The following is a 227,314-nucleotide window of genomic DNA, read 5'->3' as shown; positions in this document are numbered from 1 at the left end:
TAAGAAGGAGGAGAAAACACATAAAGGAACACTTCATCCTTTAGTTCATCACAAACAATATATTACAACCCATCTGGAAATACTTGCTTTTCACTGGACAGGATGGGGATGTCTGACAAATGAGATGTAGTGGAGAAGAAGTATAACGCCGCACAAAAGGGACCTCAAATTGCACTTAAGTACAGCAGAGTTGAGTAGATGTTTACAGGTATCATGAGCTTAACTTCCTGTAAACGTGTGAGCCCCCTGGAGGTCCAGCTGTGATTAGGCCAGTAATGTGCATCCTCATAAACACAACGTGAAAAGCATTCCTTCTCTTTTAGTGCTTCCCTCTCTCTCTTTCTATCTTACCTAATGAGGGGAGTGAGGAAAGAAGGTGGGGGGGGGGGTGGCCTGGTCAACCTCTCTTCACCTCTCTCTGCACCACCCCCCCCCCCCTCCCTTAAATCCTGCTACGTTCAGCTCTAATAACTATGCTTTCTAATTAGAGTGATCAGAGTTAACGTGTATGACGATTTCCTTCATATATTTGGAGCCTCAGCGTGCTCTCGCTGCTCTGCATCCCACAGCCTGTCCTCCCCCATGTCTCCATGTGATGTAATGTTATTGTAAAGTAAGATTTGGGAGTAATTATTTACTAGCCCGCGGAGGATCCATGCTCCTCATATCTCAAGCAATTTGGGCTTCCATCTAATAACCACAGGAAGTTAAGAAACACTAAAAAAGAAAGAACCTTCATTCATCACTCGAACTGTACTTTGCCGTCCCACTCGGCTAAAATGTAATAAACAATATTGCGATGCAAGGTTGTTGAGCTGCAGCTCGGGGCAGGGGAAGATGTAAATGGGAGTCATTTTGAAGCTGTCGAGCATTCGAGATTAAGACAAAGTTGTAGATGCATGAAATTAGAAAAGCTCTGACCGGACGAGAGGCTTTATGAAACCGACTGCAGAGGGCAGGTGGATTTGGATGAACCCCGTCTGTCTTAACAATGGCATTGAATTTTGCTATTGAGCTTCCATTCTATGCACTGTTAGCTTTCATTAAGTCATTTGCGGGCGTGTTGCACTGACAGCCTGCAGCGTTTAAGATAGCGAATGGTGAAAAGAACGAACATTGCTTCTTTCTCCGCCTTTGATGAGCATATTTGTCTCCTTCCACCCTTTACAGGCTGCGTCTTTGCCCATGTCAATTATAATAGTTGGGGTTGGACCAGCGGAATTTGACGGTAAGCATGGTGAATATCACGTGTGTGTGTGTGTGTGTGTGTGAGTGTGTGTGTTTATTTGCATGCTGTAATCTTTCGCCTTCATTCTACTTCCTATCTTGCCTCCCACATGGTTCAGCGCTTCCTTGTGCAGCTCTTCTTTTCTTCTCTCCTTCATTCTCCTACCCCTTAATTTCCTCCCCCTCCTCTTCCTCCTCCTCCTCCTCCTCCTTTGACTCTGAGGTTAAGTGGATGTGGAAATTCTCTTTTAACAGACCAGAGGTGGTGCTGTTCTTTTTTTTTTTTGTTAAAGGTTCCTCACCTTTTGTCCTGTGTCGTCGTGTTTACAATTCATCCCTGTGTAAAAAACAAGCGCACTCACGATGAGCAATTAGCCTGAAAAGTCAACAGGAATTCAACGATTGTCACGCCTTTGAATTCAGTGTGTGCACGGTTGCATGATGTCCCTGTGGTGCACATCGTTGGCTCTGCTTGCACATATTCTAGCAAGTTTCCCCATATGTGCACCGTTGTGTGCAACCCACAGCCCGATGGCTTCACGCTCAGAGACGCACATTCTGTGTACTCATGCCACGTTTGGCATTAACAACACTCCAAGGAAATGTAACCCAGTGGCACGCTAATGGCTCAAGCGGATAGAAACACACAAACTGCATGCCATGTTTGCTCAGCGTAGCTTTGACATGGCTGTTGGAGTTTCCTGACAGGGCGTGACTGATGCGCTTCCCTCCTCAGAAATGATCGAGCTGGACGGGGACGAGGAGAGGATTTCCTCCCAAGGACGATATGCCGAGAGGGACATTGTTCAGGTACAGAGAATTCCCAGAGCCGACATGGCTGACTGGCTGTGAGACTGTTCGCTCAGCAGAATGTCTTCAGAGAAATGTGCGATTTATGATTAATGGGGGAAAGGTCATGTTGCTTGACCCTCTGCTGTGCTCTTGTTCTCAGTCTGCCATTTTATTTTATCTTCCTCCTGCTGTCTCGCTCCTCTAAACTGTATCCACTGTGTGCTGTTCATTTTCACTTTCTCTTACTGGATATTTAATCTATGTTCTCTTGTCTCCTCTCCTTCCTTTCTCCTTGTTTCCTCTTGTCTCCTCTCCTTGTTTCCTCTTGTCTCCTCTCCTTGTTTCCTCCTCTCTCCTCTCCTTGTTTCCTCCCCTCTCTCCTTGTTTCCTCCTCTCCCTCCTTGTTTCCTCCCCTCTCTCCTTGTTTCCTCCCCTCCCTCCTTGTTTCCTCCCCTCCCTCCTTGTTTCCTCCTCTCCCTCCTTGTTTCCTCCTCTCTCCTCTCCTTGTTCCTATTGTCTCCTCTCCTTGTTTCCTCTTGTCTTCCTCGCCTTGGTTCCTCTTGTCTCCTCTCCATGTTTTCCTCTTGTCTCCTCTCCTGTCTCCTCCTGGTTCTCCTCTCCTTGTTTTCTCTTGTCTCCTCTCCTTATTTCATCTTGTTCTCCTCTCTTGTTTCCCCCCCCCCTCTTGTCTGATCTCCTTGTTTCCCTCTTTGTCTCCATCTCCTTGTTTCCTATTTTCTCCTCTCCGTGTTTTCCTCTTGTCTCCTATCCTTATTTCCTCTGTCTCCTCTCGCTTGTTTCATCTGTCCTCCTCTCCTTATTTCCTCTTGTCTCCTCTCACTTATTTCCTCTTGTCCTCTCGTGTTTCCTATTGTCTCCTCTCTTGTTCCTCTTTTCTCATCTCCTTGTCTCCTCTTGTCCTCTACTTGTTTCCTCTTGCTCATCGCCTTGTTTCCTCTTGTCCTCCTCGCCTTGTTTCCTCTTGTCTCCTCTCCATGATGTTCCTCTTGTCTCCTCTCCTTGTTCCTCTTGTCTCCTCTCCTTGTTTCCTCTTGTCTCCTCTCCTTGTTTCCTCTTGTCTCCTCTCCTTATTTCCTCTTGTCTCCTCTCCTTGTTTCCTATTGTCTCCTCTCCTTGTTTCCTCTTGTCTCATCTCCTTGTTTCCTCTTGTCTCCTCTCCTTGTTTCCTCTTGTCTCATCTCCTTGTTTCCTCTTGTCTCCTCTCCTTGTTTCCTCTTGTCTCCTCTCCTTGTTTCCTCTTGTCTCCTCTCCTTGTTTCCTCTTGTCCTCTGTCTCTCTCCTTGTTTCCTCTTGTCTCCTCTCCTTGTTTCCTCTTGTCTCCTCTCCTTGTTTCCTCTTGTCTCCTCTCCTTGTTTCCTCTTGTCTCCTCTCCTTATTTCATCTTGTCTCCTCTCCTTGTTTCCTCTTGTCTGATCTTCTTGTTTCCTCTTGTCTCCTCTCCTTGTTTCCTATTGTCTCCTCTCCTTGTTTCCTCTTGTCTCCTCTCCTTATTTCCTCTTGTCTCCTCTCCTTGTTTCCTATTGTCTCCTCTCCTTGTTTCCTCTTGTCTCCTCTCCTTATTTCATCTTGTCTCCTCTCCTTGTTTCCGCTTGTCTCCTCTCCTTGTTTCCTCTCCTTATCTCCTCCCCTTGTTTCCTCTCCTTTCTTCTCCTCACATTGTCCCCTTTACTCTTCTCTCCACAGTTCGTTCCTTTCAGAGACTACATTGACCGACGGGGGAAACCACATCCTCAGCATGGCTCGCCTGGCTAAGGAAGTGCTCGCCGAAATCCCGGACCAGTTCCTGTCCTACATGAGGACCCGAGGCATCAAACCCGGCCCCTTTGCCACCTCCGTACACCCCCTGTCCTCCACCGGCTGTCCACCCCCTCCTCTGCAGACGGGTAAGCCGAATCTAAAGACAGAGGCCTCGCTCCAACGCCGGCCCTCCTACTCTACTCTCCTCTCTCTGCTTCTTCTTCTTCCTACTCTTCACTGGAAGCTTTTGAGCACACAGCGAACCTCGCTCGCTCGCTCATGTTGCACTTTCGGGAACGTTTGGCCATGAGCCGAGGGCACGATGCGGATAACCCCAAACGGGAGGCTTCTACTTTTTAGAAGAAGAGACTTTTCCTGTAGTGGACAAAGGTGGGGGTTTTGAAGGGTCGTGGTGGGGGTCTGATACCACCTACCTCCACCAGGACGCGTGAACGAGACAGAAACGGACCGTTTGAAGCTGTTGGACTGAAAGGGTCCAAAATGGCGAGGCCCTTTTTTGTTCACAGTTCATCTTTTTCTCATTTCTATTTCCACTTCTTCTATCTTTCACGAAATCATGTCTCTCGATGTATAAATGTTTACAAATTTGGAGTGGAGGATTTTCTCCGGGAGAAGATTTATACCGATTAATGTGAAACATGTCAGATTCAGAAACTGAAGGTTGGGACTTTGTACAGAAACGTTTTAGGCCCTGCTGCCACATTCCTCCATACAGAGTGTGTATGTTTCCTTTTTTAAATAAATGGAGCATGTGCTAGTTTATGAGAAGCATGCACTGTTGTCCTGCACTCAGGGCTTTGTCCCTCCCACACAAACCCCCCATCACCACTGCCATGTTTCATTAAGAACGATCCAATCATCCACCTGTAATCTAACGCTCCTACCGTCTGCTCCGTCCACCTGCCTTGACTCAAAAGGAAGCTGTGCTCCCTGGGAGTCTGGTCAAATCAAATGCAGCAGGGACTTGAACCAGCCTTATTCTTTTGTCAGATAACATTCACAGGCACCATGTCCACCGTGGGTTCTGGAAATGTGGATCTCCAAGCCCAGAAGTCAAAAACACACATTTGGTCACCGCACCCGACTGTGTGTTACAGTCTCTTTATTTGGCGTGGAACAACATCGTACTTCAGAAGCGTTTTTGTTTTGTTTTGTTTCTCTCTACCTCTCACTTTGTTTCGTATTGCCAAGAAAAAGGTTGTTTAAATAACGAAGTGTCAGTTCACAGCTTTACCTTTCACACATAGTGTTCATGAAATATTCGCCAAACTGTAGGTGGAGAATAATAGCACTTCTGTAGCTTCCAGATCAGGTGACTCACACTTTTGTGTTCGCGACACACTGTGAATACGTGCACAGTTAATCAACAAACCAAAATGCGAAGATGCTTTTTATTTCAGCAGCTACACATATAGATCAAAGTAGTGACTGTGAGCAGCTTCTAGCTCCATGTTGTCCAACAATATTATAATATAATCACCTCACTCACCTCCTTCACGAAACAATGATTTCCGTATCAAACTCTCAGCTCCTGAAGCAGCGCCTGTTCTCATCTTAGATTCACACTTACAATGGATTCCTGCGGCTTCCCTGTTTCCACCTTGACTCGCCCCATTCTCTCGGAGTCGTTCTGTACATGCTGACTTTCAGAAGCAGTTCCATCAAACAGGAACAAAACATTTATTTTAATTTAGATCTTTTGCTCTTTTCACTTGTTTAAAGTGGGCGGGGCTCAGTTGGGAAAACGTCAAGTCACATGCTTTCATCTACCAATCACAGTTCAGCAAAATGTGATGAGAGTTTTGTGTTTTTGTCAGTTTATCAGGTTAATAACAACCCAGTTTCATGTCGAACAAAATACATATAAACATTTTAATTAAGCAGTATTTTATACCAAATAACGTCTAAACACAGCTTCCGTTTGTCTAAACATGGTTAGCTGTTTACGTCTGTCAAGTCCAACGACACCTCGGCTTCAAAAACGTTATATGGACGTGTTTTAACCACCATTGGAATCCATTTTTAAGTGTCTTCTGCAAAAGAGCACGCTACAAACCTGCCAGAGCCTCCAGGCAGTGAGGATTTGATATTCAAAATCTAGTTTTTCAGACGGAGTATTCCTTTAGAAATAAGGAAACGGTAATACTTAAACCTAAAACAGGTAATTGCACTAAACATTTAGCCAAGTTTCAACCTTTCTTTGCCCGTCAATGTGTCCATGCACACTCTACAGTGTGACTTAAGCAAAGCACAAAGCATCTCAGAAAAGCTACAGCCACCGCACGTAACCAGAGGCCCCTTTGAACTCTTGTACACGTGTGAAGAACAGCGTTTATACATGTGGCTCACTGTCGATCCTATCGGTACTTTTTAGGGCCCTATTCAGTCAAGGAATCAATGTGAGAAGGTTTACAACATTTTTCTAAACGTACGCCTCAAAGTCATCTCATACTTCGTGGCTGATGATGCTTCATTAAAATGTCTACTTATAAAAACATTTTCTTAGACATTTATACACTGTACAACATTTTTGCCTTTTTTTGTGTATCGGTCAATATACTGTGTATGTAATGCTGCTTCTTTACTGTTCATATAAGTATTACATTTTATACCGAGGCCTGTAATCATATTTAAATCATGACTAACAGGCCTTATTCATGTTAATACATAAGTTAATCATATTTAAATCATGAATGACAGGCCTGTATTTTTTATAAGCAAATGGTTGGATAATAATGTGTGTTTCATGAGTGTTTAAAAGTAGACCTGGTGATCACTCCGTAGCAACATTCTTCTGCCAAATTTCGACATATTAAGTCTCATTGTTGGCTTATTCCAGAAAAGATCGGGTCGCTCAGCGGGGACACAGGTGGGCTGGTAGATTTTGTACTCTTCTGTATGGTAGTTAAATGGCGGGGACCCTGTACGACAGCGGGGATGTCTACTTGCACAATGTAGCACTGGAACAGGCAGGAACAGTCTTTTTATATGTGTATATGTATATATATTCTGTATATACTGTATGTATGTTTTCGGGAGAGTTGACTTGCAGCGAACTGCCGGGGCTCTCCTCCTGAAACACAAGGCAGGGCCTTTTATTTATTCATCACGACACAATGTCAACTTCATCTCACACCCACACTCTCGTATACACTGTACAGCCAGTACATGTATGTGTATATGAAACATGCATGACACTTACATAACAAGGGTTGAGTGAAATTAAGGGTTTCTCGCTTGTTTTTTCTCAGAGAAACAGTGGTTTCAGAGACGTGAGATTTAGCCTCTTTGTTGTTTTTCTGCACTGTTAACACCTTTAAAAAGTCCAGGATGTTAAGCTGCTATGGGAATTTCTAAATGGCATATACCGTTTTCTTGAAGGCAACTCCAAATGGATTATTTCAAAACTAAAAAGCACTTAGCGAGCAAAACTCTCCGCAAAGGCGCTGGAATCTGTAATTGGCAACACTTTGATAATAGAAAAAAGTTTAGAACATTTAAATCTGCATCTGGACGCAGATGTTCATCAAACACATCATGACAGACGATCGTGACATAGAGCCAGATCCTTTGTACAAAGTGCAGCAGGAGAAAACAGTGGAGAAATTTAAAAATGACCTCAACCTCTTAAAAGATCATTTAAAAAATGTATCCTGAACTACTGGGTCAAGATCCGCCAGAAACCATCTCTGAAATGTGACTAAAAACACGACATCGTTACCTGAGATGAGGCTTTTAGTTACAGTCTCTTCCCCAAGTTTTCCATTCTCACACATCCTAATTTCTACCTGATCACCTCACTAGCAGCTAGCTGATTAAGCTAACGCTAGCTCCATGAGGTGTTTTAAGAAGGCTAACCTTTTATTGTTTCTAGATGACTTGTTTTACAACAAGAATCTTGTAAAGGGGTCTAAAACATGCACTTGATGGCTGACATCCCAGACATATTGCTATCATGTCCCAGTAGCAGACATGGAAACAAAGAAACAGCAGCGGTCCTGTGTTGCAGTGTAGAGCAACTTAAAGGTTCTCTATACGGCATTCAGAGCATTAATAGTGCAGCAAACAACTATTTGCTGTGTAAAGATGTAGTGTAGTAATGTTTACCTGAGCATTAACCCCTGTGAGTCCATGTGTGTGTGTCACTGGCCGGTTAATGGCGGCTCATCTGTTACCGCTGATAACCAGGAAGAGGCTCTCGAAACACTTTTCAGTGTTCAAACTGTGGAATTACAACTTCTGTGTCCTCCCAAAAACACTTTGTCCCATTGATTTACATTGGGAAATCAACTTACCAGTACGAACACTTAAATAAATAATAACCTTACTTACAGCATTACTGCAGCTTCAACACGTGGAGAAAGTCCAAAGCTTGAAAGGCCTGGTGTCCCTACAGTAGTTATGGTTGCTGACAAAGAGAAGTTTAACTAAATGTTCTAAACAATAATAAAAAGAGGTTGAGAAACTGTCCAGATGACTACAAAGCTACATGACGTATAAATGTGACCGCGTGTCTCCAGGAAATGAAACCCAGTGGAGTGGGAAGTCTTCACGTACACCGATGGGTTTGTCACGTGCGGCTGCCGCGTGTGACATCACTGTTCCTCTGAGGCTGCGTCAGTGAAGGCGTGACAATCAAAAGCATTAATTGTGTGGAAGACTACGACGCGAAATTAAATGTAAAACAACAACAACGAAACAACAACAACCCTCTGCCACCGGTAGACCAACCAGCTTTAATGAAGTAGGGTTACACCGCCCACCACTCATTGTTGCATCCGTGTCACTCTGCCAAGGCGGTACCGTGTCAGCATGCCCGGCCCACGTAATCTTCACACACACGACATGAAAGTTGTTTACTGTACCTTTATAATATTAACAAAGTGGTTTAATTGAATGCTCGTGATGAATATCCTGTTTTATGCTGATGTTTATTATTTTAATAGCATGCATTACGTCCGCATGGGTAGATTCTTATTTCTAACAGATGCATCCGTGGGTTCAAAAATAATTGTAATATGACATCTTTACGTGTTATTTCTGAGTATTTTAGACAAGTTCTTTGCCTTAAAAATCTCACTGATCAATCTTGGAAATGTGCAATGCCTTCAGACGTTTCTTTTGAAGCCTGAGTCTTTTGTTTTCTTTGGTACGCTCATGCACGGCCACTCATCAGACATCATCTCACAGCATTGTTCTCTCAGACCCAGTGGTTGAAGTGATGTGAGGAAGAGGGAGGGGAAAGACTGGGCGGTGTCGCTCTTAGCAAAGGGACAGGATCATTCAGCTGAGAATATTGTTTCTCACACAGCCATGTTTCAATTTACTACAGATCTGTATTTTATTAATAACCGAAACAATTCATCCGTCACTTTCCATCCGCCTTCAAAAGAGTGATTCATAGCTTCTGCATGATGCTTGTGATTACACTTAGCAACAATGATTTGTCCATTGATACATAATATGTACTTAGAATCAGTTATTGAGGTCAGTGATATTGTGAGACAGCACAGGTTTTACTGTTCTAATAGGAAATATGGAAGCCACTAAAGATTGATTTGAAATGACTATTTCTGTAAGAACTGCAGTCTTTAAATAAATATTCATATCAAAACCTTTGTTGTTGTTTTTGGTTGGATCCTCAGGATATCACGACACTACAAGAAATGTCAAAAAGGGTTTTATTTTGGGCCAATAAGGATGTGTGGGTTGCCTTAATCGTGGGTACAAGCGGCCAAAATGTGTTTTCTCAGACGGGTGGCGTCTCCCTTAGAGATAGGGTGAGAAGCTCAGCCATCAGGAGAGACTCGGAGTAGAGCCGCTGCTGCTTTGCGCTGAAAGGAGCCAGTTGAGATGGTTCATCTAGTAAGGAGCCACCTGGGCGCCTCCCTAGGGAGGTGTTCCAGGTACGTCCAGCTGGGAGGAGACCCCGGGGAAGACCCAGGACTCGGTGGAGAGATTATATCTCCTCACTGGGAACGCCTCAGGATCCCCCAGTCGGAGCTGGAGGATGTGGCCCGGAGAAGGGAAGATTGGGGTTCCTTACTGGAGCTGCTGCCCCCGCGACCCGATAAGAGGTAGACGGTCGATGGATGGATCATAAAAATCCTAAAAGCTTTTCATGAACATACAGCTTTCATACAGTGTTACAGTGTTACTTTATGGTGGCCTGTTGTAAAACACAAAACACAACATGTTCTCTTGTCCTGCTCGTTGACAGACACCTGTCCTGCTTAAAGATGCCAATAAAATGTGTTCAAACAGCGCCAGCACACTGGAATAGATGTACTTCACACCATTGCACCTTTAAAGTGTGCATCTCAAGATCTAAAACGTTATAACGAGGTGACAGGCTGTGCTTCTCCAAACACTCCTCCAAGTGCGCCTGAGAAATGTAGCAGTTCTGAGGACAGAATGAGTGTTGTCTTTTGCAGCCTCAGTACATCAGGCTGGTTGTTGTTTTATGTGTTCCAAAGTGCATACTAACATACTTTTTATACTAAGTATGTTGTGCGTTCTAATGCATAGTTTATGGATTTTGTGTATGCGAGAAATGCCTGGATGTTGATGATGCATCATCATCCGGTGATAAATACATTATGATCTGGACTCCAAGGACATAAATAATAATGACGCCACAAACTCTGTTTGTTCATGTTAGCAAGGATTTCTTAAACGCAGCATTAAGCGAGTAAGAAATTATGCTCGGAGATAAACTTGCAAATGGCAGTTTGCACAACGTAATGTTTGTCTTTGGTGAGTGTAGATCACCGCACAGACTCAAACTGCGCTTTTGTAAAAGAATATTTTGTTGAAGAAATGCTTTCAGCTTGATGATTTATTCCATTTAGAAACTCTCCTCATTAACTCGTCGTCCATCTTTAATCACAGCACAAGCACTCGGCCATTGGCTGCGCTCATAAATGTAAAGTCAGATCAGGTCAAAGTTCAACACATTTGAACTCCCAGACCAGTGGTTTTTCCCGCCGTAATCCTGCGACTACGACTTCCAAGTATAACCTCCCTGACGGAGGTAATAATGGAGGAGGTGCGCCGTGCGTAAAAGCTGTTGTCTGCAATTATTTGAATATTGCTTTCAGGTCCTCTGAAGAACAAACCTTCACAAACTGCATCCTTTGAAGGCTCCTGAAACTTTCTATTTTCATTCGTCTCAATCTTTTGTGTGAATCCTCTGGAGCACTCGATGCATTTAGTGTGATTTGAATAACAGGAAGGCACACAGAACAACTCTGCCTGGTGAAGCATCATTTGATTACCTCCGGCTGCTGGAGAGAGCAACAACATGCGAGGAAGTAAACAGGTTTCAGTTTCAAAGTATTTCTCTTGGTGAAAACTTTGTATCTGCACAATCTCAGTGTTTAGGAACTAATAGAAACGGGACCTGTTTTTAAACTCACTTGGATTTTCCAAGTGCTGTCACACACTGAGAGGTGTCATCTGGAGTTCCCAGTTGAAGGATTCCTCTTTCACTCTTCACTTTATATGATTCTTTATACACATTTATGGAATCTCCGCTTTATTATTCATGAGCCGTGTGAAGCAGCGACAGTAAAGAAGTATGTACAGCGATGACAAAGCTTCATGGCACATCTGCTTCAGTGGTGCAGGAAATCAGACCTCCAAAAAAGATATGATTTGTTCACAAAAGCATCACATGTGAATCTTTTGTTTTGTGTGTCATATTTGATTTATTCCGTTGTTTGCTGAACTGACAGCCAGTAGAACATGCAGAGGCAACGTCGTGTAAGTGAAGTAGCCGACTGTCTTTATAAATAAACAGTCCAATGCGTCTCGATTATATTTGAGGCATTTCTGCTTTATTATCTGGCACAGCTTTCAGAATAGCAACAAAACAATCGGTTGATGGTGTTGGGAAGTGATCTGACATGCTAACAGTGTGGGCCGCTTTGTAACAAGTGTGCAAGTGTGACAGCTAATTACAGCCAGTAGACTTCTTTTTTTTCCTTGTTCCAGTCCTGTCCAAGATTTTAATGAGCACTCGTTGCTATCTGCTCTGTGTGTTTATCTGCATATGACTTTTAACTGCACGCTGAGTTATTATATTGTTATGGTCGCCTCCCACTTGAAGCTATAATCAGAAACTTTAATTGGCGCTCCAAAAACATGGTAGGTTCATGTTTTGTCACAAAAAAAGTGGACATCTGTTATATGTGCTGCTAGGGATGCTACAATTGCATTGTGACTTAGTGAAGTAATACTAATTATCTTTGTGTTTGTTTAAATAATAATATTAAATATATACTCTTGTATGCGGGGGAAAAAACAAAACAATGACGGCATTAAAACAGCTGCAAAACAAGAATAAGAAATGTAAATGTACACATTTAAATATCTAAAAGGTCATCTCACAGTAAAAGAAAGAAAACATGTTGGTTTTGTAGAAAAGCTGTTAATGTGTTAAAAAGAGCTGAGTCTCACAGCAAAACCTTGATCATTTAGTTTTAACCTGGACTCAGGAAAGATTCAAAGTCTGAGAGTCATTTTAGGAAACTAAGGGGTCAGATGTTGGGTTATATACTCCGGCACCAGGCCACGCACGGCCTCGTATGTGATTAAAAGTAGTTTTTTCCAGTGCAATGAAGCCAAAATTGGATTTGGTGATGTGTGAAAAACACCTTTCTTCTGGTCAGTAGTCTGGCTGCTGAATTTTGTACAATTTGAAGCTGTTCAGTAGCTCGACTGTCAGCCAGGCATCACAATAATCGAGGCGTGAGGGATTAAAAGCACATCATCCTCTCTGTGCCACTAAAAAACTGAATTTAACTAATTTTCTTCACATTTTTGGTAGTTGATAAAACAAGATAATGTGTTCAAGGTCAAAAGTTAACGCCCATCCAGTCTCTTGTATCGCCTTAGCAGATATGCAGTGAAGCCGCCCTGGTACAGGAATACTTCACCCACATAATAACCATTTTCATATCAACAACTCACCGTGTTACCTTGAAACATTGAGAACAACCTATTCTTGCATGCCTTAACGGTAAAACAATGAATATAAATGCTGAAAATATATTCTTGATGAATTCTAGTAAATGGGGGACAAGGTGAACAACAGCAAAACATCCATTTGCAAACTCTAACACAGCTCGTGCAGTATGATACAAGTCTCATTTATCAAGTCAACTTCCCAAACATATGCATTTTCACTAAAACTTTACTTTTCAAAACACTTTTGCATAAAAAGTACTCAAGCATGAGACTTTTTGATATACTGTTTCTGTTAAACACAGCCCCCATTTACTTCCATTATCAAGGATGTTCTCCGTGTTTGGATACTTCGTTAACCGTGGACACGAGTGAGACAAACATAGTTTTATTCACAATTTCAAAGTAGCACCGGGTGAGTCATTTATATTAAAACAAAATATTTATGGGGGGTAAAGTATTCGTTTTTGTTCGGTAGGTTTGAGTGACAGATATAACGCTGCATCGTCTGCGTAGCTACAGTAAGGAAAGAGTATTGAGGTCGTGGATGATATGAAGTTGTAGCATGTAGAGAGTGAACGGAAGAGGTCCCAGGATCGTTCCTTGTGGGACTCCGTGTTTGGTCGAGATATAATCATGTTAAACGTAGCAGTGTAAGCTAAGCTAATCATCTCCTCCCTCTAGTATTATCATTAACAGACTAATAAGAGACTTCTCATCTACATCCATAGCAAGAAAGAGAATACTAAGAAAACTAGTCCTTTAATAAGAACGGCGTGATCGATGGTATCCAACGCAACAATAATAACACAATCGTGAAAAGTAAAACCAAAACTCAATTCAATAAAACCACCTGTACGTCTAAAAATGTCTTTTTAATGAAGAAACTGATTTGGCCAATCTAATTACATTTTACAATGACTAAATTAACAAAAAGAAATATCCTTCAGAGATTTCTCATAAAACACATCAATGAATCATTTTTACATAGCGCCATCAGACCCCAAAAAAATAATACTGTTCAATATGCACCTTTCTTCGCTACAGGGACCGGTGCATTAAGCGCTGGAGACTCTAAAGCAATAAAGCAGACTTGAACAAGCTCAGCATGAATCTAATATCACTTGAGCCGATATGAGGAGCTACTCGAGTCTCCGAGCTGCCGTTGCTGCCAGTTTTATTTCCCTCGCCCCCCTTCATAAGCTCATCAGCTGCAAGATGCCTGCAGGCAGAAATAGGCGGAGGTGAGTAATGGAATAGTGTGTAAAATTTTGATGACATGCACCTCAAAAAGCCCGCAGCCAGCACACAAACATACATCAACCCTGCAGAAGGCAGCGTCTGTCCGCTCCACTCACAAAGTACAGGGATGGAAACATTCTGGCAAGTACAAGGCCCAGTCTTAGGATGAATATGAAACATCTCCCCTGCTATTCTTAGAAGTGGAGGAGGGGGATGTTGCTAAATATAGCCGGATCGTTTTATGCCTGACATTCTATTTTTACCCAGGCGGAGGCCTTCCTGGGCTGTTCTGGGCTGTTTTTAGACTATTACATAATAAATAAATCTTAAGGCACGAGGCAATAATGCAGAGTCAGACCCAGAATGACCTTCATCATCCAATCATGTGTTGTGATACAACAAAAAAAAGGATGCATAAGGTGTTGATGCAGGATTGTATTGTAGAGATGTCTGTGAACTAGTTTATCTGCACAGACTGATGTGTGCTGCACTCCTTACCGGGTTAAACAGCCCAAAGGACAATTTGTCAGCTCGCTGTTAGCTCAAATGTTTGACAGGAAGGGAAAGGTAATGAGTTCGTCTTCAGGGAGACATGTCTTCTTCGGTATGGAGAAGTAACAATATTAAAGAGGAGAAATGCAGATTTCTATTATTAAAACATGTGCCTTGAGACGTGCTCGTTCTGTGAGAAACAAGTCTTTCCGGTCTGTGGTGTCGCACAGATGTACGGCTCCATCAAGACTCGATCGGCAAAAATAGAGAATGCAAATGTGACAGCGCCATGTAGGATTCTCTCCAGACGAGGCTCTGTTTCAGAGCTTATGTAATCTTTATACACATCAGTGTAAATGCCTAAATGCATATTTTTAACAAAGTCAATGTGATATACTGTCAACGAAGCAGCATGAGGAACAATGGAAGCTTTTGTTTTATTCATTGGACAAAGGTTTGCTGATGTTTGCAAATATTAAGCCGTCTTTTCAATTCTTTAGTTGAGTAATACTAAATCATTTTTATATCCACAATGAATCAAACGACTGCGTGAATTGAAAGGAGCCACCGGTCGAGTTCTGCACGGGCCTGAAGCCGTGAACAAAAGCCGGCCCGGCCGAATGACTTTAATTCCAAGAAAATAATGAGCACATTTTTGGCAAACACAAGATTTAAAGTTGAGCTTCTGCTCGATTCTTTGTGGAGAAACTCAGTTTTACAGATCCGTCTACGACTTTGAACATCTTTAGTCGAGTACAGCCCTGACAGCGTCTCCAAACAATGAACGATCTGCCCAACCCTTTTATGAGAAACTAGCTCATAAAAAAGTGAGCTACTGAGCACACCTTTCTTAAGAGTTGACGGAGACCAAAACAAAGCGAAAAGCAGATTATAATTATGTAATCATGGCTTTAAATAGATGAAAGTGTTGCACTCTGTCTGCCAGATGTAGGTATGGCCAAAGAAGTCATCAAAGGTGGCTTTAAAAACAATGATTTTGACATTAACATTGAATAAAATGACTTACCAAGAGAATCAACACCCCTCTGCACAGCCTTTAGCCTCTTTTAGCCTCTCTGAGCTCAATGTTTGTTTCTGCAGCTCAGACTGTACAGCTACACTGCTACACCCCGATATAAAACCTCAGACATTCACAGCAAACAACCTCATCAGTTACCTTCACAGCAGGAAAACAGCAGAGACAAAAGGCCTGAAAGTAAACGAGTATCTAGTGAAGAATAAAGAGTTCAAACCAAACACAGATAAAACGGGTTTGTTTTGATAAATTTCTTCATATAAATGTCAGGAATACTACAATGTGTAAACTACGGTGATCGCCATCTAAAAGATCAACATCCCTCAGAATCAAAGAGCATCTTTCCAGACCTCAACAGCATCAGCTAATATTTAGTATTCAATACAAGCGGCAGCTGATCGCATTTGTGGATTAAATAGATCAGAAAGTTCAGCAGCACGTCACGATGCATTTTAAATCCGACTTACTCTTTCACCAGAGAGAGAAACTGTCACTTACTTGCTCTCACCCTGCTCTCATTATGTCTTGTTCACACCCGCTGTTGAAAGGTATTGTCAGGATGAAGGAAAGTTGGCGCATCAAACTATTAAATTACCGCTCTGAGTCATAAAAGGAACAAATTGAGAGACATAGGTTAATATCTAACAAGATGTTTTTATCACAAAAGGATGTCACAGGTGCCTCCGTCACCTGACCGCCAGCTGGACAGACGGAGGAGTGAGACGTCCTCATGTGACTTGTGAACGTGGCTGCTCACAAACTATAAAAATACACAAAAAAACAGATCAAAAAGACGGATTTTGTTGTGGCAAATGCGTGAAGCAAACATGCTATGTGCGAAATGAGATGAATAAGTGAGCAATAAATGATTAATGCTCAATTTACTGGTGGGCCTCTGAAATATTGAGAGAGAGCTCAGCCATGAAATGCAATGTAAATGGATCTATTTATAGTGCAGCAGAGGAAGTCGTGTGGAACAAGCTTAGCTAGTTAGGGGGGGGGGGGTTGTCTTGTTCATATAGCTTTTAGAGGCAAATGGGGAAAAAGAAAACACAAACTCCACACCCACATTTGCATGTAAAGCCACTTTTCATGGCAACATTAAACTTTTAGACGGAGCAGGAATAGCAATAAATAATTTCCACGTTGAGAAAGATGGAAAGCCCCAGCTCAACTCCCACGTTCCCCTGCAGCCTCCCACTCCTATTAACCCCCAGTATGTCTCATGGGATTGTTTGGGAGTGAAAAGGAGGCGAAGTGACATCTTAAAACCCTCTTTTTCATTAATTCTGAGAGCAGGGGAGGGCTTGGCGGGGTGTCACAGCAGCTGATGGGCGCTGCAGGCTGTGTGCTGCACATTCTGATATCAGCCGGCGGATATCTGGATGAATAACTCAACACGAAACCCCCGAATGCTCTGCTAACAGTCGTACATGTGTTGTAGACACAGTGCCTTTTATTGCATTATCAAGTACGAGAAGTTTGCGTCATGAGTAACACATGTACTTCATTATTGTTCTCTTTACTCCACTGCATTTATTTCTCTTTACACACTACTGTACTATAATAACACGTTTAAATGAGCCATACACAACGAGTAGTTTTACTTTGATACGTTAAGTACATTTAGCCGATGATACTTTTACTGTAACATTTTGAATTGAGGACTTTTTAGATTGATTGTTTCAACTTTTACTTCAGTAAAAGATCCGAGTTCTTCTTCTTCTTCTTCTCCTTCTCTTCTTCTTCTTCTTCTTCTTCTCTTCTTCTTCTTCTTCTTCTTCTTCTTCTTCTTCTTCTCTCTTCTTCTTCTTCTTCTTCTTCTTCTTCTTCTTCTTCTTCTTCTTCTTCTTCAAGAACAAGCTGCAACTAACGAGTGTATTCCTTCAGCTCTCGTGGTCTGATGTGTGAGCAGCTCCCCGCCCACTCGTACTCACCAACTCTAATAATGACACGAAGAAAGATCTCTGGGTGATCAATGATTTAGGATTCAGAGTAATGATGTCACCTCACTGGAGCCATAAATGTGGATTATTAGTTTTACTGTGCGGCGTCCTGTTGTAGAGGTTTAGTAGTGCACTGCCATCTACTGGCTGCTGTGCACACGTGCAAGTGTGTGAGCGTCTGAGGGGGATTTACAGGTATGTTCAACATTTATGTGATTTATAATTTAGTTATAACTTGGGAGGCGAATGTTTTATTGTGACATGATGGTCACAAATAATGTCCCAGCTGCAGCTGTTTATCATCTTTAAATGGCATGTGAATTTGTAAGAATAGTAATTAAAGTTAGTGCATCAGTATTTATAATCTAATATTTAGTTACTCATACCATTCCTGTCCATTGTTAACCTCCAAATGTGATTTTTAATTAGATTGTAGCTGATAAACAAAGTGTTATTCTACTTCTGAAGCTAAATAAAGTCAGCTGGAAAATGAATCGTCAAAAAGCAAACATGAATATGATGCATTACAGTAGATTAATGTGTATAAAGGAGTTAAATTAGCACAACCTTAAACATCTACAGCCGTAACATACAACATACACATTAATACAGAAACATATATAATAGTAAAACATACTTGTCATGCATGCTTTTACTTCTTCCAGCGCTGGTGACTCGTTCCCTAAAGTCAGGAAGGACTGGAGGGAAACTTCCACTATCTGCAGCTGAGCACATAAAACAAAGCTTAATCAGCAAGTTTGTCACTCAAAATAACTTTTATTTTCCAGACAGGAGAGCTCGTGTGATTATCAGTAGAGTGACGCTCCGGTCTGCGAACAGAGCACCTGTCAGCTGACGGCGTTAAGAGACGGGAGACGCTGAGGCCGACAACAGTCCGGACGTGCAGACGAGATGAGAGGCTTCTGGCTGATGTTGGTGCTCGCGGCTGCGGCCGGAGCTGAGAAGCTCTTCAACGGGTGAGGAGAGATGTTTACTGTGCTTTTGTATTCTTTTAATATTCATAGCGCTGTGTTGTTATTATGTTATATACACCGTGACATTTAAAGTCAATACTCTGCAGACTGTTTCTGTAATACTTTTATTTCTTACTCATCTTTTGCACATTTCACCAAAACATTTCTTTTAAATATATATATTTCATATTTATGATTCTTGACTTGTTTGTTTGCATGTAATTACTGTTTACTTTGACATTTATGCACCAAAATACCTGAAAACCTACTTTTGCAATAAACTTTGCAGTTTCTGATTCTTATTCATGAATACTAATATGTTATTGATTTAATAAAGGGACAAATAAATAAATAAACAAAACGTGCAGCTGCTTCATATAAATGAACACAGAACAACCTTCAGCTTTGTTTCTGGGATTATTTGGTACATTTAGTCACAAAGTAAAAATAAAATCATACTAGAATAAAGTAAATGTTGACAGTCTTAGTTATTAAATAAAAGTATTATTAGACTTCATTAGGTGAGTTTATTCCTCCCTTGGATGCCTTTTAATCTGCATACCAAATAACGATCCAAATTGAAAAATAAAATTTCTATTCAACGAGCTGAAAATAACTTTTTGTTTAGAGAAAAGATAAAATGGTAATTACAGTCGTATTAAATAGAAACCGAGTGGGAGTCAAGCGTCCGGGTTCCAGCACATTAATTGCTTTTTATATTGTTAAGCAGTGAATTAAATCTTCCTACTACGACTGCTGAAGTCACTGTGCAGGAGATAGCTTTGAATAAGAGCGTCAACTAAAAACCTCAAATGTAAATAATTATGTTCAGAGACTGAAATGAATTTCTCCTTCCAGAGATCAGGTCATCAGGGTCAACGTGGAGTCTGAGGAGCAGATACAACTCCTGCAGGCTCTGGAGACTCGAGAGGAGTGGGAGGTACACACACACACACACACACACACACACACACACACACACACACACACACACACACACACACACACACACACACACACTCAGCTGCTTGTACCAGAACGATTCTCATGAACCTCCCATAAATTCTAATCTCTGTGACTGAAGGGTTGAAGGTTGTTTTTCTTTTTACCATTGCGTTCACGTGTAGCCAATGTGGACACACTAACAAATACAGAGGCAACAAGTGATGTCGTTGATCGAACACAAAGACAGATAAGTAACTAGAGGAGAAATACAAGTAAATAAACAGGATCTGTTTCATACATTTGGATTTAGCCCAGTCACCTGCTTACATTAATCTTTGAGCTGTGGCAGCAGGATGGAATATATTATGTGGGTTGAAGGTTGACAGAGTCAGAAAGTCAGGAGCTCTCAGAGGCCCGGCTGATGTTTGTGCTGCACCTTTCACCACAGAAGACATCCAGAGATCGACCTTTCCTCTTATTTTATTCTATTTATTAAATATTCGCTGCTCCTCGAGGACGTCCTGATACATTTCACAGATTCTAATTAGAATATTTAGTTGTTGTTATAGTTGGTTTGAACTCTGATTGGATCAATCTTTTATATTCATGCTGGGACATTTCCTAGTGATTTGATGCACTTATTAAATAAAGTAATATCTAATATCTAAAAGTTTGTTTTGGAGATCCATGATTAAGATAATGCAATAGGATGATGTATCTTTATTTGCCACTTGCACAGGTACAGAGTAAAAGCACTTTTCTAACAATAAAAGAAGAATAACTTTAAATGAATAAATAAAATACAAATAAAGAAATACAAATAAAATAAGAAATATAGTAAAAGTGATATAAAAAAATATAAGTACAAATTACTTTGTTAAAAAATATGTAAATAAATAAAAATGTAATTAAAAAAACTAACGGTTAAGAGAGAAAATAAACAGTACCTTACTTTTTCAAAAAAGTAAAAGTATAATTGTGACCCTGAGACGTCACATTAGCAGCCTGAGTTAACGTTAACTCTGGACACCTTTAGAGACCATGTGTGATTATGTCCCGACAGCCCACGAGCAAGAGAAACAATATAATAGACTCTGTGACATTATTAAAGTGCACTCTGTGATCTCTCATCATTACGTGTCTGATCCCAGCTGGACTTCTGGCTCCACCCGGTCTCCACTGAGCTCCCTGTCGACATCCGAGTGCCCCGCTCCAGCGTGAGCTCTGTGACGGAGCATCTCAGTGCCCACCACATCCCCTACTCCGTCGTTATAAACAACCTTCAGGTAGGTCATCTGATAACTGCTCCTCGTCAGAGTTAATGTAGTTTTAATTTGATTTGCAGAGTGAAAAAATGCCAAATCTGAATTTGAGGTCTCTTGCGTGTCACATTCAGGAGCTTCTCGACGAGGAGAAATCTGCGATGACGGAGAACCAGATGAAGGAGCGCAGCAGCAGGAGCTTCAACTTTGGAGCTTATCATCGTCTGGAGACGGTGAGGCCTTTTATACAAACACAAGTAACTCACGACTGCAGATAAAGACCCTCCACAAGCAGCCTTATTATAACTCATCTGAGCTTCATGTCTAACTTATGTCGATTAAATATAAAGAGACATTAGTGGAAGAAATATCATAAATATAATTGACTTAAGTCAAAGTGCATTAGTGTCAAACTATACTTTAAGAACTAAAGGTTAAAATACTTATTATACAGAATAATATACAACACTGGATTATTATATATATATATATATATATATATATATATATAAGTTTCTTGTTGCTCGTTAAGGTGGAAGCAAATTTTAATTACTTTATTTATGTAAAGACAACTGTAGAGCTCTCATTGTTTTCTGTCTTTTAACACACACACACACACACACACACACACACACACACACACACACACACACACACACACACACAGTTAGTTGAATAACAGCCAAGTATGTGGCACAATACTGTCTGAAAATAAAAGACAAGAACAATTAAATAAATATATTATATACATAATTATATTATATTATATCCAATTAAAAACATTTAATAAATAAAAAGACAAGATTTAAACACATGTTTGTGGAAACAACTAATGTTATTACACGTTTGTTGAACTGTAGAGAGGGATGTCAGATCGTGAAGTTAGCGAGATACAGCGTACTGAAGAAACAGACCAGAACACATTTATGCAAATCATTTGATTTGGTGTTTTTAATTTATTTTGTGTTATCTGCAGTATATTTTAAAGGGCCTTTCTATAACTAGTCATTTGTTTATTAATAAACCCTGCGCACAGACTCTAAAGCACACCTTCATGATCTTGTGTCTCCTTTGTCTGCATTACAATGAGCTGACCTGTCTCCGCTACAGATCTACAGCTGGATGGACACGCTGGTGTCTCAGCACCCTAAACTGGTCACCAAGCAGGAAATCGGGAGATCGTATGAGAACAGGCCCATGTACGTGCTCAAGGTAGGACAGGCCTCACACACCTGTCTGTGCAGGTGCGAGTGCCGCACCTATAATCCATGTTTGTGTGACGGCATGAGTTTTCATTACGTTGACATTGTGTTGTAGTTCAGCACGGGAGGAAACAAGCGTCCTGCCATCTGGATCGACACAGGTATCCATTCCAGAGAGTGGGTGTCTCAGGCTACCGGAGTGTGGACCGCCAACAAGGTGCAACAAGTTGACCACATAAATATATCTTATAATGTCTCATTATGATACAGACCGCTGGAAATTATTGTATATTATTTATTTATAAGGACATTGCACATTAATAAGCATTACTGTAAATGTGCTCATTTGAATCCGCAGTCCTTTGGCGAGACTGTTTTAAAACATTAGTACATTAATACATCAATATAATATCCACTATACATGTAGCCAAGCAACATGAAGCAACAACACAGCCATGCAATACTGAATATAGACTTGTTGACGCATGCAGAGCAGATTAATAGATAATGAAAATGATCTTTAGTTGCAGCCCTGATACTAAATATATTTAAGAATGATATGTAATCAATACATCATATTAAAACATATATATATATATATATATATATATACATATTGTTGCAGACGTTGTTACCTCTGCATAAGGTGTATGCATAATCTTTTAGAAAATGTCTTTTCTACTAAATACAAGCCTTGTTGTTCCTGCTTAGATTGCCACTGATTATGGTACCGACGCCTCCCTGACCTCCCTTCTGAACACCATGGACATTTACATGCTGCTCCTGGCCAACCCCGACGGCTACGCTTACACCCACTCAAATGTAAGTCGCGATCATCAACAGGGGACATGCTGGACTTTAAAAACCTGCCGCATCTTTGCTCCTATTTCCTGTTCATTGTGTTGTGTTTTGAATAATGTCAGCTGGATATTTGAGAGGGAAATATGGTTGATATAAACCAGTTCAGATGCTAAAAACAGAACTGTGTGATGTACAGAACCGTATGTGGCGTAAGACCCGCTCCATGAACGCCGGCTCCAAGTGCCGTGGAGTCGATCCCAACAGGAACTGGGACGCAGGCTTTGGTGGTAAGCATAAGAAAATAAACGAATGAATGAACTTTGTGTTTGTGTTGTGTTGAGGAGGCGATATGAGGGGTGCACCTCTCGGTTCAACACAGCAAAAGAAATGAACCTGAAGTAATTGTGGCATTAAGTGCATTAGTTGTATCAGATACGCTGGCAGCTCAGTGGATGCATGTAAGATCTTGCATTTCAGTTTAGTTTGTTTCTCCCTCCAGGCCCCGGAGCCAGCAGGAACCCCTGCTCTGATTCCTACCACGGCCCGTCGGCTCACTCTGAGATTGAGGTGAAGAACGTGGTGAACCTCATCCAGAGCCACGGCAACTTCAAGTCCTTCATCTCCGTCCACGCCTACTCCCAGCTGCTCATGTACCCCTACGGCTACTCCTGCAAGAACATGCCCGATCAGCCTGAGCTGGTAAGGAAACAAAAAACATGAAGAGTAAATTGTGAGGAGGCAAATCTGATCTGCTGTGACCACTGTCTCATGAAACCAAGTAGCTCACACACAGGAGAGTTCAAACACAGTTATTCTAACCTGATATGGAAACATCTGTCTCTGTTATCCTTCAATAATGATTTTAAAAAGTAATATCCTGCCTTTTGACTGCAGAACACTTTAGCAGCCTTAGCTGTACAACTTGGGGTTACAATTTCCTATCTAATCAAAGTTTTACTGCTGAAAATTCAAATGTTTTGCCGCAGGATTGATGCATTGACCAATTATAAATTCATCACTACTTAGACGTGACATGATCTCTCTTAACTCAGCCAAGAATCCTCTTTTTCAGCATCACTGCTTCAAGTGTTTGTGCATATTAATGCTGAGAAACCTAATGGACCAACAGTCCTCATATGTAACTAAGCCCTCTGAGGAGAATGAGAGGTTGTAGGCTATATTAATACAATTGGCTTGACTTGTAACTCTGCAAGAGGAAGTGTGAAGCTTTGAAAGTTCCTGAGGATGTCTACATCACGAGTGGAAACCTTAAAAAGCGCTCCTCCATACTACTCTGTTTCTTCTGCCCCAGTATTATCTGTGCACGGTACCTAACTACGGTATTGTGTCCTGTAGGATTCTGTTGGCAGAGCAGCAGTACAGAAACTCACGTCCCTCTATGGCACCAGATACAAGGTTGGAAGCATCTGCAACATCATCTGTGAGTAACTCTTCTTTTCTAATTCAAACTCACCTCAAGATAGAAGTATAAAGATGCATACAATTTAAATACTCAACTATAGTACAAGTACTTAGTTACATGTCACCACTGGTTAGTAGAGCGTCTGCCAACCTGTCCTCACGTCGTCCTCTCCTCTCAGATCAAGCCAGCGGCGGCAGCATCGACTGGTCTTACGACGTCGGCATCAAGTACTCCTTTGCCTTTGAGCTGAGGGACACCGGTCGCTATGGTTTCATCCTGCCAGCCAATCAGATCATCCCCACCGCCTCCGAGACCTGGCTGGCTCTGAAACACCTCATGGAGCACGTCCGGGATCATCCTTATTGATCACTATAACCCGTGGAAGAGGGATGAACTTCAAAATCAGTTGACACAGAACAAGTTTCTCATCTTTCTTTGATGTATGACATCTGGCTTTAACATTAAACATCATGAATATTTTGTTTGTCTGCGTTTCCGCCACTCCTTTTTAGCATTCTGTGTATAATTGTTTTACACATAAGGTCAAACTGTGTGGTTCCTTTACGTGAGACTTTATTGGAAATACTGTATTTTATACTTAATTTGAGTAGTAATTACTGGACACTTTTCTTCTTTTTCTAAATTATTACTCCATTAAATTATGTTTAAATAGTATTGTCAGTGATAGAAAAAGTATTCAGATATTTTACTTAAATAAAAGTAGCAATAGCTCATTTTAAAAACAACTTAGTTTTGTTATAGCATCAAAATATACTAAAATTACCAAAAGTAAAAGTATTCATTATGCCTCAATTCAGAATAATATATACTATATTACTGGATTATAATTGCTGGTAAATGTGGAGCTTAATCCAAAATAATACATTATTAGTTGATTTATATTATGTATTATTTATCTGAATAAGTAACTAAAGTTTTCAAATAACTGAAGAGTAAAATGTTTAAAGTAGCAAATAAAATAAAACACTCAAATAAAGTACAAGTAACTCCAAATGTTCCTTTACTACAGTACTACTAATACTTTGTACTACATTTCAGTACTACATTTCAGATATTGTGTTTTTAACTGCACAACATTTATTTTAAAGCTTTAGTGACTTAATATTATGGATTAAACTACACAACAGTACATTAATGCATGAATGATCATAATACAATACTATGATATATATTAATCTGAAATGAGCCATTCTGCATAATGAGTATTTGAACTTTAGGTACTTTAAGTATATTTTGACGCTGTGACGCTTTTACTCAAGTAACATCTTGAGTACAACATATCTATATTTTAATTTTACCATTAAAATAGGAACACTATCACATTAATGTGGTTGTTTTATGTTTAGATCTGTTAAATGTTTGAATGTGCAATTGTCAAAAAAAGTAAAAATAAAGTTGTGTTGTGTTTCCCGCCTCTCACGCGCTGCCCACTTTGACTAGAATGACTTCCCTTTTATACTTAAACTAGCAGCTTGATTCATCAGAAGTGATATTAAAATGGGCTATCTGAAACAAATTGATATTGAAAACTTCAAGTCATGGCGAGGGAAGAAGGTTATCGGTCCTTTCATGCGATTTAATTGTATAATTGGCACAAACGGCTCCGGTAAGTGAACTTTTTACACTCAACGGTTGCTAGCTCTCGTGCGAGCTAACGTTAGCTTTCGATGCTACTAGCATCGTAGCTTAGTTGAATTAGTAGTAAGCAAGTATTATGCTAATATTAAGTTTTGTTACATCTCTTTAATAGCATGGACTATATACAAATCACTGAATACAATGTGGGAGTTAATTAAAACCATAATGTTGGATAGAGCATCATGTTTTGTGTAAAATGTAGGGAATCTATTCGTAATTTAATTATGTTAAATTAAAGAGGCCACTCCTTAAATTGAGGTTAGTTTAGTAAACTTAGCTATAGCTTAAAGTGTGAGAATACTCAACATTTAAAAATAACTTTAGGCAAGTCCAATGTTATGGACGCTATGAGCTTCGCCATGGGTGAGCGGGCTGCCTGTCTCCGGGTGAAGCACCTCAGGGATCTGATACACGGAGCCCACATCGGGAAGCCGGTGCCCGGAACCGCCCGCGTCTCCTTGTGGTTCTGCCAGGATGAGGACCAGGAGACCGTCTTCTGCCGGAGCATTTTAGGTCAGTTTAATGAGTTGAGCGCATATTCTTTATAGTTAACTGTTAGGAAAGCAACAAGTGTGTCCATGGAGGGAAGGCCTAAGGGGAAAAAAGCAGGGTTGCAACTAACGATTATTTTCATTATCGAGTAATCCGCTGATTATTTTCTAGATTGAATAATCGTTTTCAAAATTTGTTCTCAATGTCAAAGGTGATGTCTTTAAATATCTTGTTTTGTCAGTCCAAAACCCAAAGATATTCCGTTTAATATGATATAAAACAGTGAAAATTAAAATCATTAGCATTTCCTGCCATTGTTGCATGAAGACTTAGTCGATTGGTCGATTAGTCGAACGATTAATCGTTGCAGCTCTACATAAAGTCATAATAATAATTAAATGACACAGATGCTTGCTTCTAGTATGTCTGCAGTAATGTATTTAAGTTTGCAAGTCTTAAAGTCCTGGACAGAATATAAAAAATGTTGGTATTTAAATTAAAGGGATGTACAATTCAATTCAATTGTGTTTTTTTTAATGGTAAATTGGCCTTAAAATTATCTTTAAATGGTTGCAAAATAAAAAAAAACATATTTACCCAGATGTCCCTAGTGCAATCAAGTAGAAACAAGTACAGTAGTTTTTTTTCACAAAGTTTTAACTGCCATTTATCGTATGTCTTAGGTGACTCCTCTGAGTATCGCATCAATGGTGTACATGTCTCTCTGGCCAAATACTTGGAGGAGCTAGAGAAGATCGGCATTGTGACCAAAGCTCGAAACTGTCTGGTGTTCCAGGTAAACACTGTCATAAACATGGGTGTATATACACATGAAAACATGCTGTACGTGGTGTAGAGGCATTACAATGGCTGGTTGTAGTAATGCCTTACAAACAAGTCTGTTACTCATTATGTTCCTCACCAGGGGGCAGTGGAGTCCATAGCTCTGAAGGACCCAAAGGAGAGAACCAAGATGTTCGAGTGCATCAGTCAGTCGAAAGAGTATGCTGCAGAGTATGATAAGAAGAAAGAGGCTCTGCTGAATGCCAAAGAGGACACACAGTTTCACTTCAACAAGAAGAAATCAGCTACTGTCGAGAGGAAACAGGTGTCCCAGGAAAGAATAGAGGTAAAGTAACACAAAAAGAGCAATATAATCTTTCTGTACACCAAGCTACAAGAGTGGCTAGTTCACTCCAATCCCCAAAGTCACCACACTCGTGCAGTTATTTTTCCTGCCAGCTATTCACAGACAAATGAAGTGTCTGGCTGAGAGCAGGTGGCTGAATATACATTTTCCTAAGTGGAAGACACAATGCTACTACAGTACTGTTTAGGGATGTCCCGATCACATTTTTTTTTTATCCCCCGATCTGAGTAATTTAATACCGAGTATCTGCCAATACAGAGTCTCAACATCTATTGTATTAGATAATACAGATGCAAAGTGCACACTTCAAGTACATTAAACATACATTTCAGATGCTGTTGGACCATCAGACAAGCATTTTGGTTGATGCGTAAGAACACTTAAACTGCTCTCCGATTTGATTTTGCGCTCAATGAGCCAAGCCACAATTTTTTCTGATGTAGCTGTGCCTGTATTGTGATCAAATGCAGGGGACGTTTGGACTGCACCCGAGGCACAGGTGATCAAACTGTGATGCAATGTGACTGTGAAGTAGCACATTATAATGGATATGAATTCCCCTGTCGTGAATTGATTGCTGTATTTCTCAGGCTGTAGTATTTTAAAATATAGCTATATTGGTCATAGTACTATCTAATTCATTTTTAAACACTTTTTGAATTTGGGGAAAGTATGTTCTTGCCATACGCATGTAACCTCATGTCATGCCAGAGATTGGCTAAGGCCACAAAATCATAGTTTACTACTCGTGTAACACATTCATTTTCAAATGTATTGACATAGATGTTAATGCACCTTTTGTGGAGCTGAGAGAAACATTCTTGCATTTTATTTTGCTTATTTGTGGCCTTTCCTGCCTATCGAATAAGTTATCCCCCACCTCCCACTTTTCCAGGCACAGAGGTACCAGGCTCTGGTGGACGAGCTTGACCAAAGCCGCCTGCAGCTGAGCCTGGCTGAGCTGTACCGTAATGAGAAGGGCATCAGCGCCTTCAGCGACAACCTAATAGAGAAACAGCAGGCTGCAGCTGCTCAGAACAATAAACTGGTGAACGCAGAGCAGAAGGTCAAAACCTACAAGAAGGAACATGGACGCCTCACCAGAGAGCTGCAGCACATAGACAAGGAGATCCGGTGTGTGTGTGTGTGTGGATTTGAACAGTGGACAAAAAACAGTATATTATAAAGTATAGTGAAAGGATTTATTTAATTTGTCCATCAACAGCTGTTGTGTCCATGTTGGAATGATTAACAGCAAAGCCTCTGATAATAGCATTTGTTAAGCTCTAATGGAACTGGCATATGATGTAAATATATAGGCGGTCTGTGCCAATAACTAGAATGAACATAGGTCTCCTCTCACTCTGTTTCTCAGCGCCCAGGAGCATAATCTGTCCCAGTGTCGATCACAGTACATCAAAGCCAAGGTAAACACCTCCCATCACACGAAGAAGGCTGAGGAGGTCCGTGATGCCCTGAGGAAGAGTCAGAAGCTGAAGGCTATTAAAGAGCAGGAGCTGGCAGAGGGACGGCAAGAGATCTCTGAGCTGGAGCGGACCTGGAGGAACTACGAGAAGCAGGTGCAGGAGAAGGGAGCCGCCCTGGGGAGAGACATCGATCTGGATGAGGATCAGGTGAGTTCAGTCAAACCAGAAGTCAGTTAACATGATGTAAAATATAGCTGCTGGGAGGTTGGAGGCCAGGGTTATAAAGTTTTTGTTTTGTGCAGCACATATACCAAACATAATAATATATGTATTTATATATTTACCATATATGTGTATTATAAAGTAACATTTACAAAATGACAAAACACCTAAGAATAACCAAAGACCCTTAACACTAGCTACCCTAACTATTGGCCTTAATGGTCCCAAAACATTTATTCCATCAGTTGGTTAAAAAGGTAAGATACAATAAACTTTATTTCAGATTTTCCAGTCCTAATATATATTATAGATTTGGTGGTTTATTCTGATAAATGTATCTTGAATATACGCTTTAATATCCTCTACATTGATCTAATTTAGTCTAATCTAACCACCCATACTTATTTTGTAAGTGAATACATATTTAGAAACATTGTACATGTCACTGGGTGCCCCACACCCATGTAGACAACATTATAAATCCTTGTTTATTCAGAATTTTGTGTTAATAACTATTTGCAGCCACATTACCTAACATAAACAAAATGGGCAAAAAATACCTGCCCTTGTGATCACACCCTCATCGTGTTTTTTGATGTGTTTCTGCCACAGCTCGAGCGATACAAAGAGCTGAAGGAGCTCTCCCGGAAGCAGGGGGCCGTCATCAGCCAGCAGGCCGAGAAACTGCACTGGCAGGTGAGAGCTGACCAAGAGAAGATGGCTTTTGACGAGCGCAGAAAGAAGGAAACGGAGGTACTTTCAGTTGCAGATTTGTGTTGCCACTACACATCTTTACAAGTTAATGACCATGGATTGGACAGCTGCTAAAAGACATGTGTATCCAATTTGTTTCACACTTCAATAACTGATTTCTTTGGCCACTTTGAGGGAGTGGAAACAAGTTATGAATACAACATTTACATATCATCACTTTTGAAGTTGATTATTTACATATTCAAGAGTAACGGATCAACATTATCGTTAACACATTATCTGTTGTAGGTTGCCATCAGGAGCAGCCAGACTCAGCTTGAAGATTTCACATGCAGAGCAGAAAAGCTTGAAGAATACACCAAATCCTGCAAGTATGTCATGTGCAATAAATACCCTGTCTGTCCCTGACTGTCAGGCAGGTGTTGATGGATATCCATGATTATTCACCAGTGACACATTATACTTTGAAATGATGATGTAAAACCACAGAAGGAAAGTGATCATACGTTATCGAGTTCCCGTATGTTTCAGGTCATCCCTTGAAGAATACCGTCAGCAGGAAGAAAGTCTGAGTGCAGAGCTGCAGCGAGGCCGCCAGCGCAGCGAGGAGGTGAACCAGGAGCTGGGCCAGGTGCTGGAGGAGCTGGGGAACGCCCGTCTGGACAGCCAGGAGAGCAGAAGACAGTTGCAGCGCAAAGAACTGCTAGAGAAGCTCCGCAGACTCCATCCTGAAACTGTGGTAAGAGACAGAGGGGCATACTGAGTAGGGATGATTGTGACCCCAGGCAGTGAGAAGCAGAAGACTGAAGGTGCGTTTAAGGAATTAATTCATTTGAAAAAAAAAGAACACTAAAAGCATCAAGTCTTATCTAACGAATCTCACTTGGCAACCATCAAATTTACGGATCTGAGAACAACAAACAGAACTAAAATAACTTTTCTCTGGTATGTGCATCTATGACAGGCGAACTCAAGACTAGGAAACAGTAACAGAGGGGGTGTGTGTGTCTGTGTGTCTGTGTGTGTGTCTGTGTGTGTGTGTGTGTGTGTGTGTGTGTGTGTGTGTGAACGATTAGACAAGGAAGGTTATTTATCTTAGTAGAATCAGCACCTTGGAGAGCGCCGTGGTGCACAGGCCTTACAGTAACATCTGTCAACTCCTTGATATCAAACAATCCCCATGCTCTAGTTTACTGGAATATGAATGAATCCCCACAAATTAAAATAAATTGTTGTCAAGCTTCATTAAGATTTACTGTAACTATTAACCAATTTAGTACATTGTCATTCGTCGTACATACATACATACAACTTACTAATTTCAAGTCCCTTGTCTGTCTTAATGCAGTCTGAGTGCTACTTTTTTGTGATGCTCACAAAGTCTGGCTGCATCTTTAGAGATACGTTTGTTTTGTGTTTTTAGAAAGCGAAACCTTGTGAACCAGATCATTATTTGTAAATAAATCTTCAATAAAATAAAATTCAATAAATTATTCTGAAACCAAAGTGAAAAAGAAATTATTTTCTGTCCCAGTTTGGTCGTCTGTCTGACTTGTGCAGCCCCATCCATAAGAAATACCAGCTGGGTGTCATCAAGGTGTTTGGCTACTACATGAACGCCATTGTCGTGGCCACAGAGGTAGTGGCCCGTGACTGTATTGCGTTCATCAAGCGGGAGCGAGCTGAACGCGAGACCTTCCTCCCCATTGACTATTTGGAAGTAAGTACTGTTTTTCGGATGGATGAAAATGCAAAATGGAAAATAAGGGTGAAGTTGTCCGTGTATTTCAGTGATAACCGTCACTAACCGTGTGTACCAGGTGAGACCTCTGAACGAGCGGCTGAGGGAGGTGCCCGGTGCCAAGATGGTGGTCGATGTTATACAGTTTAATAATGCCACAAGTGCTGCCCAGCTGAGGAAAGTGGTGCAGTTTGTCTGTGGCAACGCGTTGGTATGCGAGACCATCAGAGAAGCAAGAAGTGTGGCCTTTGACGGGCCGGAGCGCATTAAGGTAAGCTTGGCCCTAAGACACAAACCTTGGAGTCACGATCAGCTTACTAGAAAAAGGCAACATTAGGAATATGACCACATGCAGCTTTGAACTTGCTTACTGAATGACATGTTGGCCGTTACAGCCAGCAGAATACGTAATCAGACGTGTTTTCTGTAGACGGTAGCTCTGGATGGGACGCTGTTTTCAAAATCAGGCACGGTCTCTGGAGGCTCCAGTGACCTGCGGATCAAAGCTCGTCTCTGGGACGAGAAGGACATGTTGCAGCTGAAGGAACGCAAGAACCAGCTGATGGCAGAGATGCGCGTGAGAGAACACACAAAATCATGACGTGTAAACTTAAAGCCTTAAAAGTCTCGACCAAAGTAAAGTCTTCACGTAACTCAAACATTATTTAAGTTTTTAACTTACATTATGCCTTGTCATATACATACTGTATATATCTTGTATAACATTTCTTTGACAGAGTGTAGAATTTATACACAATTAACTTTCAGTCTGTGTTTTGGTCCTGTGACAGGATTTGATGAAGCTGAAGCGGAAGGACTCAGATCTGAAACAGATCATTGCTCAGGCTCAGGGCGCTGAAACCCGCCTAAAATACTCCAAAACTGAGCTGGATATTATTCGGAAGAAAAACATCCATAAATGCCAAGCGGTAGGGTCACAGGAACTTAGATGGTTCTCAAATGTAATGTGTTCTTTGACATGGCTCTACTGTATGTGTACGTGTAAACCAGAGTCCCAAAGTGTAATAGACGTACAAGGATCTATTGTATCACGGTGACACAAGAGCAGAGATAGATGAACAGTTTATTGTCTTGACATCTTCTGCTGATTGTTTTTAGGAGATTTCTCGTATGGAGAGTGAATTAGCAAACCTGGACTATCAGATCCAGATGCAGCAGGAGAGTGTGGAGGCAAAAGATACAGAGATGAGGAAGATCAGACACAGGATCGACCAGGTACTGCTGTCTGAGCACCGTCTTCAACCTGTGTGACTGCAATAATGCTGAGGTTACCAGTGAATTCAATTCAATTGTTTTGGTTAATAGCCGTAATTGAACTGAATACAACCAGGTTGGTGTGTTTATCAGTCTCAGGGCCATATTGCATGTCATAAGGTGGCATTGTTACATTTCCAGGAGTTTTCAGAACCACTGGCACACGACAGAGTGGCAAACTGGATCAAGTGTCTATATATATATATATATATATATATATATATATATATACACACACACAATTGACTTGACTTAACAGTGTTCATGCTCTGTGTCTTCAGATGGAGGACTTGGTGTTTTGTGACTTCTGTACTGAGATCGGTGTGGACAGCATTAGACAGTACGAGCAGGAGAACCTGAAACATCAGGCAGAGCTTGACAAGAAGCGGTACGACAAAACCCCCACAGCAGTATCTCCAGGAGCACGCTGTAACCAGCCAAACCCGGGATGAATAAATGATAAACATTAACTTGGAGTGAGAAGTAGAGTAGTTTCCCATATGTTATGATTGTATGTGAGAAAATCTGTATGATTTCAGATCACTAGAAAAAGACACGAGATATTTTAAATGACTTTATTTAATATTGGAACTCTTCCCAATGAGATCCACTTTTTGATTTTATAAAGTTTTCCTTTGATATTGATTTAGCTTCTTAAATGATCCTTATTATGATACTAAGTGTAATTCAATTATACCTTAAGCTATAATAAAATAATGTAATAAACTAACATTTTTGCCAATGTTTAGCAATGGGTAAAAGCGTTAAGGTAACTTAAACAGGTTCAGCGTAACCTTGTGTGTCCTGTGTAATTACTATGTGTATACATGATACTTTCTCAGTTGTCTTACAAAATAAACACCTAAATATGTCTCCTTCTAGGCTGGAGTTTGAGAGTCAGTGCACTCGCTTGAATGCACAGCTGGAGTACGAACAGGAACAACTGGAGCAGCAGAAGAAGAAGCTCAACAAAATGGAGGAATCCGATCAACAAGAAGGAGAGAACCATAGCCGAGCAGAGGAAGGTAGTCATCCAACGCATTCATTCTGTGATATCGCCGTGAAACTGCCTCCTGTAAGATGGGTAAAAGGTGGCCAGAATAACATCTTTAGTTACTAACGTACAAGCATATTGATTTCCTCCATATGAGGTTTGAAACCAATTGTCGTTAAGGCTATTTATTTTTTAGGACACACCAAGGTTGATGTGAAATTAAACTTCTCTGTCTGATGTTTCTATTCCCCCTCAGGATGAGGAGAAGCTGCTGGTGGCTTTGGAGGAGGGTCAGAGCAAACAGCTGGAGCTGAAGAACCAGCTGCTGTCTAAGAAGAGCCAAGTGGCCACTGGCAAATCTGAGCTGGACCAGAAAACCCAGATCCTCCAAGGGATCAACAAGTAACACTAGTAGTAATACTACTTACTGTGCTGTTGTGCTATTATTACTTTCACCACTGCTAGTACTACCTGCTGCTGTTTCTCCTGTACAAACGGCTTGGAAAAGTCTACAGCTCAGCATTTATTTGATCTACATCGCAATAGGGCCTATTTGAATTTTCACTGGAGCCGCAATATTTGTTAAAGGCAAAAGGTGTGTCAACTTTAAGTTCACAAGAATACATAATTCTTTAGGGTCTTTGCAATGTGATTCATTTATGGATATTGGTGAGAGTTGATTGATTTTGATGGGCCAAATCTTGGATGCCAATGGCAACATTTTTCTGTCTCTCTGTCTCCTTAGAGAGTTGGTGAAGCTTCAGCGGGAAGTGATGTGTGCAGAGACGGCCTTGGAACAGAAACGCTTGGCCAGACACAACATGCTGCTGGACTGCAAGATCCAGAGTCTGCCCATCATACTGCTGTCAGGGAGCCTGAATGAAATCAGTGACATGCAGGTAAGACTGAGAGATTTGACTGTTCTTCGTCTCCTCTGCAATTTGTCAAAGAACTGGATATTAAATTGAGCTCAAATTATTAATATTTTGAAAAAAAGAATGTAATAAAAGAAGCTGTAGAAACCCTCACAGTGGAGTAATGAAGACTGTGAAACCCTGCCCATCTTTGAGAAACTAAAGAAGTAATGAAACGACGCTGCACTACGCACTGATTCTTCTCTTCTATGCAGCTGGACACAGAATCTGAAAGCACTTCAACCATGAGCACCATGCACATCTACGAGAGAGAGGCACAACTCGTCATCGACTACTCTAGCCTGGACGCAGAGCTCAGGGTGAGACATGAAGCCTAATTGTCTCTGAGTGCTGTTTATCCTTATGACCAGAAATGTATCTACAACATGCATTGACATTCGTGCACAGAGTCTGCAGGCAGAGGAGGAGGTGGAGGCCTACATGGAGAAGCTGAACGAGTCGGTCTCCTCCATAGAGGGAGTGCTGCTTCGCACCACAGGCCCCCAACATGAAAGCTCTGAAGAAGATGAGGGAGGTGAAGGACAAGTTACAGGAAGTGACAGACGGTATCTATAAAGTTTTTTATTTCAAAATGAGCATCTTGATAGGTGGAATATATCTAATACAAAAATATTTATCCAATCAAAATCCGTGATTTTATTTATTAGTTTGTATATTTAACATCTCAGTTGTAATATGATAACTTAGCACCTGGACGGCCGAATTAACTTTGTTTCCTGTCCCTCGCTCAGAGTTTGATGCCAGCACCAAAGCAGCCAGACAATGCAGTCAGGAGTATGAGCAAGTCAAAGCCAAGCGCTTACGCCTCTTCACCCAGTGCTTTGAACATGTGTCTGTCGTTATCGATCAGATCTACAAAAGAATATGCAGGAACAACAGCGCCCAGGTGAAGCAACCAATCCTCAATCCCAGAAACAGCACTCTCAATGTTTCTGTTTTTATTGTGTATATCTGCATTTAAGTTGTTTTTCCTGCCTCCACCACAGACATGTTTACAACAACCAGAAAGTAGAATAGAAGGCAACCACACAACACACAGCACACAACGCTTTGTCTCCTTTGTGGTGCAGGGAACACACTCTGCACACACTTTTAATAAATCAATGCAGAGGTGATAACAGTGTGTGTGGGAGTTGCCTTTTTTCTTCTTCTTAACGTAGCTTTACGTGATAGTCTTAAACATAACAAACCAGCAGGGTGAGTGTGCACTTCAGGGCTGAGTTACTGCACTTTGAACTGTTTAAAGCCATGTGAATAATAAAACATTGACTATTGAATAACGTTTAACATTTTCTCCAAAGCTGCACCAAGTTGCAGGATCTTCTCTCATTCAAACAAAGCTCAACGTTGTTCCAAATGTTTTACGGTTGTTCCTCCTCCACGGCTTGTTTTGGACTCGAATGTCTAACAAATTGCAAAGTTATGTCTTCTTCAATCATGCTGAAGAACTTCAACATTGACGACATATTGTGTGTGTGTGAGGGTTTGTCTGTGCCGCTATGTGTGTGACGTAAAACCATCATGCGTGTGTGTATTTTATCTACACTAAAGGTTCCGAACCCACCGTGTAAACTTTACATAACTCTCCGTAGCACTGAGCGTTGCAGAAGCTGTTCAAACAAGAACAAGATGCTTTAAATGACAAGATCCTGCTTCATGTGCGACAGGCCATCCTCAGTGCAGAGACTCCAGATGAGCCGTACCTCGGCGGCATCAACTACAACTGCGTGGCGCCGGGGAAACGCTTCATGTCCATGGACAATCTGTCTGGTGGAGAGAAGGCCATCGCTGCCCTCGCCCTGGTGTTTGCCATCCACAGGTAACCCTGGAACACTCGTTTACTGGATTACAGAACATCAGATTATATTAGGAGAAACTGGAGTGCGATAAACAAATCACTCAAGATACTAAAAATTGCACATAAAAGCAACATAACAAATAAAAATAATAAGACTTTAACGACAGATTGACATACCGTCACCCTATTACCCAAAATCTGTTTTTGCTAGATATTAATTTAGCTGGACAGCTGGATAATTGCCCCCCCACAGCTATGAAAACAAAAACAAAAAAGGAATTTGCACCGTTATTTCAGAAACTACACTTTCTTCTCGGGGAGAAAGAAACGTGGCCTGGGGGAACTTAACTTGTAACGATTATGAGTTTTTTTTTTAAGATTAATGGATTAATAAAATAAAGGCTGTAATTTGGAGAGTCTGCTGATCCTCCTCTTTCACATCATTAACTTTACGGGAAGAACTCTAAAGAGACACTTGACTTCTCCATGAATCCATATATATATATGTATTATGGTCTGAAACTTGTTCTCCTTGAATTAAATACTTTCCCACCTTCTGAAGTCCTCCCCCCACATGATCTAACACTTGTTGCATTTGACCCACGTCATTGGTTCACTGTGTCTGTGCTGTTTGGCACGCCGGTGTCATGTCTCTCAGCTTCCGCCCTGCTCCATTCTTCATCTTGGACGAGGTGGATGCAGCCTTGGACAACACTAACATTGGCAAGGTAAGATTACAGAATACTTTGAAATGCTTGCAGAGAATGTTGTGTTTGAAACAGCACATAAGTTAATTTGTTTTAATAAGATTTGTGTGTTTAACTGTTGCACGATTATCTTATTTGTATGGATTATATTCATGCATACCTGTGTGTGGGTGTTTTGTTTGTATCCAGGTGACCAGTTTCATCAGAGAGGAGTCCAGGGAGAACATGCAGATCATTGTCATCTCCCTGAAGGAAGAGTTTTTCTCCAAGTCCGACGCTTTGCTGGGAGTATACTCAGACGTAACAAACTTTTATAGCATCTTACAAGTTGGAGAAGAACTTTTTATTTTCTATATGTCAATGCAGTCACTAAGTTATTGTCTTCTTCACAGTTTGATGAATGCATGTTCAGCCGCATTCTGACCCTGGACCTGCAACCCTATCCTCTGGTTGAAGAGGAAAATGGGAAACAGGCGCACGAGTAGAAGAAGTCTTGATGAAGATGTTTGTGCATTTTCTGTTCTTTGACCATATTAATGACTGTTTTCATCTTCGGACTATGTGTACAGGAAAAGTCTTCAATTTTAGGCTGTTTTACTAAATAGATTTTAGTATGAAAAAATATGTTTGTAAGTTTATGAGCTTGTTCTGTGTTTATATCAAACTACATGTGAAAAAACGTAAACAATCGGTCGATAACGAGAACCACAAAGACTTCAATACAGCGGTTCTGCTCCTACACATTACCACATGTTTCATGTTATTGTGATAGATGTTGGCATATTACGCATTTGTTTTCATACTTGTTCATTTTACTGAAAGTGTTTTGTATTCCAGTTGTGTTTCAAAGAGAAACTTTTGTCCGCTTCATTAAATCTAAAGAGTTAAATATGAATTGAATATCTCTTTGTATTATGAAATTGCCACACAGGTGCACAATTACATTATAACAACATTTGTTCATTATAAATGACACAATCATTTATATTTCGTAACTTTGCTTTCCTTAGGTGTTGCAGACCTTTTATTACCTTTAATTGTTACACATTTCCCCAAAATGAGTGAAATGTGACATTCACTCACCAGCAGAAGGGGGCGGTAATATTATGGTCTGGATACAAGAGGCAGACCCCGTGATCAATATTTACGGAAGTGATGTCTCGCCCTGAACTGTCGGTTGTCTCGTGTATTGTACACATTGGTTAATTCTTTAAGAGACGTCGGTGTCCCTCACCACGAAGAGAAGTCTGCGGAGCTAATCTGTTAGCTAATCTGTTAGCAGGACCAACTGACGTTAGCTAACACAGCTAGCTAGCTGAGCCAACAACAACAACAACAACCTTGCCTTCTAAGTCGCCCTTCGGGACATGGCTATCTCGGTGTGTGTGTGTGTGTGTTTTGAGGTCGTGTGAAATCGTTACAGACGGTTTATTTATCAGGTGTTTTGGGTTATTGGTCTCGCTGCCGTTTCTGGAAACATTGACGAAAGCTAACCGCTAGCTTGCTAGCCAAACGTTTGCACCATGGGAGCCGAGCAGAGTGCAGACGCGGAGCACAAGCACTCCGATTACAGCTCCTCGGGTAAGATGCCTTCTGTAACATTAAGAACATTTATTATTTAGATATGTTAGCTTGTTATGATTGATGGAAAGTAAGTACGGGGAGTATTTCCTTGAGTATTCCCATGTTATGCCTTCCACTCCACTACATCTGATGTATTTGTTACTACAGTACATTTACTCACAGATGCTTTCTTATACATTAACTCTGCCCCATTTTAATGATGCTTATACTTTATTATCAAGTTTGAAATGTTTCCTGCATCACAGCAGCTCCACTTCAAACATCAACAAAGATTTTAATGTCAAGAAACAAGGATACATTTATTTAACATTACAATCCATGGTGACAATATGTTTCAAGCACCTTCAGCGAGTATTTGATCTGGGATTAAGCGTTATATTTCATGTGATACTGTGATGATACCCTCTTTCACCACTGTCCATAATGACAGAAAGTAATAATGCAAAGACTGATTAATAAATGGATAAATAGTTTTCCTGAATCTTAAAACATTCTCAGATTTACCAGCTAGTGATCTTATTGCAACACGGTGAGGTGATGTGAAGTAACTACTGCCTGATGATATTAACAGGAACATTGTCTTTGCAGTGGTGCCCTCCCCAGCAAAGCAGAAAGCAAAGATGGATGATATCGTCATTGTGGCTCAGGGGACCCAGTCAATGCGAAATATCCACAACGACCCAGATGTTATCAAGCTTCAGGAGATACCCACATTTCAGCCACTTTTAAAAGGTACATTATTCAAGTCTTCCAGCTGATGACATGAATTATAGTGTCATCTTTCAGACTGACTGGTCATTAGGTACACCTTCTAACTCTGATGCGGTCTAATACAAGTGCTCACTTACAGCAGACATCCTATATTCTCTGACATATATTCTATATATTATGTGAATTTATGAAGCCCCAGGAATTTACATTTATAAAAGCATAAAACAACCAAAACTGATTAGGGGCACTAGACGGAATAGGATACCATTTTAGACAAACGGAGCGAAGAGCACACATCTAAATAACTTTTACAGGTGATGCATTAAAAAACAAACGAAGAATATATATATATATATATATATATATATATATATATATATATATATATATATATATATATATATATATTTCACAAGGTTTCGATCTTTGTGATCTCTGCAGTTTTAATGTCTGACAAAGATTATTTTGTCATTGAAATGGTGCTTTATTAAATGATATTTATTGGTAGCTATCAGTAAAGTGCAGATCTTTTATCCACCTTTTCAGTTTTCACATGAAGATATTGAGTTTCATGTCATTTTCAACAAGTTCCCACCAGTCCACTTTCAAAGTAAATCGTCGCTGCAACCCATTAGCACCGTATTCTAAGGAGGATAATGAGCCACGTTTCGTGTGTAGGCGCTCTCCTGAAATACCAGAAGGGGGTAATTTGGTCTGATCCTCTGCATAGCTAATTACAATAATTAGCAAGTGTTACGCAGTTGTCAAGTCTTTGTGCTTTGTTTCCCGCTCTACACAGGAGTGCTGAGTGGGCAGACTTCACCCAGCAGTGTGTGTCTGGAAAGGCTGGATGCTGGTCAAGTTCTGCAGCTCTGCATCCGCTACCAGGACCATCTGCACCAGTGTGCCGAGGCCGTGGCCTTCGACCAGAACGCCCTGGTCAAGAGGATCAAAGAGGTAAAGAGATGTTTACCATGCAGGGTTTCTCACTGTGTATAATATAATAATGTTATTGTTCTCATTGTCCAGCATCAATTTTGATGATCAATTCTTGAATTGAAATTATTTGTCAAGTAAAAATGCTAAATATATCTTTTTATAATAATTATAAATGAATATTCTTCAGTTGTGGGTCGTTGCTGGCTGTAGCTCAGTCTGTAGGAAGTTTGCTTGAGAAGTGGAGGATCGCCCGTCCACTGCTCCCCGCTGGCTGTATCCTCGCTGCACACGGCTCCTGATAGGAGGATGGGTTAGATGCAGAGTCTAAATGTCCCTGTGCTGCGCTGCGTGTCCTTTTAAAGAGGAATATGCATTAACTGTTGAAAGGACATTTATTTCAAAATCCTTTATTCCTATTTCCATTCCAGTCACCCTGGGCTCCACTGTTTTATAACATTTTATTATTATCATTATAATTGATTATTGAGTAATTAATGAAAATGACAAGTATGAAAGACCTCATACAGATTTATTTTGTAATGTTTTATGAAAAGGTTATGTTCTCCACATTTATTGTTATTGTAATATGTTAATCCTTTTCATGCATTAGGAGATGCTGATGTAGAAATGTACGAGTTATTTTAGGATGATTTATTATCAAAAGTCAAAGATTATCTCTCTCCCTCCGCTTGTTTCTGTCCAGATGGATTTGTCAGTGGAAACCTTGTTCAGCATAATGCAGGAGCGCCAGAAACGCTACGCCAAGTACGCCGAGCAGATCCAAAAGGTCAATGAGATGTCCATGATCCTGAGACGCATCCAGATGGGCATCGACCAGACAGTGCCGCTGATGGAGCGCCTCAACAACATGCTGCCGGAGAGCGAGCGCCTGGAGCCCTTCAGCATGAGGCCTGATGGGGATTCTGCTACCAAGTAGCCTCCTTAACGCCAACACAGCTGCTTCTTACCTGGGTCTCCTTCCAGTCCTGTGGCCAGGAGGAAGTGCAGGTCTGTGCAGCTGTAGGGATCACCCATTAAAGTCTTTTTTGTTTTCATAGTCGAGGTAGAGCGAAGGTGTAAATGTGTGAGTCAGCGCTCCTGCTCAGTTCTTTTATTCTTCTGCTTAATACAGAAAGTTTTGCTAAACACGCTCTTAAAGTGGCAATAGACAACTTCCCCCCCCCCCCCCCCCCCCTGGCGATTTATTGTTGGCGAAGACAACCGGATCGCTTTCCGTTTCTCTCAGAGCCTACTACTAGCAACAAATTTAGTGAATTATCCAAACCCATCAGGGAAAAAGCAAGAAATATATTCAAATATAATATATTGTAATTAATAATCTCAGTTCACGACTCTTCTGCCAACAGTACGGGCTCTCTCCCGCTCCTCTTGGCAGGCTCTTGCACCACACTACCACTAAGCTTTATGCAAATGAATGTTCAATTATATTGCCAGTATGCAAATTAGTGTATGACGTCATCTGGTGACGTTTAGCGACTTTTGGAGCTAGTGCTAGCTACTGTCATTGGCAGCACTGCGCACAGAAAACATTTAGCTTTCCACGGCTTATAGGGAACCGATCTAAATGCCAGTTGTGTCATCATTCTACATTGTGCAATCAACATTTACTTCATAATGAGAAGTTAAAGGAAAAAACTTGCTTAGTGCCACTTTCTTCATACTTAGCATCTTTACTCCACACGCGTTCATACCTGAGTTTAACTACAACCTTCTGCTCCTGGCAACTGAGCAGCTCTACTGGAGCAGATGCCTACTTATGAAGTGCTGCGATCAAATGTGCCCTAACTGCAGAAGGCCTGGAGATTATTACTTATCCCCTACCTGCAGGGAATACAACTGGCAATCTTCCAGGCACACGCTCTCCTTACTTATCTTAAGGCAGGGCAGGAACTAACACTTTTGATTGAGTCAGAATGAACTCCATATGCTCCAAAACTTATCCTGCAGACATGTTGCAGGTTATAAAGACTCAGACGAGTGTGAGCGACATAAGTTTCTCTAAAATGTTCCGGATGTTTTGGAGATTTGCGCAAAACCTCCCAAGACACCAGAGCCACGCCCCTCCGCAAGAGCAGTGGATTGACTTTGGATCTCGCACTTGTGATCCTGGTTCATCTCGCTCCCACACCACATGCCTCACTCGCTGTTTGGAAATCCCTTCCATGAACTGCTTGCTTGCAGATTGACTGCTTTTAATTTTCTGAACAATATCGTTGCATCATTCTTGGAATATCGTGTCGAAGAGACTCACGGCGAGAAGACGGATTATTTCCATTGGACTACACAAGGAGCATGGGTGGTACTGTACTTTGGTCTTCCTTGGACTCAGGATGCGTTCAATATTTTTATGAACTGAGAAAACTTGACTTTTATTTATTTGGATACGTTTGCAATTTGCATGATAAACTGAGGAAAGGACCGAACAGAGACGCCGATGCTTCAGTCTTTTAGCAGAGTCGTGCAGAAGATGGATGCCGAGGTGGAGAGAACATTCTCTCTCGTCAGAGGTCACTGCAGCATTAACTTTGTCTGATTGTTGGCTTATCACACGTGCCAAAGATTCACAAGTCCTCGAAACTGTTTAATAATAATTGGCACTTTAGAAACAGTCGGTCATATCTTTGGTCTCTGAGGAAAGTGATCAAGTAAACATTTGTTTCTGTATCATAAATGATGCTCGTTAGGATTAAAGGGTCAGTTCTTGCGGTATCTAGTTTTGGTAATATTTGTCCAGGTCTTTGTTGTTGTAAGATTTTCTGCCACAATTCAATGGAGGTGACTGGAATCTTATTACACGGCGTATCGTTAATCTACATCCTTGGAGAAAATGTTTTGCTTTTACTAATCCACAAAAAAACCTTTCTAATATAGACCATAAGAAGAAGGTGTACTTTATTGAGCCCTCTGAGGGAAACTCAGTTTCTCAGACTGTTTCTTAGCTAGAAAAGTAACCAGGACATTGTCTCTGAAAAGAACTTCACTGAATTGTTAATATAATCTTTCAGCGCTGAGAGCACCAAAAACCTTTTTCTTTTTTCCACTTTCGTTGTTTGGTGGAAGCAGAAATCTCAAAACCGTGTCAAATAAAATCTAAACTATTTAGCTCCTCCTCCTTAAATCTAAGTGAGAGGAAGGTATGTTTCCTGATCCGGGCGAGCACTTTAACTACTTAATCACTGGTCAGTTTGCAGTGTGACAATAAAAAAACAAGAACAACTGTGTTATTATTGCAGCAGTGTTTTAAGTATGGGCTTGTTTAAATCCACTAGGTGGTGCCAGAAAAACGTCAACACGGTCTTTGGCTTCTTGACACATTTTTAAAGTCCCAAAACAGCTGAGTGTGTGTGATTGTGTGTGTGTGAGATGTATGTGCTGAAGGCCAAGAGGCTGCTGCTGCTCACACAGTCACTGACTTTAACCACCGACCAGTCCGACCAGTCCGACCAGTCCGACCAGTCCGACCAGTCCTGGTTGGAAATGAAGACTCGGCTTTAGAGCTGCAGCAATTTGCAAAGAATGAAAATGAATCGACGACTACTTTTGATAATTCATTAAATAATCTTTTCGGTTATTTCTAATGCTAAATTATTAATTAAATATGTTCTGTTGTATGTCAAACACACCAACTTCATAACAATGTCATGAACTATCACCAATAGTAATCTGAAGGTTAATTGATGACTAATGATTATTAGTTGCAGCCCAACATCCTTCTGTAACATTCTAACTTCTGTGCACCTGGAAAACGTTTTGTGCTCTTATTGTGACAACCGTGAGCCGTCCTGTGATGAGCTGTGGTCATATGCATATCTAACAGGGTGTTTAATGTGGCCATTTTTAAATGTATAACTTATTTCTTCTATTTTAATGTCTGAAAACTTAACGTAGTGAATGTTGCACGTCTTTTTTTAACTTTTGAAGTAATCTTGCAGCACCAAAGAGCCAGTCCTCTCAGTCTTTCCACTGTGTGATTGTTGTGTTTGTGACCAGCAACGTCACAGAAGCCTGGAAGCCGGATGCATGTGTCCTTTGGGGATTACGCCGTGTATCTATCAAACCCAAAGACCAAATCAGAATTAGGCTTTAAGGGATTTTGCCCAGAAAGCTTAGCGCTAACAGCGAGTGGCTCCTTTTGCTGGATGCAGCAGTGGATGGTGTTTTTCTCCCATGAGCCAGTGGAGTCTGATTAGAATTGTTGTGTACGTTGTTGAATTTTACATCGGTGTATTAACACGCTGAACTCAATTACACCTACAAAAGGATCCTCCTCCGGCTGGCTCGCTTTGAGCTACAGCATTAGTGCAATTCGTTGACATAAGGGGACATAAGACAGAAACAAGTTTTCTCCTCTCCTTTGATATGTTATCGCCTTTCATGTGTAAATTAAAACGGGTGAAAATGTCTTAAATGGCCTTGGGGGGTATTGTTTGAACGTTTGAACAGAAATGGAAATTGTCATTGCTTTCTGTGGCGAAGAGGTGTAAAAGTTCCTCTGAGTCTTTGTAATGAAGAATAGCTCCTGACGCTTAGAGCTGGATATTAACGCCACAAGATGATACAATACGATCTGCCACCAGGAAATTCATTCTCTGAAATGAAAGAGAAATCCAATTTCCCCTGTATACTTCTCATTTGAATATAAATCAAAGGCTGCTTTGCTCTTTTTTTATTTCCCCCTTCCTGTTTTGGCCACTCAAGATTGGAAACATGAAAGTTAGTCGTGGCTTCTTAGCCCGTCATCCTTTTAGGGTGAAACTCAAACTTATGCTGCTTGTTTTTCTGCGATAAGAGTCAAATGTTCTTAGATGAAAAACATTTAATATAATTATGTTTTAGTCACATATTTCAAATTGTACTTTTTCGGTTGCTCGGATCTTCAGCTGAAACGTTCCCTCGTTCCAGCTTCTCACTTGTGAGGATGATGTGATTAGAGCTGAAACCATCAGTCAGTTAATCAATTCGTCGCTAAACAGAAGATTTAGACTCTTTTGTTTTATGTATTTATTTACATATTTATTACTCTTATATTTGAATAGTGTTTTATTGTTCTCTTGTGTGCTACTGAATTATTGCTCGTACCTGCAGCGGGTCCTCATTTAGTTCCCTTTCATGTACGATATGTTTTGTGACATTATGATTTAGTTTTATAATTGTTTTATCGATTCTGCAATATTGAAGGGGTAAATAATAATGTTTCCAGCTTCTAAAATGAGTATTTGCAGCTTTTCTGAAAATATATGTATTTATTATTTATATATAACAAGACTGAAGCTCTGACAAACTATAAAAGGCATTTATAAAAATAAAATAAAAAATCTGATATTTTACTAAACAGTTGAATGATCAAGGGAAGAATAAGCAGATTGCTTAATAACTTAAATAATAATTAGTTAGTAGAGTTTGAACATCCTCAATAAAAGTCATTTAAGAGGGTTTAAGAAAAAACATTCCCCACACACTTTGGATCAATAATCTTATTGTAGATGGTGAAAAAAACAATTAAAACTAAATATATTGAATACAGAACATCACTATTTTCCTGCACAAAAGTAGATTTAAAAACTAAAATGTCAAACTATTCCCTTTCCTTGACTTCCTGTGCCAAATCCAATCCCTTAACCTTCTGAGCATCTGTCCCGGGACTGTTGTGAATACTTTATCCGTGAGTTTCTTGAGGAAAGGCGTGAGGCGTCCCTTAGATGATTGCCTGTATCGACTGTATTGACTTTCATCCTGTAAAATTACCCAGCACTGCTTTTTTATTTGACACCCAGTCACCTCCAGTGATAGATCCCCAGTGGAGCCTCCCCTTTGAGCTGCAGCCAAACATTATCCCTCTTACTGTAGACATGAATTCTACCTCAGACCTGATCTATCAGGGGACATCTAATAAAGCACTTTGTTGCTTCATTGCACACTCGTGCTCTCAAGGACACGGAGACGCTACAGCAGTGACGTGTCCTTCCACTGAAATACCACGAGTAGTTTTTAGGAGGGCCACAGTATATCTGCAGGCGACCCGTTAGAACATCCGTAATGAATTCAGTCAGATGCTCTTTGGTCTCTGCATCACGTATGTGCAGTGTAATGAGGAATATTTAATATCTGGAGGCGTTCACCAGGAGGACCAGCTGTGGTCGCGTTCAGCTGTTTGCATCAGTTCAGTTCTAGCTTGAGGACACTTCAACACCTTGTTGTTGGGGGAGTGAAACGTCCCTCATTATTTTGTTCATGGTTTGTTTTTTAAATCCACTCTTGTGCAGAAAAACTAGTAATATCCTCTTGCAAAAGTGTTTACTCATAGTGCTATTAAAAGGACATTTGAAACCGTTAAATGTCTGTAATGATGAGTCATAATCATCAATGCTCTTAATGACGACAGACATTTGAAGCTTCATTTAAAAACCTCAATCAAAGCTTTGAAAGTAAAGAAATTTGCTTCATCCCTGCAAGTAGCAACTCTCACCTCTGAAGGGACCAGAATGCTCCGTCAGAACTGCTTGTCAGTCGGTTGAAGAGCTTCAGAAACCCCCCCCCCCCCCTCCACACTTTTCCGACATCATATCTGGGAGACTGTTTCCAATTCTGTAACTTTCAGCCACCCACTTCACGCTCTGATTGAGCAGCGATGTGGAGGTGAGAGCGGAGCCTGGGTTTGATCTTCTCTCTCTTAGCTATCTTTGTTTCCATCCTTGACACAACTATCTCCATCATTTACATTCAAGTGAACAACCGAGTGCAACACTTTGAATCTCTTCCAGGAGAGACTGTCTGAAAGCTTGACATGACTTTGCGTCGTCCCACTCTCTCTGACGACCTCTCCTTCGAGTGCGGCCTTCGGATGTAAACACTTGATTTCCAATGTACAAACCACTTCTTTCCTAATATCTAAGTCCTCAGGAGAACCAGTCAGCAGCCAGTTATCACGCCTTGACCTCAACCAGTCTGATTAAACTAGCTTAACCCTTCTTTTTAGAAGAAGATAAAGCAATAATGAACCTATATTCTGATTAAACTAACTCTAGAATCCTTTACTTCAACAGATTTGAATACCAAACAAACATGACTACGTGAGTTCTGTATACTAACCTGCCGTGCCAGATGCTTTGTGACAGAACCATCTGAGAAGATGTCATTGGAAACTGTTTGGAAAAGAGCAGGCTCTTTCAAAAAATACTTGGCAGATGTTTGGATGAACCTTCACTGTCAATCGGAGAAGAGCGAAAACATCTTTTCCATCGAGCAAAGCCTTCAGGGCTGTTCTTTGCTCTCCCTTCAAAGAAAAAAGTACTCAGTTCTGATATGAATGCAGCTTCTATGCTAACCTCTTTAGGAGCCGCCATTGTTGTTTTGAAGGAACAGTCACCTCTACTTGTCATCCCAAACACATCAGACAAGAATCAGACAGTCGAAGCTCCCAGTTGATATTCTGATGTGTGAAAGGGGGTTGAAGTGGACCTTTAAACGTACGTTCTCTGTACTTTAGGGAAACAGGATAAGACACAAAGTTGCAGTTGAGATCTAGATATGCTCTTTATATATTCTTTATTGCTCAATGAAAGTAATCAACCAGCGGCTCTAAGAAAACCTTCAACAGCTGCGTGTAACGCTAGCTTTCAGACGGCCATGTTTACCACACAGGTGTTTCTGTAATGACGGGTGCAGATGTTCTCTATCCTCGTGAATCAGTGCGGCAGATTGAAAATCTAAAACATGAGACGCCGTAACAACGAAGCGTTTTGCCAGAACATTTTTGTAGGACTGTTAAAATAATGACACAAACTGCTTAAATATATGAAAGCCGGTTGCTGAGAAAAGTAACTAGTACTTCTTTTGTTGGCATTTTTACTCGTTGCTAGCCTAAATGTGGGTCTTTTAACAATTGATTTAACACATGAAACTCTCGGGCGACTGAACACCTCCAGTCAGTCTGGTTAAGTGTCAAAAGCTATAATTGATGTGGCTCAAACTGCTCCAGCAAAGCGTCCAGAAGCACATAATCATTGTAGATGTGGTTATTGGCAAATGACTAATGTGTAACACATCCTCCCCCACAGTTAACTTTCCAAGTCATTTGCGTAAATAACAAATGTTCTGGAAAATAAAGGTTTAACAACAGTAATAAAAGGAATAAATAAAGCCAGGACGAGGACGTTTTATCCCAGAGATAACATCGAAATTGTTTTACGAACTTGCCTTTTGATGGAACGAGGGACGGCGAGAGAGTCAGACGGTGATTCAGTGCCACGGGGGCTGCAGCCATGAAATCTGAGTGACGGCATCATGTGTCATTTGAGAGACAGCCTGTAGCCAAACAAACAGCAGCTCATCTCAGCCTCAGCTTGGATCGCCTGCTCTGAATAGAGGAGAGGTGACATTGTCTCATAGTGTGCGTGTGCAGAGGGGAGGGGAGTGTGCTGCCATAAATTGTCTAATGTTTCTTTACGTCTCAGCAGTCACGATGTCAAACCAAAGGTACTTGAACTTTGGATGCACTGGCTTTTTAGTACGATAGCAAGTGTGAGAATCTGCAGCCGAGCTGTGTGTTTGGTTAGAGATGTGATCCAGACAATTTCCAAGAAGCCGCACTTAACCTCAACGGGCACTCGGCCGACAAGTGAGGGGACCAAAGTGGTTGCTTAAAATCATCGTAGTGGCGTAGCACTGCTGTTTCTCCACTTGTGAACTGTAATCCTTAAAAGAAGTTCATCTCTTCCATTTACAGACTCTTATCTGGGTACAGTGGCAGCATGCTAAGACAAGTTGGCCAAACTTTCTCACCCTAAATGCTTATTTTCATGCGTAGTGATCAACTTTTTCCATTAGAATAGCAGGTAATTATTATTTTGTCATCTATGAATGCCCTCGGTTGAAGTGATGGAAAGAGACCTTTTTCACAGAAGACATTTTGGCTTTCATAAAGCGCAGCTGTAATTAATATAACAAAGAATTAGATTACATTCAGAGAGTTCCAGGCTCCTGGTTTTGTTCATGGCTTACTGGGACAGCTGTTTTTTCCTGCTGTGACGAGTCAAAAAGGTCTTTAGGTTGTGTGAAGGATGAAAAGAGATTGTTTTAGAGAGAAGTTCCCACCTGCTCTCTCACCTCCACACACCTGGCTAATCGCTGCTCAAAGTCAGCATGATGGTTGGATTGTATGTTTCGCAATGTTCCAAAAATTGTCTGACGCATCTCCTTCAAACTCCACTGTTGGAAAGGTGAGATGATGTGAGAGTATAAGACAATGGTTTGTCTGGGCCACAGTGGAGCCTTTACACTGTGGTTAAAAAGACACTTGGTCGTGAGTGCTATATTTCTTTGTGAAGACATTATATTTCATCCATAATTCATAGAAGTAGAGGAAACCCGGTGAGACGGGAGCCACGTCCATCACGGCTCTGTTATATTTTTTTACCCGCTCAGATGAGTGAGTCAAACAAGCCGCTGGGAGTTCTGCTCTCTGTCAGTGCACAAGCTTAGCGTTCCTTATTGTGGGACACTTTCATTCGGGTCCCCGAGCTCGGATGTTTTGCTTTTCAGCTTACAACTGTTGGTTACAAATGTGGCGTTTTGTTTACAGCATCTCTGCTTCTAATGCTTTAAGTGAAACACAATATTCATCATCATCAGTGCTATACACAAGTAGAAAAGGATCATAATGTGAGTAAAGTAGTGTTACTTCCGTTGTATGAGATGCTAATACAATGGGCCTAAATGTTTCACAATGGATTTACTCAGAAATGGTAAAATATCTTTGGTACAATGGTGATGCATCTCAAACGGTGAGCACCACATGGTTCATTGTGGCTTCATTTAAAAGGGAACACGTGTACTGCTTCACTTCAAACAATAACAAGTAGGAGGAATTCATTATTGGCTGTTATTCATATGCAAATCCAAACTTATCCTATCTACAAGAACACCCTTCTCTTCAGTCTCCACTTTCCCGTGTGTGTGTGTGTGTGTGTGTGTGTGTGTGTGTGTGTGTGTGTGTGTGTGTGTGTGTGTGTGTGTGTGTGTGTGTGTGTGTGTGTGTGTGTGTGTGTGTGTGTGTGTGCTTGAGAAACAAAGCATCATCACATCCTATATCAATTATGTCGAGTGGTCTCTTCACATTGATTACCAGATAAGAGGTTGAGCCAAATGCTTTGTTCCTGAAACATACTGTAGGCAGATGAGTTGGTGTGTGTCGGGGAAAAGGCTGTGGAGGACCCTCGAGGTTTGATGAGAACAGAACTCAGTGAATGCGTTGGCCTGAAGTGAAACGTCCTCTGCGTTTGGCTGTTTCCCAAACTTGGACAAACACCCAAATCATTTAAAATATCATTATCACCTTGTCCCCAAAACCACATTATCTGCAGCGTCTGGTTGTCTGTTGCAGCTGTTTTTGCCAAAAGATTTCTGCTGCCTCCATTTGAAAGTGGATTAGAAAGAGTTTGTCCGTCCAAGACCCCTTCAGGGCCCATAACAGGATTTTGTGTGTGTGTGTGTGTGTGTACTTGAAAGATATGTCTGCTGGTATTCTATATGTATCTTCTTGTCAACAAATCCCACAAAAAGACTAAAAACAACAATGAATTGATCTTATCACCAAGTATCGTGTGCGTGCATCCAGCCCGTTATAACTGATTCCTCGCTGCCACAAAGCCACAAAGCTCCATTGTTGTCCAAAATCGACTAAAAAAACACTGTTGCGCCGGGTGACATGTTCCTTCATATCCATAAACATGGTAATTTATTTTGAATCAATCCCACATACACCATCCTGCTTCCGAAAATACTCACTAGAGCAACACATTTGTATTAATCCACATCTAAAAATAGTCCCCAAAAAACGCATGATTTACTCGTGCTGGAGTGATACCTGCGAAATGATTTCTATGTTACTTAAAGGTTTCTGTCTTCAGCAGGAACAGCTGAGCTTGACACAGACAGTCGTACCTTTTTGAATAAAGTTAATTATTATTATCTTTTAAAAAGAAGCGTTGGTGTTGATAGTCATGGAGTCCGGTGTGTAATCAGCAAGTCATTTGCATTTTCTCTCCACTCTTCTTGTCTCTTACCAGAACTACTTTCTTTGAGTGGTGAAGACGTGTGTGGAAATCACTTTAAACCAAACACCTCTAAAGAAATTAATATAATTTGATATGTCAAATGAAGAACCTTACGTAATGCTTGACATTTGAAATTCTCTTTCCTCCCTTTCACACAGTCACTCGTTTCTGTTCATATCCAAATGGTGTGAAAAACTTGAGCCAGGAAAGCCATTACAGTTACCATCATGTCAACACCATCAAATCCACTGCCATCGCACAGGAACAGTAATATTGGGGAAAGTGTGGGCAGATTAGAAAGTCTGTGTTGTATTATAATATAACACCACAGTAGAAGGTTCACAGCAACGGCTCCTGGAAAGAAGGAAACGTGTGTGAAGAGTCTGAAAAGAAAGTAAACGTTGGGTATCAGACTTGTAGTAAAAGGAATAAAACATACTAAACTACAAATGGAACAATTCATCATTTTAAATAATGCATAAAAGCAAACCGTAATGTGCACGGTGAGCGTCATTTCATCGGCAGCCAGTTTGAGTTTGTCTTCCTCGAATACGTGACTCCCTCGACAAAGACAAAAGTGTATTATGGTGAGAAAACATGATATGTTTGATTAAGGTTATTACACTGGAGTCAAGTATGACTGCAGTGTGAGATGCACCGAGCTGGAGGCTCCACAAGCATTTCCAACTACCTTAAAGCTATAATGCCTACTTTTAATTTACTGTTTCTGTCAGGGTCACAGATGGATGGATATCACATGACCCGTTAGAAAGAGGTCTGTTTGTTAGCTATGAAGGTTATAACAGTAGCTCACACGAGAGCCTCAATCACCACATTTGGAGATGCATGGTTTTCACTGGGCAGGAAGAGGATGACAAACTGTAATCTGTGAAGTAACTGAAGCTGTCAGATTACATGTAGTGGAGTAGAAGTATAAAGTTGCATAAAGTAAAGAACCTCAGTCACTTTCCACCACTGCCCATCGAGCCTCCATTAAGTGAGTGCAACATGCAAACTGCACCAAGAAATCAACTAGATTAATTCACCGCGGGGCCAAAGTGCGAACCACTTGGCTGCTGTTCCAGTGTTCTGATAATGTGAGACTTCATCTGCTCGCTGCCTCCCTCTGAGAAGAAGTGAAGTGCCTCCAGTGCGTTCATACACGATAGTTCAACTTAGGGTTTCTCCACACCAGAGTTGTATTTCAATTGGGATTTGTGTCCTGTTTTAGGACAGGAGCTCCAAATGGATTATATTGAACCAATGATATCATGCTTATTTTTATTAGATTAAATATATAGCAAACAAATATGGATTCGGGGTTGAGGTACAACATCCCTGGTGAAATCTCTTCCTTGTTTCCCGTCACGTCTCTTTTGTTGACGCTCTGAAAATCTTCACCGATGTCTAAACCTTGTGAAAATGATCTTTTAAAGTTTCACTGAGCTCAAGGTGACGTCTTTATTTTGACATTCAATTTGCATGATATAAAACTTTTATCGGTAAACTATAAAACTCAAAGTGTTGAAGTGTTTTAGCATTAAAAACCAATAAATCCATCTGGAATCTTCTGCAGACCCTTCTGCATACCAAGTGCACCTTGAGGTCGCTTCCTGCAGAATAAGGAGACTGTTGACCACGACTATTAACATCAATTAAATATGTTTTAAATTCATCACTAAATAATTTCACTCGTTTCAGAAAACCTGACCCCGAGACACGGCACAGAGGGAGCTCCTGGCCCGGTGCTCCAGGTGAAGAGGGGCGGCTCGCGTCTCGTCCACCGTGCTGCCTTTCATCCCGTTCCACCAGGTTAAAATGTGAGTTGCAGTTCACTGAATATTTAGTCACGCTGGGAGCTCTCGCAACCCTTGAAATGATCGGTTATGAAATATTCAGAGCTCATCTCTGTGGGGACGGAGCAGGAACACAGCGGGAGCTCCGACAGCTGATTGGGCGACAGAGTTTCCCTTCAGCTTGCGTTATTACTCTGCGCTCACCTTTTACACTGACAAGGCTGACATTAATAGCTACCCTTCACGCCTCTCAAGCATGTGATTATGGTGCAGGCAGTTAGAAAATTCAGCAATTGGCAGTATAGAGACGGGAGCGTTGCAACCGGGCGAACAGTTATCCATTACCAGTGATAAAAATACCACTGAAACAATTAGGAGCTTGGAATCATAGTACATCTGACATTTTAATCAAAATTAAAACTATATTCATGATGTTGAAATAACAGGGTATGCTGATCTGGGGTTATACATTCGCTTTTCAAAGCAACTACTGGGGATTAAATATTAATAAAGTGCATAGAATAACAACTATAACGTCTCCTGTGCAGCAGAAGCCTCTTCGTGACTGATCTATCATTAAACATTCACACATTAAGCAGTTTAATTGACCACATTTAGAGAAAAAGAGTTATACGTGTTAATACAAAGTAAGTTCTTTGAAATGTTCTTAACCCACTTTAGCTTCTGAAGCGAGAGTACTTCTCTTCACCATCAATATGTGGAAATCTGTAACCGCCTCGACACACGATCACAACAGATCAAACATTTGAGAGTGAAGAATATCAAATAATCACAGTGGAAGCAAAGAGTTCCTCAACTCTGTGTGGTTGTATGAAGTACTTATCCATCGTCAGTGTGTTACTACAGTAGATGGCATGTTTGTGTTTGTATTCATCAAAGTCACAATAAGACAAACAAACTAAGACCAGCAGCGTCTGTGTTATGTGAGGTGCTGTTAAACGACTGTTTTTGTCAATGGAGTCTGGTGACACTTTCAGTTCCCCGTCGGAAAGTCTGTGATCTATTCTAAATGCAGCGTACACAATAATAATCCCGTCCTCCTATCCGTTTCTCCAAAGCGGGGGGAAATCCATCCAAACTATCCCTTTAAAACAGTATTTGTAAGCGGAGCGTATGTTTCTCCATCCTTCAGGGACTCGCAGTGAGTTTGTTAGCCGGCAGATAAGTTAGGATACCTGCTGCGACATCGTTCATCCAGGATCCTCCTCTGCGCCGCCTGCTTCACCTCCGTGGCATTGTGTCCTCGTTTGATTTTGCGCCAGTCTTTCTGCTCACACCCCTGTCTAAACATTCTCAGCGTGAGATATTAAATCTCATTTTTGGCTTCGTTTGCTGCCACTCACACTTCCCCTGAGTGACGTTATCCATCGTAGTCAGAATATAACTGCTGTTTTGCTTCAGTTGTAGGTGTTTTCATAATCTGCGCTGCATTATTTCCCTGTCAATCACCTGTCGCCAACATAAAGAACCACAAGTCTCCTCCAGGAAATTATGCCTCAAAAACACGTCGCTTTAAAAACTCCGTTGTCACGTCCTCCTCGTCGTTTTATTTAAACTCTTTGTTCGCTGGAGCAGCTACAACAATGACAAAGTTAATAACACCCGACGATGACAGGTCCGCTGTTTCTCTGAATTCTTATTCTGCACCCAAAAATCAAAACCAACTCTATTGTCACAACAATAAATAATCGAGACGGATGAATAATTACGGCGAGGGGAATCAATTCCAATTCAAAGTTTGTGACAAGCTAATGGATTGAGCTCCGGTTCAGCCGTGGTGCTGATGTAAATTGCTGCCGGCCGCCGGAGATGAAGGGAAAAATCTCAAGCGCTGCTATGATCCACTATGTTCCCTCTGTGATTGGAAATCTCATGATGTATGGAGGAGATGAGGGGAAGTATTGACTTTCTTATTTTTATTTTTTTACCTCGCACAATCATCGCTCTCATTGCATACCTCAAGGTCTCGTATTAATCATTCATCGCCTCAGGAAGTAATGTTCAGAGGTGAAAGTACTCCATTACTTAACCAATACCACAAAGTACTTTATTTTCAAGGAAAAGTCCAACATTTGGATGTTTATCTACTAAATGAACTTGAAATATTAAAAGTGGAACTCATTCTGCAAACAGGAAATGTTCCCTGGTTACTGATACGTTTCTTTATGTTACAGAGCAGGTTGTTAATGCTGATGCAACAATGTGTAAGCAGCACATTTACTGTTGTAGCTGCTCAAGGTTGAGCCAGTGTGAACTTTTGTATAAGTTAGAGAGTGGTTCCCAAACAAATATAAACTTATTGGAGAGTTTTACGTCAGCGTTATCAGCGGGATGAGACGAGACTGTCTCTCCTTCCTCAGCCTCCTCCCCGTCTCCAGTGTTTTGCGATGGTCTAAAGCGCCGTCGGTCGACGTCCGAAATGCTCTCGGATTAACTTGAACTTTTAAAACTCTTAATTAAGACTTGTTCTGACACATTCGGCGCCGATTTCCCCGGCAGGAAATCCATATTCATATTTCAGAGAGAAGAAGGTCATGCAGCACAACGCCAAGAGACCAGTCACCCGTGGATGTCTTTGAGCAGGACTCTGCGTTGCCTCATCAATTCTTAATTGATTTATTCATGAATTAGCTTAGCGTGTCTCCAAAGCACACACGAATATCTAAAGTACACAGCAGCTTCCTGATGTATAATTGCATTCCCTCGGTGTATCAATAGTCAGCTCGCTGTCACTCATCATCATGGCTGCTAATGGTTGCAGGTTATTTGCCGCTCAGAGAAGTTGACAGGGAACTTTCCCCCTAATGAAGTCGTTCCCAGGAGAAAGTTGTTGAAATTACAAGTTCCCAAGACAAAATACAGTAGAAACTGTGTTTAATCAGGCGAGAGGAGAACATGGAGGCATCGATGGGTGTGCAGAAGCCTGCTCTCTGTCTGACTGGACTGAACGTTGACAGTCGCTTTAGGCTCCTGATATAATCGCTGCCTTAACTCTCGCTGCATTATTCCCCTTGAAGCGACGTCAGTTCTCGGTACAAGCTTCTTTATGTCACTTTCTTTACTTATGAAGTATATATATATATATATAATATAATGATAACATCCACCTTTGAGTATCCATGCACAGCAGTGTGAAGCAACAGATCACTTTATATCTATTTATTAAACCTTCTAATGTCGCTTCTGTTGTGTATCGTGTTCATTAAATGTGCTGCGTCTGGACGGGTTGTGTATTTTAACGTCCCCTTTATAATAGATTTTGCACATGCAAACCAAACACACATTTCTGCCTTTTGCACACAGAAAATAGACAATAAAGTATTTTCTGTGTGCATGAAAAGTTAACAACTAATAATATTAATCTTAATACAAGCTTATAGAAATAGTCACACACTAAAACGTGAAGCATGCAGCACAAAGATAATAAAACTCTCGTAAACACAGCCGTACAAACCCAACGCAGAACATCTGGCAACAGTTACCATAATAATAATAATACTAATAATAAAACTAGATGGCAAATATATGTTGTGCAGAGTCATTAGCACTTTAACATTTTTATTTCACTTTAAAAACACACCAGAGCATTAATGCTCGTATGATGTCCATCTATTAAAGATGTAATAAAAGCAAACGCATAATAAAATTGCTCTGTCGCCTTAAAGTTTATGACTAAATCCTGATCGCAGCGTGTTAAAGGGCCATAAAGTGGTTTTGCACGTTAACTACAAATTGCATTCACTTTACATCTTTCAAAAACAAACCTTTGTTCGTTGATTGTTATTTATCACTTTCAGGTTGACGCAGGTTTCGGCTCATCTCACAACAGTATGATGATCAACTGGCTGTGACCTACATTTGCTTTGGATACATAATCCATCTGGGGAAACGTTTATCAGCTTTGTTTTCACAGCATTTATCTCCCAGGTTTGATTATCTCACGCTACAGCCCATGAATGAAATGTGTTTGCTGCAAATGACTCGAATATGAGCTTGGCAGTGGGTCCCTGAATGCATCACGAGGACCGTTTTCAAACCGGTCTGAGCTGAGCAGCAAGAAAACAATAGAAACAAGTAATAAACACCAACATCACGATGTTCAACCCTCCAAAGACCATCTGTTGCTTTAATGTGAAGAGGAAACAATATTTATCTTTAATATATCTGACAGCTGGTAGAATAAAAATGTTTTTAATTGTACAATAATGGTTTTATTACAACGTCTACAGAAGGCCTGCTTCCTCCCTTTCCTCCTGAAATGTTTTATTTTCAGAGTATGGGTCTGCAGGGAACCTTTTCTCCGTTGCATAAATACATCTCATGACTAATTAAAGATCATGTGCTTCAAATTCCAGATGAAACTCTGGATGTCCACCGTGGAAATCTGTGCACCAAATCTCAATCAAAGTTTAATTGTATTTTCTTGAGGCTAATAAACAGACGTATAGAAGCCGTAAATAAAAACAAGGACAGTAACAGGAGTCCTGATTGCATCAAACGCTGTAGCTCCCCATTAAGAGCGGGACCGCTTCTCTTCTTTCATTTCCTCTTCATATCATAGCGCTTGAGTTAGGCTAATGCTTACTGGAGTATGGTAACAGCGGGGACTCTGTGTTGGCGCTTGGTGTTACACGGTGTGATCTGAATGATTTAGGAGCACTTGCATTTTAAAACAGCCTCAGCACATTTTCAGATAGGCAAACACGACAACACCGAGAGCTCTTCACGCCTTCAACTCGAGCACATCTCTGTTTTTCATGCCGAATTAGAACGAATACCACATGAGGACATGGCGGCATGGATAATATATGTAATCTACATTTTAAGGGGCTTGAAGGCTAATTATAATTGCAAATTGGCAACTTGACTCCTGGCCCTCTTTCGGCTCAGACCCAGTTTGAACATTGAAGGCAACATCCCCTCAAAATTCACTCCTCAAATCCTCTCAGCGACGGCACTTTGCTGTTCGGATTTCTTTCTTATGCGGTGCAGCACAATTTCACATTTTCTCACATGCATTTTTAAATAAATGTCTTCCACTATAAATGCATTAGAAAACCTGGAGATGGAGATAAGTGACAAAGTGGAAAGGTTTCATGTAGGCTTAGTATGCAGTGGTGGAAGTACGCCGAGGTTTCACTGAAGCTTAAGGCTCTCAATCAAAACAATTAAACGTTTGAGGGCGTCGCAAAGTAGTGTGGGATCATGGGAGTTTGTCTTCTCTGGCTCCCACACGGGTGAAAATGTAAAGTTTACACCAAGATCTTAAAAATGTGGCTTAAAGAGTAAATGACAGCGCAACGCAGGGGATACGACGCCATTACAGACGACCAAATAAAACTTTAATTCAAATGTAAGCGAGAGGTTTTAACACCCAAAAAACAAAATAGAAAGGACATTTTAACATTTAACATATAACATATAACATATGAGGGAAACTGAACATAAACTTAAGCAATTGTCAGTTTCCTCTCTCCTCACATCAGGGGGGTTGATCACGCGACGCAGGTGTTGTGATCAACCCTGTATCAGTGTTTATGTTGTCAGTCAGTGTTGATAATGAAACTGTGAATGTGGGATCACAAGAGATTTACGAGCTCTGCTTAAGCACAGATCTCAGAAAGCTTCACAAATGATTGAGGTTTATAAATTCAGACGCTCAACGCGTCGGCTGCAGATAGATATATATATATATATATATGCATATATGTTATATATGTTGATAATGTAATAGAAATTTAAATGTCTACTGTTTTAATTATATAAGTTTCCTATGTTAAACAAGCCAACTGCCATTTGATGCTAACATAGGAGTGCCGGTCAAATCAAACCAGGGCCAACTGCCATTTCATGTTAATACAAGACAGACGCATCCTGATCAAACTGATAAACTAACAAAAGACAGGACACACCCAAATCCTGATCAAACTGTTTAACACACTGAGACAGAATATTAAGTGTATCATCCAATACTCTGTTTACATAACTATTACCTTACAAGCATCGAAGGGCAGTCTGGCCCGGCCCCCTGTGTTTCTTTCCTCACCTCGTCTCCAAACCAAGTTGTATAAAATGCCTATGTGTCTTCTTCCAACCTGTGCCCTTCCATAGACTACGCTGTATTCTGTGAAACTGGTGCCATTTGTGGCCACAAATAAATGCACAAAGACAACTCTGTCTCTATCACCATGTATTTGATTTTATATACATCTCTCCAGAGTAAAGCAGGAAAACTTCCACAACAATATACTGTTGGCTTTGTTTAGTAAAACTTCAAACGATGAGCGTGAACTGAACTGCAATCAAATCACTATTTTATGCTGAGTCACAGAACTAGAGCTGCAGAGATGGATGTATTAAAACCACTATTTTGATTTGAGTCATTTTTTAAGGCAAGAAAAGGTCAAAATTCTGATTCAGCTTTTGAAATGTGAATCTCATATCAATATATAACAATGAGTGAGTGAGCAGCAGAGTTGAGATGCAGCTGGAGGTGAGCTGGTGAGGAGGGAGTGTGTGAGTACAGAGAGAAGCAGACAGGTCCTCGATTATCCAAGGAAATCATTTGACTGAAAATAAGATTCAGCTGTATGAAAACACAATATATGTGAAGAACTAAGCCTCAGCAGAGTGTTTGCTGTGATCAACAGTTGTCTGTCAACAGATGTTCCTGTTCAGGAGTTTTAGTGAGGACAGAGGTCTTTGCAATAAGGTCCTGAAAATGCAGTTTATGTGTTGACGTATTAAAATCTATCTGGCAAAATATGGAAGTGCTCAGAGTTGTGCAGCGGTGGTGTGATGCATTGCCTCTTTAAGGCAGGCAATCCAAAGAGAGAGTGGGTGGGGGGAGGGTGTCGAGGGGGGTTAGAGAGAGGAAAGAAGTGAGAGCCAATAAGACACTCTGTTTGTGACACCTTGTGGTGGAGAGTGAGGGGGTGGCAGAGATGGAGAGAGAGGGGGGCACCAGTGGATAGAGAGAGAGAGAGGGATCAAAGCAGAGGAAGAGACAGAGGAGGAGGAACAAGGATGAGAGATAGCAGCGCTGCAGCGAGAGCGAGCGCCCTGCCTGCCTTTGCGACGAGTGTTTACTCCACTTTTCCTGAGAGCCGGTTATGTTCCCTCTGCGTGAGTCATGGAAGTGATTTAGGTGAGTGGAGCGTCGCGGAGTGGCAGCAGAAAGCCCCAGATCTGTGTGTGTGTCTGCGCCGTGGGCAGGTAAGCTCGCTCTGCATCTCTCTCTGGGTGTCACTCTCACTGTTTTATCTGCTTTTTCTTTCTTTCCTGTCTCCTGCGACGAGCAGCAAACAACTTCTGCAGAGTTTGGGTCTTGTTTAATTTTCCTCTCCTTTCCTCAGTACACCCCTTTTAATGCACTTCAGACTTTGTGCTCATGCAGGCTGTGCAGTGGGACTGTGTAAAGTGTGAAAGGCGAGCTGCGGCTTCTCTCTGACAGTCTGAGCAGCGTTTAGTGTCTCAGTATTGACAGCCGGGCCGAGAGGGGCTGAGGGTTGGAAGAGGATGAGAGGGAAATGAGTCAAATCTCTGCTTGAGGGACCAGAAGGGTAACAGCTGATGATGATCCAGATCTGTACGAGGAAAGAGAAAGAAGATAATGCTGCACAAATAATTCTTGGCTGGTTGTCAGATTTTACACTGCCTTTTTATTTTGGCTTCGCAACACAGCTGAGGTAAAACATCTGTAAAAAGCACTGTAGCGGCGCTCTCTGGGCATCCCTTCACGTCCACGCTGGCTGAGTCTGTGGGCTTTTGTTTGGAGGCAGGTGAATCTAAGATTTGTGTCTCAGCCCTCCTGAGTGACAGCTGAGCTCTATCACAGCTTTCATCATGACTCAAGCTGGTAAACCTGCAGCTCAGCTTGTGACACAAATCCCCGTCCCCTTCAGCAATGTGGGAATAACCTGCCTTCATCTCACGGCTGGATCACAGTGATTTACTGCTGCTGCCCGTCAGCCTGGGTGTGTTTGTGTGGGGTTTGACCTATAATGGCACCTAATGGCATCATATGTTATTTCCAAGAGGACACTGTCAAACGAGACGCCGTCGCCAGTCACATCCAGTTGTAATATGGGACTTGTTATTAATGCTAGTTCTCCTCATGACCCCCATCAAAACTACTACTGGCAGTGGTGCTAGACAAGAATTAATGGACCCTTTAAAATTAGAAATTACTTTTATTGTGGGCTGGATTTACCGTCAGCGAGCACCTCCATCACTCTTCGCCCCGTAAAGGACGAGTCCAGAGGATATTTTTGTCTTTGTTGGCCGGCCCTCAACATAGTCCTCAATGTGCAAAAGATATCAGCCTTCATCCCCTTTCTCCACATCCCTGTTAGAAACCCTTGTCATTCATGTATCTGCTTCTCTCTACCTCTGCTTGGATTGGTATGGATCTGATGCGGCGAAATGAATCAATAAAGGAAAATGGCTTTTACCTGGATTGACCTCATTCGTGCTCTTTGTGGAAAGAGAAAAGTGTCCCTGACATGTTTTCTGATCCAGTTTACTGATGTTGTTCTCGCTCCGTGTGAGCTGGACTCCAAAAACCTTTTAATCACCTTCCTTTAAATTCAAGACATCATATTAAAGTTTCAGTGCCGCAGACGCTGGAGGATCAATAAACAAGCAGAAACAATGTGAGAGGGAAGCAATACAGCTAGTAAACACACTCAACAACTTGAGCCGCAGCAGGTGGAATTACAAATCAGTGTCATTTTGTTAATGTCAAGACTATCGAGTGAGCACAACACTAAAGATTTCAGACCATGCAGGGACAAAAACTCATTTTGAGCTTGCAGTCCTGTAATCACCGTTTCCCCCAGAGACCGTGAAACTTTGACGACTGTGAATACAAGAAGCCGTGTTACTCGCTTTAAATTTAGTGGCACAAATTCTCTCGTGGGTGCAAAATCTGCATTGCGAACAAGAGTCTCAAGATTTGTTTTGTGTTTCTAGATCTTTCCCTGTGTATCTGCAATCACCTCCTCGTCCTAGAGCAGATGTTCAGTCCTTCAGAGGATGCACAGATCTGATTCGCTGGATCGATATTGGCACCGACACTGACCTTATTAAATGGGATCGGGTATAATTGGCTGTGACGTGACCAATCAACATTTAATAAAGTTTCTTTCCCAAAGTAATTATACAATTGAGTGTTTCTGCGATCAGTGACAGATATTGAGTCACAGCGGGCCCCTGACTCGTCTTATAGCACCTCAGATACCTCGAGTGTGTACACAGGATTCTGAGGTTTCATAATCAGAGAAGAGAAACACGAGCATCTTTATATCCAACAGCTGAAACTTAACGTTTTATCAACATTGTAAGGAAACGTTTCATATTGATCATACCCTCTAAGTGTATCCTACTAGCGCATCACAACATCTTTTAGTAATATTTATTGGGTATTTTATTACCGTTATTAGTGAGTCGTCAGTGGGACCTCTCGGCCACCAGGTCGCCCCACGAATAACGTGTGTATGGTTATGTTTAAGCTCAAAAGCATCTTCACTCGGACCACATGTCGCTGTGTAACCCCACCCCAACCCCACTGGAGGTCAACGACTGTTTCTGTTTACCTCTGTGTGACATCTGACGTGTGGTTGCCACCAGCGCTGCTGCTAACGAGGCTTGTGAGCCAATAGCATACTGACGTTGGCATCACATGGTATCTCTGCGTCTGAGTAGATGCCAGTTTTAACGGGATGCGCTCGGCTTCCCTCCAGTACCGACCCCGAGTGCTCAGTTACTAAAGGAGGAAGGACACCAGGCTGACAACGCGCCATCCAGGAGCTACATGTGATCGATTGCACCTTTTTTAAGTTGCTCTTTGAATATTAAAAAACGTGATGCTTTGTGCTCAGCAAGTGATCTGCTCAGAGGATTCATCACGGTTCTGTTGCTGCTGTTTACGTTCCTGAAATGGAATTTAGTTTGACCACAAGAGCATTCTGTTGAGCAACCCTGAACCATGACAATAAATAAACCTTGAACCTTGAAACACGAGGCCGGGCGTAATAATAACAATCTTTTCCAAACCTAACCGACCGTATCCAAAGTGCAACTGGACTCTGGATCTCGACCTCGGTCTTTGCTGTCCCAGCGTCCACCTCGACCGGCTGCCTGCGGCTTCCGCTCTGCACAAACAAATCTCAGGCAGCAATTAAGCTTCTTTAGCAAAAACAAATGAGTTGTATACATTGTTATTTTCAAGGCATCGAGTACTGGCCCATTGTTGTTGTGTGTTAGTAAACCTCCAGACAAATCAAGTTCTTGGAGTTTTAAGATTGAGGACTGAGTCGCTTCAGTATCAACACATTTACCTTCCATCTGGCAAAAGCAAAGGGATGTTTCTCATCCCGAACAAAACACAAACGACAAGTATAAACGAGCATTCAAAGGTCAATTTCGATTGGGAAAAAAACTGCAAAACAACCTCATAACTCAAAAGAAACATCCATCAACCTTGGAACAATGGATGTTTTCTTATTCTGCGGCCTTCAGATGTCTGCCTCTCTTTCAGCTTCCTCCATGATGAGAGAAAGTGTGAAGAAATTTGGAAGGTGGGTGGACTGCCTACTTTTAAACAAGCAGGCAAAGTCTACACGGCCATCTGCTCGCACCAGAATATTTTGTTTTTTAATTAAGGCTGCAGCCTTGCAAGATCCAGACTCTCTCACTCTCGCAATTTAGCATCTTGCACTGAGAGCGAACAGCACACACAGCATAACATGTTAGTTGCATCTAAAAGTGTGGCTTCTGCGCCGTTAACAGATGCTGCACAAGTTCCTCGGTGTCGACGCTTCCTGAGCGACTTGTTATTCCCTCTTTTATTTTTAGAATGTCTCGAGCTTTGAGACAAAACGGAGACTTTAACGAGGGGTCTTATTGAATTACTGTTATTCTTGTGACACGTTTAAGCTAATTATGTAAACGGCTGTGCTGTGCAGATGTTTCACTCATTTCTAGATGATATAATTAAAAGTGTGTCCTAAAAAATGCATAGGTTTTATTGAAGATATGCTCATAAGGGTAAAAAGGTTTAGGGTGTAAAGACTCAAAGACGGAAACGTATAAATATATGTATCGGCCTGGTGTTTAGGTGGGCGGTTCTAAAATGTATTTACGTAATAGTTATAATGAGCACTGCACTTGAACACTTTGTACCACTGGAGTGCAGATATGTGTTTGTTTTCCGATGATGGAAAGCAGGCGACACTTTTTGGGAGATAATGAGGCTGTGCTGTCTTCTGTCGAACCACAGATGTAGAGTTTTGGGGAAACGGCTCAACGCTTTTCTGTTTGTGAAAGTCTGATGCCTTCCTCTGACTGAACATGCAGTCCTCCATCTCAAGTGGCCAGACAGTTCATTAGAGGATGTGTGGGAGAAAATGCATTACAGTCTTTTCAGTTACAAAACAAAATGCGTCACCATATATTGTTCTTCTTTCTAACTCCTGTTTTTCCTTTCAGGCCGACTCATTTTGTGATTAAGGATCAATGCCAGTCCTCCGAGCTAATAGAAGGAACCCTGACAACGACCCGACCGCATCAGCAAGCAGGTAAGACTTTGAGTGTCAGAGTGTGTCGACATGGGAATCAAGAATCGGTTCCAACTGCTCCGATCTATTGGATTTGTATCCGAGGTTATCAATTGCTTTTATCGTCGCCGCCGTGTTTTTCTGACGGTTGCAAAAAGTCACGTGTCAGCTGGAAACGGTTCAAAGCGCGGCTTCATCAACAGTGCTGCTTGTAATGTCTGTATTCAGATAAGAAACGTCAAAATATATTGAAACACGTCGCTGCAAAACGGGCTAGAATCCCAGGTGCAGTCTGCGCACGAATGAATTATTACAAATTACGATTAATATCAATAAAAAGAAACTTAATTATAGCACCTTACATACAACACATGCAGCTTACCACCATGACGACAGAATAACCGTTATATCCTATGTTATAATAGCATTAGCGCCACACAGACAGCTTTAGCAGATGGTCTAATATTAAACCTGAGTAGTTTGTTTTTACACAGACGATCGATCAGGAATCAATACGCACAACCGATCATGCTTTTATATCTCATCCCACATTGTTAGTTGGGATCACACATTTGCAGCGGCGCCTCTGTGTCATCAGTTCATCCAAATGTATCCGTTTTCACTTTCAGTTGTTTGCATGACCTGTGAACTCTGCAGCAGAGACTCATGTATTCATCCCACTGATGGATCGAAGCCCCTTTCTTTAGCTTTTCATGTGATTTCAGATCAAACTGCAGTAAAAGGAGCTTTTTAAATTAAAACACTTTGCTCATTTATCACTTTTTAAAAGGGAGGTTCCAGCAACGTCTCACAGTTTCCTGGAAAATTAGACAAATCACTTTTGTTGAGCTCATAAAATGAATTATTCAGAACTGGCTTTTTCCTGAATTACAACATCTTTAACAATTAAAAGGTTTGCCATGGTTCGGTACTCTGCTCTGCTGCGGAGAGACCCCAAAGTACGTCTGCATTAAAGATTCATCCAAACAGCTGCTCCTGGAGTAAAAAATGTGTTGGCAGGCATCCGAGGTGCTCACGTGCCCTTTAGCAAGACTCGAGTCAGGATCTTGACCTCTGACCTCCACAGAAGCCGGTATTCTTCCTCTGTTCCACAGAGCTCCATCGTTCAGATCCATGAGCCACACTGTTGCACTGGCTCACATGTTCCTTTATCACACACACACACACACACACACACACACACACACACACACACACACACACCCCGACCTACTGCCATAATATCTTACTAGACAACCATATGTGTATTAATCCGCCGCTAAAAATAGTCCCCTACTCCTGTTTGAGCAACGTTTGTTAAAATAACCCTTTTTAAGTATAAAACTATATATTCGTGAGCCGTCTTTAGAGATTTAGGTCTTCAGTACAACCTCTGTTTGTCTGCACGCACAGCGTCGACACTAAGCTGGTTGAAAATTGGTGAAATATCTTTTTAAATGAGCAAAATAAGTGAAAAAAGACAATATATTCGTCCAATCACCAAACCTGGACGTGTTGATGAACTGACATTCTGTATTCTTTTCATGGCATTTATTTAACCTAATTATATGATTATATATAAATAATGTTATTAATTGTTTTCGGAGCAAAAGGTTTAACATTTACCAAAACTAGTGAAGAAATATGCTGATTTAAGAGTTGTTATTTCTGTACGATGACTTACAACAAACTAAAGTCGTTTGTTGATCAATATCAAAGATTTGATAATTACTTTGCCAGCTGTGTAAATGTGTTGTTTCCAGCTCATTGTGGTTTTCTTTGATGCTCTGACATTTTACAGCTGCTGAACAAAGAGCGGCTGCGACTGCGCAACTTAATGATTTCTCAACTGTTTGGTGTGTAAAATAGTGAAGAATGAAGTTCCCACAGAGAAGAGAGGCCTTTAAATGTGTGTGTGCGGTCTGTCTGACAACCTCAACATGTTGCATTTAAATGTTGAATAAATAGAGAAGCAGCAAATCTTCTCATTTGCCTCAGTTCAGAATCAGTCATCAAAATACTTCTTGATTCATTTTCTTAGCGGTCTTCCTGCATCAAACTCTAACGCGTCTTCCTGTTCGTCGCACGTTTGTTTAAAGAAGCCCTGATTTCAAACCCAGCCCAGACTTTGAGAGTAGTTTTATGTTGAAGTGCGTCTCAAGGAAAACATCTCCAACAATACGTCTGTTGTCTCTGCTAGATTAGCTTTTTTATTTTCCGCATGCGTTTCAAAGGCGTTTGATCTGCCTCCCCCCCCAACTTTTGACAATTTAGAAGAGGAAAGCCTACAGTCGTCCCACAAGGCTTAATTATCCCTCAGACTGATAACAACCTGGTAAGCGCGGCGGCCTGGAAGAGAACAAGAACTAAGAGGAGATAGAGATGCTAGGATTAATGGAGATTGTCTGATAATACCTGGCCTTTGATCAAAAGACTGTGTTGGCAGGTGGAGCACATAATCCTCACTTTCTCCTGTCCGTGCCAAAGAAACCGCTGGTGCTGCGTAGCTCAATGGGCAGAGCAAGACATCTCTGACCGGCCGGATCCCAATGGGAACACTCATTATCCTGTAAATACGCATCTGAAGACATGAATCGCATTAAAGCTTTCATCAAACCGTAAAGGTCAGGGCACCGACCGCGGGTCTGCAGCGGGGTTCATCTCTGCAGCAGCGTGTCACAGCTTTTTGTTGCATTTTAATAACCCAGTCCATTCTTACATGTTGCTCACTTTTAGTCATATTCTCTGTGGAGGTTTGAGTCCATAGAGACGCAGTTTCTTCTTTCATCGTCTTTTCTCTTCTGCAATAAGCCTCGTCAAAGTTCGCAGAATTGTTATCAGGATTTTTGCCCCAAGGACATTTTAACAATTTGTGTCAAAGGGAAAGAGAAGAGCGATGGTTTGGACAAGCGCTCGAAAGACAAAGCTGTGATGGAGATAAATCATTTGTAGGAGTGTTAGGATTTGGATGATGTCATTATTAAGCTTGTTTTTTTGGTGATTGTAGTAGACAGAATTAATGTTGGTCTTATTTCAGCAAACATTTGATGGTTTCTGATGAGATGTTAATGTCACTGAGAGGTGAATAGACAGCAGACACATGATGGGCAGTGTTTTTATTTCGAGGACACCTAAACCTTGTTAAAGCGTGAAAATAAAATCCCTCTGCTGCAGCGTCTCACTCTGAGAAAAACTGTTGAATGCGGCCGATCATAAGAATTGCTTTCAAAGCGCTCTATAAATCCTGGCACCCCACTGTGCAATCAGACGTAGTCTTTATGTTATGTTCTCTATCGGAAAAAGATCACAAACTGCTCCCTGTCATCTTTTATCGAGCCCTTTTATTTTATTTTTTTGTTTGGCGCTGGCACAGATGTAGCCAAGAATAGTAAAGCCGATCAAATCTGATCGAAACGGTGGTTTGAGACCTTCTTTTTACCGGTAAAAGCTATATATTTGTGAGTGTGAAAGTGCTTCCACCTTCCTGTAGCACAACATTTATCCTAAAACACATCTGACAGAGTGGTTTAAACTCTCTCTGATGTTTTGTGCAGAATTATGAATCAGGGAAAACGTCATTTCTACAAAACAGCAACTTTATCCTTTAACAGCGACGTCAGAAAGCTAAGCTGCTTAACAGACAGAAAACTCTGTTTGCATTTGACAGCAATAATCTGCCTTCAAAAATAAATCTACTTATCATTTTGGGGTATTATGAGGGGGAAAAAGAAAATCTGCAGTTATTAAAGTATCATAATTGATATTTTTGATCTTTAAATACACTGAAGGTTAAACTTTTAAAAGAGGATTTCAAACAACGACGTATAATATGTGATCTGAGAAGAGGTGAGAGTCCGTGGCTAATGATTCAAATCTCCGCTCTCACCTCTGTTGGCAAAAGTAATTATGATAAAGTCCTGTGGGGCTAAAGAGGACGAGACGGAGATAATCAGATGTTCAGCCGCTTCAAACTGTTCGTCAAATTAGCGATGTTTAAAGGCCGAGTGCAATAACACGAAGACATAGTTGTTGCTTTGAACTGCTCGTACAAGTTGCAATATAACAATATTAAAAACACTTAAGTCAAAGTACTCATGCAGGCAGATTATGCCCCTATTGGTGTTCTATTCTAATATTGGATTATAATCACGTTTTCTGTGTCAAATCTTAATTTGTAATATAATTAATGGCTATAAAGTATGGAAGTACTAAATAACATAAATTGAATAAAGTACCTTTTCATTATCATTAATACGACTACAACAACTACCAATAATTACACTAATAATAATGATAATCATCCTCGTCTTCGTAATCTTAAAGTAATTCAAGAAGACGCACAAAGCTGCCAGATAAGAATCCCCTCAAAAACATTCATCTAAATTAAGACTAAGCAGGAATATTACACGACATAATGAACTAAATCAGCCTCTTAACAGTCCAGTAATCACTAAGTGTGTCATCAATTTGGAGCCAGAAGGACAATCAGATGGGAGCTTATCAATCCTCCATTTATATCAGCGACCTGGTGAACTGTGAAGAGCACACGAGTTAGATTCCCAACACACGCTCCGTGCTGGACGGCGATTCAGATCAGGGATTATTTCCCTAATTAGCAGGATAGGCTTCTCTTCTCTGACACGAGCTGAAGCCTGTCAGTGATCGGATCAGATAAGCGTTTGACATTCAGAGCTCGTTTTTACCTTGTTTTGCAAATCCCAGAGAGGATTTCATCACAGACTCATGCCCGCCCGCGTGAGCGCTCAATTTCAGATTTTATTATTTCTTTCCCGTTTCCACCCTGCAGTTATACTGCAGTGTTGGTCCTACTGTGGTAATGGCACAGTGTCATCATCCTTTTTGTTTTCCACTGAAATGCTGAGCAGCATCACATGGGGGTGATTTCCATGCTTGCTCTTCATTTGTGAAGTCGCTGTACTGCAGTGCATGCTGGAGGTGAGAAACCTTCAACTGTGCACAAAGTGACAGTTTGAATCTCTTCACTGCAGAAATCAACATTTACAACAAGTGAGATGAAGACAAAAGAGAAAACCTTTAGGCATCGTAATGAAGTGAGTAACGGGCATGACTCCACTCTCAACATGCAGGACATAGTGTAACTGTACACATAGCATTACAGAAGGTTTAGGCAATAAAATCATATTGTTTATTATTTGGATGAATTTAAAGTAATTCCTAAATGTAATCCTGAAAGGTTCAAACGATGGCTGACACTTATCTTTGTGATGTGGAGTGACATTTATAAAATAGATGTTTTGTTGTTTCTGCCTTATTTTTCACAAAATGAAGATCAAGATAAATGTGTGATATAATATATATATATTATATATTATATATATATATATATATATATATATATATATATATAATATATATATATATATATATATATATATATATATATATATAATATATATAATATATATATGTATTATATATATATATTATATATATATATATATATTATATGTAAATATATTTTTGATTGATTAAGAAACACGTGGTTAAGAATAGGCAACGATCTCGTCACGCTGCCTTTTATTTGAAAAGGAAACGGAAATCTCTTTTGCGCCTGTCTTTTTTTTATCTACGGCTAATAACGGGCACTTGAACATACACTTGTTTAGTGACACTTGTTCAGTGACACTTGACAGTTAAATGGATTTACTGAACAATTACCTTTTCGCCTGCACAATGTTGAAGTTGTCCATGACGTGTTGCAGCGAAGCATCACAATCTCTGCAGATCATCATCATAGAAACTGCTTCAGGGCCACTTAGAATTGTTTGACCTCACAAGTGTAGAAGGAGGGTCAGAATGCACCTTCAGTTGTGCCGTCTTTGAAACAGTTTTATTTGGCCTTCAGGTTCTACGAAGAACACCGTTTTCCTTCTGAGGATTCACTCTCTGAGTTTGTTCACAGCTGTAGCTGTCAGTAAACTGCACGCCGCTTCACTCATGTTTAGCGTCCCAGTTACTTTGTTTCTTTACCAAAGAGATGAGGGAGGGAAAAGGTCAAAGGTGAAGCTTTCTGTGGATTGAGTGCTCGCTCACTAAGTGGGACAATCTGCATTATTTCAGATCCACTTTGTGATGCAGACAGCAGCGTTATTCCATTGTGCATGTGGACATATGCTGAGACCTCCGACCGCTCATTGCATAACTGAACTCAACAAAACTGTACAAAAAGAATAAAACCCTTCAGTTCCAAACAGACATATTACAGCAGCAGACTGCATAATGTAAAAAAGATTATACATTACATTAGGAAGGGCTGTAGGTTTGGTAATTGCTCGTCTTTTATGTTTTTGTGATTCAACATCTGTTTGAGTTATCTTGTGTAAGATGATGTGCAGTATGAGCTGCGGCTAAGTTTAATGTGTCCCAGCAGGCAGCTACATGCAGTGCGCAGCTCTTCAAGTCTTAATAGGCCGAGGCGTCTTCTCTGAGGTGGCGGGCTTACCAGACGTCCCCACCTTCCATAGTTACCTGACAGAAACCTTTTGATCATAGTGGAGGGCGGCAACATGCGACAAAAAGCATCTGAGCGTTATTTTCTACCTGCACAGTCTCCGCACTTCACCTCCTTCTTGGAGAAACTCCAATGTGGAAGAAATGAAACGGAGACAGAGTTTTGAAGAGATAACGATGGGAAATGTTCTTTAAATGTATTCTTCTATGTGTTGGTGCGGAGCCAACTGTCTCGTTTACAAGTGATAATCTAAATAATATATTAACACCAGAACCAGATGATAAATTGGGAAATATGACACTTCATTTAGTAGATATCGAATAAAACAACTGAGCCACTTAAGCACATATTTACATTCGAGAGAAATGTTTGTCGGCATGACATATTACATAGGTAAATATTATATTATATATATTATAATAATCAATTAATTCCACCATTTTTGTATAGTTTTGTATATAGTGATATAGGTGGACTATGCTAAGGTTATGTTTCTGTTGTAAAGAGCTAGATTCTATTATGTACGACGGCCAGAAAGAGTTTTTAAATCACGGTATGCCGCTAAGATTCTGGGAAGTCTGGCGTTTTTGTTTTTGCGTGTGTTATTCAAAGCCTATAATATTGAAGCATCAAGTCAGTAGTACATCTTCACCAAAGGTTTGGAATGAATTGAACTGGGATACTTGCTGACTAAGGGGCCTAAGGATGACAACAACACACTAAATTGTGTTTGTGAAATGCGTTCGAAATGTAATTCAACCGCACATTACTGCATAATATATTGCTATAATATCCCATTACACTTCATCTGGTCTTTGTTCCTTCAGTACTGACTCGTAATGCAACAGCTCGCAGGAATAAAAACACAAATTCTGACTGATGGACTGATTCTGACTGATTGGACTGATTCTGACCGATGGACTGATTCTGACTGATTCTGACTGATGGACTGATTCTGACCGATGGACTGATTCTGACTGATTCTGACTGATGGACTGATTCTGACTGATGGACTGATTCTGACTGATGGACTGATTCTGACTGATGGACTGATTCTGACCGATGGACTGATTCTGACTGATTCTGACTGATGGACTGATTCTGACTGATGGACTGATTCTGACTGATGGACTGATTCTGACCGATGGACTGATTCTGACTGATTCTGACTGATGGACTGATTCTGACTGATGGACTGATTCTGACTAATGGGCTGATAATGACTGATGAACTGATTCTGACCGATGGACTGATTCTGACCGATGGACTGATTCTGACCGATGGACTGATTCTGACTGATGGATTCTGACTGATGGACTGATTCTGACCGATGAACTGATTCTGACTGATGAACTGATGGACTGATTCTGACCGATGGACTGATTCTGACTGATGGACTGATTCTGACCGATGAACTGATTCTGACTGATGAACTGATTCTGACTGATGGACTGATTCTGACCGATGAACTGATTCTGACTGATGGACTGATGCTGACTGATGGACTGATTCTGACTGATGGACTGATTCTGACTGATGGACTGATTCTGACTGATGGACTGATTCTGACTAATGGACTGATTCTGACTGATGGACTGATTCTGACTGATGGACTGATTCTGACCGATGGACTGATTCTGACTGATTCTGACTGATGGACTGATTCTGACTGATGGACTGATTCTGACTAATGGGCTGATAATGACTGATGAACTGATTCTGACCGATGGACTGATTCTGACCGATGGACTGATTCTGACTGATGGATTCTGACTGATGGACTGATTCTGACCGATGAACTGATTCTGACTGATGAACTGATGGACTGATTCTGACCGATGGACTGATTCTGACTGATGGACTGATTCTGACCGATGAACTGATTCTGACTGATGAACTGATTCTGACTGATGGACTGATTCTGACCGATGAACTGATTCTGACTGATGGACTGATGCTGACTGATGGACTGATTCTGACTGATGGACTGATTCTGACTGATGGACTGATTCTGACTGATGGACTGATTCTGACTGATGGACTGATTCTGACTGGTCCCTTTTTCAAGACCCTCTTTTTTATTATGAATTCATGCACATTGGTTTTAAATTGGTTTTCCACTATGAATTTAAAGGAAAGACTCTAATCAGAAGTGGCACACGGCTGGCTGTTGCACTCCCAGACCGGGGGTGGTACCATTGAAAGTGGAATTGACCTTTTCAATCTTAGGGCTTCATCAGATGAAGATCTAAAGACCGAAACATTGTGTCACAAATACATTTTATTGCAAGTGAATCTTTGCCGTTTCTACTACTAAAAACTTGCACAATAACTGACTTTCTCTGTGCAGTCTACAGCAGCTTTTGTCAAAGTTTGTGCTCCTGAAAAGAGACAAATTAAAACTAGTGCATCACTACAGTCTGTAAACAGAAAAGGTGTCTACTCCAATCATACATTATGAGATTTGATTTGAACTTCTACATGCACGCAAAGGTCCGATAAATACGGTGGCTGAAGAAGAAAATGGATATGAGAAGCATATTGACTTCAGGAACAAAATTAGAATTGATCTGGGGAGAAGAGCGAAGGTTGTTTACACTTCCTGCAGTGAATTGTTATGCTGGTAGTCGGGGTAAACCTCTGGCAGAGGCAGCCTCTCATTATTCTTCCAGGCAGGCATGCGGCCCTCAGATTGGAAATGAGAGTGACTTCAGATGGCTTAAAAATCTTAATTGATGAAGCTGAGGTTAGTGTGGAGGTCCTTCTCCGCTTCATAAAAACAGCTGCTCTCAGCCAAGAGACAACAAACTAAAATGTTTTTCTTCCAGCACATCTATATTTCCACTTTCAAGGCTGAAACTGTAAGACTGAGCGCTAATCCTCCTAACAACCCAAAAAAAACCAAATCCCATCCAGAGAAATGCCTTTTTAAAGTAGATGAAATTCTTAAATGGAATAACTCGCATTGTTTTCTGGAGCCGGGAGGCTTACAGCCTAATCATGTATTAACTCGCTGATAATGGAATAAGTTGTTCAAATTAAAATGTTCCTCTTAATGGATCAGTGTTAATACAGAACATTTCAATTAATTAAATACCACCTCAATACTGATACACAATTAATTGCTGATATTTTTACATGATCCAGCTTTTACATGTGTTGCATCATGCCAACTTCTTTTTGTCTTTGAGGATCAAAGTGGAAACAATAGAAGTTTTATATTTTATCTTTCTTTTTTTGGTTAAGTCATATTCTTGTCCCCCCCCCCCCCCCCCCCCATCAAATAAATATAATATAACCAAATTACATTTAGTCAATTTCTATGAAAACTGATCGAACGCCTTTTATGTGACATTTTCACACTTAAAATGTGGAATATGTTAAATATGATCAACTTCTCAAACCAGTTACAAAAGTGGCTAAAAAAGGCAACTATCAGGAATAATATCCTTCATAACAAGACAGTCAGGGACACCGTGGTGCTTTGAGCTAAATGCTCATTTGTGTTCACAAAAACAACGCTAAAATGCTGACATGTCGGGCAGCTGTGTCTCAGGAGGTTGAGTGGTCGTCCACTGGTTGGAGGGTCGGTGGTGCGATCCCCAGTCCTGCAGTCAGCATGTCGAAGTGTCCTTGGGCAAGATACTGAACCCCAAATTGCTCCCGATGGCCAATGGTGTGTGAGTGTGAGAGAATGGTTATCATTACAGACGAGCTGATGTGCACCTTGTATGGTAGCCTCTGACTCGGTATGAAAATGGGTGAATGCTGACATGTGTTGTAAAGCGCTTTGAGTGATCGTAAAGATTGGAAAAGCGCTTTATAAAAGCAGTCCATTTACCATTTAGCAGGAATAATTTTCACCAGCTTAGATTAGTGTGTTAGCATGCTAACATTTATTAAGTAGCACAAAACACAAAGTACAGCTGAGGCTGAACTAAAGTATTGGAAAAACTAGACACGATGGTGGAGCTAAATTAAAAAGTTAATGGATCGTCAAAGTTAGCGCGTTTCTTCCTGATGGGGACATCAATGTGTGTACCAGATTTCACGGCAATCCATGCAACAGTTGTTGAGAAAACTAACTCAAAACAAGTGTCGACCTCATGGTGACGCTAGAGGGAAAGTCACGGGACCAACACATTAATCTTCTGGGGACAATGAACGTCAAACAAAATGTCAGTCCTTGTAGTAGTTGAGATATTTCAGTCTGCACCAGAGTGGTAGACCGGCCGATTGACTGACTGCCATCCCTAGAGCCTTGCTGTCGTATGGATCAAAATTGCATTAACCTGCATTAATGAAATCCATTTAAGAGAACAAGCACTGAATATAAAAACCCAAACCTCTCAGGCACAACAACACACAACCGGACCAGACTGGAGAAAACAAGTTGGAGGCAAGAAGTGCTGACAGTCTGAGCAAGAGTGAAGCGGTAAAACATTGTAGCGTTAGTAATCAAATGGTAGTTATTTACATCACACTGAGATATTAGAGAAAAACACGAGTGTGGGTTGTACAGCAGGCGAAGCGAAGCTGAAACCCAACGCGTTCCAAGAGCAAGGCAGCCTCTCCCTCGACTGATTGATGAGCATTCTGGGAAACATCATTTTGAACTCGCGGTGATCCCCAGAGGATTTATTAGCATCCCATTATGTTCATCTTATAGTAGCAGCTTCTCTGGTACACACTTGGCAGGCACCCGAGTAATGATAATCTTGTTGCTCTGCGTTCTCGGTTCTGCATCCACAACATGGGCTCTTCAGGCTCGGCTCCAAAATTTGACTCCTTTCTGATTTCTTTTTGGATCACTGTTCACGTCTCTGCTTTGGATGTAGTTCATATATCTGATATCAATATGAGCTGACAGCAAAGTCAGGAAGCGTTCAGAGGGTAAGAAAAGCCTCCACGCTTCCACTGCTTCCAAACTCACACCCAGGTTGGTGATAATCAGAATTATGACCGCATGTCAAGTGGAAGACGGATGAATAACGGACAAGTTGTACAAGTGTATCTGTAGGAAAGTTTCTCTTAGAATACTCTTCTTAAATCAACTTGGCAACACGTTAAATACTAAGAATAAATACTCTGTAATAAGGCACGAGGGGACTTGAATGAGCTACTTAAAGGTTACACGTAAACCATAACAAAATGATGATGAACTAATAGCTATTGCAGTATAATAACAACACTTTTCTGTATTTATGTTCTTGACCTTTTGTAGTACTTTGCCTGTATTTTTATTATTTTTATTATTATCGCTTAAAATTATTAAGGCAAATTCCTTGTAAGTGAAACTTGGCAATAACCCTGATTCTGAAGCTCAATGAACAGTAAAGTTATTACCCAAAGTGTCCGTAGTGAACATCTAGCACCTCGTCGTTGACCTTCTGTACTTACTGTCGTAGCTGACAGCTTTCCTGAGAACTGAACATGTTGTTTGTCCACTTTCGGTTTTACCTCCAGGTCAAATGCGTTTAGATAATGGAGCTGAACTGTGTGCTGGTGTCGGATCGTCCGACGGCTTGTGTTTCTTTTAAACATGATCTTTCCCCGACCTTAACTCCACGAATGCAGCTCCATGTGAAGCTTTAATTTCTTTGCATAATGAGCACAAACGCATCAAAAGAGACATTTTCTTTTCTTCCAGACTTGTAAAATGTGTTCGACGAAATGCTGTCTTGCTGTTCACATGTTGTCTCAAGTCATCCCGCTCTCTAACACCTTCATAAATGGGAGGCTCTAAATTGGGACACATATAGTTATAGTGTGAATCGAGCTCTGCGTTCCTTAATTATCATATCTTTGGTTCATCTCGTGGAGAGAGGAGGGAGATAAAGGGAGGATTTTAGCTTCAGAGCTTTGTGACACATCTGCTTCCTCCTCTCTCTCTCACTCTCTCTCACTCTCTCTCTCACTCTCTCTCTCTCTGTCTCTCTCTGTCTCTCTCTCTCTCTCTCTCTCTCTCTCTGTTTCTTATCTGTCTCTCTCTTGTCTCTAATAGCTATCTATGTCTCTCTCCTCCCTATCCTCTACTCTCTTCCTTGCCTCTCTCTCCTCTCTGTTCTCTCTCCGCTTCACTCGCTCTCTCTCTCTTTCTCTTTCTACCTACTCTCGCTCATCCAATCTCTCCTCTCTCTCTCTTTTCTCTGCTTCTTCTGCCTCCTCTCTCTCACTGCTTGTCCTACCCCTCGTCTCTCACTGGTCCCCTCTCATTCTCTCTCTTCGTTTTGTCTCTCTCTGGATCTCTCTCGATCTCTCTTTCTCTCTCTGTCTCTCTCGTCTCTCTCGCTTTCTCTCCTGTTCTCTCTCTCGTCTCTCTCTCGCTGCTATCTCTCTCTGTCTCTCTGCATCTCTTCCTCTCTCTCTCTCCTTCTCTTCTCTCCTGTCTCTCTCTCGCTCACTCTCTCTCTTCTCTTCTCTGTCTCTCTACTGCTCCTCTCTCTCCTCTCTCTCTTGTATCTCTTCTATATCTTCTCTCTCTCCTCTCCTTCTCTCATGTCTCTCCTCTCTCTTTCTCTATGCTCTCTTCTCTCTCTATTCTCTCTCTCTCTTTCTCATCTCTCTCTCTATACTGTCTCTCGTCTCTCTCTCTCTGTCGGCTCGCCCTCTGTATCTTACTCTATACTCTCTTTCATCTCTCTCTCATCCTCTCTCTCTCTCTTTCTCTCTCTCTCTCTACTGGCTCTCTTTTGTCTCTTCTGCTCTCTCCTCTCTCTCTCTCTATCTTTGTCTCGTTCTTCGTCTCTGTTCTCTCTCTGTCTCTCGTTGTATCTCATTCAGATCTTTCTCTCTCTCTCTAATCTCTATCTCTCTCTCTCTCTCTTTGTGGTATCTCTCTCTACTCTCACTGTCGTGCATCGTCGTTCTCTACTGCTCTATCTCTCTCTTCATCTCTCTCTCTCTCTCTCTGATTGGTGCTCTCTCTCTCTCTCTATCTCTCTCTGATTGTGGTGTCCTCTCTCCTCTCCTTCTCTCCTCTAGTTCTGTATGTCCTTCTCTCTCTCTCTCTTCTCGCTCTCTGTTTCTCTTTTCTATGCTTGTCTCTCTCTCTTCTTCTCTCTCTCCTTCCTTCTGGTCTCTCTTCTCATCTCGTCTGTCCTTCTGCTTTTCTATCGTCGCATCCTAATCCGCAACGCCTCCCGACAACCCAATCCGACCCCCAATCCCTCTGTCTCCTCATTCGTCTCTGCCTTCTCTGTCTACTGTTCCTCTCCTTCTCCCATCTCTCTCTCTCTCTTGCTCTCCTCTCTCTATCCTCTCTCTCTCTCTCTTATCTCTCTGCTCATGTCTCTCTCTCTTCTCTGTCCTCTCTGTCAACATCTCTCTCTCTTGCTCTTCTCTTCTCTATCTTTAGTCTCTCTCTCTCATCTACTCTCTGATTCTCTGTGTCTCTCCTCTCTCTCTCGTCTTCTCCTCTCATTCTCTCTTCTCTTTTCTCTCCTATCTCGTCTTCTCTTCTATGTCTCTCTCTCTTTCATGTCTCTTCTTTCTCTATGCCTCTCTCTTTTCTCTCTTGTACTAATTCTGTCTCTCTCTCTCTCTCTCTCTCTCTCTCTCTCTCTCTCTGTGTGTGTGTCTCTCTCTCTCTCTCTTCTCTCTCTCTCTCTCTGTCTCTGTCTCTGTCTCTGTCTCTCTCTCTCTCTCTCTCTCTCTCTCTGTGTCTGTCTCTCTCTCTCTCTCTATCTCTCTCTCTCTCTCTCTCTCTCTCTCTCTCTCTCTGCAGAGCTAAGTTGTGGGATGATTTCACATCAAGCGGTATCGTTTCACCAAAGATACTGGGCGTCTCAATGCCACTGATTGGTTTCCATTACACACTTGTCGCCATGGAGACCAGCATCCTCTCCCCCATATACCACTGCGTCTCTACAGTAACTCTCACATGCACCTCCCAAAACTAGACTGCACCCTTTTTTTTTGCGGCTGTCTGCTTTCGACATGGATTTCCCCTGTTTCCTGCAGAGCTGTGAGAAAGTGATGGGCTTTGAGAATACTTGTGTGTGTGTGTACAGATGTGAAAGCGCACTCTTCCCCCCCCCCCCCCTGCGGGCGGAGAGCGCATATTTTGCATTTATCTGACACACATTGTCATACGTCCAGAGTGACAAATAGCAGCACGCGTCTCACCTCGGGGCATTGTTGACTTCTCGCAGGAGGGCTGTTTGTTATAGAAAATGTGTTTGAGACTAGCTCGACACTTCCCAGAGCGCCCCTGGTGCTTTCTCGCTGATAGAATTTTATTATTGGCAAGTCCTAGGTGATATCATATCCCTTCGCCCTATTGCCCCACAGCAAGTGAAACGCAATAACAGGAGAATTGATTGTATGTGGACCACAGAGCAGCACTCAGAAAATGTGTTTACTGTAGTCTGCCTGCCGTCTAAATGCCAAGAATCGGCTCTCAGCAGACGCTCCTCTGCCCGATGAATGATTAATGAGCCAGAGTGCTTCCATCACTGGCCTCACAAACACATTTCCACCCAGGTAGATCAGCAGCGTGTGTCAGTCCTTTGGCAGCCAAAAGGGAAATGCAGGTCTTTCAAACCTCCTGCATATTGTCACAGCACAGGAAGTTCTGGGGAAGTGATTGTGAATAGAAGATTTAATAATAGCTGCTAAATGCAGGTGCAGGTTATGTTTTAATGAGACCCCCGTCTTGAAAACACTCCATGAGGAGAGGAAAGAAATCTTTAGTATGTGAAGCTAAGCAGCACACTTTTATTCAGTCTGTTCTTAATTGCAGGTTGTTTCTTTGAGTATTTACGGAGACTTTTACTTCATTACATGTGATTGTTGGAGCTGATGGGGACTTTGACATGAGATAAGCAGAAAATCCCTAAAGATATTTATTTTTAATTGGTTTCCCTTCTGTTCTTCCTTCTCTTCTATCAGCCTTCATCTTCTCCTTATGTTCCTCTCATGTGTTTTCATTATTCTTTCTTATCTTTTCTTTTTCAATTAAAATCTGCAGAACTGTACGTGTTTTACTTTATATCTGCAGTTTGGAGTATTTTCAGTATTTCATCGCACCATGTACATAATAAAGTGGCAATAATCTCACAGGGTACTTCACTCTCAGGACGTTTTCCACTGGCGTGCAGTGTCTCCAACATAATAACAACCTTTTATTGTCTGTCAGAGCAGGCCAAGTGAAACCAGCACCAGTAAAACTTAATGGAGCTGAAAGTGTGTTTCAGCTTTACAATGTTCCAACGTGCCTTTGAGCAAAGCTCCTGACTTTAGTTGCCGGTGCATATGTTTCCCTGGATAAATCAACACAAATGAAAATGTAATCACAGTTGTCAAAGGCTGTTAACGTTCCCAAAGTGACCATGTTTCTTTATGAAACACAACACCACCCACGTCCCGTCCGCCGCTAATTCTTCCACCTTTCGGTTCGGCTTTGACGTCACGAACCGTGTGACCGAGTGAGTCATCGTCCTGAACACTACATAATAACTAGACGAGCTGTTTGCCTGTGTTATTTACACAGGCAAAGTATTAGTATTAGTATTAGTATTATTACTTTCCTCCCTGCATCACTTCCCACGTTTAATATATTGTCAGCAGTGTTGTGCTGAAATATATCGCAGACACGTAGACATGTAGTCGTGTCTCTCAGGAGATTAATTGATTCATCTTGAAACTCTTCTCTTCTAAGCTCCCCTTGTTTCTGTGTTTCGCTTCAATGTTTAGAAGCAGATTTTCCAATGTTGTTAGCGATTTATAAAAACAAGTCGAATGATATCTTTGAAATGTGATATCATTGTGTAAAAATGATGACTTTTAGCCCGTGGCAGCGCAAAGGAACGCTGACAACCTTCTGCTGCCAGTATCTTCACGCCCCTGGTGTAAAGACTGAATTGTTTTCATCTTTATGATGATTTGATCAATAGTGTTGAGCATCAGAGTTACTGTTAAAGTAAATCAGCAACTCCTCCAGACGGCAGGCTTCACTTCTTAAGGCACCTTAACACTGAGGGGTGCAGGCTCAGACTGAGGTAGAGATGGTGAAATCTCTTATTACTCACTTAAAAGATCTCCACCAATCACCCAAGATCACTTCATTCTGTGGGAATATCTAATATCTCTCCTCAGACTGCTTTTAAAGAGCAACATTAGCTCGATGGGAATAAGCAGGATTTATTTTACATCATAGTTAAGCCACGTTTGAATAAATGGTCCTGGAGTTAATAAACCTCCATTAACATATAAATAAGGTGCCACCAAATCATTACAAGAAGAGACATCAGACACGTGTTGGTGTTTAGAAGACGGTTATGGCGGGCGTCCCGGTAGCTCACCAGGTAGCACAGGCGTCCCATTTATAAAGGCTGAGTCCTCGCCACAGCGGCCACCGCTTCGAGTCCGACCTGCGGCCATTTGCTGCATGTCGTTCCCCTTCTCTCTCTCCCCCTTTCACAATCTGCACTTCACTATCATAAAGGCATGTAAAGCCCAAAAATATAACATAAAAAAGTAAAAAAGAAGACGTTATGGCTGCAGGACCTTGTTGCTGAAAATAAAACCACGTGTTTAAGTAAATGGCATCGTATTAGTGGCCAATTTCCTAAACAAGTCGGGTCTCCACAGCTGGAACGTTTATTAGTTGTTGAGTCTTGTTTTGATCGCTGTTTTATCAAACGTTAGAACTGCCCCCCCCCGCTGTGATTTCTCGTCGTGCCTCGGATCACGTCTGTCCCAGAAAAGAACTTGAACGAATAGTTTGCTTCTTCTCGTTACTGACCTGCTGCTTTCCATCGCCGCATATTCACAGCGTTCATATCTTTTCATCATCCCTCAAAGCACACCCGTGTGTTTGCACCTGAACGCTAATGTACGGTTTTTAATTGTCTCGCTAGATTGCACACAAACAAGTTTAGATGTTTGTCTTACGGTTACTGGAAACCATTTGTTTGTACTGTTGTCAGTGTTACATAATATATTGTTGAGTGATTGGGTGACAGTTGCTCTGTGTTTCTTTATCAAACACAATGTAGTGCTTCAGTTTCTCTCTTTCAGCGAAGACCAGCTCAATTGTCTCGTTACAGTAACTCTTCGTAAAGCACACTTCATTCAAACGTCCTTCCACTGTTCCAACAATCACCAACTTAACCCTTAATTCACCGAGTTAGATGTGAAATAATCCGACTTTACGTCCCCCCCCCTCTCTGCAGATGCTGGCCTCGTTGTTTCGGATATTGTGGATCGTCAAGAATGTGATTTGTCTTTTATGTGGAACCCGGGAAGAGTAGTTGTGTAAAGGCAGACAATTAAAATCGATAGCCGATATCTTCGCCATCTGTGTACTAAAGATCCTCTCTGCTCCTCATTCCTTTTGTACAGCTTCCTTTTTCTTTCTGCCGTTTGAACCCACCTGCTCACGCCTTTGCAACATGAATGCACGTTGACTTCTAGTAAATTGGCTAAAACATGCAAAACTTCTTCTTTTTGAAGAACCTTTCGCAACAAAGAAAAAATGCTGCATCAAGTTGAATCCCCTCTGTGATGAGAGCGTTGCATCAGCTCTGCCTGCAGACACCCAAACGTGCAGTGTGGGTGCACCAATATCTTGCAGCCTGTTCCCATGCATTTTTCATGGGGTCTGCCCCCGTTGTCCAACAGCAGGAACAGGGTAACTGCTGGATCCTGGAGTCTGAGAAACTAGCTGGCCCCCTCCACCTTGATGAATAAGTAAACACATCGAACCAGGCAGAGTGGCAGTCGGTAAAACTCCCAGCTTGAACAACAAGATTTGCTTTTCTTCTGGAAGAAATGCTGTTTACTCGCCGACGCTTCCGCCGCCCGCTCCCTCTGAACTCTATTAACATTTTCCTCTGAGTCAGGATCCGTGCATCAACTTTAAGTCTGACCCGGAGATTGAATTTCAGAGCCTGAATCAAACCCTTATTAAGCTACATACATCTTGCTTCAGCCGTTTATCTGCCTGAGAAATATGTGGTTTTACTTTAGTGACGTTTAATTCAAATGAATGTTTTTACATGAAATGATTTCAGTTTAAAAACCTGTTGACTTATTCAACAAGCACAACTTCCATCAGTGCAATCAACATCTTCATCATCCTCATTCACAAAACATTCTCATTGTTTCTGTTTACGACCTTTACGCTACCTTTAGTTCGGGTCAATAAACGTTCAGGTTCATTCTTTAAAACAAGTGTTCCAGTCAAATGCCGGGACGTCAACAGGCAGATGAACAGTGTTTACCAAACGGCCTTGTTGTTCGACACACGGGCTTATTAGAAACGCATCTCATTACAGGCACTGATGAGCCGTTTTATGATTAATATTTAGAAAGCATTGCCTCTTCATTATCATTCTGACTTGCATATGGATTCGCTGCGACCGTAACAGCCCCTCATATTCATATTCAGACTACTTATTACAGGAAGCTTAGAAACGGTGGGGAAATGAGCCAAAGGCGGCGTCGTGTTGGTGCGCAGAGCGACGCTGCATTTCAAACACAAGCTCTGTGATGTAAAAACAGGCTCAGTGTGTTTCCTGCTAAATGAATGAAATGTCCACCAGTGTGTCGTCCTCTGATCTCCTTCTTCTCTGTGTGCAGTCAAACTGTGCATGCCGGGGTTCAGTTCATCTCTGACCTTAGGGGGGGGGAAGCTGTGAAGTTGCTTCATATGGAAATATAATATGTAAAAGATATATTTGCACTCTGTAGTTAGTGGGACTGAAGCCAATGGTATACTTTCTGCTTATATACTGCATTATATAATGTACAGTTTTGAGTATTACCATTGTATCCTACTTAATACTTCTACTCCACTACATAAATATATATATTGTGTATTTTACTCCGCTACCTTTATTTGACAGCTTTAGCTTCAGTTTATTTGAGAAGGCACCGTGTAAATTAATAAATACACGTGGTATATAAAATGGCAGAATGGACCCCTCAGATTTATCTTGTGAGCCTTTGGCGGGGCCCGACCCCTACATTGGGAACCATTGGACTAAATGACTGCATTTAAAGTAATTAAAACTAAGAGAGAATCATGTATCGTACAAAGAAACCCGATATTTCTTCTTCTGCTGCTTTAATTTTCATTTTAAACTGTCCTTCGTTAGACTGACACTTTTATAGGGGTGCAGATAAATCCCGTTCGTGCACTTTTAAACATATTTGGCATTCTTGAACTTGAATTTGTCGTCGTAGTTAATCAGAAATAAACAATTCTATGATATATTTGTGATGCATTCAAAGCTCGTCTGGTAACGCAGCCGGTGCATCCTGTGAGCCAGGAAACACTTCCAGCCTCTTAAAACTCACATTTAAACTCAAAACAATGCAATATTCTCCTGCTGCATAAAACCTTTTCAGATTATATTCATAATAATCAGATCTCAGGAATCAATGATCACGTTGCCTGCAGAGTGCAGCTGCTCAGTTCTCGTGAGTAAAGGAGTTTTCACCCCGAAGCAGACACAACTCTCTGCTTCTGACGCGACGCACTTGTGTGCAGCAGCGGGCCTGCACTACATGTAAATTTCATCTGGCGTGTATTTACCTTTCAGGTCAAAGACGAACATCAAAGGCTTCTTCAGTCCCAGTGGTGGCGACTGTAATGAGGATTGGCTCTCCTCAGCAGTCGGTGCTTTGACCCACATTAGCTCTCTGCCCGAGGCCCGTGGAGGCAGGATGGAGATGGAGAATAATAGCTGGATATAATGTCTAAGATGCACATTGTGTATTAAATTATATTCACAGAGTTCCACAAGGCTGTGTGAAGTTCATAAACTAGAGGGGATTAAAAAAAGCCATTAACAGCCCTTGGCACGGATTCCAGAGAACATCTCAGCGCCGTGATGACTCCAAAACATCTTACTGCAGAGGCATTATCATCATTACTGCTCAGGAGGCAGGGAGGCCCAGCTTTAGAGAAAATGCAAACTGTATTATCTACGTGTGAGTTTATATCTTTACGGAGCTCACAGCACAAGTAAACACGGCCACCTGTCAACCGAAAGTCAACACATTGAAGCAACAACAAGGAATTATAGTCCGCCGTAACCACAAAACTATCCAAAGAGAAACCTCCTCCCGCTTCCTTTTCCTGCTCAAAATGAATCCTAAATAAACTTCCTGCCGTTATTGGAATATCTATAAACTATGTCACTTAACGTTCGTTAGCGGTCGTCCGTTTAGAATAGAGGTCCCTTCAGGAAGAAGGTTGTGTACCGCTGATGTGGAGTCATCCGTATGAGACGCGGTTAAATCTCCTCGTAGTAACTTTAACTACTCTGACTCGTGCGTTCATCGTCAGTAATGGCAGCCAGCTGTCACATAGATGCATCACTGTGGAGCCTCGTGGCGCTGCAGCAACAAGTATCGCATCCATCTTTTTTATCTCTTAAGTTATCCGGGGAAGGTTTTTGCTGAGAAAGCAAAAAGCGTTTCACACCTGGGAGCCTCCCAGTACAACCACCACAGGCTCTTACTGGTGGAGGCGTTGCTGCTGCTCCTGATGCAAATTGGGATTAAGTGCCTTGCTGAAGGGCACCTTAATGTAAAGCATCACTCATTCATTCTCCACAATCAGACTTTCACAGCTGGTTGTAGTCATTCACTCTGAAAGCCTCCAGCAGGAATCTCGTCTCTAACTTTCATTTCACTCCGTCAATTTTCCAAATTACTCCTCGAATCGGACTTTCCTTCGCCGTTTATCTTCATTCCACAATCTGTCTCCGATACGAACTGACAGGGAAGTTGTAAACAAAACAAAAAATCTATGAACGTGCAGAAACAAGAATACATGTTCGAACACACCTGAGGTTGTTGTGCTTCTGATGAGAGGTTTATACAATAACGGGCTGAAGACGTCGATACTGGACGAGCGTGCAACACCAACGGATTACATCTAACGCCAAAGCCTTTAAAGGAGCACTCCACCCATTGTATCATGAAGATCACTCATCACACGTAGCTCCTCGCCGTTTGAACACAGTTGGATAACGTCCTTCGTGGATCTCGAGGAGCTTTTCAAAGTCTTGATAAAGAGAACCCTCGTGGCACTCTCAAGGTTATCCTGGATTCATCTTTTATACTAGAAACTAATAACAGAAAGTGTTGCAAACAGGCGGGGGGAGTTTAAAAGATGTGGGCTTTTACGTGTCACCTTTAGCCCAACAACCGACGATTAACGGTTTACTCGCGAAGGTGTCGTCTCATATATTATCACGTCTACTTGAATAACATAGTTAGTTGTTACACTTCTACTTAGGAAGCTCCAAAACGAAGACATTGAATGCAAACCCTTTTCCCATTTCATCGTATTTCAGAGCAATACTTTGGTTTTAAGACATGGCCGTGATTCCAGCTGTACGTTAGAGACCCAGAGGAGAAGGAGCCTTTAACTACATGTGTTCTGTGTATGATAGGAAACTGGATTGCTTGTGCAGATGGAAATCTTTCTGGCGTAACTCCAAATGTCTTCCCACGTCTCCTCACAGATAATCCCTTCTCCCGTACACGGATTATATCTTCCCTGGTTGTTGACACAGCATTGTTTTAGTGTTATCTCAGCGTTATAAGAGTCGTGCTCTGTAGTTACTAAGGTGAACTTGTTAGCATTTCCACTGTGAACATGTGGCCTTTATTAGCATTAGCATTAGCATTAGCTGAAGCCCAGCTGTGTCTCAGTGCAGCCTCACAGAGCAGCTGACGAGGCTTTTCTTTGTGTGGTTCACGATGAATGGCGTCCTGTCGCCAGTGTTTGGCTCCGTTTGTGTAAAAGTCAGCACATCTCGGCCCCGGCTGCATCGATTGTGACCGTTATTCTCTTTAACCTGCGCACCTTTTTACATTTCTACAATATCTTTGGCGTTAAAGTCGGAGAAAGCTGAGGATTAGAAGAAGCGCTGATGGGGAATAAACGAGGGTTAAGACGCAGTTAGGACTCGGTTAATTACAAACGTGGCTGCACAGCTTTCTGCTCTTCACACGGATCTGAAACACATCACATTGTGTCACATGGGAGGAAATAAAGATCCGTCCTGCTGCAGTATGAACGGAGCGTGTGACTGCTGGCAGCCTTAATGTGCAATTTAAGAGAGTAGTAGCTCCTAATTTAATAAAATGTCGTCGTATAATTTATTTTGAACCTATAAACATAAATTTGCACACGAGCTATTGTTGAAGCTGCTTAGATCCAGCTTCATTTAACTTTCCATCCTGGAGATTTACTAGTAATCCAAAAGAAGCCAGGCTCGTATTAATGTTAGATTCTGCTGTATTTAATGTAAAGTTGATTAAGGATGAGTGCACGTTGTCTGCTCTGGAGAGGCTGCTGTTAATGTGCAGTCCAATAGACCCTCCTGTAATCTTTAAGGCTGAAAGTCATTGGTATTCCTCTCTACCTGTTTTTATTTCTCCGGCTCTAATCTGAAATGACTTCAGTCGTAGAAATGAGCTCACGGGGCACACGCTCATCATCTGCTGAGGAAAAAACAAAACTCTGCAGAGAAGCCTTTCTTTACTTTAAACTAAAGCAAACAGACCCGACAACAAATGGTGCTTATTTATTCATAGACGTTCCCTCATTTCCATATAAATGTACGTGACCTATGGGAGGCTTGTTTGTTGTTTAGATTCACTCGGAGAAAGCAAACACAAATATAAAACCTTTGCAGTATTTTCTCTCGCAGACAAAGCAAGCGACCGTTATTTCGCCTTGTTGGATATTCTTTCATTGTCTCTATAATCTTATCTGATTCTGCAGGCTGCTATCTCATATTAGTGTGTGTGTGTGTGTGTGTGTGTGTGTGTGTGTGTGTGTGTGTGTGTGGGCTTTCATAATATTGACTCCTAGCCGTCGTTGTATTTCCACTTAGTCTGGCCGCTGCTTCTCTCAGGTGAAGCTTTCTTCTCTGGCAGATGTTTTTTTTCTTCCCACCTCCTCTAAAATGGAACTTGAGCAATGAATAACACAATGAATAATAAGTTGTTTATTGAGTTATAGGGCCCAGCGGCAGCCGCACAAGCCCGTGCCATAATTGTTCCCGTCATCGGGGAGCTCGCGCTTTCTCACATCGAAGCTGCGTTTCATGAGTTACGCAACATCAGCATTATGGAGGGTGTCGTGGGATCAGTCGGGTTTTATTTTTTAGATGAGGTGCCAAATAGGACAGATAGTGAGTAATTCTTTTCTACTTAAAAGACTGTCAACACGTTGAGTAAATATCACGGCGAACGGGGCCAGAGGCTTTCCATCAAGACAACACTTGGTGTTTATTAAGTTTTGAAACGTGAACAGATGACTGACGTTCCCCCTTGTGAGCGGCGAGATTAACCACCGAATGATCCATTATTAGCAGTCACTCTGCTTAATCCAACGATACAATCAGCCTTCTGTATCTCTGTGGGTGCTGATGGCCACATCTGTCACGCTGAGCACCTCATCACAACCCAATTAAAGATGTATATCCACCCAGCGCTGAGATGGAGACTTCAGGGCTGCGACTAATGATTCTTTTAATTAAAGCTGCACTAATCGATAGTTTCATATTAACAATGGTGTGTGTGTGTGTGTGTGTGTGTGTGTGTGTGTGTGTGTGTGTGTGTGTGTGTGTGTGTGTGTGTGTGTGTGTGTGTGTGTGTGTGTGTGTGTGTGTGTGTGTGTGTGTGTGTGTGTGTGTGTGTGTGTGTGTGTGTGGGGTTTGCTGCAGTGATCTTGAGGCTCATGTGGAAGTCCGTGGACAAGATGAGGTGTTTCAGGAAACGGTCCATGTTCCCGTTCTTCGGCTTCCTCATCACCTTCCTCCTCTTCTTCAACCTTTACATGGATGATGGATACGTGCTGGTAAGATTTCTTTAAATTGTATGAGTACAGCTGAAATGATAAGTTTATTAATAGATTGACAGAAGATAATAATCATTAATTAATAATTAAAATGCCACCTCAACCAACTACAACACTAAAATCCATCTTTTACATTAATGCACAAGTAATAATAATAATAATATATAATTGTATCACTTAACTTTCTGCTTTGAGTGCTTTAATACTTTAATTAAATGTTCCTGACTATACTTAGATACTTCTACTTAAAGGTTTTTGTAGATCAATTACGATTCTTGCTGATTTGAAGTAAATGGAGGCGGTGTCTAACAACAGCCAAACTATATAAAACATCTGTTTACAAACTCACACTCAACTCCTGCAGTTTAATACAAACCAAGCATCACTTTCTTCACTAATCCAACGTGGGTTCTTGTTATTTGTAATTTCAGGAGGCTGAGAAAAGTCAGCTGGGAGAGACGCTGATGCATCCTGCAAACTCTGAGAGATACGTGCACACGTTCAGAGACCTGTCCAACTCCTCCGGGACTGTTAATGTCACGTATCGCTACCTTGCAGGAATTCCTTTGCCACGCAAAAGTAGGTATTTCTACCAAAGTGATTGTTTTCCATCTTATTGATCAACTCCTGTGAAACTGCAAATCTGCCGGTGTAGTGAAATCAAACTATTCTTATTCTGACCACTTTGTGTTTGTGAGAATTTAAATATAGTCCGTGTATAACAGGGTCTGAAATCTAGTTTTTACTGGCCACTAATCCCAGAACATTTATCTGCACTGGTGGCAGGTGACCGTACGTTTGTATATTATTTTAGCTGTATCTGTCATGTGACAGGTGCTAGTTTCATTCCCAGGCTGGATATCTTCATTTATACAAATATATATTTTACTTTATTGAATTACCTGATGGTCTAGCGGTCTAGCGGTCTAGCGGTGCGCCTTCCAAACAAAACACCAGAAGGTCGGGAGTTCAATACCATTGTACCCCTGAGCAAGGCACTTAACCCTGAGCTGCCCCAGGGATGAGAGCGTCTGCTGAATGACCTGTAATGTAATGAGAGCAGAAAGACAAACAAAAGTAACACATGAACACAGAGAAGACAAATGATATGAAAGATAAAACAGCACAATAAAAAACTACATAATAACTTAATAAAAATTAACTACAATAAAAAGAAAATAATTGATGTCGGGATATAAGATTATCATAAAATTATTATTATAAGATTATCATAAGATTATTATAAAATTATCATAAAATTATTATCAGATTATCATAAAATTATTATCAGATTATCATAAGATTATCATAAGATTATTATAAAATCATCATAAGATTATTATAAGATTATTACTCTGACGTTAGTTTTAGTTCCATAATGAAGTAACTAAAGGGTTTTTGTTCACAGAGTATCTCACCATTGGTTTGTCGTCGGTCAAGAGGAAAAAGGGAAACTACCTTCTGGAGACGATCAAGTCCATCTTCGATCAGTCCAGTTACGAGGAGCTCAAAGAGATTGTGGTCGTGGTCCACCTGGCAGACTTTGACCTGGCCTGGTGTGAGAACCTGGTGCAGGAAATCACCAGGAAGTTTGCCCACCACATCATAGCCGGACGCCTCCTGGTGATCCAGGCCCCCGAGGAGTACTACCCATCTCTGGACGGCTTGAAAAGGAACTACAACGACCCGGAGGACCGCGTCCGTTTCCGCTCCAAGCAGAACGTGGACTACGCTTTCCTCCTCAACTTCTGCACGAACCTCTCTCACTTCTACATGATGTTAGAGGACGACGTGCGCTGCTCCAGGAACTTCCTGACGGCGCTGAAGAAGGTGATCACCTCCAGAGAAGGTTCCTACTGGGTGATGCTGGAGTTCTCCAAGCTGGGCTACATCGGGAAGCTGTACCACTCCAGAGACCTGCCACGTCTGGCTCATTTCCTCCTCATGTTCTACCAGGAAATGCCCTGCGACTGGCTCCTCATCCACTTCAGGGGGCTTCTGGCCCAGAAGGACGTGATCCGCTTCAAGCCCTCGCTGTTCCAGCACATGGGCTACTACTCCTCTTACAAAGGAGCCGAGAACAAGCTGAAGGACGACGACTTCGAGGAAGACTCCGTAGACATTCCTGACAACCCTCCTGCCAGCCTTTACACAAACATCAACGTCTTTGAAAACTATGACGCCACCAAGGCTTACAGCACTGTGGATGAATATTTCTGGGGGAAGCCTCCGTCCACCGGAGATTTCTTTGTCATAATCTTTAACAAATCTACTAAAATCAGCAGAATTAAGATTGTGACGGGCACCGAGGACAGACAAAATGACATTCTTCACCACGGAGCTCTGGAGGTCGGACAGAAGTCTGTGGACACTAAGCAGGGCAGGCAGTGCACGTCCTACATCACATTAGGAGAGTTTAAAGGCGGAAGCATCGAGGTTAACAACGTGGACCACAAGATCGGCTTTGACATCGAGTGTGTGCGACTCGTCGTCACTGCCAGTCAGAAGGAATGGCTCATCATAAGAACTATCAGCTTATGGACCACACAGCCTGCCAGTCAGTTTAAAAAGTAACACAATGATCGTCTGTATGTACAGTATTGATTTGGGATGCAAGTTCATTTTGCACTACTTGTGGGAAAAATGTGTTTTGGGATTCAAAGCGATCCATATTTTCTTGGGTTGTTCAGAGATCTGCTGTAGAACCACGTGTGCACGGGATGAACCGAATGTTTGTTTCATATTCGAAGCTTCTGTTGAGGTTTTCGAATGAAGCTTTGAATGTTTGACGTCACATTTTATGACGTCACCCGAAAACAAATGGGAGAGAATATTTATTGATTGTAATTTTAGTTACATAAATATAATTTATGGTGATGTTAGATCGCTGCTAGGCCGCTCCCCGTTAACACAGGTGTGCGCCTCCCTTCGTGTGGGGTAAGCTGCAGGGAAAGAGTATTCCGCTAGATAAAAACACGTTTTTCAAGAAGTCTTGGACTGGAGGAAATGTTTGGATCGCACATCGGAAACAATGCTACGCAGTACCACTGGAATCTAATTCTACAAATAGTATATTACTGATAGTACTAGTGTAGCCTAGTCTTCATCTGCAACTGTGCAGAAATCCAGGCTTTAAACACAATGAATAGACATGCAAGGAAAAACAAAGCAGCTTTGAAGCTTCAAAGTATTCGCTTCAGCCCTTATGTTTTCAATTTGATGTATTAAAATGACAAATCTGTACAGTATGGAGCCTTTATACGTATGTTCATTTTCATAAATCTGTGTATAAAATTGTTCATACATGGCTGCTTTCTCTTGTTGTTTGTCACAGCACCTTAAAGAACGATGCTTTAATCGTCAATCAACACAATAAGGCAAATTTACACAATCCAGTTGACATGTAACTCTTTGCATATCCCTCCTAGATAACACACACGCACACACACACACACATTTTCAGATGTGTCACAGCGCTGGGGCAGCCATAGTACAACGCCACTGGAGCAGTTTTTTGGGGTCGACAGTGCCCCGGAGACAAACTGGCATCTCTCCAGCTACCAGTCCACACTCAATACTTATCCGCTACTGGGGAATAGCACAGCTTCGAAATGTTCAAAGATAAACGTGTAGTTTTCTTTATTTTTTTGTAACCGGGTTACAGATGTCTTGAATCACATGTGTAGGGAGTCGTGCACTCAATCAGTCGATCGCTGCCTTTTCACAGTGTCTCGAGGGTTATTCAGTTTCTAAAATTAGAAATAGAAAAGAACAAGAAGCAAAAGTTTTAATGGCTCATTAGACGACCTTCATGTGTAATTCTGTCAGGACTTGCAGCTGAGGTAGAGACTTCACAAGAGCTGAGGACTTGATCAGAACATAAAAGAAGTGTCTCCCATTCAAAAGTGAGAATATGATGAAAAATCATGAATTTCTTTCTCAAGTAAAAACAAAAGTCAGCTGACTTCTTTCTTTCTTCACTGGAAATATTCTGACAATAACTACTATATATATATATATATATATATATATAGTATATGTATATATATATATATATATATATATATATATATATATATATATATATATATTTATACTTATACTTAATTCATTAAAAAGGAAGGAAATATAACTTATAATGGAAATAGCTTCTCACTTATATCATGGCAGGTCACCAAACAGCTGACTTTCTTTATGTAATGACCGAAGCTGTTGGATCCTGTTAATGTTAACAGCTTCACATCATGTGACATCATTTTAAAGACTTAAGATCTTGTTTTATATTCAGAATTAGTTTGGGCTCTGAGAATAACTTTTCTCTCTTCATGTTTCTGACTTCAGCTTCAGGTTCATTTAGTTTGATATCCTTTGCTTCCATCTGCTGGTAGATTTAAAGATTGACACGTAAACATTCTTATAAATCAGCAATTAAACCAAGAGGACTCTCTATAACAATTACTTCTTTAAATGTAATAAAATGTTCCAATTCTTGGTTTGAAAGTGTAAAAAAAACAACCAATAAATTGCTATAATTCACATTATTACAATGCCTACCAATATAAAGTACTGGTAGACTGAATATTATTATTATTATATTATAATAGAAGTTCATTATTATAACTCCAGTTATAATATGGTTAGTGAGTTTTATTACGGCATCAATTAAACCAAAGACATTTGAAAACGTCTGTAAATCTTTGAAAAACTTCTATAAAGTGAATTCTGTATTAATTAAGTATCAGGGAAAGTGACGTTTGGCACTGACAGCTTTCCAGCACTAACAAACAGAAGATCATCGTTTAGATCGGATATTATCAATGAAATATTCATTATAATGTACAGGATGGAGATCAAGCTACACGCTACACGCTGCCTTCGGGTTCCTGCTCGTGTTGGCGTCGAGAGAAATAAGCAGGTGGATGTTCTGACAAAACAAACAAGGCATAACCCATTAGAATATAAGAGAGGAATACTCTTCATGAAAGGGAAGGGTCCAGGAACTGTATGCAAATAAAGGATTCAAGGATACGTTATTGTCACTTTGCAACACATTTCATTATGCAACCCACACAACGAAACGCTTAGTCCATCATGCTACACATGAAAACCATGACAGAACAGAACAAACACAGTAGTAGTGCATTCCTGAACATGCATTTGCAAAAGGAGGAATGTAAACAAACAAAAACAACTGATAATATCACCGGCATCTTTAACATTTAAAAGAAATATCAGGGGAAAGACAAAACAATATGAAGTTGGTTGCTTTTATAAACATCTGAGAGGAGTCTCAGACTTTTAAAACCCCCTGATCTAGATGTTTCACCCCCTCTGCGTCATCTCTTGTTCTACACTTCCGGTCCAGATGGTGGCGGTAACGCGCCTCTAAGCTGGTTCACCAGCCGCCAATAAACACCAACGAAGAAGACGACGTCGTCAAACTGCGCCCGTGTTGTGTCAACACAAACAGAAGCTAACGGGGAAGTTTGGACGCCTCCTGCCTGTAGTTCAAGTTGTTCAGTGTTTGGTAAGAAAAGAAGCGTATGTTCTTCCCATGTCACGACACAGGATCATATTTAATGTTCCTATCTCTCTCTGTAGAGATAAGAACCACTTAATATGTTTTATTTAATGGTTATTTAGGTGCAAAGTGAAGCAGCTGCTCGTTAGCAAAGTGAATTAGCAAATCGTGTTTGAATTGAGGTTTGTTGCTGCATTATGTCTCAACTGTTATATGTTTTAAACGTGTTTTTAAAACGTGAATAATACTGCACCACAGTGACGGATAACATGTTTGACGTTAGCTTATTGTCAGTTGGACGTTATTACATTATGCTAATTTAGCTAATTCCGTTGACTACGGTCTGCTTGTTTATCTAGTTTCTATTAAATCTTAATTGTTCAGTTTTTTTTACTGAGATTTGTTAAGATGTAGTTAACTGTAAGTTAGCTGCTACATGGAGTATTTACGGTTCTTTATTGTGACAGGATGTGTGTGTTTGTCCATGTTCTTTACGGACTCTCTCACTTTAGTTAGCAGGTGACTAGCTAGCTCAGTTTACTACAAAATGAGTCACTTTTTGATCGATTATTAGTTAGTGAAAGTTCAAACAATTACAAAATATTGTCTGATTCCAGGCTCTCACATGAGAGGATTTCCTGCCAACTATTTTCTGTTTTTTTGGGTGAACTAAACAAGCAACCCTATGTGATACTGTCTGTCTCCACGTGGGGCTTGTGAGTCAGTACTTCTCTTCATGGACCAGCAGTATGAAGTTATTGCAGAAATAATAAATGTTTCCCTCAGTATTCCTTCTGTCATTGTGCGATTTAATTTGAATGGTAACACACTGTTGAGTTTGTGGATCACTTGTCATGCCAGCGATAACTTCCATCAGAAAGTGATGATGTGTGTTCAATGTTACTACTATGCTTATTAAATATTGTGTTAAAAATGTTAATACAATATTGTACCTCATGCTTGCTGTTTAGTCGCATCTTCTGTCGGGGCTTTAACATATTCAAGCAAATGTGCTACATATGAAATTTGGCCCATAATTGTATGCTGTTTGTTTCCCACCAGGCTCTGCTGAGTTGAATGAGTTGCAGCCTTCTGCCATCGCTGTTTCATAAGTGCTGCTGCTGCTGCCACGATGGGCCAGCAGCTCTCAGGTCAGTCGGTGATGAACCGTCTGCCTGAGAAGCTGGTGAAATACGCCGGACTGGTACGTGACAGTGGCTACCTAACCTACGAGGAGTTTCTGGCAAGAGTGTCCGAACTTAACGACGTGTAAGTCAGTCTTTTCCGGACAAATGGGAATAATAAGTGTTCAATTGTGCGAACGTACAGCGGTTTTGCAGTTGGTTCAATGTTGTGGAGGGACAGTCGAAGGAATATTATTATATTATGTTATTATATTATATTATATTATATTATATATATTATAAGCCGTTTGCTTATAAGGTATAAGCAAACGGCTGTGATGAATGTTGACGTGAGAATACCTGAAGCTTGACTGGACCTTTCTGACTCTGCACGGCTAGCTTCAGAACGAGGATTTGGCCTACTTGTGTGATCTTTTCCCCAGACTTTAGACTCTGACTCTGCATTTAATTGTATCTTACTAGCTCTCAGAGATTGTAAATCAGAGGCAGGATAACACATTTAAAGTGAGTTCTTCTCAGTTCTCAGAAGTTTTTATTGTCTAAAAATGTAGATATCATTGGGATAGATTGGAAAATAATTTATGCAGCACAATTTAAATGTCTATGTATCATCACGTCTAGGAATATCCCGTTTTTATCTGCAGGTTTGTGATCTGGTCTGATTGCTGTTAACTCGGATTTGTAGAGATAACAGATCAGAGTTGAGCGAGCAAACACAATAAACAACACACAGCTGTACCTACATTCAGGAAAGAAATGTGTAGCAATGTTTCAAGAATTTGACATTACTTTGCATGTGTAGCTGTGTTCGTCACAAACAGCAGTTACAATGACGCAGAATGGTTTATTGAGCTGATCACACCCTCCCTCCCTCTCTCTCTCTCTCTTGCTGGATCTCTCTCAGTACGGCTAAGCTAGCTTCCGGACAGCCGAAGCATCTGCTGTTTGAGGTGCAGCCAGGATCCGATGCCACGGCATTGTGGAAGGTGGCTGTCAGAGTCCTCTGCACCAAGGTGAGACCTTTTGCACACGTATCGCATGCCAACAAGAGCATCTGCCCACGTCTTTGATCTCGTGTTTGAGAGAAAGACCAATGTGTGGGAGAAAGTGTGTTCGGTGTGTGTCTCTTTATTATGGCTACACTAGTTTATCAGTTCGAACCAAAACTGGACTTTTTAAATACATTATTTAGCTATTAACTTTTATTAGTGACAGCATTTTGTTTCATTAAGCGTTGCAGTTTCATCTTTTATATTACAGTGTGTGTGTGTGTGTGTGTGTGTGTGTGTGTGTGTGTGTGTGTGTGTGTGTGTGTGTGTGTGTGTGTGTGTGTGTGTGTGTGTGTGTGTGTGCGCTCACATGACAAGGGCTTGAGACGTATACATGTACACAGTTGAGGATGTTACATTTCCGTTTATTAGAATACGTCAAGACTTTTTGCCTCTCCTCCTACTCCCACCACACTTTCCTGTCTAAAAATAGAATACATGAAGTAAAGTATGCTACTTTTTAAAGAATGAAATCAAATAACTCCTTCTAGGCCGTTACACATTTCACATACAGGAGACAAAGTACTCATCCAACTAACGTCGGCTTCATCGTGACTATTGTCAGCCTTTCTTTTCATAACCAACCAGTTAAACAAAGTCATCAGCTATTCTGAGCCACAATCCTTTGTGCAGGGGATATATGATCAAGAGGGTCAATGTTATGACAAAGTAGTAATTGTATGCATATTGCATGCAACAGTACATACTTTGCAAAGGCAGCTGCAGTACCTACTAAAAGTAAAATATGTGATTTGGAACGCAGCCTGATTGTCTGTGTAAACGCGTATCCATGTTTTACTGCCTCACTATTTTAGAGCCGTGTAGGATTGTGACGTACGGTTTACGATACCAGTGTGATTGTCTTTGCCTGCTCCCAGATCAACAAGGAGAACGGTATGGTGGAGGCATCACGCATCATGAACCTGTACCAGTTTATCCAGCTGTACCGGGACATCACCAGCCAGGCTGCTGAGGTGCTGTCTTCAGAGGGCGCCACTGAGGGCCCTTCTGCCCAGCTCCCCTCCACAGAGTCCTGCCAGGCCAGCATGTGGATGGGCAGGTAGGTGCACATGAAGAAGTCCCTCAAACTGTCAAAGACCCCATTACTGATGTAGCTTGTTTTACATTGAAGTAGAGTTTAAAATTGTTTTGGTTTTGCAGCTGTTTTTAAATTTTTTATTTTTGCATACAATCCATATAATGAAAGAATAAGAGTGTGTCAAGAAGCCACAGGATTTTACAGAGGACCTCTCCTCAACTTAAGGCGTGAAACAAACAATGAAAAAGGAATAAAATAAAGCTAAGCTAACATACATTTAGAAAAATACAACAAAGGATAATGAGAACAAGAAGCGCAGAAATTGAGCCGAAAAAACAAACGGTAGACAACAATCCAATAAAATGAAGGAAAAGAATGAAAAACAATACTGGGAAAAAGAATAGAAAATAAAATATTTACACACTTCAAGAAATAATAATAATAATAATAATAATAATAATAATAATAATAATAATGTGATGACAATTTCATTTTCAGCTCCAGCCCCTAAATCGCCAAAAAATATAATCTTTACATTTTAATGCTTTTTTGCAACACTGAAAGATGTATCTCAGACAATTCCTTTCAATGCAAGCCATCAAGATTCATCCAACAGACCTGGGGGGGGGGGGGGGGGGGGGGGGAAGCAATATCTTCCTCCTTTTTTAGAAAATAATAAAAAGGTTCTCTTCTCTGTTTGTGCCGATGCAGAGTGAAGCAGCTGACGGATGAGGAGGAGTGCTGCATCTGCATGGACGGAAAGGCCGACCTGATTCTTCCCTGTGCACACAGCTTCTGTCAGAAGTGCATTGATAAATGGTAAGGATTAAAGTGATGCATCTTATTTTTATTAAATCAACTGTTTATTGGACATTTGAAACAATCGTTTGCAGCCACGACTGGAAACTAATTCTCAAATAGACAAATACTAAAATCATTAATGAAGCCTAATCTTTATTTGCAACTGTGCAGAAATACTGGCTTTAAACCGAATGAATAGACGAGCAAAGAAAAGAAGAATGTCAATGTTATGAATGAAGCTTCAAACTACTCAGTGCTGCCGTAACTATTACACACTCTGTTCTGTTTGCAGGAGCGGGCAGAGCAGAAACTGTCCGATATGTCGCCTGCAAGTGACAGCCGCCAACGAATCGTGGGTAATGTCTGATATCCCCACAGAGGACGACATAGCTGGCTACATCCTCAACTTGGCTGATGAGGCGGGCCACCCACACAGGCCTTAACACACAGCACACTTAGCAAAGTAGATGACGAGAGAAATCGACCCGCACCAAGTAGACATGTTGCATCACAAAGAGACACTTTCACTTTCAGGAGATTTTTCCTTAACGACTCTTAAGGAAACCAGCAGGGTTCCTTACTCCGCTTGTTCTTAGAGACGGGTCCGGGAAATGAAACCTCTTCTCTTTGAATTCCTAAAAAAAAAAGAATCCCAGGATGCTCTTTGTAACCCGAGTATTGTAGATGTGGTGCTTTATGGGAACTGTGTGTGATAAAACGTTGTCTGAAGTGAAAACTCAGTATTTGTAATATGTTATAATAAATTATAATCTATTAATTTAACACACATAATTACCAAAAGTACAGGTCTTACAGTATTTAACCTACATGGGGAACCTTTGTTGGGTTTAACCAGGCACTTTATGAAAGGAATCCTTTGATGTTAATATGAATTGAACACAAGGAGGTTAACGGAGGTCAGTCCTTGTATTCAGAGTATTTGAAGTATGACTTGTATATCCATAATCGTGAAATTTAGACGAATAGTTCGACATTTTAGGCAATTACGCTCTTTTGCTTTCTTGGGGAGGAAGAGATTCAAACTGACAATGAGACACAAACGACAACAAAAAGAGGCTTCTATAAAGTCTGTGTTCTGCGTCGGTTACGATCTTCTCATCTGACTCGTTTTCACCAAAAAGTCCAACTTTTGCTTCAAATGCAAATCAAAGACAGTTTCTGATGAAACTGAAATACCAAATGAATTGTGCACCCATAAAGCTGCAGTCTGTGTAATGTAACCCTGCATGTTTATATCCCACATGACATGCCTTATGAGCCGTGTTATGTGAGCCTGTTATAAACTTCAGAACCTCACATACTGACTGATTATAGTATTCTGGGTGTAAATAGTTTTATATGATTTTAAATGACTTGGCTTGCTGTAGTGTCTTCTTCACTGTTGGAAATAACCACTGTGTGTGTGTGTGTGTGTGTATATATGTATATTTTAATTTACCATCAATTTATTAAGGTTATTTTTACCGAAGTGCTGTAGTTTGCACTCGAACAACTTATACATCCTATAGTTGCTCTATCATGTCTGTAATTAAAGATATCTGATTAGTGGAGATATGCAGCTTTTCAGTTACAGCTTTTAACTCTTGTAAAATTAAAGATTTGTAAAGTTTTAAAGCCGCTAAATAGTTTATTTCTAAATGAGTATTTCTGACATGGTTTCCAGATCACATAAATCACAGGCAGCACTTTTAGTTTTAGGGGGTGTGATGTATGAGTACTGGAGCTATGTGGAAGTATTTCATAAAATGTGAAAATGCATTAACATTGAGCATTTTTTTTATTATTATTATTATTATTAGCGTGTGAATTTCAATTTGATTAAAAGTAATTTTTTGGTTGTGGATGCTGACAAATCGCACTTTGAAACCTCACTAGCTTTCTTGGAGTTCGTGCACAACAACAGATGATTTAATCTCTGGTGAAAAATATTATCTCACACTGTAATCCTTTCACAGCAGTACAACAACAACATGTGCAGCAGCAGCAGATGTTATTCATTACTGCGTAGTCCATTCAAAATGTATAACACAAAGTTGTAATATTTAAAGGATTATAAAATGTAATCAATTGCTATAAAGCATCTGATAGCACATACACTCATTGTATGTACATTTGATCGAAAGGTGTATTCAAATGTAATTGATTCGTACTGTATTATCCTTAATAAAGAGATGCTCACTTTTTGCACTTTATGACTTATGTTGGAGTTAAAGAAGTATGCTTTTCATCTTTATATAATAATAATAATAATAATAATTGAGTTGTATAGTTGTAGCCATTTATCCATCTCATTTAAAGACATGCAAAGGAAATATTAAGCAATACAAACTAATGCTGCCATGCATCAATGACGTAACATTAAAGGTATGTTTTTTAAATGTGTATGTTTTCATTTCATACATCATGTGAGTCCAATACTGTCAAATTGCATTTTACACCACATTACATGGAAACTTGGATAAAATAAATAAATAAGAAGCCGTAAAATCCAATATAAAGAGGTATTTCCTGTTTTACCAGAGCTGTAATAATGTTTGATAGCGGTCACATTACACTATATGGAATCTCTTCAAAAAATAAATGTATATATTTATGTAAAATAAACAAATCACACATTAGCAATCAAAAAAGGTGTGCTAAATGGGATTAATTTTGTATAATTATTATATTATAATTGTTTACCAATATGAACACGTGTGGAAATGTTACGTCACAGACAGTTATCCGTTGTATATATGTTATTAGAGACATTCTTATTGACAATTATCTGTATCTAATTTCAGGAATATCTCTCACATTTTTGAGTGATTAATAAAGATTCTTCAAAAACGAGATTCTACTTCAACATGCCATCGTGAAGATATTTGTGGGGAAAACATCAGTATTTACTGACGGTCCCTGAATCTACCTCCAACGGTTAACCGCGACGGTTGGGAAGCGGGCTAACGGTCGTCCTGCTGCCACCACGAGCCAACTTTAAAACTTCGTGTTTTCAAAAGATACATGAACACAGTTACATTTTTAACACTGTCAACTTCTCACCTCCAGATGGGATGCTGAGAAGTTCACTTTCCCTCCGGTGAGTTCGTATTTTTAACTTTAACTTGAGTAGCAAACGGTCCGGGATCAAGGCTAAGCTAACTGCTAACAGACCGTTGGCTAGCACTGATACATCTATAGAGGATTGACACCGTCATGGCGGGATTGGTGTCTTCCCTCAAAAGTCGCTTTCCCTGTTCAGAGTAGTTCACTAGCAAATGTATAAGTAGTTAACGTTACTGTTAATGTTTTGCCCAACCAACGTGTAAAATATTTTTACTACAAGGAATGCGTTTTCCTAGCAAGCTAACGCTACACGTTTGCTGCAATAACGTTAGCATTAAGCTAAGTAAGCTAAAAAACGGTATATGTTCCAAGGACAGTGTTTCTCTCCCCCCCCCCCTGAAATTCAAGGTGTATTACATAAAGGCACATATGAAGGTACACATGAATCTCCTTTGTGTACTTTAGAACTACAATCTTGAAGGTTAAATTTCAAGAAAGAATAGGGAAGAAAAAGTATTTTCATTTGAAAATAAATGTCAGGTTAATTGATTTAGCATTAGTAATGACATCGTTATAATAGTCCCTTTCCCTGTTGTTTCTTCCTTTCCTGCAGTGCATTGTAAACATGCAATGCTTAAAGGGTACGTCTTCAATCAGAGCAGAAACAAACTGAAATAAAAAACAATAACATGCAGAAAATAAAAAAGCACAATAGTAAGTATTCATTTATTTTAAAAAGCAAGAGCAGAAAGATATAAGATACAAAAGAAGTGGAGTCTACTCGTTCTCAAGAACGTGTAGAATTATTTTTTACGTTTAGATAAGATTACACTTTATTACAAGTACAAGAAAAGGAAATGTTTTCTTATCTGCGGGACCAGTGTGTCCGCTGGCTAAAGACGCAACGTGGTGACTTTGCTTCCTGCTGCACGCGACGGACTGAAAAGGTGAACCAGCTACAAGCAACACTTAAAACAGCTGTTTATTCACCCGACCAGAACAAGAGTGATGAACATTTAAATGAGTCTGTTCGAGGGAACCTAAGTGTGCACACTCCAGCATACACCTCTGTGGTGGAGTCCATGCAGTGCAGTCGTCTCACTAACTTACTAAAGAGGGAACGCACTTATTGTACATGTGCCAGAAGATGCTTGTATTGATGAAGGTGATGTATTTACTGTGTGGCCATAATAAGAATAATATGTGAACAAAGTCGTTTTCTTGGACCTTGATGTGAAGTTAAGATTGTTGATGAGCTTTGGGTATTTTAATTTCACACGTGTACACAAAGTACTTTAATTCACCTGATGAGTGCTCTGTGAGTAAATGTAAGCGATGTGATGCAAGTCGCTCTTGGCCTCTTTCATTTCTTCAAAGTATCTCTCAGATGAAGAAGAGTTGGAGACCCCTGGTACAGATCAACAGGCCCTGTACCCCCAGATGGTTGGGTGCCATAAAGTATACGACCCCAATAACCTGTGACTGAGCCCTGGTCCTCTGCCCCCCACTGAGAGAGAGAGACTTGAAACACCTCCTGATAACACTTGCTGTGCCGGCTGGGACGCGTGGGAACAAACACATCTACAATGTGTGCATATAAAAACATTATGAAATTACAAACCATAACAATGGAACATCTTAACACAATGTTCTCATAATGCAGAACACTTACAAACTAAATGATAAAAGTGACCCAAGTTAATTACACCACAAGGCATTTAGCAATATTATCAAATCTTTAGATATGAACTGCTCCATCTTCCACTCGTCTCTCCAGCAGGAGGACCAGTTGATCTGAGCTAATACAAGCTGAGCCTGCAGGTCGGTCCCAGGCAAACAATTACCAATAACTACATTTGATTCTGTGGTGAAGCTCCATAAATATACTTCACACTGTGCAGCTGCTCCTCTTTCACCTTGCTGTCTTCCTCGGGCAGGTTTGTTCACACATCCAGTTTGATGGAGTCCTCTGAAGGACAACAAGAGAAAGAACTCAATAAAAACTTGACTGAAGCTGAGAAACATTAGCAGACAAAAAACAGAAACAGAATTGAAAAGTAGTTTGTGTACGATGAGAGCATCTCATTTTAAGATCAGATGTTCATGTAATATCTGGATGAATGGAGGATATGCTGCAATACTCACATGTTGTGTGTTTCTCAGCTGTGATCAACTCGTTATTAATCCTGTAGAGACGAACACAATCCCAAAAGTTATGTCTCAGGTTTAAATAACAGTTTGTTGTTAGAGTCAGCCCGCTTCAGAGTCCTGACACGAGCCGACTGATGGAACGCTTTACATGGCATCATATCTTCTGTGCAAACACTACAACTGACTGCAGACAGCTCTGAGCCTGCATTACAGGAAGTAACTCGTCTTTAGTCTGGATCCAAAAACCAAACACACTACCTGTCTCACTCTTCTGTGAAATCACAAGTTCCAAAGTTACAACTTGTAACATGTTGCTTGGCTTTGCATTGTCAGCTTGTGTTTTATTGTTAGTGGAAGAATGAAAGAAAAGAAACACCAGATGAAAGAACAGGAGAACCTGCAGGCAATGAGTGAAATCACTGATTAGTTCTGCTAAGCTAGGCTACAAGTGGAAGGTAGAACTGGGGGATTCCCCAACGTGAGTAACACATTAACCCCCCTGTTAGTACAATACTGCTGAACCAGCAGAGACTGAGTCGGACCCTGACTGACCTGAGAGCCTCCAGTCTGCAGTCTGGACTCTCCAGAAGGTCACGCAGCAGCTTCACTGATGAATCCTGCAGCTTCTTGTCCCACAGCTCCAGCTCTCTCAGGAGGGGGGGGTTGGACTTCAGAGCTGAGACCAGAGAAGCCCAGCTGATCTCTGACAGACTGCAGTCCATCAATCTGAATAAAGAAAACATGAATTGGAGTGACGCTGTCATTCTGTTATTGTGCTCATCATAACATCAGCTTCTACTTTATTATCTGTGGAAACACATTGAAATGAAGGAAACAAAGAATTCTTTGTGCTTGAGAAAGTAAACTTCATCAGTGTACACTAATATTAGTTCAGATGACCTTCTGTATACAGATGTGAGCGTTTACCACACGTGAACATAAATGTACTTTAATAACTAACAGTGGACATTTGCTACAGCTGCTTTAACAAACACTCGTCTTCTGTGACTGCACACTCAATTTAGTGCAAGAAAAGTCAAAATATGAACAAAAGGAAAGTTACGACTTTATGATGTAAATTATTTATGAACATAAATTATGTTCAATAATTCATGAAACATGTTGGATCTACAGTAGTACCAGAGAGTCAGTGAACTGACCTGAGAGTCTCCAGTCTGCAGTCTGGACTCTCCAGAAGGTCACGCAGCAGCTTCACTGATGAATCCTGCAGCTTGGTGTACCACAGGTGCAGCTCTCTCAGGAGGGGGGGGTTGGACTTCAGAGCTGAGACCAGAGAAGCCCAGCTGATCTCTGACAGACTGAAGACCTTCAATCTGAATAAAGAAAACATGATGTAACTTCAGAAAACAATGTTGCTGCTTGAGTTAGTTCAAGGTGTAACATTGAATGTGTAAAGGTGTGTATTTTTGAAAAGCCTGAGATCAGACAGACGGTGTTACCACGGGAACAAGAGGAAGCTCCTCTGATAAATGTGTTTCATGTTCTTTACACAATTAGTGGAAAAGTGAAAGATTAAAGAATATTGTTGGAGAAAAACTGTCTTTAACCGATAGATTTCATCAAACTTAACAAAGTGGGGTTTGTTTATGAAACGGGAAGACTCTGAAGAATGTGTAGCAAAGGGAGTAAACCAGCTGAAGGGCCACAGGGGCCCATTGTGGATCTCATGCTTTCAACATGTGGCTCTGATCCTTTCAAACATCTACAAGAATGGTGATGAACGTGGTTTCAGGAGGTCGTTAAGTACGGCACAGATACAGATACTAGGCATGATCTCCAGTGTTATTTATACTATTTTAATTCTGTTATTTATATTATTTTAATTGACTTCACACTCATTTACATCAACACTGATTATTGTGCTGTAAATGCTCTGTCTCATCTTCTACTAAGTTTGATGTTTCTGCTGTGAAGCACTTTGGGCTGTAATTCTTGTATGAAAGGTGCTCTACAAATAAAGCTTATTATTATTATTATTATTATTATTAAGGTTTAATAATCTGTTCAGAGCTGAAGAAGTTTAGAGGTCACTGTCAGCAATGATACAAATGTGTTGGTAATCAAAGCTCAAAGTCTCTGCAGCCTGTTTCTCTCTGTCATCAGATGTTTAACAACCTCCTTCATATCTCTCACACACCTCAGTACTGACATCTTCTTCACTGACTCATGGAGCACAATGTGAGTCTGTGGAAGCTCAACAACTGTCCCGTCAAACATTTACTTTCTCTACTTTACGTCATTCTCCACAATATTCAGACATTTGAAAAATAAAGAAGACAATAATAATAATTACAACGTCTTCACCTGTCTGCAAATTGTGCCAATTATATTTACTACACGAGCTACAGTCAGTGAACTGACCTCAGCGTCTCCAGTCTACAGTTTGGACTCTGCAGTCCAGCAGACAGCAGCTTCACTGCTGAATCCTCCAGTGATCGTATATTCAGGTGCAGCTCTCTCAGGTGGGAGGGGTTGGACTTCAGAGCTGAGGCCACGACTTCACATTCAGTCTCTGAGAGTCCACATCGATAAAGTCTGTCAGGACACATATATTACAAAACGTGTTATTATGAAAGAGGAAACATTAGATTTATTTCATGCATTTGATGACAAAACATTTGCTTGAGTCGTTTAAACTCTTCAGCATAAAACAATCAGGTATTACCTGTGTGTCTGATGTAATGATGAAGAAACTGCTAGAATGTAACAACAACTTCTCTGCATTCACTCAGAACTGTAAAATGTGATGAAACCTCGAGCACCTCTAAAGTCTTTAGTTTGACAAGGTCTGCATGTCGCCTCCATCCCCCAAAGGAATGTAATGAGAGGAAGAAACTGTCAAGTGTAACAATTATTACAAATAAATAGAAATGTGTTCATGAACTTCACAGATAGAAGCTGAAAACACTTGTTTTGCTCTCACAGCGTTTGAAACAGCTCAAGAACATCTGAAACTAAATAATGAAGTAAAAAGTGGATATATTTATTCAATAAAATGAATTTTCTCGTGTATATTTGAAGAACTAAACTTCTAATCTACTCTGATTTATAAAGTTAATCACATCTGGACTTACAAAGCCTTTCTGCAGTTCCTCACAGCTGGAATCAGTCTCCGTCGTCCCTCCTCTGACGTGTTGTACTTCTTCAGGTCCAACTCATCCAGAACCTCCTCTGACATCTGCAGCATGTGAGCCAGAGCTGAGCAGTGGATCTCAGAGAGTTCCTTCTCTGATCTGTTCTCTGACTGCAGGAACTCTTGGATCTCCTGATGTACTGAGTGGTCCTTCATCTCTGTCAGACAGTGGAAGATGTTGATGCTTCTGTCAGGAGAGGTATCTTCACTCCTCATCTCCTTCAGGGTGTTGATGGCTCTCTGGATCATTTGTGGACTGTTGTCTGTCTGACCCAGCAGGCCTCCTAAGAGTCTCTGGTTGGACTCCAGAGAGAGGCCGTGGAGAAAGCGGACAAACAGGTCCAGGTGGCCATTCTTACTTCTGAGGGATTTCTGCATGGCTTCAGACAGGAAGACATCCAGGGATGAGTCATTCTTCCAGTCACTCCCCAGGAAGTTCTTCAGTACCTCTGTGTTCCTCTTGCTGTAACAGTGGAACAGGTAGACTGCAGCCAGAAACTCCTGAATGCTCAGATGAACAAAGCAGTAGACTGTCTTCTGGAAGATCACACTCTCTCTTTTGAAGATCTCTGTACAAACTCCTGAGTAAACCAAGGCCTCCGTGGCATCAAGACCACACTGCTCCAGGTCTTCTTGGTAGAACATGATGTTTCCTTTCTCCAGATGTTCAAACGCCAGCCTCCCCAGCTTCAGAAGAAGTTTCCCGTCAGCCTTCGTCAGCTCCTGTGGACTCGTCTCATGTCCCTCATCATACTTCTGCTTCTTCCTCTTGGTCTGAACCAGCAGGAAGTGTGAGTACATGTCAGTGAGGGTCTGGGGCAGCTCTCCTCTCTGGTCTGTAGTCAACATGTGGTCCAGAACTGTAGCAGTGATCCAGCAGAAGACGGGGATCAGACACATGATGTGGAGGCTCCTGGATGTCTTGATGTGAGAGATGATTCTGCCGGACCGTTCTTCATCACTGAATCTCCTCCTGAAGTACTCCTCCTTCTGGACGTCAGTGAAGCCTCGTACTTCTGTTACCCTGTCCACACGTGCAGGAGGGATCTGATTGGCTGCTGCAGGTCGGGAAGTTATCCAGACGAGAGCCGAGGGAAGCAGATTCCCGCTGATGAGGTTTGTCAACAGCACGTTGACTGATGACTGCTGTGTGACATCAGACACAACCTCATTGTTGTGGAAATCCAGTGGAAGTCTGCTTTCATCCAGGCCGTCAAAGATGAACAAAACGTGACAGACAGCGAGCGTCTCTGCTGTGACCTTCTGTAAGGTTGGATGGAAAACATGGAGCAGCCTGAGAAGACTGTGCTGCTCAGCTTTGATCAAGTTCAGCTCCCTGAAGGAAAGCGGAATCACCAGACTGACATCTTGGTTTTCCAAACCCTCTGCCCAGTCCAGAGTGAACTTCTGCACGGAGAAGGTTTTTCCAATGCCAGCGACGCCGACCGTCAGAGCGACTCTGATGTGTACCTGTTGGTCAGGTGAGGCTTTAAAGATGTCGTGGCACTTGATTGGAGTGTCACGGAGGGTCTTTTTCTTGGAAGCTGTCTCAAGCTGCTTCACCTCATGTTGAGTATTAACCTCTTCACTCAGTCCCTCTGTGATGTAGAGCTCAGTGTAGATCCTGTTGAGGAGGGTTTTACTCACTGTTTCATCACTTCCTTCAGTCACACGTTCACATCTCCTCTTCAGACTGATCCTATGTTCATCTAAAACCTCCTGCAGACCTCTATCTGCTGAAAGAGAAGACACATGTGAGATTAATAAATATATATAACAGATCATAATGTGCTGTACAAACAAATGAAGCAGGAAGAATCCTGTTTTCAGACATGAAGACAGCAGCAGACAGATGTACAGTCTTACTGTGTCCACAGCTGGTAGAGACTGGATCCTTCAGGACGTCCTGACACAAAGCACAGCTGGACCGCTGCTCCTCCACAGAAACAGGAGTTTTGCTCTTCTTTCTGTGGAGATGAACACGTTCTTTATAACACATTACAATAGTGGTGGCTGATGTTCACTGATTGGTACAACCTATTTCTCCAACATGATAATTGTTCCAAAGTGGCAGTTTAGTCCCAGTTATCTAATGTGTTTCTTTACTGTACTCTACTGCAGGGGTGGCCAACCCGCGGCTCTCGAGCCACATGCGGCTCTTTGCCCAGTTTCATGCGGCTCTTCAGTTCATATCGTATTTTATTTGTGTGTGTGTATATGTGTGTATGTGTGCTGTCAGTATGAGAGCATGACAGCACGTCTAATTTTGATGTGGCCCAAGAGCCAATCCCAAAAATGCCTACGATGCAGTGAACCAATCACCTTCGAGGGGGGAAAGACCTATCGTTGAGTAAACACTATCTGACCATCTGAGTTTGATCCTAAAATTGCAGGGAAATAATGCACAGCTAAGCGAAAATATGAAGTGCTATGTCATCTAGACAGACTGAACCTGGATCTGCAGGGAAAGTTAAAAATGCTGCCTGACCTAGTGTGAGAAGTGTATTTGCGTCTGGTAACAAACTGAAACTGTTTAAGACACTTCTTCAAAAGGTAGAGTTAGCGCATTTTCCCTCTCTGCTAAAAGCAAGCGGACAAGCAGAAATGCAACATTGGTTGAAACCCTGCACGAAAACTTTGCGACCCGGTTCCATGATCTACAGCTGAAAAGGTCACAGATTACGTTCCTCGTTGACTGTTTGAAAGCCCCGCTAGTCACGGACGAGGTGGTGGCCGAGTTGGAGATGGTTGAACTGTCTGAGGAAGACCGACTGAAACCTGGTCTGAGGGAAGGGACCCTTGAGTTCTGGAAAACTGTGCCAATGGAAAAATATCCCAATGCCAAGCGGGCTGCGTTCAAGCTACTATCAATGTTTGGGTCAACATACGTCTGTGAGTCGGTGTGTATCTACCCTGAAGCACGTGCAATCAAAGTATCCATATGTTCTGACTGACACACGTGTGAAAGATTTGCTTCGAGTGACCACAACGGAATACAAGCCAGATTTGAGGAGGGTTGTTCAAGGCAAGGAATGTGAGAAGTCCCACTAATTTAAAGAAGCAACATGCAGAGGAAGATAAAACACTTTTTCACATTTCTTTACTGAGAGTTTGTGTGTGAGAGACACAATGTTCATTGTTGATAATAACTGGCTTCTGAATATTGGTAGGAGAGGTTTAATTCAATTTCTGTCAATATTATGGTGTGTGACATTTACAATAAATCTGTCTGAGCAGAGCTGTGTGTGTCTGTCTGTGTGAAGGTGTGTGTGTCTTTGGGAGGGAGAGTCTTTGAGTGTGTGTGTGTGTAATATTTTAGATTTTAAATGTGTCTGTGTGGGAGAGAGGAGGATGAGAGTGAGGGAGCACAAAGAAAGGCTGAGAACAGGGAGAAGAGAAAAGGAGAGGGGGGGCGCATCTATGAGTTTCTTTAATGTATTATATTGAGTTACTTTACTATACTCTACTGTGTTTCTTTACTGTACTCTACTGTGTTTCTTTACTGTACTCTACTGTGTTACTATACTGTACTCTACTGTGTTTCTTTACTGTACTCTACTGTGTTTCTTTACTGTACTCTAATGTGTTACTTTACTATACTATAGTGTGTTTCTTTAATATACTCTACTGTGTTTCTTTACAGTACTCTATTGTGTTTCTTTACTATACTCTACTGAGTTTCTTTACTGTACTCTACTGTGTTACTTTACTATACTCTACTGTGTTTCTTTACTGTACTCTACTGTGTTACTTTACTATACTCTACTGTGTTTCCTTACTTTACTCTACTGTGTTTCTTTACTGTACTCTACTGTGTTTCTTTACTTTACTCTACTGTGTTTCTTTACTGTACTCTACTGTGTTACTTTACTATACTCTACTGTGTTTCTTTACTGTACTCTACTGAGTTTCTTTACTGTACTCTACTGTGTTACTTTACTATACTCTACTGTGTTTCTTTACTTTATTCTACTGTGTTTCTTTACTGTACTCTACTGTGTTACTTTACTATACTCTACTGTGTTTCTTTACTGTACTCTACTGAGTTTCTTTACTGTACTCTACTGTGTTACTTTACTATACTCTACTGTGTTTCTTTACTTGACTCTACTGTGTTTCTTTACTGTACTCTACTGTGTTACTTTACTATACTCTACTGTGTTTCTTTACTGTACTCTACTGAGTTTCTTTACTGTACTCTACTGTGTTACTTTACTATACTCTACTGTGTTTCTTTACTGTACTCTACTGAGTTTCTTTACTGTACTCTACTGAGTTACTTTACTGTACTCTACTGAGTTTCTTTACTGTACTCTACTGTTTTTCTTTACTGTACTCTACTGTGTGACTTTACTGTACTCTACTGTTTTTCTCTTCTGTACTCTGTGTTTCTTTACTATACTCTACAGCATTTCTGTACTGAACTCCACTGTGTTTCTTTACTGTACTCTACTGTGTAACTTTACTATACTATAGTGTTTCTTTACTGTACTCTACTGAGTTTCTTTACTGTACTCTACTGTGTTTCTTTACTATACTCTACTGAGTTTCTTTACTTTACTATACTGCGTTTCTTTACTATACTCTACTGTTTTTCTTTACTGTACTCTACTGTGTTACTTTACTGTACTCTACTGTGTTTCTTTACTATACTCTACTGTGTTTCTTTACTGTACTCTACTGTGTTTCTTTACTATACTCTACTGTGTTTCTTTACTGTACTCTACTGTGTTTCTTTACTGTACTCTACTGTGTTTCTTTACTGTACTCTATTGTGTTTCTTTACTATACTCTACTGAGTTTCTTTACTATACTCTACTGAGTTTCTTTACTATACTCTACTGTGTTCCTTTACTGTACTCTACTGGGCTCATGTAATTATAAAACATTAGATTATCAGAGAACATAAGAACTGAATACTCTTCAGGTCAGTTTACAGTAGAAACAGACTCTTACTTTGTGTCTGAGGGTCCAGGTTCATTCCTGAACTTTATAGGTTTGTCCATAGACCTGTCACTCTTCACAGACAGACAGCTGGGAACTGGAGACACTGCTCTCTGTCTGTGGAAACAAGAAATGTTTATTTCACTGTAATCTACTGTGTTTCTTTACTGTACTCTACTGAGTTTCTTTACTGTACTCTAATGTGTTTCTTTACTATACTCTACTGAGTTTCTTTACTGTACTCAACTGAGTTTCTTTACTGTACTCTACTGTGTTACTTTACTATACTCTACTGTGTTTCTTTACTGTACTCTACTGTGTTACTTTACTATACTCTACTGTGTTTCTTTACTGTACTCTACTGAGTTTCTTTACTGTACTCTACTGTGTTACTTTACTATACTCTACTGTGTTTCTTTACTTTACTCTACTGTGTTTCTTTACTGTACTCTACTGTGTTACTTTACGATACTCTACTGTGTTTCTTTACTGTACTCTACTGAGTTTCTTTACTGTACTCTACTGAGTTACTTTACTGTACTCTACTGAGTTTCTTTACTGTACTCTACTGAGTTACTTTACTGTACTCTACTGTTTTTCTCTTCTGTACTCTACTGTGTTTCTTTACTGTACGCTACTGTGTTTCTTCACTATACTCTACAGCATTTCTGTACTGTACTCCACTGTGTTTCTTTTCTGTACTCTACTGTGTTTCTTTACTATACTCTAGTGTGTTTCTTTACTGTACTTTAGTGTGTTTCTTTACTGTACTCTAGTGTTTGTTTACTGTACTCTACTGTGTTTCTTTACTATACTCTAATGTGTTTCTTTACTTTACTATACTGTGTTCCTTTACTGTACTCTACTGTGTTTCTTTACTGTACTCTACTGTGTTTCTTTACTATACTCTACTGTGTTTCTTTACTGTACTCTACTGAGTTTCTTTACTGTACTGTGTTACTTTATTAAACTCTACTGTGTTTCTTCACTATACTCTAGTGTGTTTCTTTACTGTACTCTACTATGTTTCTTTAGTGTACTCTACTGAGTTTCTTTACTGTACTCTACTGAGTTTCTTTACTGTACTCTACTGTGTTTCTTTACTATACTCTACTGTGTTTCTCTACTGTACTCTACTGTGTTTCTTTACTGTACTCTACTGAGTTTCTTTACTGTACTCTACTGAGTTACTTTACTGTACTCTACCGAGTTTCTTTACTGTACTCTACTGAGTTAATTTACTGTACTCTACTGTTTTTCTTTACTGTACTCTACTGTGTGACTTTACTGTACTCTACTGTTTTTCTCTTCTGTACTCTGTGTTTCTTTACTATACTCTACAGCATTTCTGTACTGAACTCCACTGTGTTTCTTTACTGTACTCTACTGTGTAACTTTACTATACTATAGTGTTTCTTTACTGCACTCTACTGAGTTTCTTTACTGTACTATACTGTGTTACTTTACTATACTCTACTGTGTTTCTTTACTTTACTCTACTGTGTTTCTTTACTGTACTCTACTGTGTTACTTTACTATACTCTACTGTGTTTCTTTACTTTACTCTACTGTGTTTCTTTACTGTACTCTACTGAGTTTCTTTACTGTACTCTACTGAGTTACTTTACTGTACTCTACTGAGTTTCTTTACTGTACTCTACTGTTTTTCTTTACTGTACTCTACTGTGTGACTTTACTGTACTCTACTGTGTTTCTCTTCTGTACTCTACTGTGTTTCTTTACTGTACGCTACTGTGTTTCTTTACTATACTCTACAGCATTTCTGTACTGTACTCCACTGTGTTTCTTTACTGTACTCTACTGTGTAACTTTACTATAATATAGTGTTTCTTTACTGTACTCTACTGAGTTTCTTTACTGTACTGTGTTACTTTACTATACTCTAGTGTGTTTCTTTATTGTACTCTACTGTGTTTCTTTACTATACTCTACTGTGTTTCTTTACTGTACTCTACTGTGTTTCTTTACTATACTCTACTGAGTTTCTTTACTTTACTATACTGTGTTACTTTACTATACTCTACTGAGTTTCTTTACTATACTCTACTGAGTTTCTTTACAATACTCTACTGCGTTTCTTTACTATACTCTACTGTTTTTCTTTACTGTACTCTACTGTGTTACTTTACTGTACTCTACTGTGTTTCTTTACTATACTCTACTGTGTTTCTTTACTGTACTCTACTGTGTTTCTTTACTATACTCTACTGTGTTTCTTTACTGTACTCTACTGTGTTTCTTTACTGTACTCTACTGTGTTTCTTTACTGTACTCTATTGTGTTTCTTTACTATACTCTACTGAGTTTCTTTACTATACTCTACTGAGTTTCTTTACTATACTCTACTGTGTTCCTTTACTGTACTCTACTGGGCTCATGTAATTATAAAACATTAGATTATCAGAGAACATAAGAACTGAATACTCTTCAGGTCAGTTTACAGTAGAAACAGACTCTTACTCTGTGTCTGAGGGTCCAGGTTCATTCCTGAACTTTATAGGTTTGTCCATAGACCTGTCACTCTTCACAGACAGACAGCTGGGAACTGGAGACACTGCTCTCTGTCTGTGGAAACAAGAAATGTTTATTTCACTGTAATCTACTGTGTTTCTTTACTGTACTCTACTGTGTTTCTTTACTATACTCTACTGAGTTTCTTTACTGTACTCTAATGTGTTTCTTTACTATACTCTACTGAGTTTCTTTACAGTACTCAACTGAGTTTCTTTACTGTACTCTACTGTGTTACTTTACTATACTCTACTGTGTTTCTTTACTGTACTCTACTGTGTTATTTTACTATACTCTACTGTGTTTCTTTACTGTACTCTACTGAGTTTCTTTACTGTACTCTACTGTGTTACTTTACTATACTCTACTGTGTTTCTTTACTTTACTCTACTGTGTTTCTTTACTGTACTCTACTGTGTTACTTTACTATACTCTACTGTGTTACTTTACTATACTCTACTGTGTTTCTTTACTGTACTCTACTGTGTTACTTTACTATACTCTACTGTGTTTCTTTACTGTACTCTACTGAGTTTCTTTACTGTACTCTACTGTGTTACTTTACTATACTCTACTGTGTTTCTTTACTTTACTCTACTGTGTTTCTTTACTGTACTCTACTGAGTTTCTTTACTGTACTCTACTGAGTTACTTTACTGTACTCTACTGAGTTTCTTTACTGTACTCTACTGTTTTTCTTTACTGTACTCTACTGTGTGACTTTACTGTACTCTACTGTGTTTCTCTTCTGTACTCTACTGTGTTTCTTTACTGTACGCTACTGTGTTTCTTTACTATACTCTACAGCATTTCTGTACTGTACTCCACTGTGTTTCTTTACTGTACTCTACTGTGTAACTTTACTATAATATAGTGTTTCTTTACTGTACTCTACTGAGTTTCTTTATTGTACTCTACTGTGTTTCTTTACTATACTCTACTGAGTTTCTTTACTTTACTATACTGTGTTACTTTACTATACTCTACTGAGTTTCTTTACTATACTCTACTGAGTTTCTTTACAATACTCTACTGCGTTTCTTTACTATACTCTACTGTTTTTCTTTACTGTACTCTACTGTGTTACTTTACTGTACTCTACTGTGTTTCTTTACTATACTCTACTGTGTTTCTTTACTGTACTCTACTGTGTTTCTTTACTATACTCTACTGTGTTTCTTTACTGTACTCTACTGTGTTTCTTTACTGTACTCTACTGTGTTTCTTTACTGTACTCTATTGTGTTTCTTTACTGTACTCTACTGAGTATCTTTACTATACTCTACTGAGTTTCTTTACTGTACTCTACTGTGTTTCTTTAATGTACTCTACTGTGTTCCTTTACTGTACTCTACTGGGCTCATGTAATTATAAAACATTATATTATCAGAGAACATAAGAACTGAATACTCTTCAGGTCAGTTTACAGTAGAAACAGACTCTTACTTTGTGTCTGAGGGTACAGGTTCATTCCTGAACTTTATAGGTTTGTCCATAGACCTGTCACTCTTCACAGACAGACAGCTGGGGACTGGAGACACTGCTCTCTGTCTGTGGAAACAAGAAATGTTTATTTCACTGTAATCTACTGTGTTTCTTTAATGTACTCTACTGTGTTTCTTTACTATACTCTACTGAGTTTCTTTACTGTACTCTAATGTGTCTCTTTACTATACTCTACTGAGTTTCTTTACTATACTCTACTGAGTTTCTTTACTGTACTCTACTGAGTTTCTTTACTGTACTCTACTGTGTTTCTTTACTATACTCTACTGTGTTTCTTTACTGTACTCTACTGTGTTTCTTTACTGTACTCTATTGTGTTTCTTTACTGTACTCTACTGAGTATCTTTACTATACTCTACTGAGTTTCTTTACTGTACTCTACTGTGTTTCTTTAATGTACTCTACTGTGTTCCTTTACTGTACTCTACTGGGCTCGTGTAATTATAAAACATTAGATTATCAGAGAACATAAGAACTGAATACTCTTCAGGTCAGTTTACAGTAGAAACAGACTCTTACTTTGTGTCTGAGGGTCCAGGTTCATTCCTGAACTTTATAGGTTTGTCCATAGACCTGTCACTCTTCACAGACAGACAGCTGGGAACTGGAGACACTGCTCTCTGTCTGTGGAAACAAGAAATGTTTATTTCACTGTAATCTACTGTGTTTCTTTAATGTACTCTACTGTGTTTCTTTACTATACTCTACTGAGTTTCTTTACTGTACTCTAATGTGTTTCTTTACTATACTCTACTGAGTTTCTTTACTATACTCTACTGAGTTTCTTTACTGTACTCTACTGAGTTTCTTTACTGTACTCTACTGTGTTACTTTACTATACTCTACTGTGTTTCTTTACTGTACTCTACTGAGTTTCTTTACTGTACTCTACTGAGTTACTTTAATGTACTCTACTGTGTTACTTTACTATACTCTACTGTGTTTCTTTACTGTACTCTACTGAGTTTCTTTACTGTACTCTACTGAGTTACTTTAATGTACTCTACTGTTTTTCTTTACTGTACTCTACTGTGTGACTTTACTGTACTCTACTGTTTTTCTCTTCTGTACTCTACTGTGTTTCTTTACTGTACGCTACTGTGTTTCTTTACTATACTCTACAGCATTTCTGTACTGTACTCCCTGTGTTTCTTTACTGTACTCTACTGTGTTTCTTTACTGTACTCTACTGAGTTTCTTTACTTTACTATACTGTGTTACTTTACTATACTCTACTGAGTTTCTTTACTATACTCTACTGAGTTTCTTTACAATACTCTACTGCGTTTCTTTACTATACTCTACTGTTTTTCTCTTCTGTACTCTACTGTGTTTCTTTACTATACTCTACAGCATTTCTGTACTGAACTCCACTGTGTTTCTTTACTGTACTCTACTGTGTAATTTTACTATACTATAGTGTTTCTTTACTGTACTCTACTGAGTTCCTTTACTGTACTCTACTGTGTTTCTTTACTATACTCTACTGAGTTTCTTTACTTTACTATACTGTGTTACTTTACTATACTCTACTGAGTTTCTTTACTATACTCTACTGAGTTTCTTTACAATACTCTACTGCGTTTCTTTACTATACTCTACTGTTTTTCTTTACTGTACTCTACTGTGTTACTTTACTGTACTCTACTGTGTTTCTTTACTATACTCTACTGTGTTTCTTTACTGTACTCTACTGTGTTTCTTTACTATACTCTACTGTGTTTCTTTACTGTACTCTACTGTGTTTCTTTACTGTACTCTATTGTGTTTCTTTACTGTACTCTACTGAGTATCTTTACTATACTCTACTGAGTTTCTTTACTGTACTCTACTGTGTTTCTTTACTGTACTCTACTGTGTTCCTTTACTGTACTCTACTGGGCTCATGTAATTATAAAACATTATATTATCAGAGAACATAAGAACTGAATACTCTTCAGGTCAGTTTACAGTAGAAACAGACTCTTACTTTGTGTCTGAGGGTCCAGGTTCATTCCTGAACTTTATAGGTTTGTCCATAGACCTGTCACTCTTCACAGACAGACCGCTGGGGACTGGAGACACTGCTCTCTGTCTGTGGAAACAAGAAATGTTTATTTCACTGTAATCTACTGTGTTTCTTTACTGTACTCTACTGTGTTTCTTTACTATACTCTACTGAGTTTCTTTACTGTACTCAACTGAGTTTCTTTACTGTACTCTACTGTGTTACTTTACTATACTGTGTTTCTTTACTATACTCTTCTGAGTTTCTTTACTGTACTGTACTGTGTTTCTTTACTATACTCTACTGAGTTTCTTTACTGTACTCTAATGTGATTCTTTACTGTACTCTTCTGAGTTTCTTTACTGTATTCTACTGTGTTACTTTACTATACTCTAGTGTGTTTCTTTAATGTACTCTACTGTGTTTCTTTACTGTATTCTACTGTGTTTCTTTACTGTACTCTACTGAGTTTCTTCACTGTACTCTACTGTGTTTCTTTACTATACTCTAGTGTGTTTCTTTAATGTACTCTACTGTGTTTATTTACTGTATTCTACTGTGTTTCTTTACTGTACTCTACTGAGTTTCTTTACTGTACTCTACTGTGTTACTTTACTGTACTCTACTGAGTTTCTTTACTGTATTCTACTGAGTTTCTTTACTGTACTCTACTGTGTTTCTTTACTGTCCTCTCCTGTGTTTCTTTACTGTACTCTACTGTGTTTCTTTACTGTACTCTACTGCATTTCTTTACTGTACTCTACGGTGTTTCTTTACTATACTCTACTGCATTTCTTTACTATACTCTACGGTGTTTCTTTACTGTACTCTACTGTGTTTCTTTACTGTACTCTACTGTGTTTCTTTACTGTACTCTACTGGGCTCATGTAATTATAAAACATTAGATTATCAGAGAACATAAAAACTGAATCCTCTTCAGGTCAGTTTACAGTAGAAATAGACTCTTACTTTGTGTCTGAGGGTCCAGGTTCATTACTGAACTTTATAGGTTTGTCCATAGACCTGTCACTCTTCAGAGACAGACAGCTGGGGACTGGAGACACTGAGCCGTCCTCCTCATCTTTTAAATCATTCATCTTCTCCAGTCTGAGAGTTACTGTACACCCACACACACACACACACACACACACACACACACACACACACACACACACACACACACACACACACACACACACACACATTATATAAAACATTTTAAAAGAAATGTAGTTAGATTAGTAGAATGTAGTCTTATTTCCAGTAGAAGGACTTTGTTCAACTGAATCCACGTTTCCCTTTATTCATCTGAAGAAGAAGAATCTTCTCATAAAGGAAACTTCATCCTTCAGTTCATCACAAACATCATCTGGAGATACATGTTTAACTGACAGGAAGAACTGAGACCAGAACAATGTTTACCTCTGAGATGTAGTGCAGTACAAGTATAAAGGTGATTTACTCAAGTGTAGTACTTCAGTAAAAGTACTTATTGATATTCTGATTGTGGATCCATTATTTAATAACCAGATTATGATTGTGGCGTCTTTTGAACGCTGGAGATGAATTATTAGGCTAAAAGCTTCAGGTAAAGTAGAGAATATATAACTCCTATCAAAGCAGAAGCTCAGGAATCATCAGCCTCACGTGACTGAACGGAAATGACCAGAAATAAAAGTGTAAATGTAAAAAGTGTTCCTTGCTGACAGACAGACTCTTCGACTCTCTGGATTGAATTGTATCCGTGATCAAAGTAAATGGAGAAATAACTGAAAATAAATGTATTTCTACTAAATGATAAAGTAGTTTGTGCTCCGTTGTGTTGTTTATATCTACAGTTACATGTTTTAACGAGCTGGTAAATAAACAATAAAACACAAAGGTTTAGAGTGGAGCACTTGAGTGTCATGTGATCTGTGTTCCGGTACAAACTGCAGTATAAACTGTGTCTCTGGAGGGAAAAGGCAGAAACTTTCTTCCTGCTCAGATGTCAACACACTCTGCGCATGTCTGCTATCAACCCGGAGTCACTGTCAGCACCGGACACCTTGTTTACAGGAGCACGGCTTTTATTTTGAAACTACTTCCGGGAGTTCCGCCCCGAAACGGACACAAAGTTAATTTGAACTTTTAGAAGGTAAAAAGCAAGAAGAAGAAGTTTAGTGTTGACTGGTTGGAGAAAGAACAAGCATTGATCCGGAGGGTGACGGGTTGTGAGGCTGCTCTCCATCTGGACTGTGCTGCTGTGTGACATGTAGCGATGATGCTCACAAACATTTCATCACATTGGACTCCAGGACTCTGCTTGTTAGAGACACACAGCAGGACACACTAAAGAATGAATGTGTAAAACCCCAGCAGAGCTGCTGTTAACACTCACCCTGTTCTGCTGCTGCGGCTCTGTCGACGAGAAAATGGCGTCTGTCAGTCCGACTTGTTACTTTCACTTTCAATGTCCCTCCCTGTTCACAACTCCTCCTGCGTCATAAACAGCTTTACTGTGTGAATGTGTTCATATACAGGATTATTGTTCCGATGCTCTCGCAGTTACACAGTTCAAGAACATTAGCATTAGTAATGACATCGTTATAATAGTCCCTTTCCCTGTTGTTTCTTCCTTTCCTGCAGTGCATTGTAAACATACAATGCTTAAAGGGTACGTCTTCAATCAGAGCAGAAACAAACTGAAATAAAAAACAATAACATGCAGAAAATAAAAAAGCACAATAGTAAGTATTCATTTATTTTAAAAAGCAAGAGCAGAAAGATATAAGATACAAAAGAAGTGGAAATTATTTTTTACGTTTAGATAAGATTACACTTTATTACAAGTACAAGAAAAGGAAATGTAGTTTAGCATTTAAGCAGAAGTGGAAAATAGCAGTGTGGAATGAATACAACACTATACAGTGGTGGGCCAGCAAGGCCTTCTCTGCTGGCCTAAACATCATCAGAATATAAATTTAATTTTGATATATTTTTTTCCACAAATATGTATTAAATGATTCCCCATAGTCTATTCTCTTCATTTCATAGCTGTCCTCTTGGCTGCGCTGCTTCCAGCCTCAGATGGAGATTTGGAGGGCTGGCCTTTATGTTAGAGTTTTTATCCAATCATATTTCAGCCATCATGTGTTGCCAGGGTCCAAGAGATCTGCCCTGAGGCCTTCAGAAGCAACAGTGCGGGCGCCTGTCGCTTAAAGTGAACGGAGACAAAACTGTGGCAGTTAACCAATCAGATGTCGAGTTGGGGACACCGGGGCCAGCTAGCAGGCGTACGATAACGTCAGCACGTCCACGTCTTTTGATTGGATACGCACTATTGAGAGGCAGAGCTAGCTAAGGACTTATTGGTGGAACTGAAACGCACAGATAAACTGTAAAACAGAGTCATTGAAGTCTTCTTGAGGAAAGAAAGGAGGATGCATTTTGTGTTCAAATAATCAGTTGTTTTGGTAACAAGCATTTAGTTTTTTGACAAATATATAAAATGTTTGATGCTTCTGCAAGAGATGTAGAGATGTGTGTGGGGCACTGGCTCAGCTGTGCAGTAAAAGTACTCAAGGAGACTTGTTGAATTGTTTTGGTTTTCTTTTATTTTCAGTGAATAGTTTATGTGTCTTTATTCTTTATTGTCACGTTTCTTAAATGAAACTGCTTTAGGTGCGACAATGCGCTGTTTAGTGAACACACTTAAAGCTCACATACTATTAGTGGACATAATAAAACTTTGTAGACTAATCCCTTAAAAGCGCCTTTTATTTTAAAGTTTTGACAGTATCCTAGCGATCTTAAAGCTGGTAGTTTAACACACTTTAATTTGGATGTATTGATTATAAATGCTTCGGAAATATTAATATAACTCTGTTGTACTTGACTATGTTAAGGTGATGCAACACCCGGTTATACTGCGTTTCTGTCTAAATGTATAGTTTCTAGAGCCATGGCGTCATAATGATGGTATTAAGAGGGGGAATAATTCAGGTAGGACTGTAGGACATCACTGAAGGTGTGAAATGCACGGCCCGCCACTGACACTATATCACCAAACTAATTATATATGTTGTTTCTAAATATAGGCAATGACAACCATGATGGCCAAAAGTCCCACATTTCCTGACGGCATTAAACTCATCAGACATGTTTAAAATGAAGTGCAACAGCGCCTCCTGTAGGTTAAAGGAGGAACTCCTTTTGGTAATAAAATGCTTATCCCATGTATAACTTTAAACATTTAAAAGCACCGAAATGAACAGATCTTCTGTAAAAGAGTAGAAATAAATGAGGAGAACATGAATGATGTTTTTAATCCTTCAATTCTAATAGAAAAAACCTTCAAATACACACATGTTGAGACATGTACTCAACATAAACAGAGAAACAAGAAGAAGAATACAAATAAATGCATAACAATAATAAGAAATATAAAAATAGAGCTTCAGTAATATGTCATTATAATGAAAAACACTTACGTTCTTCTTCTTTAAAGAGTTCACCATAAAGTTAGAAAGTTATATTAGTTTTTATTGTCTAAAAGTTATCATTTAAGTCTAATATATTCTTTAAATTCACAAAGATTGCATGGAATTGGGGTAACTTCTATCATAATATAATTTACCCTGTATAATCAATAAGTTTAAAATTAAGTAAATGTTATAGTTCAAAATGTTAAATGGCGTTTTTACACTTAATTGTGATATTATGATGGTTTTTACACAATCTATATTATATTCGAGTCCAAAAATAATTGAATGTAAATAATCATAAAAATAAAAGCAGATTTTGGTTCATCATTGCAAAAATGGGTGTTAATAAATATAAATATATATATTTTACGATTTCAGGTCATAACATCATGTGCCGTCCTCCACAACATCAGCCTTGGGGCTTGAGACATCATGGCCTCAGAGGATGAGGGAGAGAATGGTTTGGAGGCAGTCATTGGTGCACCTTGGCGGGACCAGCTGTCTGCCCTGGAGGAGGTACCCGGGTACCACTATTGTTAAAGTGAGTAAATCAGTTGTAAAGCTGTGATACCTAATTACTTAATGTTTGTTTTTTAAGAACAGCTTTTCCTGTTGAAATATTTTGTGCTGGGATTTCTTTTGTCAAAAATAATGTTGTTTAGTATAAGTCTGTTATTCTTCCCTGCTTCTGAAAACATCTTAGTGACACGTCAGTCGTCGATTGGGTCAGCCCTGCAAACCCACTCAATGGACAATGCGGTGGACAGTGGAGGGGCATCCCATACACTCTGGAGACCACCCCAGATGATGCCCACCATCAGAAGACACCAGGGTTCTTTTTATGTGGCAGCTCATCCAAGTCCAGCAGCACAGTTACATTTTTATAATGTTTATCAGTTTATAATAAATCATTCAATAATTTTCTTTGTTTGATCATTCATTTATAGTTCATGTAAATACAACAAACAACACATTTATCATTATATAAATATATATATATATATATATATTATTTTTTTTTATTCATCTTTCCTCTCTCTTTCTCTTTCCACTTAACTGGCTCTGGCTGGCTTTCTTCTTCCTCCTTCTCCTCTTCTTTTTCTTCCTTCGCTTCCCGGTCACCCACTGCTGTACTTGGCCCTGGTGTGTTCTCGGGAATGGAGGCAATTAGGCCAGGGGGGTTGGTAGAATGCCTCTGTCCCAACACCTCATCTATGAGAACAAACCACGGCCAAGTTGAGGCAGTGGGTTTCCCACTCACACCCTCTCCTGACCCTGGATACTTGCAATCCTAAAGGCAGAGGAAAATCAATCATGGCAGTAAACATAAAAAACAAACAGCAGTGTTTATTCATTTGTGACACTAATACTTTGTATATTCAAACTGACAAACTGTTAGAGTAAGTTTAGCTTTATACCACTAAACAAAAATAGAAGCTTCAGTCAGCCAGTATTTCAAATCACCATAAGTCATCTCCTCAGGCCACAAACTCTTCCTCACACCGACACCACAGAAGAGCAGTGCAATAGATTTATTACTTTCTTCAAGACTAAAGTCGACACCATCCGCTCTTTTCTCTTCAGCTCCTCCGCTCCACCTGCGCACTGGACCCTTTTCCCACAGCACTGGTAAAATCCAACATTTGTGCTCTAAGCCCCCTGATCACCAAAGTCATTAACCTCTCGCTCCAGACTGGTCATGTCCCATCTTCTGTAAAAACTGCCGTCATCAGACCTCTTCTCAAAAAACCCACGTTAGACCCGGATGTCTTCACCAACTACAGGCCCATCTCCAACCTGCCATTTTTATCAAAGGTATTGGAAAAAGTAGTTGCAGCAGCAGCTTCAGGACCATCTCAAAGCCAACTGCCTCTTTGAGAAATTCCAGTCCGGTTTCCGTTCTGCCCACAGCACCGAAACAGCTCTGGTCAGGGTCACAAACGACCTGCTGATGGCGGCTAACGCTGGCTCTCCATCTCTCCTCATCTTCCTGGATCTGACTACAGCGTTCGACACGGTTGACCATCAGATCCTCCTTCAGCGCCTCCACCTACATCATCGGACTCTGTGACTCCGCCCTGAGTTGGTTCCAGGTCCTACCTCTCTGGAAGAACAGAGTACGTATCCTTGGGAGGTGCAAGTTCGCAGATACACCCAGTAACCTGTGGTGTCCCTCAAGGGTCGGTTCTTGGCCCTCTACACTCTGCCCCTTGGCCGTGTCATCAGCCAGCATGGAATACCATTCCATTGCTACGCTGATGACACACAGCTATATATAAAAACCGACCCGATGCCACATGCAGCCCCACTGTCGACATCGTCATCATCATCATCATCATCATCATCATCATCATCATCATCATCATCATCATCATCATCATCATCATCATCATCATCATCATCATCATCATTGAACACCTGCCTTGAGGAGATAAAGGCTTGGATGAAAGACAATTTCCTTCAATTAAATAGCTAAAGAAAAGAGGCTATTTTAGTTGGCACACCACACCAGGTCCAGTCTTCCCCCATAACCCACTGGTCAAAACATCCCCCTATCACCATCAGTCACCAACCTGGGTGTAAGATTTGACCCTCATCTGACCTTTGACACCCACATCAAACATCTGTGCAAGACCTCCTTCTACCACCTCAGGAACATTGCAAAACTCGGCCCCACACTCTCCCTGTCAGATGCTGAACAACTCGTCCACGCCTTTGTCTCCTCAAGGTTGGACTACTGTAACGCTCTCCTCATCGGGATTCCAAGCGGGAGTCTTCAGAAGCTCCAATATATCCAGAACAGCGCCGCTAGGATCCTGATGAGGGTGCGAACATATAACCACATCCCACCCATTCTCCACTCCGTCCACTGGCTTCCTGTCGCATTCAGGATCGAGTACAAAATCTCCCTACTCACCCATCAGTGCATACATGGAAATGCTCCTCCGTACCTCAAGGAACTCCTCCCCAACAAACCTCCACACGCAACCGCGCTCCTCTAAAATTTTTGCTCCACCCCCCCAGGACCAAGCTCCGCACCATGGGCCATCGGGCAATATGAGATTCCTACTTTACTAAATTTAAATTGCGTCAAAGAACGCAATTTTCATACATTTCTTAGCCCCAGCATCTAATTAGTTGTTTTTCTTTGTGGGCCAAACATGTCCTTCATCCATTATTATATTGCGTTTGTGTTATGACACATTCATTAGTATGTGCAGTGTAATCTCCAATTTCTTTTTGAAGACTGGCCTTCAAGAACACTTAATGTGATAGTTATTTGAGTTTCTCCTGCTTTCACTTTCTGACCGACGTTCTTCACAATATGAAGTTTTACCAACGTGTAATTAGCATTGGCTAGTTACCCTTTTAGTTTTAGCAGAATATCAGCATGTCATTTTAAAACTGAAATGATGGACTCACTGTTGCTTTTCATTCATTTTAAGATGTAGGAAGTAAGTGGGTGTAATAAAACTAATGATCAGCACTCTCGTCGTAAAAGTTTGAAGGGGAGATTTATGGATGGAGTTGAGACATTTCTTATTACATGTTGACAGCAGATCACTTTCGACTCATTTTATATTAAACGTAAGTAAATGGAGATACACAAGTCAGAAAGAAAGTGCTACACAACACCTTTATCGACTGTTTTGCAGCCTTTATTTACATATGAAAAACTATAAGAAATGGCAAACATTAAAAAAAGACAGTTACAGTTAAGTATAACAGTAGATTATGATTCCCCATAAAGATTTCACAAAACTAGTTTTAATTCACACTTCGCACCTGTCTTTGAATATTTGCCTGGCTTCTCATTCACTTCGGACAAAATCATGCAATTGACAGAAATCAGAGCGAAAAATCAAATCTGATCTGCCTTAAAGTAGTGTATCTCTCTCTATTTTGTTTTTCTACACTCCATTTCAGACCTATAGTTCAGGTAAAGGTCTTTGTAACATGCATGCTCGTGACAGGAAACAAATTCAACAAGCATTGCAAACATTTCAATTGTAAGAACTTATTCAGCTTCTGAATGAATGTGTCAATTTCTAAATCATATATCCAAATCCACAAGTGCACTTCACACCCTTCAAAATAAAATAAACCCCTTCCCCGATAAAATGAGGCACACAGTGATTTGCAAAGTTCGTAAATATAGCATTGAATCAAAAACTTTATTTTACGTAGGCCACCCTAGATGTTCTGCACCAAGGTCAACATAAAATAAAACCTGGATCAGGAAGGATATGTAATAAAAAGAAGTAAAAAAATGTGTTGTCTAACCTATGCCTCTACATATTCCTGCGCGGTAAATCATTCGGCAGGGTTAGTGCCAACATCCGTCTTCACTGCGTCCACTAGGAAGCTGAGCTCATTGCACAGAGTCTCGTAGCGGTAGGCCATGCGGATTTGTGCCACATTTGTTCGCCGAATGTCGTTGCCCTCCGGTCCATCCTGCAGGTAGTTGTAACCGATGAAGTGTTTTTTCTCCTGTAAGGTGAACAGGTAAAAAAGAAAAGAAAGAAAGAATGGTACCAGGTGTTGCACAGGTAATAAAACATGTTTAGTATGTGGCAGGCTCTTCTTGTCCAGAGCTGAACACCTCAACAAGAGATGTGTATGGATGATAGTGTGGATGGATTTTTGACAAGCTGTTCATAAACGGTTATATTTATTATACGTAGCAAGACTTTTATGAGCCTTTGAGGAACCAAAGAGGAAGTGTGTCTCATTATAATGCGGTTTATTTTTAAACTCAGCTGATACAATGTTATCAAGTTTCAGGGACATATAGTTGAGAGGATAAGCACAATTCTTTACACAACGTGTTATAAAGCTTGTCAGGTATAACTGTAATGAAAATAAGTAGAAGAGTGATGAGTAACATGTAGAAACGAGTGTAACAATTTCTCCAGTCCAACAACCCAGTAATGCCACTAATTTAAGAGGAGAATAAAAGTCTTTACCTGATGTGAGAGTCCGCTCTGCAACACACTGTTTCTGGCTATCTCACACAAGTCACAGGTGCTCAGCTTCCACAGCTGGGCTGCAATGGCGTACTCCTCCATCAAGGCCTCCTGAAAGGGTTGAACATACATTAGTTCATACAAAGACTTAAGGGTTGATAAAGATGAATTGATGAAAATTCTTCATGTGATGGATTCTCGTTGCAGCGGTTCTGACCTTGGTGTAGTGGAACTGCATGGGGTCGTCGGTGGACAGCGACACACACAGGCCTTTCTGGAGAAACTCTCTCAGAGGGTTCTTGGAGTACTCCAGGAACAGGCTGTTGTTGCTCAGTGGGGACATGGCGATCGGGACCTGGGCCAGGTAGTACAGGTACTGCAACACTGGACTCTGAGAGGAGGACGGGTGTAGACGCCAAAGCAATGTGAGTAATGATGTGTATCAATGTGTTCGAGGTACTGGAGAACATTCAGACGTTAAAGGAGTAACAGATAGATAGATCAGGAAACCTCCAAGGGAAGTTAAGCTTGGGAATTTTGGGATTTTTGCATAATTTCAATGTAAAAATGTTACTTTTTATAATAGAGAACTTATTTTGTGCATTATGCTTTATTATGCATAATAAAGAAAACATGTAAGGATTTTTTATTAATCTATTCATTCTTCATTGTGAAACATTTATTTTATAGCTAACTCACCAGATGGCACATTTCACATTTTATGTTTTTGACATATTAAAGCATTTATTACTAGACTTATGTTTGCTTATAATATGGTGAAAGGTTTGTTTATATCTGCATATCCCATGGTAAATACAGCCTGAGCAAATAACCCCTATACTTTAATTTACTTCCTATTATTTCCCATTAATTACCAAATATAAATCAAAGTGCCAGTGACAGTGTCATATTAGTAGAACGTATCATCTATCAGCACATTGAGCTATCCGCATTCAAGTGTCAGCGTCACACCCTAGTATGACTTCAGCACCTTCTTGAGGTTGAGTCCATGGGAGATGTTGTCGGCCGTGAGGAAAGCAGAAACCAGGTGTGTGATGGAGCCGGCTTCGCCACAGTGAGGACGAAACTGGAAGGTGTTTAGTCCTCGCTCCCTGTGGAGGGATAAATAATGACGTCATGTACAACCAGCTGTAAAATATGCAGCATCTCATGAGGTTCATTTAGTTATTTACATGGAACATTTGTGTGTGATAATTTTGCTTCATATTTTGCTCTAGCCTCTTCTTTAAGATTGTATTCAACATAACATCTTATTATCTCAATGAAATGTTCTGAAACTAATGTGTATTTTACACAAAAATAAAATGTATTTGTTTGGCTGGTATGAAATATGTTTTCATGTCAGGACTTACTTGCGCAGGTTGTTGAGCACCATGATGTTGGCGTACATGTAGAACAGGTAGTAGGTGTAAGGAGGGTTGTCATCTGTGGTCCACGCCTCAGGCTTCGGGCTTTTGTACGAGAACATGTGATCGCTGTGTTTCGATTCGTCATCCACACTGTCGAATCCCGTCACCTACAAGACAACATCTTTCTTCATCAGTGCAATCTTTTCGTAAAGAAGTGTCACTAAAAGTCACACAATAAACCGGGCAAAACTTCTTTAAAATCGTCTCAGATTCCACCGATCTTAAAAGTACTTACGTATTTTAGGAATACATGTATGGCTTTGTGCTTTTGTGGATTGACTGTAGCTTCAAAGAGAGGGAGGAAGACGTTCTCCAGCATCTTTGCGTAGTTTGGCAACAACTGCTTTGACTTGAAAATGTCACTGCAAGACAAAAGGAATCAAATCAACACAATCTTCTCTCACAAACGTATCGGCTCGTTGAACTTAACTGAACTTAATAACATCATTTCACTGAGCACTTACTAGATCCTGGGGACTTGGATCATCCATCTCATGTTGGGTGAGTGGATCTTGTGCTGGATGAACCAGGTTGCCAGGCTCTCCCACTCGCTGGCAGAGCGGCCGTAAATCGACAGACGGGGTTCGGCGTGCTGGTACTTGCTCTCCTCCAGGTCTTTGGACACTTCCTGAAACAGACAGGAAGGCTGCTGATGTTAACATTTGTTAATTCCTCACTGGACAGATAATTCTGTCACAGCTGGGCTTTTTCTAAATACCAACAAACGTTATGCTTCAAGGAAACACTGTAGATATGAAAGAAACTTCCTGTAGTCCAGGAACATTTCAGTCGTCCACCACCAGTCGGCGCAAGGCCTCTACAACTCATCCCAAACCAGTTATAACAGTTTGTTTGTGCTGTGATCCAGCAATTAAAAAATAAATCTCAGCACAATTCTTCTTCTTTTTGTGTATAAATAGATTAATAATTAATTTAATAATTAATTTAATAATTAATTTAATAATTAATTTAATAATTAATTTAATAATTAATTTAATAATTAATTTAATAATTAATTTAATAATTAATTTAATAATTAATTTAATAATTAATTTAATTTAATTTGGCTGGTTACAGAGGTACAAGGACTTATTAACACATTTTTCTCTGCAGCTATTTCAAAAGGAAAAGCCCAGTGGCTGCAACTAACGATTATTTTCATTATTGATTAATCTGCCAAATTAATTTCTAGAAGCATCGATTAATCGTTTGCTTTATAAAATGTTAGAAAAGTGTCCATCTTAGTTTCGCAAAGTCGAAGGTGATGTGTATAAATGTTTAGTTTTTTCAGTCCAAAACCAAAAGATATCCAGTTTAATATGACGTAAGAAAGAGAAACGCAGGAAATCTGCATATTGAGGCTGAGAACAGTCGTTTCTACCATTGTTTTAATGGATTTAAGGATTAATCCAATATTAAATAGGTATATTATGTATAATTGTTGCAGCACTCTTGAAAAGAGTCACTGTAGAACTCTTTTGATTGATCATTAATACATCTCTCTTCTTGTATTTGATGATTTAAGTGATATTAGTACTTAAACTCATACTACACCTTGATGATACGTGCAAAGTATTCCCCTTTGATGTGGTTGTCTGACTTCAAGTAGATCTCTCGCAGCTCGCTGGCTCCCACAGGGTTGTATTTGGAGTTGAACTTGTCAAACCGATGAAATGTTTGTCTTCCCTAGGAGAGTAATTCGTGAGAGAGGGTGCATCTTGTAATAACATTTTCATTCCAACAAAATGACCATGTTGATTATTTTCAGATTACACATTAAAGAGGACCTTGCATGGAACATAAAAATGATTGCATAACACCGTATGAAATGCACCCATAATTGCATCCTTGTGTCTGTAAGCAACAGGTTAGTGAAATCTTCTGTAGTTATTTTTAAAACCAAATTAATTCTTGGCAGGCTCGGGGAATTATTATGTGATTACTTGATCTATTGTCCCCGAGGATGTTATCTTTTTTTAGATAAATTATACAAGGCAAACCTGATATATGGCAGAAATGTTACTGGAATTGTTTTTAAGAACCTTTTGACAGCAATGAATTTGTTCTTACAGCGTGCACGTCCAGAGAGTCCACGGTGAGGTCGTAGGGATCCATGTTAAGGTTGTCGAAGACTTCCTTGTGCGTGATCTTCTGACCGTCTTTCTCTAAGACCACGCGATCGGTCTCCGTATGGTATGTGGTCTTTATAAACTTCAGCAGATGCTTCTGGTTCATACAAGCAGCGGCGTGTATATGTGTGTCCACCTGTGTGTTGACATAAAGCAGACTGTGACGACGTGAACGACTTTATTGCACTTAAGTTGGAAATAACTTGTAGTGAGACAGCCCTTCAGAGTAAAAGCCTGGGAGGAATTATATTACATCATTTTTAATGCAGAGTTTCTACAAAGTATTACATTGAAAAATAGCAACCAACCTTTCTGACGTTGTAGAAGTCTCTGTGCGGAACACACTTCAGCTCCTTCAGCTCTGCCATTTCATTCATCATTTCATGAAGGTAGAATTTAGAGGCCAAGAAGTTCAACCGCCTGTGGCAGTAGGTTTTCCTGTGTGGCAACATAAGATCAGCAAAACATTTCATGTACAAGACACACAGTTCAGGGAGGGAAGCATCAGTACACGTCTGTTTAAATGGTCCTTTTGCCCTATTGTTGTTAAGAATATTTCAAACGTTTGTGTACTCACGTCGGGCCGTCGGCTATCATCGCGAGGACATGGCTCAGGTCTATGGCAAAGGTCTCAAGGTCGGGGTAAGGAAGGCTGTGAGGCTGCTGTTGTTTTAGAGCCTCGGCGTTGTCGTAAACGTGAACGATGCCATCCTTCATCTGCAACTCGTAGTTCAGGTTCTCAGGAATACCCTCCATGGAGTACGGGTCCTCCCCTTCATGAGGGGAAGGCCAGATGTCTGGAGACAATGGGAGGAAATACACAAAACTGCAAATGAGGGTTAAACTATAGACAATGCTTTACAATAAGAGTTGTATGAACAGTATCATAAAATCATGACAAATAGGAAGGATGATTATAAATTGTGTATCTAATCAACATTTGACCAGGATGCATTTGTTAAAATATCATTTACAAGTCATGATGTATTTCATAAGGGCTGCTGTGGAATAATCTATGTTTAGAGAACACTATGAGACACATGCTCTATAAATAGGGTTACACGTATATAGTCCCGGAAAGAGTTGTGTATTCAGAGGGGCCGCTGCTTAATGGCTTTTAAGAGGAAGTTCGGATGCCCCTACCTGGCATGATCTCATCCTCCACTCGCCACTTTTGATTTTTGGCGTTGCGAAGGAATTGGGCCGTGATCCTGGGGAAGTGATGGTAGGCCAGTCTGGAGTATTTCTCTCTGATGAACAGCGCTCCAAGGAGACTTTGGGCTGCCTGCTCGTAATACTCAACTGTGATCTGGAACAGGAATAGAAAAGTTAGCTTGGCTTTGTATTTTTCTTCAATAATTATTTGAAGATATGTCACACAGCTAAGCGCACGCTCTTTCTGGTGTTGCTTTACGTTAGCTTATTCTGGTGGTTATATTCCTCGGCTTTATCAATTTTGTATAAGTTATATTGTCCCACAATTGCCAGAGGATGTAAAAACATGGCCTTTCCTCTGACACCCTTCAGCCAAATATTTTTTGTTCCCAATATTAGTTAGAATCTAAAATACTTCCTGGTGGGAAAGGAGCATTGCAACCTCACTGGGTCCCCACCATGCTTATTGACTTTAAGTCTTGGTCTCTCGTGTTGTTAATGACGGTACTCATGTTTGAGTGCAGAGAGATGTGTGAAGCTACAGTTACATGTTTATACTACGTCTAGTCAACACGGGTCAACATGCTTGACTGTTATTGCTGTTTACCCCGGCACAGTAATCTCCACTGATGGTCACTCTCTGAAAGTCTGGAAAGACCTCTGAGGAAAAGGGATCAGGAGCAGTCGGGGAGTGCGTTCCGGATCCAGACCGATCGGTCCGATCACCACCGATGGGTATCTGAAAAGATGTCGACTGCGAACGCTTCAACATAAAACTCTTCTTCCTAGTGACACACAGGACAAGCATTACTCTCAAACTAACATATGCCAAAGGTCAATGCAAAACATTAGAACTATGTTTTATTGCTTGGAGTGTTAAGATGCAAAGGACTGTGCAGAAACAGATTCATACTTCTTAGCAGAGTCTTCAGACTGCTGTGCAGCCAGCTCCTTCTGCAGCGTCCTCTGCCTGTCCTCATGCAGACCGATGGGACAGTCCTCCTGCACGTCGAACAGAGCCAGAGCATCCTTGTTGTCTTCCTCCTTCAGGGCAGAGGCGTACACTTTCTCTGCGAGCAGACGTACCTTCTCATCAACGTCGCACATTGACATTCTTGGGAAAAGCCGAGGCATATCTGAGGGAGTCGAGAGGAAATTCAGTTTTAGTGAAAGCTCTTTTTGTCTTAGCAAGAAATGTTGTGCTTCAGAAAGTATCTCAGAAGAAAACATCAGAATGATATCAATGACGAGGACTGACGCTCGGCACACACCTTCATCTTGGGTCGGCCTGCAGTGAACGCTGAGTTAGGCCAATATTTGGAATAATAAAATAACATGTACATGAAACTGAGATTACAGTTCTGATGTAGTAACATGCTTTTAGAATCCGAGCGACTTGCTAACATGTCATATATTGCAGCACTTGAAAGAGAAATAACATTATGTTTAGTCATGGCAGTAAATCCAAATAGCAGCAGGATAAACATGAGACTAGGAATATAAATTAGAGGTAGGGGTTGGCGACGAGGAACTTGAAACGTTTGGCAATGCCGCCTCATAACTCTCCTCAGTAAACATGTCTTGAGTAACTACGTGTTCTGCCAATGTGTCGGGCAAGTTACAGTAAACACAGGGAATCCTACACTGGCAGTGTGACCACTCAACACCTGGGGGGGGGCTACGGGTCACCGTTCTGGGGTTACACAGCACAAGGAAAAACCAGAGCATGAAAATATGGGGCAATGAAATAGAATGACATGCTGTGAGTTTGTAATCGATCTGCATTAATGACTGCTTTATCGACCGCCATGAACCAGCACACTTGGTAAACATTCCCAAAGAACCTGCAGATGAGTGTCCTGATCATTCAGCCTTTACTGTAAATAGACCTTGACCTTTTGTTTGGGAACAGTAATGTTTATTTGCATTAGCTGACCCTCAATCATACCAATGGTCCTATTTTTAAACTTGAGACCTTGTGAATTCATGCTGTATTTTGTTCACGACAGCACATTTGTTTGTTTTTATAAAAATAGCCTGCTTGCTTAATCCCCTGTGAAAAATAATGCTGCCATCCAACATCAGTAGAGGAGCTGTCCAGCTATTCTGATCACCATTTCATCCCTGTTACTAATAATATTAAAGCTGCAGCCTGCCAGTGAAGGCCACGCGGCCAGTTCCACATCAGTCCCCCCCCTGTGAAAGTATTTGAATCAACAGGATTTGCTGCAGCATCGTATCAAATAGAAAACTTCTCGTCTGCAGACTCACCATCCTTAGTGGTTTTCATGCAACTCTACCCGTCGTTAACATTTGCCCTCACATTGGCTTCATTTCTCCTGCTTGTTTCTTGGCTGTCCCGTTTCGGAAGCCGGCATTCCTGACGAGCCTCATGTGTAAACTCTCCGTGCTGGAACAGCTGAGTTGCCTCTTGGATGACCTTGACCCACATCCCCCTATTATAGAAACCTGAGCCACTGTCTGTGTATGTCGGTGTAGGTCTTTAAACATGAGTAATAGACGTTCAATCAATACGTTGGTCTGTGTTTTGGAAGACTAAACCTTTTTATGTAGCCTAAAATATCATACAAATGCTTTAGTAATGCACAAAACTCACTTTTAATAGTGTAACAGCTGGTGTACTTATCTACAGAAAGTGAATTATCCGTCAAATCTCACACGTAGACGTGGAATAAACCTCTTGATAACCGGTTATTGTCGCTACAGAGCTTCAGAATCAGTAGAAGAAGCTCTTTCCGTCTCTTACCTTCTGCTGTGATTCTGGCCATGTTTGTCTCTCAGTCTGTGTCTGTTGAGTCAAGTATTTCAGCTTTCATGTGTCTGCTTCTGTCAAGACTTCCTAGCACTTAGCTATGATTTTTATATGCCACTCCTCGTGCCTCCAGAGAACACTTTAAAACCTCTTGACACTGGTACCTGTTTCTCTCTCGGATCTACGACGCTTCTCCTCTGGGTTTTTCACTCCGACTGACTCAGGCTTTACTCTGTTTATGTGGTCCTGTATGTGTAATGCAGCTGCTAGTTGTTGCTGCCTTCAGTGTCCCTCTCTATCTCTATTTTGGGGTTTAGAGAGCGTCATGGCAACAAGGGCTTCTAATCCAAGCTGGTATGTCACAACTGGCTGCGAACATGTGAGCATGGATGGGGCAATAAAGAGGGGATGAAATACTAAGGAAAGACCCTGGGAAAGTACATTTGAACATTAAAAATGTTGCTAGATGAAAGAGTTAAGTACTGACCGTGCATTTAAGTACCAGAAAGGTCATTCATGGAATGTAAACAGTTTTTATTGACGCATTCTCCTTGGCTGAGCTAACATACACAATTCTTTAACAGGAAATGGCAAGGCTTTAATGGAAACACAGGTAGTGTGCAGTACATGCTTTACTGTGTTGCATATGCAGGGCAAAGACTCTGCATAGGGAGAGTGACTGCAGTGCAGAGGGAGGAAAGGAACGCCAGAACTCATAACTGTGTGTCCTTGTATCCAAGATAACTCAATCCCAAATCTGACTGAAACAAGGTGAAAGTATGTCCAAAACAAAAAAGTATTTTGTAAAATTCAGGGGAAAATTCTGTCTTCTCAGAAAACCTAAAGCCAAAACTCACCAGAGTTGTTCTCTTAAATGAATGCAACTCTCTAATACAGCTGGCTTCAGACGACACTACACATAACTTTAATTTACTCTGAATCATCATTTACAAACTGCTCACTGCTCAGTATTTAGTACTTTAATAAGCCGGTGGAACAAGAATGTTAAGTAGGGTTGAACAGTTTTATGATAGAGGTAGAATTTGATTTATCATCACTCAAAAGACACACGGTTAAACGTGACGGTGCGTGGATTAATAAGTGGAAATTAAAGTGGAGTTACTTTGTTTGTCATTCTGCATGTGTGTCATTCTTCTCTGGAGTATTTACTCACCTTTCCCAAAGCAGGGTGTAGACTGCTGCTTACAAAGAGGCGTATCCCTTTTCTTCATTTTGATCTGGATTGAGAGAAACACACCTTTACTCAACTTTGGACTAATCCACAGTTTAGTGGTGAAATACCAGGTGCATTCTGAGTGTAGTAGTTTAGACTTGAAACTCTTATCAGCGCAAAGTAGGTAAAAGAGATGCTGCAAAATGGTACAGTGTGTTGACTTAACATTTCAAGAGTGTGTGTTCACTTTATGCTGCCCTGGCCACTTCTCCACTTCCAGTTTAAAGCAATGGTGTTCACTCTTCTGGTTTCTACGATCAAAACACTTCTGATTTTAAAATGTTTCATCTTCCTCCACAAGTCGTGCTCCTCCTGGTTCAACCTGCTGCCTATCACTTCTGCTGTGCACATTTTCAAATCTGCATTATTTGGATAAACTAAACACATATTGGTAAATGGTTACTTTCACGCCTGGAAAAAATATAAAAACGTAATTTGTAATAAAGTAAAGGATGATAAAGCAGGCTATGCTAAGCAAAGTAATCGCACTACCGCTCTAAAGTGGAAATAAGATTACAAAATGACGCAATATGTAAATGTACTAGATATATAATAGAGTGTCAAAAGTTTGTTACTTTAGCTTTTGTTTGTTAATGTATTTTGCCAGTGAAGGGTCCTTTCAACCCACTTTCTGAAAAGCTAACTGGACAGTGAAATGTGAGAACCTCATGATCAAGATGAGCGTTCAACAAGTGCTGCTCCATTGAGGTTTTGATAGTACGCATATGGCCAAGACTGACGTTAGCTGTATGCTAACAAAATATTTGTTTTTAATGTTGGCTACAATTATCAGCTTTTCAGATTCACCTTGTGCAGTAGCAGAAAAGTATTGAACTTATATATAAGAATAGTGACAGAAAAACTGCAGCACCATATTTGAGCTTCTCAGGAAATAGCATCAATGAAACCAGACACTATCTGCCTGAGGAGAGTGGAACAGAATAGAGATCGGCTTCAAATCAAAGTGTTGAATCCTCCGCTCCTTATGTAGGTCAAGTTTGGCTGGTGCTGACGTTGTTAAAAGATTCAGATTAGGAACAAATGAAACTATAAAATGGTGCAGAATGCAGCCAAGTGCTGAAAGAATGGCAGATTTATTCCGTGCAGGTGGAAAGTGCCATGATTCTGAGGCTTTACACAGCACTTGCCCACGCAACATGTGTTTGTGATGATAGACCTGCTGGGGGGGGGTCAGTGCAGTTAAGGTCTCCTCACGACAAACACATACACACACACACACACACACACACACATATAGATGTGTGTGTGTGTGTGCGACTAAATTATGACTAAAAAGTGAGGAATGTTCGTTTTCTAATCAAGTAAACAACTTTAAGATGACGAAACTTGTGAGAGAAGAAGAAGTGGAACAAAGGAACCCAGGCTGGCAGTTGGTTGAGAAAGTTTCACATCAGATGCTTTGTTGGTTTTGGAATTTCCTGCAGCCAAACGTTGCAAAATTGAGCCACAATATTGATTCACACTTTGTGACATTCAGTAGCATTGTACTGACGCGATGAATGTGATCAGGTTTGTGTGTGTTTAGATATCGGCATGTCTTGAAATGAGTCATTTCTGACCACAGGATGTAACAGACATTAAGTGAAAGAAATCTGTACATGTGTGTTTCTTTAAGAAACATGTTAAGGCTCGCGACATTTTTGAGGAAATACCTGCACAGCAAGTTCTGTCCTGAAATGTTTGCTGCTGTGTAGCATCTCAGGACATATACAATATAAAATATGGCAAATAACCAAACATTTATATGGTTCTTGTTTCTAGTTCAAATATGTGTTGTGTTGTATTTTCACAGAGATGAGTAACTTTGCTGTTTTCAGATCCTCCCTTGGACGACTGCGCATTTAGATAGTGTAGAAGAAAGTGTGCTCACAAAGAAACAGAAAAGCTACTGTAAACATGATTATTATCATGCAAAAGAAAGTGTATTGTGTCTCAAGTAATCTAAACCTTTTCAGAATGTTATTTAGTATTTTGCAGTTGTAATGGGGTATATGTATGTACGCACACAATTATTGGATGATTTGCCGTTTCCCATACGATGAGTTTTATATGTATATTATTATTATTATTTTTAAATATTATTATTATTATCAATAATATTTATTAATATTATTATTTATCATTTATACATATTTATTTATTTATATTTACTTATTATTATTATTATTATTATTATTTATATTTATATTTTAATTTATAACTTCAATTATCCTCTGACCTCTAGTGCCACAAGAAGGTTAACCTTTAGATAACCGTGACATTTAGTTCACACATTCGTGTCCCACTCAGTATGAATTTGTTGATCTCTTAACGTTTAATTTCTAATTTGTATCCAATATGTTTGACCAAACGGCTTAAAATGCACTACGAGTAAACAAGATGGTTAGAAAGCTACTGTCTAACCCTTCCCTGTCCACACATGCACATTTAAGCCATTGAGAACACAGACATTAGGAACTGGTTGGTTAACACATCAACTGATTGTGGAAACAACCAGGTAACAAAATAAATAGGATAGTTTTGTCCTCAGAACTGAATTGAAACATCAAGTTTAAGTCTCTGTGGTTGAACTGCACTTTGATCCTTTACAGGTAGACCGTCATTATCCTCCCAACTTATTCAGTGTTGACTGTTTGTTTTGCAGAACATCAGGCTTCCTCTTTCAGTGTTACTGTTACAGTGAACAGTATAAAGTTTCCAAAGACCTTTACTGAGTTCCAACTTTCTATTATAGGAGTGAGTCGCTCATTTTCTGTTTTGAAACCGCTCAGACATGCAAGTTCGTTTTATTTTAATAGCCCTGTATCTCAAACAGCTTCACATGGCACAACAAGTTCCCAAAAAGAAACTGTATCCGCTGATTGGCAGTGTGGGAAATTAAAAAATGAAAGATTATTCAAATATTATGCGACATTAAGTAGAATACAACAAAAACAATGAGCCTCATGCAATAATCGTGCCGACGCACAGATTTGATCTTAAATTGTTTTCACTTTTGGGGCATTCATCAATACGTTTCTACATCCTGCATGTTGTCGGTATCTTGTTTGTGGTTTGCTCACGGCACTTAAGTCTGCTGGATTTATTTGGTTTCCCTGTGCTAATTGACAAATAAAAAAACAAATAGCCTGTTACGTCATTTAAAATCAAATGCTATGCTATGAGTATTTTCTTATTTTCCTCTTATTGCTGTGTGTAAGAACGAAAACAGTCATGCATGAGGCCCAATAATCATGCATAAATAATAATCCTATATTGTTCAACATAAGCACTCGTGTATTTTCTCATTCTTTGTAATTCTTTAAAAATACAAATATGTGCCCTCTCTAAACAAACACGAAGAAAATAGTTTCTATAGGTTCAAAACAAGCAGACTTAAGTAGAAACTGTATTCTCAAGGAGTGAAAACAGATTGTGGGAAATGGAAGTGTTTCATTAAGGGAATTCTCATGCTAGGATAGGTCATGTAAATCAAGTTCGTATTATTTTAATGACTGCAAACTGTTTCTCTAACTGTAATGAAGTTGTTTTAAAGTTAGCTTTTGTTGTCGCATTAGCATATATGTAATATAGTGTACAAACTGAAGTGTTAATTACAGTACAACTGAAACCAATTCCTCTATTCTGATGCCTCCCTAGATGCTTTCTGATTGAACATCATCTACCACTCTTCAGCAATATGCATCTTTACTTCAGAATATTTATCAGTATTTGCCTGCAAGGCAAAGTAGAGTGAAGTCACCAGATCCTGCCTTACAGGGAGGGATTTAGAGAAAGAATGCAAGATGAAAATGATAAGATGTGACAATAGATACACGAGCTAAAGAAAAGAAGTTAAAAGCTCGGGCACAAAGAATCTTTGCAACAACAATGTACTTACTGTTTGCAGGGTTGTGCACCTCTTGTGACTGAAGACAGCCTTATTAGGCTTCACAGAACAGAAGTCTCTTCTCGCAACACACACACACACACACACACACTTACTCTTTCACTGCCCGTCTGAACAAGTGTGACGCCTGAACAATTTAAAAAGCTTGAAGGTCCAGCGCTCAAAATGAGTTTCAGGAAGTGAACTTTATCAATGTTGCTCAGTGCGGTAGAGGAAGTGCTTGAGGAAGCTGGTATCTGCACCAGTACTTCTTTCACTGTTTTAACCAGAAACTATGTATAGACCACACCCACCTTTGTTTAACCAGGATGTATGTGCAAATCATTATGCAGGCAAGACCTCTGATTGCATAACACATATGCACAAAGAACCTGTTTCAGAAACTATTTACAGATGAATAGTTTATCTCAATTTAAGGCAAATGGTTAGTGTTGTCCCGACTCACTTAAAGAGAGAAGTAAGTGTTGACAATCACCTTTGTGCTCTTGAGTGGGTCGCCTGGACAAAGGTGTTCCATTTTTAAAGAGCCAAAACACTCGATAAAGCCTACTTACATCACTGCTGATTAATAACTTTGTCAGATCTACTTTATTGTCTAGTTACCTTATCAACTATACAGCACTGTTAAGAAGGTAGATCTCACCTCAGTCTCGGTTTGATTACTCAGGTACTTACAGTCAGAGCTGCAGCGATTCGTCAACTAATCATTTAGTTGACGAACTGTTAAATGATTAAATCCTGCTTTTTTCTGTTTGACATGATATTAAACTGAATATCTTTGGATCATGTTGGACTTGGAGGACCTGCGATGGACATTTTATATAATGATTATTATACTGGTGGCGAAGAAACAGGAAGTGGAAAAGGGATCATTATTAAAAAAGTAACTTAAAGTAACTTTTGTGAAATCTGTTTTGACAAAATTCCTGTCGATGTAATGAATGCTAATGCACATCCAGTGTATCCCCCAGGTTTACTGCTTTGGAGGGGGGTGCTGTCTGCGCTTGAAGAGGTCCGTGCGGTCTCTGACTGTAGGTGTGCACGTGTTTGTGTGTGTGTGTCGGGAGCACCCTTCGTGAAACAGAGCGGAGGAGAGAATGTGAATGCGCAAAGTGTTACAGAAGTACACTTTTCAAAATAATGGAGCTTAAAATCACAGCAAGGACCTACGAGTTCAGTACATGTCATGAAGACACATAGGAGCAGACATTGGGAAGAAAAGTATTGTCACACTTGTAGTTGTAATTATGAGTATATCTCATCTTATACTGGATGTTTAAGGCCAATACTAATATAAAGGTTGGAGAGTGTAAAAAATGACAAGCGGCATCATCTTATTTTATTTAACAAGACTTAACATTAACTTGTCATGAATACCTCTTACATTAAGTAAGATGCAAACAGGACATTGTGCAGGTTAATGATCACCCTGACAGCGCTCTCTGGTGGACAAACTATTTAATGGAGACACTTTCTAAAGTTTCCGTACTGCAACTTCTTGTTAACTTTATACACTATAAGCACAAAAGTATTGGGACACCTACACATTACACCTCCCAGTCCAAATTCATAGCATTAATATGAAGCTGGTCCTCCCTTTGCAGCTACAACAGCTTCCACTCTTCTGGCTTTCTACAACATGTATACAACAAGAGCATCAGTGAGGTCAGACACTGATGTTGGACGAGAGGGCCCGGCTCCCAATCTCCGTTCTAGTTCATCCCAAAGGTTCAATGGGGTTGAGGTCAGAGCTCTGTGCAGGACAGTGAAGTTCTTCCACACCAAACTCATCTCACCGAGCCTTTGTGGACCTTTGTGCACCGGGGCACAGTCATGCTGGAACAGAAAAGGTTCTTCCCCAAACTGTTTCCACGAAGTTGGAAGCATAGAATTGTCCAAAATGACTTAAGATGATAAGATGAAGCGTTAAGACTGGCTCGGTGCTTGATTTGATACACCTTTGGCAATGGGACTGAATGAAACACCTGATACAGTATATCGTCATGACAGATGCCTTGAAAATCGCAACAATCTGGATTCTCTGCGCCGCTGCTTTGCTGCCATTAAGGATTGGATTACTTCCAAGTTCCTGCAACTGAGCACGGATAAGAAGTCCTAGTTATTGGTCCTAATCATATTTCTACCAGTGTCACCTCGTCACCTTGGACGTTGGAGTCTTTGATCGGTACCTCGACTTCCATCAGAAGCGAACACTTGACGCAGACGCATCTCTCCAGTCCTGCTCTGGCTAAATTACTCTGGTTCTCCATTTGTTACACATTTAAATTTTAGACTCTATTGATTGCTTTTAAATCCCTACATGGTCTGCCTCCGCTTTACATTTCTGAACTCTATACCCCTTATTCTGCTCGGAGACCCGTCAGATCAGAGAGTAAAATGTTGTTTCCAGGCTTACAACAAAGGAGGATCATACTTTGACCATTTTAGCTCCAACACTGTTGAACAAACTTCCCCTCAACAACAAAAGAGTTACCACTTCCTTTAAATCCCTGTTTTTATTGCATTTTCTGTTGATGATGTTCTTTGAAATGTTCGGTTGTATTTCACCATCTTTGCACATATTGAATGGTGTTGAAAGGCGCTATAAAAATAAAGTTGTATTATTATTTATATTGCTCTGAATATAAGTGGGAGATATCATGAGGGATCCAATGTCTCTGACAGAAAGAAAATATGGATTTTCATTCGAAGATTTAAGAAAGTTATGGACGTAAACCATTTGATATAATCTACTATATCCAGTTTGGAGGTTTTAATGAAAATAACAAGATTAACAGTGATTCATATCTTCATCTAGTCCTCAGTGTTTTCTTTCTCTCCATTCATCAAAACTGAAATTCTTCGTCAAAAGATCGTTAATGTAGTGATTGCACAATTTTAAGAACATGTTGAGCCAAGACAAATCCAGTGTGAGTACGTGTGTTTCTTTGAGAACGTGCAGCTGATACACAGATTATTTGTACATCATTGTGGATTTAATAATTACACTTACCATCATAAAACAACATGCTGCCCCCCCACACTATCGCCTGAATATTTGATGTTTGCTCACCAGATAACATCAAAGTGGCTTCAAGTTCTTTTCATTGTTGCGTTCATTCATTTATTTAAAACACAACAGCTGAAAACTATTAGACTTCCTCCCACGTTCACAACACCAGGAACATAAATCATGTTACATAAAACCACGTCAAGTCACTTCAGCTGAAGTATGAGTTAGTTAGCATTTATTACAGTCAAATAAAGAAGCAGATACATTTAAAAAACAAAGGTTTTTAAGATACAACACTAAGCAGAAGTGCTTTGTTGAAGCTTGTATCTACTGTAAAGCTAGATGGCAGCACAACACTTGCATTAGCTCGTCAGCACTTCTACGTCAGGTCCTCCACCCCTCATCCAAAGTCCGGCCAAAAACCATCATGACTACTTTGCAGTTTTTCTTGTGTATAATGTTTAGTCATCACAATAATGTTACAAAAACATAACACATAACTCCGTGACTTAATTCACATGAAGAACACAGGACACGATAGTTATTTACACAGTTGAGATACTTCATTGAAGTTAAAGAGATACATGTTTAATATGTATTTTGGCTGTATAAAAATATATAACTGGGTTGTATGCTTACATGTAAGGCAGATTTATAGATCCTTATATACAAGCTGATAATTATATATCTTTTAATATCGTAGTACATTGTTTAAATTGCACTTCACAAGCAGTTCATCGGGTCACTTGTGAAATGATCCTCCTTGTGGCGGTTTGGGGTCCAGTAATGTCAGAACAAATCCTCCCCGTCGCGGCCTCGGCTCTTCAGTTCACGGGAGCTTCAGAGAAGATCTGCAGGAATTGTCTTCTAACTCGGCGGCTCTCTTTGGAAGCTGAAGAAGAGACAGACATTCTTGTCAAGCCGCGCAGCTCTGACTTGAATTCACCCATAAATCACACACATGCACACATCTAATGATTTAGAATCTCGCTTTCATCCAGAGTGACCTATTGAAATCTTCCTCTGATGGACTGTTGCAGCTTTTCTTTCTGCATATCTAGTTTTTAAATCTGTGGATTAAAACCTCTTGAGGGGACTGTGAGCAAATAACCCCAATAAGGATTTCCCTTTGTCTTCCCATGCCTGTCTTTAGGCCACTGTGCGTGTGCTTTTGTGTCTGTGAACTCGCTGACCAGCTTCAATGCTCCGTCTTTGTCTTCCTGTCTGGAGTGCGAGCTGAGCGACTTCCAGGGTTGAGCGGCGGCGGCGGCGGCGGCGGCGTCCGTAGCCTTTCGAGCCCATCTTGTGCTCAGGGGCATTGGCATCTTTCTGAGTGTTGCTGATCTGGTACAGTTGGTGGAGCAGGTCGTGCCATGCACATGTGAATAAGACGCAGCCGGATGATTTGGTTGACGTCGACCTCCTGGTTCTGATATGTAGCCCGAAGCTAGAAAAGGAAAATAAATATTTATGCTCTATTTTCAGACTGATCTCCAGGGATGTTAAATCTGACCTGGCAACATACAACACGTTGACAGTTTGAACCCAAGTCTTCAAGATATATCTAGATTCAGGTAAATGTCTACGCAATAGAGGATCAATCCTACGATTGACAGAGACGTAGGCACACCGACTAAGGTACAAAAAACATAATAAAACTTAGAGTATTCCATCGCTACAACCATCGTCGTCATGAGTGCTCGGGAGTTAAATGGAAAACTAATCATCAGTTAAGTCGATGCTCAGGATTGAACAGTTTGGTGACCCGGTAAATAAAGGAATTCTTCAGCCTGTTGCACCTGCAAGAGCTCAAACTCTCCATTCTGCACGTGGAGGACACATCCTTTTGAATTCCTGCACTGTATCTGCATCGCGGCCACTTCAAACACTCAAACATGCAGAGCTTTTGGGGTCTCTGGTAGCCGAATGGTTAAAAGGCAAACCATGTAATTGCAATGCCCCTGGTTCGATTCCCGCTCCGTTCATTACTATCTATCTCCACACTGTCAGACATCAAACATATGCTCAGCTGTTCTTGTTACCTTGATAGTTTTGCAGTCTCGTCCTGCTGCGGTGCAACGTGGATGTCAGAGTTCTGCTCATTGGCTGTCGCTGAGATGTTGTGCGGGTCTCTATTCATATGGCTCTGCAGCCAGACTTTAGACCTGAAGAGAAGAGGTTGTGATGGAAGTGACACTTAAAGACATAAAGTGATGATATCGGTATCACATCAGACATGCAAGATGATTTCATTTGATGTCAATCAAGGCGTTTCAAAATGTTTCTTGGATCGTTAAGCAGAATCATCTTTACTTTTTTCAGAAAATGTGACATATCGGTCGAGGTTAGCTTGTTATATATCTCTGAGTGACAAGAGATGTCAGAACAGAAATACATTTGTGAGGGAGTTTAGAGACAGTGACTCTATGACATAGTTCGTCCCCTGGTGAAATACCATACCACACATCTTCATCACTATTCTGTAATACTAGGGAGTAACAAACATGGTTTCTGTATGTTCTGACCAATAAAGTTTGAATATCGATCGGCCTCAGCAATCTAGAATCTGTCAGGTTATAGCAAAACTGAAATGATCTGACTTTACTGGGATGTTTTGACGATAACATAACTAGATCTGAACATCTCTTGTGTTGTTAGGCGTCCAGCACCTGACTTTAATGTTAAAGGACACAACGATGGGACTTTCTTTTGTAAATGAACACAATGTTCTCTCAGTGCTCACCTTTTCTTCAGGCCGGTGTTGAGCTCTCCTGTGGCACCTTTCACCAGCGGCAGGACAGTGGTGAACACACAGCAGCAGATGACAGTGTGCAGAGATAATCTCATGTTGGCGTGGAGCTGTCAGTGGTAAAGATAAAGAGATTAAATGTAGGAGATTAGCTCTGAACTGCTGCTGCAACCGGTGAACACAGCTTTGCATCGGCTGTGTAGCTGCACACACAGGGTGGGTAAGAATCACAGAATCTTTCTGCATTGTCAATTATAAATCAAAATAATGGATTTGTAAGGCAGGTTATTGAAGGAACATCTATTCTGCTGCACGCCCAAAACCACAGAGAGAATTAAGATCATGACTCAACTCCTAATCCTTCAAACTCATATCCCAAATTTCACAGGAAATCAATTTACATTCTTAAATACCAGAACAATTCCTGAGCAAATCCTCGACAAATTAAATTAAAATTGTGTGAAAGAAATGACTTACCTCAGGCTCGAGCTTGAAACCTAATGTAGAGAATTTATGATGCACATCCAAGTGTGTTGTGTACTGTGTAGCAGTCAGAGTAAGTTGTAAAGGTTGTAAAGAGTTTACCATGAGTAGAAGTCTGAAGTTTACACCGCTGACATGAGCGGCTTTATAGAAGGAGGGAGGGAGCTGTACCTGAATGCCAGACCCAGTGGGAGGGACTGTGGGACAGTTCATGTCAAACCCATCCACCCCACATGTAGACACTCAAACCAAAAACATGCAGAGATTATAATCGAGGCAGCAATCCCTAAAATGTCGTGACTAATGCTCGTTAGTGTTTGAATCTTAATTCTTAATCTCTTTTCTTTGAGAATGTGTTGAAATAATTTCTGCATTTCAGGGTTTTGTACGTTTTTTCCTCTCTTTATTCTCGGCTGCACAAACTTATATGCACCGAGGTTATTGACATATTACATTTTACTTTAATATTTGTCTCAAAAAAAGTGGTTGTTTTGCGAGTCATAAGGGTGCGCTCATCGACCATGCGTGCTTAAAGGCAGTTTAGTTGGGTGTAATTGTTGGTAATGGCTGAATTAAGTCAACCATCTGTGATTTTAAATGACTGCAAAAGGTTGAGTATGTTTAAACGAGCACAGTGTTGTTAAGGAAACTGCATGTACTGTGCTTTTTATTGAACTTGTGCACCTCCAAATGACCAGTTCAATCATTGTGAGTGCTCCTTACAGCCACCTCCAAGCATTAGAAACAAGGGCAGTGTGTTCTGCATGTGTAAAAGATTAACGTGCAGGTCTTCCTCGTTAGCTGCAGTGATATGAGGAATTGAGAGGCGAGTAAAAACACTTGAAATGTATAAAATGAAAGTGAACTAACTGCACATTGTGTCCAAAGTACTCCCAAACTTATATATAAAAAGAACTTTGTTGTAATGTTGTAATCTTTGCTGCATTTTCCCAGCACGTCACGTCATAATTGTTGAATTTTAAGGGAGCAAAGCAGTGTGACACGGTCGCTCGGTCAGCCATGTTTTACTCAGAATGCTTTGTATGACGGAGAAATTAATACGGCTTTATGAAATCGGACTATTAATCAGATCTAAGCCAGAGTTAAAGTCTATCTTTGTGAACTCGTCCTCTGGATCTGGAGGTTGACGTGTTATATTCAAGGTATTTACAGCTGATAGAGCGACATGGTGAAAAACGTCGACCACATTATTGCTAACCAACAGCCCAAAACCCCAAAGATATTCAATTTACAATTATGTAAGACAGAGAAATATTGCAAACATCCAAACATTTGAGAAACGAACGCCAGCAAATGTTTGGAATTTGCTTGATAAATTATAAAAATACGAATCAGTAAAATAATAAGTCCGATAGCACACCCAAAACTCTGCCTCTATACATTTGATCTACATATTTATAAGGCGATTTTAATAACTGTCATGTTGACATGTTGACCGACATGTTTGGGAAATCTGGGTGTGAAAACTAAATGTCACCTTCAGGTAGATAGATACCTGGAGGTATTTAAATTCATTTAACGAATCACTACTTTAGCCCATATGAGGTTTTCTGTGGGAAGTAACCGGGACAAAGCACTATTAAAACATGTATATCAGGAGCGGGGTATGAGTACTTCATTTGAAAGTATCAGATTGCCACCACAAAGTAAGTGTTAATTATTAAAATAGTTATTTCTACCGCGTTACTTCACCACAGAGTGGGCGGGTTGTGGTGCTTGGCTGCGTGTCGTACAAACACTCATTTCTTTTCCACATCTGGGTACATAAAGGATCTTGATGCAAGATGACATTCCCCAAAAGCGTCCCCTTAATGAGTCTGAATTTACAGTTGACAGATTAAAAGCACTGGTAGTCCTTCCCACTGTGTTGTAAATCCACCAACTTGTGTTGACCTGCATACAGCTGATGCAATCCCAGCACATACATCATCGTCTTCGTGTCCGTAGGCTACGTTTCTATTAGCAATCGTGCCGAAGTCAAGTCAGGTCGAAGTGATTCAGTGATCGGTGTTTTAACACGATCCTTCCCTGCTCTTAAAACAGAGAGTACTCGTGATCAAAATATATGGTCACTGAGGCAGTGATAAATGATTGCTGTATCCATATCAGTAAGGCAATGAATTGTTGCAAAAATATCTTTTATATTACATATACAAGAGATTAAGACAATATGGTGTTCGGTCAGGGGACGCGTGAAGCTGATTTCCACACTCGGGTCAGTCGAGCACGACGTGAGCTCAACGTTGGCAGGAACCCATTATGTGATATTATTAGATATTCAGTGTCTATTTATAGTTTCCCTCTGTTTGTGTTACTACTGAGATAGAAAAGCAGGGATTATAAGGATCGTATTATCTCTCTGGTATGTAACCAATACGCTCGTCTCGGGTCTGAAAGAGAACACTGAGGGAAATGCACTTGTCTAAATGTTTGGCTCAAACATTTCTCAAATATCCTTTCCAAACATCACAATATGATGTTTTGTGTGGAAGAATGCAGGCTGAGATCTGTAGTAATAACAGGTGCCACTGGGTTACAGCTCAAAAATGTGTTTTGTCTAAAGAAATCTTCAAATCTGCACCAGCAGGCAGATCTTGATTTGACTTTTTAATCGTTGATAGTCAAAGTGGTCGTCAAGCGTTAAAGCATTCGTATCAGTTTGGTGTAAGTTTCTCCTCAAATACCTTCAAGGTAAAACTAATTCTGAGGCTGTGAAGTCGTCCGTAAGAAACATCTTTGTATCAAAGCTAGTAAAACATGTAGTTCCCTGAATCCTCCGCTCCCGGATCTGCTTCAGGACTCAGGTGCTGGTCCACCGTGCTGTGAGTGGATCAGCCCCTTCCTACATCCAGACCACGGTCAAACCAAACACCCCAGCGCGTTCACTTCGCTCTGCATCGGCCAATCGGCTCGCTGCTCCCTCACTGCGAGTGGAACTCAGATCCCCCTCAAATAAAACCTGTTTGCTGTCCTGGCTCCAACATGGTGGAACGACCTCCACATTGATGTCAGGACAGGAAGTCTTCACACCTTCTGCAGGACTGAACACTCACCTGTTTCGACTGCGAATGAAGAAAAAACAATGTTCTTTGTATGTTGCACTTATGTTTGGCTTATTTGAAGCTGTTGTTCTGCACTTTCAGGATTTCACCTGTTTGAAGCTGATGTACCTGCAGGAGTCTTGCTGTTCGAGGTTGTATCCTCATGATTGTTTGCACTTATTGTAAGTCGCTTTGGACGAAAGCGTCAGCTAAATGAAATCAAAACGTGAGATTGCCAAAGATTTCCACCCCTCGACTTTTCAGTTTCAGATTTACGCCATGTGGGTCCTGAGAGTCCTGAGAAGTTTGCGATGGGAAATCCAGCACATAAACTGGGAGAGCGATGTCTCAACAGCTTCTCTGAAAGCCGGATGAGGCAGAATATAAAGTCAATCTTGTGTCTTGTGATTGATGTGTGGAGTCCTGTTCTCTGTTCCAGTATTGTTGTGACATTGTTCAGAGAGAGACTTGATTTTGGCGCAGAGATCAAGGTCATGATCGTACCGTCTATGTAGCACTGTTTTTATAATGTGGTGCATGACAGGAAATACACAGTTGTGTGTCTTGTCTTACTGGCTTCATCTACTGTCAAAGTGATGCATTGTGGGCTTTTTGAGTGAAGGAGTTTGAGCGTTACACAGTGATGTCGACCCGCAGGTGCTCATTTAAGAGGGTCCCCAATAAAATGTCTTTTATGACAAATTGTTGTGTTAAACTCGTGTTTGGTGTTATATCAATTATATTCATGTATGTTGACAACGTATCTGAACATTTAACAAGTAAAATCCCAAATGTAAAAACTTTATTAACTAAATATGTTACATTACAGTTCATTTAGCTGACGCTTTTGTCCAAAGCGACAATCATGAGGCAACAGAATCTTGTACATCAGCTTCAAACAGGTGAAATCCTTTAAGTGCAGAACAACAGCTTCAAATAAGCCAAGCAAAAGTGCAACAAACAGAAACAATAGAATGCAAATTCAACTATTAGCTGCAAATAAGCCAAACCAATATAAGTGCAACATACAAAGAACATTTTATTTATTTTTCTACAAACCAAATGTGATATAATAAGAAAACTGAATTGAATCTGACGTTTATAACAAACCTGAAAAATGACACAGATAAGTTGCATCAAAGGCATTTAGTCTTGTTGGACCCCCAACTTGCCCATTACCCACACGGCGACACGGCGACACAACTTGTAAGATGTCATGTCAGGAGCACGCTTTGATTCTCACACTACAGAGAGAAAATGGCCGACCTGGATTTAAGTGCGGTCCACATGTTTACATATTACTTCATACACACTGGATGCATCGACATCACTGATTACGGGGGTCTGTTCTTAATTGAGACGCCCTTCAGGCCATCTATGCGTGATGAGGGAATATCTTTGGATTAGAGTTGTGTTCATCCCTTTAGTTTAGAGACTTGGAGAATTGACGCCGATGAGCATTTAAGCTGCTCTGGTGTCATGTAGGTCTGAACCCTCCCTTAGGGTCAGGATCTTGAGGTTGCACATTCGCACGACCAAATTATGTTTTCCTCTCAGGGTGTGCGACAGGTTGAGGAGCATCTTGAAGGAATCAAGGAAGTCCAGTTAAAGGTGACCCCCCCCCCTTGAAGAGATTTCACATCCCACCTGGCGTGAAGAAGCCTCCGGGTCGTCCAGGAGGGGCTGACATGACAAGGTGATGAAAAGACACAGAATCATCACCAACACCTGCAGCTAGTTTCGTCTTACTAATACCTGAAACGTCACACGATTAATCAATTAATGAATTAAAGAAATGCACAACCTCATGCATCTAAATACACAAATAAATACTTACAAAAGTAAAACTGTAGCAAGATACAGTAGATGATGGCTCGACAGACTTCCTGACTTTTGGCAAACCTCTAAATTAGCTTTACATATTCAAAGATAAATCTGCCTTTCATCACACACTGAGCCGTGGTAGAGACGAGCGTCTAGAGATGCAGAGTTCCTTCTCTTTGCAGAGAACGCTGGACTCAAAAGTTAACGTTGGTCTCGTTTGACTCTGGTGTACAAGAGATTCCATGTTAAATTGTATCTGGGTATTGAATTTCTGATTTGTTACAGTTACACAGCCATTTGGCCTCTTACTGCCTCGTGCATGCTTCCTGTGGTACCCATCTGGTGTGCTTTTGGCAGTCAGACCTCACAGCCCTTCATAGGTGATTCTCCACGAGATGACATACAATCTGCACATTTTGATGCTGCGTGAGAGCGGACGGTGTTGGCTAACGTGATAGTAGCTTCATCGTAGCATTGTTTTTCCATTATTAGGCAGTTAGAAATGTGAGTAGCGTGTCAGAATACCGGTGGGGGTGGGGGCAAGATATTGTTCCAAAACAAAGCAGATAGTTACATTTGAAGGCCAGAAATCTCAACACATTAAGCCACAGATGTTAGTTTATCTGATGCTCTGACCTTTTTGTTACAGGCTTTGACAAGTGCCTCTTAAAAGCACTGTCAGTGTTTCCCAAAAAAGTGGCGTGTTGCAATGGTGCCGTTCCTCCTTTTGACTTAATCACACACCAGATGTTCTGACGGCTCAAGAAACAAACGTCTCTTCTTAAAGGTTTTAGCATCATTGTTGCTTTGAATGAGTCCGAGCATCAAACGTGCCAATACTATTATTCTGCTGATGTTTAGCAGGTGTACAGATGACCATGTTCACCATCTCATGTTATAGCGTTAGCATGATCACATTAACCAATTAACCAAAGTGGTGAGGGTCGTGGTCAACTGACATGAGTTCATATATATATATATACATATATATATATATATATACATATATATATACATATATATATATATATATATATATATATATATATATATATATATATATACATATATATATATATATATATATATATGTTACTGTTTTAGTTTTTTAGAGTTATGCAACTTAATTGATCGATTTGTACTTTAAAATGACACAAAATAGTTTTTGAGAGAAAGAAATGACGCCTGAATATAATTAATTAATTAATTAATTAATTAATTAAGATACAAATCAAACACACTGTAGTTCAGTTTATAGTTTATATAAATGTATATAGACGGTAAGACGTTTGAGCATTGTGCAGTTTGGTTTGAGGCCAAAATTACGCCTGAAAAAGGTTTAAAAGATTAAAAGGATGCATAATTAATCAAAGTTTAATGGACATAGAAGTTTATGATTACAAGCATTACAATGAAATCCGTGAAGCGTTATAGATCTTTACTAATTAAAGTCTTCAGATGTTTTTTGAATAACGATGAATTACATTACTTACGTTACCTTTTTACAGGAGGACGATATATATATATATATATATATATATATATATATATTGACCTATAACTGACATATCTACGATTTATAACCGTCGTTTCTGGTATTATTGCATCCTCACTTGTCTTTCATTGTTGTGTTGAAAGTGCAAATACGTCAGGAACCGATTTGGAGTCCTGAAATTCCAGTGCGTGGGGTGCATCATGGAAAACGGATTTTAAATGCCAGCATCGATGTTGATCAACAACACTGTCAACCACCAGCAGACATATTGCTCATTTCATTCGTTGGTCAATAGATATCTCACTTCTTACTCCTTTTAAATATTTATAGAAAGTAGTCGTAGTCTCATCGTGCGTGTAGTCTGCATGAGTCACACTAACAAACAAAGACAAAACAAAGCCTTTCAAAGCCTAATTACTTAAAAGATGTCTTACATTTTATTCAGGTAGAGTCAAGTTGTGTTTGTTGACCTTCATGCTACTATGTGTTGTCGCCTCCCTTCTCTTAAACCTAGCTGTGTATTTGCATATGTGCATCTAACACTAATACATTCCTTGTCTTGTCGCCAATTAAACTAACTGCGAGGATTGCTGTCTGCAATTGTTAATCTTTTTTATTTCTGTACTAAGACAACACGCAAAGCAAACGTAGCTTACATTTGCAAGATGTTTTGGAGCTTTATTCCACATTGTCTTCTCCAATTCCAGCAGATGGATGTCCCACAAGTGGCCCATAAACGTGTTTCGAAAATAGCATGTTTACTATAGTTAACCCCGTGAAGTTAACAGTGTAATTGCAAGTGATGTTTCCTGCTCCATCACATTCTGCTGCCATGAGTCATCCGCTGTCACGGATGCCTCGCATGCTGAAAGGCCCGTCTCTGCCCAATGCTGCGTTGATAGCGGATCAAAAAACAAAACCTGGCGATTATCGCTGGCCATCACTCACCCGAGGCTCCCCGCTGAGTGACTCAGACCCTTTGATGCGAGACTCTGGCTCTCCTGAGAGCTAAACGATTGTAACACTTCATTAAAATTGGAGAGTTTATCGCCACTTTCTTTTGCTCCTCAGGATTACTGTCACATTGTCTTCATTAGGACTTGTGGTTAAAGGCATCACTTTCAAATTATGTGGGGAGATGGATTGATTAACTCGAGGAATGTGTTTTCTTTTTTTTATTTATTTTAGACAAGCTCTTTCAAATAGTTGTTTTAGAGGTTCTAAAGGTTTGGTTGAGTAACATCTCTTGCTTCATCTGTGTTAAAGCGGCGGCTTTTTGTCACAGAGACATGTTTGTCAATTATGTAAATGTTGCTCTCGCTTTAAGCAGACATGACAGAGCATTTACGGAAAGAGCCTCGATGTTTGTGTGATATTTGGCAGCTGGTATTTGATGGAGCGGTGTTGGTGACTTATAAAGTTATCAGATGACCGAAGGGTGTTCTCTGTCCTGCGTTAGTAATGGATCTTATGCATATTTCAACGTTATTAGATGGCACACTGTGCTGCAGGAATGTCACAGGAACAGATACTTCGGTACCAAGTCGATGCCAGAAGTCTGAACACTTGACAGAACTCGTTTTTGTAAAGTTGATTTTTAATGCTGAGAGGAAAATACATTATAAACTTTTCCTACATGAGAACAATCTTAACAACAACTTCAAATGAGCTCATTCACAGTGTTTTATTTTTGATGAAACTGATTTTAACAGTGTTCCTACTCGTCCATACTCAACCTTGTGCTGCTGCAGCCTTCAGGTTAATCTGACGGCCTTCACTTCAGACCTGTGCCGTGTTTGAAATGTTATGGAAGTATTACTACATTCGAAGCTAATAACATTTCTGTTGTAACTTGTATGTAAAAGTGATTTATTCGCTTATCTAGACAGGGTTACAGTGGGTGTGTCTCATTACATTATGTTCTGACATTTTGAAAAAAATATGACATAATGTTTTGAGAAATCAAATTAACTTCCATGGATACTCAAGATACATTGTGATGCTTTGACAAAGGCAATAAGGGAGGTGTTGTGCAGGTGGTGAAGCTTCAGGCCGGTGTTTTCACTGCAGCAGTTAAGATTAGCTGCCATTCCCTCCTTTGAGTCATACATATTTTTTGACATATTTGACACACACTTATCCCAGAGGGAGAGAAAGGGTGCGTATTGAGGGAAGGGATGATGATACAAGAGCGTGCAGGTCATTAATTCTCCGCCTCATCAAGCACTCTGCCTTTCAGAAGAGAAGAGAAGAGCTCTGCTGCCTCGTTCACTCACTTCCTTTGAAGCCTTCTGCACCCTGGGTATTTTTAGCACGGTTTCATATACTCTGTGCAATTAAGTAGGATGCTGGTAAACAATGCTCTGGTAGGAGGCCAGCTCCAAACTTGGCTCCGTTATGATGAGTCAGACGGTTTCAGCTGAAAAAAGGAAGAACTTCATGTGCTGGCAGGAGATCAGCGCAGTCCATGGGGGTTGCATGGATTTTTTTCACAGAAACACTTATGTTTTATATTTGCGCCTTGCCTAACATTCTTTTGTGTTCATGGGGGAGGAAGAGGATGAGACAATTACTTTTGAAGTATTTCTATCTTGTCACGTAAAGCATTCCTCACAGATAGAGTAGACAACCTCACTGCTGCCTTATTGCAGCTCATAGATGCTAACTTTATTTTTAAATTCAGCCTGCTGTGTGCATCTGTAGCACATTTAGGTGTTGATATTTAGTTGTGTGCCATGCTGCATTATTTATGGGTTTTTGAGAAGAAGTAATCGAGAAGAAGAAGAAGAAGAAGAAGAAGAAGAAGAAGAAGAAGAAGTAATCAAGAAGAAGAAGTAATCTGGAAGAAGAAGTAATCTAGAAGAAGAAGAAGTAATCTAGAAGAAGAAGAAGAAGTAATCTAGAAGAAGAAGAAGAAGAAATCTAGAAGAAGAAGAAAAAGTAATCTAGAAGAAGAAGAAGAAGTAATCAAGAAGAAGAAGTAATCTAGAAGAAGAAGAAGTAATCTGGAAGAAGAAGAAGTAATCAAGAAGAAGAAGTAATCTAGAAGAAGTAATCAAGAAGAAGAAGAAATAATCTAGCAGAAGAAGAAGAAGAAGAAGTAATCAAGAAGAAGAAGAAGTAATCTAGAAGAAGAAGAAGAAGAAGTCATCTAGAAGCAGAAGAAGTAATCTAGAAGAAGAAGAAGAAGAAGAAATCTAGAAGAAGAAGAAGAAAAAGTAATCTAGAAGAAGAAGAAGTAATCAAGAAGAAGAAGTAATCTAGAAGAAGAAGAAGAAGTAATCTAGAAGAAGAAGAAGTAATCAAGAAGAAGTAATCAAGAAGAAGAAGTAATCTGAAGAAGAAGAAGTAATCAAGAAGAAGAAGTAATCTAGAAGAAGTAATCAAGAAGAAGAAGAAATAATCTAGCAGAAGAAGAAGAAGAAGTAATCAAGAAGAAGAATAAAAAGAAGTAATCTAGAAGAAGTAATCTAGAAGAAGAAGAAATAATCTAGCAGAAGAAGAAGAAGAAGTAATCTAGAAGAAGAAGTAATCAAGAAGAAGAAGTAATCTAGAAGAAGAAGAAAAAGTAATCTAGAAGAAGAAGAAGTAATCAAGAATAATAATAATAATAATAATAATAATAAGAAGTAATCTAGAAGAAGAAGAAGTAATCTAGAAGAAGAAGAAGTAATCAAGACGAAGAAGTAATCTAGAAGAAGAAGAAAAGGTAATCTAGAAGAAGAAGAAGTAATCAAGAAGAAGAAGTAATCTAGAAGAAGAAGAAGAAGTAATCTAGAAGAAGAAGAAGTAATCAAGAAGAAGTAATCTAGAAGAAGAAGAAGTAATCAAGAAGAAGTAATCTAGAAGAAGAAGTAATCTAGAAGAAGAAGAAGTAATCTGGAAGAAGAAGAAGTAATCAAGAAGAAGAAGTAATCTAGAAGAAGTAATCAAGAAGAAGAAGAAATAATCTAGCAGAAGAAGAAGAAGAAGAAGTAATCAAGAAGAAGAATAAAAAGAAGTAATCTAGAAGAAGTAATCTAGAAGAAGAAGAAGAAGTAATCTAGAAGAAGAAGTAATCAAGAAGAAGAAGTAATCTAGAAGAAGAAGTAATCAAGAATAATAATAAAAAGAAGTAATCTAGAAGAAGTAATCAAGAATAATAATAATAATAATAATAATAATAATAATAATAAGTAATCTAGAAGAAGAAGAAGTAATCAAGAATAATAATAATAATAATAATAATAATAATAAGTAATCTAGAAGAAGAAGAAGTAATCAAGAAGAAGAAGTAATCTAGAAGAAGAAGAATAATAAGTAATCAAGAAGAATAAGTAATCTAGAAGAAGAAGAAGTAATCAAGAATAATAATAATAATAATAAAAAGAAGAAGAAGTAATCTAGAAGAAGAAGAAGTAATCTAGAAGAAGAAGAAGAAGAAGTAATCAAGACGAAGAAGTAATCTAGAAGAAGAAGAAGTAATCAAGAAGAAGAAGAAGTAATCTAGAAGAAGAAGAAGAAGTAATCTAGAAGAAGAAGAAGAAGTAATCAAGAATAATAATAATAATAATAATAATAAGTAATCTAGAAGAAGAAGAAGTAATCAAGAAGAAGAAGAAGTAATCTAGAAGAAGAAGAAGAAGTAATCAAGAATAATAATAATAATAATAATAATAATAAGTAATCTAGAAGAAGAAGTAATCGAGAATAGTAATAATAATAATAATAATAAGTAATCTAGAAGAAGAAGTAATCAAGAATAATAATAAGAAGAAGTAATCAAGAAGAAGAAGTAATCTAGAAGAATAAGTAATCAAGAATAATAATAATAATAATAATAATAAGAAGAAGTAATCTAGAAGAAGAAGTAATCTAGAAGAAGAAGAAGAAGTAATCAAGAAGAAGAAGAAGAAGTAATCTAGAAGAAGAAGAAGAAGTAATCAAGAAGAAGAAGAAGTAATCTAGAAGAAGAAGAAGAAGAAGAAGAAGTAATCAAGAATAATAATAATAATAATAAGTAATCTAGAAGAAGAAGTAATCAAGAAGAAGAAGTTAATCTAGAAGAAGAAGAAGTAATCAAGAATAATAATCCATCCATAGTCTACCGCTTATCCGGGATCGGGTCGCGGGGGCAGCAGCTCCAGTAAGGAACCCCAATCTTCCCTTCTCCAGGCCACATCCTCCAGCTCCGACTGGGGGATCCTGAGGCGTTCCCAGGCCAGTGAGGAGATATAATCTCTCCACAGAGTCCTGGGTCTTCCCCGGGGTCTCCTCCCAGCTGGACGTGCCTGGAACACCTCCCTAGGGAGGCGCCCAGGTGGCATCCTTACTAGATGCCCGAACCACCTCAACTGGATCCTTTCAACGTAAAGGAGCAGCGGCTCTACTCCGAGTCTCTCACGGATGGCTGAGCTTCTCACCCTATCTCTAAAGGAGACGCCAGCCACCCGTCTGAGAAAACACATTTCGGCCGCTTGTACCCGTGATCTAGTTCTTTCGGTCATGACCCAGCCTTCATGACCATAGGTGAGGGTAGGAACGAAGATCGACCGGTATATTGAGAGCTTTGCCTTCTGGCTCAGCTCTCTTTTCGTCACAACGGTGCGGTAAAGTGACTGTAATACCGCCCCCGCTGCTCCGATTCTCCGGCCAATCTCTCGCTCCATCGTCCCCTCACTCACGAACAAGACCTCGAGATACTTGAACTTCTTCACTTGGGGTAATGGCTCATTCCCTACCCGGAGTAGGCAATCCACCGGTTTCCTGCTGAGAGCCATGGCCTCAGATTTAGAGGTGCTGATCCTCATCCCAACCGCTGCACACTCGGCTGCGAACCGATCCAGTGACTGTTGAAGGTCACAGACCGATGATGCCATAAGGACCACATCATCTGCAAAGAGCAGCGATGAGATCCTCAGGTCACCGAACTGCAACCCCTCTCCTCCACGACTACGCCTCGATATCCTGTCCATGAAAATCACGAACAGGATTGGTGATAAAGCGCAGCCTTGGCGGCCAACATTCATTGGAAACGAGTCCGACTTACTGCCGAGCATCCGGACACAACTCTCGCTTTGGGCGTACAGGGATTGGATGGCCCTCAAAAGTGACCCCCTCACCCCATACTCCCGCAGCACCTCCCACAGTATCACCCGGGGGACCCGGTCATACGCCTTCTCCAGATCCACAAAACACATGTAGACCGGATGGGCGTACTCCCAGGCCCCCTCCAGGATCCTTGCGAGAGTGAAGAGTTGGTCTGTTGTTCCACGACCAGGACGGAATCCGCATTGTTCCTCTTCAATCAGAGGTTCGACTACCGGCCGAACCCTCCTTTCCAGTACCTTGGAGTAGACTTTACCAGGGAGGCTGAGAAGTGTGGTACCCCTGTAGTTGGCACACACTCTCTGGTCCCCCTTTTTAAATAGGGGAACCACCACCCCGGTCTGCCAACCCCTAGGCACTGTCCCAGACTTTCACGCAATGTTGATGAGGTGAAGAATAATAATAAGAAGAAGTAATCAAGAAGAAGAAGTAATCTAGAAGAAGAAGAAGTAATCAGGAAGAAGAAGAAGAAGTAATCAAGAATTATAATAAGAAGTAATCTAGAAGAAGAAGAAGAAGTAATCAAGAATAATAATAATAATAATAAGTAATCAAGAAGAAGTAATCAAGAAGAAGAAGAAGTAATCTAGAAGAAGAAGAAGAAGAAGTAATCTAGAAGAAGAAGAAGAAGAAGAAGTAATCTAGAAGAAGAAGAAGAAGAAGAAGAAGTAATCTAGAAGAAGAAGAAGTAATCAAGAAGAAGTAATCTAGAAGAAGAAGAAGAAGAAGTAATCAAGAAGAAGAAGTAATCAAGAAGAAGTAATCTAGAAGAAGAAGAAGAAGAAGTAATCAAGAAGAAGAAGAAGAAGAAGAAGTAATCAAGAAGAAGAAGAAGAAGAAGTAATCTAGAAGAAGAAGTAATCAAGAATAATAATAATAATAATAATAATAATAATAAGTTTTCAATAATAATAATAATAATAATAATAAGTAATTAATAATTAATAATAAGAAGAAGAAGTAATCAAGAATAACAATAACAATAATAATAATAATAATAATAATAATAATAATAATAATAATAATAATAATAATAATAATAATAATAATAATAATAATAACAAGAAGAAGAAGCAGCACACATGAATACATACACGTACATGCATGCATCGAGTTCACACCTGGATACATGAATGGTGCATGCAGACATTCACACAGCATACATTTGCTTATGACTAAGTGTGCTTGTGCAAGTACATGTATCCACAGTAACCTCTGAGGTCAGAGGTATGAGGGTAAAAATACAAATGGCAGGTCAGAGTGCTACACGGCTCACGTTTAGCTTGGCTCTGCATTGTCAAAAGATATTTATATCTGGAATGAACAATTGAGAAAGATGGGTTTGATTTCCCCGCTGTGGCCTCGGGCTCAGCCTTCCTGTGGGTGCATAGTCAACCTCAGTCAGATGCGCTGATTGGAGCCAGATCCTTTGTCCCAAATTCCGTCTCCTTGCACCCTTGAACCTCACGAAATCTCTAAACTAAAACCTTCAGTCATTGGTGCAAGTCCCACATTACACAAATCCAACAGTAATGTGATGTTGTGAAATGTCAGGGGGCGATGCGGAGAAACATGTGGCTGGTGGAGAAGAGAGATGACATGCAGGTGAAATAAGGTTGAAGCTGAAATTCCACCGGCGAGTCAGAGCAGCTCTTTACAGTAATAGTCTTTGCTGGTGGTGTGAAGTGGAATGCTGCTGTTAATTTCTCACTCTCTGGACCCACTTTCTCTGTTTCTCCTTTTTATGAGGAGGAGGGAGGACATCTGTTTGCGTCGTTGACCCTCACAGGAATCCTCCAGGGACCTTTTAATCTTCCGTAGATATCTATAATGCAAAGACGCAGTGATATGCTATTTTTGTCTACTCTCTCGCCAGATGCTTCACTGAACTTTTAATACGCCCGTATCACACCCCTGGGGTCCATGAATTGTCATATGCGATACTGTGAAGGAAGGTAAATGTTCTGCAGGCGTTTTGTTTTACTGTCCCAAGAGAACCCCTCTGCTCCGTAAACCTCTACAACCCCATTCGCTGTAAATACCCAGAATTCCTGAAACTTTCGAGCCCTATATATTTTGAATTCCTCAGACATCTTCAGACCCTTTGTATCTCAGATGCTCTGGTACTCAAGGGGGCAGTGAGAGCCCCCCCCCCCCTTGCTCTTCTCAAACACACACACCCCCTGCGATGGATTCCAGATCGGGAATTTAATGCATTTCTGTTTCGCATCACCTCCCAGGAATGCAGCACGCGTGCCACAAGCCTCATAACCTCAGGCTGATGAGTGTGAGGATGTTTAAAAGAGAGAGGAATGATGGGATACAGACGCTGCTGGGGGTTATGGGGGGGTGGTAGAGGGGGGGGTTGACAGTGCGCATCCGGCGCGGCACTCGGCGTTAATGACAGGCCATCTTGTTGCAGAAAGCAATGTTAGTGCAGCTGTGGTATGTGTGCCGAGCGCATCTGGACCGCAGATTTTTGGGAATGTATTTTGTGTGTGTTTGTTTGGTCTGTCCCGTCTCACTCAGATTAACGACTGTTGCACGATACGGAGGGAGGATGGAGTGAATTAGTTTAGTTGGGGAGCTTTCTTTTTTTTTTGGGGGGGGGGGGGGGGGGGGGGGCTGATCTCGAAGTGCAGATTTTACAAGGTGGTCTGCTTTGCATAATGTTTGTATACGGTTTGTCTATTCTGGAGGTATCACACGTGCAGATTGAATCTTGTCAGGATTAGAGGATCATTGGCACGTTCCTGACCTGCAGATTAACAGCAGAGGACGGTCAGGTCTTTGTCAAACACAGCCTCCAGTTCTTTATATTTTCTAGATTACAAAATTAATCGTTTATAATCAGTCAGAAAATTATGGAAAATATTCATCCGAGTTTCTCAAAGTTGGTTCAGATGTCTTGTTTGTCAGTGAAAAACCCAAAGATGTTCACTTTAATATGATAAAAACAAAACACCAATGAAAAGCAGGAAGCAGGAATTCAACAGCATTTTCTGCGACTGCTTTTAATGGCTTATTAAAATACTTGTTTCTGTTTGAATCGACTAATCGTTGCAGATATATTTTAACTGCTTAGTTCACGATGGTAGCTTCTATTTGTTCCATGTTATTTACAGTCCAAGTTGTCCTGATGCAGTTAACTTACTCTTCTTCTTCTTCTCTTTATTTATTTATTTACCAGATCATGGTCAGGTAGGTCTCAACATCATGATGCGAATATATTTAAATATATTTAAAGCATTGTGTGTTCATTATCGAATAATATTAACCATTTTATTGTATAATCTACGCAATAAAACTGTGAACAATTCCCAATGGGACATCTTCATATCGCTTATCTCCAGCATCCAAGAATATATCAAACAAATCCTTAGTTTGATGATTAATAGTGTTCAAAACAAGTTAATATGAATATCTGCAGTTTTCTATTTGTGACTGGCAGGAATGTTTAATTCTCTGTTTTTATTAAACTTCTTTACAAGCCCCTTATCAACCAGTAGTTACACATCATTACACTTATATAACAGCACGATCCTGATGTTTGTGTCATACACAGCCAGGCGGAAGACACTGATCTGCTTTATTTTGGAAAATGGAAGGTGTAGACAGTGAAGTCATGGAAATCAAGTCACCATTTCTTTGTAACTCGCGTCCCCAGACGAGCTGCAGTTAACACATTTATCAGTTTGAGAGCATCTGATGTCTTTTACCATCTGAAATACTGAACGTCTCCAACTGTCTGTATCCATGTGGGGATTGTGGCACTCTAGCGCCGTCTGGTGAACATGTGTGTGCAACTTTATTGATGTTTTTACCATAAACAAACATGAAAAACATGCAGATCAACAGCTAAACAAACGTAGAATCTAAAATAAAAAAGTAAACAGTTTGTGCTTCTTGCACTCGTAGACGATCGTTTTTCAATAATGTAGATTTCCTCTAGGATTCTTCATATAATTAAAATGATATAAATAGAGTACCATGTAGATCATAAGGAGATCATGTGCTAGTGTATTTTGAGGATTTCTTTACACCATTTTCCAGGAAATTAATAGTTAGAATTAAGTTTTCTTATGTGTTAAGTTTCTGCTGTAGTGTTTTGTCTGCGACTCGTCGATACAGTAAGCCAGTTATTAAAGATGCGTTTTATTCCATAGTTCAGTCTTAAGCTTTTTACATATATATATAAAAACATAACATAGAAATCACAATGTTCTCCCATGACGGCATCAAAGGCACTGATGGCTACAGAACAACAACACCACGTTACAAATGTTAGCATTCTTGTTCGGAGTGAAGTTTTGGCTAAATGCCTCATTTCTGACTGTTTACAAGCAGGAAGTGTTATAAACCAGCTCTTCAGACAAAAGCCCTTTTATGATAATGAAAAGATATTTAGTGAATCGTACATGGTGTTTCAATTCAGGCTGTTTGTTAAACATTTAAAACTTTACATTAGACGTGTCAAACTAAACTTAAAATATGTACAAACAATCCCTTGTATCTTCATTTTAAAATGATCCCACATAGTTCAGATACAACAGACACAGACGCACTCTCAGTAGCTCAAAGATACAACTTGACGGGTGCAGCTCAACATCTCTTTACTTAACTTTAGTTTACGTTGGACGGGTCAGACCTGGGCTGGAAGTAGTGCATTTCATAGGCTTGGATGCGACTTGGCATTAGACGAGTCTTGACCAATTATGATCGGATATCACTTCTGCGCTCTCAGTCTGTAGGGACTTGGCTTGGGAACCGGTTCAAGTCCCCAAACAGACCAAGTATGAACAGTATGGAGTGTGGGGGCTGAGGTGTCCTTTAGCAAGGCAGCGGACCCCCACACTGATGATAGCTGCCCACTGCTCCTAATGTGTACATGTGACCATTAAAAGAGGATTTCAATTCCCATGTTCTGCTCCTTTTAATGTAAAGTGGTCTAAAAAAGACTTGATCCAAAATACACCAGTTCTACCAGTGATGGTTCCCACGAAAGATTCATAAATGGGATAAAGGTCATTGATTACTTAATGCCCCCGAATCATAAAATGCCTCATATTATCTTAGTAAATCTTGGATTTGAACTCCTTCCAGAAGTCCCTCTCTTGTCGAGTGTCTACACATGTTTAAAGTTCAGGGTGTGCAGGTGCTCTACTGGGCCTGGGTCGTCTGGTTCTTCATCTCCTGCCATTGCTTCCGCCTCAGACTGAGCTCTGCGTCAGAAAAGGCTGCTGGACCCCAGTTGGTGATCAGCTGCTGTCCCTTAGAACCTGGAGGGGAAACACATCAAGAGATTTGTTTTCATGTGGAAGCCATTTTTAAATTCCTAAACCTTCTACCACTGATATGGATATGTTGTCTATTAAAATTGTAATTTTTTACTTTGTAGTAAACAACATTCTTAATTTGAAGCCTCCAGCCAAAGGGATCTGTGGAATTTAGATATCTCATTGTTATGTTTCCTCCCTCGAGCCTTTTCACATTTCTGTTTGGCTGTAATCTGCTTTGAGGGAGCAGACTGGACACAGTTGAGTCTCAGGTCTACTAAATTTACTAATGAATTCTATTGGGAAATTAGTGGAACAAAGGTGCTATTAAATGTGTTCACGGCAGGAGTTTGGAGCTTTGGGAAGAAAACTATTCAAGCAGATACAAATATGTGGCGCTCTGAAAACACCTTTGTGCATTATGCATGTAGCACAGTGGCAGAGGAAATGACCTCTTACGTAAAAGTGACGTTTATTCAGACATGAGAACATCTTGAACTGTCATCACACTTACATAAAGAGGTGCATGTCTGAAGAGGGCCGCAGAGTGCTGCAGGGACATTTGTGTAGGCCGACCTGGAAGTTATTAACTTCAAGACAAGGGAACCGGAAGTGCTAACTCATTCCTGTACCAATGGCTGGCAAGCAAATCTTAAGCATCAACCTAATTGTAACCGTAACCCTTCAATCAGGTCTTAACCCTCACAAAGATACATAGACAGACGGAGGTCAGTGTGCAGCTGGTCACCTGGTTGAATGAGCCGTAGCATGCCCTCGTGTTCAGCCACCTTGTGCTTCCAGGTCTTTGTGTTGTTGGTTGCGTCTTCCAGCTTCTTCATCACCGTCTGGCTCGCACAAAGAAACACAGAGACAAAGTTACACTTTGGAAACCTTAAATCAAGATTTAAGAACAGCACTTTTTAATCTGTATCAACTATGTATATGATTTACCATCGTGTCTAGATCGTTGCCTCCCATCCAGCAGTCACATAGTGACACCGTGTGGTGAAGAAAGGTATTACGAACTAACAGCTGGTCTTTTGGTTTTGTAAATGTAGAGATGTAAAGTCACAACGTCACACAGTTCTTAATAATTTACACTGAGAAGCTGTATGTCGTCCATAAGTAGTTCAAGTTCATTGTCAACTATAGAAGCACATATTTTATCATTTTCTTTTAAAAACGGAAACGTACTTTTGGGATGGTCCATGTTTTGACATTTGACATTTGACATGAAGCTTCTATTAAATAATTGATCGATGGGGTGGAGCTATTTATACTCAGTCTTTTCCCTGCAGGCCCCTCTTGAGCCATACTGAGATGCAGTTTATTGTAACTCATTTAGAAAAGCACCACAGGACTCTGCTCTCTGCTGACCTGGTACTGCTCCAGCGCCCCGTGCCTCTCTTGCTCCAGCTGATCCAGTTGCTTCATCGCTGCCTGCAGGGCTTTCTCTTTGACCAGACGCTCCTTCTCCATCTCCTGTTTCTCAGCCTCCGTCTCTGCGATGGCGCGCTGCTGCCGCAGGTGGAACTCCTCCAACTCTGCCCTCTTTACGGCCTCCTCCTCAAGTAACCTGCTCCACACAGACATTAAACATGTGTCAGTATAATTATTCTGTATGTAAGCATCACATTTCACATGCATTTGAGGACATATAATAACCTAAATTGAGCACTATGTGTGCACAATTTATTCTGTTACTGACAGAAACCTTTGATTTCATTCAGAAATATTCTACATATTGTTATTGTAATTTTCTTCTATATGCGTTTCTTGATTTGTGCAATGCTTATATCTAATTAAATATTCTCTTACTATGTTTATGTCATGTACCAATATGTGAAAACCTTCTTTGTGATTCTGATTCTTGTTACATTATTAGCCTTTATATAATCAATGAATGCATCAAATTCGGCCAACCCTGATATCTAAATCTAAAATGTGTGTGTCCAAATAAATTCACAGTACTGTGGTGTGTCAGTAGGGGGTGCTACAGTGCAATTATGGACTAAGTAACTATAGTTTGCACTTCTAGATAAATCTGCATTGTTTATTCTTTATCAAACAAACGATATAAAAGTCAAACATGTTAAGGAACCACAACGTAAGGCGACTGTTGTATACTGTGATTAATAAAGAAATAAAGTTTTTTTAAATGCATTAATCTAGCATCAAATATAAACTGAAAGAATTGAGCAAGCACATTGGCAGCACGTTGCACACAGGAACTCCAGCCACTGACGAAATGCACAAAAACACAAAAGGCAACAACGTTTTAATCTAAGCACTGTGGTCAGTCTGGCGCTGACATGCGCACTTACTGGTTAGTCGAACGTGAGGTGGAAAGTTAATGTCAGCAGAGAGGAAGGAAGGACGAGGGAGGATATGTGGTGGAGAGAGGGAAGAAGAAGAAGTTCGATGTCTGGCGGACTCAGCCCATGTGGTTTTATGTGACGGATGAACGAGGTATAAGAAGTATATCTTATATCTGAGGTGGACAACTTCAACTCACTGATAATAGCAGCTCGACACAACGGCAAAATTGGATCCATAACTAATCTGCGTGTTTGTTCGTGAACTAATAATCTTTTACGAGGGCTGTTAGACGAGTTAAGTAAAGATTATTATCATTATTGATTAATCTGCTGATTATTTTTGAGTTTATCCTATTAATTGTTTGGTAATTAATTAATTAATGATTGGTTAATTAAATAAATGATCTGCAGATTAATACTTTGGCTCCAACTTACACCACAACAACCCTGACTTCTTCCTGAGTCGCTGAATATATTTGTGCACAGCCACTTCTCCAACAGATCGATACGAAGACTGACTCTGTGTTGACTGACCGTGCCTGCACCCTGCGGACGGCCTCCTCGTCCTGTCTGGCGCGCTTCTCGTCCTCCAGAGCGTCCTCCAGCTGACGGTACATGTCCTCCATCTCTCGAACACGCTGCAGGTACTGCTCCAGCTCAGTGGATTTCTGCGCCACCTGCTCCTCCATCTGCTGCCGAACCTGTCGAAGCACAAACGCAGAGAAATACTTTATGTGGAGGTCAGCATCAACATCATACACACACATCCTGATCTAATTCATAAACTGTTAAGTACCGTTTTTATCAAAGGAGTCTGGTAGCTTTGAAGAGCGATCACTTAAACTGATATTTAATTTATGTTAGGTGGCTAGAATACGTTTCGCTGCTGCCCCGTCCACAGCAGTACACGGCTTTGCTTCTGTGCTGGTACTCCTGTCTGTGAGCACGCCGACCATCATCTACTGGAGTAACACACTGACTATGGATACCTCATGCAACCACACTTCAAAACATCTGAACTATCCCTTTAACTTTAAATGTATTTCTAGTTTTTCTCCTTTTAAACACCTGTAAATAAATGTCACATTAAATATCGGTATTGCACCATACCAAATTCTTCTGACGTAATTACTTGGTGGAAGATGACAAAGACTGACGTACCATTTTCTCTCTCTCCAGGTCCACCCTGTAGCGGTCCTGGAGATCAGTTTGAGTCTGAAGACGCCGTGTTTCCTCTTCTGATGCGTTAGTTGCCGCCTCCTCTAGAGCCTGGGCAGAAGGAAAACAGAATTCAGTTTTTAAATGCATCTTCTCTGTTAGCAGGTTTTCACCATTAAAAGGTTCAATGTGTAATTCTGAACCACCTGCTCCAAAGAACTAGGGCGCAGTATTTCACCTCTCAACGGGGTCCATACGATCTCTAATGTTTATATTTTAGTTGTAGTAGTTTGGCATATTTATTGTATTCTAATGTATTCTTCATATTGTGTTTACTCCTCTAATGCCTGTCAGTCATCTGCTCATCTGGTTCACTGGGCACTGATGTTAACGGGGCTGTAGTCTGAGTAACGTTACGTTAGTTTAATGGAATAAGGGAGCGGAAACGAGAAAACGACCCGCATGTTCGTCTCATCTTGCAGGAGAGGAGCATTCAGCTCAGGCAGAACAAGCCTCAGCCCTGCAGTCACAGCTGCTGGACCGGTGTAACGGCAGCAACAGGAGTCTGCAGTTCCCCGGTGCTGCGGCTGAAGTCGAGCTAACTGCTAACTGAAGCTACGCTGTTTCCTGCGGCTGCCGACGGAGAAACAGCCTCCTGGCAGCTGTGAGGACGAAGCCTCTACGACTATAATACAATAAACAAACTATAACAACAGACACAGAACATGGCTGTAATATTTAGTCAGGCAGCTGCACTTCTTCTCTCTGTCCTGAGGCAGACTGGAGCTGCAGTGACTCACTATCACCTCTAGAGGAACAAGTGGTATTACAGGCTGGACAGAGCGCAGCTAGCTGTTAGCATGCTAACTTCAGGAGATATCTCTGCACAGAGACGTCTGTGACATAACGTCAACACTGTTACCCTCACATTCTGTTAGATGTTAGTTCATAGTTTTGATGGTTTAAAGTTAAAACTCTGGCAGATCTTACACATTGAACCTTTAAGTTATTTAAGTGGTGGTTTGAGCAGAAACCTCATGTTGACTTGTGTCACCCAGCTGTGAATGTCTTAAGACTGCGACAGTCTACTATATATATATATATAGCAGCACAGTGTGAGAGACACACTGCCTATTGTGTGTATGTGTGTGTGTGTGTGTGTGTGTGTGTTCATTGTGCATTCATGCAACCATCTATGTGAGACAGGGCTTTCACCTCAATGGCAGATTGTTGTGTATTCATGAGAGAGCAGTGTCATCCCACACAAAGACAAACTGTTGAGCTCTGCGTGTTGCACGACTGCGATGTGAACGAGTTTGACCGACTGTTGCTGCATCTCATTATTAGTCACATCACTGCTGATAACTGCAACCTGTGGAGCGCTGCTACCCGGCAGGTTGCTCAACTTAGTAACTAGTTATGATAATTGTTCTTTTTTTGCCTCTGAAATGTCTCAATGATATGGACGCTGTATATAAAACCACAGCTGTGTGTAATGAGAGACCATCATTCAGCTTCCTCTTTCTTTCTTTTTAATGGACTGGTCCAAAGAATATAGTAATTGTAAATCCGGTACAATCTAATGCAACACCTCGGCCATAAATTCAACCTTTACAAGATAATTATGTCCGGTTTTGATCGATACTGTCGGGAGTTATAATATTTAACTACTCAAAATGTAAAGGCTTCTTTCTTGGCCCATGCTCCATGAAATTCGGGCCAGTGAATCTTGAACAAACACTTCTCTGACAGCGTCAAAATGTGACATTATTTTCTTCCTAAATGTAGAATTTGTGTTGTATTGGATTGCATTGAAGTGTATTGACGTGTTTATTCAACCATAATTGAACTTTTATGTTGTTCTTAAGACATGATGACAGCGTTGTGATCTCGTACATTGATCTGAAAAACCCTTTACTTTATTATTATTATTGAATTGTATTGATTTACTCCTTTGTATGTCTGTTCCCAGTAGATAAGAACAGGATGAAGGGAGGGGAAATGTGCCAGATAAATGTGAACAGCTAACCTGTAAAATATTAGAAATAGCCGAATAGCAAAATGTAAAGAAAGTAAAGCTACAGTACGTTTAAATCGACTTCCTGTTAACCTCACATACTTTAACAGGAAGCAGCCATTCGTCAGCAGTATTTGGGGAATCCACATCATCACGGCCGTGTCAACAGACAGGAGTGTGAGTCAGGTTCAGGGAGCTTTACTGGAATAACATGCTTCACGCCGCCCCTCGGCCTCTTTCCTGGTTCAATACACATTCTTCCTTTTGCAGCCGGTGACAGACTATTCATCAGGCGGAGGCCGCGGGTGGAGCCGAGCTATTATTGGTATTCATGAGCTGGTTTCAGAGGAGACCCACGAGAGGTTTTAGGTGACCTACTTAAATTGTTTTGTGATTGAAACCAGAAGTTTTTCATTTCTAAAAGCTCTACAGAGAAAGAATGTCGTCAGTTTGGGTTATTTTTAAAGGTGTGACATCTTCTGTGAGGAATGTTGTTGAATCAGCTTTGATGCAGCGCTTTAATTATACGAGTGATTAAGAAATATATTTCCTTCCAAGCAAGAATGAATGGTCGAGTATTACTTTAACTACATTTCAGAGTCAAATATTGTACTTTTTAATTGATTTTAAAGCTTAAATCACTCTGCAGGTTAAGATTAATAATGCAAAATATTACCAACTAATACACTATGATGTGTTATTATCATAGACTGCATTAAGTTACCCAGCAGTATATAAAGTCTTTAAAATGAGCTCAACCAGCTGCAACTTTAAAGTGATGAACGAATGAATGCATCAATACTTATAATCCATAATAAATATGTTTTCTGCGTAATAATTATTTCACTTTTGGGTCTTTTTTAAGCATATTTTGAAACTTTTACTTAAATAAGATTTTGAATGCAGGACTTTTGTTTCTAACAGAGGATTTCTACACTGTTCTATTGCTACGGTAAAAGATTTGAATCGTCCCACTACTACATTATAATTAATATACCATTTGTCGTCCCTTTAAAAAAACAAAAACAATAGTCCATAGATAACGCTGGAGGTGTGACCACCAGGGGAACGTTAGGGTTTATAGATTCCAGTTTCTGTCTCTCTCATCTTCTCACACGCTCTTCTTATTCCCTGAATAGAGCGGTGTTTACGATGCCAATTCAGCTGTTTGTTTGGTGTCGTATGTCAGAGTGGGATGTTTTATGAGCCCCTTATCTTCGTATGTTTGTTTTGGCAGAAATGTGCTTTGTTTCTTTCTTATATACCTACTATGACCCTAATATGCCGTCGTAATCATGTTGAAGTTATCTCTGAAACCCACAGTGGACGGTGGAGAATGTGTTTTATATGCACACCTTGTTTGCACCATCATCATGGATCCTCCACACTGAGCTATTTTAAATTCAGGATTCTACAAAAAGGAACCGATCTCGCACCAGACGTTTCCTGACCAGACTGGTTTCACATTTTATGTGTTTGTTTTCTTTCTCCTCACCTTCCTCATGTTCTCCAGTTCGAGCTGTTTAGCCTCGTTGGCCATCTGCAGCTCACTCATCCTGAGCTCCAGGTCCTCCTGTTCGGCCAGCTGCCTCAGGCGCATCTCTCGCCGCTTCTGCCGAGCCTCGCGGTGCGGCGCCGGCCGGCACTGGCGCAGCAGGCTCACACAGGTCTGAATGGCTGAGAGGAAAAGATGGAGGAGACATTAAAATCATATCTGTAAATGTATGTACTGAAAATACCTTTTATTTATTTTTATTATAAAATGTATTTATAATAAATAAATATATATATTATTTATAATAAATATATATATATATATATATATGTCGTAGAAGAAATAATATAATAGTAATATATATATATATATATATATATATATATATATATATATTATATCCAATTTACCGCTTTAATTAAATTTAAATTAATTAAATTTGATAACATTTTGATCGTGCGTTTAAAACTGACAAAAAATGTTTTTTTTTATCAAAAATACTTTTTTACAGACTAAAACATTAACCTTCACTGAAATAAAGCTTTAGCAAAAATAAAAATAAAAATCATTAAAAAAAATAAACTGCACATGCAGCAGTATGGAGTCACCACATTGAGGCAGCTACATAATTAAATAATGATTATCTGATCAGTAGTAAGAGGAAATCCCGTCTCGACTCACCCTGGATCCACTCCTGCTTCTTCTTCTTGTCCGGCGCACTGATTTCAAAGCTTTTATGTGACGAGTTGATGAGGAAGAGACACTTCTTTCCATCTTTATCTTGTAGAGGCTGCAGCAAAACACCGCAGATAAGATTTATACCAACAAGAAACAAACGAAGACACCAGAATGTAGAATGAGAAAAATGTACCTAAAGTATTAAAAGTAAAAGAACTCATTATGGAATCCTAGAAAACACTCAATTATTTTAAATAAGTACAAATGTTTTAGAAGCTCTATGTTTTGGGTGGTAAAGTAACTTGTAACTAAAGCGAATGAAGTAGAAAGTACAATATTTCCCTCTGAGGTGAAGTGGAGTAGAAGTATCAAGTGGCATAAAAAGACTTGAACAAGTACCTCAAACGTGTACTGAAGGACAGTTCTTAAATAAAAGTATTGCAGCTGATATTTGTGCACACTCTGGTCTCCGCCTCCTCGCCTCATAGTGATCAATGTAACATCTTGAGAGATATGTTTTTGTAAAGTGGCAGGTTCTTGCCTCCGCACCGCAGTTTCCGTCCAGTAAAATCTCTCCTTTCTTTTCGGCCAGGTCCTCGCCGACGTAGTAATGGATGAAGTTTGGCTTCAGCATGAACCAGCGCTCCGTCCAGTTCTTCCTCTTGTGACCTTTCTTCATCATGTAGCCCTGCGGAGAGAGAGAGAGAGAGAGAGAGGAGGACATGAACCAGGATAGTTAAAACCCAACAACTACTCAATAATGACTGTTTTCTGCGCTTAAATGCCGTTTTTATTCATGACCTCAGTAATACTTCTTTCTCACAAGTATACAAACTACCACACGACCACAAACTCTCACTTCCTCATGGTATTTTTATATACATGTATTGCAAAGGGCTGTATTAATTCAGATTGTTTCACTCTTATGTCCGTTTGTCTTGAGGTTTTATGAACCTCTTATTTTATTTCCAGGTTTTAGCATAAAATAAAAGTATTTTAGTTTGTTTTATTCTTGCAAAATATGTAAATTTCTCAACTTCTATCGATGCCACGGTAAAAAACAAACTTCATCGTACTGTTTGCAAAGTGCTTTTGCTCAGGAACTAAACACACGTCATGATTTCCTCTAATATCTGTTTTATATGGCATCTCCTTCAAACAACAGATTTTACTCAACGGACCTTAAACGCACCACTCTGTTTATTTTGCCAGCTGTGGGGGTACATTATATCCGCCTCCGCTATCGTTCTGTGCCGCCCACCTGTTTGAGCACGTCCATGATGAGCTCCTGGTAGACCTCGTTGATGCCCATGGAGAGCGTCTGGCGGTCGATGCCCTTAATGAAGTGGCCCGACCCCACCAGGAGGATGAGCTCCCAGGGGTTTAGACTCTGCTGCTTCGAGCTCAGCTTCAGCTTGTAGTCCTCGAAGCGCTCCTCCACCCAGCTGCCCCCCATCGCCTCCGTCAGCTTACGCAGGAAGTACTCAATCTGTGCGAGGAGACACATGCAGGGTTATAACACAAAAAACAACACATTTCATTTCTTTCTACGTTAAAACGGTTCTTTTATATTGACGATGCTTTTCCTCTACATGGGCTGCGCACATACATCTACATTTCTTCCTGTGATTCAGCTCCAATGTTTGTTATACCCAACAATAAATCCTCCAGCGTTTGTAAAAGAACAGGAAGCTGGAAACTTCCTTTTCTGCTCTTGAGCAACCGGCCAGTTCTTGGTAACGCTGCCGCCCCACACGTTCTCACTTTATATCTGTGCAACCTGTGGGATTCTTAAATGAGTTGCGAGTGGAGTGGGAAGTCAATTTGTTGCTACTAAAAAGAACATTTACATTAATAACTTCCTCCATTTTGATGAGTAACCAACCGTTCTGCACAAAGTGCTTTTGCAATGTCGAGATCTAGCAGATGGTCACTGGGGAAATTAATGCTTTACACTTTACGGCTTAGTTTGTAAAGTAAGTAAACTAAACCTTTAAGCTGTACTTGTACGTTGGGTAGTTTAATGTCATGTTGATTCCAAAATCTGAAGTGAAGTACATGTACCTCAAATGTGTACTTGAGTAAATGCACAGAGTTACATTCCACCAGTAGACAACATTAAACACTCACCTCCTCGTTGACGATGGTCAGCGGGTATCTGTCCTCAGACAGGAAGTTGAAGATGCACCAGATCTTGAAGGCGTCGTCGTTGGAGATGACCAGCTGGCTTTGACCCAGATTCTTCCTGGAGCTCAACGTCCAGCACATTCTGTTGAAGTCCTGGCGGTCAAAGTTACCCGTCACCTGAGGCAGAGCGAGACGACGACAACCGCTGAGACACTTTGTGTTTTTACTAGAAAGCAGTTGAGTTTGTTAAATACTGTAGAGAGAGAAATGTGTTATTGTTCATCATTGTCGTGACCCCTTAGAGGTCATGACCCCCATTTCAGGAACCAATGTTCAAAGTGAAGGACGGGGGGGATTTCCACTTTCTATAATCTTGCATGAATCAGCCAAAACGTCTCCAACACACACTATCCTGAACACACACAGTGTGTGACATGCTGAGCCACCCCTGATGACCACATACACACTTTGAGAAAAAGAAAATCTCTAGATCTCAAATTCCAGAGCAAACTGGCAACAAAAAAAGCTCTTGAAAAAAGGTACAAGGCTTTGGAGGAGAAATGTTCTCCTCGAGCCGGTGAACAGGAGCGTCTCTATGGAGACTCCTGGCAGGACGACTGTAGGGAAGCACATCTCGTCCTGCTGGCAGTCAAACAAACCACAACAACACACTCGACTCGATCTGAACACCAAGTGAAGCCTGAAACTGAACTCGCAGAGCGTCACATTTAAAAACCCTGCGTTAGAATAAACGATGTGTTTGAACATGTTCTCCTCCACGCACGCATGGACGCATTATGAGAACATAATAATGTTTCATATAATAAACAGTTAAGAGAAGAAATGTATTTACTAATAAATGTCATCGCAAGTAAACAAAAGAAATTGTTGAGCATCATCACAGTCCTGGAATAAGAGCTGCAGCAGGTCAGCCAGTGTGTGAGCTGTGAGGACATGAGCCAGTGCTGGAACATGAATAAATAAATGACCTGTTCATCGTGCAACATCGTTCATGTCAGTTTATTTAAATTTAAGAAGATATTTTAAAAAAGGTATCAGGGGTGCACTATTATTAATATTATTATTATTATTTTTAATATTAATATTATTTCTACTATTAATATTAATATTATTTTAAATATTATTTTAACTATTAATATTATTTTTAATATTATTTCTACTATTAAAATGAATATTATTTTTAATATTATTTCTACTATTAATATTATTTTTAATATGAATATTATTTTTATTATTATTTTTAATATTAATAATATTATTATTACTACTACTACTATAATTATAATTGTAAAGTATGTTGGCAAAAACATGTTGCAGGTAGAGTAATAATGTTATTAGTATAATTATTTTTACTGTTTTTAATTCGTATTTTAATTATTTATTTATCGGTTGAAGTGTATGAACTTTGTTGATATGCAAAAGAAGCGTAGCAATACCATGTTTTATTATTTTAGAAAATAGTGCGTCTCTATAAAAACAGGAAACTAGGAAAGGGAATGGTTAAATAAGAAGGGTATGAAATGAAATCCGACAGATCTCACAACTAAAAATCAAATGGAGATGACCTTAAAGCCCCAAAGTTCATTCTAATAAAACAGAATCTAAATCCCTGATATTTATATATTTAGTGTCTTAAGATGTTATTTTTACAGAACAAAGAAATAAATATCTAAACTCTCTCGTGCTCGTTTAATTATTTATATTCCCCTCGCTCTGTGAGAGAAGACGGACATTCAGCTCAAGTGAATAAACGTTTCTAAAGCTACACAGGATCTGATGTAACGCTCCATTGTTTTTATGTTTATCTCCTCTGGTCGTGAATAATTTCATTTTAAACCATAAGCTGGGATGAGAAGAAAACCCCCTGAACACAGCTGCAGATTGTGTTTGAGTTTCACTTTTAAAAAAGTGTCCGCATGCTGCTTTGAAAACACTCGAATCTTCATAACAACTCAAAAACATGTCTGATGTGAGATACATGTTGCTCATGGGGGTTGTGCAACATGTCAGGTGTGTGTGTGTGTGTGTGTGTGTGTGTGTGTGTGTGTGTTCTGTTGACATTAAAAGTAAATCTCGTCACTCAGCAGCATCATGTCTCTTGTGAGGGTGATGGCTGCTTCAGGTGTTCTGCTGGAGTGAGTCAGCACAGACCGACAGCAGTGACGTGCGTTCTTCGTCTGACACCGCCGAGTCATGCTCGCTCGTCTTGTTTTCCTTTGTCCTCATGGCTCGCTGGCTCTCTCCCTCCCTCCATAAATCACTCTCTTTCTCTCTACATAAACAATGAGAGCATTGTCAGCGCTGCCTCTCGTCCGTCTCCACCGCCATGCGGTCATTAGGATTCAGGATCCAGCAGCTTATCTCCTGCATCCCCAAACCTGCAGGAAGCATCACAACCCACACACAAACTCCACGGGGCAAAACTCAGAGAGGAAACAAAGAGCTGTCGGGTTGGTTTAGTAAAAACGCTCATCAGCAGCTGAACAGGATCGTCAGCTTTTCATTCAAAGGCTTTGTTACCAATGAAATACTCACCATGATATGAAAGTCTTTTTAAAAAGGGGAAATGAGGAAAGATTTCTAAACGCTCTGAAGCACAAAATGAGCAGAACAGATCTGCAGATCTGTTGGTGGAGCCGGTTCACACAAACGTAGAGATGTTAGGATAAAGATTCTCCTGCTTATGCTGCGTAAAGGATTATCTAATGAGGTCGTGTCACAAAGACGGAAATGTGAAGATATTTTCCTCACTAACAGCTGGTTCTGGGTTAGGGTTAGGGTTAGGAAACCCTAACCCTAACCCAATAAAACATCTACTTATAAAGTCACAACACACACACACACACACACACACGCACGCACCATCAAGTTTTCAGATCCTTTACTTCTGTAAAAGTAACACACTGTGAAAATACTACAAATCAAGTTGTGTGTGTCGCATGTTACTGCTGTAGATGTATCATACAGCAATGCATCATATTCTATTAGATCGTCCGTATGTGGAGCTTTGTCTCAAGTCAACGGTTTCTTTTTAATAGTTAAGAAGGAGGAGAGTTTTCTCATCACATACAGGAACTCTTCATCCTTCCCTCGCTACACAAGTATAGTGAAGTATGTCCCTCTGTAGTGGAGTAGAAGTCTCAAGCTGCGTGAAATGGAAATGCTCAAGTAAAAAACAAGAACCTCTGACTAATGTCCAGTAATTTAGTAAATGAACTGAGTTCCACCTCCCACACACACACACACACACACACACACACACACACACACACACACACACACACTGTGTGACTGGGTGGCGTTTCCTCCAGGAGCAGTTGAATGTACTGACCAACGCCCTCCTCTCTCTCCAAGGTCACCTCCACTTCAATGGGTGGGCGGGATAGTAGTGTATTGGAAAGTACGTAAAAGTGTGTGTGTGTGTGTGTGTGTGTGTGTGTGTGTGTGTGTGTGTGTGTGTGTGTGTGTGTGTGTGTGTGTGTGTGTGTGTGTGTGTGTGTGTGAGAGCCTAAATCCAGAATCTACATTTGAACATGAAGATAAAAACCGCTGGAGAATAAATGTTAAGACGACGAGTGTTCAGAAAAGATGGAATCAGAACCTGCTTATGACCCCGCAGAATTCCTGACCGGTTGCTGTGGCAACAACCGTCATTATGACATCATTCATGAAGAACAATTCTATTGGAGTTCATTGCTGCTTATGACATCATCACAGAGGGACAGACACGCAGCTGTTGCGTGCTGCTGTCCGAGCTCTGCAGCACAATGAGCGATGGACACAATAGAGCTCATCGCCAGCACAATACACTCAGTGCTACGCGTCCATCAATGGACTCCTGTCGTCTGATAACCTCCGTTTGTTACCGGCGTCTTCGGTCGCCTGCAAAGCATAAGGAATAATAACTCAATGAGGAGGTATCATCTGAAACGTCTCCGTACCTTATCCAGGATGAACTTGTTCAGGTACGGCATGTATCCCTGGGTGGAGACGGGACCCTCGTCGTCGTCTTTAAAGTGCTCCTCCAGCGCCACGGGGTCATGTGGGATGTTCATCACCGTACACAAGTTGTGGGAAAGCACCTGGAATGATAAAAAAGGGAAATAATCTTCTGTTTATCAGCGTTTATAAAAAAAAAAAGGGCTGACTCACAAGTATTGCCCGTCACAAGTTCCCAGAGCGTGACGTCTTCAAAACAGACGATAAAAAAGAAGCTGGAACGAGACAACATTTGGCATAAATGTGTAATTAATTATCAAAATGTCAAAAAGGAAATGAAACAAAGGATCTCATCGGTGAAGTTGTACGAAGGAGCGCTGAGACACTTGAATAATTCAAGGCTTGTATTTGAGGAACTGATTATTTTCCAGGAAGATAAGAAAAGACCTTGAAACAGAACTCGAGCGTTTTCATGTTTTCAAGTGTGCGACGCAGTTCTCCAGTTTTGACTTAATAAACAAATGTTTCGTTTCTGAACAAATTAACTTAAAAAAACCAACAAAAATAAGGATTAAAACGTGGATTTATTCGCCATGAGCAACATGCATCTCATGAAAACAAGTCGTGTAATGTCTTCTTCTCCCACGTGCACAAAACTAAACTACTAATCTTCCTTTTCTTCCAGCAGCCGGGTGTTTGTGTGACGTACGTATCGTTATATGTTCAGTAGCCTCCTCATACCATCAGTACTTATTTAAAAATGTAATCCAACCCGCGTATATTTGTTGGTAGATTTCCGTGTGTGAAGTTCAACACAAATACTTTGTCAATCAAATGTTCCAGTGAACACATTTCAGATGAGTAATATAGTGACAGGTTGTGTGTTAAAGAGGGCGTTTCCCCTCTTTAACACACAACACGTCTGAGTTTCTGGTCCGCTGTTAATGCTCATTAACTCTCCTCAAAACTTTTGATTTCTTTTTTTAAACTGCCGAACAACGTCTGGCTGCTAAAGAGCTTCAAATATGTGGGTGTGCCATAAACGTTTGTTCTCCTGGTTTGTGATTTTTCCACTGATGCTGACCGACTTAACTCGTTTCCCCTCTAAAAGCTAAATGATCTGACATGAATACAAAATAAATAACACGTCTCCAGGCTGAGACCACGTGGTATTTAAGTTGTTTGCATGATAATCGTCACAGATTAGCTCTATGGGCAGATGTAACAGGTACATTTAACCGAGTACTGGATTTAAATACACATTTTAGTCTTTTTTTATTATATATTTATCATATTTCATGGTTCCAGTTGTGAAAACCTGAGGATTTGTTTCTTTTACGTTGAATTATTTGACTTATTTTTTTGTAATATTGAGGTTTGTCTTAACAAACATTGTGAAGGTGTCACTTCCACCATCAAACAATCTCATTATATAATAATACAACAGTCACAGGGGACATGTTTTAGCTTTATATACTTTACTAAATTGTCCTGATTATACTTGCATGCTTTCACTGAAGTAACATTTTCAATGCAGGAGTTTTAAAACGTACTTTTCCTCAAGTAAAGGATCTGATTCCTCCCCTCGTGTAATTAATCATGACTTTAACCACCTTTAGCGCTTTTGTTATCTGAGTTAGCACAGCTTTAGCAGTCCTGCTGCCTCACAGCTGTAGTTCTATATTATTCTTCTGTTAACCATTAGTGCTTTTAGCAACACTGATTAGTACTTTATACTTTGCACTCATGACAACACAAACAGATGCGTGTCTGCTGTCGCTGCATCATAAAAAGGGATTTTAGATTGACCTAACATTGACACCAGTGGGAGAGTTTCCTGCTGGTACAAACACCAGCTCTCACATACACACACACACACACACACACACACACACACACACACGAAGTAAAACTAAAGTTACCTTCAGCTGTGATTTGGAGACTTTCCCGCTTTTGTCCACATCCAGAGATGTGAACGCGTGCCAGATAGACTTCAGCAGTTCGTCCCGCAGAGCCATGATGCTGAAGTGAAGCAGTGTTCTCTGTGTGCGTGTTGTGCGGGACTCTTCCTCTCTGAACTCTGCTGGACTCGAGGAGGCGACAGTCACATGACGCGCTGTCTGGCTGCGCGTGCTGCGCGTGCTGCGTGTTTATGAATGAAGAGCTGCAGCACCGCTCAGCGAGCGAACATCACAACACAGACTCCTGATGGAGGATGCACTCATCATTATTATTATTATTATCATTATACTACTACTTTACCTACTTTAGTTCATTGTTTTTATGCCACTTTATACCTCTTCTCTAAATATTGCACTTTTCACTTCACTATCTGACTTTACAAGTCAGATGGTTCCCTCAAAACATTTGAAGTGCTTATAAAACATCAATATTTTTATTATTAATATTAGTAGAACAGACAGGGGCTATTTATTTGAGTAAAAAAACTAAGTAGATTTTCCTGATTACACTCACAGGCTTACTTTTATTTAAGAATTATTTCCTTTACTAAATACTAGGATTTAAAAAAAAACTAAAAACACATTTGAGGAAGAAATGCTTTAAACAAATAAATTATGACATACCATGTATAAAAAAAAGTGATGTTTTAGATGTGGGACTGCTCAACTACAGGCCTTAAAATACTTTACACGATAAATCTGACAGTGTTTGTAAAAGGAAGATCCTTAATAAATGATCACAGTGCACAGAACCAAAGTGTAGATGGTGAGAATTTATTAAAAGAACATATGTACAAGGTTACAACAACATAAATGCTGTTTTGTGTTAGAGGTTACAAGAACAAAAAAAGATGAAGAACACTTTTCTAAACAGTTGAGCGTTGTGTGGCAAAGAAAAACAACAGAACACATGAGAACGTAAAGAACAGGACAATGATTGTTCTAATGCTACAGGCAGGGTTGGCAGCACCGAGGGGAAATTAAAACACTATGGATCAGTTCTAACCTCACAGATAATGAGTTAGCTTACAGGTTTTGGAACTCCAAAACGAAATGGATGATTTTTCCTCAAATGGCATGATCCATTCTCCATCCGGCTAGAAGAATGAACATTAAAATTGGGGGGAAACGGACTCCTGCTACTTCAAAATAAGAGCCAATGACCTCTAGAACGATCCAACCTGAAATGGCCAAACCCTGATACACACAAAACATCAATAGCAGCAGGTTTTTACTTTTTTTCCTCTTTAAAAACAAAAAAAATGTGGCAAGTTCCAGATGTTGCCTCCAAAGTGCTCCATTACAAACACAGAAATCATCAGTTCTCAGACCCTCTGGTACCCAGCATCAGGCATTTGACAGGCAGTAAGGTGCGCACGGCAAGTACATTCACACTGAAGAGAGCTTCACTGCAGCTTCGATCCGCTGCCAACAGGCTTCGGCTTTGTCGAGGGAAGTGCAAGGACAGAAACGGAGAGAGCGCCAGACGCCTATGCTAAACTTAAGGAATGACAGAGTGTTAAAAAGGTAAAGGAACTACCTTTTAGGAATGACATTTTCTTTTTCCTAAGTTAAAGTCCATTAGGGAAAAAAGGGCTGAACTATGTTGGCAATGAGAGTCTATCAAGACCCGGGCCGCTGCGGTAAGGCCTCAGCCTCAGCACATGGGCCGCTCTACCAGCTACCGGGCGCCCCATCTGACTGGGTTTATGATATTTTTTATTTATTTTTTAAGGTCCATGAGCCTCCGTGTTTCACTTCCTGTTAGCGTGGGCTAAAGTCTCAGTAGATGGTGAGGCTGACCGACCGGTTCATCTTCTTGCCGATGAGTCTGGAGGTTCTGGCGTGCGGCTGGACCGTGGAGCGGGTCAGAATCCTGTCGGTGGACAAAACCTTCTCCTCTGCTGCAGCCCGAGCCTGCTGGGCCTTCTTCAGCTCTCTGAGGAAGATGAAGATGTTGCGTTATTTAGGGGACCAGAGGGAGGTTATATCGTATACATTATATTATAGATTCATCGCTCAGTTTTCAGAAATCAGAAGATATTCGCTTCTCAAGATGAAACCAAAGAATGTTGTCATTTTCCTTAATATCTAATAAACAATGTCTGACCTACTAATGAGCATCAACGGGTTAAATATTTGTCTCTGTGCTGCTGAAACTTACTTCTGGAGCAGCGCGTTCTTGAACTTCTCTGCGTTGAGTTCGACTCGGAGCTGGTCGGCACTCATTCTGGCAGCTGTGAGGAGCACGGGGTGTTTGATGAGCTCGGACGTTGACGGCCGTCTACTTGGATCAGGGTGGATCATCAGCTGAGAGAAAAAATATAAGATTTAGTTTTTAAATTCATTCAATTTAAAAACATGGCGGTCTTTCTTCATGACAGTCGAGTTCACAATATTCCAACGGGCTTCTAGCGGTTATTTCTTTACTGTAAACTGTATATAAATTATATTTGTAATACATTTGTAAATATCATTCACATTTCAATATTGCCATCTTTAATTTCTCATTTATATATTTTGTATGTCTTTATTTAAATCATTTATTTCTATTGTTTATTTTTACAGTAACCATTTTAGAGCAAAAATAGGTGATGGGTCACAATGAGTTATATATTCCTCTACTCACGAGAACAACTTTAAAAACATTTTCTTTAGGTTCGTTGTTCGTCCAAAACAATCCAATGAATTTAGAAAATCATCACCAAGAAGCAGACGCACTGACACCCGCTGGTGGAACAAGGCATATAACACGAGAAACGTATGCGTCGACCGTTACCTTGAGAAGACTGATGAAGTCTGCAGAAAGCACTTGAGGGATGGCGGGCAGTTTTCCCTGTCGGATTTCGTGCCATTTGTCTCCGTTGGTGGGAAGAGGCTCGGCCCCCGAGGCGCTGACGACAGTCAGAGCCAGAGCAAAGATGTCCGCCTTCGTCAACTTACTGTAGTCCTACAAACGAGAATCAGAACAATGAGGAGGAAAGTGAACACCGCTGCGATGCTCTACCTATTCAAAAGAAAACGGCTGTTATTAAAGCCAGATGACAAACCTCTTGTAAGACTTCGTTGGCGAGGTATCGGCTGTCACCTTCCTCCACTTGTGGATTGTTCACTCGTGTCACGTGACCGAGATCACCTGGAGAGGGAACACGTACAGAATACATTTAAGCCATGAACATATTTACAGAGTAAAATTAAAGAAATACAAGTAAAACAGGAACAACAAAGTAATTCTACCGGATCTGGAGACCCTGTATCGTCCACTTTAGTACCCGTGTGCTAATCCTTCCCCACTAACTGCCTGAATTAAACATCATTCACAAAAGCACTATTGACCTTTTTGACATCCACTTATTTCCCACAAACATTCTTCTGATGTCTATATTTCAACTGAACTTGCAATAAATTAAAGTAGTAATACAGCATGCTCCTCATACATGTGATAATTCACCTGTAAAACAAACATGTTTTATGTTTTAATGTCTGCTACTATCATTTAAAATAATTCCTCCTATTGTTCAACTGCATGTTTCACTCTGAACTAGAAATAATAACACAAAGTTATCCCACAAGACGACGAAGAGGAAGCAGCTTACCTATTTTGTAGATGACGCTGGTGGTCATCCCTTCGTCGTCGTCACATTCATCGCAGTTGGATACAGACTTCCGTGAAATAAAGATGTTGCCTAGAACAAAACATTTTTATTAGTTTCTACCCAGAAAAGGTTAAAGACACAAATATAAATGTACTTTTATATATAAGTGTTATCTTATGTAAATCCCATCACTAGGATCATTTTAAAATCCCAAGTACTCACTGGGCTTGATGTCCATGTGCACCAGAGACGTGGAGTGGATGTATTTGAGTCCTCGCGTGACTTGCAGCAGCAGATCTTTAAGCTCCAGCTCCGACAGGTAGCTGAGCCGCCTGTAGTTCTCTGCGATGGCGTCGGAGAGCGTGCCGCCGTTGCAGTACTCGTTCTGGATGAGCATGTGGTCGTCCTCGGCCCACGCAGAGTAGTAACGCACCACGTGGGGATGTTGGCCCAGCACGGCGTGGGCATACACCTCCCGCAGGGCGTTCTGTCTGTGGAGGAGGGGAGCAGACCGTTTTAATTAAAGCACGTCTGAAGTAGTTAAAATGGAGAAAATAAATGGTGCCTCTCGTCTTTACAGGGAAAACATTATTGCAGTGCCTGTCCAATTATGCACAGGAGCACTGCGTGCCGTGTGTACTCTGTTACATTGATTATAAGGGGGAAGGTAACATTTAACTTGATTTACTTTCATGTTAATGCTATGCCTAGTTCCTTAGTTTTAAAGCACTTTGCGCTGCATTTCTGTTTACTGAAAAAGGTGCCATACAAACAAAGAGTATCATTAAAAATCTGCATGTGCACTTTGAAATGTGGGACCGTTATTACAAAATGACTGGTGCAACACAAAGTTCACATCCTGGTGGTTTTGCAGTTTTAAATGTCTTTTCATTTAACTATTTTAAGGTTTAAGAGTTTTTCAGATACAAAGTCAACTTACTCGTCTACGGATCCTGCCAGAGGTTTCTTTGATCTCTTGATGGCGTAGATGCAGCCATCAAGTCTTTTCACACACTTGAACACAGCACCAAACTCTCCACAGCCGATCTTCTCCAGCTCGAGGAACTCGGAGGTGTACCTGGACATCATGTTGCTCTCCATCATGGTGATCCTCTGAGAGGAGAAAAACAAATGTATTACAAATGGACACTTAGCATAACCATTTAAACCAAGGTTTCCTCTGCGGATTTAATCAAGGTATATGGAGTTGTGACTTTGTTAATACATTCTACTGTTACTTGTATTTTGTTTTTTTAAATGTATTAGCCTTTCCTGGTGCCATGGGTTTATTATTTTATCTGTAATCAATGTAAATCAGATGTGCAATAAATTACCTTTGATGGTGGCACTATTTCCTCTTCTCCCTCACCGTCACTTGCCTCCATGTCTTCTCCACAAGAGCTGAAAGAAGACAATGGAGGGTGTTGGTTAGCATTCTGTACAGCAGGGGGCAGCACTGGGGGGGGGGGGGGGGGTTTCACAAGCACATGGTAGAGTTCACCAGTAACCATGAGGCCAGCCAAACCCCCCTGGCCTTAGTCAAAGGCTTTAATGTATTGTGGTACAACAATGGGTTTGATGCATGTTCAAGATAACAGCTAAACTTGTATAACAAAGTGAGCGGTTACCAGCTTTAGCTTGACCGCGATGACCCAGATTAAAGGTGATTGCACAACTGACCAGGAAGTATGTAACCAAAATATTATTGACTGCCGCTTGTCAACTCCCCCCAGCCATTTTGGAAAAGTACTACACTCTGCAAGTCTGTTAAGCACTTCAAGGTGCATTTTGCAGCTCCTTAAAGCAAATGGTAAATAACATATACAGTACACCGATCAATGCATTAAAATCAGATGTTATTGTGCAATAACAACCAAAATTATGTTTAATTCAAAATGACAAAGTATCACGTTTCACTGGTTTGTAAGTAGACTTGGCACCCTACATTTCCTAAATTGCAAGTAGTTTCAAGCACTTTATTCAAAATCCAAGCACTTTTTAAACCTTGACCACATTAAAATTACAAGTGTCTTCAAAGATGTCCAAGAACCATGCACAGCTGATATTTGAGATTGATCCCTCTCTAACTAAACTTACTCGTTCCAGTGGGCTCTCTTCCTGTTTCTCTGCTGTGTGGCGGACTGGATGAGGAGGGAGTCGGGGGTGAAGGGGTTAAAGTTGACCAGAGGGGTCTGCTGTCTCCGGCTGCTGTCTGTGATCGACTTTCCTGAAGGCTCCACATTCTTGAACAGGGCAACTCTCCTGCTGGAGGATCCCGAGCCGGAGCTCCTGGCTTTGGATAACAAACTCTGAAGAAAGAGAGACAGATTTAGTGCTTTGTTAATTAAAAGAGAAAAAGCAAACCATCCAGTAATATTTACAGAGGAAAGTTTCTGATGTACATATAGGAACTTATTTCTACTTGCTTTTTGTTAGGGAAATATGTTACCCGGGTATTAATACAGGGTGCCCTTATTTTATGTTTTTCCTCACTTGTTTACTGTTTTTTACTTTGCTGATTTTGTTTGAGGTTTAATTTGTTTGTTACTTATTCATTCATCTACTGTAGCAACTTATTGTGTCCCATTATATTTGTATGTATTGAAAAAGTTAATAATTACAACAACCAAATAAACCTGGTTAATAAACAATACGTGAATGGTAGTGGAATATCTTAGTTACAAATGTGGTGCTTAAGAAATAAGGTAAAATGTTGTGTAATCGCAGATAGTAAAAAAAACAAACATGCCCAGACAAAAAAATCCAGGTCACCAAATCATCTGGTTGGCTGACTACAGAGGGAGCATTATGCAAGAGTACAGTTGTACATTAACTAGTTAACCGACATAGCAAAAGTATCCTCAGGAATTCAAAAAAGTGACCTTATCAGGTTGTATAAGCTGCTGTTGCTTATATGTCAACACATGCTAAGATCCAGAGCTTGCAGCCAAATAAATGTGCAAAGAAGAAAGTTCACTCTAAATGCTGTGTGGGGGGGGTTTCTGCAGGATCACAAACTAAAAAGTTTTAAAAGGTTTTCCATGCAAAACAAGCAAAGTCTGACAATGATCTCGAATAAACATTGGTATTCGTCTTTTATCAACAACAGGGCTCCTACACCCGTCAAATTTAAGCACTTTTCAAACTTGTCCAGCCCCATACAGATGTGGTAAAGTTAGAAAAAAGGTAGAATCAAAAAGTGAATTATTGTATTTCTTCATCTAAAAACTATTCGGGTAAAAATACTAACCTTTGGTGTGTGCGGTGTGTCAAAAAGTCTAAGTTTTCTGAAGGTTTTATGTGGAGGTGTGTCGGGGCAGTCTGGGATCGGGGAGCTGGATGCCTCTCCGTCGTCCTGGACGTAGGACCGGTCCGGTGATCCTCCTCCGTACAGCCGAGATGCTTTCCTCGGCGACGGTGAGCAGTTAGCGAAGATAACGCTGCTCGGTGATCGCAGGTGAGACGGAGAACCGAAGCTCTCCTCGTCCCACAGCTCCACGTCATCGTCCCCGCAGGACTGGTTCGTGGGGCTGCTGCTGCCCTCCAGACGTTTGTCGACGGTGTCCCGTCGCACTGGCATCGGGGAGTCCATCTCCGTGAAGCCAGACTCTCCTCCGGTGCTGTTGTTAACGTCCTCAATGGGCTCGTCCTCCCCGTCGCTGGATGTAAACTGTAATTTTTGCCGGATTGGCAAAGTTTTAGGAGACGGAGATCCGTGCCGATGGTGGCTGTAGCTCGACATTTTCAGGATTTAAACCCCGGCGTCGTCGACGGGAAAATCACGCGGTTGGACCCCCGCTACCGTTTTCGGTGGCAAATAACCACAAAGCTAGCCAACTTCTAACTACCTTAAAATAAAAGGTATCGATTCAAAAAGTGTCCAAAAGGTACAGTGAGACGCTTAAAGGTATGTTAGCATCCCATGAAAAGTTATCTTGTTTGCTAACTCCAACACGCCCCTCCAACGTTGAGAAATGGCCACGGAGTAGCTAGCTAGTTTTCACCGTACGAACACCGTCCCGAAGAAGCTGTTAAACTAAAACCAAACTCAGAAACTACCCGGTCCAGTCGAGTATCGGTATCCGTCACTACCTTCTTGATGTCTCACAAACACAGAAACACGTCTTTCCACGATAAAAACCAAACCAATGTTTACAAAAAAGTTTGAATGAGTCAAGAACTAGGCGGCTCTTCCTATCACGCGCGTGGCAAAGGACTTCCCGCGACCGTTGGTCACATGCTCCCGGCCAGCCAATCAGAGCGATTCTCGGATTTTTGAAAGATGGGCGTTCAGGAAGGGTTTCGGGAAGCGTTACGTCATCGGTGGCACAGCAACGATCTGGCGCGAACGCCGCGTGCCTTTCAAGTCCTTGACGGAGTCACCAATTACATTAACCTCGAGACAATGCGGCCTTTATTGAGACGGCACGATCAAAGGAGCCGCTATACTTAATCTATAATCTAAAATCAGATTATATCTGAATAGAAACCCCACTCGTTAAACAAGTTACAATACATATAGGCCTTTTTATATACCGGTTAATTAAAAAGCAGCGAACAAGTGGCCTCCTCAGATCATTAAAGATTAGCACCATCAATCATAGATATAAAACAATAATATAAATACTTGTTCCTGTATTAGAAACTCAAGTAAACGCAAAAGGGTTAGCATCTAAATATACAAAAGTAAAATGACTCATGCAGAGTGTCCCATTTAAGAATAAGGTTTTATATTATTGGATTATAATCTATATATTTGATAAAGAAATGCTTTTAATGTGGGGCTAATTTGAATTGCTTTATATAGGCTTCTGCTTTGTGTCTTAATCTATAATTATATATCTTATAGTTGATAATATTTGAATCTGTAAAGTATATATTGGAGTAAACAATACAATACTTTCCTCTGAAATGTAGCCGAGAAGTATAATGGAACATAAATTGGAATTATTCAAACAAAGTACAAGTACTAATAATTTAAATTATTTTTTAAGAGAAACAAGCATCGTTAAACAAACATACTAAATTGGCACAGGGTGTTATTGCTGTATTATATTATGCTTAATATATCACTCGTTATAACTGATGATCCACTTTACATATTGTTGGTTACTTCTATAATAACACTGCATCTTATTTAATAAGTTCATATCTTTCAGGTAAAATGATAAACACACTTTCCAATTCTTGGTGGGAAATTCACAAATTGAATCAACAGGTACATTTTAGGAATGACTTACATACACACCTGTGCAAATATGTTTCCTGTATATCGTCTCTTATCAGGTGTTTAAGGCCGATACATGATAACACACACGTCATCTACATCTTCAAGGTCATACTAAGGTATTGTTCTCACAATGTTCACCTTTATGTTCTGTCACTATTTTATTACTACTTAACTGAATCTATAAATAATATATAATATTTATTTGTTGTATGTGCTGTAGGTATGTTTTAGTATGTTTAACATGGATTCAGGTGTTTTAAAATCAAGTACAGTCAACTAACCACACGCTTACTTTTAATTAGAAATAGCATTAGCTGTACACCGCACTGTGCACTGTGCACCATAAACATTAGAAAGCTTTCCCCCCCTCTCCCGTCTTCTTGGTTGAGGGACAAAATAGCATAGCAGAACTCCAGTTATCAAAATCCTATGTACACATAAAAGCTCAATTCTTTTGTGGGGGGAAAAAAACAAAAACATGGAGGAAGACTTGTGATTTCTCTTGTTGAAATAGTCCCATTAAGATGGTTTTGATCCTAAATCGTAGTTCATAATGAGTCCATCAATCATCCAGGCCCGGCGACTCTCCTTGCTGTATTCTTGATGCTATTCTGATGGCTTCCTCCAGCGAAGGCTGATCACTAAGCTACAAAGAGAAGGAAAACAATGCACATTATACCAACGTTAATTGACAAGCGGATAACCACCATTAAATCGATCACTACGTTGATTTACTGTGATACCCCTTCAAAAGACAAAACCACCTCTGATTGTGACGGACTGTTACAGGCTTTCATTGACACATGGCAACAGGTTGAAACAGAGCTAGTCCTTTGTAATTAGGGGGGGGGGGGGCAATGAAAACAACATTTTTCAGGATAAATTAAAGGTCATGAGGACGGCACCCTCTGGTGTTTTAGGCCTGAATAGTTAATATGGTATTCAAATTAAATAGTGTAATATGTGGTTGCAGAGTTTGCACAGATATATTAAGAGTACTTTCAAGGTACCTTTCTAATCACATGTGATGTCACTATAAAAGATACGTTTACAGTATTAACACAAAGCAATTCATCTCTATCGACACTTTCTACCAGCTTTTAATGTCAACTTGATGTCATGGTTATTTCCAGATAAGGGATCAGCAGAGGATTTATCGAGCTTTAATGACGAGTGAACACAAGAAAATAACTTTCCCACTAATGTCCTTCTTTTTTTACTGAGAAATAAAACCTTAACTCTAAATTGTTATTCATTGTGTTCCTTTATTTATTATCGCAGAGTGTGCTGCTGCTCATCCTGAATTTGGATTACATGTAAACTCACACCTGCGGCATGTCGTTAGGTTAGGGTTTAGTTTGATCCCTAATCAAATGCACCAGCAGGAGGGCGGCGTCACTCCTACGATTTGTATTAGGCGTTTAAGCAAATAGCTTAACCGTGTGGGGTGTGGGGGGGGGGGGTTATTTGACTGAAACTCCTGTCAGTATCATGCTGATACGATCACATCATCTCCATGTTCTTAAGAAATGTAAATGTCATGTTTTGATAGTTTTTTTATTTAAATTAAATGTGCTTATCTACGAACGCCTTCATAACCAGCTCAGTGACCTTTCTGTTCCCCTCGGAGCTTCAGGCGCCGTCACACGTGGAGCGTCCAACATGAATTATAAGATGCCCTTAAGTAAATCCTCATTTAGACAAACAGCTTCGTCTGTTCGGGGTATGACCTCGGGGACTTCTTTCAAACTGGATCCTGACTGGAATTATTTTAAACTCAAACTGAAGCCGTTTAAAAAAGAAAGAGTCATGAAGTCACAACTGATCTGCTGCTTCCATCTTTATTATTGTATTAGTGCGTGTCTTGTTTTGCTTCGTCTGCATTTTCTTGTTGAGTTCTGAGTTTGTGTTTTGTCTCTTTTAAATTTGTTGTTGAGTGTTATGAATTTTAAGGCTTTAAATGCTGCGGTGTGTGGCATTAGTTTATGCTACATACTTGTCCCTATAAAGAAATGCAGTCGACTCTGTGGGATCAATACCAAACCTATAACTGATACCTCTGGATTTAATGAATCCAGTCTTCTTCTTCTTCTTCTTCTTTAAGGGGAACTAAACAGAGTCACGGACTGAAACTCACCCCACTAATCTATTCACTCCCAAGGTGTTGGTCTACCAACCTGCACAGCGATGTGAGTGCCATTGGAGGTGGCCAATAATGTGACAGGATGAATGTCATCCTGATCTTGGCTGTAGCCCGCCTCCTCCACAGTTTGGAACGCGCCCATGTCCGGTGTCATGATGGCCACCTGAGGGAGACACAAATCAATCAGTGCCGGACCACATCTGGTGTTCAAGAACAGGGTTACTTTGTGACTTTCAGGAGATTAGGTGTGAAAGGTTTCTCATGTGGGCAGATGTGTGGTGTAAACAAAAGTTATCCTGTCATGAAATGAAATGTTTGAGCACCACAAAGTGTATTTCTGGTGTCTTGTGAACCCATGATGGTTGGACGCTTTGTGTGCATGACCCGAAATACAGGAAATCAATCTGGTGCCGTCATGGAGGTCCAGCAGAGAACATGTTGTGCTTAATATCCAATATAACATTCAATCAATTAAAAGAGTCTGGTCTTGTGAAGCTCCGTTTAGTTCATGAAGTACAAATAATAAATAAAACAATACAATATATATATATATATATATATATATATATATATATATATATATATATATATATATATATATATATATATACAGTTTACACAAAACTCTGTCAATTGTTTACCTGTTCCTCTGTGCCGTCTGTCGTTACCATGGTAACCGCGTGAGCACCTTGCGTCGCCAGTTCGTGGGCCGGGATGGTGATGGTTGTGCCTTCATGGGTTACCATGGTGATTGTGCCCCCCATAGCTTGTAGGTCTGCTTCAGAGATGCTGACCTGTGAGGCACAACGCAGGCTCACAGTGAATCATTCTGATCATATCTGTTCTTATACATCTCCCCTTCAACACATCTGTAGTTTGATCCTCATCGTTATCGTCCGCTAAACATACAGAAATAAGACACGCCATCGTGACCACCGCGTCTAAAGCTTACAACGTGTGAAAGAGCGATGTCTAGTTCCACATCAGGATATAGAGACAATATGTTGTCCAGCTCTGAGATGCAGATGTAGAGTCGTTATTAAAAACTTTCCCACAAGTGTCGACAGTTTGGAGACCACACACGCACGCACGCACGCACGCACGCAGATTATAAACTGATTTAATTGTGAATTTGGTCAAAACTAATATCAGTTTCTTAGTTTTTTATATAATTTGAATGTATTTTGCACACATTTAAAGTATGAACAAACATTAAAATATTTATTATCTGTGATGTCATCGCGTTCCGTTACCTGCTGTTGTGTTCCGTCCTCCTGCGTAACCAAGGCGATGTGCTGCTGACCAATCATTTCGACGCTATCCACAGGAACCTGCTCCGAACCGGAGTCGTCCGCCCCGACCACCGTGGTTGTGTAGCTGACGTTCGGGTCGTCAATGGCATCTGAAATCAAATGGAGAGATTTAGTTCTGAATAACTTTAGATAATGATCCATGTAAAATGTGACAGATTTAAACATTTCCCCAAAAGTTTCATCAGAACATCCGTCCAAAACCAATAGATATTCAGTTTATTATCTTACATGACAAATTAAAGAATCAAATATTTAATAATTATCAATTAATCTGCTAATTATGACCTTGATTAATTGTTTGTTCTATAACAATGTATTCAGATGACTTGTTTTATTAAATCAATTTATACAAATTAAATAGAATAATTAAAAAAAATGTATTTAAATTAAAATGATTATTTAAAATTAAAATAATCATTTAAATTAAAAATAATCATTTAAATTAAAATAATCATTTAAATTAAAAGGATTATTTAAATTAAAAGGATTATTTAAATTAAAAGGATCCACAGCTACCTGTTGCAAACTTCTTCCCAAAATTATTATTTTAATTAAAATTATTATTTTAATGATACATTTTTGCCTATTTATTTTCTTTTTTCTGTCAATCGCAGTTTGATGTAAACTTATAAATCTCTTCACTGTATTTACACTGACCTGTTGGGGGTTCAAAGTAAGCCTCCTGCTCCTCCTCGATGGGCTCTGTGTCGTTGTGCGCGGTGCGTTTGTGCATGGCGAGCGTTGAGATCTGCTTGTAGGTTTTCCCACAATGGTTACAGTTGTAAGGTTTGCAGGGTGTATGAACCACATGGTGTTTGTAAAGGCTGGAGTATTCTGTGAAGCGCTTTTCACAGCCAGGCACCGTACAGACATACGGTTTCTCTCCTGGAGAAGCAGAGAAGTCGGTTATCTTGTGACCAAACACAAGCAACATACCACACAGCTGTACAATCATTTAAAACTACGGCTCATCACAAGCTGTTAGGAGCAGACGAGGTGAAGGACTCACCCGTGTGTATCCTCATATGGTTCTTATAGTTGGTTGCGCTGGCGAATGAGCGTCCACAGCTTGGCTCAGAGCAGTAGTACGGCCGCTCCCCGGTGTGCGTTCGAATGTGAACTTTGCGGATGTTGGAGGTGGTAAACGACCTGCCGCAGCCGTCGACCGGGCATTTGAAAGGCTTCTCTCCTGCAGGCAAGAGATGATGTTCGGGTTTAGGGAGGAACTCATCATTCCCGCTTTAAATCTCCGTACAGGTGCAGAAAACATGTTCATACACTCGAAGCCTTTATCGTCACATCTAAATTCATATTAACTTCGAGCGTACAAGCCTATTCCTAAACTTGAAAACAGAACGATTATAATTTAGCACTACGGACCGTGTGCAGAATGTTCCAGAGTGTCGTATGGGTCTGACTGAGCTGAGTTTTACATTTAAAAAAAGGAAAACGATCTATTCCTCTCCCAACGAGATCTAAACGGCAGAAATCGGGTTATTGAATAACAAACAGTGTCTCGAGTCATGCTTCTCATGATGATCGTGTGCCTGAAGACTCCTGCAGCACGCTGGTCGCTTCGGGGGAAAATTCAATCTGTGTTCTTTCAAAAAAACCCAGTGCATGACTCTGGAAGTTTTAAAAAACACTCACTCACTCACAGTCCCTTTGAGGCCGAGTGAGCAGTTACTGTTTCAGCTCCCAGCAGCTCACCCTGTGCCCCGGCTGAGTCACATACAAGTCATGTACACGCCTCTCAAACAGAAAGTGTGATAACATTATGTTGATGTTGGTGATCCTTGGTGTTGTTGTGTACCTGTATGAGTCCTTGTGTGTTTCTGAAGGTCTCCGGAGGTTTTGAAGGACTTGCAGCAGTTCAGCTCTTGACATCTGTATGGCTTCTCCCCCGTGTGTGTGCGTGAGTGACTCTTCAGTCCGTAGCCTTAAAGATCGCCATAAAAAGAGAAATTGAGTCATTCACATTCATTAAGCCTTTCTTCCTGGTTGATGCACGAACCAGGAAGAAAGGAAGAAAGTGTCGTAAGTTGATACTTTACGATCTTTTGCACCTCAGCCTGATTTCATTTTGTTCTCAAATTGTCACACAAATTAACAATTTTGCAAAGTTAATGTTACTGAAAGTGAAAAAAGATTAATCTATGAATCGGAGATGCTTCAAAGTGTTGTTGTTCTGTTCCCACGCTACACCTTAAAAACATAACCTCCTTGGCAATTATAATTAAGAACATTTAAATGTAAAATATCTACACATTGAAAATGTTCAATGTGTAGATATTATAAAAAGTTCATATTAAGTCTCCACAGCTACCTGTTGCAAACTTCTTCCCACAGCCAGGATAGTCACAGATGTACGGTTTGTCTCCAGTGTGGGAGCGTTCATGCACCTGCCGGACACACAAACAGAACTGTGTAGCAGAGAGAAAGCAAACTAACAGCATCATCGGAAGATGCTGTAAGGGAAACGCCGTCTTTAAACAATCCCACGCTTGGGTGGGAACAAGCAGAACTTTCTCTTTCCATTACTTTACTTTTCATTCAGCAGACGCTTCACTGCCACGTGCACACACAACCACTACACCCCCACTCTTACCTTGAGATGGTGGGCGGTGGTGTAGAGCTTTCCACAGCCTTCGTATTCACAGCGGAAAGACTTCTCTCCTACGTTTGAGGTCCTTCCTGTTCTGTTGTCTTGACCCTGTATCACAATCTGAAAAAGAAAAAACATGAATTAGACTTCACTGTCAAATCTGGACGGATGATACAAAAGTAATGAAAAAGAAAATACTCTTACCCGCATGTGGACGCCATTGTCTGCTTCTACTCTGCCGTAGGACCCCAAGGGGTTTTCTATATTCTCCACCTGACAGGAAGGAGAAAGGACACTTCCTGTTACAGTATCTGCTGTCAGAGTTATGAACATTCACCATCAAGGGAGATGTACGGAAAAAAGAAAAGGTGTGTTATCAAAATCAAAATGTAATGACACAATATGTAAATGTCTATATTAGCACATGCGTCCCGACACATCCTCTATACGGATTAAATACGCTTTCATTATATATTTCATAGATATATATAATATATATATACATCTGAAGATATATAATATATATATATATATATATACATCTGAAGATATACTGCACATATAAACACAGCCGTTGGGTATGAACGGATAACATGTCATCGAGATTACGTAATCAGCAATTAACTCGAGCCACACCAGGACAAAGCTGTTTACCTTGGTGGTGTACTGTTCCAGCACGCTGATGGTCTCAGGGTCGATGGCCGTGGCATCAGCCTGCAGGTCTGCGATGGTGCCGTCAGCCTGGATGGCCAGGATGGTGTTGGACTGCGGCATGTGCATTGTGTGCTGGATGTAGGCGGTGCTGCCGTCCTCCAGCTGCACCTCCTGCAGGCCGCTCTGGTCGTATGCATCTGCACGGAAACAAGGAGCGGGACGTTCATGTTGAGAGAGAAACTGGGCTCGGGTCCAGTATGAAAACTGAGATGGTTGTTTACTCAGGGAGGATGGATGGTTTCCTACATGACGAGTCTTTCTGTGTAAAATCACTTTGAAATAAATGAGGTTTGCAAATTCATGAGCTAGAATTATTAATGTAGCACACCTTTCTGGGTTGTTTGAGCATTTCTATGAAGCAACATGGAGCAGATTTCAAAGCATTGAGTTGCGTTTAGCCGGAGACCAACTTCTAGTACTCAAAGATCTGAGCTGAACGCAGCCGTAAGACGATGTATGTAGCGTTTGAAGTCGAGTGTGTAACCCGAACCCAAAGTCCACAAACTGGCTGTGGAGCTAACCTTTGATTCAATGCAACAAGTTACCAAAACACTTCTTCTCCAGATGTTGGAAGAGAGCATTATAGAAAAGACGAACCAGAAGCAGATTGAATCAAAGTAGGTAAAGCAAAACATTAAATTGCAACTCTTATCTATTTAAAGAACACATTTTTGTAAGATAGTTTGTAATGTCTGAGGAAAATAAGAGAAACTATTTTATTACAAATAATAGTTTTTTATTATTGCTTTGATAATGTGAAACATACTTGGTATAAAACATTTCTTACCTTTAGGTGTGTGAATGTAGGCTGTTGTTCCATCTTCTAGCTGAACTGCTTGTCCGTCTTCAAGCTGTAAACTATCCCCTCCTACACCAGAAGACAAAGCATTAAGCACAACCGCCTCCCCAACAGTAGCCTCAGCTCAGCTGTAAAACAGCATTAAGTCGTACAGTTTTTAGATCTGTGTTTTACCTCCTTTAGGCATCGACACATGCTGAACGTAGGCGGCCGAGCCGTCCTCCAGCTGGATCACTTGGCCGTCCATGATCTGTGCATCCGAAAAGGAAGATTTGGAGTCGTGCTGGATGTATGCAGTGGATCCATCTGCGAGAGTAACAGCCTGCAGACTCACCGTGTCCATGCTCTCTATCTGATCGCCATCTGGGGACATTAGTTGGCAATACATGAAGTAAGAAGAGCATCATGTTGTGGCTGCACGTGGCAACTTTGAACTGAGTTCACATTCCTTCAAATAAAACACTTCATCATCTCATAGCTTTCTCTATTGCATCCCCTAATACTCTATTTCTATATTAATGAATACGTCCCAATCCCAAGTTGTTACACTCGAAAAGTCTAGAAGAGGACCTCTGATGAAACATGTCCTCTATGAGCCAATCACAATGCCCCACTGTTACCTTTCTTTAGTACCGTGTGTGTGAAGAAGGGGAAATATTCATACTTAATTATTATTTATCGCAACATCCGACATTATCTCCTCACTTTATTTGTGGTAATTTGTATCTCAATACACTTTCATAGTAACTATTTATATACAATGTATGCATGATCATAGACAATAACAATATTATAGCCCCTATTAGAACCAGCCATTACAAAGTGCAAAAATAAAACAGTAACTTTTATTTTTCATGCCTCATATTGTTTATGGTAGAAGCTCGTAATGTACAAAGTATTCTATCTGTAGTATGCATCTGTTCTTGTACTTCTTTTTGTTGCGTGACACAATAGTTTGTCTTGTTTACTATATAATGAGGAAATTGTGAAATAAAATAATAAAAACTGTGTCTGTTCGTCCACTTCAAGCTGTATCGTGACGATGACAAGTTCAAGTTTGGGAGCTCACCTGCCACAGTCACGGCCTCCGTCAGACAGAGCGTGACGGGCTGTCCGTCTGCATCATGAAACTCTGCCATTCCCTGAGAGTCCCGGTTTATCTGGGCCAAGAGCATGATTTAGCTGCTGGAGTGGAGACACACACACAGGAGACGCATATAAAACTCACACTCACGAGTCCACAGGTCAGTAAACACACACACACAGGTCAGTAAACACACACAGACACACACTGAGGATGGAGATGTGAGAACCAGTGTCGAGTTGAATACGTGTGCAATGCCTCAAACACATTCATTTAGTAATATGCAACATATAAGCCCAAATCTGAACACCTCAAGTAAGAGCCTCAAATTCAAGTAATAAAGCATAAACATATGTTCCCACAATATTATTTTCAGCTTCTTCTGTTCAAATAATCTTAAAACGTGATTTAAAAAGCAACCAGAGCTTTTTAACAACACATAGACATGTCCCCATGTCTTCTGTAATGTAATGTTGTCATGTTTTCAACTGCCTGTGCCGATTATCTGTGTAACATTGTTTTGTATTACATTACATGTAATTTAGCAGACACTCTTATCCAGAGCGACTTACAGTGAACTAAGTACAGGGACAGTCCCAGGGGTACAATAGTGGCTGCCTGGTATTGAACTCCCGACCTTCTCGTGTTTTGTTTGGAAGGCGAACCACTAGGCCACCACAACTAGAGTCCCCAAGGCAGTTGGTATTCTAGCCTTGTGTTAGCTGCATTTATTTATTATGCTATTAATGCTGCTTGAAGACATATGGCCTTGACGCTCTCCCTTCGCCGTTCTGGTTACTCATGCATTAATGCAAAAGCAGTATTTTACTTTTATAGTTGCTTACGGTGGAGCTCATTTTTAACTATCAACTAATGATTGATTATTTTCTCTATTAATCAAATTATTGTTTGGTATGTAAAAACTATGAAAACAGTGAAAAATGCTATCCCAATTAAGTGTGACACCTTCACAATGTATGTTTAGTCCAACCTTATAATTATTGTTTATATAATATAAATATATAATCTTCACATTTGAGAAGTTGGAACCATGTTTGTATGAATAATGACTTAATAAATTACTCTTATAGTTAAACTCTTCATGTTTCCTGTGCAAACATCCTAATTTGTTAAGTAACTAAAGCTGTCAGATAAATGTAGTGGAGTAAATATTTACTTCAGATGTATTGCAGTAGCAGTAGAAATACTAATAAGTAAAGTACATGCATGTCCAAAATATGGAGGACTTGTGTAAAAGTACATTCTAATGTTTTTTTAATTATTGATTTCATTTGATTAAAAACTACTCTGCACTGCAGTCATTATATAGTTTGGCGCTTGTTATTTTGAATATAGCATTTGAAGGGCTAGCTAGCTACCATGTTAGCATAACTATGACTTGCCACATTTGTCACCCTGTAATAAAACATTATCCACAAAGTGCAGTGAAGCAGATTTGTTGTAAAAGTTTGAACACTGGCAGCATCTTTGAATTCACAGATGAAGCGATGTCATAACGGAGGAGTAGGGTGGTTATTAGCCACCATGCTAACAACATTGCTAACTACGCCAACCGAACCGGTGCTGTCACGACTTTATTTCAGCAGTTTACTACCAAACTGTTTCTTGCAGATTGTCACATGAATAGCCGTACAGCTATTAGAAGATAGCATCTGAAGTCTTAGCTGGCTCTGTGACAGCTGAAGGTGCTAGCTAGCTGTCTCCACGAAGCTCCCAGCCGAGCTCACATATAACTAGGAAACAACACCGAGCTAATTAATGATAACATAAGCATTTTGACTCGCTGGATGTCATTTTTAATTCATGTTAAAACAGTATTTCCCGTCCGTCTTATGATTCCCAGCCGCAGCCTGTCTCTCCCTCTCCCTCTCGGAGATGGCTGTGGGAATAATGCACACTGGGTAAAAACCAATTTATATACTAACCTCCGAAAAATTTCCAACAATTCCTCCTGTTCGACCACCATGCACCAGTGCAGGAAACGCTTCACCCGCCCGGAACATGTATGACAGCAGTACGCTTCCACACAATGAACCCGCCTACTTCAAAATCCAGACGCGGTGATTGGTTGGAGAGATCATAGCTCCCACTCTGATTGGTCTATTCCCGGTTCTGTGTTGCCGTTATTCAGCTTCTCGGGCCCCAGAAAGACGCCATTCCGCGTCGACTTTCGTATTGTTGACTGAAAACGCGTTGCGTCGTTGTTAGAAAAAATTATATTTAAGCTTCAACATAAGACGACAGTCAACCGAGACTGTGGCTTGCAAGCCGCAGTGTACCACAGGAGGTGGTTAGATGTGTTCTGCTGCAACATAAACAGCAATGTGTGGGGAGGTTTTTCGGCATCCATGTTGAAAACAAGGTCGTGTGGGTAAAAAAAGAGGGGGAATGTGGGCAATGCAGTGAAGAAGAGCAGCACGGTGCAACTGTACAAACTACACAGAGCTTCACATCTGCAAAACAAACCCAGAGCATCTTACAAGTCGTCCAAAACAGGACATATGTATTAGAAAGATATTAGACATGCATTAAAAGTATTTGCACCATCTCAACACAGAATACATATACAATGTAAAAGAAAAGAGGCTAATTTAAAGTGGCTATACACATATCAACATAGTTTGCTTACACCAATATGTCTCTTGCACTATTTTATTTATTTTATTTTATTTATTTTATTTTATTTTATTTTATTTTATTTTATTTTATTTTATTTTATTTTATTTTATTTTATTTTATTTTATTTTATTTTATTTTATTTATTTATTTTATTTATTTTATTTATTTTATTTATTTTATTTATTTTATTTCCTTTTTTATGTCTTAAGTATAGGTCTACTGTATGTTGCGTTGTTGGAGGAGCCTGGGATTTAAGACTACGAAGTGTTCCCATTTTACTGCATACATGAGCTAAATGAAACCTCTGATTACAGTATATAAAACAATATACAATTAGATTTGAATGTGATATATGAACTATTTTAGATTTAAAAATCTAAATATAATTTGTTGAACTAGCCTTTTGTAAAAATAAATAAATAATAACAATAAAAATGTCTATAACATGAAAATGTAAATGAATTAATCTCAAAACGTTTCACAGACCAAATTAGACTCTGCTCATTTTGATTAAATTCACACATGCTGTCTTTTCTCATTAGTAATTAACGTGTATGTCTATCTTATTTTGTAATAATAATTTTGTAAGCTATAATAAAGAAAGAACATTAAAAAATAAATATTGTATCTGTTGTAAATAATATTTCCTTTTTGGCATAGGTCAGATTAAATTATTGTTTCAATTTCTCAGTCAGGAAAATTGTATGTTATTCCCAATTTTGACTTGTTTACAAATACAGTATTCCAGCTCCAGTGTTATAAAACACAGGAAGGTTTCTCTCTTTCACAACAATGTTTTTTTTCTCACGGAGTCACGATTCAATAAAGTGACGTATTTGCTCCAGGATGAAGTTCCCACGAGACACAAGAACAGACCGGATGATACCTTCAAAATAAAAGCTCTGGTTCAATACTTTCGATTGTATAAGGCTATGTGGTCTTCCCATCTAAAACCACTGTAGTCCGTGTTAATGCATTTCAAGTATGGAACAGTTTATGTATTCATTTGCAATTTTTATTTAGTTCAAGAGTAGGTCTATTATAATGCAATTTAATTAGTTTGCTCTGCTGGTTTAAGTACTTTTTAGTATTTTCTTTTACATAAAGAAATGCTGTTTTGTAAAAATATCTGTATGGTAACAATACACATTATAATAATAATAAATATAAAAAACAACAACAACAACAACAACAACAATAATAATAATAATAATAATAATAATAATAATAATAATAATAATAATGTTAATAACTTTATTTATATAGCACTTTTAAAAAACAGATTTACAAAATGCTTCAGCCTACATACATAAAACAGATGGGGAAAAGAGACAAAGTATCAGGTAGCACATCAAGTATTACATGGGCAATTACAAATATGAATGTAAAGCAAAAGGATAAACAGACGGAAGAGAAATAAACAAGGAGAAAACAAATAAACAAACATAAGAGCATTGCAATGAAGAATAAAAAAGCATTGTGTCTCTACTGCTCATCAGTAAAACATGCACTTTTAGAAGCTTTATTACATTAGGCTACTTTCTGTTGTATTTTTGTTTTATTTTGAAGGTGTGGATCAGAAGTAGTATTCTTACCTGTCTGACTTGACTGCCTCACTAACTCATCATCATCGGGGATTCCTGCTAATAGACTCCCAAGCATACAGTGTATCGTAATGATCTGTTACAGTTAGTTCAGATCAGACAGGCTCAGAAACACACACACACACACACACACACACACACACACACACACACACACACACACACACACACCGCCTCGGTCTGACTCTGATAGCCGCCGTCATGTTCACCGGGATGCGGGTGGAGAGCCGGGGGGACTCGGGGCTCCTGGATGCTGCGGCTCTCCGGCAGCAGAGGAGGCTGAAACAGGCGATCCAGTTCCTCCATCAAGACTCGGCTGACCTGCTGCCGCTGGACGGCCTGAAGAAGCTCGGGACGTCCAAGCAGGGGGTGAGCCTCTGCAGGCCACTTATTATGACATTATATTGTGTTACACTGGAGCTTAGGCCTATTACATTTCATCTTGTACTATAGTTATATGCACTTTAATGCACTGTGTTTTATGTATTTATATGTATATATAAAAATAATATATATATGTTTATAAACATATAACATATAACACATATACATGTTTATAAACATATATATATATATATATATATATATATATATATATATATATGTGTTTATAAACAAAAACATATAACACACATATACATGTTTATAAACATATATATATATATATATATATACTTTCTTGTCGCACTGCTGACACTTATGACAGGCCATTATTATTATTATTATTAAAATTATTATCATTATTATTATATAGTATAACATATACTATATTATTACATGCTATCTTGTAGCTTATAGCCCATATATGTTATACTATATATCATGTTAATATATTATACTGTTTTATTACATTATATACAATATTGCATTTAAGGATCATTACATAATCATATTATATAGCATTATTTATACACCCTGTTTACTTGCTGACTCTGCACACACACTGTTACTTGTGCCTTGTAATTTTGTCTTATAATTGTTCTTGTATCTATTTTTACTTCTATTTTCTTTTAGTTTCATAAACATCCTACTATTTATAATAATAATAGTAATTCATTGAATATCGTTTAGTCATGAAACGTCCCAAAACTATTTAATTTACGATATATATGACAAGGAAAAGCAGAAAATCAGCTCATTTGAGAGGCTGGAAACAGAATATTTGGAATTATTTCACCATTTCTGCTTGAAGAAATACTAAAATGAAGAACAGTAGGTCACTGTTGTAATGTGTCTTCACTATTTACATACTGACAGTGTTACCCATAAAGTTAAGCCTGTAATGTCACATAAAGGTTGTTTATAAGTAACATTCTACATATTTTTAGTTGCTCTACATGCATTATAAAGCAGCTTTATTTGTGATTATTCTCTTGTGTTTAAGCTTCAGATCCAAAGGGATGAGACGAGAACCTTTTAACATTTTTAATTACTTTTTGTTTTTATTGTAGCAGCCACATCATATTCTACAGAAGCGCATGCTGGAGTCCAAGATGTCCCGGGGAAGGATGTGTGCAGACAACAAAGGGGTCCATCTGAGCTGCACTCATTTACATTCACATGAGGATGAAGAAGAAGAGGAGGAAGATTTCATCTATGTGCCCTGCAAGGTGAGTTAGTAAATATATATTAGAGATATTTAAATAATTAAGTATATTCCACTATTATTACAATCAGTCCAACATAACATTAGGAACAATCAAGAGAGGGAAGGAGAGACAATAATAGCTGCATTAAAATGAGAAATTAGATATAACAGTAGAAAAGATCAAATAATGGAAATAATCTACTGTAAATTGAGAAACAGAATTTAAAAATAACTTGAATAAATGAGTAAGAGAGTAGCAGGACCCCCTACCCCCCTTTTAAATTCTTTTAAACTGTTTTTTGTGTGTTTCTTTCACTCTAATTTATTTGTACTTTATTTATTTGGTTAAAAATGTTCAAAGTGTCGAATATAATCAGTAATGCAGTTTATAAATCTGTACGAGTATCACCAATCTGAATATGTTTTTAAAAACAGTTGTGATTGTTTTCTTTATTGTTTACAGTGTTTGGGACAAGAGGTGAATGTGCTGATCGACACCGGCTGCACACTGAACCTGATGTCCTCACTAACTGTGGAGAGATCAGGGTGAGACGTGCTCTGTATCTCTGACACGCACATTAAGTCTCTTTAAGTATTCAGGGAGTCATGTTTTGTTTCTCTCTCAAAGTCTGAAGGATCTGGTTGAAGAGAACCAAATGGAGACGGATGGGTTCTCGTTTCAGAGGAAGCTTTGTGTCGACGGACGCATCAGAGAACTCAGCCTGACCATCGGGCAACTCAGAGTAATGTGCTCCTTTGTCATCGTAGGTGAGGACGGAGAATACGAGTAAAGATCACGCTGATGTTTGTGTCTGGAGCCGGTGATTTTAAGACATTTATCACATTTCTTTGCAGACAGTAACAGACCACTGATGTCCCTGGGAAACAAGACGTTAAAGTCACTCAAGGTAATTTTAAACTTCCTCAATCAATCATCCAATCACAGCAGGAGCACAGTGACGGGAATAATCTGGAGAAAAAATGTAATGCTTATTATTTTATTATTTACGTGTATCTTTTACATTTTTTTATTATATTATATATATATCTTATATATAGTATATATATATATATATATATATTGTTATATAATATATATTTATTATATATTATTATATATATATAATAATATATTATATATATATAATATAATAATATATATTATATATATATTATTATATTATATATATATTATTATATTATATATATTTATTATATATTATTATATAATATAATATTGTATTTTTACATTTTATATACTTACATTACTTTTAAATGCAACTACACTATCAGGTAAACATTGTCCCAACCAGCTCTTTTGCTTGTAATTGTTTATGCATATGTCTGTTTCCTGTCCACTTTTATTTAAGCCAAACCTCTAATTGCCCTTGTGGATGAATAAAGTTGCATTGCATTCTTACCACTAGTAGGGAAACATGTAAAGTTGGTGTGCAGATGCTGCCCGATGAAAGGCGATGCTGTCACCTGCATGTAACTGTGTGACGTCTTCTTGTTTTTGCAGTGTGTCATTGACACTGAGCAGCAGATGTTGGTGTTTGGGACGACCGTGAGGGAGCAACTTCAGTTTGTCAAAAAGTCATTCAATGAAAGGTAATGTTTTAAGAACTTTTAGGTAGACCCTGAATTATACTTTATATACTCAGTTCCACACATCATTAACAAGTGCAATAAAATGCATATTATTGTGTGTCCACATTTGCATGTTGTGGCTGCATGTTGTGCACTGCTGGGAGGGAACATACTGTACTGTTCATTCACAAAAATGCAGCAAAACGTTGCAAAACGTGTGAAGTAGAAGAAACCAAATAAGCTACAAATGACTCTCACCAGGTCCTTTCTGCTTCTTCTTCTTCTCTTCTTTTTGCACAACAGTTCTTCTGACTTCAAAGACATGTGACAACAACAACAACAACAGCACACCTAAAGCAATTTGATTATTTACTCTTATCTTATAGCTAGATATCTCATTGGGGAACTTCATCAATCACTTTCTCTCTTCCTGTTTGATGCATTCATCTTCACTTATTTGTACACAAAGGCTGCGGTTTACACAAACAGTTCCTCATGTAGCAACGGAAAGCATTCTTGTAGCCTATGATCCTGTTTTAGCTGTCGTCTACAGTAGAACGTGTTGTGCAGCTCAAGTTGAACAGAAACATGTAGTGCTGTAGACTTTAATATTCTGACTGAAGTGTGATTTATAACTCTTGTATCTTATAAATAAGTATCGTTCTGCCAGACGTTCAGTAGTGTTCTACATTTATAGCTGGAAATCTTGGAGAGCAAAGGTTGGAGGGTTTTTTATTTCTTGTGGAGTGTAGCACAATATATTGCATACAACTGTTTATCATCATTTATACTGTATTTTATAATGTTGTAAATGTATTTTCTAGTCCAAAAACATGTATTTGCTCACTGCCTTTTGATGTTTACAAATTGATAGTGATTGTAGCAAAGTGCGGCACTGAATATCAAATAAAATCCCAAAAGATGTGAAAGTTTTTCCGCATCATTTTGTTTCTTACATGGAGAACAGATTGAACTGCTCAGCTGACCTCTGACGGCACCATGGCAACATGACAGCTCCCTGTTATAAGTTATTTAGCCGTTTCCTTTACAGAACATAAAGATGATAAGTGCTTCCTATCAGAAGGAGATCTAACAGTAGTGGAAGAAGTACTCATATCTTTAAGTAAAAGTACCTTTTTGTAAAATAGATTACATTAAAGTAACTCAGCACTCAGTGCAGTGCCTCGCCCAATCACAGCTCTCGGTTTCAGTCACTTCCTGGTGCTAAAGCGAACACCAGGGATGTTTTTGGGACTTCAAACCTCAACCACCAGCTACCACCGTCCACACATGATATGTCAGCGTACAGATAAAACTCATATTAGGTATAAAAGATAAACAAACAAGATATTGATTTTAAAAAATACTTTATATTTATACAATGATGCGGCATTAGTGCAGGTACAAAAATGTGTAAGTGCATTACATGATGTTGTGGAGCAGAATTTAAACACACAAACTACATAACAATATGGCTTCTCCATGTGCAGCAAATAAAACATTCAAAGCAATATAAAATGTAAACTCTTAAAAAGCAGAAGTCAGTGTACAAACAAGCAATAAACACACAAACAGCTTTAGCATGGGTGAGTTTAAGGTTGGGTGCTATGGACAGGTGAGGGGTCAGAGGTTAAAGGTGAGGTCGACGCTCTCTCCAGCTTTGACGCTGACCATCTGAGTCTGCTGCTGTAACTCCGGCATGCTGGCAGTGATGGCGTACGTCCCCGGTGAAACCTCGATGAAGAAATCTTCACCTGCTGCCGACACACGAGCCTGAAGAGATCGAGGCTTGAATTGTAAACTTTTTAAACATTTTGTAAACAAGTGGCTGGTGCAGAACCTTTTTCATAATCTTTTTACGTTGTTGTGTGGAGCCCTTACATGGTTTCTGGCTGACCGCGCAGGTGTTTTCATCCCAACAGCTGGCCGTGAGTGGAACCTGGACACATGGCTCCTCTCGGTGTCAGTGGGCTCAGTGCAAAAGCCAGACTCATAAAACCTCTGCAGCACAGAAAACATTCACACGTTAGTCCCCAGGTGCGTAGCTGAAAGGATGCAGGTGCAGGGTAAATAATCACTGACCTTGCACTGATAGGTCGTCTGTGCCATGAACCCTGCGATGGTTGCAAAGACATCATCAAGCTCTGTGTGTGCTCTCTGGTAAATTAAAGATAATTAAGAAAAATGAGTCAAAATCCAAATGAATTGATGCTGGGATTAATATACAGAACACATGCAGGCACCTTGACAGGGATCTGTGCGTCTTCATCTGTAGTAGTGGGGGTCTGGGATGCTCCAGTACTCGTCCAGTCTACAGTCCGCCTGGAGGCCCGCTCCAGCACCTCCAGGCCCAGACTGGCAGAGCGCTGCAGAGAAGACTCCAGCCAGGCTTGGTTTGCCATGAACAGATTCACCTGAGTGGAGGAACAGTAAGCGAGACCTTAGCCACTTTTTCTTTTGCCTCACAGAACACACATTAAGAGTTTTATTCCAAATGTACTTTAGACAATGTGCAATATACAATATAAGCAATACGTTAAATCCAGTATATTATTGAAATATGAATGAACACCTCGTGAGAATAGCATTAGAGCTGCAACGATTAGTCGATAGAAAATAAATATTTTTGACTACTATTAAATTGAATATCTTTTGGTTTTGAAGTGACAAAACAAAACATGTAAAATGCATCACCTTGGATGAATCGATTCAGACCATAACATAATAGTCTGAATTATATGGTTTAATACAATAAAATAAAGATTTGCAGTTCTATCAAAATTATTACCGTGAAACACCAAAAACCCAACAATTATACCTGTAGCCTACGAATTAAAGGCAATTAAAGCAGCTGGTAAACAGCGCATGCGTGGAGATTAGGACGCGGCTGTTATCAGCAGCTACTTACTTTCTCTTTCTAACAGTCAACCGTCGCCTCCACTAAAACACCCTGACGTCACACAGTTCCACGTTCCATTCCATACGTCACGTTGCGTCACAATAACTTCAGTGTTCCACGCGCTGCGTCAACAAGTCCCGGGTACCGAGATTATGTACGTGTTTACCTGCTCAACGCACGGAGAGCTGGGCCGTCAGGAAGTAAACACGCACATGAATACAAGATGTCAGATGAACCGGCGCTTCTTCATTCAGTCGTCTGCACGTAATCCTCACATTTTCGTGATTTAGCGATAGATTCAGCTCTCACGCAGACGGGCTCGTGCCGTTTTCAAGTGACAGGATTCACAGGAAATCCTGCATGTTAAGCCCCGCCCCCAATGTGTGTCACGTGGGGATGTTTCACTTTCTCTGATTGGTAATCTGTGGTGGAAAGTATCCTACTGTACTTAAGTACAATTTTAATATATTTGTATTTGACTTGAGTATTTCTATTTATTCTACTTCACATTTCAGAGATAAATATTGTACGTTTTACGTCACTACATGTAGCATATAGCAGTATAGCACTTTCTATCTGGAGATTAATGCAAACAAATAAATGCATTCTATTTTATAATATATATATATATATATATATATTCCAATAATATAACATTCTGTAATGGGCCATATATGATTTGGATGCGCAACTTTTAATTGTAATAGAGTACTTCTACACTGTAGTATTGCTACTTTTAAAAGTAAACAATTCAAATAGCTCTCCCACTACAGATTACAATTAGTTTCAATAGCCACCTTGAAGTATACCTGGAAGGTTATCGCTCTACATTTAAAACAAGTTTATTTTAAGTATTTAAACACTCAAATACTATCTGGGGACCAGGAAACCCCACAAGGGATAATAAAAACAAAACATACCCATTTACTAAGTATACTGATATTTTTCCTCTAATATTTGCTTGAGTCTTGGGAAATCCTGGATAGTTTATATATTAAAATAGACATTAAATTAAAAGAGGGGTCAGTACATGTACTGGTTAAACTGCTCAGACTGACACAACCATCACGAGTTGTAAGAAGCTGAAAACCTATTATATAGGAAACATTTAATCTAGTGGCCTCCTGATCAGACAGAACGCATAAAATATTTTCCTTTCCCCTCGATAAGATTGTTTCCATAACTTTTCAGTGTTCATTAATTCACTTTGCACTCAATTAAACATGCATGCAACAGATACTGCTGGCATCGTCACAGAGCAGAAGCTAACAATGTAGCACATACCATCACTGTCATATAGAGGCACTTGAAAATCAGACATGACAAACATGTAGTTCCATTTATACAGTTTATTTTTGCAAAAACACACTGACAGGAACATTATGCCATCAGCACACAGGCTCCTCCAGCTGCCTTGATCTTCTCCTCGGCCCGTCGGCTGAAGAACTTAGCCTTGACAATCACTGGCTGCTTGGGCAGCTTGCCTTTTCCCAGGACTTTGTAGTAACCCTGGAAAATGATGAACATAATATTAGTGCAACCAGATAACCACATATGCAGGAAGACCATTTTATCTGGCAAAATTCTGCAAAACTATTTAATCAGCAGGAAAACAGAGCCCATGATACGAGTCAACTACTTTCTTCAACAAAATGCAAACAATGAATTCAACGTCCAGCACCAAATTATTATCTGTGGTGCAAATATGAAAAAAAAGCCAATGCAATAATGTACAACACTACATACACAATACTGTTATGGAGATTCTTCTATTAGCACAACACAAAGCACAGTCTACAAATATTCATCTAACGCAAAGTTCAGCAATTCCCTTTCAGACATCTGTATGTTGGTGAAATATCTGTTTCCATCTGTGGAGTCAGTAACCGTTTATTATTGTAGCTTGCAACACGCTCGGTATGGACTGAAATATACCAACAATTAAAGTTTCATTGGTCACAAAAGTATCAAGGCAAAAAGTTTAATTTTTAGCACTAGAAGACGGCATATTGAACAAAGCTACCATATGTCGGATGAGAACAGTGCATCCAGTAGGAGGTACGAGATTTGTGAAGTTTAGCTTAAATCAAAGACTAGGACCAGGGAAATGTTAGCATCCATAGAAAGTAAAAAACAAACAAAAAACACACAAAGTTGACACTGTTCATTCTACCAAGTATGTCTGGATAAAATCCCTGTTGAAGTAGGGTCTTTGCATTTCTGTTACCATTGGAGCAAATCTGGCAACCCCAATGAGGACTTCTGAGATACTATTTGCAGGCACTGGGGCCAAGTGTTGGTAGTTTAGAAATAGCACCAATGAGCCATCTGCAACTACAACCCAATTACTTTTTTCTCCCTCTACAGCTACAGACAAGGTACAACTTCATCTACCTTAACCTGTGTTCCTTTACTTATGGTACGTCTTTGAGCTATGACAATACTTTCAGTCTTAAAACAACCCAAAAACAGTAAACTACAAAGACCAGAGTAGGCTAATACATCAGCTTGTCGGTCTTATATCCAAAACTCTGCACATGAAAATATTGGTCAGTACTTACAGCGCGCACAGCATCGATGATGGGTGCGGGTCCGTCTGGCTTCTTGCCATAGTTGATCCTGGTCTGCTCGCTCACCAGAGTCCACAGCTTGTCCAAGTTGATGGTGGGGCAGTGGGTTGTGTTTCTCTTCAGATGGTAATGTCTCATACCCACCTTACCAAAGTACCCCGGATGGCTGAGGAGACACAGGGAGGACAGACAAAAAGGTCACCTGCTGTCTATACAGAGTGGGAACTAAACAGTAACTCTAAGACATAAGCTGGAGAATTGCGCTCCGAGTTTGGGAGCTTTAAGGTGGATAATACTAAAGCAAGTAATCAATTATTTTAGGGCAATGCTCCTCTTGTAGATCCCTCTAGACTAGACTTCCTGTACTAAACTCATTTCAAATGCAAACCAAAGAAGTCTAATAATTGGGATACTGAGTGCCCACTTTCAATTTTGCATGTTATATACTGCCAAATTACATGTCTAATGTGCAACCACAAGTTGTTGCATTATTGCACTGTTCTAAGTGGACCAAGACAGTTTTAGAAAGAACCAGGTCACTTATCAAAGTGTGCATCATATTTTGAAAAACATCGTTTATAATTTAGTGTGACAGCAGCATCAGTGAGATCAAGGAGAGAGTTTGTAACTGCCCATGTGGTTGACTGGCCTACAAAGAGCCAGTCGGTGAATAGGACCAGTCTTCACTTTAAGAGAACTCTAGCACACCGAGACAATTATTTGTGTCAAGGTGAGACTCTAGTCTCTACAACATCAACAACTACTGACTGAGCAGATACAATAAAACCAGGATTAAGACTTCAGATAAACATCCATGTGTAGCATATCAGAAAACAGTGCACATCAACATAATATCTACCTTTTAAGACCGATTAAAGCCAAATTATGAAGTTACAATATTAATACAGGTATGGTTTTTAGGCTAACTTCCCCAAAACTTTACTGAAACTTGACCCGTATAATATTTAGAGGGCTAATTATTTGCACATACACAGGTATGGGCTGCACAATATGAAGAACTTATGCAATGTTGTTGAATATTGTGATGATATTACATGTTGAACAGATAGGAGTGCACTCAGCTCTGCCTTGCAGCTGCTTTGAGTATACTGCTAAAAATTCAACATATTGCTTGTTGAATTAACATACTTTCACATGTCAGTCTTTCACAATGTGTTCATTGCTCAAGTAGAGATTGTGATGTGCAGCCCTATTACTAGTCTATACCATGTTAATGACATGTGCATTGGTGGGCTGTCTAGACTAGAGAACTATTAACTTGACACATCACTAGAATCATGAATCATGTCATGCAGCACTTACTATTTGTCGAAGTTGATTCTGTGGTGATGCATACCACCAGCATTACCACGACCTCCAGGATGCTTTCTGTGTTTGCCTGTGGGGTTGGAGAAGTTAAAGTTAACCTTATGTCACATGTACACAGTAGAAGAACTACTAAAGACCACCTACAACAAACAGGGTAAGTACTCACCAATACGACCATGTCCGTGGCTGACATGCCCTCGGAGCTTCCTAGTCTTAGTCTGCTTGGTCGGCTGTAAAAATAGATTTGATATTGATTAGAATAACTAGGAAGCTTCAACACAATCGTGGTCCTAGCACTGACCGAGGAGCTAGCTTACTTGCTAAATTAGCCAAATAACAGCTCGTGCTGCTTGCATTCATTCACAGCACATCAACTTTAAACAGTTCACTAACACGTTACTACACTAAAACAGATGTTCGCTTGTGTTTATTCTCAAAACGTGGTAGTATAACGACCTTACACGCACTGCTTAATAACTGACTGCTTTCATGCTGCCTAGCATCCTGGGAAGCTAATGCTAATTCAACTGCTTTTACTGGCAGTTTAAACGCTTAGCACGTAAAGCAGAATATAATGTTAGCACGTTACTCTCGGGCACTTTTACGTTTTAAACCTTGACTAACACTGGCAGATTTATTCAGACTTGAGGTTTTGTAAACATGTGAGTACAGACAGAATATGCTGGCTGACGGCTACATCCGAGGCCCCAGCTCTCACACAGTAAACCGCTCACAAATTCCCATAATGTTAACAAATCACGGGAAATAACATCCAGTAAAGTATCGTACGAGATGTCTCTACAATAATCCCGCCATCAGGTGATAGTTTGCTGTACGAATGAACAAGGATGGGCATAGATTTAACAACATTTCAAAGCACAGGGATACATGATAACACCTACCATCTTGGAGGCTAGTTGAAAGAGGAACGGGATTTGCAAACCACGCGGTTTTGTGCGAGATTTGGTTCATTGCAACAAAGTGCAAAGAAACCCACAGCGACGCTCAGTGTTGGAATGTAATTAAGTACCTTTACTCAAAACATTTACAAAAAAGTACATTTGCTCAAGTACTAAGTACACGTTTTATATACTTATTTCATTTAAACATAAATACCCCAAATAATACAGAATTGATTTATGGTTTAATGTTTTTATCTTTAAATAAGTGTGGTGTTATTATTATTGTTCATCTTCACCTCTGTGTTCTTCAATTATTAAAATAAATCATGTGAACAAAACACTGTTTACGCTCACAACATCTTAATGAGGTCTCATTATATTTACCTGTATATATAAAAATGACTGAATAAATAAATGTATTCAAACTGTTATAAGCATAAATGTACAAATATGACTTTTAATCACTGGAAGTAAAACTGCGTTCAGTGGTGCACATATAGATGCATTATTTACTAGAAAATGTAATTGCACAGTCAAATCTCAGCAGGATTGCACATGTGTGTCTTTTATGAGGATTTACAGCAGAGACCAGGTCAGCTGTGATAGAAACAAGTTAGACGTGTTGCATTTTGTGCATCATCAGGCATGTTCACAACACTGTGAAGTTGTCTGCAGGAGTTAACTCAGACACTGTCACTGATGATTTATGTAGACTTTGAATTGATAGTCGAATCATAAGTAGACGGCTCTGCCTGGAGTTTATCTTTGGACATATTACAGGGAGGAAACTGTGATATTTTAAACTTCTTTGTTAAGTTTGAAGTGTAGTTTTTCCTTTAAGCTGTCGTACGTGGGATCCCCCGGTGACGGTGAGAGTAGAATAATAGCGTCGCATCATCAGTAGGAAACACTTGCTTTGCAGCGACTCTCAGTGCTGGAATATCAGGGGGCTGTTTGATAAGCTGTCCACCAATCACATCATCAGTGTCCCTCTTGATATTGGACAACGGTGCCGTCCCTCTCATCCTCAGCGCACATCCACCTGGAGACACAGTTACCTTTCTGAAGCAGACATCTTGTCTCATTGCTCTCATTCACACTCAGGTAAGGTACAAATATTATGCAACTTAAACCTGATTCCGTTTAATTGTTATTGTTCTGTTATAAGAATACGAATAAGAAACTTTATTCAGTACTTTTCAAACTAAAATTAAGGACTGCAGTGAAATACAAATACAAATTAAATGGAAATAAAATACACAAATAGAAATCTATGAAAAGATAAGAGGAAATTTAAAATCTTAAAACGAGACTTCTGCCGTTTCTTTTCGTGTTTTCTGTTTGTTTTGATTCTTGTATTCAAACACCGAGCACACAGGAGATCAGCTGCTGCTTCTTCTTCTGTTTTCTCTTCGGTCTTTTCAGCCCAAGAGGCTCCATCTTCCTGGAGATGGCACAGCGGCCTCACAGAGACCATGGCAACTTTCCCCAAAGGCGGGCCACCCTGTTACCACGGGTGACAAAGCGTAGAGCACAGCTGACTCTGGAGGCCGTGTCATCGAAGGATGGTTCAAATCCCACGAGCACAGCAGAGGAGCCAAGCCTCCAAGCAGAACACGTAACACAGACAGGATTTCATTATTGAGTGTTAAGGGTTTTAGTTTGAGGAGAATGACTAAATGTCTATTTTCTTTTTAAATAGCTCTCCAGTTCTGGATGCTGTGAGATGGAACAGGAGTCAAAGCGGTGCTGCAACCGAAAGGCCGGCGCGGCCTCTCCTTCATCCGGGAAACAACTTCCTGCAAAAGATGTTCTAACTTTATCAAAGAGAATCAGGTTAAATAAAGTTTAAAGGAAACATTTGGGGAAATAAGCTTATTATTAGAGCTAGATGAGAAGATTGTTACCACTTTAGCTAAAATCAAACTTCTCATCTAACTCTCTGAGAGAAAGCAAATAAGTGATTATATATATTTTCAATTTTGGGATCTAATGAAACATATTTTCCCGCTGACCAAGCCTTCATTTATTTCCACAGGATTCACCCAGAGGCCCAAAGGATTCTGGGTAACTCCTGCATACCTGTAGTGAAGTTGGAGCGTCTGAACTTCCAGTTGTTGTCGTGTCTGCAGCCTGTGGTTTCTCTGGTACGCCTGCCGTGCCAAACACAAGCCAAGCTGCACAATGACGCCTGTTTGGATCGTCCTCAACAGGTACAGAGTGGAAGGTCCACAAACGTTCACTTAAACGCACAATAAATGTGTCTAACTTTCTGTCACGAGGGGTTTCTCAAGCAAAACAAGAGCAAAAGATGTTTGGTGACGTCATGAAGTAGCGTGGCATCGTAGTTGTCTTGAGGTCTCCTCTCCAAACAGAGGAACAACCTGGTGATTTAAACCAGTAGAAAAACATGAATGAAGCAGTTTCACGTAAACAAACCATCTGTGTTTTTCTCTCGTAACTTAACATCTAAACGAATCTTTCTGCAGAATGGATTCAGTCAACGTGAAGAAAACATTTTGGAGATAAGACAAGTGTCGCTTCAGTCCAGTCCAACAAACAACATCGACCTCCTGGACTGAACCCTACTGTCCCGACAGCTCCCCCTCCGGAGAACCAGAGCAGGACTCCGGCTTCGACTGTGACTCTAATCCAGATCAGCCGTACATCCTGCTCGATTCTGGATCTGATGATTGGGACCCGGACGGAAAAGCTGATTCGGAAACATTTTATCTGGATCCGGATCCAGAGCAGACCATCGTGATCGAACTGGATCCAGAAGAACCGGATGCAGATCAGGATCCATCCCTGGAGCTGGAGGATGAAACTAAATGTGAAGTCGTTCAGATGGACGACAGTGAAGATCAAGGCGCTGATCTTTGTTGCTCGCAGGAGCAGGAGGAGGAGCAGCAGGAGGAGCAGGAGCAGGAGGAGGAGCAGGAGCAGGAGGAGGAGGACTCATCGATGCAGAAACCTGCTTCTGGATCAACGGCCGAGGAGATGGAGAGTGAAGATTTTTGTGCCGTTTGTCTGAATGGAGGAAAGCTGCTCTGCTGCGACCGCTGCCCTAAAGTTTACCACCTGGTCTGTCATATTCCTCCGCTCATCAGCTTCCCACTGTAAGTGCTGTATGGACACCCGGTACTAGAACGCTATGTAAACTTACTTTTCGGAAGACAGTGCAGTTCTGTGACATACAGTAGGTCTTCTTATGGGAAATACGAAGTACATCTGAGATAATGTAATGAAGTAACAGAGGTCCTGTGTGTCCTGCAGAGGTGACTGGGTGTGTACGCTGTGCAGAAGTGACCAGGAGCCTGTGGAGAGCTACGACTGTGAGAACAGGCCCTCCTGTGGGGGAGCCAAAGCTCCATACACTCTGTGCAGCCAGGACCAGCGGGTGAGCTGCAGGGGGATTCACTTTGACACCTTATCACATGCAAAGTATTATCTGCAAAAGGGTTCACATTTAGTTTCAACCTAAAGAAAGCAGGAAAAGCAGTTGTCTGATATGATATCAGCCCATGAGTAGATGAACAGATGTTTCTTTTGGTGACTGTATGTTTCTGTGTGTGTTTCCTGCAGAGGTGTGAGAAGCTGACTCTGCTGTTGTATTGTCACACGCTCAGCGCCCCGTTCCACGAACCTGTCAGTGTCCTGGTCAGTCCCACATATCTACATTACAAACCTCCACCCTGACACCTCTGACATGTAGCAGTGCACAGATGTGAAGATATGTCATAATAACTACATTACTCTTTTTAAGTCTCTTCTAAAAACAAAGCCTACTTTTATCGGAAGTATAAATTGGAGTTGCCTGTTTATTTTTATTGGTTTAATATGCCCTTCATATTTTGTCAATTCATTGTTTTCTCTCTCTGTGAAGCACTTTCTACTTTGTTTTCTAAGTGCTCTATAAATTATAAATATTATAAATATTATAAACATTATGAATATTATAAATATTATACATTTTATAAATATTATAAATATTATGAATATTATGAATATTATGAATATGATAAATATTCTACATTTTATAAATATTATGAATATTATAAATATTATAAATATTATAAACATTATGAATATTATAAATATTCTACATTTTAGAAATATTATGAATATTATAAATATTATACATTTTATAAATATTATGAATATTATGAATATTACAAATATTATACATTTTATAAATATTATACATTTTATAAATGTTATAAATATTATAATATTATGAATATTATAAATATTATACATTTTATAAATAATATAAATATTACAAATATTATGAATATTATGATTCTTCTTCTTCTTCTTCTTCTGAAGATGTCGTTCAGTAACTGGAACACTTGAATATAAAATGTCTTTATATAAAGTTTCCAATGTTATACAACAAATATTATAACATCTCTGAGGAACCATCACATAAACCTACAACCTTCTGTTCCGAACATCTAATTCATCTAATTTTGTTAGTTCATCAAAGCAACCTGTTATCATTCATACTGTCTAATCATGAAGCAATAATAAAGAGAAGACTGCCGGCCTCATTTAAAGCAGCACAAACTGGCATTATGTGACGTGAAACCTGCCCATGCAGAGCAAACACTGCTTAATGTATTCTGCATGTACAATGTCCCACGTACCTCTCATAACAAAATGAAAACAATCTCTCCCACGATGATCTGATATCTGTGAATGTGCTCCAGGCCCGAAACTACTACCAGATCATCAAGAGGCCCATCGACCTGTCGGTGATCCGCAGGAAGCTGGACCAGAGCAACACGCTGCACTACTTCACTGCCGAGCAGTTTGTCGATGACGTCCTGCTGATGTTCAAGAACTGCACCAGGTTCAATTACGTGAGTGGATTTCCCACTTTAATCTGATTTCTAGTGTAATTGAATTGTTTCTGCACTCTGGGAATACGCTCCACAGAAGTCTGGAAAGACTGTTGATCCGGTTGTGTCCATCTGCCAGTTATGGTACATGACATGCGGATGTTCAGCAGGTATAATGTTTAACATGTCCATCTTCCTGTGTGTTGAAATGTAAATGTTCTGCAGGTTATAAACGACAGCATTTAAAATGTTGACGGTGCCGCGAGATAAAAAGTCAGCAGCAGTCTCATCTTAAATGTCTCGCTCCTTAATTGCCAAAGTAAATGAATACATTTAAAGGGACAGTTCCTATTGTTCCTCTTACCTGCAGAGCTAGTTGCAGAGAGTTGGAGATATCAGCCGTAGAGAGATGCCTTCTCTCCAATATATTGGAACTAGATGGCACTCGGCTTGTCGTGATCAAAAAGCCAAAAGAATATGTTTTAAAAACTCAACAGCAAAGTGTGTTTCCACAAATCATGACCGAGTTACTCAAGAGAATCCACAGACCTCGTTGTGACCAGCTTCATGTAGGAACTATTTTCTTTCTACCGAACTACACCCGCTAACCGCATCACCTCGCAGAAGGACGCATCCACTCATGGATGAGAGGCTTGTGACGAGATGTGCCTTGGCTGAGCTGTAACGTTAGCTAGCTTCTTTCTTGCGTGGTGATACAGTTGATGGGTGTAGTTCGGCAGAAAGAAAATAGTTCCTGCATGAAACTGCTCACAACAAGGTCTGTGGATTCTCTTGAGTGACTCGGTCTTGATTGTTTTTTTGTGCCGTCTAGTTCCTTTATATTGAAGAGAAGGCCGACGTCTCCAACACTCTGCAACCCATTGATAAATGGGTGAACTGTCCCTTTAGGTATACAGATCTTTGGATAAACAAAGTTTTAAATGAGAAAAATAGCCTCTGATCTTTGAGTTTTTACATTTATCCCCTTTTGCTGTGCAGCCAGACTCAGAGGTGGCCCAGGCGGGAAGAAGCTTAGAGATGTTTTTCTTGAGCAAACTGAAGGAGACTTTCCCCGACCGGACGTTCCCATCGGCACGCCACGACCGGACGGACAGAGCTCGCCTCCGGTGCCTCTGCAGGAAGAGGAAGGAGGACCACAGGAGAAGGAGATACGTATTTAGTGGGAAGAAATATTACCTGTAATAGTTTAAACAACACAGTTTAATTAATGGAGTTATTTATTTATTTATTTTGAAAACTGTGACAAAACAGTTGAAACATTCTTTCAGGGATTTAAACGTTTAGTGATTTAGTATAAAATCCATTAAATGTAAATGAGCAGCAGAAAGTCACAAACATTGTTTTGTTGTTTAAAAACCGTTAACATCTAGAAAAATCAATTTCTTATTTGCATTTTATTTATTTGTATTTATCGCTATTACTGTTTCTAAATGCTAGAGGAAGTGATCTAATAAGGACAAATATTATATAATATAATATTAATGAGGTTGATATTTATTATATCTCACTGCAAGCAGGTAGTTTGATTGAAGGTGGAAAAATACAAAAAACTGTAATTCTTGTACTTTTATGGGGTTTATGTTTTTATTTCTTACAAAAAATTATTTTCTAAATGAATAAAAACAAAACAAAACACATGTAACGTTGTGCATAAAATAAATAAACATGTCACTAAAAGAGAAACGTATACAGAAACATTTCATCACTAAAGTTTTACTTACTGACTTAAAAACTGGACGTTAAAAGTCAAAGTTTCACTGTCCTCGAAAAGATGGTGAGTGGTGTGTGTGTGGTGTGTGTTGTGTGAGTGTGTGTGTGTCTGTGTGGAGTGGTTGTGGTGGTGGTGTGGTGTGGTGTGTGTGTGTGTGTGTGGTGTGTGCTGGGTGTGATGTGTAGGTTGTTGTGCTGTGTGTGTGAGTGTTGATGTGTTGTGTGTGTGTGTGTGTGTGTGTGTGTCCTGTGTGTGTTGTGTGTGGTGTGTGGTGGGTGTTGTGTGTGGTGGGTGTGTGTGCTGTGGAGTGTGTGTGTGTGTTGAGTGTGTGAAGTGTGGTGTGGTGTTGTGTGTGTGTGTGTCTGTGTGTCCTGTGTGTGTGAGTGTGTGTGTGTGTGTGTGTGTGTGTGTGTGTCTGTGTGAGTGTGTGTGTGTGTGTGTGGTGTGTGTGTGTGTGTGTGTGTGTGTGTGTGTGTGTCGTGTGTGTGTGTGTGTGTGTGTGTGTGTGTGTGTTGTGTGTGTTGTGTGTGTGTGTGTGTGTGTGTGTGTGTGTGTGTGTGTGTTCTCCTACTACACAGATCCCCACCAGGGGGGCGTGTGTTTGTATCTAAGACTTTATCTGGATCTTTGAAACAAACTGTCCAAGGTTTGAAGTGAGACTTTAAGACACAAGGTGTTTTTTAGTTTATTTTCCTCCTTTATATGACACGTGACTCTTTCCCTACCCCCCCCCCCCCCCCCCCACCACACACACACACTCTTCCTGCTGGTTTCTGCACAGTCAGCAGATTTTGAGATCATCAGGGTGTGTGTGATGTTGATTCTGTCACTCAATCTGACTCAGACTGACAAAACAAGACAATAAAACAAATATGAAGCCACAATTATTGCCTTCATCATTGTGTGCATTTCGACGGGTCGGCGTGTCTCGATGTGGACACAGATCTTTAGACACAGCTGCTGAATATGTATGAATCTCTGAAAACATTCATTTACACAAGATAATGTCTCAAAGATTCAACATCTCAAGCTGTTTAACATGTTCTGGGTAAAACAAAGAGGAAATGTTGAAGTTTTTACAGCATGAAAAGTTAATTACACAGTAATTAGTTATAATTAGGTGAAATGTAAATGAGTCAGACGCCGCCGTGTGTTTTAGCTTCAACTAGATGTCCTGTATTCAGCAGTGGTACCATGTTGTGCTATTTTATACTTTTATTTCACTACAGCTCAAAGGTAAATAATGTACTTTTTACTTTTACATTTATTTGACAGCAATAGTTTGCATGATACAACAAGATACATGTTGCTATAACAAGAAAAGATGTTCAGCACTTCATAGAGTCTTTAACTGTAATTAAAGCATTACATTTTTAACTTGACATATCATTTGTAAGACATCATTAAACTTTGTCTTTTTAGCTAGTTCTTCAATTCATCAGGATTCAGACCCCCTGAAACAACTTATTAACATTTACAACTGAACAATTAATATAAGAATTAATAAAGATTATTCAAATGTATAAATGCAGTTGATTGACAACCGTTTCAGAAAGTGGTGTTTTGTAGAAACAGTTTGTAATCCAGTAATAAAGACAAAATATGTCACACTAACATCAAATAAATCTTATTATATTATATAAAATATATTTAATGTATATTTATTTATTATAATGTATAAAAAATATAGTTAAAAACTGAAACTTTTCACGTTATAAACTGAGCTAATAATAATATTCTTTTACTATTTTACTACTTTTACTATTAGATTGTCAAATTCATCATTTAAAGGCACAAAGGCAATTAAATGTACTTTACATACGAATAAACACACACAGACATTTCATAAGAGAGAAAAGAAAGAAACAAAGAGGTCTGGTTGCTTTTCTTTAGAAGAACCTGTAAATCAATCTGCTCACAGACTCCCAGTATTAATCTGTATTAATCTGTATTAATCTGTATTAATCTGTATTAATCTGTATTAATCTGTATTAATCTGTATTAATCCCGATGTGGTCACCAGCCTTTGATTCCAAGATTCAGCTCAGCGCAATTTGTCAAACGAGAAGCTCCTCATACTTTCAAACACTTTGGTCCAAATCTTTAATATAATCTACGAAGAAAACTGAGTGCTTTTACTCCCCGAACCCAATAAAAGACTTTCAAATGGACAAAATCTGTTGCAACCTCTGATAAAAGCCACTCTGAGCCGGCCTCAAACACTTTGATCTGTCGACATCCACTGGGATCTGAAAAATTGTCAGCTGAATGAAGACAGAGAAAGATGAGAGGGAGCTTTCAGGCGGCCAGCAGCCCTGTGGATAATGTAAGGATAAAATGGAGGAAATTAACCATGAGATGTTTTCAAAGGGAGGTTTATTCCCCCCTTGTGTCTTTTAAACCCACTTTATTCAGTCCAGTAAACCTCAGTCACATGTCTGCTCTCGTTCTGTGTTGTAATGTGCAGATGTTTCAGTTGAGAACATCAAAAGAACATCTCCCTGTCTGAAGTAAAAAGCAGACGCTCCTGCAGCTGCACTCTTCTTTCAGATAAGACCCACATCTAATGTTTAGACTAAACTCAAGAGCGTGCATTAGACCCCTGATTCCTTTTCATTCACTTTTTTTCAGACAGTTGTTTAAGATGAACTTCAGACGGAAAGCTGCCCGCAGAGATCTGTTGGGACTCTTTGTGTTTTCTTTTAGGATCATTTTGACTCATTGCCTCACTTACACTGTTGATACGTTATTGCTTTCTTGAATCTGGTCTTGGGGTAAGTGTAGGATGCTTTCTCTGGATAGGAGAGAAGATAGTGCTGCTCATCATTATTCACATAAAACGTGAGCAAAAGTCACATATTTGGATGTTTTTTACAGCCATAAAGCTCAAAATAGAACAAGCTCAAAGACCATCGACACACCATCAGTCATCACACTTCATCACTTCAACATCTCAGCAGCGGAAACATGTCAAACGCATCTGATCATCTGCTTCCCGAGTTTGGGAATCAAACTGGAGGAGAGACTAGAAGAAGAAGAAGAGTGTCGGACAGCTGCTTTATGAATCCAGGCTGTCACACTGACAACGCTGGTTGAGTAACATGTTCAAGATGCTTGTGTGACTTTGAGAAAGGGAACAACTGACCCACCAGGCACAGTAAAGCACCATCATGAGCTTTGGATTTAAAGGGAGCGATTTTAAACACGAAAGCCACATTTCTGTAGATTTCTTGGAAAGATGACGGAGCAGGACCTCTGTCGAAATGATCGATAGCTCAAGTCAGTGGTGAGCTTTCTGTGAAAGTGGCCGAAGATTAAGACCACGTTCTCCTGTAACAAACTCAAAGCTATTGCTTTCTTGAAAAAGATAAATAAGCCTAATTGTGTTATGTAATCACTTCTTCCATCATCCGTCTATCAGCTGATGGAAACCCTGAAGTTCTTGCACATCTTGCAGAAGAAGAACAGCACTCTCAATCAATTTGGTAGAGATCATAGACTGTATTTCAGAAGTGGACGTACTCACTGTGGCGTCACTCATTGGTTTGTGGACAACGGTTTTAAAGCTTTGGCATTTTGGCGGCCATCTTGTTTTTTTGCAACCAGAAGTGACACAAGAGGGTGGAGCTGTGGAGCTACAACCTAACGCTGAAAAATACATTTTTAGGCAACCAAAATATTACAATTAACTTTCACAAAACACGGAGAGCACTGAGACCAGAGCGCACCGTGGAAGCAACCTGTCAATCACAAGGTAGCCCCGCCCTAAAGCATCCCCTGCTTTATCGTCTATTTTACTCTAAATGAGACGATCATTTACTAAATGAACATCATGTTGTCTTGAAGAAGACTTCAAACTAGTGATTGAGAGCATAAACTCGTCAGGAAAATGTTTACTAAGGTAATAAACTAAGTGAGAAGTCGGGACATTTTCTCATTGACTTCTATACAATCTGACTTTTCGCCCCCTGCTGGCCATTAGAGAGAATACAGGTTTACAGCACATCTGCATTGGCTTCACTTTTCAGAGCGCTTTGATTGACAATCCTCAAATTAAAATGATAATTATGAGTAAGAGTGAAGTCAGATTGTGTATATTGTGTCATTTTGTAGCATGTTTTTTGGTTTATTATTATATTTTTATTACATTATATCACTAATCAAAGCCAAGTTTAACGATACTAAGTTCAGGTAATGCTAAGCTAAGCTATAATAAACTAAACAACAGTTTACTTTGTCTGTCATGTTAATTTGTTATTTAATACATTAAGATAAAGTGCCAAGATGGCTAATCTAAGCTAAACCAGCATCACCCCGATTTACTTTGCTTGTCAACGTACAGTATTTTGTTTTATTACACACTGAACCTTTGTATTATTTAATTGTTCTAACATTACATCATCAAGCAAGTAAGTATACTAAATTAAGATAAGCCATGAGGAAATTCCAGTCCGACGTTACCCTTCACATACATCACACGTGGCAGATCATCTCGTCTTCACTCAATAAAACAGAAAGCTTGCAGACAGATTCCTGCTGCACATACGTTATGTAATAATCTTGTACTGTGGGGCCCTTTGATGTTGATTTGGTGAGGGATTCGTGTGTGTGCGTGTGTGTGTGTGTGTGTGTGTGTGTGTGTGTGTGTGTGTGTGTGTGCAGCTGCTGAGAATAATGTGGTTATCGGTATGTGTGGGCACATGACGTCAGCCTATCATGTGAAAGCCTCTCCACAGCCTTGTGTTGTAGAAATGGTCTTTCCCGCTCTGCGTGATTAAAAGCTGCCATGGATGGCTGGACCTTCATCTGAGTGGACACAGGAACTTTGTTCTTCCTGATTACTACAGGAATGTCCATTCATACTTTTTTACAATGAGACGCACGAGAGGAAACGTGATTTTATTTAAATTCTTGTCTTTTATCAAGTGCTTCAGCGTTTAATGCTGATTCAGATTCTTACTTTTGAGATTAGGTTTAATTTGCCAAACATATTTTCCCAATTTGCAATATTGATCTCTATTTTCCGATATCGTCCTTCCCTCTGAGCGAGTCAAAGAACTAAAACGTGGTCCCAATTATGTTTGCCTCATGCGAGCTGATTTGCAGGTTATATGATATCAAAACATCGCTGAATGGAAAGAGCATGATTTTGGTAAACACTTCCAAAGCCGCTCCAGTGTGCGTGCCGTGTGTTATGAGCGGCTTTGGACAAACACAATGTGGTCAGGCTGTTTCCAACGCCATGATCCTAAAGTCAACACGAAGCGAGCGGCTCAAGCTCCAAAAAAGGAAACATTTCTTCCCACTTTGATTGACAACTTTCTTGATGCAAAGACTAACAGATGGAATAATGAGCGGTGTGTTTAAAGGCTTGTTTACATTTGTAATGTTTGAAAGGATCGGCCAGCGTAATCCAGCCATTATCATCATAAAGAAACGATGTGAACAGACGAAAACAACCTCAAATTAAGGCTTAAAACAGTGTTGTGATTATTTCTGTGCAATGCCGTTAACACCAAGACAAGTGCAGCCAAGTCATGACAGCCCTCTCTGAATGAGAGGGTCCAATTCAACAGGGTCGCTGACTTTGCACGCAAACAGAAACAACATCACAAGAAGCCCGTTTGGAAATGGGCCCATAGAGCCCGGCGTGCAAGAAGAAAGAAATGTGGTTTTAGTCCAAAGAATATTAATTTTATTGGCCGACGTTAGCGCCTGTGACATCGAAGCTACTGGAGTACGATTTATGATTTATTGGCTGCATGTGCCACATGCTGTGTGGTGTCTGAAGCTGAAGGCAATGGATTGCTTGTCTGAACTGATTTATCTAGATGTTGGGACTATGACCGATGCTTTTTACTGCTGTCATGAGTTCGCTTCTATAAGAGTTTGACTGCTTTGCTTCAGTGTGAGCTGTGCTGTTGATAGAGTTCAGAATAAAGTCATCATATCAGTGACTTTCCTTGAAGCAAGAATATTATTATCACTGGACTCAGAGGGAAGTGAGCAGATCTTATCCCAGAGAGGTCAGCACCACTCCACCACCTGAAATACACAGTATGGAAGCCCAATACTGCCAGAAAAAACAAACACAAAGGTGCGATGATGACAATACAAATACTCATGTTAAGTTGTAACATAACCTTATTGTAGAAAGTTTCTTTCGTAGCTCTTAGTTAAAGGATAATAAATCAAAATGTGTATTTTATTTACAATTAAATTATTAGTAAGTCAAAATTCTTATAATTTGCAATTTAATCTCATAATTTTAATTATTGTTGCCATTATTTATTAATTTGACTGCGTACGATGCACAGGACTTAGCATCATTATGATACAAGGAGCGGATATGTTACATTACAATATGAAGAATAACACAGACGTCCACAGACGGGGTTACAGAGAGAGAGAGAGAAAGAGAGAGAGAGACAGAGAGAGAGAGAGAGAGAGAGAGAGAGAGAGAGAGAGAGAGAGAGAGAGAAAGAGAGAGAGAGAGACAGAGAGAGAGAGAGGGTGTGAGAGAGAGAGAGACAGAGAGAGAGGAGGGAGAGAGGGGAGAGAGAGAGAAAGAGGAGAGAGAGACAGAGAGAGAGAGAGAGGGTGGGAGAGAGAGAGATAGACAATAGAGAGAGATGTTAGAGAGAGAGACAGGATACATAGTACATAGATAGAGAGACAAGAGACCGCAGAAGAGAGTATATGCGGAGAGAGATAGAAGACATAGAGAGTAAACAGGAGAGAGAGAAGTTTGAGAAAGATACATAGATAGAGAGACTATAGATATATATAATTTTAGATAATGATCCACAATAGAGTAGAGACATATCTACAGATAGAGAGAGTGTGGTAGTAGATGATATATAAGAGAGAGATATACAAGAGAGAGAGAGACATTAGACATAAGAAATCTACTGTTGTAAATATACGAGAGACCTATATATATCGAGCTCCTCTCCCTATTATCCTCTCTCATACCCTCTCTCCATATCCTCTCCTCTCTTCTCGTTTTTAATATCTCTCTCTCCCTCTAGATATATCTATATAACAAGAGAGATATAGTTTTGTTTTCGCTCTACTCCCTCGATACCCGATTCTATCTGATTGTTTCTCTATATGTCGAGACAGAGAGATAGAGAGAGAGAAGAGAGAGAGAGAGAGAGACAGAGAGAGAGACAATGAACAGAGATCATAGATAGAGAGAACATAAGAGAGAGATCTCGCTCCTCTCTCTCTCTCTCATCTTTCTCTCTTTCTCTCTCTCTCCCCTACTCTATAGATCCATCTCTCTCTCTCTGTCTTTTTTTCTCTCTCTCTCCCTCTCTCGCTACTCTCGCTCTTTCTTTTCTCTCTCTCTCTCTCCCCCTATTAGAATACTCTCCCTACACTCCCCTCATAGAGAGATCCTCTAGAGACTCTCTCGCTCTCTCTCCTCTCCCTAGATTCTCTCTTCCTCGCCCTCTATCTCTCTCTCTTGATCTCTTTTTTCTGCTCTCTCCCCCTCTCTCTCCCTCTCTTCCCCTAACTATTGCTTCGTTCAATATATATCTTCTCTATAGAACGGTAGACGAGAGACCCACGAGACACAATATACATAGAGATAGAGCGAGATGGTTATAGATCTGATACTACCCATAGAAGAGATCCAAGACAGAGAGATATAGATACAGAGAGACCATAGAGAGAGATGTTATTATATTGGAGATATAGAGAGAGAGATAAGATAGACAGATCTAGAGATAGTGTGATCTATCTGAATATCAACTAGATACTATCTATTGTGAGAGATCGCTCAACATAGAATCTCTAATCTATATATATAATATATAGCTAATCTATATATGAGATAGATACACAAACCTAGAGATCTAGATATACATAGAGAGAGATATATATAGAGATAGATCGCAGATACAGAGAGAGATCTAGATAGAGAAGAGATAGAGAGACAGAGCGTAGAGACAGAGAGAGTATAGAGAGTACAGAGAGAGAGAGATAGAGAGAGAGAGTGATAGATAGAGACAAGAAGAGAGAGAGAGACCAAGAGAGAGAGAGACGAGAGACATAGATGAGAGAGAGGTTGATAGAGAGAGAGACAGAGAGAGAGAGAGAGACAGAGAGAGAGAGAGAGGGTGAGAGAGAGACAGAGAGACAGAGAGAGAGAGAGGGTGAGAGAGAGCGAGACAGAGAGAAGATAGAGAGAGAGAGAGAGAGAGAGAGTAGAGGAGAGAGAGAGAGTAATAGAACAGAGATAGAGAGA

The 227,314-nt window shown here is 40.1% G+C and overlaps 15 protein-coding genes and 1 non-coding gene across 32 annotated transcripts in view; 8 read left to right on the top strand and 8 right to left on the bottom strand.

Moving 5' to 3' along the window:
* The window catches only part of LOC115009587 (copine-8-like), a 58,979-nt gene extending 54,424 nt beyond the window's left edge, over positions 1 to 4,555 (top strand). Inside the window, 4 exon segments of the mRNA XM_029433681.1 lie at positions 1,171 to 1,228; positions 1,964 to 2,037; positions 3,724 to 3,756; positions 3,758 to 4,555. Coding sequence (XP_029289541.1) covers positions 1,171 to 1,228; positions 1,964 to 2,037; positions 3,724 to 3,756; positions 3,758 to 4,087 — 495 coding nt within the window. The 3' untranslated portion in view covers positions 4,088 to 4,555.
* Positions 4,556 to 18,274: 13,719 nt separating this feature from the next.
* On the top strand, positions 18,275 to 24,536 carry cpa4 (carboxypeptidase A4). Its single transcript, XM_029433682.1, has 11 exons — positions 18,275 to 18,458; positions 19,314 to 19,395; positions 20,552 to 20,686; positions 20,797 to 20,895; positions 21,773 to 21,874; positions 21,980 to 22,081; positions 22,576 to 22,686; positions 22,862 to 22,952; positions 23,165 to 23,364; positions 24,022 to 24,106; positions 24,267 to 24,536. The coding sequence occupies exons 1-11, from the start codon at positions 18,394 to 18,396 to the stop codon at positions 24,452 to 24,454; spliced, it is 1,260 nt and encodes a 419-aa protein (XP_029289542.1). The 5' UTR covers positions 18,275 to 18,393; the 3' UTR covers positions 24,455 to 24,536.
* Positions 24,537 to 25,603: 1,067 nt separating this feature from the next.
* smc1b (structural maintenance of chromosomes 1B) lies at positions 25,604 to 38,047 on the top strand. The gene is given in 27 exon segments (XM_029434214.1): positions 25,604 to 25,715; positions 26,072 to 26,260; positions 26,923 to 27,035; positions 27,165 to 27,368; positions 28,285 to 28,523; positions 28,765 to 29,023; positions 29,651 to 29,791; positions 30,041 to 30,123; positions 30,284 to 30,491; positions 31,287 to 31,472; positions 31,573 to 31,764; positions 31,924 to 32,070; positions 32,285 to 32,422; positions 32,613 to 32,729; positions 33,050 to 33,156; positions 33,651 to 33,753; positions 33,755 to 33,793; positions 34,019 to 34,164; positions 34,508 to 34,661; positions 34,892 to 34,996; positions 35,085 to 35,174; positions 35,176 to 35,242; positions 35,429 to 35,583; positions 36,365 to 36,516; positions 37,154 to 37,223; positions 37,392 to 37,502; positions 37,595 to 38,047. Coding segments are annotated over 27 exon segments (3,717 nt in total). The 5' UTR covers positions 25,604 to 25,606; the 3' UTR covers positions 37,688 to 38,047.
* A 315-nt stretch (positions 38,048 to 38,362) lies between these two features.
* Positions 38,363 to 53,332, top strand: borcs5 (BLOC-1 related complex subunit 5). Of its 2 annotated transcripts, XR_003832385.1 has the most exons (5): positions 38,363 to 38,783; positions 39,375 to 39,518; positions 40,297 to 40,454; positions 41,140 to 41,444; positions 53,213 to 53,332. XR_003832385.1 is itself a non-coding variant. In XM_029433863.1 (4 exons), exons 1-4 carry the CDS (start codon positions 38,726 to 38,728, stop codon positions 41,371 to 41,373), a joined length of 594 nt encoding a protein of 197 aa, XP_029289723.1. In that variant the 5' UTR covers positions 38,363 to 38,725; the 3' UTR covers positions 41,374 to 41,625. The 2 variants fall into 2 exon arrangements, 1 of the variants encoding a protein (XP_029289723.1); XM_029433863.1 differs by lacking the exon at positions 53,213 to 53,332 and having other exon boundaries at positions 41,140 to 41,625.
* On the top strand, positions 41,417 to 92,519 carry LOC115009692 (alpha-1,3-mannosyl-glycoprotein 4-beta-N-acetylglucosaminyltransferase C-like). 3 transcript variants are annotated; one of them, XM_029433859.1, is made up of 6 exons: positions 41,417 to 41,444; positions 53,213 to 53,331; positions 64,819 to 64,907; positions 89,079 to 89,212; positions 89,644 to 89,791; positions 90,621 to 92,519. In XM_029433859.1, coding segments are annotated over exons 2-6 (1,539 nt in total). In that variant the 5' UTR covers positions 41,417 to 41,444; positions 53,213 to 53,329; the 3' UTR covers positions 91,787 to 92,519. The 3 variants fall into 3 exon arrangements, with proteins under 3 accessions (XP_029289719.1, XP_029289720.1, XP_029289722.1); XM_029433860.1 differs by lacking the exons at positions 41,417 to 41,444; positions 53,213 to 53,331 and adding an exon at positions 60,340 to 60,543; XM_029433862.1 differs by lacking the exons at positions 41,417 to 41,444; positions 53,213 to 53,331 and adding an exon at positions 60,354 to 60,475.
* Positions 92,520 to 94,624: 2,105 nt separating this feature from the next.
* On the top strand, positions 94,625 to 101,170 carry rnf141 (ring finger protein 141). The gene is made up of 6 exons (XM_029433209.1): positions 94,625 to 94,739; positions 95,796 to 96,002; positions 96,783 to 96,891; positions 97,806 to 97,987; positions 98,678 to 98,785; positions 99,060 to 101,170. Exons 2-6 carry the CDS (start codon positions 95,866 to 95,868, stop codon positions 99,208 to 99,210), a joined length of 687 nt encoding a protein of 228 aa, XP_029289069.1. The 5' UTR covers positions 94,625 to 94,739; positions 95,796 to 95,865; the 3' UTR covers positions 99,211 to 101,170.
* A 1,362-nt stretch (positions 101,171 to 102,532) lies between these two features.
* Positions 102,533 to 120,808, bottom strand: LOC115009297 (NLR family CARD domain-containing protein 3-like). 6 transcript variants are annotated; one of them, XM_029433203.1, is made up of 12 exons: positions 120,489 to 120,808; positions 119,078 to 119,225; positions 116,640 to 116,744; positions 116,061 to 116,165; positions 114,564 to 114,668; positions 112,095 to 112,199; positions 109,005 to 109,105; positions 107,080 to 108,874; positions 106,367 to 106,540; positions 105,145 to 105,318; positions 103,979 to 104,710; positions 102,533 to 103,802 (listed from the first exon to the last, which is right to left on the bottom strand). In XM_029433203.1, exons 2-11 carry the CDS (start codon positions 119,203 to 119,205, stop codon positions 104,422 to 104,424), a joined length of 3,081 nt encoding a protein of 1,026 aa, XP_029289063.1. In that variant the 5' UTR covers positions 119,206 to 119,225; positions 120,489 to 120,808; the 3' UTR covers positions 102,533 to 103,802; positions 103,979 to 104,421. The 6 variants fall into 6 exon arrangements, with proteins under 6 accessions (XP_029289063.1, XP_029289066.1, XP_029289065.1 ...); XM_029433206.1 differs by having other exon boundaries at positions 107,080 to 108,871; XM_029433205.1 differs by having other exon boundaries at positions 119,078 to 119,215.
* A 5,409-nt stretch (positions 120,809 to 126,217) lies between these two features.
* On the bottom strand, positions 126,218 to 140,339 carry ampd3b (adenosine monophosphate deaminase 3b). Of its 2 annotated transcripts, XM_029434627.1 has the most exons (16): positions 140,164 to 140,339; positions 136,203 to 136,266; positions 133,169 to 133,391; positions 132,863 to 133,040; positions 132,244 to 132,409; positions 131,678 to 131,897; positions 131,409 to 131,538; positions 131,042 to 131,236; positions 130,526 to 130,657; positions 129,436 to 129,599; positions 129,207 to 129,333; positions 128,915 to 129,078; positions 128,533 to 128,653; positions 127,759 to 127,932; positions 127,542 to 127,652; positions 126,218 to 127,065 (listed from the first exon to the last, which is right to left on the bottom strand). In XM_029434627.1, the coding sequence occupies exons 2-16, from the start codon at positions 136,258 to 136,260 to the stop codon at positions 126,889 to 126,891; spliced, it is 2,340 nt and encodes a 779-aa protein (XP_029290487.1). In that variant the 5' UTR covers positions 136,261 to 136,266; positions 140,164 to 140,339; the 3' UTR covers positions 126,218 to 126,888. The 2 variants fall into 2 exon arrangements, with proteins under 2 accessions (XP_029290487.1, XP_029290488.1); XM_029434628.1 differs by lacking the exons at positions 136,203 to 136,266; positions 140,164 to 140,339 and adding an exon at positions 135,023 to 135,181.
* A 22,681-nt stretch (positions 140,340 to 163,020) lies between these two features.
* swap70b (switching B cell complex subunit SWAP70b) lies at positions 163,021 to 180,011 on the bottom strand. 2 transcript variants are annotated; one of them, XM_029433702.1, is made up of 13 exons: positions 179,837 to 179,970; positions 178,128 to 178,189; positions 177,917 to 178,057; positions 173,958 to 174,131; positions 173,089 to 173,316; positions 172,369 to 172,515; positions 171,831 to 171,939; positions 171,150 to 171,331; positions 167,641 to 167,748; positions 167,014 to 167,180; positions 165,539 to 165,737; positions 164,910 to 165,006; positions 163,021 to 164,164 (listed from the first exon to the last, which is right to left on the bottom strand). In XM_029433702.1, the coding sequence occupies exons 3-13, from the start codon at positions 178,028 to 178,030 to the stop codon at positions 164,046 to 164,048; spliced, it is 1,644 nt and encodes a 547-aa protein (XP_029289562.1). In that variant the 5' UTR covers positions 178,031 to 178,057; positions 178,128 to 178,189; positions 179,837 to 179,970; the 3' UTR covers positions 163,021 to 164,045. The 2 variants fall into 2 exon arrangements, with proteins under 2 accessions (XP_029289562.1, XP_029289561.1); XM_029433701.1 differs by lacking the exon at positions 178,128 to 178,189 and having other exon boundaries at positions 179,837 to 180,011.
* Positions 180,012 to 180,628: 617 nt separating this feature from the next.
* On the bottom strand, positions 180,629 to 187,682 carry wee1 (WEE1 G2 checkpoint kinase). The gene is made up of 10 exons (XM_029434752.1): positions 186,722 to 187,682; positions 185,569 to 185,780; positions 184,806 to 184,872; positions 184,412 to 184,584; positions 183,694 to 183,962; positions 183,472 to 183,561; positions 182,926 to 183,011; positions 182,655 to 182,825; positions 182,040 to 182,185; positions 180,629 to 181,814 (listed from the first exon to the last, which is right to left on the bottom strand). Exons 1-10 carry the CDS (start codon positions 187,211 to 187,213, stop codon positions 181,658 to 181,660), a joined length of 1,863 nt encoding a protein of 620 aa, XP_029290612.1. The 5' UTR covers positions 187,214 to 187,682; the 3' UTR covers positions 180,629 to 181,657.
* A 1,295-nt stretch (positions 187,683 to 188,977) lies between these two features.
* On the bottom strand, positions 188,978 to 199,452 carry znf143b (zinc finger protein 143b). Of its 4 annotated transcripts, none has more exons than XM_029434589.1 (15): positions 199,306 to 199,452; positions 197,345 to 197,460; positions 196,450 to 196,638; positions 196,264 to 196,344; positions 195,417 to 195,613; positions 194,967 to 195,035; positions 194,766 to 194,882; positions 194,484 to 194,559; positions 193,971 to 194,096; positions 193,167 to 193,346; positions 192,815 to 193,042; positions 192,098 to 192,246; positions 191,486 to 191,638; positions 190,839 to 191,007; positions 188,978 to 189,347 (listed from the first exon to the last, which is right to left on the bottom strand). In XM_029434589.1, exons 2-14 carry the CDS (start codon positions 197,448 to 197,450, stop codon positions 190,852 to 190,854), a joined length of 1,827 nt encoding a protein of 608 aa, XP_029290449.1. In that variant the 5' UTR covers positions 197,451 to 197,460; positions 199,306 to 199,452; the 3' UTR covers positions 188,978 to 189,347; positions 190,839 to 190,851. The 4 variants fall into 4 exon arrangements, with proteins under 4 accessions (XP_029290449.1, XP_029290448.1, XP_029290446.1 ...); XM_029434586.1 differs by having other exon boundaries at positions 189,217 to 189,347; positions 190,879 to 191,007; XM_029434587.1 differs by having other exon boundaries at positions 189,217 to 189,347; positions 190,879 to 191,007; positions 197,345 to 197,457; positions 199,306 to 199,382.
* A 2,161-nt stretch (positions 199,453 to 201,613) lies between these two features.
* LOC115009933 (nuclear receptor-interacting protein 3-like) lies at positions 201,614 to 205,713 on the top strand. Its single transcript, XM_029434259.1, has 7 exons — positions 201,614 to 201,972; positions 203,055 to 203,213; positions 203,655 to 203,737; positions 203,820 to 203,959; positions 204,047 to 204,099; positions 204,714 to 204,802; positions 205,085 to 205,713. Exons 1-7 carry the CDS (start codon positions 201,805 to 201,807, stop codon positions 205,107 to 205,109), a joined length of 717 nt encoding a protein of 238 aa, XP_029290119.1. The 5' UTR covers positions 201,614 to 201,804; the 3' UTR covers positions 205,110 to 205,713.
* A 418-nt stretch (positions 205,714 to 206,131) lies between these two features.
* akip1 (A kinase (PRKA) interacting protein 1) lies at positions 206,132 to 208,057 on the bottom strand. 4 transcript variants are annotated; one of them, XM_029434236.1, is made up of 5 exons: positions 207,847 to 208,057; positions 207,025 to 207,195; positions 206,864 to 206,938; positions 206,663 to 206,782; positions 206,132 to 206,554 (listed from the first exon to the last, which is right to left on the bottom strand). In XM_029434236.1, the coding sequence occupies exons 2-5, from the start codon at positions 207,181 to 207,183 to the stop codon at positions 206,405 to 206,407; spliced, it is 504 nt and encodes a 167-aa protein (XP_029290096.1). In that variant the 5' UTR covers positions 207,184 to 207,195; positions 207,847 to 208,057; the 3' UTR covers positions 206,132 to 206,404. The 4 variants fall into 4 exon arrangements, with proteins under 4 accessions (XP_029290096.1, XP_029290094.1, XP_029290097.1 ...); XM_029434234.1 differs by having other exon boundaries at positions 207,690 to 208,056; XM_029434237.1 differs by lacking the exon at positions 207,847 to 208,057 and adding an exon at positions 207,600 to 207,686.
* Positions 208,058 to 209,011: 954 nt separating this feature from the next.
* On the bottom strand, positions 209,012 to 212,573 carry rpl27a (ribosomal protein L27a). The gene is made up of 5 exons (XM_029434821.1): positions 212,482 to 212,573; positions 211,746 to 211,809; positions 211,574 to 211,649; positions 210,242 to 210,416; positions 209,012 to 209,189 (listed from the first exon to the last, which is right to left on the bottom strand). The coding sequence occupies exons 1-5, from the start codon at positions 212,482 to 212,484 to the stop codon at positions 209,061 to 209,063; spliced, it is 447 nt and encodes a 148-aa protein (XP_029290681.1). The 5' UTR covers positions 212,485 to 212,573; the 3' UTR covers positions 209,012 to 209,060.
* Positions 210,871 to 210,999, bottom strand: LOC115010345 (small nucleolar RNA SNORA3/SNORA45 family). Its single transcript, XR_003832459.1, has one exon. It is a non-coding gene; the product is annotated as a small nucleolar RNA SNORA3/SNORA45 family (small nucleolar RNA).
* A 2,003-nt stretch (positions 212,574 to 214,576) lies between the features above and the next one.
* LOC115010060 (tripartite motif-containing protein 66-like) lies at positions 214,577 to 218,753 on the top strand. The gene is made up of 6 exons (XM_029434446.1): positions 214,577 to 214,694; positions 214,971 to 215,600; positions 215,758 to 215,881; positions 216,067 to 216,141; positions 217,194 to 217,346; positions 218,325 to 218,753. Exons 2-6 carry the CDS (start codon positions 215,329 to 215,331, stop codon positions 218,526 to 218,528), a joined length of 828 nt encoding a protein of 275 aa, XP_029290306.1. The 5' UTR covers positions 214,577 to 214,694; positions 214,971 to 215,328; the 3' UTR covers positions 218,529 to 218,753.
* The last annotated feature ends 8,561 nt before the right edge of the window (positions 218,754 to 227,314 follow it).

This window comes from Cottoperca gobio, chromosome 6 (assembly GCF_900634415.1).
Source record: "Cottoperca gobio chromosome 6, fCotGob3.1, whole genome shotgun sequence".
Lineage (NCBI taxonomy): Eukaryota > Metazoa > Chordata > Actinopteri > Perciformes > Bovichtidae > Cottoperca > Cottoperca gobio.
Note: the sequence above shows the minus strand (reverse complement) of the source record. Positions and strands in the feature narration are given on the sequence as shown.

What these genes read in the sequence shown, in the direction of transcription:
- cpa4 (XM_029433682.1), top strand. Translation starts at nt 18,394, where the DNA reads ATGAGAGGCTTCTGGCTGATGTTGGTGCTCGCGGCTGCGGCCGGAGCT. An exon ending in GAGTGTGGACCGCCAACAAG is followed by an intron (nt 22,082 to 22,575) that starts GTGCAACAAGTT and finishes GTTCCTGCTTAG; the next exon opens with ATTGCCACTGATTATGGTAC. An exon ending in AAGCATCTGCAACATCATCT is followed by an intron (nt 24,107 to 24,266) that starts GTGAGTAACTCT and finishes CTCTCCTCTCAG; the next exon opens with ATCAAGCCAGCGGCGGCAGC.
- borcs5 (XM_029433863.1), top strand. Translation starts at nt 38,726, where the DNA reads ATGGGAGCCGAGCAGAGTGCAGACGCGGAGCACAAGCACTCCGATTAC. An exon ending in CTCCGATTACAGCTCCTCGG is followed by an intron (nt 38,784 to 39,374) that starts GTAAGATGCCTT and finishes TTGTCTTTGCAG; the next exon opens with TGGTGCCCTCCCCAGCAAAG. An exon ending in ATTTCAGCCACTTTTAAAAG is followed by an intron (nt 39,519 to 40,296) that starts GTACATTATTCA and finishes CGCTCTACACAG; the next exon opens with GAGTGCTGAGTGGGCAGACT.
- LOC115009692 (XM_029433859.1), top strand. An exon ending in CCGACCGCATCAGCAAGCAG is followed by an intron (nt 64,908 to 89,078) that starts GTAAGACTTTGA and finishes GGTTTGCTGCAG; the next exon opens with TGATCTTGAGGCTCATGTGG. An exon ending in TGGATGATGGATACGTGCTG is followed by an intron (nt 89,213 to 89,643) that starts GTAAGATTTCTT and finishes TTGTAATTTCAG; the next exon opens with GAGGCTGAGAAAAGTCAGCT.
- rnf141 (XM_029433209.1), top strand. Translation starts at nt 95,866, where the DNA reads ATGGGCCAGCAGCTCTCAGGTCAGTCGGTGATGAACCGTCTGCCTGAG. An exon ending in TCAGAGTCCTCTGCACCAAG is followed by an intron (nt 96,892 to 97,805) that starts GTGAGACCTTTT and finishes GCCTGCTCCCAG; the next exon opens with ATCAACAAGGAGAACGGTAT. An exon ending in CAGAAGTGCATTGATAAATG is followed by an intron (nt 98,786 to 99,059) that starts GTAAGGATTAAA and finishes TTCTGTTTGCAG; the next exon opens with GAGCGGGCAGAGCAGAAACT.
- LOC115009297 (XM_029433203.1), bottom strand. Translation starts at nt 119,205, where the DNA reads ATGAATGATTTAAAAGATGAGGAGGACGGCTCAGTGTCTCCAGTCCCC. An exon ending in CCTGGACCCTCAGACACAAA is followed by an intron (nt 116,166 to 116,639) that starts GTAAGAGTCTGT and finishes TTGTTTCCACAG; the next exon opens with ACAGAGAGCAGTGTCTCCAG. An exon ending in TGCAGACTGGAGACTCTCAG is followed by an intron (nt 104,711 to 105,144) that starts GTCAGTTCACTG and finishes TTCTTTATTCAG; the next exon opens with ATTGATGGACTGCAGTCTGT.
- ampd3b (XM_029434627.1), bottom strand. Translation starts at nt 136,260, where the DNA reads ATGAAGAAAAGGGATACGCCTCTTTGTAAGCAGCAGTCTACACCCTGC. An exon ending in TACACCCTGCTTTGGGAAAG is followed by an intron (nt 133,392 to 136,202) that starts GTGAGTAAATAC and finishes CGACTCCCTCAG; the next exon opens with ATATGCCTCGGCTTTTCCCA. An exon ending in ATGATAGCCGACGGCCCGAC is followed by an intron (nt 131,539 to 131,677) that starts GTGAGTACACAA and finishes GTTGCCACACAG; the next exon opens with GAAAACCTACTGCCACAGGC.
- swap70b (XM_029433701.1), bottom strand. Translation starts at nt 179,932, where the DNA reads ATGGCTCTGCGGGACGAACTGCTGAAGTCTATCTGGCACGCGTTCACA. An exon ending in TGACCATCGTCAACGAGGAG is followed by an intron (nt 173,317 to 173,957) that starts GTGAGTGTTTAA and finishes CTCCTCGCACAG; the next exon opens with ATTGAGTACTTCCTGCGTAA. An exon ending in AACTGGAGAACATGAGGAAG is followed by an intron (nt 167,749 to 171,149) that starts GTGAGGAGAAAG and finishes CCTTCTGCCCAG; the next exon opens with GCTCTAGAGGAGGCGGCAAC.
- wee1 (XM_029434752.1), bottom strand. Translation starts at nt 187,213, where the DNA reads ATGTCGAGCTACAGCCACCATCGGCACGGATCTCCGTCTCCTAAAACT. An exon ending in CCAACGAAGTCTTACAAGAG is followed by an intron (nt 182,826 to 182,925) that starts GTTTGTCATCTG and finishes TCTCGTTTGTAG; the next exon opens with GACTACAGTAAGTTGACGAA. An exon ending in ACTTCATCAGTCTTCTCAAG is followed by an intron (nt 182,186 to 182,654) that starts GTAACGGTCGAC and finishes TTTTTCTCTCAG; the next exon opens with CTGATGATCCACCCTGATCC.
- znf143b (XM_029434586.1), bottom strand. Translation starts at nt 197,450, where the DNA reads ATGCTCTTGGCCCAGATAAACCGGGACTCTCAGGGAATGGCAGAGTTT. An exon ending in GGAGGCCGTGACTGTGGCAG is followed by an intron (nt 196,639 to 197,344) that starts GTGAGCTCCCAA and finishes TAATGTCCCCAG; the next exon opens with ATGGCGATCAGATAGAGAGC. An exon ending in TGTGTCGATGCCTAAAGGAG is followed by an intron (nt 196,345 to 196,449) that starts GTAAAACACAGA and finishes CTTCTGGTGTAG; the next exon opens with GAGGGGATAGTTTACAGCTT.
- LOC115009933 (XM_029434259.1), top strand. Translation starts at nt 201,805, where the DNA reads ATGTTCACCGGGATGCGGGTGGAGAGCCGGGGGGACTCGGGGCTCCTG. An exon ending in TCGGGACGTCCAAGCAGGGG is followed by an intron (nt 201,973 to 203,054) that starts GTGAGCCTCTGC and finishes TTTTTATTGTAG; the next exon opens with CAGCCACATCATATTCTACA. An exon ending in CTAACTGTGGAGAGATCAGG is followed by an intron (nt 203,738 to 203,819) that starts GTGAGACGTGCT and finishes TCTCTCTCAAAG; the next exon opens with TCTGAAGGATCTGGTTGAAG.
- akip1 (XM_029434236.1), bottom strand. Translation starts at nt 207,183, where the DNA reads ATGGCAAACCAAGCCTGGCTGGAGTCTTCTCTGCAGCGCTCTGCCAGT. An exon ending in AGACGACCTATCAGTGCAAG is followed by an intron (nt 206,783 to 206,863) that starts GTCAGTGATTAT and finishes TCTGTGCTGCAG; the next exon opens with AGGTTTTATGAGTCTGGCTT. An exon ending in CGCGGTCAGCCAGAAACCAT is followed by an intron (nt 206,555 to 206,662) that starts GTAAGGGCTCCA and finishes CGATCTCTTCAG; the next exon opens with GCTCGTGTGTCGGCAGCAGG.
- rpl27a (XM_029434821.1), bottom strand. An exon ending in AGAATCAACTTCGACAAATA is followed by an intron (nt 210,417 to 211,573) that starts GTAAGTGCTGCA and finishes GTGTCTCCTCAG; the next exon opens with CCATCCGGGGTACTTTGGTA. An exon ending in TCATCGATGCTGTGCGCGCT is followed by an intron (nt 209,190 to 210,241) that starts GTAAGTACTGAC and finishes ATCATTTTCCAG; the next exon opens with GGTTACTACAAAGTCCTGGG.
- LOC115010060 (XM_029434446.1), top strand. Translation starts at nt 215,329, where the DNA reads ATGGACGACAGTGAAGATCAAGGCGCTGATCTTTGTTGCTCGCAGGAG. An exon ending in CCGCTCATCAGCTTCCCACT is followed by an intron (nt 215,601 to 215,757) that starts GTAAGTGCTGTA and finishes TGTGTCCTGCAG; the next exon opens with AGGTGACTGGGTGTGTACGC. An exon ending in ACTGCACCAGGTTCAATTAC is followed by an intron (nt 217,347 to 218,324) that starts GTGAGTGGATTT and finishes TTTGCTGTGCAG; the next exon opens with CCAGACTCAGAGGTGGCCCA.